At 41.7% G+C, this 255,734-nt stretch overlaps 5 protein-coding genes across 8 annotated transcripts; 2 read left to right on the top strand and 3 right to left on the bottom strand.

Moving 5' to 3' along the window:
- Positions 1–4,889: 4,889 nt before the first annotated feature.
- LOC147888676 (uncharacterized) lies at positions 4,890–6,582 on the bottom strand. Its single transcript, XM_087392892.1, has 2 exons — positions 5,997–6,582; positions 4,890–5,915 (listed from the first exon to the last, which is right to left on the bottom strand). Exons 1-2 carry the CDS (start codon positions 6,461–6,463, stop codon positions 4,916–4,918), a joined length of 1,467 nt encoding a protein of 488 aa, XP_087249018.1. The 5' UTR covers positions 6,464–6,582; the 3' UTR covers positions 4,890–4,915.
- Positions 6,583–37,641: 31,059 nt separating this feature from the next.
- On the bottom strand, positions 37,642–68,312 carry LOC147888675 (uncharacterized). 3 transcript variants are annotated; one of them, XM_087392685.1, is made up of 6 exons: positions 68,189–68,312; positions 56,191–56,273; positions 55,957–56,064; positions 55,743–55,844; positions 38,333–38,427; positions 37,642–38,226 (listed from the first exon to the last, which is right to left on the bottom strand). In XM_087392685.1, exons 1-5 carry the CDS (start codon positions 68,271–68,273, stop codon positions 38,362–38,364), a joined length of 444 nt encoding a protein of 147 aa, XP_087248811.1. In that variant the 5' UTR covers positions 68,274–68,312; the 3' UTR covers positions 37,642–38,226; positions 38,333–38,361. The 3 variants fall into 3 exon arrangements, with proteins under 3 accessions (XP_087248811.1, XP_087248812.1, XP_087248810.1); XM_087392686.1 differs by lacking the exon at positions 68,189–68,312 and adding an exon at positions 66,305–66,369 and having other exon boundaries at positions 37,642–38,427; XM_087392684.1 differs by having other exon boundaries at positions 37,643–38,427.
- Positions 68,313–109,547: 41,235 nt separating this feature from the next.
- On the bottom strand, positions 109,548–244,633 carry LOC147888672 (gamma carbonic anhydrase-like 1, mitochondrial). Of its 2 annotated transcripts, XM_087392591.1 has the most exons (3): positions 244,615–244,633; positions 110,256–110,695; positions 109,548–110,060 (listed from the first exon to the last, which is right to left on the bottom strand). In XM_087392591.1, the coding sequence occupies exons 2-3, from the start codon at positions 110,632–110,634 to the stop codon at positions 109,684–109,686; spliced, it is 756 nt and encodes a 251-aa protein (XP_087248717.1). In that variant the 5' UTR covers positions 110,635–110,695; positions 244,615–244,633; the 3' UTR covers positions 109,548–109,683. The 2 variants fall into 2 exon arrangements, with proteins under 2 accessions (XP_087248717.1, XP_087248716.1); XM_087392590.1 differs by lacking the exon at positions 244,615–244,633 and having other exon boundaries at positions 110,256–110,701.
- Positions 148,919–150,764, top strand: LOC147888674 (uncharacterized). The gene is made up of 3 exons (XM_087392919.1): positions 148,919–149,132; positions 149,767–149,822; positions 150,307–150,764. The coding sequence occupies exons 1-3, from the start codon at positions 148,988–148,990 to the stop codon at positions 150,523–150,525; spliced, it is 420 nt and encodes a 139-aa protein (XP_087249045.1). The 5' UTR covers positions 148,919–148,987; the 3' UTR covers positions 150,526–150,764.
- On the top strand, positions 185,468–191,406 carry LOC147888673 (uncharacterized). The gene is made up of 2 exons (XM_087393040.1): positions 185,468–185,504; positions 191,006–191,406. The coding sequence occupies exons 1-2, from the start codon at positions 185,468–185,470 to the stop codon at positions 191,404–191,406; spliced, it is 438 nt and encodes a 145-aa protein (XP_087249166.1).
- Positions 244,634–255,734: the final 11,101 nt, after the last annotated feature.

The raw sequence follows: 255,734 nt of genomic DNA, 5'->3' as shown, positions 1-255,734 counted from the left end.
AGCCTCCCAAGAAAGGTTGATCAATCTATATAAAAATGAAAAGGTACGAAGTTGCCATCCATTTGTTGAAGACTCATTCAGTGTATTAAAGCCTCACTAGCTTGCACATCTACGTTGCTTGTTATGAATGATAGGAGAAACGTCAAGACCCAAACAAAAGCATTGCCATATAGTAAATGCAATCATTTTTCAATGTTTCGGATCCACAATGATTTTGGTATAGAAAACTTTTAGACATTCATCACGTAGATAATGCTATTTAGCTGTTGTAGAAGCTTAGTCTTCTTAAATAATCAACGAATAATTTTTCTAGTGGGACTATCGACCACAATCTTCAAGGACATCCAATAATGAGGTATCTAAGAATGAAGTGAAGGGCAAAGCAAAGGCCCACACAAAGCGCAAAATGAAGGATGACCTTATCCATAGCTAGAAGTTCAAGTCATGTGGATTGAGCCATAGTACCTTGATGATACAAGCACGCTAAGTGAGAGGACAGCAAGATGAGTGGATAGTAGCTTAGAGCTAAAACTAGTTTCAACAGCAGCATAGTTAGATTGGAAGATAGCAATAATTGTAGTGTAGCTACACAGAAGCAGCACTCATAAGCAGAGCAACATGGTAGCCTATTTGTAGTGTGCTTAAGCATTATTGAGCAGTGCCTAATTCTATAAGGAGCAAGAGAAGCTTCACATGAGATCAATGCACAAATGAAGAGAGCTCCTGCAATAGCTCATGATGCTTTTACAAGGCCTTAGCCAAGGTTTGAACTCATAACTTTGTTGGTGCCTTAAATGGAGCCACATGGTAGCCTCGGGTGCAGGGTCCCAAACCCAGTACATAGCCAAGTTGTAGCCTTCAGAGCCCCCCAAAAAGTCCCGGGAACCCTATAAATCTCACAAGTAGACTAGAGCCACTTGTTAGACCCCTTTAGACCCTACATATTGAGGATCATGAAAGATTTCCCCCTACTTTAACTATGTAGCCACATGTTGCAAAGAGGGAAAATCTCCTTTCTCTTGCTACAAGGACTTTAATCAAGGGTCATGTTGTGATGTTAGTGTGACCAAAGTTGAGGTAAACCAACTTGCCCAACTGCCCCATGCATGTTATGTTTAGCCAAATGCTATTCTCTTTTTTAGAATTCCCATAAGAGAAAAAAATGGAGTTTTATGTCCCTCACCCAAATACACATGATTTTTTCAATGGGGCATATCTTTTTACCTATACCTTCAAATTAGACTCCATCCTAGCCAAATCAAAGGGCACAACATGATCGTTAAGCTACATTGCTAAAATTGTAGTATACTTGCCCAATTGCTCCATGCATGTTATGTTTAGCCAAATGTTATTCTCTTTTTTAGAATTCCCATAAGAGACAAAAATGGGGTTTTATGTCCCTCACCCAAATACACATGATTTTTTCAATGGGGCATATCTTTTTACCTATACCTTCAAATTAGACTCCATCCTAGCGAGATCAAAGGGCACAACATGATCTTTAAGCTACATTGCTAAAATTGTAGTATTAAGCAAAATATCTAGTTGTGAAAACCACATATTGGATAAGCTTGTTTAAATGCATATATTGAATGGAATAAATTTCCCATATGAAAATGCCATATCAAAGGAAAGGAATCTATGGAAGCTTTCCATAAGAGAGACACTTTCATTAGCTAAAAATGCACCTCAAGATTAAACTATTGCTTATGATGAGCTTAATAGCAAAGCTATAGACATCTTTATAACATGCGTTAAAAACATTGTGCTTGCATAAGTGACACATTTGTCAAAGGTAGCAAGATACAACCAATGTCAAGGGTAAATTCCTTGCGACTTGTCGCAAGCTATGAAATAAAGAGGATCAATGGTGATGCAATTGCATGGATCGTCTAAACAAGGTGAAAGTTCTATGAGATAGAATGATGCAAAATGGCTTTGAGATGGAGGATATTGAGTTTGTCTAAATGATTTCTCCAAAGTTTACCCACCTTTCATCGTTGTTGGAGACACAATAATCAAGTTTGATGAGTTAGTTAGCCTATTTATCAAAGAAAATGATAGCAGCAAGGGAATTTTGGGGAAGACTATGTTGGTGAATGAGCTATCGAAATGTGTGGCATATACTTTGAGTAAGAAGCCACAATGAAGTGCAAAAACATGCGCAAAACATAGTGGTTCTATATTTAAAGCTAAAGAGAATGATGCAACATTAAAAAGACAACATCTACCAATCGTGGTAGGCAATTATAGTTGGGACTGCCCCAGGAAGTTCTTCTTCCAGGCAATGAAGAGAAAGTTGGAAAGAGAGACATTGATCGTGTGTTAGATGCCCAAGGGAATCTTGTTACAGAGTACCGGCAACCGAGGACTCCGGTTGGTGGAAGGATCTTGATGCCCTCATTGAAGGCATCCACTGCAATATCCTGAGTAGGCCGTTCACGATAGAGGAGCTAGGGGAAGCCCTCAATGTTATGGTGAGGGACAAGGCACCAAGGATCGATGGCTTCACGATCGAATTCTTCACTAAAATCTGGGATCTAATGGTGATCTCATCTCAATAGATTGGGGATATCTATTAGAGGATTTTAATGCAGGGCTTTTCAAGCTCTTTCCTAAGTGAGTGAACAGATTAAAAGTCAGAGATTGGCGGCCTATAACCATGCTCAACATATCATATAAGATTATGGCGCAAGTGATGGCCATTAGAATGTTATTATAGACGCTTATATTGATGTCGAAACTTTCATCGGAAATGAACATCGGTAATTGAGCATCCTCTAGTAGTGAATGTTTTATAGTTGATGAAAACATTAAGATAGCTTATCTTGTAAGAGACATAAGGATATAATTCAAGCGTTGAATTCAACTATTTGACGTACGAGGAACTCCAATTGGATCGTAAATTGTTTACGATATCCGTTGGAAACATGAAACTCTAATTGTTTTTGCACAATTGTTTTGTGTGCATGAATAATTTATACACATTGCCACCATGGTATTTGAGAAAATACATGGGGTTGACCTTACATATTGTAAGGTAATCATATTTTATAGGGGGGAAAAATAGTCTGCTTTAACATTTGCCCATATTCTTGGTATGGGACAAGAATATGGCCAAATTAGGTGATTCCATGGTGCTCGAAACTGTCTTGGCCTAAGGGCCGAATTTTGGACTTATTTTCTGGATTTTACACGAGTCTTTTGGGCTTTTATAGTCAGACGTCATGTGGAAAAAAGCCCAATACTTGAAATGGGCTTGGGAAAAGCTTTCCCCAAAGCTTCCCGAGGTTACCCACCACAAGGATGATCTGGACACCTTGGTGGATGAGTTGTCCTATCCGCTTGGCAAGGGATATGGTAGCGATTATGCTGACCATGAGGCTACAAAACTTTCATAGGGGAAGGGAACTCTGGCAGGGGTCCAGAGTATGAAGATCCTATCCACCTAGGATTGGAATAGATGGGTGCCTATGGGTTCTCGCAAGAGGCGGAAGACTAGGATTCCTAGGATGGAACGCGAGAACCCTAGTCATCCAACGCATCCTCTCATCCACAACTACTTACTTGGCATCGATCTGACACTTCTCTTAATGCCAGTGGATGAGGTGGAGAGGCTATTTTGAGCCTTCCTTTGGGCCGAGGAAGGGGACAAAAGGAGGATGCACCATGTGCCCTGGGGACCGCTAAAACTCCTGAAGGTGCAAGGAGGCCTAGGCCTTTTGGATATTAAATGCAGAAACGTGGCTCTGATAGGTAAGTGGATGCTGCGACTCTTTTCAAGTCAATCCCTGTGGATTGAATTTTCAAAACTCTTCATTGGAGCAGGGAAGTCGAGGCACCGGAACTTGGAAAGAACTACGGTGGTATGACCGTCTCTGTTCAGGCTTCCCAATCAAGATCATAGGGTCGGATCTAGTCTTTGGTTTGGTCTTTGTGTGGAAGGAGTGCTCTGGTTGCATGGTGTGGAAGGGCCATCCAGGGCTACAGGGAGACGCCAGCCTCTTTGAATCAATTAGAGACGCATGGAAAGTCTGCACTGAAGGCAAGGCCAAGTTTATGCTTTGGAAGATATTGAATCACTGGGTGCCTATTCGGGGTAGGCTAGCTAAGCACATTCATCTCTCTTCGATATGCCCATTGTGCGGGAAGGCAGTGGAATCACTTGAACACATGTTCTTGGTTGAAAGTGGAAGCAGCCAGGCAGGATTGATGGCGAAATTTTATATTAACACTAGATGGAGGATGGTTTGCTAGGTGAGGCTTCTTACCTCCCTTCCACCTTAGGTGTAGCTTGACCCTCAGTCCGCGCCATAGTGTTTCTCTTGGTCTGGGACTTGAGAAATCGGTTAGCCTTCACAACGAATATCGCGCTGGGGTTCCGTGAATTCCACATGTACCTCATGGTGAAGTGTCCTACCTCAGGGACTTTGGTTGTGGGCACCAAGGAATCGGTGGCCTTGCTCTCTATTGGCTGTTCGATGCAACCTTTTGTCCTCTAGCTGGCATAGCGTAGGCTATGGGATGTGCCCCTATAGTTAGCCAAATTTTGTATCGGATCTCTATTTTGGGCTTGACCAACCCCTATAAATACAATACTACTTTTTTGTTTTTGTTTTTTTAATAAAAAACATCTCCTTTGAGATGATTTTAAGAGCAATCCCTACATATTTTCCCTATAGTTAAAATCATCTCCTTTGAGACGCAAGTACATGAATAGCACTATTTATTTTCAAAGATGAAATGAATCGAGTTCTAATTACAGATATTCACAAAACTTTGCATGGGAGATTCATGGACTTTAAGGTTGTTTTAGGCATGACAACGATTAACAAATTGAGAAATGTTACAAGTCAAGAAAAATGGCAATAATTTCAATGAATGTGGCTTCACTCAGGCAAGTTGGTACTTAATATTACAAGCTCAGATCTTCTACTTGTAGGACCATTGGATGTGACTGTGGGGTTTGGTTTCGCAGTTGCGATGGAAGGAAGAAACGACCACCCAAGGTTTGCTGTAAAAAGGCAATCAGGAGGAGCAGATGAAGGCATAAGGCAAGAGCCCAGAAGGAATGACGAGGGGTATGCTGGAAGAGGTCAGCGTAGACAGGGAGGCTGGGGCGAAAGCGAGAATGGGCAAGGGATAAGAAGCGACAGGCGGACACACCAAGGAGGAAGGATGGAGCTAAGGGACGGGAGGCAGGGCGGAGGGGGGGGGAGGAGGCATTGGCAATGACTTGAGGGAGGAGCCAGAGAGGCAAGAGGAGTTCGAGGAAGGCAGGGAGGGGGTGGGAGGGGTGGGAGGAGGAGGCGAAAGTCCAAGCGAGGAGGTAAGGGGGGAGGGAGAGGGAGAGTGCTAATAGCATGTGCTTGAGGAACAACACGACGCCGTGAAAGTGCAACACGCCCGAGGGGGAAGGGCCATTGTGGGCTTTGGCTACTAACTTTGCTCGTAAGAGAGGGAAAAGGAGGAGGAACCATGAAGCAACTAAAGAAGCATGGATGGCCATGGAGGTGACCCAACGTCGAGAGCTCCAAAGAGCTCGATACAATCGTCCTCGCGAATGCATAACTGGCTTCCAATTGTCTTCCACCCAACGCCATCCCAATGCAACTCCTTGTATTACCACCCCCACCGTCGCCACCTCCCTTGCCTCTCCAGTATTTGCCACCCATCGTCTTAGTTGCGCCGCCATCGCCGCCATCTCCAGCACTGCCAGTCCCACCTCTGCCGCCTTCAAACTCCCCCGCACCACCTCTTCGTCGTTGTGGATCTCCCCGCTGAGATGCATCAGCGGTACATATTTCCCGTTTTCCGTCTCCTTGCCCTCCACCGCTCCCGTCACCGCCGTATCGAGAATGGCCACCAGTGGATAGTGCATCGTCAGCGACGCTCGCATCCGGCAGTCTTGGCCCCTGTCGAGGAAACATCAGAGGCTATCTAGCTCTGCCGGTGTGCCGACGGAGATCCCAAAGCAAAAAACAGAGATCACATACCCTGGGCGCGGGCAGCAGGCAAGACAGAGCTCGCCGGAGGGGCCGTGGAGGACTCCCGCAGCATCGAGAATGAACGGCAGCGGAATCGGATCCGCCTCAGGGCTGCCAATGTAGAAACGGCCGGAAATGTTGAATGCTCCACTCCGACTGCCCAGTAGAGGTTGCGACGACGAAAACTCGAAGCTGCCACTCTCGCCCAGCTGCCGGAGCAATCCCTCATCCCGGCCGCTCTCCCCCCGCTTCCATCGCCCTTCGATCAACCCCTCCATTCCGTCCAAATCGGCCGGAGAATTCGATGGACGCTCCGCCCATTGCCGGATTCGCCCTCCGCAAGCTGCTTCCACTGCCGCATATGCTACCTGATCTGCTCCTCCACTCGCTTGTGCGCCCGTCGGCAGCCCTACATGAAACCAGAACGCCATTGCTATGGCCACACAGATCATGAGGCAACATGACGGTGGACGCATGTTTTCGCCTCAAGTCCAACCCGGCTCAACCTCTCTCTCTTTCACTTCGCTCATCCTCGCAGCCCAAGAGGCAACTTCACGGCCTCTTACCGTCCGTAAAACGGAATCGTCGACACGGTCAGCTCTCCCCACCCCGGGGGCAGGCCGGCTCTTCCCCTCCACCCAAGTTCGAACTTCGGATTCAAGGAAACTTCCTCCTCCACCCAAGAGCAACAATAATTTCTTGAGTCAACGATCCCTCCGAGGTACGTGGATCCTACCACGACGTCGAAGGGAATTCAAAAATTGGATCAATTGCAGGCTTATCGGCCCTAGCGTCGGCAAAAGGAAGCGAATCGCGCACTTGGCAGCCTCTCACGATCCCCATCCCTGGCTCTCTGCGGCACAAACAACGTAACCACGTGCTACCACCATAGAAAGACAACTACGCATGGCAAATCTTAAATATGAGAGTGACAGAGTCTTAGCTCTATCCAGTGACATGTAGGGCGCATAATAGAGCACTCCCACTCTCCTCTCATTTCTACCGAGCGTCGTTTTATAGCCATCCGCAGCTGAAGCTCTTCTTTTAATTTGTATTGCGATGCCCCCATGGGGTTTGAACTCACCCACACTCACACACACCCACACCCCCCCTAGCTTCTCTTTTCTCACTTGCAAAGTAGGACAATGCATATATTTAAGGGATTAAAAGCTTATTTCTATGAGTTTGTAGTACATCTTTCTTTTTTGTTATAGGGTTTAGGACACATTCTTTTTCCCCTCCACCTATCTTTCATTGGGTTCACAAGTCTCTTTATGTTTCTTGCTTGTCCAACTATGTCGACTAGCCATAGGTCATCTGAGAGTGGGTCTATCGATCCCTCCATCTATCTCAAATGACTCTAGACTAGGTGATTTCTTTCAAGTGGCCTATAGCTGGGGCTGCCCTTTAGAAGTTGAGAAGCATGTTCCCTTCTGCTAATCATTCCAAACCTCACCAAGGGACATTGATGCCTACAAGGGAGGAATCCTCACCTACTCCACGACATTGTAATACAACAAAGAGAAGGACAAGCCTCTTTATGTTTCTTGTTTGTCTAGCGGGTCTATCCATCTTCCATCTATCTCAAATGATTCTAGGATAGGTGATTGTTTTCATGAATCAGCCCTTTCTTGCTTAGTAGCCTATAGCTAGGGCTTCCCTTTAGAAGTTGAATCACTGTATTCAATTTTTTGGGATTTGTATAAAGTCCAATTCTAGAACTAAACTAAATAAAAGTCCACTTTTTTGAATATGATAGTCCCATGGCCTTTTTTCCCATACACTTCAAAACAAATATTGCAATATTGCTTGAAAATTTACACACCTACTTGCATAGGGTAACCAATGAAAAAATAAGTGTTATTGAGATAGAGATAGAGAGGTGGTGACCAAGACACTCGGTAGTGTACATATACAACTTCTTGCAAGTTGGTATTCACCATTGAAATATTAGAATAAAACAATTAAGCCAATACTTTACATACTCTCTTGCATAGTAAGAGTAATATTAATCTTAGACACATGAGAAGATAAGAGTTCTCTCAGAGAGGTGGTGTATTGTAATAGAATGTGTTGCACATCAATGCGCTCAAACTTGCATCTTTCCAATAATATGTTACATGAGAGCATATACTTTTTCTCTTCGTCATCCTTGTAATGGCCCTCTTAGAGTGCGGCTTCACGAATTGTATCAATCCGTTTGAATTCATCAAATGCTTCGAAGAAGTGGGGACACTTTTGGAAAGTCACAAGTGGCTCCATTAGACCATTTGATTCACTTGGAAGTCTCTTAAAGGTTATCGGGTGCATAAAGTAATACTACTAGGGGTTGGTGTTATTTCAATACTTGTATTCTAATCCTCACGCTAAGAAATTTAAATATATGCTAAATATATGTTAAAGTATTTTAACTAATATATTCTAATAGTAACGAAATATATTTCAATCCTAATTTAAATGCTTAATTTAATTCTATACTTTAAAATCTATATTTTCAATGCTAATTAATATTTTATTTTAAATAATTTAAAAAGTAAATTTAAATCCTAATTCCTATATTTAAGATTGAGTAAAAATATTTTTTAGTTATTTAAAATTGTATTTAATTTAAAACATATTTTAAATCTTAAAATATAATTTAAATCCTAAAATATATTTAATCTTAATTAAATATAATTTAATCCTATAATTTAAACTAATTAAAAATAGATTTAATTTAAAATATATTTAAAATACTAAACCATTTTAAAAGTAATTTGACATCCTAAATTCTATACTTATAAATGAGTTATTTAATTTTAATTTAAAACATATTTTAAATCTTAAAATATAATTTAAATCCTAAAATATATTTAATATTAATTAAATATATTTTAATCCTATAATTTAAACTAATTAAAAATATATTTAATATTAATTAAATATATTTTAATCCTATAATTTAAACTAATTAAAAAAATATTTAATTTAAAATATATTTCAAATCCTAAACCATTTAAAAAGTAAATTTACATCCTAAATTCTATACTTATAAATGAGTTATTTAATTTAAATATATTTAAAATCCTAAACGATTTAAAAAGTAATTTTAAATCCTAAATTCTATACTTATAAATGAGTTATTTAATTTAAACATATTTTAAATATTAATTTATTTAAAAATTAGTTTTAAATCATAACCCCTATATTTTGGATTGTTGAGAATTAAGAATGTCGAGCAGAGTGAAAGAGAGGAGTATCATTGACGCAAAAAAGTTCAACGAGGAGTTTGCTACGGAAAAGCACCTAGAGAAGGAAGAGTAAGACCAAATAAGACAAACTGAAAGAAAGATGGAGACTGAAGACGGAGGTGATGGTTCTCTATCAAGGTCTTTTCAGCTGTCACCTCTGCATCATGAGTATGGAGCCTTAGATCTCCCTCAGGCACCTTTTGACTGGCACATCAATGAACTTCACAAACATGTGAGTGTGAAGAGGCAAAGAATCATGGCATCAATTCGAGAACCAAAGAGACGTGTAATGTTATCCGAGGAGAATATGGAGAGGATGCTTATGCGAGTTTATTGGAAGAGGCTTTGCATTAGAAAAGTTGGGAAAGATGATTGTGCAACCATACGCCTTGGTATTTGGAGTAAGACAGCGCCTAATAGACATACCTATCTTCTTCAAGAGTTTTCATGCCTTCTTCATTAAGGCACTGATCAAGATTTGAGCACAAAACATTGTAAACTTAGATTGAAACCCATGGTTAATGGGAGCCCATTTGCAATCGAGGATATCAAAGAGCATTTGGGCAGAGGTGAAAGGAAAAATGGTTCATACAATTCATGGAAATACCTACAAGCTTAAATGCCATGGAAGCACTTACATCATGTGTAGGATGCTCGAAAGTTGTATGCTTCTTGAAGAGAGGAAGCTATTTCACATGTCGATAAGTCCATGTGCATCACCATTGATGGCATGGACCAGAGTACAACTTTGTCACGATATAGACGTATCCCACTAGCATTGGAGGGCAAACGTGGACTAAAAACACACTTGTGTGGAGTATTAGTACATGGATACCGAATCTTTTGTGATATATGGATTGATAGTTTGCATGACCATGATAGTAACTGTGAAAAGAGTGGGAGAGAAGGAAGGAGTCTCACTTGCAGCTTTCTCACACACACAATGGGGGAATATACACAAAGGTGGAGGCTGAAAACAATTTTCCTCTTCCTAGTTGTGAAAGCCAAAAGAACTCTTAGTACAAAAGAATAGGTGAACCCTATATGTGGGTCTCAAACCAATCACTTGCAGCTTTCTCACACACACAATGGGGGAATATACACAAAGGTGGAGGCTGAAAACAATTTTCCTCTTCTTAGTTGTGAAAGCCAAAAGAACTCTTAGTACAAAAGAATAGGTGAACCCTATATGTGGGTCTCAAACCAAACTCAGCTAACTAAGGTGGCATACTAATTGAGCCACTAACTAGAGTACATAAAGATAGCTGTCATCCAGCTATTATTCATGGGCGATGTACCAACTGCATCTACAGCTAACAAGTCGGTGACATAAATGCACAACGGTCACCCTGGCATATCACGAGTGGAGCTCGATATCTCAATACTCTCCCTTGAGCTCAATCCCAATTCTTGCACACCAAGCAAGTCTCTGAACTTGCGCAGCTTCTCTACACCCAATGCCTTCATGAATATGTCAGCTACCTGATCCTTTGTGCTGACATAAACTAGATCAATAAAACCTATTAGAACCTTCTCCCGCACATAGTGATAATGCACTTCAATGTGCTTTGTTCTAGCATGATAGACTGGGTTATTTGTCAAGTATATATTGCTCATGTTATCATAATAAATGACAAGTGGTCCATCTGTAGACTGATGCATATCATAAAGTAGCTTATGCAACCAAGCTACCTCACATGCAGCCATTGCTGCATCCCTCTACTCAGCCTCTAGGCTCGACAAGGCAACTGTAGGCTCTTTCTTACTGCTCCAAGTGACTGCAGCACTCCCAAAAGAGAATATATATCCACTTGTAGATCGTCTATCAAAAATACTACCAGCCCAATCATCATTAGTGTATCCATGCAATTGTATCTACACCCCAGTCTCATAAAATAGTTCATACTGCAATGTGGACTTACATACCTCAATATGCGTCTAGCCGCATCTAAATGCGGTTTCCTTGGACCCTGCATAAACTGACTTACCAACCCAACAACATAGCTCAAATTTGGCCTGGTAATAGTCATATAAATCAAACTTCCTACTATGCATCTGTACATAGTAGGGTCTTCCAGAAGCTCACCTGCATCTGCGATCAACTTCACATTCTGCTCCAAAGGAACTGAAATAGGCTTACAGCCTGTCATTCCATATTTGGACAACATGTCCAATCTGTACTGCCTCTGCAAGAGCCATATTCCATTTAATCACCTCAATGTCCAAGAAGTAATGCAGCTCTCCCAAATCCTTCATCTCAAACTTCTGCTTCAATAGCATTTTCAGGTGAAGGATATGTTCATCACTATCACCTGTGATGATCAAATCATCAACATAAATGACAAGCAGCATAATATCTTTCTCTGTTTTTCTCACATAAAGTGAGAATTTTTCCTTGGAAATCTGAAAGCCTATAGTCACAAGATACTGTCCTATCTTGTCAGACCATGCTCTGGGTGCTTGCTTCAAGCCATACAAGGCTTTCTTCAACCTACAAACAACCTCAGGATGAACAGCATGAACATAACCTAGTGGCTGCTCCATATAGACGTCTTCTTGCAACTCACCATGAAAGAAAGCATTCTTTACATCCATTTAATGTAAAGACCATCCCTTTGATGCAGCCTTGGCAATGATTGCTCTTATGGTTGCCATCCTTACAACCGGATTGAATGTTTCTTCATAATCAATGCCATATGTCTGTGCATACCCCTTGACAACTAATCTTGCCTTGTATCTATTCACAGATCCATCTGCATTGTGCTTCACCTTATAAACCCACTTGCAGCCAATTGCATTCTTGTCTTTAGGAAAAGGCACCAATTCCCATGTAGCATTTGCTTCCAAGGCATCCATTTCTTCATCCATGCCTTTCTCTCATTTTTCTTTTCCCATGGCTTGCTCAAAAGAAGTGGGTTCTGATTCATGGATCACTTTGACCATATAGGCATAGCGAATGGTTATAAATCCATCATATTTCAGCCTATCCATAGGATACCTAGCTTTGGTAGACCTGCGTAAAATAGGCTCACTACCAAGTGCTCTCAAAACATCCCTTGTCTTCCTTACTCTAGGTGTAACAACAGAAGGAATACCCAACTCATCATCAAGGCTCTATTTTGAGCCACTGGATTCACTATCCACATAAGAGTGACTTGCATTCACATCAATCATGGGCTGATCTACTTTCTCTTTTCCTTTTCATGATACTTTCATACCACTATCTACATTGCTTTGAGGAGATCCTCCTGATCTCAATTTGCTTGTCCATGGCGAAGTAGGTGAACCACTACTAGAGGACGCTACAGGTCCACTAATATTTTGTGATTGCTACTGTGAATTCTGTGCAGCATTACCATTTTGTGCATCTACATCATCAATCACATTTATTGGTTTATACCAACTGCTCATCTAATAAAAAACATCTCTGCTCACTGTAAACTTACGAGTAGAAGGGTTATAGCATCTATACCCTTTCTGCTGCAGAGAATAGCCAATAAAGATGCACTTCTCAGCTTTTGGATCCAACTTGGATCTCAACTCATCTAGCACATGAACATAGGCAATGTAACCAAAAAGTTTCAAATGAGAAATATTTGGTTTTCTACTAGTATACATCTCCTCTAGTGTCATGCCACGTATTGCTGCAGTGGGAGTCCTGTTTATTATGTAGACTGCTGTAGCAACTGCTTCAGCTCAATAATAATCTGGCAGGTCTTTTTTGTTGAGCATGGCACGAGATACCTCTCTAATATGCCTGTTTTTTCTTTCTGCAAGTCCATTTTGCTGTGGGGTATGACTGCATGAATATTGTTGCTTTATATCATGCTCCTGCAGGAAACTTGCAAATTCATTTGAGAGGTACTCTCTCCCTCCATCTGACCTTAGGCATTTTATTTGCAGGCCTGTTTCTTTTTCAACCATAGCTTTAAAAGCTTTGAAATGCCTAAACACTTCACTTTTCTTTTTCATAAAATACACCCAAACTTTTTTGCTGTAGTCATCAATAAAAGTGATAAAATAATGACATCCTCCAATGGATGCAGCTTTAGTAGTTCACACATCAGAGTGGATTAATTCCAATGGCTTCTTACTCTCTAGAATATGTCTAAGAAATGGTTTTCTTACCTATTTTTCAAATTGACAGGCTTCACATACCTTAACCTTGAACTTAGGCAATCCTGTAACAATATTTTGGGCCTGCATTAATTTAAGTCGTCGTACATTAACATGACCAATGCGTTTATATCAGATATCAATATCTACAACATCGGTCCCATGTGCAAATATTGCTGCACTCAATTCAGGCATGTCCGAGTCTAACGTAAACATCGTGCCCTTCTTCTTTCCTTTTGCTATCAAGCGACCTTTATTTTTCATATCCTCGACAAAGCATCCATGAGGATTAAATCTGACATGCAAGCCCTGCTCAACCATTTGACCAACAGAAACTAGGTTCTTGGTGATATTCGGGACATGAAATACATCAGACAGGTATTTCTTTTTTCCATCCTGCATAGACAAGGGAATTTTACCAATCTGCACAATAGGATGTGCAGTATTATCACTAATCTTTACAAATCTTGGTCTTTCCATTTTCCTTGCATCTTGCATCCATTCTGCATGACCTGTCATGTGGTTTGACGCACCTGAGTTAACATACCACACATCATTGCTTTCTTTCGCACTTGTCACAAAATTGGTCATGTTCTGTACCATAAACAGATGCTCATTTCTGTCATCACCCTATCTACTAGAGGATGCATAATTGCCTTGCTGCAATTTTTTAATCATGATGTCATTTTGCTTTTTATAGCAGTCTTTAATCATATCTTTAATCATATGACCCATTTTACCACAGTAGTAGCATTCAACATTGTTGTTTGCATTTTGGCCTCTCTGCCATCCACCATGACCTCTTTGGCTCCCCTTGCCTCTAAAGTTACCACGTCCTCCTCCATAGGACTTGTTTTATTTGAATTTGCTGCATATTCTGATTTTTGCCATGGCCTCCAAATCGGCTTGCTCTACCACTACCTCTGCCTCTATCTCTTCCAGCATTTGAGTAGAAGAAGACAGCTTCTTTTGAAGTTCCTCCTGAAGAAGATGCACCACCATTTCTTTGCTCTTTAGAAATTAGAAGAGCAATCAACTCCTCAAAATCAAGAAAATTCTCACGGATGGCAATGGATGTTCAGAATTGTGCATAATCCTTTCCTAGACCATTCAAGGTAACAGAAACTAAATCATCATCTTTCACTGGCGACCCAATAGAAGCAAGTGCATCTGCAATCTTCTTCACCTTCATGTGGTAGTCATTGATGCTCATATTTTCTCTCTGCACATTATGCAACTTCTGCTTGAGCTGCATTTTTCTAGCTTGCGTATTTGTGCTATACATTTTTGTCAAAGTATCCCACGCCTCCTTCGGCGTGCTTGCATCCTGAATATGCACAATCATAGAATCTAAAATACTGATAGACAGTCAGTACATAACTTTTTTGGCTCTCTCATGCCAGCCTTTAAATGCGTGCAACTCTTGTTGATTGGGAACATTAGGAGACTACTATTATTATTATTATAGTTATTGGATGGGGGCACCATGCACAAGTTTGGGAATTATAGCTTCATTGAGCCATAGTTTTTTTTATTAGAGGTCACCACTTGACTTTTTAGCTTAATAAGGCCATATTTGTATATAAGTGACCCATTTAGTGCTCTAAAAAACCCAATTTTTTAGCTCACTAAGTGAAGTTGAGTGGAGAGGATATGCTCCAAAAAAACGTCCAAACCAGGAGAGAGTCTAAAAATTTTGAATAGTTTGTTGATCCTAAATGCAAGAGAAAAAGATTTGTCAAGCCAAGGGAAAGCTTTCACTCTTGTTGAAAACAAGAGAAGAATGTCTCATGCTAAGGTGAGGACACCTTGGCATGAGACATCCTTCTCTTGTTTTGAACAAGAGTGCAGTCTTACAAACCCTGGTAGTGACTCATTGGCTCAGAGCTAATAATCTATCCCCTTAGCCCTACTTTTATTGCTTTGCAAGAGGTCAAAGTTACTAGGATAACTCTGGAAAGTAGATTGAAAATTGTGGATAAAAGAAGAGTTTGGTTTGTCACATAGCATGAGAAAGGTAAGGGAGGAACTACTATAGGGGTTCTTTCCCATTACAATAATGGTATAAACTTTTTTGTTTTGGATGATAATAATAGGTGGCTCCTTCTCAATTATATAGTTAAAGAATAAGACTTCAATCTAATCTTTGTATAGGCTCCAAACAGGATTCAGGACAGAAAAGCTACGTGTGAGTCTCTAATGAATATAGATGGCAATACTTTTATTCTGGGAGACTTCAACATGGTGGAAAACAGTGCAGACAAATGGCTTGGGAGAGGGAAAGCCATCAGAGGAGGTGAACACTCAGCCTGGGAAGAGCTCAAAGAGTCTCTATGCCTTGTGGACACCAGTGTCAAAGGAGCTTTTACTTGGCGCAACAGTCAAAAAAATGTGAGCAAAAGGGAGGCTAGGCTAGATAGAATTTATGTCTCTCAAGATCTTCTTAGTCAAGCTTGTTCTATCAAAAGATAGACTTTCTCTTCTATCTGCCTTCTTGACCACAAACATGTTCTTCTTACTTGTGATGTTGGATTGGGGCAGAAGTCCTCTTCTTGGTTCAAAGCTGACCCCAAGCTGTTTGAGTTGAAAAGTGTTCAAGAGAGTGTTAAGAGTGTCTGGAAGAATGCCTTTATTAATTCTAGAATTGCTGCTGATGCCTGGCTAATAGCAGTAGAGTAGACTCAACAGATGGTAAAAAAGGCTGGAAAGATAGGGCCAAAATCACAGAGCTAGAAGAATGGATAGGTTGCATGATACAATTAGTAGTTTAGAAGTTCTTGCTAGATAGGGATTTCCTCATGCTTCGGCTGATCTTTTGCTAAAAAGAAAGGAGGTGAGGAGACAAGATGAAATTATCCTCAATTATTCTAAGGTACAGTTAAGGGACTGGTGGGCAGGTAAGGTAGACAGACCCTCCATAGAATACTTTAAACTTAAAAAGATCAAATGAAGAAGTACCTTTACTTAGAAAGGCAGATAACACTCTAGCTACTTCCCTTGAAGAGAATGTGGAGCTTATACAATTACATTTCAAAATTTTACTCTCTTTCTCTATAATCCCTGATGATGAGGTCAATCGAGCTAGGGACATATGCAGAATTATGCACGACTTTGACAATGTTTACCTTGAAAAACCCCTCAACTTGGAGAAGCTCAATGAAGCAGTAAAAAGTAATGGAAGATGGCAAAATCTCAGGTGAAGATCGACTTCCAATAGAATTCTATAAGAAGTTTTGGGAATTTGTTGGACCATACCTTCTGCTTCTTCTGCTTCTACGGTAAGAGAGTGTCAGAAATGAGGCCCTTCCTCCTCATGTTAATGGTGGTGTCATTAAGCTGATTCCTAAGGATGGAGTTAAAGAGGAGCTAAAAAACTGGAGACCTCCAACTATGCTTAACTACAGTTACAAGATTTTTGCCAAAGCACTTGCACTCAGAATTCAAAAAAAGAATGGATACTCGGATCCCACAAGAGCAGAAAGGCTTCATTAAAGGGAGGCAGCTTTTAGAGGCCATAACTAACATTTGGGAGGGTTGTGACTATGCAAAGGAGACTACAAGGTTGACTTTGACAAGGCTTATGATAGATTGGAATGGGACTTTGTTATTCAAGCTCTAACAGACATGGGCCTTGGCCATCAGTTTAGTCCTTTTCATGAAGCTTTTGCTTACTAATGCTTCAGCAAAGATATGGGTAAATGGAGATATGATTCAACCCTTTTCTGTTAAAAGATCCATCAGGCAGGGTTGCCCTATAGCTTCTTTTTTGTTTACTATAGCTGCTGACTCTTTGGGGTCGCTTCTCTAGATTCATAGTAAAACTGGTATAGAGATCCCTTATGGAAAAAAATTGATTTGCCAACAGTTTGTAGATGACACCAACCTTACACCTAAGAACAATGAGCATGATATAAAAAAGCTTATGGACTATTTGGACACTTTTGGCAAGGCCTCAGGATTAAAATCAACCACACTAAGACTGGACATACCACCTTAAGAGGAGAAGAGCAAGAAGCCCTAGAGGATCCGGTGTCATAGAATCAAGCAAGGTATTGTTTTCAGACTACTGGGGATAAATTTATTAGAATATGTTGATCTTTCCTTTGGGGTGGGACTAAAAAGATAACAAAGGTTAGATGGAGCTTCTGTATAAAACCTAAAGAAGAAGAAGGTCTAGGGATTATAGATATAGAGCTACCTACTAGAAAGCTTTCTTTCACCTGGGTCATTAAAGCTATTCTTCACCCACGGGGGGATTGGGGGGCTCAGCTTCTGCTAAAAAATGTTAGCCACCTTAGACCTTTGAGAGCTATCCTACCCTATCTGCTATCCGCAACCCTGAGCCGTGCAAAGCTAAAGGGAACCAACTCTGGCAATCTTTATGGAAGGCTTTTGAGGAAATCAAATGTCAAATTGTGTTCACAGGCAAAGGAGCTTTTATGTCCTTAAACCCTATCTAAGTCTCAACAATTTTCAGAACCTCTGTCTCACTGAGGAGGATTTCTTAATGGCCTATTTTTAATTCAAGAAAGGGTTGCAGCATTGGGGGAAGCTTTGGAACAGAGAAGACTACAAATGGAAGACTTGGGCTGAGATAAGAAGGGAATTTTCCCTCAACAACCACCATTAGGACCTTGTCATGAGTAGAATTCAATTGTCAGAAGGAGACACACTATGGAAGGGTGGAACCTTCCTGGTCTATAGTAGGGAGTTTAGCTGGGTTGGGAGCTCCTCTTTTTCCCCTATCCCTACTCCTACTAGTGAAATTGATAATCTCTTTTATGTCTTAAATGCTAGATGGAATCTGCATGATTCAAAATTCAAATGGAAAGCCAAATTCAGATGCTTTTGGTTAAAATGTGTCCCTGATAAAATGTCTGCTTTATTATGGTTGATTTTTTACAAGGCTTCTTGTACAAATGCTAGAGGTTTGAGGATTGGCAAGGAAGATGGGAAATGCATGAGATGCCCTTCCTTGAATGAAGACATCTTTCATCTTTTTGTTGCTTGTCCCAAGCTAGAAGAGTTTGGAAGTTTATACAGCTAGATACAGGTGAACGTGTCAATTGGAAAGCCATCCCTTTAGGTGACCCTACGAAGACAAAACAAGACCCTTGGACTCAAATCAGAGCCAATGCTCTTTGGTTCTTCTGGGCTTGCAAGAACAATCTCCAATTTAATCAAATGGATTTTTTTGCTGACATCTGTTTCCTTGCTTGGTGGGAAAGGAGAAAAAGGAGAATCGAAGGGTTGATCGCCAACTATAGAGAAGACTTCACCAATATAAAAAATGATTTGGATGTACACATGCATAGATGCCTTATGGCCACACACAATAAAGATCCTCTTGATGCAGTCCACTTTGATGTTGTTGGTACCAATCTATAAGTTTTTGGTAGCCTCACCCAAGAAAGAGGGCTAACACTCCAACCCTGTTATTGATGTTGATGATTCTTTTCTATAACGAAGACTCAAGTTCTGAAGACACCTCTAAAGATGACCTTGATTGGGACTCTGAGGATACCTCTAATGTTTCTTCTCACTAGTTTCTACAAGATGATCAAATATTCAGCATCTATGGCTATCTTCCTTGTTACCCCTTTTGGTGGTTTTTCTATTGCTGGTCATATACTTCAGCAAGTTTATACACCTTTTTTTGGTTTAAGGTAGTCTATGTACAAACATATGACTTTTGATTCTAAGATGAAGTGGAACTTTTTCTCTACTCAAAAAAAAGAAAAGAAAGACAAACTAGACAAGAAATAAGAAAATTGTTAGCAACTAGACAAGATCTAGTATTGTATTTCCGCCATAGACCTCATTATGGACAATAACCATCAGATGAAGCACAAGTCATAAGTAACCGACTTAGAGATTTTTGAGAAAGAATCTACACCTCCGTACTTCTCTAATCCTTGCGTTTATATCTAGACAATAGGAGATGTAGGAAGCATGTCTTCTAGATAAGTCTTGTAACTATTGGAAGTCTTCCAAGTTCTCTTCTTTTCGAAATATAAAGAAGAAGACAATGTTAAAAAGAGAGACAAGTTTCATATATGTAAATCCTATTTTGAAATAAAGACATCATTTTGGAAGCGCTCCAACATAAGGCTTATGTGATCACATAAGGCTTGAGCTTACTAAATCGTATATATAATCGCAATTAAATATATAACAATCTAATATTTCGAATCATTTACAAAGTAATTTTAAATCCACATTTTAAACTATTTAAAAATATGTTTGATTGAAAATATATTTTAGATCTTAAATGAGTAGACGCATGAACATAACAAGAGCTCGCTAGAGCAGCAATGAATCTGAGAATTGCGGAAGAAAATATCTCCGTGTAGAAGGGTGCCAAGGGATTCGAGTTCAAGAGCAAGGACATGTCAGAAGCTGACTTTGGTTGTCTGGAGATTGAGCTCACTGAGGTCGAATGCTTGGTTTTATGTCTGGTTGTTACACTGAATTTGGGCCCTCCCAGACATTCAAGGGAGCTAGCATCATAGGATCTCTTCATATGACTATTCAGACGACTGTCATGATCCATGGATACAACGACTCACATCACAGAAGCTGGAGGCAAAATGGCTGTTGAATCCTAGTAAAAGGCTACAAGCAAATGACAGTACAAATCTAGGACAAGAGCAAGCAGAATTAAGTTTCACATTCTATAATCAGCAGCAAGGCTAGGCCGAACTCCTTGGCATATCGCTTGAGCCTGAAAAACCATTTGGTTCACTTGGCAAGGTCCTTGGAAATGTAAGACAACAGTGATGGAGTCAATCACTACAACCTTGATGGGCATGAGGAAAGCTTGTATTATAGAGATGGCAAAATGAAAAACGTCCCACAACTGAGCTTTGCCTTTGTATATTGAATAGCGTACATTGGTTTGGAAGTATGTCTACGGTGGAATGGGAATGCTTTTGGAAATCCTTTTGTCCCTTTGGACTGTGTGCAGTGCCACACATGGTCTAAGGATAGCTTCATCAATGTCGTGTGCTCCTATGAGCTGGTACTGAGGTTGTGATTATTAACTACAAATGGTTTCATTGACAAGCAAAACAGAGTTTGGAAAAGAAATCTTCAAAGATTCAAATGGAAATAAGAATTTTATCCATGTTTTTCTTCACGAGACCACATGTAAGGAAATTAGAGCAATTGAATTCACAGAAATACCATTGTGATGAAGAGATTTAGCATATCTGCATGCACGTGCTATTCAAAAGCAAGATACTTATACGGAAGAGTTAAAAGGGAAGTATGCAAAGAGTGAAATGAAGAGAACCAGTGCAAAGAGCTGTGCACTCTATGGGAGATTACTTGTATAGGATTAACGTATCAAAATACAAGCAATTAGGTTGCGAAGATCGACCATAAACTGTTTCAACGATGGCCAAAAAAGCGTATATAGAAAGCGGATGATGATACATTACTTATGCAAAAAGCAATGGAATTCATAGAGATCTAGATTGAAGATGTCTCTTTGAACCTGAAAGCATTAGTTATGCGGAAAAGTCGAGAGGAATTCACAGAGAGAGTGGAATGAAGAGAAGCCACGGAAAAAAGCTCAGAGAAGAACATTACTTATTCAAAAAGCAATGGAATTCGCACTAATCTAGAGCAAAAAGTCCCTTTTGATTGTGTGTGGGTCTAAGGGTAGCTCAATCAAAGGATCAGCGGGATTGAAAATATAACTGGCTCTAGCAACTTCATCAAAGGTATTGGATACAATGTTAGAGAGCAACCGCAACACACGACTGAAAACCAAGAGAATCTATATCAGTGGAGTGTTGGAATTTGAAAATCCTTGAGTGAGCGACCCTGTGAGAGCAATCGTATGAAAGAAAAAGCTCCAAAAATATGCGCTTCTTTTCTTCCTAGTTACGGTAGGTAGACTATGGGGAATTTTGGGTTAATTGGCCTCTCCTTGAGCAATAAAAGCCTTGAATTTTGATCTGAAGACCTACAACACTCGATGAAAAACATGCTTTTAGATGAAAATGTCTTGATGGAAGGCATGAGCGCTTTTGAAGGCCTCTAAATCTATATATTTTGCAAACTTCAACTCTTTGGATCATCTAGCTGATGTTGGCTCTGTTGCCCTCTCTCTCCAACATCGCTCACATCGAGAAACCGCTTTGGAGGTAGAGACAGGATTTCCACGGTAAATGACAAAGAAATCATGACAAGAATTTGTCCGATGCTCAAGTTGGAATACAAATACACTCATTGAGATTTAGGTAATATATCATTCTCTTACATTTTTGCGATACTCAATCTTGGCGCTAATATTCTCAACGATTACAACCTCAATGCACAGGTAAGGGCCCGTTCCCTCGGATTATAACTATTTGGGGAAGGAAGCGCACTGCCTCCCCGCCCACACTATGTGTGGTTAATAAAATATATACATATATATATATATATATATATGTTTTCCATTTCAAGTTCTGTGTTTTCTTTTGGTTTTGCATATTCTAAATTCTTCTTTTTCTATTTGTGTGCCGAGGTGTTCACAAGAAGGGAACGCTTAAACACATAAGCCATTTGGTTGGGCCTGCTATTGTCAACTTACTTTATAGTCAAGAACTTTTCAAACACCGACCTGTCATCCTTTCTTCATCGTTAATTTATAATCAACATATTATAGATTACTCTCTTCATTCATTCCCCTTAGGTGACCTACCGCACCCTAGTTAGGCAGGTAGCATAGCTGGATCATTTCAAAATCCATCCTTTACTTGAGAAAATCTCCACTCCAACGGCTCTCATTTCCTTTCTTTCTTCCTTTACTTGAGAAAATCTCCACTCCAACATGCAACTCCTTTCGACGTTGCTTGGCTTGCTTGCATAGTGCCTTCCCTTCCCCATGGTGCTACCTCTCAACATCTCCATCACCTCCCTCCGCCTCACCTCGCTTCACCTGATATCCCTCCATCTCTGCCTCCTTGCTCACCAGTTGCTGCCTCCTTTGCCACACCCATCGCCTCTGTGACCCCCACCTCCAAATTTTGTCGAGTCAGTGAATAATTGAAAGCAGTTTGGAAGTTGAATTTGCGAACACGATCGCTACTCAAGTGGAGAAGGGAATGCGGTTGTTGGAATTACGATTTCATCGAGGATTTCTGAAATCTGTGCAAGCGATTTGATTGCGACTTGGTAAGCGAAAAGGCTGCACTGGCTACATTTGCGTCCATGGAGTAGAATTCCGTTTGGAGATGGAGGAATAAAAAACAAAGTCGTCGCATGGGATGAACGAATTCTTTATGCGGCCGTTGGTGCTTTCGAATTTGTTTAGGACAACGGGGGGATTCTGTGAAGTCCAATAGATTCTGTTGATATTATTTGCTCTACCCTCATGGATTTCCTTCTTTGCTGTGCCTCTAAAGGTGCCTCTAAAGACGAGCCCTTGCAACATAAGACCTCCTTTACTGCACCCATCGCCTCTGTGACCCCCACCTACATTTCAGGTACCGTTCGTGTTTAATCGAGTCTTACTGGCTTGAATTGTAGTCTTTGAAGTCCTACAAAGAGACACACCCTGAAATAAGCTTTTTCCATTGAATTTCTCCTAGGCGTTTGTTTCCCTGGATTGATACATCCTGGGCTTATTGGCACCGCTCCCTCACAGGAGATTCTTGAAATTTGGAATAAATTCAGTTATGCGATGAACTTCGAACGACCCCCATGTTCAAGGTAGATTAGAAACATCGTGGCATCGAGCTATATATCTTTGATCGCTAGCTGCAACACATCTACGCAACACACGTTTTAATTCCTTGTGTTCAAGGTGTGATTCTCTGGTTGCGAACAAAATTTCCAAACTCAATCCGCATCGGACAATCAGCACAACCATATTCATATGCAATTAACTTGAACAAGTCGCCCTCACCGAGGAGAACCACAAGATCCGTCAAGCTCAGGCCTTTCTCGGTAAATACTACGCTGACTTAATCGATGCTGAAGCTCGGTGAAGGCAAGTTATCTGTGTCTGCGATAAAAGAAGTCAAGCTGTCTCTCCGACCGCAAGGTACTTTGTAGCTTGGACCTACATCACTGCTATGTGTTCTTTGAACATACCGCTTATCTACCTGAAAACAATTCAATGTCAATACTGAAGGTGATTTCCCACCCAAATGGATAGTATCAATGCCATATCATATAGCTCTCTATACCTAATCAAATTCAGACCAGAAAAAACTAGTCCTTAATACGAGCCCCTTGTTTATTTGTAATGTATGAGTGCAGAACATGTATTATGCAATTTGCAAAATACACGATACAAGATCCCAAAGAATGCACATACATTATGTGATTTGCAAAATACACGATACAAGATCCCAAGGAATGGCACATTCCTTGGTCTTATAATTTTTGGAGAGAAAGTGTGCCAACTCTCCCCCCACATGAACGTGTTGTTACACGAACACGTGGTTATATATAATGTGAATAAGAAAACATTTCAAGTGTGCTTCATTTCTTGTATACCTTCATGACATATCTTTTTACATTTGCAATGTAAGCTGTGGAGAGGTGACTTATGATCAATCAACACGGCTTGTCATCTACACCAATATCATGTGGATTGCAAACAAGTGATACAGGTAGTTATCTACATGCACATCTAAAGACCAGGTACTTTTATATTCTAATTTGCTGTCATTCATAGAAATGAAGCGAAGATTTATGAAAAAGACGATTATACACTAGTTGTCCATCATGGCCATTCATTGATACATATTTAGAAGAGTGGCAAAAGATGTTCTCCAAATTTATAACAAAAATGCATGCTTCTCAAGTTCCACCCTCGAACATCAACTCATCATTCACTTTCACAATCTAACAGCTGCCTGCCCGGATCTAGTTTGTTCATATAAAACCTTGATGGTGATGGAATCCGAGCCATAGGAGAGTCATAAAGATTTTTGTTCCTTTTGCTAACATTGGAAGCCAAGATGAAACAATAGTTTAGAGTATCAAATACACAGAGTGCATGGGTTTACTTGATTTATTTCTTTATGGTAAACTCTTGAAACGCTAATTTATTTACAGAATGAAGAAAGCTTGAGGAGGGTTTACTTGATTATTATTTTTTTGGGCTCTTTGTAAACCCTTGGAATGCTAATTTATTTACACGATGAAGAAAGCTTGAGGAGGTGAAGCTGGAGAAGCATTGTTCTTGATATCATAGAAGTTAAATGTGGCGAGAGTGCAAACATAGCATGTGGAGATGTGCCATTACAGCTAATAACTTGTTTAGAAGAGGCTTAACATGAAATTGATGGTATTTTGGTTTTTTTTCTGTCCAAAAGGTGTAGAGTCCCTCAACATAAGGCTCACGCCTTATGTGGGTGTAGAGGCCCCCACATAAGGCTTGAGCAAAGGATGTAGACTCCCCTAACATAAGGCATGCACCTTATGTGGGGGCCTGAAGACTCTCCCACATAAGGCGTGCACCACATGGGGGGTTCCTTCACACTTTTAACAAATCTATACAAAAAATGAGAGTTTTGGAAACATTTCTTCATATTTTTAATTTTAATCAAATAAAAACAAAAAAATGAGGGGCTTTTTACAAAAAGATATAGCAAAAAATGAGGGTTTCAATTTTATAGGAAAATTTCCCCAACTTTATACTAAAAAATAAGGGTTTTCAAAACATATCTATCAAATTAATACCAACAATACTTGTAAATTTTACTTTTTTTAAAATTTTATACTATAAAATTAGGGTTTAGGGCCTAGATGGTAACTAATAAATTGTTTTAAAGCCTTGCAAGTTAATATCAAATATATTTTAAACTAAGTAAATATATTTTAATCCTAATTTAAATATGTATTTTTGAATCCTAACCTAATACTAAGTAATACTAATATATTTGACCTAATGTATTCTATAATTTAGCCTAATATATTATTATTCTAATATATTAGAATATGTATATCTTAATATATTCTAATTTAGTACTGAATAAATATATGTACATCTTTATTTAAATGAATACTTTTTCAAAAAATGCTTCTGGATTTTATTTTATTTTTCAATTTGATACCAAAAAACAAATTCTCACATTTGGATTTTTTCCCAATTTTATATTTAAAAATATGAGTTGTTTAAAACATGTCCACATTTTGATTTATTTATCAAATTAATCCAACAAATGAGAGTTAAATGGTATTCATTTTTGAGTTGTTTCTTATTTTACACCATAAAATTAGAGTTTAGGGTTTATATCTTAAATAAGTATGTTATTTTAGCCTTGGGGTTTAGGATTAGGGTACAGATCTTAACCAAGTACATTATTTTAGAAGTAATTAAATTATATTTTCCATTTTCATTACTAATCTTTATTTCCAATATCATAGGATTTCACTCTAGAAGAGGGTTTAGATGTGGTATTGTATGGGAGAAATGAAATGGTTGCCTTTGGCTCTCATGACTCCAGCAGAGATTCGAAAGCATAAGAGGAGAGATCTTATGCATTATTTTCTAAGAATGGTGTATCTTTACACCACCTCTATGTTGATATCAAGAACTCTTGAATTGTCATATTTAGCTCAAGTATTTTATTATTTGATTAATAATTAAATAATTAAGATATTAATTATTAATTAACCAAAAAACTACCTAGTAATAAAAAGCAATCAATTAATAAAAAGTAATAAAATTAATGATTAAGGAATCAATTTTTAATTAATAAAGTAGTTAATAAAAAAAGAGGTAGTAATAGAAATTAAATAATAACTAAGCAATTAATAGAATGTGATAGAAATGAAGGCTGAAGCCTTATATGGCCACATAAGGTGCATGCCTTGTGTGGGCACATAAAGCTCACGCCCTATGTGCCCACATAAGGCTCAAGTCTTACGGGCCCACATAAGGCATGTACACGACATCTTTACATCCCATTAGAGGGCTACCATGACCCTCAGATATGTCTTTGGGACATTCGCACTACTTGCTTGAGTCTCTTGAGAGTTTTTCAGATTTTGAGACTTTGAGATTATTAGCTTGGTTTAGCACTCAGTAAGAGCCTTAGCGAGCCCTTTGCTTCAGCTCATAGTAGCTTGGACGATCTATCTGCTGATTGTACTTTGCCTCATAGGTCTTTGAGGCCTCTTGAAGATGCTATGCAACTCTCTCTCTCTCTCTCTCTCTCTCTCTCACACACACACACACACACAATAATTTCGATTAGTAAATGTATCTCACACACATAAACACTTTTTTCTTTACACATAAACACAAACACACTCACACACACATGTATACTTCCCTAAGTATGAATTATTCTTTTATGAAATCTCCCCTTTGCACTTGTTGTTTAACCACCCCACACACCAAGCACACTAATCCTCCCACACCTCCTCTAATCCCTTCTCAACCCATGCACTCATTTGCTCCTTACTCCACTTGTGACTTAAGTGTTTTTTAAATTATCTAAGAATCCATATGGTTGTCTATATTCCTAGGTCAAGCGCTAACAAGCTGGGGAAAACAAGCATTACCTATCTACCCAAACATAGCTATGATGTTCTAACACCTAGTTTGTTTGGATGGTGGAAGGCAAGTGGACCCTGACCTCAAAACTTGGACTGCTGTCTGAGGATTCAACATCTTTTTTCAATAGGGTTTTTGTCAAACTGAATATTATTAAAAATTCTTAATTTTGGTGAAAATTTTTGCAAACTCTAGTTGTTGCATTATCCAACTTGGATGTTTCAAACATTTTTTCCTTATATGTTCCCCTTTTTTAAACTTTTTATCCAATTGATGGAATTAATTGTAAGGGCTCCATTATTAATGGGACTTTTAAATCTAAATAGACACTTTGGTTGGGCTAGTTGCATACACTTAATTCACATCCATTGGATAATTCTTTAGCATGGATAATCTCTAGTCATTTTGTGATCTGCCTTATTTTTTTCTAGCGTTTATATATATTTTGCAAAAGTGGTTCACACATTTAGTATTGGCATCATTTTTTCATTTTGACACTAATCATACAGATCCACTTTTATTCACTTATTCTCTGTAGGTGGGGAGTAAGTTCCACAACGTGGGCTTACTCCCTACCATGTAGTCTTACTTGTTGCATTGGGACTGGGACACACACACACACACATACACACACACACACATACACACACATAGTTCCCCAACTATGAAGTATTCTTTTATGTACCCCCCGTGTAATCTCCCCTTTACACTCTCTGTTTAACCACCCCAAACACCAAGCACACTAATTCTCCATACCTCCTCTAATCCCTTCTCAACCCATACACTCATTCGCTCTTTACTCCACATGTGACTTAAACTTCATTTATGACTTAAATTTTTTTTTAATTATCTAAGAATCCATATGGTTGTCTATATTCCTAGGTAAAGCGATAACAAACTGGGAAAAGTAGGCATTACCTGTCTACCCAAACATAACTATGATGTTCTAATATCTAGTTTGTTAGGATGGTGGCAGGTAAGTGGACCTTGACCTCAAAACCTAGACTGCTTGAGCATTCGAAATCTTTTTTCAATATTGTGTTTGTCAAACTCAATATTATTAAAAATTCTTAATTTTGGTGGAAATTTTTGCAAACTCTAGTTGTTGTATTTTTCAACTTAGATGTCTCAAACATTTTTTCCTTATATGTTCCCCTTTGTTTACTTCTTATCCAATTGATGGAATTAATTGTATGGCTCAATTATTGATGGCACTTTTTAATCTATAAACACACACACATACACACACACACACACATACACACACACACACACACACACAGAGTTATGGATAAATTTGACCAAAGTAAAAAGGCATAAATATGAGTGTGTGCTTGTATGTGTGGCAATGGTATAATAAAATATGGAGTGCATAGGGCCCAGGGTTGAGGTGGCAAGGCATGACCATGTGCCACCCTTCCATGTAAGAGGACCCATAAGGTGTGTTGTACATAATCCATGGTAGTAATATTATAAAATGTTAAGGTGGCATGGCTCCTCTGTGTGCCACCCCTCCACCTAGGCGGTCCCATGCTTGCATTTAGTGAGATATGGCCCAAAGTCCATGGGAGAAGTAATATAAAATAGGTGGAGATGGATATTATATTGGGTTATTCCCTCCATGTAGGATAGGCCCATGTGGGGGAGGTATAGAAGGTCCAAGAGTGCAAGTTAAATAATGGGGAAAGTAAGATGAGGTGGCAAGATTCCTTGTGCCAACCCTCCACTTAGCCTCCTAGATGTTTGAACGTATTATAAAATTGGGAAGAGACCGAGGAAGTATCATAGACTTGGGACATGGGAGTTGATATATATGGAAAAATGTGGCCAAGCGTTATCGCACACAATTGAGAGTGCGTAATCACCTAGCCCACATGGAAGACTCTTCCACACACACCATGTATGTAGGAGGATGCATTTATTGGGAGAGACCCCCTCTCTTAGCTATAAAAAGAGGGGGCTATTCCTTGATGGGTCATGCTCATTCTTGTAAAGCCACCTAGCTAGTACTTTGATATTTCCCCCTCATCCTTCCTTTTAAATAAAGCATGACCCTCTTCCCTTGATGTCTCCATCTCTACATTCTTCCTCCTCCCATGTACATACTTCTCTTTCCACTCTCCCCTTGTGCCATAGTTTCCCTTTTCTTTCCCTATCACACCGAATGTCCCAATATTCCAAGGGTGAATCTTCTAAGTAAAGCAGGCTTCGAGGATTCTGATGTAGAGATCCTTGACCTCGGGAAGAGAAGTCGTACCACCTCGGATCCCTCTCCAAACCGTGGACCAGGCTGCCCCAGGAAGAAGGTCTCCTTCTCAGAGCCCTCAAATGCTGAGATGGTAGACCCACCAATAGAGAAGACTAAAAGATCTTGCAGGAGTAAGTGGTCGCCTTCGGATTTCCCTATCGGCTCAGAAGACTGTTCAGTCGTTCAGGACCTTGCTCATCGTTCTTTGAGCATCACGCTTCCTCAACTAATAGCATTAAGCCCTAAGCTAAGGTGAGACGTGAGTTGCAGCAAGGGCTGTCAATAAGGAAGAGCAAGAAAAAGGGAAAGGTACGAGAGATTTCTTCTAACTCTGAAGAAGTTGATCGGCACCTGCATACAGTAGATGCCATCATAGATAATTGCCGTGTCAAAAGTGTGTGTGTTGATGGGGGAGCTCCATGTAATGTAATATCATGGTGCCCCGTATCATGAAGCAGTTGAATTTGAAATGCACAAGGCATTCCTCCACTCGAATTAAGGTAGCCGATGGTCGATGACTCGCCACCCTGGGAGTCATCGAGGATTTGCCCATCACTGTCAATGGATTTACCACCACCGTCAATTTCTATGTAGTGGACATTGAAGATATAGGCAGGAGTTACCTAGCCATACTCGGCGGGAGACCGTGGTTGAGAAAGAGTGATGCAGTTAGGTACTAGAAGACAGGACACATGTCTTTTGGTGCTTCAAAGGAGAAGATCCCGGTGCAACCTGGTGCCGCTGAACCAAAAAAGAAGAGGAGCAAGACAGTGATCCTCTTTCATCCTTAGTGTCTGAGTTAATAGAAGATTCAGACGAGGGGGAGGAGTTCTTAGAGGAAGAAGTTTACATGATGGAGGTGTCTCTGACCCCGCCACCCACAGAAAAGGTAACAGCTAATCCTCAACAGCTTGAATCTATGCTTTCCCCAAACCTCAGTCCAAGTGAGAAAGATGAGTTTCTAGAAATGTTCAAAGGTTTCCTTGACCTCTTTGCAACTAGCTACCACCACATTCGCCATGTGATTGCCATAGAACACAAGATAGAGCTAAAACGTGATGCTAAGATTATGTCACTGGAAAGTCCATTATAATCTCTAGCAATGGTCTTGCAAAGCAGGTTCTTCAATCACCAAATCCCATGGGCGGGTTGGCCAAATGGTTGGCAGTTCTACAAGAATATGATTTTTCTTTCAAAATTGTAAAAGGGGGTTGTTCCAACTTGAAGAATGCTTTGATTGATTTAGAGGAGTGCTTCGATGTAACCCTTGTAGCGGCCATAGAAGTTGGGGATCCATGGTATGGTGGTATCTAAAGGTTTCTAACTGCTTTCTCCTTTCCTCCGAAAGGTACTAGCTATGAGAGAAAGAAGATCGGAAGAGATAGTAGGCGCTACACTCTCTTTGATGGGGTCTTGTACCGTCAAGGCATGGATGGGGTACTAAGATGGGCCATTGATGCAGATGAAGTGCCTAAGGTATTGAAGCATTATCATGATGGATTTTGTGGAGGCCACTATGCCAGTGACTACCATATGGTAAGAAGGTGATCAACAAGCGTTATCTCAAGCCCTTCTTTGTGCGTGATAGTCCCAAGCATGGAAATGCTGTGCATTCCCTGCCTGGGGGGGGAGGTGTTATGGATAAATTTGACCAAAGTAAAAAGGCATAAATATGAGTGTGTGCTTGTATGTGTGGCAATAGTATAATAAAATATGGAGTGCATAGGGCCCAGGGTTGAGGTGGCAGGGCATGACCATGTGTCACCCTTCCACGTAAGAGGACCCATAAGGTGTGTTGTACATAATCCATGGTAGTAATATTATAAAATGTTAAGGTGGCATGGCTCCTCCATGTGCCACCCCTCCACCTAGGCGGTCCCATGCTTGCATTTAGTGAGATATGGCCCAAAGTCCATGGGAGAAGTAATATAAAATAGGTGGAGATGGATATCATATTGGGTTATTCCCTCCATGTAGGATAGGCCCATGTGGGGGAGGTAAGTAGGATGAGGTAGCAAGATTCCTTGTGCCAACCCTCCACTTGTCCTCCTAGATATTATAAAATTGGGAAGAGACCAAGGAAGTATCATAGACTTGGGATATGGGAGTTGATATATGTGGAAAAATGTGGCCAAGCGTTATCGCACACAATTGAGAGTGCGTAACCACCTAGCCCACATGGGAGACTCTTCCACACACACCATGCATGTGGGAGGATGCATTTATTGGGAGAGACCCCCTCTCTTGGCTATAAAAGGAGGGGGCTATTCCTCAATGGGACACACTCATTCTTGTAAAGCGACCTAGCTAGTACTTTGATATTTTCCCCTCATCCTTCCTTTCAAATAAAGCATGACCCTCTTCCCTTGATGTCTCCATCTCTACATTCCTCCTCCACCCATGTACCTACTCCTCTTTCCCCTCTCCCTCCCCCCTTGTGCCATAGTCTCCCTCTTCTTTCCCTCCCCTCAATCCCTTTTCCCCACCCATGTTAACGCTCCTCCCCTCACGTTCCCTAATATGGCCCTCGAGCATCGCCATACCTATCCTCTAGTCTCTTGTCTTGATTTCTTTTCCGGCTAATAACACACACACACACACACACAATCTCTTATTTGGGGCAAGCAAAGATGCTTGTTTACCGCCCCCCCCCCCCTCTCTCTCTCTCTCATCTTCTCTACCTTTCTCTCATTCTATCTTTGGTCTTTGAATAGAGGGCAAGAAATTGTATTTGCTTGTTATAAGTAGGTTGTGCTTTTTGGCACAATGTTTGAACCAAGTGAATGGCCCAACACTCAACAAAGGACAATGGAGGACTAAATGCAGGGTATAAGGCAAACAAATCTTTCTGTTAGGGCATGATCAAAGGCAATCCATAAATGTGCATGGGATGTGAGTTAAGGAGGGCAATGGTTCGGGTACGAGTGAAGAAAGACTAAGAGATGTAAAGGGGCCCATAGGGTTATATGGAAAGGGAACTATGGGTTAGATGGAAAGGCCAAAGAAGATGGATAGTCAATTGGGAAATCATGAATGGACATTGTGGAAGCAATCAAAAAGTAAAAGGTCAAAGGGGATGCGGATACAAAAGAATGACACGACAAAAACGTACACAAGTTGGATGTTTGTAATCATGTGGTTTAAAGCAAAGAGGAGGCATGTATTGGTGGGTTATCCCTTCCCATTTGTACTCATGTTATGTTCATCTTTCAAGGCAAAAAATAGCCTAACAGTTACTCCTTTAGCAGCTGATGTTTTCTTCTAATGCTCGAATTCATTGTACATAGAACCAAAATTACAAAGCTGCATTAGCCAAGTCCCATAGTTTTAGCCATAGTTTTCATTACATCACTAGCACCCATCTACTCTCAGGTACATCTGTATGCCCATTCCTTTTGCATTGACAATTTTGGTAATCTTACCGTGATAATGACATGAAGATGCTATAGATGAAGTAGTGAGTGACACATTAAGCATTAAGTCAAAGGCCAATAACTTTTGAAAAAGAATGAAGGTATTCTAAAAATTGATAGTAGTGAAAGATATCTTCTTTGTTATGCTTTTAGCCCTAAAGGTTGATTTCTTTTCATGCAAAGAGGCCTAGGATGGCCACAACATTCACATTGATTTGTGCTTGAAACATATTCATTAAGATTATGTGTTGGTGATGAACTACAATGATAAAAGTAGGCTACCATAATTGGTTAAGATTTGTTGAGAAGGATGCCCAGGGGCTTTTCCACACAATAGTACGGTACTAGACAATCATACCAATGTATAACCATCTTGTGCACTTATTGCAAAGATACTTAATAACCAAGATTTGAACAGTGCATATGGCCATAGTCTCTATTTTGAACATTTGATGAAGAAAAGAAAAGAGAAAATACCCATCCATTGTATACAAAACATGTAATAATTCATCCAATTAGCTCATAAGTTTTCCCAAAATGGAAGGTGCACTATCACTAGTTTATATAACCCTACAAGAAGGATTTGAGTGTTGTACCTATGCAGATGAGCAATGTCAAGAGATGGACTAATTTTTGTTCGAATCACTAAGGAGAACAAGGGCAAGCCCTACTCAGTTTCAATGGTTTGAAGGAAAATAATCAATGGTTACATCTCCAACTACTTTTTGGCATTTATGGACTGACATTCAAGACAAAGAAGGTAGCAAAGTGATCCTACCATTAAGCTCTCAACCATGTAAGGAGTTGAGGGATGCCTTCATATTGTGACATGCAAAACAGAAACACAAAATTTAATTCTATTCAACCTATAAACACATCAAGAAAATTTTCAACAATTTCAAGAGTTTTTCTTCAAGTCACCTAAAATGCTTGACACAACCAATGGCATTAACAACCATGGGCAATCATTATGCACAATTTGTTAATCACTAAGATCATTCATAAACCGAAAGTAGCCTCACCATGCTATAAAACTAACCATGTTCAAGATCAATGCCTCGGTATACGCAAGTTAGCCAATTTATAGAGTATAAGGACTCACAGCTACTACACAACATAGGATTATGCACTAATCATGTGACTCTAGATCACATCCTCACACTCTGAGGTGTCATTGAGGAGGAGTCCACTACCATGTACTTTGATATGATGGCTCGAAGTTGGTAATAGAACGGCTACTTTGTGGATTTTCACAAGGCTGATGACAGTGTCAAGGGCCTCTTTCACCAAGCGCCTACAAGGTTTGGGATACGGTATCTTATCTAGGCAGCCATGGCACTTTATGAGTGGGTTTCAAGCAAGGTTCAAGCATCTACAAGATGGACAAAGGAGATCAAGAGTATGATCAAGGTCAAACAAGGTTATCCATTGTCACCAACTTTGTTTGGCCTCTACATCAATAACTTGAGACTTTCCTTTAAAAATTAGGAGGGACACGCTCATCTCTTATGAGCTCCTTCATTTAGATTCTCCTATGTGTAGAGGACATGGACTTACTCTCCTCTTCTCCATTGATGCTTGGATGCACTTCACACCTTTGGTGAGATACATGCTCTAAAGGTCAACCTTGGTAAAACCAAGGTTATGATCTTCATTACATCCAAGGCAGTCACATACAGAGAGTAGATCACCTTTGATAGGTTACCATTAGAAATCATTGCCAGTAGAGATCATTGCCAGCAAATAAGCTTCGATAGGTTGCCAATAGAGATAATTGCCTCCTACACGTACCTAGAAGCGCTTTTTTAAAGCTCAATCTTCATAATGAGATGATGAATGTTGGCCTAATACAAGGGGTATGCCATACTTCTCAGGCTTGAGTGCTATCACTTTCACTCTCATTTCCAGGATCTCTGAACCAAGTCTTGTCTCTTTGATTCTTTGGTCTGCCTATGCATGGCAGGCCATGTCTAGATCCCTGATGTATAAAAGGTGGATTGGGCTTGGGAGAGGCTCCAAGATGTATAACTGGAACAGATGATACATAGTAAGCCATCAATCCCACACGAAATTGTCTTGGCTGAGTTTGTGATGGTCGACCGCCTTCAGTTCATATACATCCATTGAGTCTGGGATTTTTATTCCACAAAAAAATCGACACATGTTACCATGGCTAGCATTGTCCACGTTCAAAGTATTCTTGGACGTGCAAATGGTTTGCAAATCTTGGACTTCACATGGACAAACTGCCTCTTTTTTAGTATAACCTCGAGGCCCCTTCTATTCCACTCATCATAAGGCAAACCAAGTCATTCAAGAGGAGGATCTTGTACAGCTACACACATACAAGACTTGGTCACCTAATGAGCTTCTTGTGAAGCTCAGCTTCTACAAAGAGCATTGCTTATAGATATCGGATGAGGGCTTCATCGACCCATCAACTACACCCAGATTCACTTCCCCCACTCCTTGAGGATCTCGATTGAGCAGTTTTTGTTTCTTCTCATCGATTATGCATTGAGGCTGGGCGTGTTGAGGGAATACCTAGGGAGGATCTATTTGCACACCTAGGAAGGGTCTATTAACTCATACGAGCAATTTGCTTTTAGATGCCATGTGTAATATAAGATCCGAGGCTACCACCATTGTCTTGTCATAGATGAATTCGAATCCCCCTCCAATCTCTTGGTCCATCCAAATTAGAGATGAGCATCAATCTTCCGTTCACAAGATATGACACAAAAGACTAGTTGCTTAGGACATAGAGACGAGATCGTGAGGCGCAGCCAGAGTCTAGTCAAAGGATGATTACTGATTCTTTTAGTTACATAACATGGACCAACAATTCCTAGGAGACAACACAATGGAGACATGGAGCCAAGAAATGATAGAATCGCCACTACATTGACACATAGATAATGCTTAAGGATATCCCATCCATGTTCACTAGACCAAGGACACCATCTCGACAAGGGTGATAGTGGCACTTGTCCGCCAGCTTTCGAGGAGACAGCACCGATACCCACTAGAGCCTCTATATGCTAAGACTCTCCTATCCATTCTCAATTGCTTAATGGACTTGGTTCCTCAAATAGGATGCAAAAACCCGCAACAATGATACCAATTGCATATCTATCTTTTTCCCCAAGGGTTTATATATTTAGTATTTGGTCCCATCTTGGCTATGAATGCCCACGTAATGGCTCTACCCATTTAGGTTTTTTCTCATTGTATCTGTCTTTTTCAAGATCATAGACCCTTCAATCGTTCGAAGAATTCAAATTACTCTCTCTCTCTCTCTCTCTCTCTCTCTCTCTCTCTCTCTCTTTGAGTTTTCCATTGTACTCTACACGGGTCTTGGTGAAACCCTTGCCTTAGCCCTTAGCATCTTGTATGAGTCACTTGTGATTGTACTTTTCTCATAGGCCTATGAGGGCTCTTGAAGATATTAATGCATCTTTCTTTCTTTCTCTTAAATTATGTGGTCACCAAGATTAGCAAAAGTGAGCTCCTTTTTAAGAATTATTTGTCATTAATCCTCTCCTACTACTTACCTAATTAGAAAATTATTGGATGAGATTCCAACATATGCTTTAAATTACCTTTTTTATTAAGAAACATCTACAAGAGAATATAAAATAAACCCAACTTTCAATTGCACAATCATACAATAAATGACAAGGGACCTTAGATGAAGGATGGAGCCTATTGTTTAAAGTCAGTCCATTAATTGCAATGCCAACCACAAGTCAATCTATCTCTAACATCCGTAATGTAGAAATAAGAAGCAAGGTGACCTTCCTAGAATAGAAGTCTCCAAAGCCCATCTTATGCCAAACACATGCCCTCCCTCTATTCGAAAACTGGCTGTACTATTCAAAAACACATGCCCTCCCTCTACTCTCCAACTTGTGAAAATCACTACATCCAATCTGTTCATGATTTTCTCTCTGAATCACTTCCATCGCATTCCTAAATTTGCAAACAAAATTCCCGTCATGGTTCTGAAGAGTTGTTGCAAGGACGTAGGAAGAATACTTTTCTTTGTTTTCATGATGCTTGATTAAGCTTAGGGATGAAAACGAAAGGTGGCAAATGAAACGTCTGAGAGGCTGACGAGAGAGAGAGAGCGAGAGAGAGAGAGAGAGAGAGAGAGAGAGAGACGAGAGTTGCTGGGAGTGATATAGATGAGCTAGAGGCGGTGAGAGAGCGTTCGGGAGGTTTCAAGAATTCTTGAAACCTCCTTAATTTTTGGCCCTTTCTACTCATTCGTGCCCTGCCTCGCACTAATTAATTAAAGAGACATTTTTCGTGTCATAGGGGACCTATTATGCCAATCAAAAAGATATTATGAAGTAAAGCACATGTTTAAAGTACATGTTTTGATCGTAGAATATGTTTTACGATTCAACAATCCATCTTGGCGCTCACCATTGATGTCGACTTACTTTTGTGCTATCTTCCAACCCATTCAACAATCCATCTTGGCACTCACTTGATGTTGACCTACTATTGTATTAACTTCTTAACCCAAGCAAAACTCCTTGACAAGAATGTATAATCATTATTGTCTAGCATGATAATATTGTTTATGAGACTATATGATCATGAATTTGAGACCACTTTTGAAAAGGTGACATTTTGAGAAAGCTTTTAAAATCTTACTAGGTATATTTTAAATACTTCATGGCATTGATAAGTCAACCTTGTATTTAATGGAAGATTCTTATCGATGATCAAGACATGGTGACCATTGTTAAATATTGGGTTTAAAAAAAGGCTCCACTAAGATAACACGTGTTCCCCACATAGATTCAAGCTTTATGTATTGCAGTTTATCCACCTTAAAATATAACGAAGCAGTGCATGTCCTTTTTTAGCAAAGAGCCTTGATGGGGATATCTTTGAGCACAACCAAATTAATGAAGTATCTTAGATCATGCAAAGTAGAGCACAATCTTGAAAAGTAATGAATTAGGATTAGAGGGATGACAGCATCAATACCTGTGCTTAACATACGCTTGCTTGTTGTACATAGGACACTTGTTCGTATACATGATTGAGAAACCAATATTTGATTATATCTATAATGCAAAGAATAAGATACATTGATCTATGACACCCAAAGTTTACAATACATCAATGTGTGTGTATAAGAAAGTTGGGAGTTAAGCACAAACACAACCCTGGAGAGAGAGAGAGAGAGAGAGAGAGCCTGTGTGATGTCTACCTCTATGATGTTTGTTAGTACGTATGCCTGAATCTACTGTGTCTGTGTGCTAAGCTTAATGTGCATGCCCATGCGTGTGTGCATGCACGTGTGCAGGTGGTTGCGCACATACGCATGCTTATGTGGGTGCACATCAGTCGTAATCACAACCAATTGATCCTAGAGACCATAAGCAGTTTGTGCTGACCAAGATTGCCATCCATTCCTCCCTCGAAAAAATATTTCACACTCCATACTTTTGATGTCCATGTTACATTCTGCTCAAAATAGATATCAGATAGACAGGCTGGCAGCTTCCAGAACATGGAAAACCTCCAATTGTACACAGGCATCTCACATGATCTTCTAGCCCAGTCTTTTCCTCAATGAAGTTATTTTTTTTCATCCTCAACTCTGGTCATGAATTTTTGTACCATGTTGGTGTGATGGCACTTTCCTTGCTTACCATTTTCCAGATTATGAATACCCAGCAGGCGCACATGGTCGCAGCTCCTGTAAACATGCAATATGCATGAAGATGCAGAACACCAAATAATCGAATACAGGAGATATTTTGGTTTCTCTGAGATAGCATTTCCCGGCTACCCATGAGCCTCACCCCAAAGTTGCATAAGTGATCTTTAAGAGTTATGGAAATGATGATGGAAAGTAGTCATCCAAAATATCTGCGAGCATATGTAGATAGCCGGCAACCTGGAGCAAAGGAGGACAAGAATGGAGTAAGCAGCCAAACCACAGCTCAGAACTACCAGAATACACACCTTGTTCCTTCAGATACATAAATTTAAACTTAACCTCTTTCTTGTTGCTTCTTGCTCTCTGGAAGATCAACAACCATATGATCTCAACCTTTGACCCAGGCATAACTGCATGACTGAAGATGAAGAAGGAAAGCCATACATCACGTGATCATAGCAATTCTAACTCAGTCTGGAGTTGTAAAGGGGATGCCCAACCATATTAGTTTCAGACATTACCCTCCTGAATGTATAACGCTAAACAACCATAGACAAAACATATGTTTACACTCCTATGCTCATCAGAGTGTCTATCAGGTTCTCTCCTCTTCATGTAGCCGTAACAACGCTAGTGGGCATGATCAACAGTCCAGATCATCCATACCCTCTACACAATAGTCTCAGCCATAGCCTCCACCATGGACTCTCTCGTAGCTTCAGTATAGCCCTTCAGTGGGACTTAAGACAAGGCCTCTTCAATGAGGAAGACAAACAGTTGCACAAAGGGGTATTATTGGTTTACCAGGCCCCAATAAGAAGAAAAAGATAGAGTAGCATAAATTGTAATGTCCACATCTCTCTCTCTCTCTCTCTCTCTCTCTCTCTCTCTCTCTCATAATGGCCGAGTGAAAGATTGTGTGAATTTATTGCATATGGAATAGATACTTTGGCCCCCATCTTAGCAAAGATTTTTAACAAAGCGGTTTGCTTAGGCTTTCCTCACGCATGGACTAATAACACCATCACTCCCATGCAGGGGATCCCATGAGTCTGGAAACTACACGACCACTTTGATTGGGCATATGGAACTTGCTTGCAGAAGAATATAGAATTTAAGTAAATATTACACACACACAGAGGCCATTTGTGGAAACTTATGTTTATTACAAAAAAAGATGGGGTGTGTTCTCCTTTTGTTTCCTAGAGGATTTTCTCATTTCATTCTCTTTATAGAGGTTTTTCCTTATAGTTAAAGCTTGTATTAGAATTTTTTACCAATGAAATTAATCAAGGGTCTCGGGTCTAAGCACACGGAGCAAAGAAGGGAGCAATCCCTTCAAGTGCATCTGGTATTTTACACACACACACACACACACACACATGGTCAAACGTAGGCTCTCCCAGTGTTTTAACCCACTTGATGAACTGGGTCAATAAAATCCCAGATCTTGGGAATGACTGCAAAATATGCATTCTCATGTCCAAGATTTATGCATCAGTGCTCAATACAGCGGTCAGCCAATTTGCAAAGGTGCAAGGGCCCAGGGTAGAGGACAAGCTGGATTTCGATGCGATCATGGGACTCTAGATCACATACTCACACTCAGCTGTGTCATTGAGACGGCCATGGCACAGAGATAGAGGGTATATTGATTTGCTTTGTGGACTTCCGCAAAGTTTTTGATACGGTACCGAGAGCCTGCCTCATCAGATGCTTGAAGGATTGGGTTAGTGATCAACAGATCATCTGGGCCCTTATGGCACTCTACGAGAGGGTTTCAGGCAGGGTTTGCACCGGCACAGGATGGACAGAGGAGATCATGGACACTATTAGAGTCAAACACAGTTGTCCGTTGTCGCCTACCTTGTTTGGCCTCTACATGGATGAGCTTGAGACTTTCATGGTGACACTAGGAGAGGCCGGTTGCTCTCTCGCTAGCACTTTGATTCAGATCCTCTTAGATGCAGATGATGTGGTCCTACTCTCGTCCTCAACAGAGGGGCATCACAGAGGGGCATCAGAGACATTTGGATGCATTGCACACATTTTGTGAGTCACACAATTTGAAGGTCTCAACCTTGACAAGACCAAGGCTATGATTGTCAACACATCTCGAGCAGCCATCCACAAAGAGCAGTTCATGCTAGATGGGCTACCAAAAGAGGTCAATTCATCAAACACGTATCTAGGCGCGTGTGTGCTCTTCTTTGGCCTGATTTTCATGATGCGACATGCGATCTAGGCCCGACTGAGTAGGGGGATGCCACACTTGCTCAGCTAGAGTGGCTGAGCTTCCATTCCCACTTCCAGGACCCTTGGACCAAGTCTCTTCTTTTTTATTCCTTGGTCTGCCCAGTGGGTATGTATGGCAGCCCTTGTTGGGGCCTGATTTATCAGAGGTAGATTGGGCTTGGGTAGAGCAACCCCAAGTCTTGCTATCATGGATGATCCGCAACAACCCATCAGTCCCACATATGATTGTTCTGGTTGTGTTCGGTGCATCTCCACTACAACTTGATGCGGTATTTCAAGCATAGTTACTAGGGAACGGGAACGTTCCGAAAATTCGGGTGTCGGAGTGGGAACGTTCCGGGAATGGGGAACGGGGGAACAGGAATCGAAACGCCACGTCATACACGACACATCATCATATGACATAAAACTATGTTAGAAAATGAAAGAAACTAACATTTTACAGCTTTAAACTTTCTATATAAGCTATGATTTCAAGTCATCACAAACCTTTACTGAGTCAAGGACTATGTTTCTTGCGCCTCAAGATGGCGTAGATTACAGTGGTTGGCCCTATCTTCCTCCATGACCTTAGCAATTGAGGGTGATCACAGATGTCGGTATGCACATACACGCAGGTGGTTTGAGAGTTTGGGGCTCCACATGGATCGATTACCCCCTTTCCATAGCATTGAGGCCCCCTCATTCCGGCTCAGATATCACGAGGTCAACCAAGTCATTCAAGAGGACCTTCTATAGCCACACACATTCAGGACCTGGTTGGCACCCAGCTAGCTTCTATTGAAGCTCAGCTTCTAGTAAAGCTCAGCTTCTACAAGGACCATGTTTACAAATTCAGAGGAGGGCTTCATAGATCCACCAAAATATACCCAGATCCACCTCCCGCATTGGTTGAGGTTACGATCATACAGTTCCGTGTCTCATTGCACATACTCCATATTTAAAGTGGATGGGCTGAGGACATACCCCGAGAGAGCCACATCTGCACCCTGTGTGATTGACATGAGATCAAGTCGGAAAAGCATTTCTCTTTTTCAAGTGCACTACATTCTATGAGATTTCAGGTCGCTATCAATGTCTATTCAGAGATGGTTTCGAACCCGAACAACTTCCTCTGGGTAAAGATTAGAGATGCTTTGCGACCTCATCCATGAGATCATCAAACATAGAAAGCACTTGCTCACAATACAGAGAAGAGGGGTCAAGACATGCAACCCAAAGCATGATCACCAGCAGACCACATGTAGTCGACGAGGCCAAGATCCCGAGCCAAGGGCACGACTGATTCGACAGCAGGTTGACGCACGGATCATGCTTAGGGATCTTCCCTCCACACTCACTAGACCAGGGACAACCCCCACGCGGATAACAATGGCTCGTCAGGCATAAGACCAATGCTAGGAGACCACAACGGGCCTACACACGGATAACTGTCAGCACTCTATCACAGGTTTCCTATCATCACGTCCTCATCCATCACTGGACCTCCCTTTGAGCTCCACTCTAGCCACGTATTTCTCTCAGCCCTCCCAGCCCCCTCCCCCAGCCCCTTTCAGCAGGCATGTGCCGTTCGTAGCAGTCCCGCGCCTCCTATAACAGTCCTACACCACCTATGCCATCCACAGAGGCCCAAAATAGGCTATTCTAAGGCTGGAGCCTGTCATGGGACCTCCCAGCTCCCCACGCCTATCAAGGAATCTCCAAACAGTGCTCTAGCATGCTCAAGGGCTGTTCCAACCCCTTCGACTATCACGGGACTTGCCAAGACTACTCAAAAGGCATCACTTGGAGCTCCAAGGCCCAGTCGGACCTGTTCCAGCCCTACATTGGGCTTGGACTGCTATGGCCTTCAGCTCCAAAGTCACTCAGACTTGCACAACAAGAAACTCCCTAGGTCCCCCTAGCTCTGTCGCAAATTGGAGCCAAGCTGCAAAGATAAAAGAAACTCCAAAAAGAAAGCCCTTTAGCTGTTCTAGGACCAAGGAAACACCCACAGGTTGCCCACCAAACTCATCAACCTGTGCACCCTACTCTACCCATGTAATTGCGAAGGAAGGAAGGGAGATACCTTGTGGACCACCCCTATATGGAAAACATATACTTTCTGCAAATTTGTGCAAGTAAAAATCTATTCAGCAGGGTATATTGTTATTTGGGTGCATTATGCTGACATGAGGATGTGTGAAGGATACTGGCGGAACTGTAGGTAGGATTTTATATTTCAAGTTTTGCAAGAAGATAAAAGACAAAGCAACAAAGCATTGAATGCCCTGGCTAGAGGACTAGCAGTGAGCAACACCCTTGTGATAGATGTCGAAGCATTGTTCATAAAAAAGGGTGTCAACCTTACGTGTGATGCAGCTTGGAGAGTATGTGACATACACAGATCTAGGATGTTATGCATTTAGATGCAGTCGGAGTTCTCTTGCCTATCAAAGATCACCCTTCCTTTGAGAAAGCAAAGAAGGGAGGATCTAAAAAGAACACAGTACCAAAACGACCAAGAAAGATATCTTCTATGCCACCAAGGAGTCTTAGCCACAGAAGCCAACAGGTGAACCAAAGCTCTATTAAGGAAAGACTCAATTCACTCCAGAACAGATTCAAGACCTTCCAAAAGGAGGGGAAGTGTTTTGGATGCGGGACAGAAGGACACTTGGAAAGCCGTTGACACGAAAGATCCAAAACTCAAAGGACCAGATAAAGACAAAAGAGCCGCCAAAGACTTTGGTGGGAGTCGTCCTTGATGTACTAGGGAGAGTGACCGATCTAAAGGAAAGAGAGCTTTTGCCTCCATGGGGTAAAATAAGAGATCAAAACACTTTGCTTTTGTGCAATATTGGAGAAACATATAACTTTATTTCTCATGACCTGGCTATGCGGCTAGGGATCAAAAGGGAAGAGTTAGGGCAATCTCTTGATGCCAGGCAGATTTTTCAGGGACAATAGATACCTGTGACATCTCTCAGTAGTAAACTTAGCATCCATATTCAAGATTATGTGGATCATGAGGATTTTATGGTTTCACCCTTTGGAACAATCAATGTAGTTTTGGGGATGCCTTGGTTCTATTGGAAAGAAGGGCATGGTGAAAAGACATTTGTTTCCAATCTTAGAGGAAGAGAACACCGCATTGTTGCTAAAGGGAAATGAGAATTTCCTCTTGTATCTAGTGATACCATCGGAAACTAATAAAGTCTTTGATTTCAGCTTAAATGATCTTTGTTAAAGTAAAAGAAAAGCTGAGTTTGATCCTCAAGATCAAGGAAAATTACTTTGTAGATGCTTTTAAAGACTTTTTTTCAGATTCATTGCCAAGAGAGTTACCCCCAAAGTGGCTGAAGGTCCACGTCATCGAGCTCATTCCATGGAGTAAGCCTCGTAATCGGCCACCCTATCTAGTAAGTGCAGGCCAGACCAAGCAGATCATGGCTCAGGTATAGGATTTGGTGTCCAATTGACTTATCCGACCTAGTGCTCCTTTGAGCTCACCTGGTACAGAAGAAGGATGGGTCCTATCGTATGTGTGTTGCCTACATAGCCCTCAATAAGATGCCCATCAGGAATAGGTTTCTGATTCCAACATAGATGACATGTTGGTAGGTTAAAGAGAGACACTACCACCAAATAAGGATTCATCCCTATAATATTCATAAGAGATCTTTTCGAACAACTTTTGGATTATCCTAGTTCTCGGTCATGCCCTTTGGTTTAACATATGCCCCAACTACTTTCAACAGGATGATGGACCGGATCTCCTGTCCCCATCGGCATTTCACAGGTACTTTCTTTGATGGCATTCTTGTGTTTTCAAAATCAGAAGAGGAGCATAAAAGACATCCGGCCACAGTACTCCAAGAACTCACATCACTCCAAGGAAAGAAAAGTGAATTCTTTCTCGATGAAATCCATTACCTTGGTCACATCACTTCCAAAGATAGTATACGAATGGACCCCGCAAAGATCAAAGCCATTTAGGAATGGACCGAGTTACGAACAATACATGAATTACACAAGATTTTTTCCTTTGCTCTTATTACAGGAGGCTTATCACACAGTTTGCTGATATTGCAGCCCAATTACACAATTTGACCAAGAAATTTGTGGTTTTCAAACGGGGAGAGCAACAAGTACAGCCTTTAACACTCTCAAGGAAAAGTTTAACACGGAGCGGATTTTTATTGTTCTCGATTTACACAAGCCCTTTGATGTGGACTGCGATGCTTGCAAAGAGTGTGTTGGAGCTGTTCTTCATTAAATGGACATGTGATCACCTACGAAATGTAGTGATTGTGAGATGCCGAGAGACATATGAGATCGTATGAGAAAGACATGTTCGCAGTAATTCTTGCTCTTTCAATACCTCAAGCTCCATGGGAAAGCATAGAAATAGACTTCGTCTTTGATCTACCAAGAAGAATGGAAATGATGGGATTTGGACACATATCACATGGCCTACATCATATGGTGACCAGAGGTGATTTACAAAGACTATATGGACTAAAGCAAAACCATAACATTCTTTTTGGAGTACTAATCCAGACAAAGAACCTCAAAATTGACTACATGACCAAGTGATGACCAAAGTTCAAAATATTGACTCTAGAAAGCCCAATGTGCATCTACCACAAAATTTGATTCTTCATTTGCTGATGGAGTTCTTCCTTCAGCCATATTTTCTTTGTTGTTGATGTAGCCCTTCTTCACATGATATGGTTCATTCTCTTTGGAGTTGTAGTAGGAGTCATTCCTCTCCTCTTCTTGGGCTTGTCTCTTGGAGAGCAACTGTAGAGAAAACCTTTTTAGGTGGCAATACTCCATAGTATGATTGGGTACTCCACAGAGGCACATATCTTTTTCTTGCTGTTCACCTTGATGAAATATTCACCATTATAGGGCTTTACTCTCATTCTAGGCTTCTTGAAGAATGCTTTTCTTTGAGCTGCATAATCAATGTTAGAGGAACAATATGATGAAGGCATATTGGGAAGGTCTTACCACTAATGTGGCAGTGTCTAGCCCCTTACAAAGAAGTCTCCTTCTCCACAAGTATAATTGGTTGGAGAGATAGTTCGATACACCAAACTCTAAGCATAAAGGAAATACAGTGTCTATTGCTTCAAAAAATAGCATTCAAGCATATTCAATTCAAAATATATCATAAATGCATTATGAGCATTTACCAAAACTGTCAAACTGCAGGACTGTGCTCCAAAGATAAGACTAAAAAATGCCTCAGATCACTTCCAATGGTCAAACATCCAAAAGACCAAAGATAACTGAGATAATAATGAAACTTTCTAGCACTTAACCATATTCAATGGTTCATCTTAGAAGCAGATATCACTGTTACCCCCAAATTGAGCAGTCTGAAATTGGAGGGTGCAATTGAAGCTAAAGATAAAAGCTTTGAGAGGGCTTTCAATGGCAAATGGAAGCCCTTACTGAGGACTACTTCTAGCAGAGAGGATTGCCAAAAAAACGCACATAATTGCTCATGACAGTAGCGCCTTATCCGACTAGTCTTTTGCTTGTTTCTCCTTATTCCAGCAAGCATTTGAGCTCAAATTTCATAAGCAGCAAGCTCATAGTGTCACCCACCCGTGGCTGAGAGGAATTGGCAAAATATCGCGTTTGTAGACGGAATTGCTTGAAAGTTCAGTGGGCAGAGAAGCTGCCGGCACGGGCTGTAGAGGACATCTCTCTCTAATTTCTTGGTGTCAAAGGTGTGCCCTAAGTAGAGGAAACTTCAGCTCAGAGGGCTGTAGGAATGGTTGCTTAATGGAGGAGAACGGAGCTAAGCACAATCTAGAGAGAAAGAGGGCAGAAATGAAGAAGAAGGTGGAGGGTAGAGAAGAAGATGATGAGGTGGCATATTGAAGCTACAATGGGCTAGGGACTCAAGGAGGCTCTGATACCAAAAGTTGGAACTTGGGGTGAGAGGAGAGCTTCATCATGGAGGTGAGTGAGAACACATGAGATATTCAAATGGGTGTTCTATTCATTGTGAGAGGGAAGTCCCTCTTTTATAGAAATGGAGAGAGGGTGGCCTAAATCGATGGCACCTCTCCTACATCAATGGAGGTAGCTCCTAAATCATAGGAACTCCACAATCACACGCACCACCCCATGTGGGGGCCTTTGCATTACATCATCACTTGTGTCATGGCCTATGGCACTAAGTGTGCCTCTTCTACACACACACACACAACCATATGACTGCTAGTGGATGCACACATGCTCCTAGCAAGCCCTTGATCACACATATCCCAACACTTTAAGGATTTTTTGCAGAAGTTCCTCGAGCAGAGGTACCCTATCACTGACCCGATCATCTAGCACACCTATGCACACACACTCTACGACATTCCTCACCAACCCTCGCTAGACCTTCCACACAAACCACATTCCACTTCTTGTCCACTCTTCAGTACCGGTGATATCAAACATGCTACCCTCAAGCTACATAATGGCTGAGCCAAAGATCATGAAGGGCTTCGTACATAGTACATTGCATGTGGTATTAGTACACTAGCCCCGATCTTAGCAAAGCTATTCAATGAAGCAGTTTGCACCGGTTTTCCCCACACCTACCCTCAACACTATTATTGCAATTCACAAGGCCAGGGATCCCATGAGTCGGGAGAACTACAAGACCATCATCATTGGGTAAGTCATGTCCAAGATTTATGCAACAACACTTTGTTGAAAATGGGGAGAGGGTGAGAGACACATGATGCATCTTGGGCATCTTTGGAGTGCAAAGGCGATCCACAAAAAGGAGCCAGAGGGCTTACATCGATGATAGGATTGCTAGAAAAGTTCCATGATAGAAGACATGAAAGATGAAATGTCTTGCTTTAAAAACATCATCAGAGGCATATAGTGTCACCACAATGTAAATATCCTAAGTCAAAGTACAGTTGACCATTTATTTGATCATAATTAAAGAGTTTTATATGTGTTAATTACGGTCAAAGAGTTATTTTAATGGTCAAAGGATTGACTATGGTCAAAGATACTTGACTCCAGTCAAGTAAACCTGACTGCGGTCAGAGAGTGTTGACTTCGGTCAACAAGACTTGGCATGCGCCAAGAGGGTTAACCCCGGTTAACCAAGATGTGCCAACTCCGGTTGGAGAGACTTGGCTATAATTAAAGCGCCTTGACCCTTGGTCAAAGCTCTTTAATTATAATCAAGAGTGTTGACCCCGGTCAATCAGAGAAAATATATATATATTTATTTGTATATATATATTTGTTTAGATGTGCACATGTGTTCAGTGGGGACGCCCACCGTGACTAGAATTAGTCCACAGTGTGTTATTTGCATGCAAAGCGCTAACAATTAATGGGTACCATGGTGGTGCGCTTTAATTAATTGTTGCAGGTACTAGGAAGGATTATTTTTCCTAAGCGAAATGGGAGCCTGACAAGCATCTGGGAGGCGGTTCGTGTGACCGAGAGCTTTGAAGACTCCAGAATGGCCCTTAGTGGCTTGTAATAGGATTTAGTCTAGATTTTAGACAAGTGGCATGTTGCCAATTTGAATGGAGCTTGAAGCTTTTGTAAAAGAAGGGACTTTTCACGTTTGGAGAGAGATTTACGAGATAGCTCTAAGCTGAACTTCTGTAACAGATTTCCTTGAATGAATAAAGACCTTCGGGGGGGTCCAGCCCGACGATTTGTCCTGGGCCCTAGTGTATCTTCAGAGAGAGGGAGTGAGGGAGAGCTTTGGAGAGTAAAATTCCGTCGTTGAAGTGAAGCCATAGCTGTTCTTCACCGGTCAGTCTGGTTTTATAGTAAGGGAGAGCTTTGGAGAGTAAAATTCCGTCGTTGAAGTGAAGCCATAGCTGTTCTTCACCGGTCAGTCTGGTTTTATAGTGAGGGAGAGCTTTGGAGAGTAAAATTCCGTCGTTGAAGTGAAGCCATAGCTGTTCTTCACCGGTCAGTCTGGTTTTATTGGTATCAGAGCCTGGATCATTGTTTTCCTTGACAACGACGATCCTAGTTATGCTAAAGGCCAGTGACGTGGACGAAGTGTTGGTAACAGAGAGGCTGACTCAACTGAGTCGTACGCCAGACGTGGGTTTCCAGGCAGTGTGATAGGGACTAATGTTTTGCCGCCAACATTGCTCTGAGCGTCCGGTAGCGTGGAGGCTATGCGTAGGGAAGTTCTCCGTCGACGACTAACGAGGCTTTCTTATTTACGCGGGCACAGAGGAAAGGAAGAGTCTGGTTTAGCTGGCCCAACCAAACCAGACCAGAGCAGAACCAGTCTGGTCAGTTTGACCAGACAGTAACTATCCAGTCACAGACTAACCAGACCAGAACCAGTTAGTCTGGTTAGAGTAACCAGTAGTTACCCATCTGGTCACTGTTCAAAAAAAAAAAAAGACAGTTGCAGAGACTGTTTCTGCTAGCAATTTTCACCTGCTTGTCAGACTTTTACTGTCAGAAAAGCAGCAGAAAAACAGAGAAAGCAGAGAAAACAGAGAAAGTAGATCTCTACTGTCAGAAAACAGCAGAAAAACAGAGGAATCAGAGATTTGCAGAAAAAGAGTATGCATGCCTTTGAGCAGTAAAAGGAGGGAAAAACAGATGCCTTTTGAAGCCATCTGCAGCAGCCAGAATAGGGCAATATAGTTGTTGATGCTTTGGCAACTGTGTGGGTATATGCCTTGAACTGTCAGCCAGTACTGGCATAGATTGTAAATGCAAAACACCTCTTGTTGAGGTACTTTTTCTGTTGAAAAAGCAAAAGTAGAGTGCATCAGTTACCCGCACTGTGTGAGAAATCTGCAGATCTCAGAATATGGATCAATCACCCATCCAGTGGGATTCACAAGATAGGGATGTACACCCAGGATAGAGAAATGTGCCGCAAACTCAACAAGAATTTGAACAGATGGTACGCACTCGTATACAAGAGCTGGAAAATCTCAAAAGGGATCCCAGGGCTCAGTATTTGTTTCCAGCAGAAGCTATGCCTAATCCAGTATATGACGTGCCAATGCCAGAGGCACACTCTCGTGTACAGTCTGAGAGAGAGAGATCTCATAGATCTCATAGGAGACGGTCCCATAGTAAAAAGAGATCGAGGCATCATCACCGATCTCCTAGTCCATCACCGTCTACCTCGAGTTCGACTTCTGTGTCTTCTTCTTCCTTATCAGATAAACCATCCAGGAAAAGAAGGAAACACGAGAAGTCTGGGAAGAGAAAGTCTTCCAAAGCGACCAGGGAATTTAAAGAGGGAGGAAAATCTGTCAAGTTTATGACCTACAATGGACAGTATGGTCATACAGATAAAGCATTGCAGCTTATCAGACAGTTTGATGCTGCATTCGGTACAGAGAAATTTTCAGAATCCTCCAAGTTAAGAATGGTCAGTCTACACTTAACAGCAACGGCTAGTGCATGGTGGAGTGCACTGACCACAGATGGGTCAGCCCCAAGGAAGTGGAAGGGCTTCAAGAAAGCCTTCTACCAGCAGTTCATGCCTAAACAGTTTAGAGACCATGTTCTTCAAGATTGGGACAGCTTGCGCATGGATGCAGGAGATACAGTGGATGGGTACAACCAAAAGTTTTGGGATGCTTATTTGCAGGTTGCACCGTTCAAAAAGATCTCCAAAGGCACCCAGATGAGGAAGTACAGAGCAGGTCTCACTCCAAGAATTCAGGCAGTAGTGAATGCTTTGGGGGCAAAGAATATTCAAGATCTTATGCATTCAGCTTCAGTAGCGAGTCTTGTGCCGCTACAGGATCCATCTACAGTGCCATCCTTGCATGCAGGACGTGCTGATAAAAAGAAAACTGATTTTACAAAATCAGAAAAGAAAGAGTACCCCAAGGCTGAAAAGAAAGGGTTTCAGCCTCAGAAGCCGAGGGGTACTCAGTTTTCAAAGACTTATAAGGGCAAATCTCTATTCACCCCTGAACAGATAGCGGAATTCCGTAGAGATGGGAAATGCTTCAGGTGCAGTAAAGAGGGGCATGTGGCTGCCCAGTGCCCAGAAAAGCCTTCAACATCGAAGGGAAAAGAGGCAGAGAAGCCACGAGGACCGCAAAAGCCAATGGCAGGGGGAATTCCTGATATACTGGGTCATGCTTTGAACCCAGAAGAACGAGAATTACTGCTATCATGGGGCAAAGTTAGAGACCAGCAAGCGCTAATTTTATTTGATCCAGGGGCTACTGATAATTTCATATCAGAGGATCTAGCCCTGAGGCTGGGAATAAAGACGAAAGAGTTAGGAAGGGCTTTGGATGCCGATCAAATGTTTTGTGGAAATCCTGTGCCAGTTACTCCCTTGATAGGGAAGCTCCGTCTTCATGTTCAGAGTTATGTGGATCAAGAAGACTTCTTCATTTCTCCACTGAAACACTATGATGTAGTTTTGGGGATGCCTTGGTTTCACTGCAAGGCAGTGAAGTTGACTCTTCCTGAAAGAGTGCTGGAGTTTGTGCATAGGGGGAAAAATCAGCGTTTAATTGCCAGGAATAAAGGGGACACTATCCCCATTGTATCTGATGTTTCATGCAGTAAAGCAATAAAGTCTGCAATTTCTGCGTACATGGTTTTTGTAAAAGAAAAAGAGAATGATATGCATGCTGAAATGAATGATGCAGACAAAGATAAGTTCCAGTTTCTTGTAAACTTTAAAGATTGCTTTTCTGATGTTTTGCCAGGGGAGTTACCCCCAGAGAGACCTGAAGATCATCAGATAGAGTTAATGCCTGGTAGTGAGCCACCAAATAGACCCCCTTATAGAGTCAGTGCGACTCAGAGAGAGGAGATTATGGCTCAGGTACAGGACTTGCTGTCCAAAGGGTTGATTCAGCCCAGCTCGTCTCCTTTTTGTTCCCCTGTACTATTAGTACAGAAGAAAGATGGTTCATTCCGTATGTGCGTCGACTATCGTGCACTGAACAAAATGACCATCAAGAATAGATTCCCTATTCCGCGCATTGATGATGTCCTGGATCAGTTAAATGGAGCTTCAGTTTTCAGCAGGATAGACTTAAAGAGTGGCTATCACCAAGTGAGGATACAGCCTCAGGATGTGCACAAGACAGCATTCCGTACTACATTCGGGTTGTATGAATACTTAGTGATGCCTTTTGGGTTGACAAATGCTCCAGCCACATTCAATAGAATGATGGATCGTATCTTCCGGAAGTACAGGCATTTTACGGGTACTTTCTTTGATGATATCTTAGTTTTTTCTAAGACAGAGGAAGAGCACAGAGAACATCTTGCTATAGTGTTTCAAGAGCTGAGAAATCATCAGCTCTATGCAAACAGCAAGAAAAGTGAATTCTTCCTGGAAGAAATCCACTATTTGGGGCATATAATATCCAAGAATGGGATACAAATGGATCCAGCGAAGATCCGTGCCATTCAGGAATGGCCAGAGCTGAAAACTGTGCATGAAGTTCGAAGCTTTTTAGGCTTGTGTTCTTACTACAGAAGGTTTATCAGACATTTTGCTGATATCGCAGCTCCATTACATGACCTCACTAAGAAAAATGCAGCCTTCACATGGGGATTATCACAGAAGAAAGCATTCAATACACTTAAGGAAAAGTTGACTACAGAGCCTATTCTGGTAGTTCCGGATCTTTATCAGTCTTTTGATGTGGCCCCAGGTCAATAATGTAACTATTGCTTATCATCAGGACCTGGAAGGCATGAGGGAACAATATGCTCATGATTCTGATTTTGGTGAAATTTTACAGCAAATGCAAGAAGGGCAATCCACCAGTCACTATTCCCTGAAAGATGGGTATTTAATGAAAGATGATTGCCTATGCATCACCCAGGAGATGAGGAAAAAGATTTTGGGGGAATGCCATGCACCTCCCTATGCTGGACATAGAGGAATTACAGCAACAACTCTAGCCCTAGAGAGGTATTTCTTTTGGCCAGGAATGCGGAAAGATATACATCAGTTTGTTACTGAATGCCTTACGTGTCAGAAAATAAAGTACGATAGACGGAAGGCACCTGGCCTACTTATGCCTCTTCCCGTGCCTCAGGCACCATGGGAAAGCATTACAATGGATTTTATTTTTGATTTGCCGAGATCAAAGTCAGGGAATGATGGGATTTGGACTATCATTGATAGATTCAGCAAGCAAGCTCATTTCCTTCCGGTTCGTAAAACCATAAAGGCAGATCATATGGCTAAGCTGTTCATGGCACAAATCTTTAAACATCATGGTATGCCTAAGTCCATTAATAGTGATCGAGATCCCAGAATGACCAGTCTATTCTGGAGAGCTTTATTTGATAACATGGGGACGAATCTGAATTTTTCTTCTTCTTTCCATCCCCAGACAGATGGTCAAAGTGAAGTAGCAAATTCTACAATTTTGGATATGCTGAAATGCTACGTGGGTGACCAAAGTTCAGACTGGGAAAAGTACCTACCGTTAGTAGAGTTTGCTTACAATAATACAGTACATAGCTCTACAGGGAAAGCCCCTTTTGAAGTCATATATGGGAAGGTGATTTTGCCACCTATATTAAAGACTAAAGATGAAATATTTGCGGCTGATCAATTTGTCAGAGACCTCCAGACAGCTTACAGCCAAGTCCGGACAGCAATTGAAAGGTCTCAAGAGAAACATAAAAGAGCTGCAGATAAGCATAGGAGACAGTTAGATCTCAAGGAAGGGGACTGGGTACTTCTGAGGTTTGAAAAAGCTAGGCTCCGTAAGTTTAAAGGCAAACAGAAAGTGTATGCAAAATTATCTCCGAGATACTATGGCCCTTTCAGGGTTACAGAAAGAATAAATGAGGTTGCATACATATTAGCATTGCCAGAGCATTGGAGGATTCACAATGCATTCCATGTGAGTCTTCTAAAGAAATTTCAAGGACCAGAGCCTACAGAACCAGTATCAAAAGATCCACCAGAAGTGGATGAGCTGGAGGAAGTTCTTCAGCCAGAGCAAATTGTGTACCATACTGTACGTAAAGGCCCTCAGGGTAAGGAATTTTACAGGTATCTTGTAAAATTCAAGAATTATACGGCATTAGATGCCAAGTGGATGGACGAAGACATGTTATCCGATCATCCACAGCTTTTGGGTGTTTACAAGGAAGCTTTTCAGTTGAGGTCAACTGAATAGAAGCCGAGGGTATGTCACCACAATGTAAATATCCTAAGTCAAAGTACAGTTGACCATTTATTTGATCATAATTAAAGAGTTTTATATGTGTTAATTACGGTCAAAGAGTTATTTTAACGGTCAAAGGATTGACATGGTCAAAGATACTTGACTCCAGTCAAGTAAACCTGACTGCGGTCAGAGAGTGTTGACTTCGGTCAACAAGACTTGGCATGCGCCAAGAGGGTTAACCCCGGTTAACCAAGATGTGCCAACTCCGGTTGGAGAGACTTGGCTATAATTAAAGCGCCTTGATCCTTGGTCAAAGCTCTTTAATTATAATCAAGAGTGTTGACCCCAGTCAACCAGAGAAAATATATATATATTTATTTGTATATATATATTTGTTTAGATGTGCACATGTGTTCAGTGGGGACGCCCACCGTGACTAGAATTAGTCCACAGTGTGTTATTTGCATGCAAAGCGCTAACAATTAATGGGTACCATGGTGGTGCGCTTTAATTAATTGTTGCAGGTACTAGGAAGGATTATTTTTCCTAAGCGAAATGGGAGCCTGACAAGCATTTGGGAGGCGGTTCGTGTGACCAAGAGCTTTGAAGACTCCAGAATGGCCCTTAGTGGCTTGTAATAGGATTTAGTCTAGATTTTAGACAAGTGGCATGTTGCCAATTTGAATGGAGCTTGAAGCTCTTGTAAAAGAAGGGACTTTTCACGTTTGGAGAGAGAGATTTACGAGACAGCTCTAAGCTGAACTTCTGTAACAGATTTCCTTGAATGAATAAAGACCTTCGGGGGGGTCCAGCCCGACGATTTGTCCTGGGCCCTAGTGTATCTTCAGAGAGAGGGAGTGAGGGAGAGCTTTGGAGAGTAAAATTCCGTCGTTGAAGTGAAGCCATAGCTGTTCTTCACCGGTCAGTCTGGTTTTATAGTGAGGGAGAGCTTTGGAGAGTAAAATTCCGTCGTTGAAGTGAAGCCATAGCTGTTCTTCACCGGTCAGTCTGGTTTTATATAGAACTATATGTAGGCAACCAGGATCAACTGAACTATGTGCAAGTGAACATGCAAGGGGCTTCCAACCTTCCAATTTTTCCTCAACTTTTCAAGTATCCAACCCAATGTTGGTGCCTAGACATTGTCCAACCCAAAGGATAACCTAGGTAACGCACCAACTCTGTGGGCAAACAATTTCCCCTGGCCATAAAATACGATCCTTCAAATGTAGTGGAAGAAGCTTAGATTGTTTAAAATTGACTTGTAAACCAGCAGCCAACCCATACAAGAAAAGTGCACTCATAAGACAGGAAAGATCCCCCTGTGTATTGTGGGTAGTGAAGAAGGAATCAACATATATACAAGCATAGGGTGAGTAGCGCGTGCACACACTTTTTTTTTTTGTAAAAGCGTGCGCGCACGCACATGCATGCATGTATGTATCTCTACTCCATCCCATAGAAGCCTCCAGCGCCTTCAGTCAAGGCACACAGGAGAATTAGGGGAGAAGCCCTTAGATTCTATGTTAGTTCACACTTCGCTTGTAGTAGTTCGGAGTAGAGAGCAGGATGCTTGTAGCTGATCTTGAGCAGATTTTCCCACACTGGGTGGATGGACATATTGAGTTCTTTTGGCATTCCTCTCCGCTGTAATATTTTGAGCTCCATGGGTCCATCTCGAAGTACTTTCTTGTGAGAGATTAGATAGAGCTTGAAATCCCCTTGCATGGGTTTACTACAGCAGGTAGAACCATTTCTCTAACAATTTCACTTTGATTTATTTCAATTCTGCTCACTGATTCCTTCAAATGTAGTGGCATGATGTCCTCTCTGCCATACTCCTACATGTGATGTTTGGTTATTGTTCTGTTAAAACATATGTGAATGCATGCTTACTATTAGAGCCTCTAAATAATGAGTTTTATAATACTGATGACAGGAAGAATGATGTCAACCAGAAGAAATAAATAATTATAAATTTTATTATTAAATGGTGATCAGTGTATTTACATGTATTGGAAGGCCTGAGAGGATGTCACTTGTAAACAAAGAAGATGCATCAAGAATGCTGCACGCTAGCTCATTCCATGCATGTGTAACTTGAAAAGAAGACACCATTCATTCTATCTCTTTCTATATCTAGCAGAACAGAATGGGACAAACCTGTGAAAGTATGGTGTTTCCAGTGTACCCTTCAATCACTATGCCTGCGGTAAGTCCCAACATTGCCCAACCACCATTGATTGCCTCAATTTCACATCGTCTCTGAGCAAACATTTAAATGAGAACTCTCTTTCTCTCATATGTTCTAAGTTTGCAATGCAACGGAGCAAGATGAAAGGGCTTCAATCCGCATACTATATTGAACCCACATCACCTTAAACTTAGCTTGTGCTTGTAGCTGCTGCATTTGTTCAGCAGCTAGTCGCTTTGCTTCAATGGGATCCACCATCACAACATCCTTTGGTCTTGACTTGAAGGGTCTCTGCAAGGGTGTAATCACATATAAATACCCATCACAGTAAAAGACCCTAAACAAAGCTAATATTGTCATTCTGGCAATTAATCTTCGACATCACTATCCCTAAGCAAGATAGTGTGGTATACTTACCTTTGCTTCAGCAAAAACTTTTAAGCTAGGCTTTCTTGCTTTCCTTGCAATGCTTTGCATCAATTTGATTGTTCTTCCTGTTCCTGCATACAAAACAAACCAAGACTTATGAAACTAATTCTCCACTAGGACCATTGATGGAGAAAGCATACTAAAAAAAAAGCAAAGGAATCCATTAATCTTCTTTTGTAAGTAGACTATGCGCAAAACTAACAAAAGAAAGGCAATGCAAGTTTATTATGTTAAAAAATTAAATAAAAGTAATGATTTCTCATAGAGCTTTACATAGGGGCAAAGAGGGTGAGGATATTATTTACTCATCAACATCTGTCATCATGCTGACTTTAGCTCTGGTTTTAGCCTTGCATTTGCTCCTATGATCCGGGGACCGGTTCTCTCCACAAAGGTAACATAGGTTCTTCCTTTCCCTTTCCTCCATAAGAGCTTGAGAGAGATGTTTAACTAACTTCTGTTTCTTGTCCCCTTCTTCCTTGCTTGGTGGCTTAGGCAGGGCCTTGGCATCATCAGCCTTATAGGCTTTAGGGTGTCCCATGGTACTGCCAAATAGAGTGTGAAACCTGGGTATAGAAGGGAATGATGAGGATATCACTGTTTCTGGTCCATGGGAGTGCTAAGCTTGCTTAGGGGCTTGTTGCCAAAATGCCCAATACCAATACCCTTTTCCTTCCAGTTATACTTAGGCTCATAATGTTCAGCAAGGTGCATAGCCTCCTGGAAAGAGTTGGGTCTCTGACCAGAAACATCAAAGGCTAGGCTAGGGTGAAGACCATCAATAAACTTGAGCATCTTGCCCTTTTTATCAATTACATGAGTGAATAGAGACAGTTTCTAGAACTGCTTCCCGTAGGACACGTCATACATATTGGTCTCTAGCAAGAGGTGAAACAAAAGTCCTGAACATCTCTATTTTGAATCCATCCCATGTATCAATGATTCTGCCCTCCCTCTGAAGATGCCTCCACCATGAGTGGGACAAATCCTCAAGGTGCAGGAGAGCAAATCTGACTTTGCCTTGATCCCCTTTTGGGTATAATAGGAAAAAATCATCCATCTTGTTGAGCCACTCCTCCAATCTATTGGAGGTACATGACTCACCTTTGAACTTGGAGAGATTAATCTTCAATTGACTTTACAGTTTATACCTAGATGAGTCTTGGAACATGCCCAAACTCATCCTCTAAAAACACAATATAGTGCAGTTTCAATCTCATGATAGTCACTCATAAGGTCGAAAACCATAAACTCCATCACGCATAGTAGGGATTAGCTACTATGACATCCCCACTGACGTCATCAGCGCCCAACGGTGGGTGTAGACCATAGTATTAACATATACTCTCACACATACAAATCCACACACCCACACTATCATGTGCACGGATTGGTATCCGACGTGTATTGGGTACACAAGACTAGCTCAGGTAGCCTGGGGAGGTTTAGATCTAGGCAGGCTTGATTCTCGGGTTGAGTGGCAAGGGTACGAACCAATTTGAGGGCTTCGCTATTTTTGGCGCTTAGGGCCTGAGTCTATATAAGGGGCCCAGGGGTTTAGTTCTCAAGGAGAGCTGATGGGAGCAAGTCTCGTTCCCAGGTGCTAGATCTAATCTTGGATTGAGTCGTGGACGTGCACCTGCATCGGGCCCTAAGCACCAAAAATAGCGAAGACCTCAAATTGGTTCGTACCCTTGGTACTCAACCCGAGAATCAAGCCTGCCTAGCTCTAAGACACCCCAGGCCACCTGAGCTAGTCTTGTGTACCCAGTACACGTCGGATACCAATCCGTGCACATGACATACTTCCCCTCCTCTAAGAACTCACTGCTGAGATTGTTAAAAAACCCGGGAATGTCCTCTTGAGGTTTTGTAATGTCTCCCATGTTCCATCCTCCTCAACAAGATCCTTCCACTTAATCTTGTATTCCGTGATAGTTCTATTACGAATTTGTCTTTCACGAAATTCAAGAATACTCTAAGGTTCGTGTGGAATAAAAGTCAATTTGTAACTTCTATTATCTCTTGAGGAGAAACAAGTTGATCATCCGCACCCAGTAACTCTTTCAGTCTACTGACATGAAATACTGGATGTACTTTAACATCAGGAGGCAATTCTAGTCTATATGCAACTGGTCCAATTCTTTTAATAACCTTGAATGGACCACAGTATCTGGGAGATAACTTCGAAACCAAACCAGTACTTAGGCTCTTGGATTCCTTGGGAATACGCAAATATACCATCGTTCCTTCAGAGAACTCTCTAGGTAAACGATGTCTATTAGCATAAAATCTGTCCCGATCTTAGGCACCTCTAATAGACTCCTTGGCAAACTGCAACATTTCTTGCATGTCTTGCAAGAATGTCTTTGCAGCATCATTTTGGATTCCCTTTAACCCAACCATAACTGGTGACTTGGTTGAAACCCGTACATAAGCATAAAAGGGCTGTAACCAGTACTCGAATGCTTTGCACTGTTATAAGCAAATTCTATCATAGGTAAATAATCTTCCCATGAAGACTGTCTCTTAGAAACATATGCCCGAAGCATATCTTCAACCAATTGGTTGACCTTCTCTGTACTGCCATCAGATTGTGCATGATCTGAGGAACTCATACTTCGAGTAGTTTCTAACTTCTCAAAAACAAGTGTCCAAAAGTTACTTGTAAACTTCGAGTCCCTGTCACTAACTATGTCAGAGGGCAAACCATACAGCTTAAACAAGTGGTCCACAAACTCGTGAGCCAGCAGAATAGCTGAAATAGTTGTTCTAGTAGGTAAGAATCTAGTCATTTTTGTCAGACTCACTATGTCAGAGGGCAAACCATACAGCTTAAACAAGTGGTCCACAAACTCGCGAGCCAGCAGAACAGCTGAAATAGTTGTTCTAATAGGTAAGAATCTAGCCATTTTTGTCACACGGTCCACTATGACTCAAATGGAGTCATGACCCTTGCGCGTTCTTGGCAAACCGATAATAAAATCCATGGAAATACTTTCCCATTTAATACCCGAGATTTGTAATGGTTGTAATAAACCCGCGCTTCTAAGGCATTCTGCCTTAGTAACTTGACAAACCCGACAAACTGCCACATAGTTTTCTATAAATGTACGCATCTTAGGCCAATAAAAGGTACGCTTCACAAGAGACAAAGTCCGATGTATACTTGGATGTCCAGTACTAGGAGCATCATGAAACTCCCAGAGAATCTTGGATCAAAGATCCATAACATCTGGCACACATATCTTTCCATTCCGGAACAACAAGCCGTTCCTAATCATCCACTGACCTCCCGCCGCCTGTATCGTAGGTGGCACAATCCCTGAGTCCTGGTCAACCATGGAGCTCCCATCCTGGACTTTCTGCCAATAAGAACTGAAATGACTATTAGTTGCGCAAAGCCCTCTCAAGAATTAAAATAGGTCTGAGGATATTTTTGTAAATGCCATAGCATTTACAAACTTGACTCGACTTAAGGCATCCACCACACTATTCAACGAACCCTTTCGATAACGTATTTCAAAATCCAAATCTTGCATTAATTCTGCCCATCTAGCCTTTCGTCCCCTCAATTTAGACCCATCACACACATACTTGATTGACTGGTGATCGGTCAATACAAGAAACTTCGAACCATACAAGTAGTGTCTCCAAACCTTCAGAGCATACACAACTGCATAGAGTTCTTTTTCTAGTGTGGGCCAACGATATTGGGTGTCGTCTAGCTTCTTACTCTCAAAAGCTACAGGTCTGCCCTCTTGGAATAAAGCTGCCCCAATCGCAAAATCACTTGCATCGGCCTCTAAAACATAAGTCCGGGTAGGATTGGGTAATGCAAGAACGGGTGCTTTCTTGATAGTTAACTTCAAGGTTTCAAAAGCCTTGTTCAATGCATCATTCCAAGAGATCGGCCGGATAGACCTGCGTCCACGACCTTTCAATATGTTTGTCAGGGGTGCCGTGATGTGTGAATAATCACGCACAGACTTCTGTAGAAATACTCTAAATCCTAGGAAAGAACGAAGTTGTTTCACAGTCTGAGGGATAGGCCATTCCAAAACCTTCTGGATACGATCCAGATCAATGCTAATACCTTCTGAAGAAATCTTGTGTCCTAAGTAAATGATCTCCTTCATAAAGAAGTCACATTTACTCATCTTGGCATAGAGCTTATGCTGTCTTAGAATAACTAAGACAATCCGGAGGTGTCCTATGTCACCCTCTAGCGTTCGGCTATATACCAAGATGTCATCTAAGAACATGACGACCTTTTGGTTTAACCAATGCTCCTGCCACCTTTCAGCAAATGATGAACGATTTGTTCCGAGATTTTCTGGGCAATACAAGAAACTCGTACTGGCCATACCTAGTTCGGAATGCAGTTCGATCTATGTGTCTAGCATACATACAAATTTGGTGATAACCCATACGCAAATCAATCTTAGTAAAATACTTCGCTCCGGCCAAATGGTCTATCAAATCATCGGAACGAGGAAGAGGGCATCGATTCTTAATTGTCACTTTATTCAATCGTTTATAATCTATACACATTCTCCACGAATTATCTTTCTTCTTTCTTAAGAGGATAGGTGCTCCTCAAGGTGACTTACTTGGGTGGATATAGCCCATATTCAGATAATCTTGTAGCTGTGAAGCTAACTCATCCTCCTCAAGCTGGCTCATCCTATATGGTGGAACACTAATAGGTTGAGTCCCAGGTACTAAATCTATGCGATGGTCTACTGCTTGTTCTGGAGGTAAACCTTCTGGTAGTTGAGTAGGGAATACATCCATGAAATCATCTAACAACATTCTCAATTCACGGTGTGTTCAAACACACTTAAATCATTCTTGTTATTAACAGAGACAACAAATGAAGAAAGCGGAATCAAAACACACTAATACACATCATAATGAGAAGTGTTTAATATATTCCGAAGCTGCATTGTAGATACAATAGGTCCCTGAGGAGAGGAAATATTATCACACTGAATACAAAATTGGGTGTCCTTATTCAAAAAAGAAAGGGTATGCTCTTTCCATCCAATCCGAATATCGTGGGTTTTAAACCACTCAATTCCGATTAACAAGTCCACATGTTCCAAGTGCATGGCATAGCACGTAAGAGCACCTGTGTAGTCTTGAATCCGGATAGAAAGTGCCTCAATCTTGCGATCCCAAAACTGCTTCCGAGCTAGAAGCTGCACCTTGTAGGTGTGAGCGCTAGGTATCGTGGACAGCCCCATCTTCTGCACAAGTTTGTAATTAACAAAGTTGTGAGAGCTGCCCTGGTCAAAGAAAATATGAACTCTTTGGTCCCTAACTTCTCCACAAACTCGGAAAAGATCATGGGAACCAAATAACGAATTATTAAAAGTGTAATTACAAGAAAGTGGGCAGGTAATGACATTTACAGAAATACATATCATTGAAACTTGATTAGCTCCCTTAGCTTTGGTACCTGGACCCGCATGGAGCTTCGGTCCCAACGCTTGCTTCTGGTTCTTGCGCTTAGGACAATCATTCCTAGTGTGGCCCCACTCCTCGCATATGAAGCAACGTTCCTCTTTCTTTAGCTTCAAGGTACGAAGGAAATGGGCAGGACCATTCTTCGCCTGAGTCGAATGTTTCTTGGAGGCGTTGTCTAAAGACTTCGGCTCCCCGGAACCACTGGTAGACTGGAAGAACTTCCTCTTGTTCTTCCTACCCGTGTCGGCAACTGTGGTTCCCTTTGGCTGGCCATGGTATCATCATAGATGCGCGCGTAATTCATAGCCTCTTGCAAAGTGGTACACTTGTTGTTCTTGATCTGTAACTTGTACAAGTCAGGCAAACCATCCACAAAGAAACCTAACAAGATCACTGGATCCATCTTTGTAGGTTTGGTCTGCAAATCCAGAAACCTCTAAAGATAAACCTCAAAAGTCAGATTCAGCTTGGACATATCGAGGGCTTTGAGCTTGCCTACGATATCGTAATCTTCCTCCTTCTTCAAAAACTCTTTCCTGAAGACTACTTCGAATCTATCCATGTTGCAGGCTTGGGTCGAAGTTCCTTCCACCACAATAAAGCCTTTCCTGACATAAACCCTGCTGCAAGCTGTATTTTCTTGTCATCCGGGTAAGGGTGAAACTGGAAGTGTACTTGCCACTTGTGCAACCAAGTGTCAACAACCTCCTTGGTACGAGACTTCTGATCTCTGAGAAAAGGATCTGGAGTGATGTTCGGACCTAACACTAAAGCCATGGCATCCACATGCATGAGCGGCCTGAACGGTGCTAGTCAAAAGTGTGAGTGTAGTCTGAATCCCTTGGAGTTGCTGTGTCAACCCCGTTTGATTCGTGTTAACCTGCTCAAACTTTTCATCAAGAGCAGTGGTGAATTCACTGAAGGCTGTCTTCGTAATCAGATCATCGTAGAGACCCTGGTCATCCTCTGCATGGTAGTTCATATCCTCGTCTCCCATCGCAAGCTCGGGGTCTACAGAATCAGCCATAACTGAATATGATGAAGAAAATAGGCTAAGAGAAGAGAAGGAACAGGTGGGCTCGAAACTGGGAGGCTGGAACAGAGAGAAAAGCTGACGAAACAGAGGGGGATGAAAGAAAGAGGCTGGCTGGTCGAAAGGAGAAGGGGCTGGCGGAGGCTGTCAATCGCCGAGCTCCTTGCTGGCCCGTACGGAAATCTGCAGCAGGCAGAACCACGGCGTCAATCGGGAAGGGGGATGCGGAGGGGTAGAGGCTTGTGCACAAATCTGCCCATAGGGGAGGAGCTGCTGCTGCGTTAAGGTCTAGAGTGGGAAGCAATGCTTTTAGAGAGCTCAGCCTCTAAGAAAGCGCCCCCCTCCTAACTTGGAAGGGTAGTGCTTTTTTTAGCATCTTGGCCCCCCCCAATAGATGCGGCCTTACCTGCGGCCTGCTCCAAGCTATGGCGTACCCCTCAACTCCCTCCTTGGCTGCGAACAGCCCTTGGCGCCCTCATGGTCCCTACTCAGCCTGCCGTACCTGGGTTCAACTGAAGCTCTGCCTCAGCCCTTCGCTTACCAACGATCAGCCCATTGCTTCACTCCTACGAGCGCTTCTCTCCTGCAATCTCTCTCTCCCCTGCAATCATTTTCTGTCCCTCCAAGCTACACCTCACTCTCTCTCTCACCTAACGCCTCAGTTCAACTTTGAATTCACTCACTCTCTACCTTCTCCTACCTTCTTTCCCTAATCTTAACCACTTCCCTTAGCCGATGAACCAAACAAGCACTGGTAGAGTAATGAACATGAATTTCGAATTTAGGGCATACCTGGAGAAAAAATCGTCCAAAATTCTCGCAACAGAAGTTCCTACCTCAGGAGTTGGCTCTGATACCAATTGACACGACCCCAGCACTCCTAAAATCTCTGACCTGCAAGCAAACACAAAAACACACCAACGTGAAGAAACTAAGCAGGTTGCTCACCACCCAACCATGACATCTACGGGATGCAATCCCGAATTAGGAGATGTCCCCTCCGAGCCACGAGCTGAGCTACTGACACGAACTCCCAACCAGATCCTAACAGCCTAGTGTCCCATACCACCAGGTGGCGCTGTGAAGCTTGGGATCTGCAGCTGGGCCTTGGGCTACGCTATGATGCAGGCACGCGTCCGCGACTCAATCCAGGATTAGACCTAGCACCTGGGAATGAGACTTGCTTCCATCGGCTCTCCCTGAGAACTGAACCCCTAGGCCCCTTATATAGACTCGGGCCCTACGTGCCAAAAATAGCGAAGACCTCAAACTGGTTCGTACCCTTGCCACTCAACCCGAGAATCAAGCCTGCCTAGCTCTAAGCCTCCCCAGGCTACCTCAGCTAGTCTTGTGTACCCAGTACACGTCGGATACCAATCCGTGCACATGACACACACATACTTGAGCATCCATTTATACACAGTCTTCGTAGTGAGTTTCTGTCGGCACTCCGGAGGTGAAGGGCATCAGCCATGACGAAGGCTAGCACTAAAGGAGAAGGCTAATCAAAAGGTAGTCCAAAATCTTTTCATTCAAGCTACAGCTGCTTGTGAAGACTAAATGATTTCATTTTAGTCTCTCCTAGACGAGCATCTAAATCTAGCTGATAGGGAAACGCACCACTTAAGATAGAAATAATTATTGCAAAACCAGCAGGCCGCAACATGGACAAAAGCACGAGGTATTTTCATTAGTTGGAAAGAAACAGAGGTCAGGGCTGGACCTAGTACTTGTGAAGGACAGGAAGAGTGTTCAGGTTGAGCAAGTATTCAGCTGTGAGAGTCACATTATTGAATGATGAATGATCAATGGTGATCCTGCAGCCTCGAAAGGGAATCCCATTGGAGCACTTGGGACCTCCTCTCCTCTGTTTTCGGGTTTCGACTTTGCTTCCAATGGACCCTGTGCGCTTTGATCTTATGATGAGGGACCAGATGTTTCACATGATGGAGGAGTGGCTGGGACCCAAGGGAGGGAGTAGTGGATCTCCCACGGCGATATGGCTACCTCCCAGTTGACATCTCTTTGAATCTGGTTTTCATTACATGCCTTGCCGCTTTCTTGCATTGAGCTCACTTCCATAGAAGCACGCCCGCTGGGAGAGTCGTCAATATGCTTTCCGCGGCTTTCCCACCAGAGAGACAGGGCCTAGGCCTTGCAGTAGCTATGATCCACTGGGTCATCCCCCCTCACGGCTCTGGTGTGTCATCTGACTATACACTACGAGATCTTTTTTTGGTCTGAAAGTCGTGGCATAGTTGCTAGACGAGGACCTTAGGGCCTTGTTCCCATTCCAAAAAGCAAGAGACAAAGCACTGATGATCCCACATGCTGCACACCCCTATTTGGAAGGAGGGGAAGGTTTCCGGTCCTACATGGTGACCTTGCCGACTGTGCTGACAGCCCATTTTCCCTCTTCTTGGGCCTCCATCGCCCCCTTGATATCTACTTTTCTATGCTTTATCTTCATTTGGGTGAGATTCCCATCAATAAAGATAGGTGTCCCCTCCAAGACAGCCCTCTTGATCAAGAGGCCCTGTCTTGTATGTGCATCTTTAAACTTGATGATAAGAGGTCTTTCCCTTGTGGCATCTTTCCACATCATGCATTCTTTATTTGCATTTTTTAAACCCAAACTTTCATGCATGAATTTTCTTGCTGCGTCTAAAGGGCTTGGTTGCTCCTTCCTAATCCAAACCAGCTTGAGATTGAGAGCTTTAATCCATCTCCTTTTTTCCTCCTCAAAAGTCTCTTGGATGAGCCTCTAGGGTTTTATGCTCACTTACTTCCTCTAGCCATGTTTTGGCCTCTTTTGTATGTACTTCCAGTTTAGCTTCCATTTGATTGGAGCTCTCTACCATTTTACCGTGCGCACTCTTCACGTCTTCTAGGCTCTTTTTGAGATCTAAGTTCTTCTTTAGCAAGGCATCCAAGGCAGTTGTGACCTGGGTCTTGCCCCCTCCCTCCTTGAGCTCTTGCCTAGTTTCCCGCAATTCCAACTCTCAAGTGCCTTGATGTTAGAAGCTTGCACATCTCAGTGAGTCAATCTCCGCTTTCAGAGCATCCATTTTGTCCAACCCCGAGCCCCTTTGGCATTCTGGACTTGGTAGACATCCTTTATGCACCCAAAAAGTGAAGATAAGTAGCTTATTACTTATTTGAAACAAGACTAGCATCGAAACTTGATAGCCATACAGTGTTCCACCAAGTTAGTCCATCTTTCTAATGTCCTCTTTTTGCTTTGTTTCCACTTGGTTTACAATGTGGGTTCTCTTTCAGTGTGGTGGTGGAAAATGCCATATCTGTCTTGAAGTGGAGTACCATCTTGGAGGATTCAAATGAATGGAGGCATAGGTCAGTTCACACTCTTTTTTCTTTTTCCCTTTCCAGAAAAGAGAAAGAAACAAACATACAAATCAGCAATCCGGGAGGGGCTGATTGTGGGCAATAAGGGGAAAAACTGGCTGTCAAAACGACCAGCCTTTTCCCAAAGAACCCAGCTCACTGCCTAGGGAATCTTCAGAACAGTGGCTAACAACAAGTGAGCAGGACTATACATCCAACGAATACCTTACTCTGTGAATACATAAAAGATACCTGCCGGCGGGGGTCGCTCTGGATCCTGACATCCCATGCTCCGAAATGGCGCGAAGGGTGTAGATGACATCCTAAGGCAAATGAGAGGGGCTGTTGGAGGGACCCGGTGACCTCCCATCACCAACCTACAATGAGCAACCTAGACATTACATGCAATGATGCTTGACAACGTCTCCCACACACTATCCTCTGGGGAGGAAAGATGACATTAACGAGAAGGAGGGTCACATCCTGTACTTAAATATGGAAGTGAAACAATCCAAGATGGGATTGTGGGATCTCCTCTATCTCCATGCTAAACCTGCGAGCATAACCCAACGTCAGTATACAAACACAGAGACACATATGGTGTCGGCTAGTGCGTCACCAACCCAACCGTAGATCCCTCAGGATCGCCCTCAAGCTAGAGGTCAGGAAACCTCCAACCATAGTCCATATAGACTCACCTTTCTTATGCAATACGGATCACCATAGGCCAGCTCACGACCTTATTTCATAGATTCTAGATTGAGACAGGGCGTGAGATTGCAACCACCCTACACTGCAAAGACCTGAGGCTCTGTACACTTTGTGACAAACATAAGGTGGTGTTATAATAATCGATGGAGGTTGCTTGCGGTAGCCAACACTCCTGCAGCAGAAGAATAGCCAAGGAATCACAAAATGAGAATAAATCTCACGCTTAAGTGCACACAAGTATTGCTGAAGTATAGGCACACTACCAAAGATATATACAGCCAAAAGAAGATATAATAGACGTTCAGAAAAAATGACAGAACCATATACAAAATGTGCCCTCACTCAAGTACAACATGGACAGCACAAAGCTGCTCCACTTGTGACCTTCGAGTAGGCAATCTTCTGGATCCTTCTGCTGCATAGGCTTTGATAGGCTTCACTGGCTCTTGTAGTATTGATAATGATTGCAGATCCAATGGACCTCCCTGCTGCTCTTCTTCCTGGTTGAAGATCTACAGCACATGTGAGGCATTGCTTGCATGCCAAGACCCTCCCAGCCGTTCAGACAACCCATAGCAGGCCAACTGACCCCCCTAATCTAGACAGGGCAGTCCTGGTTTGCTTGCTAGTGATTTGCAAGTCTATATAAGGCCCATGTACGAGGTGGGCATAGCCCTCCATTAGGCCCTTCTCCAGCCTTGTATGTAGCCCTAAACAAAAACATCATACCAATGGGTCAAAGTTATAGGCCCATTGATTTGATGTACCCATGCGTGCCCCAATGTTTCCCAAACTTGGCGTGGATGTATGCTCCTTGTCATGACCAACTGCCAAGTCTTTCCTACAATCAAGATACCCTGCTCATTATCGGTCAGGTTCAGGGAAATCTCTGAGCAGCCAAGGGGAACTCCAATTTAGAGACAGATTAACGCTACTAATGGCCACCCCTATTCGCCTACTTGTTAAGAAACGACTTACCTCTGCAGGCAATTGAGTAAGAAGCCTATAAATCATGGCAGCAGATACTGTTTCAGTGGCCCCAGAGATTCCTCCATCATAAAGTCCGTAAAAATACTTGTCAATATGAGCTTAATTTATGAAAATCAGGCGCACGTCCCTCCATGATGCGCTTCTGACAGCTCTCTTACGTGCAATGTATAATTTAAAAGTAATTCCTGAAGGAGACAACGAATCGGAGAGCGCACGCGGAGCGAAGATGCTGAATGAAGGAATAAGGTCTCCGAAGCATTTACCAATGGCGATACCAATGTAGAGGGGAATGCGACTGTAGACTTCCTTGGCAGAAAGTACCCTGATAAGCGGCGTGACTATACCGTTTACAAAAGACATTGCTTGCAATTTTGATCCTGAAAACAGATAGGAGAGGAAGGATGAAAGCAGAGCTAAACTGTGACAAGTGCTTACGTTGTATAGAGGTCCTGTTGACAGTAAAAGCTCCATAGTTGCAATCAAAACGAAGAGAAGGCAGATGAGAGAGGGAGGCCGCCATGAAAGCTCAGCCTGAAGCTCCACAAACCTGAAAACTCACTTCTTTATCAATCATCAATATCTTTATCTTTATCTTCATTTTTATAGGAGAAAGTCCCTCTGCTCCCTCTGCTGACTTGGCCTCACACCATTCCCTCGTGTCCCTCCATGCTGACTTGGCCTCACACCATTCCCTCATGCCACGTGTCCCTCCATCCACTTCCTTTTCCCACAGCCACATCTCCACAGTCACAGTTTTCGAGGTCGCTCTCACCTTCACAAAAGTAAGGCACGATTCACACACGGGTGCAGATGCCGCAACAAATATGGCCTTCGCGAATGGGATTCTTGCACTCACATTGCCCAACCTAAAAGCATTTCACCAACAGGTGCGGACAAAGTTGAGCCAATGCTCGGTATGGGTATGGCAGCTCTAGTCCGAGCACCCGTCGGTTTATGGAATTTTAGCGTGGTGAGCCCGAGGCCTGGGGGTCGGAGGCAAGTCCTGCATGCCTGGGTTTGTTAGGGCCTTGGTATCTTCTCCGCTCTCTGGGGTTATGTTCTGCAGAGGGTCCACACTTGAGGTGGCGCCGAAAAAATAAGGTGGGGGGAAAGAGTTCTCCATGAGATGTCTGGTGGGTGTAAGCCTCACACAGCAAAGCTGGCTCTCAAAACAAAACAAAACTTATGTGGCATCACGGGTGGAGGCAAAATCATGGGCGGCAACCTAAAAGAAATACAAGGCGGATAGGATTCGAACTTGGGCAAAAAAGCTGGCATATATACCACTTGAGCTAGTGGAGAAAATTAAAAATATATATTTATCCGTGCTTGTCTATGAATGCGCCTATAGGCGCCAAACATGTAGGGCCCATGATGCGATATCTGGCGCCTGTTTGTGAAATTGCCCTAAGGTGGCAAGTCGACAAAACTAAGGTCCCAACACTTTGACGAGAGTAGAGTCGAGTATCCCTGCATAATAGAGCCTGGAGCCGCTAGCCATATATTTCAAGATGACCTCCAAGCACTACTCAGTGCCGCCAATCGACAGAGTCGAGATCTTTCATCAAGTCAAGAGTCTTCTTTTGCCAAATCGTGATCTAGTAAGGCAATTTGATGGGAAAGGGTTCAACCACGACCCCAAGGTTTGTCGCCCCCTTTCCCTACCCCATGGAAAAAGAGTTAACAGGGCTATGAAGAGCCTTGACACTATGGGAAAAAGCTAAAGTCAGTTTTTTCCATAGAGTCTAGCTCCTTCCTATCACAATTCGGAGCTTTACTAAAAGATCCTCCCCAATAAGAGAGTGGAAATTTTCAACGAGCTGCCAGCACATTACAAGAGGCATGGCCACAATGGGGAGCCAATATTATATGCAATATCATGGCCATAGAGAAGGTACATACTTCTTAGAAGCCTCCCAAATTGATAGTGGCAAAGAGGTAGGGTTGCAAATGGGAGAGGGACACTGCATTGTGCCACATCTCAAGATAACAACTAAAGAATATGTGGACAGTGGCATATCATTTTAGGAGAGATTGTACAACCTAAACACATACCCAATCGCTTGTTAGGATTTCTAGCCTTCAGAAGACTGCCAATATAAGGCAATCAACTAAAATGGCATGCTCAAAGGAGACGCACACTAATGACATGTGCAAACACTATGGCAAATGCATAGCAAGCCAATTAAATAATGCTAAAGAGACCTTTGAAACTAGAAATAAAAGGTCCTAAGCATTAAAGACAAGTAACTATGAAGTAAAATGGGCTATCAACGTTTAATATTTAGCTACCCTAGCCTTAAAATCTTAATTGCAAAGGCCTAAATAAAATAACTTATGTTAAGAAATCCTAAACAAAACTTGTTATGGTAAAAACATCAAAAAAGAAAGATCTATAACCACTTGATCAATAAGAGAACCAAGGGTGATAAAGAATAAAATTAAAGCTATCAACCTTGGATATCTATTGACAAGGATAAGTGTTTTATTCTAGGTTTTTATTTTGTATATTAAGACCCTAAAAGAGGCACCACAAATTTTAAACTACAAAGGAAAAATAATAATAGCATAACTCAATTGGTGGAAAGCATTCAAGAATTTAAATGGTGAAAAATACTCATATGCATCATAATGGATTTAAGAAACAAAAGCTATAAATTGTGACTAACCTTGCAATAGGTTTATCAAAAACAAATGTAGGGTTCCTTAATCTAGTAGCCAATGCTACCACCCATAGTTCCAAAAAAGGAAGAAATGTTCATCCATCAAGTGTCCAACAAGAAGAATATTTACCAACAATTAATCACAGCAGGTAGAGAAACAAATGTGTAGATGTCCCTAAATTTTTAAAGAAAAAATTTAATTAATAATAATAATTTTCGAAAAGTAAATTTATTAAAATGAGAGAGTACTATCCAAAAAAGCTTTGCCTTTCTCTTCTTCAAATGTCCACTTTAGGGAGGGGGGTGAAAAATCGAGGTAAAACTATAAGTGTGTGTGTTTAAAAAATAAAATCTTTTAACAACACGGCACACGATGCTCAAATAAGGGTAGATAACAAATTTCTCATTATACGGGTATACATAAAATATGTATACAATTGGTACAAAAATGTCAAATCCGTCAGGTAGTCCATGCTCCGAGGTCTGGGTCCACTTACCTGCCACCATCCAAACCAACCAGTTGTTTTAATAATGAAGTTGAATTTGGGTAGACAGGTAATGTATGTATCCCCTGGCTTGTTATCACTTTACCAAAGAACATGAACACACCTTTCAGAATTCTACGATGAAAAAGATCTTTACAGGAATGTAAGAAAGTAATAGGGGTTCACAATCGAAAGAATTACGAGAAAGTGAAAAAAATCCTAAAGAGGGTAAACCTTGTCCTTGAGTGGTGGTGGTTGAGGGCCAAATAAATTAATTGGATTAAAGCTGGGGGTAATCCACTCCCATGAAAGTTTAATTAAGGAAAAAGTAGAAATTAAAGTAGAGCGGTTAAAAATTGGAAGTATCAATTACAAAGAAAATCCACATGGAGGGTACTCTACATGGGGAACCCATCATTAAAATTGGGGGGTAATCCTCACCCATGGCAATTAACTAGCATTTTTGAACAGGGAGTGAAGGGGAAATAAATAACAAAAAAAAGGAAAATATTGAGAAAGAGTTATCTAATTGTTACAGATATGTATGCCATATTACACATATGCCATATATATGAAAAAATTCTTAATAAATTTTAAAAGAAATAAAAGGATTTACTTTAAGAGGATGAAAGGATGAACTCTTATTTTAATGAATTAGCAAGGCAAGGAGAATGATCCTCGAAAGATCTTAAAGAGCTACAAAAGGAAAGAAGAACAAAAAAAGGGAAAAAAACAATGAAAGAGTGAATTTAAGTTAGCTAGAGGTAAAATTATTCTATAAAGTTAGGGAGAGCAAATCAAAAAAAGGAACCAATTAGAATATAAGTAACTAAAGGAGTACCTATAAAAATGTAGAAGGATATATATATATATATATATAGATAGATAGATAGATATATGAATTTTTTTGATGCATTTCATAATTTGCATGTGGAAATATATAAGTTAGAGGGGAGTTCAACAATTTTGGTCTTCCACTACATCACCTTATAAAAATCTTATATCTATACATACATACATACATACATACATATGTGTGTGTGTGTGTGTGTGTGTGTATGTATATATATATAACCAATTAATAACAAAAAAGAAATAAGGAAATTAGGAAAAAAATAAGGATATAAGGATATAAAGATATATATGATAAAATGGAAAATGAAAAGAAAAATTTACAATAAATTATAAAAAATGTAAAGCTAAGCAACTAAAAAGCAGTCATAAATTAAATGCAACGTAAACATCTATATCATATATATATATATATATGTAGCATCACCTGCCATAGTGTCGTAGAAAGTTGTAAACTGTCAAAAGTTAGTGCAATAGTTGTAGCACTCCATAATGACAAAGGAAAAGACAAGGGTGGCAAGAAGACCATCGCAAGTAGACAGCAGTTGAGTATTTTGGAGGAAGAAAATAGACATCGTTGTGTAGTTTGCAGAGAAGGTAACGAGTTTGAAGAGAAGTTAGAGGACTTGCAAACAGAGCTATGAACAGTGAGTTGGAGGAAGCACACGAGAGGAGTAAGTGAGAGGGACTCGTAATGCATCTCGAGAGGGAAAGGATGAGCACCTGAGACAAGAGGGTGGCCAAGCAAGAGGAAGGAGTCATAAAATAAGGTAAGGGAAGCTGGGTGCATAAATAAGAATCATTGAAAACCTAAAATCAAGAAAAGAGTCGACGATTCATGTAACAATGAGCATGGGAGGGGAAGTTACATACAAGAAAAAACTAGGGCAGGAGAAAGGCTAGTTAGGTTGTAAGGGTTGTTAGGTGAAAAGGTGGCGGTGGAGAAATGTAAGAGGTGGCAAGTAGCGGAGCAAACCCCACAATTTTTTAATAAAAGGAAAGTGGGAGTTAAGAAATTAAAATAGAGGGGGAGTTAATAAAATATTTAATAAAAGAAAAGGGAGAGTTAATAAAATAGAGGCGGGTTAAAAGTGATAGAGAGAAAAAAAGGGGGGGATGGTTAATTGTAAATTAGATACTTTTATAATAATAAAATTAAATTTTTTTTTTGTAAAGAATGCTACAAATCGAGATAGAGTCTGTTACGAAAATTAAAATTAAACATGATCGCAAATTCATGATTTCCCAAAACCATAGAAAGAACAAGGAAACAAGTGGGGGAGAGAAGAGAAAGAGAGAGCGACACTGCAAGGGGTCCAATTTGCCCCCCCTAGATGGTGGCTCTTACTTCCCATCTAGAGTATTTATAATTGTAATTCCAAAAAGCAAAGAGCCAATAATAGTACATCTAAAAGCATCCCTTGTCCACAATTAGAGGCATTTCTCAACATAGCTCCATGATCTCAAAATGTCACAAGGCTTCATATGCCCTCATCCATAGTTGATAAAATAAATTAGCCCATAGCTTAATATTCATTACTTTACAATGTGGCCCATGGCCTTTGGTAGACATTCAATACTTCGATCAATCCCAATCACCTTCGCCATCTTCATTCCTCATTATCCAATTCATCATCTGTACTCAAACCGCCAATTGTGTTAGTTGTTACAATCAATTGATGAATCATCACACCAACTAATCCCAACACAATTGTACGCTTGATATACAAACATCAAAATACACACCTTGCGACCAATTGCAATAACACCAGTAACACTAGTGACATTAGTATTAACATGGAATCACCCACAATACTAACCATCTAGCCTGGCAAAGCACACGTAGTTAGGTGTCCCCAACTAAACCCCACAAAGCATCCACTAGGACCTCGACCGCGTTTGGTGCACTCCTACGGAATACTTTGCCATAGTCACACTTGACTAAAATAAAATAATTTCCATAGCAAGAAATATCGAAAATACAATTCTGTAACATCCCTCTTGCTTGGATTGCGACTGACCTCAGTTTGTGTATTTGACTTTCCGAGTCAATGAGTAGAGATGTGTAGAGTACTCACTTGGATATTCATCAAGTATCATCATGGTCAAAATAAAAACATATTCAAGAGTGAGCTCTCATTAACCAAGAGATAATAAATTTACCCAATTCAAAACTTATGAAAGATTATTTGTATTCTTACCCCATACCAATACCACATCCTTTCATTGCTTATGTTATTTTGGTACATGTCCAAGAACTATATTTGTCATAGTCCTCAATATCTATACTGTCCCATACCAATATGATATTGAAAAATAGTAACAAATACAAAGCATAATTCTTTTTCCTTATGATGCGAGTAGCAACAATTGACATGTTATACTATTATGTGATTAGTAGAAGGGTATATGTATGTCATTGTCTAATTACACATCAAAGTTTTTGATTTAGATTGGTAGCTAGTAATGATCCAATATGTATTTTCTTCAACTGCTAGAAAATACATAGGTTGCCACAACAATGAGCAATCATGCCTTCCCTCTTGCTTAGCAAAAATGTCATATGATTTTTCTTCTCCTTATTTTTCTCCAATTCACTTCACTTTAGTAGAATGCTTTATCAAAGCATACCGTATGTATCACACAATAATAATTTTGTTATCTACAAGTAAGCTAGGATTGCCATCTACTCAAGCAAGCTATGAGGATACAACTTACAAGCCATCTAAGTAATTGTATTTCTTATTTCATACATACCACATGATGCACGTCTTCTCATTGTTATCAATGCACATAATCATGCTTATTTAATCATAAAACTCTTAGCTCACCTAGATTATCCTAGATCCTATATAGGCTATCATATTTTGTTCTCCTTTTCATGATACTTTAATGTGATCTATCACTCTTCTTCAGATTCAATTATTCCCTTCCGTCACCATTTCTTATCTCTATATGAGTACTTCTATGAAAGTAATAAAAATGAAAATATGGAAATAGGTACGTACCTCCTTTGTCCTTCCAAATCTTTGCTTGCTTGGTTGAGCCCCAATCAAGTTTCTTTTGTTTTCCATTCAATTGTCAGTTTGATAACTTTGTGGTTCAAAAGAGGTTTCTTGCAGAGCCTCTCTTTCATAAGTGACAAAAGAACTGGCGCATACCCTCTAAACAAGACATAGTGGGCTATTTTCGTCAATCGCAATTATAGAGTTGATTTCCAAAGCATCTTTGATAACTTTTGCGTACAAACTCAAAACCTAGCGATCAAGTAGTTGAAATAATCCGAAAGAACATTTTAAGAATGACTGCGTTATCAGATTGGAGAAAATCATGTCGCTTGCCTCTCACAATCAGGCTAGAGCGTAGCCAAGCTCTGATACCACTGTTATAAAAATTAAAATTAAACATGATCACAAATTCATGATTTCCCAAAACCATAGAAAGAACAAGGAAACAAGTGGGGGAGAGAAGAGAAAGAGAGAGTGACACTGCAAGGGGTCCAATTTGCCCCCCTAGATGGTGGCTCTTACTTCCCATCTAGAGTATTTATAATTATAATTCCAAAAAGCAAAGAGCCAATAATAGTACATCTAAAAGCATCCCTTGTCCACAATTAGAGGCATTTCTCAACATAGCTCCATGATCTCAAAATATCACAAGGCTTAATATGCCCTCATCCATAATTAATAAAATAAATTAGTGCATAGCTTAATATTCATTACTTTACAATGTGGCCAATGGCCTTTGGCAGCCATACAAGACTTCGATCAATCCCAATCACCTTCGCCATCTTCATTCCTCATTATCCAATTCATCATCTGTACTCAAGCCGCCAATTGTGTTAGTTGTTACAATCAATTAATGAATCATCACACCAACTAATCGCAACACAATTGTACGCTTGATATACAAACATCAAAATACACACCTTGCGACCAATTGCAATAACACCAATAACACTAGTGACATTAGTATTAACATGGAATCACCCACAATACTAACCATCTAACATGGCAAAGCACAGGTAGTTAGGTGTCCCCAACTAAATCCCACAAAGTATCCACTAGGACCTCGACCGCGTTTGATGCGCTCCTACAGAATACTTTGCCATAGTCACACGACTAAAATAAAATAATTTCCATAGCAAGAAATATCAAAAATACAATTCCGTAACATCCCTCTTGCTTGGATTGCAATTGACCTTAGAGTGAGCATTATAGGAATTTAGATAAGAAAGTGAGCGCTGACCACTATAGGAGACAATTAGAGTTAGAGAAGAGTCGCAAATAGTGTTAGGATGAAGAAAGGAGCTTCAAAATTACTTATGTGAACAATGTTCAAGAATTGTCAAGCAGAAGCAACATCTTCAAAATGCCTTGGTGAAATCCTTAAAGGGGAAAATAATAGAAAGTTTAAAAGAAGAAGGCAACAAAGTGGTGACCCACAAGAGAGCATGACATATGAAAAAAGAACTAGTAGATGTCTAAACACCATCCATACATGTAGAACAATGAATGTATCCAAAGGCTACAAATGGTGGCGAACTATTCAGAGACTCGGTCCCTAGCAAAAAAGTACTAGTAGAGAGTGAAAAAAGCTATTTGAGAGGAGCAACATAATCTTTTACTTCATGACACCCACGGGGGTTGAGAATGCATATAGAAGGGAGCTTCAGGTAAAGTAGCTATACAAAGGGTGAGTAAGGGATTAGGGGGGGTCTAAGGAAAGACAAGTCAGTAGAGAAGAAGAATATAACACAGAATCACCAAGCTTGCAAACTCTTAATAAATATTAAGGGCAATTAATCAACAAGTAGTCAATTGACAAGAGGGGGAAACCCATTAAAAGAAAAGAAGAGAGGCTTACACAGCCCATAAAACCATCTATAATGTATTATAAGTCTACAAAAAATGTTTAAGCATAAAAAGCCAATTAAATAAAGCTAAAGAGACCTTTGAAACTAGAAATAAAAGGTCCTAGGCATTAAAGACAAATAACTATGAAGTAAAATGGGCTATCAATGTTTAAAATTTAAAAAAAGGCTACCCTAGCCTTAAAATCTTAATTGCAAAGTCCTAGATAAATAACTTATGTTAAGAAATCCTAAATAAAACTTGTTATGGGGTAAAAACATCAAAAAATAAAGATCTATAACCACTTGATCGATAAGAGAACCAAGGGTGATAAAGCATAAAATTAAAGTCATCGACCTTGGATATCTATTGAACAAGGATAAGTGTTTTATCATGAGTTTTTATATTGTACATTAAGACCCTAAAAGAGGCACCACAAATTATAAGCTACAAAGGAAAAATAATAATAGCATAACGCAATTGGTTGAAAGCATTCAATAATTTAAATGGTGAAAAATACTCATATGCATCATAATGGATTTAAGAAACCAAAGATATAAATTGTGACTAACCTTGGCACTAGGTTTATAAAAAACAATTGTAGGATTCCTTAATCAAGTAGCCAATGCTACCAACCATAGTTCCAAACAAGAAAGAAATGTTCATACATCAAGTGTCCAACAAGAAGAATATTTAACAATTAATCACACCAGGTAGAGAAACAAATGTGTAGATGTCCCTAAATTTTTAAAGAAAAAATTTAATTAACAATAATAAATTTCAAAAAGTAAATTTATCAAAATGAAAGAGTACTATCCAAAAAATCCTATGCCTCTCTCTTCTTCAAAAATCCACTTTAGGGAGGGGGGTGAAAAATTGTGGGGTAAAAGTAAGTGGTGTGTGAGTGTGTGTGTGTGCGTGTGTCTGTGTTTGCTCTATGTCTGTGTGTCTGTGTGCATGCACGCATGTGTGTGTGTGTATGTGTATGTGTGCATGCGTGCACATGTAGAAATCACTTGACCATCAATGATCACCAGCCCATGATTCAGTATCAACCTAGAAAGGAAAATGTAGTTGCTGATGCTCTTAGCAGAAAGCCAAGTATTAATCATATCACTGCTGTAGAGACCCAACCTTTTAAAGGTATGAAGAATTCTTATCAAGGAAATCCAAACTTCTCTTATATATGGAACAAATTAGAAAATAACAATTGGAATCCTATGTTGGACTATTCATGCAATGATGGATACCTCTTTTATCAAAAGAAATTATGCATCACTCGACCCTTTAGACAAATTGTAATGGAGGAAATGCACGCTCAAGGCGGACATTGCCTCTTTTCAAACACCCACAGGGTACATGCATTGCTGGAAAGGAGCTGGTTTTGATAAGAAACTCAGTTCCCATCAAATAATGTTTCCACATTCGTAAAGCATGCACAACAGTGGTTAATTCTTTATCATATGTACTGTAATTGCATTCCGCTGGTTTTAATTTTCGGCTCTCATATGCTATTGGATGTCCATCTTGCATAAGTATGGCTCCAATTCCATATCCACTAGCATCGGTTACAACTACAAAAAATGGTCTAGAGAAATCGGGTAATTGCAACACAGGAGCTTGTGTGAAAGCTTCTTTCAAAACTGTAAAAGATTTATCTTGATGCTCAGTCCATAAGAAATGCTTAGCTTTTCTAAGGTCTGTCAATGGATGTGCAATGTATGCAAAATTCTTGACAAACTTTCTGTAAAAGCTACACAATCCCAAGAATGATCTTAATTCATGTATATCTTGGGGTTTAGGCCACGTGACAATGCACTCAATCTTCTTTGGATCTACTCGAATCCCATCGATGGATACAATGTGACCCAAATACTCTATCTTATCTTGAAAGAAACTGCTTTTTTCAGGATTTATGTACAATTGGTTGTCTTTCAAGAGTGAAAAGACTAGCTTCAAATGTTCTTTATGCTCCTCAACATCTTTGCTAAACACGAGAATATCATCGAAAAATACTACCACACAATCTTGGTGTTTAAGAAAGATTCGGTTCATCATTCTACTAAAAGTAGCTGGAGCATTAGTTAGCCCAAAGGCATAACTAAAAACTCATAATGTCCCGTTTGAGTTCTAAAGGCAGTCTTGTATATATCCTCTTCTACCATATGAATTTGATGGTAGCCGGATTTGGGATCTATCTTACTGAAGACCTTGGCCCCTTTCAATTTGTCTAAAGGATCATCAATCCTAGGGATTGGATATTTGTTCTTCACTATGATTTTGTTTAGTGTACGATAGTCTATGCACATTTGATAGGTTCCATTTTTCTTTTTGACTAATAAGACAGGTGCTCCATAAGGAGAACTGCTGAGTCTTATCAATCCTCTCTCTATCAGTTCCTCCACTTGCTTTTGAATTTCCTTTTGTTCTAGTTGATTGACTCTATAAGGAGCTTTGCAAGGTGGAGTATTGCCCGGTAGGATTTCTATCCTATGATGTTCAGGTCGAGAACATGGTAGTCTAGGTAGTAAATCCTTTAAGAAACAATCAAGGCGATACTCATTGGTGCGTCTGGGAATCACCTGTTGAGATATTAAGCTCCACTCGTGATATGCCAGGGTGACTAATGTGCATTTATGTCACCGACTTGTTAGCTGCAGATGCGGTTGGTACACCACCCATGAATAATAGCTGAATGACACGCATTTTATGTACTGTATTAAGAGAGAGTTTTTTTTGCTTTCACAACTAAGAAGAGGAAAACTATTTTCAGCATCCACCTTTGTGTGTATTCCCCCATTGTGTATGCGAGAAAGCTACAAGTGAGACTCCTTACTTCTCTCCAACTCTCTTCACATGGTATTAGAGCTCAGTTCATGGTAAGGAGCTCAAGGAAGCAAACCAAGTTCGCGGTGTCTTGGTAAGAGGATCAGTGTTGCTTTCCTTTTTCGAGTTTGGGAGTAGATCTCTCCAGGTAGCACAGCTGGAAAGTGCAAGAGTGCACTGTTTCAAATTGGGACGCCCTTCGTGGTGTGGTGAGAGGGCAGTATATGCTGCGGGCAAGGGCAAAGCCCTTGGTGACATTATTTTTTTGATTCGAGGCCGTTTCGGGGCCCGTTTTGGTGGCGGAAGTTTTTCGCAAGCACTCAAAAAAGTACCCTGTTTTTACTGTGCGACCACTGTTCCGCAGGTCGGTGAAACGTTGATGCAGAAATTACATCGTATGCATATGCGCAAAGATATTGGGAGTGACAGAATCATTCTTATTTCCTGTTGATGCAAAATCGTCACTAGGAAGTGACTATGTGGTCAAATACCACTTTTGTCAGTTTTGCAGATTTACCCTTGTGAGGCAGAAGTTGTGTTTTTTGCAGTGACATAATATTTTACAGTGTTTTGTAATGGCGTCTGATGCTCTTTCACAGATTGTCACGGAGTTCATTACTAGAGCTGAACAAGAACAAGTTATTCCTAATATTCCCAATCAACAGGAGTTGCAGGCATTTAAAGGATGGCATGAGAGAGCCAGAAAAGTTATGTATTGGCTGTCTATCAGTATTTCAGATTCTATGATTGTGCATATTCAAGATGCAAGCATGTCGAAGGAGGCGTGGGATACTTTGACAAAAATGTATAGCACAAATACGCAAGCTAGGAAAATGCAGCTCAAGCAGGAGTTGCATAATGTGCAGAGAGAAAATATGAGCATCAATGACTACCACATGAAGGTGAAGAAGATTGCAGATGCACTTGCTTCTATTGGGTTGCCAGTGGAAGATGATGATTTAGTTTCTGTGACCTTGAATGGTCTAGGAAAGGATTATGCACAATTTCGTACATCCATTGCTGTCCGTGAGAATTTTCTTGATTTTGAGGAGTTGATTGCTCTTCTAGTTTCTGAAGAGCAGAGAACTGGTGGTGCATCTTCTTCAGAGGAACTTCAAAAGAAACTATTTTTTACTCAAATGCTAGAAGAGGTAGAGGCAGAGGTAGAGCAGACCGATCTGGAGGCCGTGGCAGAAATCAGAATATGTAGCAAACTCAAGAAAACCAGTCCTATGGAGGAGGACGTGGTAACTTCAAGGGGAGCCAAAGAGGTCGTGGTGGATGGCAGAGAGGCCAAAATGCAAACAGCAATGTTGAATGCTACTACTGTGGTAAAATGGGTCATATGGCTAAAGACTGCTATAAAAAGCAGAATGACATCATGAATGGAAAATTGCAACAAGGCAATTGTGCATCCTCTAGTAGACAGGGTGATGACAGAAATGAGCATTTGTTTATAGTACAGCACATGACCAATTTTGTGACAAATGCAGAAGAAAGAAATGATGTGTGGTATGTTGACTCAGGTGTGTCAAACCACATGACAGGTCATGCAGAATGGATGCAGGATGCAAGGAAAATGGAAAGACCAGGATTTGTGGAGACTGGTGATGATACTGCACATCCTATTGTGCAGATTGGTAAAATTCCTTTGTGTATGTAGGATGGGAAAAAGAAATACCTATCTAATGTATTTCATGTCCCAAATATCGCCTGGGAAATGAATCCAATCTCTCAAACTTCATGCTCTTACTCCTCTTAAATCGCTCCTGACTCAATGAATCATATGCTCCTGAATCAACGAATCATCTCACGGCCTGCTCCTAAATCCACTAATCATCTCATGGCCTACTCTTGAATCAATGAATCATCTGAGACTAATCAATAGGTAAGGAATTTTGTCATTTCTTCTTGCAGCAAATAGTTCTTTCTTAGCCCAATCCTCTTCCTGAATCAACGAATTGTCCAAGACGTATGGAATGAAATGAGTTGGGGAATGGGCGTCTTATAGAGAACACGGCCAATGTCATAGAGCTTGAGTTCTGTAAGAGGAAAGAGTTCTCTAGCTAAAGTGAGTGTTGTAGCTTTGCCATGTCGTGATAACAGATCCCCCCCGAGGGTGATTCAGAAAATCAATGATATAGCTTATAGGCTTGAATTACCTGATAATTGGAAAATACATAATGCTTTCCATATCAGCCTCTTAAAGCCCTTCAAAGGACCTTTACCTATTCATCCTATCTATGAAGAGGCCCCATTGATTGTTGATGAAGAAGAAATTTTAGAACCTGAATGCATTGTTGATCATCAACAGACCTCGACCAGAAAAGGAAATGTCTATACTAAATACTTGCTCAAATTTAAAAACCATCCAAGAGAAGATGCTCAGTGGATGTCTGAGCGGCGGTTCTTTCGAACTTTTCCAGACCTCCTTAGTTCCTATAATCAAACATGCAACTGAGGTCAGTTGCAATCCAAGCAAGAGGGATGTTACGAAAATTATATTTCGGATATATCTTGCTTTGGACATTATTATTTTTAGTCGATTATGACTATGGCAAAGTACTCCATAGGAGCGCACCGGACGCGGCAGGGTCCTAGTGGATACTTCTGGTGCCATTCTCATTGGTGTCAGTCACATGAATATTGGCACAGTGCCATTCTCTAGCATCTAAATTAAAATGGCACTGGTGCCATTCTCCATGTGACTGGCACCAGTGAGATAGGCACCATGCCACTATTTACAAACTAGCATAGATATTGGCACCATTTCCATTCACTAGGTCATAAAATGAGATGGGTACAAGTGTCAGTCTAATTCATATTGTGGAGAATGGCATTGGTTCCATTTAGATGAGATTGGCACTAGTGCCATTCTCCACAAACTCACATGGAGACTACCAACCACCAGTACCATTCTCCATGTGAGTTTGTGGAGAATGGCACTCCTATCGATCTCCATGTGATTGACACCAACGAGATTGGCATTAGTGCCATTCTCTACAAGCTCACATGGACAATGGAACTAGTGCCAATATCCATGTGAGTTTGTGGAGAATGGCATTGGTGCAAATCTCAATGTGTCAGTCAAATAAATCTCACATTTTCCTTATCTTTCACATAAATGTTTCACGTAAATCTTAAACATAAATCATTCATTTTCCTACTAATAATCTATATAGTGAGATTGGCACCATTGCCATTCTCCATAAGCTCACATGGCCATTGGAACTGATGCCATTCTAATCCATGTGAGTTTGTAGATAATGGCACTGGTGCCAATCTCACTAGTCTCAGTCACATAAAGATTAGCACCAATGCCATTCTCTTCGATCAAAATTAGAACGGAGGTGGTGTTAATCTCCACATGACTTACACCAATGAGATTGGAATGAGTGCCATCCTCCATAAACTCACATGGAAATTGGCATTGTTGCCATTCTAATCGAAATGATTTTGTAGATAATGGCACCAGTGCCAATCTCACTGCTCTCAGTCACGTGGAGATTGGCACCAATGCCATTCTCTAGAATCTAAATTAGAATGGCACTGGTGCCATTCTCCATGCGACTGACACCAGTGAGATTGGGACCAATGCCAAACATTCTCCACAAACTCAAATGGATATTTGGCACAAGTGCCATTCTCTAGGTCCTAAAAGGAGATTGGTACAAGTGCCAATCTAATTCACGTCATAGAGAATGGCATTGGTGCCATTTAGATGAGATTGGCACCAGTGCCATTCTCCATAAAATCACTTGGATACTGGCACCATTTTTATTCCAATCCATACAAGTTTGTGGAGAATGGCACTGGTGCCAATCTCACTGTGATCGTCAAATAAATCTCACATTTTTCCTATTTTTCACATAAATGTTATATATAAATCTGTCACATTTGTTTTGGTGTTTCACTTTAGCATGGCATTGATGCCAGTCTACTATTGATTGCCATAAGTCTTTCACATAAATTATTTATTTTTTCCCTTGTGATAATCTCCATGTCACTGACCCCAATGAGATTGGCACCAGTGCCATTCTCCACAAACTCACATGGAGATTGGCACTATTGCCAATCTCCATGTGAGTTTGTGGAGAATGGCACTAGTGCCAATCTCATCTGAATGGCACAAATGCCATTCTCCACAAACTCATTGGTGTCATTCACATGGGGATTGGTACAAGTGCATATCTAATTTGGTTTGTGGAGACTAGCATTGGTGCCATTCAGATGAAATTGGCACCAGTGCCATTCTCCACATGCTCACATGGAGATTGCCAGTAGTGCCATTCTAATCCATGTGAGTTTGTGGAGAATGGCACTGGTGCCAATCTCCATGTGACTGACACCAGTGAGATTGGCAATAGTTCCATTCTCTACAAACTCACATGGAGAATGGCATTGGTGGGAAATTTGAATGTGAAAGTCAAATGAATCTCTCAGATTTTTTCTATCTTTCACATAAATCTTAACATTTTCCCTATCTCTCACATTTTCCGAAAGGAACAATATCTAAAAATGTTATCTTAAACAAATATTGGTATCATGTCATGTTTTATGAATTCCAAAGGTCCCCAACCCTTGATGAAATTTAGGGTTCCTACATAGATACTCATGCATTCATAAAAATTATAAAATACTTAACACACTCCAGGGAAAAATCAAGCATCACCAAGAGATCATCACATCATCATTATGGTATTTATTTGTCATTCTCATTAGTCCACGTTTTTCCATTCTCTATAGGAGATTAATGGAGCATTAAATGATTTATACATCCAAATTAGAAAACCACATATGTGAAGTCAAGCATTTTTTAATGAGCTGCTTTTCTCATCCATTCAAAATGACATGAATGAAAGGTGAATTCAAAGGTACCCAATTGATGAAAGTTCCTACAAAGATACTCATGCATTCCTATGTACACACACACACACATATATGTGGAGCATTTCATGATTTATTCATTCAAATTTAAAAACCATGTACATGAAGTCAAACATTTTTTAACGAGCTACCTTTCTAATCCATTCAAAATGAAATGAATGAAAGGTGAATTCATAGGCACCCAACCGTTGATCGAAATCAAGGTTCCTACATACATACATAAATGTACACACACACACACACACACACACACACACACACACACACACACACACACACACATATATATTCATGTGATCTTATATATACTTATAATATTATTATATATATATATATATATATATATAAAAGAATTCATGTGTGTGTGTGTATTCATTTTAGATTGACATATGAAATTTGAACCGAAAGTTCATAATTAAAAATCTGAAATTAAGAGAGAGAGAGAGAGAAGGAGAGAGAGAGAGAGAGATTCATTTAGGCACCTAGAGGGATGGTGCGAAGGATTGACTCCCAATACCCAAAGGCACTTGGTCGTTGTCGATTCATTGAGTGACTCGCTTCTGAGTTCTCCCAAATTTGCAAGTCAAAGTGTGGCCAATTCCCAAGGCTGGACAAACTGTGGAACAATGGACGACAACCATGATGAGCATGATGAGTTTGCACTTTTGCAATCTTATAGCACTGAGCATGTGAGCGTGGAGTGTACTATGGAAGATGATCATGGAGCCGATGACCCCTAATATTGACAGCAGATCACAAAGTCGTAGACCCCTATCTTCAATAGAGCCATGTATGATAGACTCACAGAGGCCTAGACCCTATCTTCATAGAGCCATATATGAAGACCTCACAAAGGCCGCTGAGAGGCACAGACCCCTATCTTCAATAGAGGCAGACGACCTGGAGTCCTGGAAGACCGTGTAGATGAGAGTGGAGCAACAGACGATCTATTGATCCCTCATGCAGTAGTAGAGTCATGTAGACGATTCATGGATTTGCAGCCTCACAGAGCAAGATGAATAGAGGCACAGTCGCTCAAGACAAATAGAAACGTAGGTCACGGAGCAAGTCACTATCTGAGAGTTGGTCGTGAGAAGGGAAAAGAAGACAAGGTACTAGTAGGTAAGGCTTCTTTTCCATTACCTTTTAGTTAATCAATTCTAATACATAGGTAGTTAAATACTAGTTAGTTATATATGTATTAGTTAAATACTAGTTAGTTAACATACTATATATATAACTAATACATATATATGTATTTGTATATAAACTTGAGATTGAGCCTCAACATTTAAAATGCCAACAAATTGTCTATCATATAAGTGAGCATCTACATTTAAAACAATAAAAAAATATCTTTTATATCAATTAGCATCTATATACAAAACCATCCATATTTAAAATATCAAAAAATAAAATAAAGCATTTTGGAATTGACATGCCAACATCATATCAAAATTTGCACACCAAAATTCTCTCTCATTGCCATCCATCGACCAGCATCTTGCGAAACCTCTCCTCCTATCTTCGATAGCATCTCCTCTAGCTAAGATTTCCCCTATTACTTGGAGATTTCAAGGAACAAAACACCAAAATATCCCCTAATAATTGCGAATTCAAAAATTTTAGGAAAATAATTTCATGGAAATTTTGTCTACACACATTCCTCGCAAGGTTTTTGGAGATTGGCACTAGATGTAGAATGGCATCAGTGCCATTCTCTAATTTTAAAATTCAAATTACCAAAATATTTAGGAAAATAATTCATGCTTTCATGGAATACTGGATTCTGGAGATTGGCACTAGTCCCATTCTCCAAAAACCAAGATGGGGATTGGCACTAGTGCCATCCTCGATAGGAAAGCTGGACTCACATGGAGATTGGCACCAGTGCCATTCTCCACAATCCCACATGGACAGACTGGCATAATTCTTTGGTTGTAATTTATTCATAATTCATTTCCCGTAATCATAATGGTAGGGGATGGCTATCAAATGTGGGGACAAGGTCATGATGATGGTGGGGAATGAAGTGGATGTAATTGGTGGAGTGTGTGTAATAGATCCAAAGGGCATGTAGTGGTGTGAAGATTGGGGCCGAAAATGTATCAGTGATAGTGGAGAAGTCTACCAATAGTGACAAGCTCTTGCTATTTCCCACTATGGATGCATTGCTTATCAATGATGAACTTTGGAGCATTGTCAAGTGGCCTAAGATCTCTCTAAAACATGTTGGTGATTCTTTAGATGACCTGGTAACTCAAGAGGCCGCACCAATTGAGCCTGAGCAACCTTATGTTGAGCCAAGGCTAGTTTTTTAATTGGAAACCGACAATTGCAAGCAAAGAGAGCCTCCAACACCAATGTACAAAATGTCACTAGAATTGGTGCAGCAGGTTTCTTTCATTGATTGTTGTGGGAGTAGGTGCTGCCAACATGCTGAGCGAGACCTCTTAATGTCTGTAAGGAATGCTGGGAGGATACACTAGAACTTCAAGGTATAAATGGTTGGGATGTGTGTTGCAAAGCATGGCATAAGATGCATGGAATACCAAAAGCATCATTTTATCAATACAGGGAGTAATTCGAGAGTGGTGTGCAACAATATGTACATGGGAATTCATGGATTGTGAGGAGTAGGGAGAGCATAGGTATGGGTAGGGATCTCATTTAACACTTTGCAGGTAATAGCACAGAGCATATGCCTCACAAGAGTAGAACCATGCTAGATGGTTCTAGAGAGATACAACAGGGGATACCTGAAGTGTATAAAAAGATAGACATCTTGTGTGAGGTCAACACTTTGCTTAATCAACATGGTTACGAGAGCTTATCCACATCCACATTTGGCAGGCTGGAAACCAAACTTTAAAAATATAGCCCTTGCTAAGAAGAGTGAATTCTCTAAATGTGGCTTGTGCAGTCATATCAAAGCTCAATTGGTAGCCACAAAAAGTCAAGATGAGTGCAATTCGCAAATGGAGGAGAGAGAGATGCATATGATACAACAACAGAGTTGTAGGAACCTATACTATCATGGCGTAGGTACTCCGAGATGGATCCAAAGAAATATGTATGCATAATCCATGATACGATGGACCAAAAAAAGACAACGATTCCAATACTTCGGGTGAGGTCCAAGGACACTGACTCCGTATGGCAATTACAAGTTTCACTCATTGGAATGATTACCCATGGGCAGGGACACTTCACCTTCAATGGTTTGTGGCTATCTAACTCCAACCTAACACTTGGATCGCTCTCAATTTGTTTGCATAACCTGAAGAGAACACATATACATGACCTCTGAGACCTTGCTGCTGATGGGATTCCAAGTAGTAGTATTCATCTTCTGAATGCTCTATGCTCAAGAAACGCTTTGGACTCCCATTGCAATTTTGAAGGTGCACATCTTTCCATAAGGGTGGCTTGTGAGAAATTGTGATGCCACAATCACAAATGCAGATCTAGAGACTGTATCAAATGGTGACCCGAAGTCTATCAAGGATGCCATGACGACTTCCATTATGAGGGCTACGACCACATGCAGGAATTTGTTGCCATCACATACATGCAAAAACCCACCCTTCTCAGACAGATGTGTCCCTGTTGAGCCACCATACCAAAAGTTGCCAGAGAACTTGCTACTCCAACTAGATAATTGGGATCAGAGAACAAAAACAGATATTTGTTTGCATGCCTTTCGCTTCTTGTAGCAAGGGGCATTTTCAAGACAATTCAATTGGGTTTCTTTATGGTAGGGCACACACATGAGGACATTGATGCAATGTTCAGTAGGTTCTGTGAGAGTTTACTAAAAAATTCTTCAAAACTTCCCAAGTCTTAGTAATCTTGCCACTATACTTTAAGGTTCATCCACCAATTATAGGCTTTGCTGCAGTTTCAACTAGTTGCAATTCAAGTGGCGCAATCCCCTAAATGATCATGGTGCTTCCACTTATGGAGACAAGGGTTTAAGGCAGCCCTATGTCTATCCTCCTCTACACCATTGATCATAGGAAGTTTTAAATATTTAAAAACATTGGCCCTTCAGGTGGGTTTCATGAAACTCCCTGAGCATTAGGAATTTAAGAGCTAAAGATTGGACCATAGAATGAACTTTATATTGTAGCGTCATTCACAAAGTCAGTTATAAATTCATGGATTCCAAAATCTTGTCCAACTTTTCCTTCACAATTTCAACTTTTGCACCCACAGTATCGGCTTCCACATCAATAACCAACCATCATTTTTTCACCTCGAGCTAGTTTGGTTGGTCATGGTGAGGTTCTTGAGAAATTTCAATAATTAGGTTCTCAGGACCCAATCGCCTTTGAAGTGAAGCCTCCAACTGTTTGTTAGACTAAGCTGGATGCAAAACATCCCAATCTAGACCCATCTGATCAAAAGCTCTTTGAGCGAACGTTTGAAGATTAACAGAGGTAGCCATTACTAATTACACTCTTTTTTTGGTGAAATCCATTTGTCATTATATTGCAAAGAACAGTCCCAAAGGGACAACCAGCTACAAACATCAGAAGATGTCATTATATGACAAGAAGGCAGAATAATCTATATCCGAGCATGCAGACAATCATAAAACGATTGTCGTAGGGAGGCTCGAAATAAGTGATATTTAGCCAGAGGGGGATCACCAAAGAAGTGATATTTAGCCATTACTAATTACACTCACACAAGCGCTCTTGGAATAAATTGGTCCAATTCCTCACTTGTGGAGCACCTACATGAGGAGGACATGGGGAAGGGACGAAAGGGGATGCATGAGGGCTGGCCATGTGGGGAGCAATTGGCTTCCATATGAGCAGCATCTTCAGATCCTTATTGTATTCATTTTAGGGAAGCCACATGGGCCGCCCTTGTCCATACAGGGCAGGCTGTGGGGCTGGAAACAGGCCAGCCATTAGCCCATATATAGGGCCAAAAGGGCTGGGTCAAGCCAAGCACAAAACAGCAGCAAACGATCAGGACTGCGCCATTTATAGGCTTGATCCTAGTTCAACCAGACCTGACTGGTCAGCCACCAGCAGCAGCGGGATAGGTCGGTTTGCCTCATGGCGAGTCGGCACAGGTAGGTCAGTAGCAGACCCAGTTGGGTCTGAACTGGGTCTGCATATAGGGGCCACAGCAGCCTATTCTGAGTCAGCTTGTCTATAAGGCTGATCAACCAGGTCAAGGGGATTATGCCCTATAAAAGGAGCACCGCTTGGGGGTTCCACCTATCCAGCGGTTCAGCCTGCAGATCACCGTTCAAGGTAGAGTAGACAGTTTCAGTGATCAGTAAGTCTTTTCTGTCAGAGTTTCTGGCCTACGCTTTGGGGAAAATCTACACACAGGTCAAGAGCCCACATGTGGTGCAAGGAGGGTGAGCAGGAGACTCATCATCTGTAGCTACTGAAACCTAAGGGGAAGGTGCGTGGTGAAGGAAAGGAGTCTATGACAGTAGGTACAGCATACAGAGCCGGTTTCAGTACCTCAACTCAGCAACAGCATGCTATAGATGTTGATACATGTATTGGAAGGTTTTGTACTTGGTTCTCTACATCAATACATAGTCCTTTGGCTGTACATTTGAGGAGTCCTAGATCAAGGGTCCTTTCCATACATGCACATGGAGTGAGTGGGTATTTGAAGTGCCACTCTCCTATGCCCTCTTTGATGCTCTTCTTCCTCGTAAATACCTGTTCCCAGGGAGATAGTTACACAACTAAAAAGTGTTGGAATATGAAGCCAAAGTGAGTCTAAAATGAGTGTTCTACGTGGTCTAGGAGTGGTTTTATAGTCTAGTGAGTCCTAGACATGCCACATGTCATATTGGAAGATATCCCATAGACATTGTGACTTTCTAGTGTTAGCTTGCTTCTCTCCCTACTACTATGATCTTTCATGTGGTATTAGAGCCATGTTTCTAGCCCTGCTCTCTCTTTCCCTTTCCCTTCCAAGAGGTTGAGGTGAGGGAGGCCAATGAAGCTACTCTACCTCCTCCTCCTTGGAAGGCTGCCCTCTTCTCTCCTTCCTTGAGCTCTCTTCTCCACGCCATGATCTGCCACCTCTCTTCTCCTTCCTCCTGCTATATCTTTCTGTGACCTCCGGAAGATGTGACGCTTCTATCCGGATCTAGAAGCAAAATCACGGCTTTGTGTCTTCAGCAAAGTTGTAGAGGACCTTGAGTACTACAAATTTCGTTTTTACATCACTGCAATCCGAGTTTTTTGTGAAAAGCTACAGCCCTTGCACGAAGTGACGAAATTTATTTCTGTGCACGAATTTTGTTATAGAGCTCAATGATTTGACAGCCCAAGCATGATGCAGCCAGCTCAACATGGAGCTGTCCATCCTCTTCATTGTTTACCTCTGCTCCAGCCCACCATTTGCTCATTCTGCCTGACATTCTCTTGGATCTGCTGCCCGCAAGTTGGTGCTCGTATTCTCCCGTATTCTCCACGTAATTCTCTTGGAGCTGCTGTCCTACTTCTGTCTGCCATGAAGAAGTTCCAGACTTGCTCCAGCTCATGAAGAACTTATCAAGGTGATCTTCCATAGTTACACTTGCTGTCCACGCTGCCTCTATCTTCTCTGCCCGTCACTTGATGTGAGCTCTTGACATTACATTGCGGTGACTCCTTCACGTGACTACTCCAAACTTTGGTGAAGACTTTCCGAGCTAGATGTCAGTTCTCCGATACTACTCCGACACACTCCACTACAGTGATCTCTCTGATTAGTGCATTACATTGAGCTTGATGTAGACCACTCTACATAAACAAGTGACTTCTTCAACATTGCTTATTCGATCGGTGCCTGAGGTACTTTGCATTGATTGACTTCCCGATTGGTCGTGGTACATGAGGCTTCTACTTCGACATTGGTGACTCTCCTTCCGGCATTTTGAGAGTCATCATGTGAGTGCTCCATGTTCGGTGCCTGAGGTACTTCGCATTGATTGACTTTCCGATTGGTCGTGATACATGAGGCTTCTACTTCGACATTGGTCACTCTCCTTCCGGCATTTTGAGAGTCATCATGTGAGTGCTCCATGTAGCTACTCCATGGACTTCACCGACACATATTTTGGGGCATTTCTACCTAGCGCTTCATCGACATCGTCATCGACTCGCAAGCATGTGCACACATGTGCAGTGGCTACTTGGAGAACATCTCTTATCATAAGAGATCTATTTTTTATTACTACATACTTGATGTTATTTTGTGGTCCTCTGCCCTGGGTAATCCCCCTAAAATGATATGTATTGAGTGGTTTATTTTCATTGAGTCTAAAGGTCCTCTGTCTTGGATAGTCCTCCTAAAAAGATGTATTGGTTTTGCTATTTTGGTGTGTGGCTTCCTAACATGTCCTGTTATGAAGCTAAGGGGGGATGTACTATGGGAGCCATGTATTGGCTTTGATAGGTTTAGAGGGGGATGTATTGTGGGAGCCATGTATTGGCTTTGATAGGTCTCGTTATCAGGCCTGGCCAAGTTCCAGGATGGTGGTGTATTCCTAGACCTATGAGTTGGTCATGTAGCCATGCTATAACGTGAGCCTCTAAGCATGTTGAGTCTCAAGCCATGAGAGTGCTTGGATCAACCTAAGAACACGCTCAGACTTTAGCCTCTGAGTTACATAGGGTGCACAGTTTAATGGCCGTCATTGTCATGTTCTGTTCTTGGTTCCATTCCAATAGTCCCTCACCTTAGACCGTCATTGTCATGTTCAGTTCTTGGTTCCATTCCAGTAGTCTCTCACCTTGCCTTCATAAAGGGATGTTGGAATATGAAGCCAAAGTGAGTCTAAAATTAGTATTCTAAGTGGTCTAGGAGTGGTTTTATAGTCTAGTGAGTCCTAGACATGCCACATGTCATATTGGGAGATATCCCATAGACATTGTGACTTTCTGGAGTCTAGTGACACACTATATAGTGTTGTACTTGTCTATTGTCTAATATATCAATCAACATCAAGCTCTTTGGTATCATGTGAGTACTTGTCTATTGCTTTCATTTTGTAACATCAGAAACATACACAAAGTATAAACAGCCCTTACATACCCAGGGGTCACAGGAGCGTGCTTGCTCTTGAAGGGTCAGTGAGACTGAAAGGAGCACGTACAAGGTACAAAGTACAAAGGTCGATGAGAAACGCCGTCACGTCAAAACTAGGATAATGAAAGAATCTAAGTACAAGGTACTTGTACCTGCTCTCCTGACTGTAACCAATAAATATGCATTTGATTGCCTTGTCATCAAGCTTATGTCTCAGCTGAGATGGTACATGAACATATGCAAGAGACCCAAAAACTCTCATGTGTGAAAGTGAAGGCTTCCTGCCTTTCCATGCTTCATAAGGTGTAATAGTCTTCAATGCCCATGTAGGTGATCTATTCAGCACATAGTTGGCACACATTACTGCATCAAGCCAAAATTTATTGGGCAAAGACTTGGCCTTAAGCATGCATCTAGCCATCTCCATTGTGGACCTGTTTTTCCTTTCAGAAACAGGATTCTGCTGAGGAGTGTAAGGAGTAGTGCATGAGTGAATAATGCCCCGTGAAGACAGAAATGCATCAAACTCCTTTGACATATACTCTCCCCTCCTATCTGTGTTGAGGGTGACAAGCTTACATCCTGATTCGTTCTCAACCATATTCAGCCATCTCTGAAAGCATAAGAAAACTTCAGATTTGGCTTTTAAAGGATATATCCAGCAATATCTTGTGAAATCATCAACGAGGGCCACAGACATCACTGTGTACTAGCTGCAATTTCCTTTGTGAGAGTTTTGGACAATTCTTTTGAAAAGGAAACCGATGCATCTTACCCAAAAGACAACCCTCACACACATGTTTGGAAACTGTGTGAGTCTGAGGTACATCATTTGCCATCTGCTGTGAATGTAGCTTTGCAAGAGCTCTATAATTGAGATGGCCCATTCTCTCATGCCAAAGATGACTTTCAGCAAGCTGTGAATCTAAAATAGCCAATGCTTCAATAGAAAGTGCAGCTGAATGATGATCAAGGTGATAATGCCCTTTTTGCAAAGTGCCAGTGAGAACTATGGCATTGTCATCACGAAGATCATAAACTAGACATCTGTAGCCATCAAAAATTACTCTGAAACCTGAAGTAGCAATTGCTAAAATTGAAATCAAGTTGACTTCAATGCCAGGCACAAAAAGAACATTTGTCAGAGTGACAGGATGGCTTGAAATGGATGTGAGCTGCACATCTCCAACTCCTTTTACAGCATATGAAGCATTATTAGCACATGTAACAGTCCCCCCTCGAGGTGCATCAGCTAAAGAATGGAACAATTGTCTGCAAGATGTGACATGCTTGGAAGCACCACTATCAAAGTACCAGGACTGAGCATCATTTGCAGTAAAGAGTGCATCAGCTTTGGAGGGATCAAATGAGCAATGGACAGCCCATGCCCAATCATCCTGAAGAGCATGTGCATGTGAAGCATCTGTTGGCTCATGGGATTCAATAGCATGTGAGGCATTAACTGTCAATCCTGCTTTCTTTTTCTTCGAAGCAATGCGATTCCTGCATTCTGAAATGTCATGTCCAGGCTTGCGACAATAGTTGCATCTTTTCTTCTTTGCCTTATTTGCTGTATTTTTAGATGCATGGGAGGAATTGCAGCTGCTATGCGCAGATTTTGGCTTGCCCATAGGCTTGGAAGCCTTGCCTCTTCCTATCTGCTGTGAAGCAAATGCATGATCAGGAATGATGGCTTGCCTATTAGCTCTACTTTGCTATTCCTGCAAAAGCAAAGTAACTAGCTGATCAAAAGAATAGTGGTCTGGATTACCCATGGCCACTAATCGAAGGGTTGTAGCAAACCCTTGATATGTATCTGGCAGTCCATTCAATGTGGTACTAACAAGCTGTGAATTTGGCACCACCTCATCAATGTTGGCAAGCTGTTCCATGAGGTCCTTGACCTTTGCCAAGTATGCATCCATTGACTCACCTTCATTCATACTGACTTCCTGTAATTGCCTTCTCAAATATGCAACACGAGCTTCATTGCGAATCTGATAGAGAGAAGCCAATTTATCCCAAGCATTCTTTGCTGTCCTGCAAGACCGGATGTGTGGAATAATGATTCTCTTGCATGATAAAGCAATGCATGAATGTGCATTTGCATCTCTTGCATCCCATCTTGACTGTTCTTGAGTTGGAAGAGCAGCGGCAGGAGTGCTAGAGGAAGAGGCATCAGGAGGAGTACCCCCTGCAGAAGGACCAGCAGTAGAGGCAACCACTGTAGCATTGGCTGGCCTCAGATCAGCCCCAGAAACAATATTCCACAAATGCTTTGCAACAAAGAATATGTTTCATGAGATAAGACCACATCGGATAGTTGGTGCCATCCAACTTATCATCTTCACAAAGAACTCCAAATAAATCTTGATTGTTCCCAGCCATAGCAAATGTAATACCCTAAAAAAAGACCTGAAAACCCAAAAGCCTCAAGGCTATCACTGCAAAAAGCTGGCTGTCCAAAAATGACAGCAAATATCTGCAAATTTCTGACCCAAATCAAAGGGAATACATCCACCGCCGGAAGATTTACCTCCAGAATGGGCAGTAGATCATCGCAACCGCCGGAAGATTTACCTCCAGAATGGGCAGTAGATCATCGCATAGATTTAGTACCTGGGGCTCAACCTATTAGTATTCCACCTTATAGGATGAGCCAACTCAAGGAGGATGAGTTAGCTTCACTGCTACAAGATTATCTGAATATGGGCTATATAGCCGATCGCTAGAGGATCACATCGGACACCTCAGGATTGTCTTAGTTATTTTAAGACAACACAAGCTTTATGCCAAGATGAGTAAATGTGACTTCTTTATGAAGGAGATCATCTACTTAGGACAAAAGATTTCTTCCAAAGGTATCAGCATTGATCTAGATCGTATCCAGAAGGTTTTGGAATGGCCCATCCCTCAGATGGTGAAACAACAATCCTACCTGACCTTATGTTCTAGAGGCTGATGCGAGTGATTTTGCGATTGGGGCAGCTTTATTCCAAGAGGGAAGACTTGTAGCTTTTGAGAGTAAAAAAGCTAGACGACACCCAATATCGCTAGCCCACACTAGAAAAAGAACTATATGCAATTGTGTATGTTCTAAAGGTTTGGAGACACTATTTGTATGGTTCCAAGTTTCTTGTATTCACAGATCATCAGTCAATCAAGTATGTGTGTGACGGGTCGGAATTGAGAGGAAGAAAGGCTAGATGGGTAGAGTTAATGCAAGATTTTGATTTTGAAATACGTTATCGAAAGAGTTCCATGAAGAGTGTGGCAGATGCCTTAAGTCGAGTCAAGTTTGTAAATGCTATGTCATTTACGAAAATATCCTCAGACCTATTTCAATCCTTGAGAGGGCTTTGCGCAACTGATAGTCATTTCAGTTCATATTGGCAGAAGGTCCAGGATGGGAGCTCCATGGTTGACCAAGACTCAGGGATTGTGCCACCTATGCCCACAAAAGCCTTACAAACAATAACTCCATATCATGATATGGCATGAAGTCCTCAATGGCACACTTTCAAGTGTTTGGATGCTTGATATATGCACTTGTGCCATAGCAGGATAGACACAAGCTTGATGGCAAAGTTGTAAAATGCATTTTTGTGGGTTACAATTCAGAAAGCAAAGGGTATAAACTTTACCATCCAGCCATCAGGCGGATTATAGTTAGTAGAGATGTTGTATTTGTAGAGAACTACGTTCAGCCTTTCCTTTCATACACAAAACAGCAAGAAGAAGTACAAGCTGGGCAGCAAGATAGACGTGGGAAACCTCCGAACAGAGTGTTTTTGCTCAGAAAAAGTCCTCAAACCAGGGTGGCCTGCTGTAGGTAGCTTGTGGACAGTGACAGGAAGCTCAAAAACACATGGATGACCCGTGAAAAACTGGCCACATATCTGATTTCGACCAGCTTTAAGGAGTTTCCTTGATGTTGAAAAAGAGGGCGACCACCTGGGCACAACAAGAGAGAGCTCCCAAGTACAAAACCGACCTCAGAAAGAGGTCCAGCCAAGCTTTCAATAGGGATGATCCTAACTGGTTAAGTTAGGCTGGCTAACTGTCTGAGCAGTCTCCTGCCAACTCAGTGATGGCAAGCACGAAATCCAAGCATGGGAGTGTAGACTTGAAGCAGGAAGCTCGAAATAGCCTGCTTTGATACCAATTGTTGGAGCAGGGAGAACAAGGAACACAGAATCGTGGGAGCATGAAACGTGAAATGGATCATGTGTTCGTGACTAGAGTAACATCAGAATGATACACAAAGTACAAACACCCATTACACGCCCATGGTCACATGGAGTGTGCTTCCTAAACTGGCTCGGGGGGAAACTAGCTGGTGTAAAAGTGCCCCAGCCTAGGTCCTACGAGATACCGGTCACTCCCAATGCTTACAAAATGCCCCTCAGATCTTGTCACATGCACCCCTGCACTTGGGTGGAATGTGACACACTGGCTACATCGACAAGTGCATTAGAGTTCCCTAATAGGAGATTTTGTGACCTCTTTGTGAGCCCTTGTCCAGGGACAGTCGGGCACAAGCTACGTAGGTCAGTCTCTCAGCCTTAGGTCAAGTCAGACAGTTAGTCCTTGTTCACTAGAACCCACTCGAGAACAGTAGGTTAGTGTTTCCGTCTTAGGATTCTAGGTAGATCTAGGTCTCAGCCTAGGATAGGAGCCCAAAAGGCCCCCCTCAGGGCTGAGACCATGACGAAGAATGGGCTGGGGAAGGGCTGCCTTTATAGGCTTCCCTGTACCCCTCCTTTTATGGGGCAAAGGGCCCAACCAGCCAGCCCAAACCAGCCGACTAAAAGTCGGCCAGTTTGGGGCTGGTTGGCTCAGCCCACAGCCCCCTATATAAAGGGGGGCTGCAGCCCTCATTTCTCATCCAGTTTACCTCCAGCCTTCAGCACTCCTCCAGCTTTCCTTCAGCCCTCGGAGCAGCCTCTATGCCTTCCCTATTCTGGCCCTGATCAGCCTCAGATCCTTGGCCATCAGTTCAGCCATTTGTGGGAGAAGTACATGCAGCCCTTCAGCAGGGTGTTGGAGCAGCAAACGGAGTAAGGTTTGGGTATTGCTTGATCAGCTCTTTGAAGTTCTCTTTTGTAGTTTGCACAGCTCACTTCTCAGCTCTATCTCTCAGTCATATGTCAGCTCTCTCTCAGCTTCTATTACTCTCAGCTTTCACTCTCTCACTCACGCAATAACTCTGCATTCCGGTGGACAGCACAAGCCTCTTCCTTGCCCTGCAGAAGTGCCCTACATTGTCAGTGTGGACAGCATCAAGGTCTCGGTATTGGTCGGAGTTGCCTCTCAAGTTGTTGGGTCTGCAATACGTGTGCACAGTGTACTCTTTAGAAGCACATTTCCGTGCTCTCTCGAAGAGTGTTATTTGTATCTTTCAATTCTCCAAGTATTAAAGCAGATTCTCCCCTGATTGGGGGAGGGGGCCCTCAGTGGGTACACGGACCCAATCGGTTATCGTCTCTATATCCTCTCTAACCCTCTTCTCCTTTCTCTCTATATGGTGCATAACGCTAATTCCTCGCTAAAGGTTTAAAGAAGGTCTTCATGTGATTACACGATCATTGGTATCAAAGCTTCGGTCTATATCCAGCTTGACTACCACAAGTGTATGGCTGTATTGAGATCCGGAAAAGATACACAATCAAGCGCCATGGAAGGTTTGGAGAAAGATGTCAGATTTGAAGACTATGAAGAGGAGAAAGACAACCAAAAAGAAACGTTTCCACCTAGTACCCAAGAGATGATGGAGAATCTTCTGGAGCAGAATCGGATCCTCCTACAACAAGTTGAAGAACATGTAGAACAGCTGGAAGAAAGCAAAAGACAGCTGGACCAGACAAAAAACGTCTTGAAGAAAGAGAGGTAGAAAAGCCTCTTGAAGAAAGAGAAACCACAGATTTTGAAAAACTGCTCTTGTTGATGCGTGAGGAACACAAAAATGAGGAGACACTGCGACGCACAGAGCTGATGCTTTGAAAGGAACCCACAAGACCTAGATCTTGATGGTTTGAAATCTACCCAAACACAAGATTTAGTCACACCGAGGCAGAGAGGCAACAAAAGCTAGACCGAGAGGCGATGCTTCTCCAGCACAAACAGATGTTAGTCCCTATGCCTAGCTCACAATGGAGTAATTGGCAGCAATCGTGGAGCCAAATATTCCAGCAGTTTGGGGAATGATTGAGTACATTCTCGACAAAAACAACCCCAGAGCCGATGCTCTAAGTTGGAAAGGTTCAATCCAGACCATTGAGAAGGACACTGTGCTCGAAATTCAAGGAAAAGATCTTGATAGTATGAAGGCACAGTATGCAGATTCAGCAGAGTTTGGCACAACTCTGGCACCAGACCATTACTCATTAGAGGACGGTTGGCTTTTCTATAAGAAAAGATTATGTGTGCTCAAAGACAAACAGCAGTTACTTCTTCATGATGCCCACGACGCCCTTACAGGTGGTCATAGAGGTATCAATAGCACTTTGGAAAAGTCAGAGCGCTATTTCTATTGGCCAAAGATGTGGAAGCACGTGTATGGCTATGTTCAGAATTGTCAGATATGCCAAAAGGTCAAGGCTTCCCAAAAGAAGGTGGCTGGCTTACTTATGCCATTGCCAATACCAGATGGTTCTTTCTATGACATAAGCATGGACTTCGTGGGACCACTTCAAGCATCCGCAAGTACGCGTAACACTAAATGTCTTACTATTGTTTGTCGCTTTAGTAAATTTTGTATGCTTATTCCTTGTAAGCAGACTGCCAATGCTGAAGCACGTTTGTTCATAAAGTATTGGTATCCCATTGGAAGGTTGCCAAGGACCATCACATCCGCCAGGGATTCCAAATTCACGTCTCATTTTTTGCGAGCCCTATTTGAAAATTTTGGTACTAAGCTGCAGATGTCCAGCGCGCATTCCATCCTGCAATCAAATGGAGGGACGGAAAAGTATAATGGTATGGCGTTTGATATTTTAAAATCATATTGTCATGATGCTCAAGGAAATTGGGAGCAATTTCTTCCACTTGTGAGGGCCATTTTGAACGATACCTATTCTTCGAGCATTGGTCGCACAACTTATGAAGCGAAATTTGGCCCCCTATATAAAGGGGAAACTCAGCAGCCTTGCAAAGATCTTTATTAAATTATGTAGCACAATCACTTCGAAAATGAGATACTGAAAGCTGGGAACTTGCACAATTGATGGAAAGCAATTGTTCAACAAGGCGAACACTCAAAACAAGAGGGAAGAGAGAGCTCCCCCCCTAACCGCCCAATATTTTTATTTCAATAGAAAACTTGTTACAAACTCAGTTCACAGGGAAGCAGGAAGACTAAAAAAAACTCACAAGAGAGTATGAGAACTCTGAATTTTGTAGACTTGGCAGACAGCCAAAAAGATGTGCTTTCCAAAAGCTGGTGCTTGCTTTTTAGCCGCTTTCTAGAAAGCTGAGTTTTCTTCAAACTTGGCTAATCCAATTGCTTTTACTCTAGTGGGGCCTCCTTTAAAGCTGATTGCCACTTGCACATGTACTTTTCCCCTTGAAACAATGGGATTTTAGCACTCTCCAAGGCTCTTTCACAAATAAAACAATATCCTAGATATTCACCCATCAATGGTTAGGCTTTCGCCAATGCATGCATTCTAGTTTCTCTGGACAAATCCTAGTTCTCTCTGGGCGTCTCCACTATGCATTCTCGTTCTTTGGACTAATCCTAGTCCTCTGTGAGCGTCTCCACTATGCATACAAACAAATTTAGACAATGAAATAGAAACCTTCTCTGGTTGACTAAAGTCAACTCTCTGTGACCGAAGTCAAAACAAAATAGTTCTCTTTATTTCTTGGGATGACATCCCCTCAGCTTCTAATCAATTATTCTCAACTAAAAAGCTTCTTTATACAACTGTAAAATATGTGGATACACTGAGAAAAATTCTTCATCCACACACTTGGCATCCAATGCCGAGTAGTTCTTGAAGTTTACAAGGTACTTGAAGATGACCTTGCCTCCAGGCCCGTTCTTTTCTATGTGGTACACAATCTGCTCAGGTTGGAGAATCTCTACCATTGCTTCCACATCTGGAGGCTCTTCCAAGACTGGGTCTAAAGGCTCAGGTCCTTGCTATTTCTTTAGAAGACTGACATGAAAAGCATTGTGAATTATATCTTCCAATGCTCGAGCAACTGTAGCCGGTAAGCAACTCCATTAATTGGCTTGGTGATGCGGAAAGGTCCATAGGAGCTTATAGATTGGATACACCTTTCAGCTTCCAAAGCCTTGCTTTCTTGAACTTGAGTAAGCCCCAATCTCCTTGGATATTCATTTCTCTTTCTATGCTTATCTACAGCCTTCTTATGCTTCTCTCTAGATCTTCTATTGCCGTCCCAACCTGAGCAAAACCGTATCCAAGTCTCGGACATACTGATCAGCTGCATCCTTGATGCATACGATAGGTGGCAAAATCACCTTCGCACACCACATCAAACAAGCTTTTCCCGTAGAATTTGTGAGTGTTGTTGTTGTGAGCAAAGTCCACTAGAGGAAGATATTTTTCCCATTCTGATGTTTGATCAGCCAATAGCATTCAAGAGATCTAGTACTGTGGAGCTCACAAATCTCACTTTGACTGTCCGTTTGGGAATGAAAAGAAGATGAATAATCTAGCTTTGTCCTCATATTGTCAAACAACGTGTTGGAAAGGTCACCTCCCCATTTGTAAGCCCCCATACTACATTCTGGAGATCCAAGCAGGCTGTGTACTGTAGACAAAGAGCTTGAAGAAGGGCTGCACACTTAGGCTGACACTCAGGGCAGCAAGGTGCGGGGGATCAGACACGGAGACTAAAGTCTACATAAGCTCATCAGGGAGCATGCGGACTCAGGGATCTAGGAGTGTCTCAAAGGTAGTAAGACAGCATCTTTTGGTGAGGACAAAGGACCACGATTTGGTGGGTCTTTGGCTTTCTGTTGTATTGTGTCCCTTGGACAGAAATATTTTGTTGGTCCTCTATCTCTCTTAGCATTGTCTATTTGCTAATCTGCACATATATGTGAAACACATTAAGGAAGTTTGTGATTCCACCCACACCACCACTGTGTGAGCTCCTGGGCTATTCCGCTGTGCATACCCTATGTTTGGTTGATTTCTAACACAACGCCCTCCAAAATAAGCTGGACATCCTGGGGTCTCTGCTTTCTATGGATTTGGGCATTACATGGAGCTTGAAAATCTGCGCCACAAACACTCTTGCCATGTGGTCTACTTTGATAGGCTTCCTAACAGGTATGAAGTGAGCCTATTTGCTGAATCTATCAATCATAGTCCATATCCCATCATTTCCATACTTTTCTGTGCGTAGATCAAAGATAGAGCCCATAGCTATGCTTTCCAAAGGTGCTTGGAAGAGGCATCAAGAGTCCCGGTGTCATTTGTCTGTCATACTTTACTTTCTGGCAAACAAGGTGTTCCATTACAAACTTATGGATATCCTTTTTAATAGCAAGCACTCTCTACAAGGCTTGGGAGGTAGAAGTGATCCCGTGGTGAACTGTATAAGGAGCTGCATGAGACTCTTCCATCACTTTCGTTCTCCTGTCCCTGGTGACACATAAATGATCGTCTTTCAAAAGGTTGAGAGAGTAATGGCTGGTTCATTGTCGTCCTTCTTGCAAGTTCTTCATAATCTGTCCAAAATCTGGATCATGCAAGCATTGATCTCTCATATCCTTGAGATATTTATTATATGCAATAGCGAAATTATTAACTTGAGGCCTCTAGATATGCATCAGCCACTCTATTCTGTGCTCCTACTGTATGCAAAACCTGAAAATGGAACATGGACAGAAAATTTGCCCATTTCATATGCTTTTCTAAAAGCTTAGTGTGTGGGGTTAAAGGTCACTGTGCCTTAACCCCAGTTATGTACAATACTCAAACACATATATAAATGAATGAAAAAGAAGATTAGGGTTGTTCTGCACCCACCAAACTTGTGTGGCTCTCTGTCTCTCTCTCTCCTTCTCCCGTTCTTGCTTCCGTTGAGAGCACTCTCAACTGGTATCAGAGCCCGGGTGATCTAGCTGAGCGTGCGTGAATGCTTGAAGCTCAGCAGCTCTGTGGGAGGAAGGAGAAGCTTTGTGGGAAGCTTTGTGGGTGACTTTACTTGCATCCGAGTGTGCAGAGACCTTGGAGGAACCTTTGGAAAAGTCACTTTGGCTTTGCGAAGTGGTTTTGAGAGCCTGTTAAGTGGTTTGAAAGAAAAAGTCGTTTTTTGAGCTTTTCCCTGTTCCGTTCGATGACAGAGACTCCATATTGACTTGTAGAGGCAACTATTGAATTCTTTTGGTGTCCACATTACTTCAGGAGCTTGGAAACACCTTCATTCTTGAATCTGGGATCATTTCATTGGATTTCTGACTCACTGTGTCAGTTCCTGCGTTTTTTTCCCGGGTGTTGGAACTCAAGTTTGGAGCAACCATTTGCAGATCTGTCAGTTCCGGTGGACTCAGGAGGTCCTAAAACTTCTATGTTGCTCATCATTCGCACTCCGGTGGAGTTTACAGATAGCTCTGTTTCCAAAAACGTTTTTCAGTCCGTGTGTTGGACCCAGTGATTGAGACCACGGTTTCCAAAACCGTCTGTCCCATTGCGTTCCGGACGCCCAAAAACCCCTACCTATCAGTTCTTGCGTGAATTGGTGGAGGATTTTCAGAGTTATAAATCTCTGTGTATTCGATTTCGTCTCTCTGTTATGCATTTTTCATGCTAAGGTTTTGAAACCTTAGATTTATGCCACATGGCAGTGGATAAGTGTTGACTCCCATTTCTCATTCATCGGTTGGGATTTTGGAGTTCTGGCAGAAGAGAGATATTTGCAGATTTTCTTGCTGAGTCCGATTATGCAATGGCGCCCATGTTTTGAAGCATCTCAGGTTCTATTTTCAGTAGCGCTCATTACTGTGGGACTATGATTTCTTGAGCATACCTTATGCAGATCACTCTGGTTGCAGTTTGAGCAGTGTGCGCTCATTCGTGGTATGCATTGGGTTGCAGTGGATGATTTATAGGCCATTTGGATGCATTGCGGTCCTTGTCGGATGCGCTGATAGGCCCAAATTGCCTTGTGGGATGCTATTTTTTATGGACGCTTTGCACATGGATGCTATTTTATGCTGAGGGACAGCTTTGAAACATTGCAGGTGATGCACTGATAGTGCTATGCTCTCTTGGATGAGACATTATTGATGCATATGCCAGTGGACAGTGTTTATGCTTGAGTCATTTGGCACTTATTGGCATTTTCTTTTGGGCCAGATTTGCTCATATGGATGCATAGTATATGCACATGAGTCAGATGCTTTGAGTTTTGAGTTTTGGTGATATTTCACTCTATTGTGGCATACACATTTGGGTGCACCTAGTATTTGGTGTGATTCTCTCTTGCAGGCACTAGCATTTGGGATTTTGTTTCATTTGCATCATGGCATCCTCTTCCATGCCTGAAAAGGAGTTTTTCAGCATTAAAAAGTTTGATGGGACAAACTTTTCTTTGTGGAAAGAACAGATAAGGGATGTGCTTATTCAAAAGAAGCAGATTAAACCCTTGGCAGGGATTGAAGCTAAGCCTGCAAATATGTCTGAGGATGATTGGAATGAGTTGGATGCATTAGCAAAGTCTACTATTAGACTTCATCTTGCAGAGTCAGTTTATTTCACAGTAGTAAATGAGCAGACTACGGAAGATTTGTGGAAGAAATTGTGTGCCACTTATGAAAAGGAAACTGCCTCTAATAAAGTTTACCTCATGAAGAGGTTGTTTGAGCTGCAGATGAAGGAAGGGGTCTCCATTGCTTCTCACTTGAATGAATTCAATGTTATTTTCAGCCAGCTTCAGGCTCAGAAGATGAATTTTGATGCGGAGACTAAGGCAATATTTCTCTTATGTTCATTGCCATCCTCATGGGATACCTTCCGTACAGCTGTCAGTAACTCTGCACCTGGTGGAGTACTGAAATTTGATGATGTTGTGGGTAGCTTGTTGGCCGAGGAGATTAGACGGAAGTCTATGGATGGCAACAAGCAAGATGCAGCCTTAAATGTGCAAAGGGGTAGATCACAGTTCAGGGGGAAGTCCCAAGAAAGAGGAAAGTCTCGTAGCAAATCCAGGGCACGGAACATTGAGTGTTACCATTGTGGCAAGAAGGGCCATATGAAAAAGGATTGCTACAAGCTGAAAAGAGAGCAAAAGAATAAGAAAAAGAATGCAAATTGGGGTGCAAATCAAAAGGAAGAGAGTCCAAGGGAGGACAAAGGAAAAGTGAAGATCGAGGAGATCAATGCAGTCACACGTGATAGTGACAATGATGTTCTCTTCATGTCTAGTTTATCTGCAGAGTTGCTTACCACTTCAGATGATGCATATTCCCAAGATTGGATTTTGGATTCTGGTGCTTCATTCCATGTTACTCCCCATAGGGAATGGTTCTCCACTTATGACAGTGGAAAGACAGGTTGTGTGCATCTTGGAAATGACTATGCATGTGACATAGTGGGAGCAGGTGACATAAAGTTTTCTTTTGCAAATGGGTCTGCATTTGTTTTGAAACATGTGAGACATGTGCCTAAGCTGACCAAGAGTCTTATTTCAGTGGGTCAGCTAGATGATGCTGGTTTTCACACCACTTTTGGCTTTCAGAGTTGGAAAATTCAGAAGGGCTCTATGCTTTTGGCCAGGGGTGCCAAGTGTGGGACTTTGTATCCCTTACATGTATCAGGGGTATTTGATCATGTTGTTGCAATAACCGAGCAGCCAAGCACTTCTTTGTGGCATTGCAGGTTGGGGCACATGAGCCAGAATGGAATGAAACTCTTATGCCGTTTGGGTTATGTACCGCATTTGAGTTTCTCTGATTTTGAATTTTGTGAGCACTGTCTCTATGGGAAGCAGACTAAATCAGCCCATAAAAGAAGGGGAAAGAAAGAGTTTGAAATGCTTGATTTGGTGCATTCAGACGTATGTGGTCCCATGCCTACACGGTCATTAGGCGACGGTCATTAGGCGGGGCTGACTACTATGTGACATTCATATATGCTATAGCTCGGAAGAGTGATGTGTTCCAGGTATTTCAGAAATGGCTGGCCTTGGTTGAGAATCAGTCAGCTAGAACGCTTAAATGCCTACGGACTGAAAATGGTGGAGAGTATCTCTCTCATGACTTTCAGCATTTCTGTGATACACGTGGGATTAAGAGGGAGCTCACATCCCCTCGTACTCCAGAGCAAAATCCAGTTGCAGAAAAGATGAATCGTACCATTCAAGAAAGGTTGCAATGCATGCTTTCCAATGCAAGTCTTTCTGGTGGTTTTTGGGCTGAGGCAATGAAGACTGCAGTGCATGTGATCAATAGATCACCTAGTAAGAGTTTGGATGGTGGTATTCCTGAAGAGGCATGGAGTGGAAAGAAGCCCTCTTACTCTCATTTGCGTATATTTGGGTGTGAGGCATATGCACATGTGCCAAAAGAGCTTCGAAAGAAGCTGGATCCTAAGTCTAGGAAATGCATCTTTCTGGGTTATGGTGAAAGTGGAGAGATGGGCTATCGTCTCTGGGATCCAGAAGCAAAGAAGATCATACGCAGCCATGATGTGGTCTTCAATGAGAAGAAGATGCATAAGGCACCCATGAGGGATGTGGAAATGAGGAGAATCACTTTCCAGGATGTGAATCCACCTGCATATGTTGATAGACAGCAAGCTGTCCATGCACCAAATGTGCAAGAAATGGTGCCACCAAGTACTCCCACAGGTATACAATCAAGGGTAGATGATGGATCATCTATTGGTGGAAATGATGAGCCAAATGTGGCTGATATGCAGGTGGGACAGCAAGCTGAAATGCCCTTGAGAAGATCATCTAGAGTGTCTAGACCACCTGATAGGTTTGTTCCAGGGGTAGACTATGTGATGCTTACTGATTGCGGGGAGCCTTCTTGCTACAAAGAGGCTATGATGCGTGAGGATCAACGCAAGTGGGAGTATGCTATGCAATCAGAGATGAGTTCACTTATGAAGAATAAGACTTGGGACTTGGTTTCTTTGCCACATGGAAAGAAAGCATTGCCATGTAAATGGGTCTACAAAATGAAGGTCACAGGTGATGATGTGCCTAGGTACAAGGCCCGTTTGGTTGCTAAAGGGTTCAAGCAAGAGAAGGGTGTGGACTTTGATGAGATATTCTCTCCGGTTGTGAAGATGACCACACTTAGATGCATGCTTGGACTAGTGGCAGTAGAGGATATGGAGCTTATGCAAATGGATGTCAAGACAGCTTTCTTGCATGGGGATTTGCATGAGGACATTTACATGGTGCAGCCGGAAGGCTTTGAAGAAAAGGGCAAAGAGCATTTAGTTTGCAAGCTGAAAAAGAGTCTCTATGGTCTTAAGCAAGCACCTAGAGAATGGTATCAGAAGTTTGATGCTTTCATTCGGTCCCAGGGTTTTAGAAGGAGTGAAATTGATCACTGCCTCTACACTAAAAGGGCTAAGGATAGTAGCCTGATAATCCTGACACTATATGTGGATGATATGCTATTGGCTAGCAAGAATACTTATGAGCTAGATGCATTAAAGGCCAAGTTGCATGAGGCCTTTGATATGAAGGATTTGGGATTTGCAGGTCATATTCTTGGTATGCGCATCACGCGTGATCGGAGTAGGAAACTCCTTTGGCTTTCACAAAAAGAGTATGTTACAAAAGTATTACAGCGTTTCAATATGGAGGGGGGGAAGGCAGTGAGTACTCCATTGCCTCCATATGTGAAACTGAGTCATACAGATAGTCCCAAATCAGATGAGGAGAGGGCCATGATGGCCAAGGTTCCTTATGCATCAGCAGTTGGGAGTCTTATGTATGCTATGATAGCTACTAGACCAGACATTGCATTTGCAGTGGGAGTTGTTAGCCGGTATATGGCTAATCCAGGAAAGAGGCATTGGGAGGCAGTTAAGTGCATCATGAGGTACATGAAGGGTTTTGCTTTGGTAAAGGAGACATGCGTGTACTTGGGTACACAGATTCAGACTATGCAGGGCATGTGGATAGTAGGAGATCCACTTCTGGTTATGTGTTCACCTTTGCAGGTGGTGCAGTGTCGTGGATGTCTCGCGCACAGAAGTGCGTTGCTTTGTCTACCACAGAGGCTGAGTATGTTGCAGCCACAGAGGGTTGCAAGGAGGCTATATGGCTTGATCGGCTAGTGGGAGATTTGGGGATTCATACAGGTGTACCGACATTGCATAGTGATTCCATGAGTGCTATTCAGCTAGCACGGAATCCAGTCTTTCATGCAAAGACCAAACACATTGAGGTCAGGTATCATTTCATCAGGGAGGTACTTGAGGACAAGCGCATAGAGCTTGTCAAGGTTCATACAGATGATAACCCTGCAGATATGCTGACGAAGAGTCTACCTAGTCAGCGGTTTGAGTATTGTCGTGTATTGATGGGCATTGGATAGTATGCTCACTAGTTGTTCTCCCTTAAAGGCACATTGTCCTTTAAGTGGGAGGTTGTGGGGTTAAAGGTCACTGTGCCTTAACCCCAGTTATGTACAATACTCAAACACATATATAAATGAATGAAAAAGAAGATTAGGGTTGTTCTGCACCCACCAAACTTGTGTGGCTCTCTGTCTCTCTCTCTCCTTCTCCCGTTCTTGCTTCCGTTGAGAGCACTCTCATAGTGTGGGTCAAGATATACCTAAGGCTTTGATGATCCATCTAAACTGTGAAATCAGTGCCCAAAGATACTGTTTCCACACGGTCAAAGCTATTAATAATAGCCACTAATTCTTTCTCATATACCTACAAATGCCTCTCAGCATCACGTAGCTGCCCGCTCTCATAAGCTACCACATGATCATCTTGCTGTAAAACAGCTCCAACGCATTCCCCACATGCATCACAATCACATCAAAACATTTATGCAGGTCTCGAAGAATGAGAATTGGTTCCGTGGTCAACTTTGAGTGTTGAGAGCTATGTTTTGCCGCTTTCCCCATCAATAGAGAAGAAAGAAGAAGAACTCACATTTCATTCATCCACAAGCATGGAAACCTTCTCAGAAAACATCCAGCAAAAGGGTGCTGGGCAAAACGGCAATCGGGGAAGATTGTTACTGCTGAAAACTTTCGTCCTAACACCCTTCAGTCTGCGGTTTGAGGGGCTTCGGTGGCTGGAGGAAGTATGCAAACTAGATGCCTTTATATAGGGCAGGAGGAGGAGGTTAGAGCCCCTACAAAATAACCAACCCTGTCTGCAAACTGACAGACCAGAAAAATGCCCAGCTGTTTGAGGCTTTTGCTGGTAGATCCCGCTACTCCACTGCCAGGCCCTGGCAGTCCATTCCAGAGCCTTGGCGTCCATTCCAGAACCCTTTCCATGCTACCATGCAGCCTTATTCTGTGTCTGCGCATCTACTGTCACACGGCCGTTGCTGCCTTCACCTCAGACCCAGATGCTTCTACAGTCAGCTTCAGACATTGTGCAATCAGCTCTGGTAATTCCACCTATCCTGGTGTACCGATCCCTTGTCCTCCTTACATGGGGCTCACAGGTGGGTCAGTGACCTTTGTAACAACAGGTACAGTAAGATCTCTCCAAGAGAGAGCCTATTGCTGCCAGAAGCTATTACTACAAAGGCATGCCTTACCTTGTACGCTCTTCAAGTTAAACAGAAGGATAAAGAAGATCCTATGAGTGAAACTTTGATTGATTTTAATTTCAGAACCCGCTTAACTGAAGGCACATCTTAAGTAGTTTAGGGCACAATAGCACAAGTACTAAGTAGATTGTTAGGACATTTCAATACATTTGATTTACACTCAATTCAGCATATTAGCAATTCAATTTCAGGTTAGAAAACACATCTTTGGGCCATATTTCAAACACGCTCTCTCTCTCTCTCTCTCTCTCTCCCCCATTCACAGCATCTTTAAGGTTAGGAAGAACCAAAATTATAACATAGTCGAAAAATCCAAGGTTGTACCTGTGACCAAATATAATGTAGATCTCGGAGCAAATTTCGGCAGATTCATTCAAATCAGGTTTCCACTCCAACTTACTTTTATTGGTGAAAGTACAGCACCCAGAAACAAGAAACCTCCTAATAATAACTGTGGGTTGTGTTTTGTCAAGTTTAAAACGTGAACACAAGAAACACAGACGGCTCGGATTCTACGCACAAAAACGTTGTTTCGACAAGCGTCCTCAGCACCTTCTCTAGGCTGGAAGGGAGAGCGATCGTTTTAACTTTTCTGCCTCCAAGTAGGCTGTCGAGTAGGGTAGAAACTCGCAAGAATGTTCTTTGGCAACATTTCGCAATTTCTCAGCTAACAGTTTTATAGAGTGGACTTCATCGTACGTCGCTTTTCTTACAAATCTTGCAGGGGTGCCAGCCCACACCTCTCCAGTAGGTATCCGGCGACCCGGTGGTACAAGAGAACCTGACTCAAGAATGGTGTGCGTCTCGACAAGTGAGCCTTCCATCAGAATGCAACGCTGTCCGATAAGCACCTCATCCTCGATAACACATGATCGTATAGTGCTGTATGCCCCTACTGTAACATATTTGCCGATTTCCGTTTCGGCAGGGAGACCTGAAGAACGATGAGGCACAAAATTGTACTCAGCCTCGCATGCACCAAACCGATCGCAGTTTCTGAGCTTAACATTATTTTCACAGAGAGAGATTCACAATTAAACTGTGGGAGAAAGTGGATGCTCTTGAATTTAGAGGATGCAGTCCAATTATCTGGGGCATTGAGGGAATGCGTTGAGGAGGGAAACCAAACCTGTGGGGGAAGTCCGGGCAGCATGGAGGACACATTTGTCCTGCACGTTGGAGAAAGGGCCAATGGTGATCTTGTTGAGATCGCCACGGAGGACGGAGCCATACCAGACGGAGGAGTAATCGAAAACGTCAACAGCACCGGCAACGACGACATTGGGAGCAACGTAGGCGTCGACAGCTATGTAAGGAACGATATGGTTGATGGGAAGGACTTGACGCTGGCCACGGTAGTCCCATTCGACGTGACCGGAGCTGTTGAGGGGGGAGGCGGAGTTGAAGGCCCAGAAGGAGCGAGAGGAGGAATGGCGAGGAGCAGGGGAAGGGCAGAGGAGGAGCTTGGCTGAGCGAGCTATGGAGCTTGCTGCTGCACGGGACGCCATAGCCAAAAGCTTCAAGTCCTCTTCTTCTTCTTCTTCTTTTGTGCTTTAAGCTCTTCTTCTTCTCCTTCTTCTTTCATGTCCCATTGTTTTCTGAGACATGAACTCTTTCTTATAACCAAGGTTCAGTTCCCCACCTCGATTAGTTCCCCACCTACGGTTTGCGTGTTCGCCCAAGGATTAGTTCCTACGTGAGCTCCCTGCCAAGGATTAGTTCCCCACCTGAGCTCCCTGCCCAGGCGGTTTGGGTGTTTGCCCAAGGATTAGTTCCCCACCTAGCTGAGCTCCTTGCCACGAATTAGTTCCCAGTTGAATTCCCTGCCCCGCCTCAGTTGCCTACCTGCATCCGATGCCCTTGGGTTAACTCCTCTGTTGTTGCCTGTCAGGGTAGGGCGGTTCACCCCTTGTAGCTGGCCATGCATGTGTGAGACGGATAAAGTCCTCTGCCCTTGGGAAACTCCTTGGGTTAAGTCCTTTGATACCCTTGGGTTAACTCCTCTGTTGTTGCCTATCAGCATAGGGCAGTTCACCCCTCGTAGCTGGCCATGCATGTATGAGATGGATAAAGTCCTCTGCCCTTGGGAAACTCCCTTGTTGCGTGTCCACGTAGGAGTGCAGGAGGTTAGCCCTTCCTTTGTACCCGCGACACATAGCCAAAGCTTGCTCTTGCTCTTCTTCTTCTTCTTCGTCTTCTTCTTTTCTTCTTTCATTCCCCCCGTTCTCCTTAATTAAACCTCTCCTTACAAACAGTCGAATATTAGTTTCCCACCTTAAGCTCCCTCCGCAAATAGTTTGCGATGCCTGTCTGAATGAGCTGATTGCCCACATTCGATTCCCTCCACTATTACCTGTTAGTGTAGGGCAATTGGCCCCTCTAGCATCCATGGATGTGTGAGGGAGAAAAAAGAAAGATAAGGGTGGGTTCAGACCACCCAATCTATCATGGTGGAGGAAATAAAATTGAATGATGGCCATTGGGTGTGGTGGTTCACACCAGCTGGGGTAATTTATATCAACAACATGTGATTGGTGTAGCGGTTGGAGGCAATGGAATGGGCCAATCATGTAGCAGTTGGAGGAGTTGGCCATGGAGTGGGCGGCCTTCATGAGACATACCCTTTTGTGTCTATGTCCTTCACACCCCCTTGTAGAGGATGGCCGGCGAGTGGTGTGAACCCAGCCTAAGTGAGGAAAAAAAAGGATTAGTTCCTTTTCATTCTTCTTATTTTCTTCTACTTTTCTTTTTTTCTTCTTCTTCTTTTTCTTCTTCTTCTTTCATTTTCCCCTTGTTTTCTGAGGCATCTTAAATCGTCCTTCATTAAAACTTTCCTTACAGGGATTAGTTCCGCAAGAGCTGAGCTAGATGCCGAGGTGGTTCAGGGGGCTGCCCACGTCGACTTCCTCAAGAAACTCCTCTACAGCCTGTGAGCATAGGCCATGACAGGCTGTTGGCCCCTTGTAATTGGCCATGGGTTTGTGAGTGGGTGTGTATATGAGAAAAAAAGAGAGGGATTCCTTCTCATTCTTTATTAGTACTTCTTTGAGGACGCGCTTATAGAGTTGGTTATTAGCACTCCTTAGAGAAAGAGCTTTTGAGTTGGATTCTCTTTTTGTGATTTCCAACTGTAATTATTATTTATTAACATAAGGTTGCTTAGATGAAAGGTTAAATACGACCAGGAGGTTCCCTATACATGTAACGTATGTGCACTTCCCAATATACTAGGACTCAATGCCCACACACACTTGTACACTCTCATTAATGTGTGTTTAGCTACATGCTTAGAGATGTGCATATTGTTAGAAAAGTAGAGGTAGCTTGATTGCTTAAGGCTAGCACTACTTCACAGCACAGTGAAAGATTCACACCGAGATGGAAGATACTTATGGGGAACACAACTGACGTGCTTTACTTAAATGCAAGAGGGCAATTCAGATCTGAAAGAGTACTAAGATGTACAACAAAAATAAAAGATATATAGATGAACCTCAAGTACCAAAAGAAAAAGCGTGCCCACATATATACCAACACCTCTGGAAACAATCCCTGAGGTAAGGTACCAAAACAAGGCTATGTAGGAAACTCTCTCTCTGCCACCATGGGTCTCTATGGTAGGCTTTAGTAGTTGCTCGGTTCTTTATTGACAGATGCTTCCTCTATAGATTCATATGCTCTCCTCCTGGATGTAGGTCTGCACATCAAGGTCTGATCTCAATCTACAGGGTGTCTACTCCAACCCGAACTCTTCCTGGCCTCTTTCAGCAACATGGGTCGGGATCCGAAGGTCATGGAGGACGACTCAGACGGGACATCCCATCTTCTCCCACCCCTCCCTCCACCCAATCCACAGGGAGAAGGAGTTGGGAGACCTTGTTTTCCCTCCCCTCCCTAACAATTCTCTTGTCATCACTTATGGACTTTCCTGATACCCCTCTGAAAAGCTCACTGCAGAAGCCAAGCAACAAGCACCGAAGAAAGTGTTGAAAAGTTGGCAAAAAAGGATGGTTCGTTGGACAATTCACTTACCTCTAGTCCAGGTACTTACATTTTGGCCACTATAGACGAGGAACTTCACTATAAGTCTATTTAATGGCTTCATTTTCCACACATTGGTCGATTTTCTCCCTAGTTCATGTCCTCTAGATGCTATCCTTGAAGCTTGGGTGAGGAATGTTGGGTGAGAAACGGTTTCCTTTGTGACATATGTAGGAAGGGATTTTTGGTTTTCCTTTTTGAGAGAGATGCTGCTAGAGCGTTGCATTGGGCTTATAGACAATTAGGAATCAAGCCCTGTGTTTAGGAAGATGAACTCCAAAACTCAACCCCACCAAGCAAAGATCTACAAAAATGTCTATCTGGGTGGAGCTCCCAAACATTCCCCTTTCTCTATGTAATCAAGTGGCAACTCTCTATAATGGGCTAAGGAATAACAATTGATTTATAAGAACCTCCATGTTTCATGTTTTTTGCGTGGGTTGTCTAGCCACATAGTCAAAAATTGTCCACCAAAAAAGACAAAAGCCAAACCAACTTTGGCAGCCCCCACTCCTCCCTTAGGACCAAGGGACAAGTAGGTCTCAAAAGCTAACCAACCTCATGTTTCCCCTAACCTTGATCAAACAAGAAAGGAGAGAAAGCAGAGGCTGTTGTGGTGGACATCAATAGCAAAGGGAAAATGGATATTTCCTTCACCTCCAAAAATGCTTATGAAGCTTTGGCAGACCAAAAGACAGATGTATGGATTCAAGAACATTAAAATGAATTTGATAATATAGAGATCAAACTTGCATGGCAAATGACTTTGAAGAGAAAATAAATAATATGGATACAATGATCAATGAGGAAATGAGGAGGATGAATTTGAGAAAAAGCTCCCAAATCCTTTGGCAAGAGAGAAAGATTTTGTTGTACAAAGTAATGCTATGACTATTCTGCAAAACAAGAGGAGGCTTTCCCAAGTAAAAAAGAGGGAGTCTCACAAGGGTGAAGCTCAAACCCCAAGGCAAAGAAGAGGCAAAAGAAGAATGGTAAGTAAAAACTAGCTTGGAGCTAACCCACTCTCACCAACCTTTCTAGCACTCCAAGAAGTCAAGTCATAAACCAGACTTTAGAAGCTAGATTGAAGGCCAGACACAGAAGGAGGGAGGGGTGGTATTACCATAGGAGTGCTTTCATGCTTCAAGGACGGCATAATCAGTGAATTGAGAGATGGAGAGCAATGGTGGATTACGTGTCATGAAAGTGGTATGATTCATTGTTATTACATTTTATGCCCCTACTAATATGCGATGTAGGACAAACACTTGGGATGCTTTGATAATGGTTAATGGAAATGCCTTTGTGATAGGAGATTTAAGCATGGTTGAGGATAAAAAGGACAGATGGCAAGGTAAAGGAATAATGATGAATTACATGCCTAGGAAAATCTGAAGGACACCCTTCAACTAGTTGACTCTTGCAGACTTGGTACTTTAACTTGGACCAGTAGGTAGGAGATCACAAAAGGGAGGCAAGACTTGGATAGGGCTTACCTCTCTCAAGATCTACTAAGTAGATCTAGTAGAATCACCTCTTAGGTTTTTATTCCCTCACATTGTCTGACCATAAACCCCTCTATCTAGTCTGTGACTTTGATTTGGTGTATGTCAAGTTGAAATAGATGAAAGATATTTGGTACTTTTGCAAGTTCTTGTCAATCCTTATCTTCTAAGGGGATGAATAGATGGTTTAATTGGTGCCTTGCGATACTAAAGACAATGGAGTATTCAAGACTTGGCCCAAAGATTGTACCACTGTACCAGACTAAAGAGCGTACCAATGTACAATGAAGTGTTCAAGAGTTGGACCAAAGAGCATAGCAGTGTACCAGATTAAACCCTATGTACCAGTGTTCCAAACTAGACCTAGTGTACCAATGTACCAATGTTTCATATTGGACCTAGTTAGAGACATTGAGCCAGCTCTATGGGAGGCAGGATGCAAGTACATTGACTTTTGGAGTAATGGTGTACTCTATCCACTAGATCCTCTTGCTTTGTGCACCTCCCACATTTCATAATTTGCCAAGTTTGATTCAATATGTTGGACATGGTCATCAAGGTTTTCTTGGTTATTGTGAAACACATTAGTGGAAAGGATGTCCAAGCCCAACAAGATTGGAACTACCTCTGTGCAAGAGAAATATGGAAAGCTTCAAGGTACTCTTCACAATTTGCAACAAAAGGTAATAGCGTAGGAATTGTTTTGTACACCTCTTTGCATTTAGCTTTGTGACAACCGTGACTTGTTGAAGGAATTAGAGTTGCAAAGGCAACAAAATGTGCAACTTTAAGAGCATGCCTCTTGGTTACAAGCAAAGGCGTAGGGCTATACAACCAATGGAGTGCTTAGCGGCTACCAGTGGTGCAAGGAAGCATAGAGTGCAAGTGACACGGTTTGTATTTGTGTAGAATATACCTTCAGTTTTTTGCATTGTTTCTCTCCATTATGTTGAATTCGTGTTATTAAAGTATTTTGAAGGAACTTTATTAGTGATGTTGTTGGAAAGAACACTTGCGACAAGCTTTACACGGTGAAGAGTACCATCAAAAAGAAGGAATTCATTTCTACTCTCTAAGATCCAAGATGACATGCATTGCACCTTGCAGTATTGCAAGAGGTGGTCCTTGATCTGGACAACATGGTCGATGCATCTGAAGTGATGCATGCTTGTGATGTTGTTGGAATTAGAAGGCAAGGATACCTAGCCATTTATAATATTTTTTGTAATGCACTTCGTCGCCATGGTCTAAAGAATCCAATGTTGTCAAGACCTTAATATATTATGAAAGAAAGAAAAAGGTCTAATCCTATTGTGCAAGATATGTTGGGTGTTTTTTTGCACATTTCTAACACACCGGTGTTGCACAATGATCAAGCTGCCAAGAAAACAAAACAGTCAAAAAAGATCTCAAAAAATTTACATGCATTTCAATACACTGAGTACAACAATGTGTTCTTAGATGTGCATAAGTTGCAAGCTGCAATGGTCCCAGCTCTAGAGCATGAAGGCAAGAAGTGAATGCAATAATTTGGATCTTCATTTCATGTTTTATTCAAGGCATCATGTTAGTGATAACCCGTGCATAGGCTTGACAACTTTACTATTATGCTTTTGCAACTTGCAACTAGTGTCTATTATCAAGTTGGATGAGTGTGAAGTAGTGAAAGGACACAAGTTAGAGTGAGTCAGCATTACACTTATGAATAATGATTTACAACATGCACAAGATAGAGAAGTTATTGAAGATTTAGAGTGCAAACAGAAAATCATATTTGGTGGCTTGCAACGTTTGAAGTCCCTAAAGAGACCCTCTCTTACTTGAAGTGGGTCTTTGAATGGGTCTCCAATTCCAAGCATTATAAATGCTCTAACCAAGGGAGAGTTGCTTCATGTTGAAGGGTTTGGATCTTTCAAGATTGAGTGGCATATGTTTGGAGACTTGAGAACATTGAAGTGCATTCAAACAGATGCAAATGCAACATACCCATGTCTCTTTTGCATGCATTCACAAGTTGGAAAGAACACAAAAATAGTAAAAACATTGTAGATAATGGCAAGTACCAATGGAGCAATGGTGTTATGAGTTGTGATCAAGAGAGTGCACCGGATTGACATGGGTTGCCTCCATGCATAAAATTGTGTGCCTTTGAAAAAGCCCCATATAATGGGCAAGGGAGGCATCTTTTCGAAAACATTGCCTTGTGCCTCCCTTGCACAATCCAAAATCGTCGACCTCAATTGTATCCTTAGAAATCCACCAAAACATATTGATTAGATTATCTTTAAATATGAAATGAAATTGAAAACTAAAAACATACATTAAATTATATGTACTAGCACTTGTACATTTGCCTTCTCAAGACATTTCCTATGAAGGTCAACAGAGCTCTTTGTCTGATCAATCGTCGAAGTTCTAATAGATGAAGAAGCCTCCCTAGATGATTCTCTCGATGTTGTTTTGCAGCTCGGCTTCTCTCCACCACCACAGCTTGGGCCTGCTAATATTCTTCTTTTGTGACGTAGGTTTGTTCAGCATGCATCATCTCTTCCTAAGTTGCATGGAGTGCACCCTCCAAAGATTCCACCTTTGCTAGATTTGTGTTGCTAGGCAATCCTTCATCTACAATGCCTAGGGCATTGCTTGATTCCTAGAGTATCATCTTCACAGAATCATGTGAAGAATTGTATGCCTTGCAAAAAAATGTATAGGGGGTAGAGATTGTAACATTACTACATCCAATACAAGCTCCCCTCTTTCTCGATCTTCGACATCTATCGCTAATGCCTCTTAAATTTCTAAAGGAGTGTTTGGTTCTGGCTGTTGTTGATATACAACCATGTGCAGTCTGGTCACCCTCTATTACTCCATTTCAGGGCCTTGGACACTTGGTTCTGGCTCTGAACTCTCTACTCCTATCAATGGTCCTACCCTCTCCTCCTCCCTTTCGTGGCCTTCCACCCCTAGCTCCAATTGTGGGTGCTATAGAGTAGCTTCTTCATACAATTGGATGGCCAAATTTTCCTCCACGTTGGCATCCATAATCCCTTCGACATCAGTAGCTTCTTTAATTGGCAAGAGCATTGGCATGACTTGCACAAACTACGAAACATCAAGGTCCTCCATCTCTAGTAGAATGAGACTGTAAGCCATCTGCCAAGACAAGTAACATTTGCCATGGCCTTGCAAACCGAGCTCTTGTAAACCTAAGTCCGAGAATTGAAAAAAGTGTCTTTGAGATAGATCCTTGTAGAAACTCTTCATCCTGTATTTGAATAATACATCTTTTTGGTGACACTCAAACAGCAGGTCACAAGGAACCCAATCACCTCCCTCAATGCCAAAACGAACACTGTATGATCGGATGATTTCGTTCATGAATTGTATCACATCAGTAATAATGTGGAGGTGCTTTCAGATGGTATGCTCTACATCGAGCTGGTGATCAAAGATCTCGTAGAGCTCATCCTCCCTACTCGCATAGGGAGTAGCAACTACATAGTCATGAAAGGCAAGGCATGGGGTGGCCATGAGCAGGGAAGACAACAAAGAGTGAGGAAACAATGAAAAACTTTGTAGGGACCACATTTTATAAAGTCTAAATTATCAAAAAATACAAAAAAGGTACTATTAAAACATATAAGAAGACACATGGTTACAATTAAACAAGAGACATTTTTCATGAGAAAAAATATTTAAAAATCCATATATTTAGTTGATCAAATGTAAACAACAATTTCACATGGAGGTTTCCAATGATTGTACAATGACATAGCTTCAAGTCATCTTCTTACTTTATTCCCATCCAAACTAAAGAAAAATTCATAGTCATCAAATGTTATAGCCAGGTACTCTCAAATGTGCTTCAAGGTCCAACTACCGGTTACTTCAAGACACGATCACACAATGTGGCATAGAAATCTGTATCTTTGTTTTCTCTTTTGCAACATAATCCAATGCAATACAAGTATTGTGATTGATTTTCCATTGCCTATACAGTGTATGCAAACCTCATGTAACAACTCCCTCGCAAAACTTGGTACCTTGTGACTAGTGTTTCTGTGGAAACTACACATCTAATGTGATCCTCCTTTTGAATACCTTCCTTACTATCCTAACCAGAATAGAGGAGACTACCCAACCAAGAAGAGGAGACTACACAAGAACTATTGTTCCATTTGTTTACAAGCCTACATCATCTTTGTTCTATGAATGAAGATAGATTTGAAGCAACGGACAAACACCAAGGAGGGCATGAACTAACTCACACCAACGGACTTAGAACCAAAAGTGAATTACATGGATGCTTGAATATCTTTTTTGCATCTTCATCCTAAATTCCTTTATAGTGAATGGATTGGGAATGGGCCATTCTATACTATCAAAAGCGGGAAGAGATACCAAATAAATGCTTCCAAATTCTCGATCTCTTTGAGGCACTTGATAACATGCTTTAGTTCAAAAAACCCCTAAATTGATTAAGGAGACTAAACTATGCCCTAGGAGCATCAACTCCCCAATCTCTGAGTGGAAAGATTGAAATGTTCCTATTAGACTCTCCAAAGGTTGGCCTTCAATCTTTGTGGAAGCCAAGCAAGAGAGTTTGTTCATGCTCTCTCTGTCTCTCTGTCTCTCTGTCTCGCTCTGTCTCTCTCTCTCTCTCTCTCACACACACACACACACACACACACACACACACACACACACACACATTTTCTACACTCTTACACACATTCATGTAGTTATTGACATTCCGCCCCCCCCCTCTTACCTCTCTTGTCAACACATCCCTAGCCAAAGCTTTCCCCCTCATTATTTTCAATCTAAGTAGTATTGAATCCCTAAATTAATAAGGCCAGTTATTATTTACCTAAGTAGAAAAATTCGAATTTGTGATTCAAAAAATACGGGAAAATCACTCGAATGATTCAAATGAAAGAAAAAATCAGGTAAAAAAGCAGTGACATGTCACGTTTTTTACATAAATCGACACATCATCCCTCTATATTCATATGAATAGATTTTATTCGTATGAATACCTATTCGTACGAATAACTTATTTGGACGAATAAACCTGTATTAGGACGAATGTGTGGCTATGTTTCTGTATATAAGGTCACTGTTTGCCAATTTCTCTTATCTTGCGCTTGGTTCCCTAGCCAGGCATAAGAGATCAAACAAGGAAAAGAAAGAAGAAAGGTCCTTCAAGGTTGTGAAAGCAATCTAGAAGGTCTGAAATAAGACGGATTTTGTTTGTGGGAGCTTTAGGGTCTCTATTTGAGTTCCTGATATCTCTTGTGAGATTTTTGGTTTTGGTCTTTGTGTCTTTGTTTGTGGGAGTTCTAGGTTCACTTTGTTGAGTTCCTTTAATCTCTTGTGAGAAAAGTGCTTTGGGTGTTTTTGTGTCTATGAAATTTGTTTGTGGGAGTTCTAGGATCTCCTTGTTGAGTTCCTTATATCTCTTGTGAGAATGTGCTTTTGGTGCTTTTGTGTCTATGAAATTTGTTTGTGGGAGTTCTAGGATCTCCTTGTTGAGTTCCTTAGATCTCTTGGGATAAATTTTGTTTGTAGGAGTTCTAGGATCTTCTTGTTAGGTTCCTTAGATCTCTTGTGAGAAATGTGCTTGTTTTTGTGTTTATGAAATTTGTCTGTGGGAGTTCTAGGATCTCCTTGTTGAGTTCCTTTGATCTCTTGTGAGAAATGTTCTTGTTTTTGTGTCTATGAAATTTGTTTGTGGGAGTTCTAGGATCTCCTTGTTGAGTTCCTTAGATCTCTTGTGAGAAATATGATTTTATTTTGTGTTTGTATTCTCACACTTTCTTTGAATGAATATTCAATATTCTTTCAATAGAATGTGAAAGAATACAAAGAGTTTTAAAGGTGTATGAATTTAAAGTTTTAAAGGTTATTAGAACACTTGTCTCATTCTTACACTTTCTTTTGAATGAATATTTAATATTCTTTCAATAGAATGTGAATGAATGATTTATAGTTTGAGTGTTCTTATGAAAAATTTGAGTATATTCTTTCAATAGAAATGAATCCATGTCTCTCAATTTTTATTACTCATTCTTACACTTTCTTTTGAATGAATATTTAATATTCTTTCAATAGAATGTGAATGAATGATTTACAGTTTGAGTGTTCTTTCATTAGAAATGAATCCATGTCTCCCAATTTTCATTACTCATTCTTACACTTTCTTTTGAATGAATATTTAATATTCTTTCAATAGAATGTGAATGAATGATTTACAGTTTGAGTGTATTCTTTTAATAGAAATGAATCCATGTCTCTTAATTTTCATTACTCGTTCTTACACTTTCTTCTGAATGAATAATTAATATTATTTCAATAGAATGTGAATGAATGACAATTAATATATTGCATTCTTGAAAGTGTTTTTTAAAGTATGTTATTTTTTACAAAATGTGTATTACAAAATGTTTCTAGTGCATACACAAATTAATATTTTTGGATTTTTTTTTTGGTGTTATGTAGCAGGTAGAGATTAGATCCCAAAATCTACCTGTTAATTCATGAATACATTCATAGCTTCTGAAAGAGAATATGCCAACTCAAGATTGAGTGCTATAGAGATGATCATATTTCTTATATTGCAAAGGTTTTTGTAACAACATCATATAAAATAAGCATAGAACTAGGCAAAACAGAGTCCGATCAACAACACCATATCCGCATTCAGAATACTGTGTGATAGATCCATGAGTCGAACAACTAACTAACTACATATGGTAGTTGCTTGCTAACTTGCAAACGTGCCCCATCAGCGGTTGCACACCTAACTCCCATTAAGGTAAATAGTTCTTAAATATGTTTAGGCTACACTCGTCCACACTGGCACACCCGGTGGAACAATCAATTTTGTGCCACAAAATTATTGAGACTCGAACCCACTCATATATCCGCTGTAGTGGACCCAGTACAATGGTCTACTGATACTGAACTAGTTGGAATTAATTCACAATCCACATCATAATCTTCATGCTGAACTCCCATAAGCTGCTCTTCATATTGTTCTTCTACTTGATCTTCAAACTGTTCCTCGTCATCCTGTACCTGTTTCTTTGGATCAATAGTGGTCCTATCCTCCTCTTTCTTTTGTACTTCATTGAATAGATCCTCCGAATGGTGGTTGAACATCCGTATATCCGGGTTTCCACCAGTCAAATCATTGACCACTTTAAAAGCTTGAAGTAGTTCTTCTGGTCATACGAACTCCTCTTGAAAGTCTTTCTTACCCAACCACTACTTTGATTGCTTGGCCCTGGTGCTATATCTTTAGGTACCTGCACAGACAAAAGCTTAGAATTTTTTTTTGCAGAATTAGTACCCTACAATGTTGTTGAGGTCACTTGGGACTGTTGCTGAAACTGCAACAGTTGTTGCTTTAATTCTTGAATCTGCTTCTCCTATTCCTAAACCTTATCCTTCAAGATATTTGTTGTATATTCCTCAGAAGCAAAAGCTTCATAAGGTCTCTGAGCCAAAATAATCAGCCTCTCCTTTAAATTATCCCACACGCCTTGAGATATAACTACCAACTCATTTTTAAGATTATCCACAACATTCGCTATCACAAATACCCCATCCAACTCTGTCTCTTTTGAAATGGCTTTTAGCTGCTACTCCAAATTTTGCAATGCCTCCAGTCTTGCTTGCAACCATAAGTTATTGGTTTGCAACTCTTTATTGCATTTAGACACCTCCTCCAACACAATAAAAAACTGATCTTGCATCTCCTCTAGCCATTTAGTCATAATAGGAAGACATGCATGGTGTTTTTCTATTTGTTGTATGAGCTTCTATTGATCATTTTCCTTCTGCTCTTTATACACCTGAAAATTTTTCTATAACTATGCCAAGTCTTGTTTAATCTTCCGCATCTCAGTGCTTTCCTGGACCTGTTGCAACAATTTACGATTTTCTTCCTATAGATCAGAAATATCACTAGCAGTCTGACACTGCCTGCATCTGATTTCCAAAACTTTGTACAATTTCAACTGCATGGTTGAATTGCTCAAATGAAATAGTAGACACTGAATTCTTACTGACGAGCGGTGTATCGATTGCATCTACACCCTCCATGCTCGGGTCCTGAGACATGGCTAGTCTTTTCTTCAAATCCATCATAGCTCCCTTTCTTACCATAATTTTTGGCTTCATAACAGGTTGATCTTTTTGTAGCAGCTTCTCCTTGCTCACAATAGGTGTATTCCATAAAGCTGAAGATAATGATTTACCACCAGTTACCATTTCTACTAACTGCTCATAAGTGTATCTGGCTTGCACCAAATCATCAATTGTATTATTAACAAGCTCATTTGCATCACCAAACAACTACTTGCCCTTCTCCTTACGACATAGAGTTTTCCCCTTTTTAGGAGTAACATGGCTGAATAAGGCTGTGACATAAGGAGTGATTCTCAAAAATTGATTCGGAGTGGGAACCTGCTTCCTAGAAATTTCTTGCAATAGCTTTGTGCACAATAGTGTAGCCCACGACACCTTCTCTCCTTGTTTTACTGTCACCAAATAAGCATAATTTTCCTTTGCCATATAGTCATTGCGAACCAACAGAACCACTTGCTCCACAAACCAAGCTAATTGTTGTTTCCTAACAGGATGTCTTACCTTGCTGATCATATAGGAATTCTTAGATGTGTAAGGATTCCCAAACTCTGCCATCATCACCTCATCTAAACACTTGTCTAGTTAAATCTCTTCCTCATAGTAAGGCAGACCAAAAATTGTAGCTATCAACTCTGGTGTTATTCTAACTCCCAAAGCAATCTCTCCTGCTGTGCGCTGTAGTGTCTGAAACAGACTCAAAATTTTGGGATTATCCCACCACAGCTCCCACGGTAGCATCCACAAAAATATGAAATGGCAACTTCCAGTTAGGTGGTTTGAGGATGGGGGCTACCCCTAACATTTTCTTTAATTAGAGGTGGTGGTGAGTGATTAGAGGTGATTAGGCTTCATGATTTACTTTTGTGGTAATTACTTCTTGATGGTGGTGGCTCTCATTAGCCACGTCTGTGGCCACTGGGCTAGCAGTTAATTATCAGCCACCACAGTGGCCCATAGTTACTCACCTGCATGTATGATTACTATGAGTGTAGTAAATTACCATTCACTGGGCTAGTATGCTCAATAGAGTACTAGAGTGCATGGTAATGAGTGACTAGAGGTGATTAGGCTTCATGATTTACTTTTGTGGTAAATACTACCTGGTAGTGGTGGCTCTCATCAGCCACGTTTGTCGTGGCTAAGATTCCACTGGGCTGGTAGTTAATGACCACCCACCGCAGTGGCCTGCTCACCCACCACTGGGTGTCTACTTCATGGTACCAGCCTGCCTGGGGTGTCTACTTCATGGTTACCAACCCGTCTAGTGTGACGCCTAAGATTCCACTATGGCGGGCTGTAATTAATATGGATGGAACCCCTAGCTCTAGCCACCACGGTGGATATATAAGATCGTGGCATTTGGCATTTTACTACATTTCTCTCATCCGCTGCTACATGCTCTACTACTTTGCTCCACACACCCTCCTCTAGCTCTTTTCCACCCCTGTTCTACTTTTCTCCACGTGACCCCCTCCAACTCTCATCACTCATTTTCTTCTCTCCCAATCATCTTCACCATGCCTACTACCACCACCCCTCGATGCACTATGATCCCAATGTTATCTGACTTCTCATATAAGGTGATTGTGTTGCACTCACCTGAAGTAGAAATGCTAGCACTAGTAGACACCCTTTGTTCCCACAGTCGATTCCCCCCATATCTCCATGTTAGAAATTTAGAAGACATGTTCGTCTCTGGCGTCTTTATGGTTGTGTTGTATGGGTTTCCCCTATACGTTGACGAAGGCCTCATGATTTTCAAAGTAGAGTACTCTTGACTTGTTGGGGGTCCATAATATGAGTCCTGGCAATGTGCATGGTCTTTGGCCTCTGCATCATCTCCTCCATTGGTTCCCTAAAAACTTTTAATGCAACACATTGGGCTAGCGGCAATATTGAGCTGTACAAATTTCCTCTTGCTCAGATGAGGCTCATGACCACTCAGCAATGACTGGATGTAATTTTTTGGCCTCTAAGCCTCTCAACAATCTTTTGGCTCGCTGGATGTAATGTTTTGGTCTCTAAGGCTCTTGGTAATTGTTGAGTTTTTATTACATTTATGTAATCTCTTTTTGTTCAATTTGAGGCTCTCAATATGCACTTTTGTTAAATTTTATATGCGACTGCTAGTTATGGTCACTAGATGTAATCTTTTGGCCTTTAAGGCTCTCAGCAATTGTTGAGTATTTATAAATGTAAGATCCTCTGTTCAGTTTTTGTTCAGTATAAGTTGTTACTTTTTATATAACCTATTATTGGATGTAGATGCTCATTGTAATCTCTTTTGCTCGATTTTGACTCTATGAATTGTAGTTGATTATTTGGATGGCACCACCAGGCCTCCAGTCACCACGGTGACTCGGAATATTTTTTACCTCATTTATATTTACTATAACAAGGACTAAAATACCAGTAAAGTAGGACTACAATTTCCTTGGTTTAGGAGCAAAATAGCACTAAAATAGCTCCAATGCCCCACTATTGTGGTTGCATGGAGATACATCTAGAAAAATACAATTAAACTTTCAAAAAATTCAATTGGCGATGTGGCCCTTGAGGGTTCCCCTCTAGGGGCAAGGGCCATATGAGCATGCCATATCTCATGCCGATATGGCCCTTGCCCCTATAGGGGACCCCTCAAGGGCAATTTCATCAATTACATTTTTGCTTGGTTGCACAAGGAAATACATTTTCCTTGGTACACAAATATATAACTCCAAGAACCAGTGCAGTGGCTGTCATAGATATCCTTCTGTTGCCAGTGTAGTGGTTGTCATAGACCTCCTCCTATAATATGTAAAAATAGGTAATGGAGCTATAACTCCAAGAACCAGCATTGTGGTTGCTCTAAGACAACCTTGTATTTTGGGCGATGATAGGTCGTTAGGCCAAAGACTCCATTGAGGTGATGTTCAGCATCTCATTATTATGCCAAAATCCAGCATGATGGTCTCTGCATGGGCGGACTGCCCAGTGGTAGGTGGCAAAGTTGCGTGGGTAAAAGGCTATGCGATGACAACTATCAGTCACTTCATATATTCTCACACCCATCCCCTCGTATGCAACAAAATTTGATACAACATTATACTCTTCGGTTATGTCATATTTGTATGCAATGTAGCACAAGATATGTACAAAGTCAAGATGGATACAAGCATATGCATACACTAAGTCAAGATGGATACAAGCATATGCATTATTTAATTAACATATTGTTGTATCCATCCCCTCGCATGAATTAAAAATAAGTGTGAGCATATTCTCATACCCACCTCATGTCACTATTGTCACTAAGTGGATCAAACTCATCCTCTTCCTCACTGAAGGCACCCTTAGTAGTCTTTTGTAGTTAATCATTCATCACCAATTCTAAGGCATTAAATCCACTCGCTACCTTGGTTGTAATATTAACCCTTTCAACAGCTGCAAGTTTCCAAGATGATAAGCCAAGTCATTAGATCTTGATGGTTTTAATAGGTTGTATATCTTTGAATGGATGAAATCTTATGCACTCTAGTTTCACTCACATGTACCAGATGGTGCAACAATAGAGAGTACACTCATGACAGCATGTTGTAACTCTAATGTCTCTCCACCATATTCCTTCTACCAAGTAGGTTTAGTGGTGGTCTTCATAGCATCAAGATGCCAAGGATCTCCAAATGAATCTTCATAATTTGCATGTTTTGCTCTTTGATGGTAAGCTAATCGACCTTATTCTCCTAGGAGCAAATTTCAACAAACATCTCAAAAGTTATTTATGACTTTTGGAATTTGAGAGTGGGCATGCATCTGATATTGTGAATGCAGTGCAAATGCAGCTCCATGCAAAGGGGTGTGCATCTTCTTCCATCTCTTGTCGGCCAATTGTATGACCTGTTGCTTTTCCTTGGCTGAGAAGTGCACAAAAGCTTTAACCAACTGAGTTGCTTCAAACATTTTCCAGTACACTTTACCCATAACAACGGCATCTTCATCAACCATCCTTAAAATGAGCACAAATGACTTGACAACTTTTATTCTTTCAACTTTCCTTCAAAGTGCACCTGACTGTACAAGGTGTGCACATTTGTTGCTAGGGTAGTATGTACTGTCTCTTTTTCTCTAGCCAGTTCACTCATCATCTGTCTGCAATAGTCTTGAGTAAATCCTATCATACTCCCAGAAATCTCACGAGCATCAGAAAAGATGTGGCAAATCTAGTTTGATAGAATATTGTAGTTGCTTCATTGAGTGATGTCTAATACAACATGCAAGTACCGATGGTTTTTTATGAAATTAACCAGCATGTTAGCATCTTGTAGCACCGGCTATAAAAATAAGAATTGCCCAATATCCTCCCAATATATGTCAGCAAAAAGTTGATGATCTGAGCACCACATGGAACCCATGTTAGAGTGGGATATTTTTCCATGATCATCTCACCTATAGTCTTATAATTGGCCACATTATCTAGTACTAATGTAGTAACATTATCACTTTAACTGCCAGTCTTAGCAATTGCTCTTTCATACACTTTATAAATGTAAGGTGAATTTTGTTCTTTTATAGAAGTTTCAATACTCTCTAAAATGAAAATTTCCTTTGGAGTAGTGCACATTACATTTATTAAGGGGCTGGCTTGCTTGCTCATCCACCCATCAAAAGCATGAGTACATCCATATGTTGGAGCAATATCTAGAAGCTTTTTTTTAGCACCTTTCGCCACTGTTCTTTTTACTTTGTCAAGAAGGACCGTTCTCATTTTATTATAATCTAGCAAGAAAAATCATGGTCTTTTGCATGACTTTAATGCATTACAAAACATCTTGACTCTCATGACATTGAATGGAATGCCATTCTTTACAAACACTTCTATCCATCTCAAATGATGTTCAAGCACTTGTTGTTTTTGCAAACCATCCTCCATTGATGTTTGTCCTACCTTTTTTCTCTTTTTAACGAAACTCATTTAGCACCTGTGATCCACTTGTTAATAGATGTGCATCCTCCACTGCATCTTCTGCATTAGAAGCCTTTCCCATTTCCTCATTTTCATCAACCTCAGTGCTCGCCACAGGAACACTTCCAAAACTTCTTGTTAAAGTAGGATTAGCCTCCCTCTTTAAATTTTCTAAATATGACTTGCATAAGGGAAATACATTGGATAGAGAACAGGAACAAGTTTCAACATTAATGCCAATCCCTAATAAATGTTGCTTGATGATGCGACTAGAGCCACTAGTAAAAATTTTCCCATAAGATTACAGTGTAAGTATGAGACCGAGGCATTCACTTTTTGATTTTCGTACAGTATGACTAAATTTTACCATGCACGGGTAACAAACAAAAATATAAACAAAAATCATAAGTTTCAAAGATAATATTAGAAATGATTAAAATTTAATTCATTAACTATTCATAAAGCATACATATTTAAATGTAGATGTAAGAATGCTATTTGATTAAAGATTGTACAACCCATAGAATCTCTCTCCTTCAACAAAATCATCAGAATTGCAAGTAGAATCCATACCTCAATCTATGAGATTGGTCCCTCCTTGCAAAAGTTCAAGAGAGTATAAGAATGTAAAAAGTCACAGATACATTCAAATTGAAAGAATATAAAAAATACACTCAAAGTATATTAAAAAGTTTTAACATATATCCATTCAATCACATACTTTTGAAAGAATAGAGCATATTCATTCAAAAATAAGTGTAAGAATATTATTACTTGAAAGTTATTCCACATACAATTGAAAGAAAGCATATTTCTTCTTTCAATTGCAAGTGTAAGAACTCTAATTAGGAGTGCAAGTAGTTATGCATTCATTCACATCCAACTCAGAGGATAAATATATTCTCTAAGGAGTAAGTGTAAGAATCTAACCTTAACAAATACAAAAATGCAAATTTTGAAACATTCATTCACATATTATTGAAAGAATAAAAAATGTTCATGCAAAAGTAAGTGTAAGAATGTTTACTAAATGTTCATTACAAGAAACACATATGTATTCTTTCAAAGGTAGAACGCATTAATTCACATAATATTTGAGAGAATAAAATAATCTCAATAGTACGTGTAAGAATGAACGGTATGATTATCTACATTTTAAATGTTTACCATATATCACAAAGTTGCAAAACAATATTGAAAGAATAATGTTTTCTCTCAATACAAAGTGTAAGAATGTCAAATTCAGAGATAGAAACTAATATAGATTTTAAGAACTAAAAAAAGAAGTCCATAAAACTACAAAAAACATAAATTAGATAGTGATTGGTAATTTTTAATGCAGTCATAGTGATCATGCATGCTTAAGCCCGGTGGTGGGTGAGCGGTGGTTGGTAATTTTAACTACTAACTCGGTGGAATCGTAGCCATGATAGACGTGGCTGATGACAGCCACCACCATCGGGCAATAATTCCCACAAAAGCAAATCATGAAACCTAATCACCTCTAATCCCTCATTACCATGCACTCTAGTACTCTCCTGAGCATGCAAGCTCGATGACTGGTAATTTTTACTGTAGTCATAGTGATCATGCATGCTTAAGCTTGGTGGTGGAGCAGTGGATGGTAATTTTAACTACCAGCCCGATGCAATCGTAGCCATGACAGATGTGGCTGATGATAGCCACCACCACCGGGCAGTAATTCCCACAAAAGTAAATCATGAAACCTAATCCCTCAGTACCATGCACTCTACTACTCTCCTGAGCATGCAAGCCCAGTGAGTGATTGGTAATTTACTGCACTCGTAGTAATCATGCATGCAAGCTCGGTGGTGGAAACTGGAAGCTGAGTGAACTCAAAAATGAGATCCTAAGAACTTTATTAAATTACAAAAAACACTATTCACAAATCAACCTATCTTAGGGATCTTAAGAACTCAAAATGAGATCCTACAAACTCTATCAAGGACTATTAAGTAATTAGGCTATCTTAGAGATCTTAAGTACTCTATCAAATTAAAAAAAAAAAAATTCACACAAGAGATTTTTAAATCTCTAGTGAGATTCATAGAACCCACACAAACAAGAACAAAAATCACATTTCACACAAGAGATCTAAGAGTCTACAGAGACCCTAGAACTCACATAAACAATAAACAAATTCCATCACATTCCACATGAGTGATCTAAGAGTCTATAGAGACCCTTAGAACTCGCACAAACAATAAAAAAATTCCATTTCAGTTCAGACCTTCAAGATTTCTGGTAGAGAAACTAAATAGGCCTTCTTATTTTATTTCACTTTTTTGAGCTCTTGTGCTTGGTTAGAGAACCAATCGGTGAGATAAACATATGAGGGTCATTTGCCAAATTATTTACTTAAACTAAGTTGTGTCAAAAAGTTATTCATACAAATAAATTGTATTTATACAAATAATTATTCGTACAAAAAAACTTTATTCATACAAATATAAGTTGATGACGTGGGGAGTCACCAAAAAAACATGATGTGCCTGCAAATTTTTAGCTCGATTTTTTCCCCCTTATGTATTATTCATCTTGAACTCCTGAATTTTTAGAATCACGAATTCAAATTTTCCTACTTAGATCTTGGTTGCTCATCAATTTACAAAGTCTAAGTGAGGTTGGCAGATCATACTTGAGGTTGGTGACCAGCATCAATCCTCATCCTTGTAGTATCCTTGGTCACAGTCTTGACTACACACAATTCATGAATCTAACAAAGGTTGGAAGATTATAATCGAGGTTTGGTGACTAGCTTCTATTAGATATCAATGCTCCACTCTCGTGTAACTAGGCAGGAACCAACTAACTCTACTTGTAAGCCCCCCATATGAGGAGAAGGCATTTGAGTAGCTCGGTTATCTGGTAGGTCCTGGTTTGGACACCAGATGGGGGCCATGTGTGGCTTGATGGCTGGACGGCTTCAGATAGAGTTGGCACACCGCCAACTAGGCTACATGCAAGTGCGGGAAGGCATCCCTTGATTGACTGCACTGAGGGTAGATGGAGCATTTCCCGGGGCAGCCCACTCTCGAGTTGCGGGGCCCGTTTGGAGCCTCAGATGATCCCGGATGGCTCTCGGCCAAACGGCAACCGTAGGTTAGTTGCTCTGTTTTGCGCACCAGTTCTATCGTATGGTCGATGGCCTATTTCAGGACCGACCCCCAGTCGACCATTTTGGGCAGACTAGGTCGGTCACCCAATTGAGCCTAACCGACTAAAACTGGTGGCTATATAAGAGCAAGCCCGTGAAGCCCATTTCATCACTGGCTATAGTAACCCTGATTCCTTAGCATCCAGCCTCCGTCTTCTACTATTTCCAGCACGCCATCGAAGCTTCTTTCACAGGAGCACACGGTTGGGAGGCAGCGCCATCTATTGTATCAGTTCTACAGTAATCAAATTTTTGATTCTCCATACTATCTTGTTTTCTCTCTTGCATACGAGATCCTGTTATCTGTTGAGCATAGACGTTGTATTATTTTCTTACAGCTTCTATCCTTAGCCTTATAGTATCTCTGGTTAGCAACCTTTGCCACCTCCCATAGTGTTATTTATTTATTCCCCTCCCTTGTAGAATCCTTCTTCCCTTAAGAGTTTACAACTTCTCATATCAAGCATGCTCAATTAGTCCAAACCTATGCTGAAGACAAGCTCTAGCAGAAGATTGCAGCAGCCAGTTCTCTCATTGACTCATTATCTCCTTTGAAGCTTGCAACTCAAAGCACTCAATTCAATTTCCTCATCATCATGCCTATACAATCCAAACTAAGAATTTCATGAGTGTTGAAGAAAGAGAAATTGCTAGCTACTCTAGAGACTATATGCCCATGTCATCACCACCACAAGATTTCAAGGCAAAGTTATATCTGCCCGTCTCATCCCCAAACAATGCTTTCTTACTACTACATTATAATTGTTCACTTCTTGTAACTTGTTCGTCTATACACAATTTTGTGAATTCTATTGTATGCATTTCCTATAGACCCCCTATCATAGTAAATGGTACATTAATGTGCATTGAGAAACAATGGATAATTAGATTTTGAAGGAGCAATTGATGCATTTATTGTTTTCTTATAGTATGAGGAGAAAATACAATTTTGAAAGAGAGATCATGAGCTAGGGAAACTTGTACATATACTATCTAATAGACTAGCATAAATTTCAATCCACATGTGCAAATAGGTAGCTAGAGTAAACTGGTAAAACAAAACCTCATCTCAAATATTCAAATGAAATAGATCACTAAAAAGGATTCATAATGAAAAGTGCATGGTAGGAATCATTCTTCTCACAAATGGAAAATATTATGCTAATGAATGGATATCCATCTGGCAAGTGCCCCAAACTCATCTTTGTTGGAAAGGATTTCCAAGCTGGAAAGCCAAGATACTCCTAGTTCTTGAAGGGGACAATCTTCAAGCCATTGTCACTAGAAGTTCTCCACCTCTGACTCATCAACTCATGTGAGAAGATGGAAAATTGATAACCAAAGGGCCTTGATTTGATGAATGGCAAGCTTGTTCTACAACTTGGATTTAAAAATACAAAGCTACTTGCTGGTAGATTCTATCCACACTCCTTGATTCTCTTATCTTAATGTTTTCAGTTGCTCACATTTTAAGATGTATGGATGTATTTATTGAAAATATATGAAAAGAAATCCACTACCAGGATCCTTCACTTGAGGATCAAATTATGTGCACTTGAATACAAGACCTCTTGTATTGACTCTTTTAAGGATATAGCCAATCAAATGCTACCATTGGAACTTGTGCTCCAACCTCTTCATAACATTTGAGAGAATAGGTATGATGGAATCATCACCATCCTCTCCAATAAAGATGGAATTGATTTTTACAACACATGCTCATCACTCATCCAGTACTCTCAGTGACATGAATGATACAGTGAGACAACTATAGCTACACTAGCATCATAAGAAATGGAGACTGCCTATGCCATATCTAAAAGCAAAGTTTTTCATAAGATCCTTTCAACAATCATTCAAATTGTTTAAAGAGTCACCCTAGACCTTTTTTTTAATTTAGGAAATACTTCAATTACTGTCATAAAAATGCACATTATGAGTTTGATTGCTACACCAAAATGTATGGTTGAGAGCATGGAACCCCCTTGCATGCATATTCCTAGTTACCAACATATGACATCCCATGCAAAGATGTCAATAATGTGGTTGCATAGGATATCCCACACATTGATGTCACAAAAAAGAAATATGATTATCAAAGAAGGTATGACAATCGATGCACTCATGCTCATATGCCTAATGAACATAGCTACCATGATAATGTTAACTATGTTACCATCAAACCATTTTTGAAAGCATAATGCTAGCTAAAGATGGTGCCACACAATTGATTTAAGGGCTGCCAAAAACCTGATGTACCAAAGTCAGTGATGGCTACACAATTATCAAGCCTTCCCCATGCCAAAATTGGTATATCTAGTAGATGATACAACATGTAAAGTCAAGGGGATTGTTGACCTTCATTTTGGAACTCAATCCACAACACAAATTTTGCAAGGAGTTGTACATGTTCCTCAACTTCAGGGAAACTTCGTATCAATTTCTTGACTCATGGTAGATCTTGGTTCGCTTGTTGGATTTGATCAAAATCAGTATAACAAATAAAGAAAAATGACTAGGTCATTGCCTTTACACCACGAAGAGATAACCTTTTTGAGATCACAATCACAAATGATATCATCAATAGTGTCAAAACATGTGGCAGACATGACTGTGAGATATGACACTCTAGATTTTCTCATGCTGATTTCTCAAAGATACTTCAGCTTTGTCAACTTAAAACTATAAAAGACCCCATCGGCCTTTGGTTTCTGTGAGAACTGTGCCATTGGTAAGCATTATCATAAGACTTCCTACATCCACATCACCATCCTCTCATGATCTATTGAATCTTGTTCACTCTGATATATGTGATCCTTTTCCCATGTTCTACTGTGAATACCACTATTTCATGACCTTCATTGTGATTTCTCAAGGTTCACTCATGTCTATTTTTTGTGTCACAAGTCTAAAGCAATTGAAATATTTCAATAGTACCACAAATTTGCTGAAAGAAAAACTTGGTGATGGCTCAAAAGATTTGGGACCAATAATGGACAAGAATACACATCAATAGCTCAAATAGCTACAATAATTAAGAAAATATGAACACCTTTTGAGGGAAATGAGGATACCTACCTCTCATGGGATGAGTGAGTGTGAGTTGCAGCAGCTTGTCTATGATCAAGCTACACATTTCCTCAATGATGTAATGCAAATTCTTAAAAAGGAGTTCAAGATCATGCATACAATATCCACTACTTACTATGCTCATGGTAATGGTGAAGCCGAGTCTAGCCGAGTCTACTAACAAAACATTGAAACTCATTCTCACTAAAACAGTGCAGTCTGCTAAAGGTGAATGGGATACCAAGCTACACTCTGCTTTGTGGGCTTATCGTACTACTTACAAGGTAACTACAAATGTTACACCCTTTTGAATGGCATTTGACCTAGAGGTGGTTTTTCCCTTGGAATTTGTAGCTCCAAGTCTTGAGTTGCTGCTGAGCATCCTTTAGGTGAGCCAGAGGCAATCTAAGGGTGATTGCATCAGCTAAGCCACTAGATGAATAACGCCTTCGAGCTGCCTGGTCACATATGGTGATACAGTGCAGAAGGAAAGCATGGCACGATTGACATATTGTGCCTAAGAATCTAAAGAAGTGAATTCTTGTGTTGCCCTACATTGCTCAGTTGGGGCATATAAAAACCAATTTTAAGGTGGGATGGAATGGACCTACTGGTTGGTGGAAGTTTTTGACAATGGGACAAGTTTTTGACAATGGGATAGTGGGACAAGTTTTTGACAATGGGACAGTGCAACTCACAGACTTGGAAGGAAATGTGTTTTTTGACTTGTACAATGGAAGCAATGTAAAACCATACCGATCAGGAAGTTCTTCAGACATATGGAACTCGGAAATAAATCAGTTGGTTGACAATGCCATGGTGAAGTTTTCACAAGACAGTGTGCCAGCTAGCTGTTTAATTGTAGTGGACCAAATGCTTCATGTTCCACCACGTGGCATGATTAACGTTAAGGAATTATTAATGCAGAATCACCATGCTAAAGCAAGGGAGGTTTATGAAACCATTGATTTCACAACAACTACAAATGTAGATTCTGATTGACTACATTTGGTCAGGAACTTTACTATTCAACTTCATTTGCATACTCAATGTTCGTCGGCCTCATCGCCTCCAACAACTATCTTTGCACTCTTCTGTGCTCTTGTTTTTCCTCCGTCTTCTTTTCCTTTGAGCTTTCTATCCCCTTCAAGCCAACCTGTTCTTCACCTACAGTTTCCCCTACAGCCTTCAGTCTCTATATCTAGCCTCATCGTTTTTGCCATGATGGCGGATCATCAAGTTTGAAAGAGGAGGAAATGTAGCTCTTGTGTCTCACATCCACACCCTATTGAAGATTTCTCCAACGACGTTCCCACTGGCATCTTGGCGTTGAGCTGGGGCAACGCATGTCCAGATCACCGTTTTGATTGAAGTAGCATTCCAATCCCAAGAAGCTAGTGGATCCCAAATGTTGGATTGAAGTAGCATTCCAATCCCAAGAAGCTGGTGGATCCCAAATGTTGCGATGCATTCTTCGAAGGAGGAAGCTATTCATCATTGTAGGGATATCTCATTAACAAGGCGGGAGATGAAGGGTTGAAGGCAACTTGCAGGTTTTTGTACGAGTTCATAGGACTTAAGAAGAGTGTGGGATATATCTCCAGACAATATGTGGCCCGAGCAGTCACCACAGTGGAGGACCGGCTCCCTATTGACTGGTTTACATTTTTTGAGAAGGCATTCGAAAACCAGCTCCAAGTAGTCAGCAGGGGTCAGACACATTGTAAGATCAGTACACACCTCTACATGCTATATCGCCGCTTAATGTTCGGGCAGGTACCTTGGCCAGGAGTACTACCATCAGGAGTAGACGGGCCAGAAGAAGGGTAGGGTTACCAAGAAGAGCAGGACAAAGAGAAAAAGGTGAAGAGCAGGACCAAGAGCAGAAAAGTGAAGATGAGCAAGACAAGGAAAAAGATGAATACGGAGAAGAAGCACAAAAAGAAGAGTGAGAGCACTAGGATGACTAGGACAAGGATCGGGAGAAGGAGCAATAGGATGGCCAGGAAAATGAGAAATAAGATAAAGAGAATATGGAGGGGAACAACAGGGAGGGAACCTCCGAGAAGGACAATCAAGGGGAGAACAACAAGGAGGGAACCCCCAAGGAATAGGAGAAATCAGAGGGGAATAGCCAACAGAGCACCTCTGATGTAAAGGGAATGGATGAAGGCGGGGAAACAGTGGATCAAGAACCACCAAAAGAACATGACAATGGTGAGCGAGCAGGCAGGTATCTCACCCCAACATTCATCGACCGGGGGAGGTACTTCATAGACTAAGAGGCCAAAAGGGGTCATGACACAGACTCTTTTGATGCTGCACTTGAGTCAGATAACAAGTATCAAGAAGGCGACAAAAATGGATTGCAGATGCCCAACTGGTTTTTCTAGCTGAGGGTCTCCTGATTACTGTGGCTACCATGAATGTTTTGCAGCGTATTCCAAGTAGGGAGGAGATGCCCATCCGTTGCAAGGTCTATCGGCATCCAAAAGTAGATAAAGTGTTTACTGCACGCTCCCTGCACCAAGAAATTTGGGAGCCTATACAGCCTATTGTCTCAGTTTATGACAAGTCAATTTGAATTTCAACCATTTTGTGGAGTGTGCTCAAAGGCAACACAACATTTTCAAGACTGAGCGCACGTTGATTCTCACCCGAGCACGGCAATTTCCCAAGCCTATTGTGGTGGAGCTACCCATCTACTACGACAAGCTTCATGGGAATGCAAGCAATTAATCACTCATAGATCGAGCCTCTGTTACATGACTCATAATAACATACATGGATTATGTAAGGATCATGTGATCAAGTGGCAGGAGTGAGTCAGCGAGGTGAAGTAGTATCATACCAATTTTGAAATGCTGGTTATTGACATTCCATCTGACGACCCAATTGTTGCTGAATGTCAAGCTCTGCACTATGTTTAGCTCTACACCATGTTTAGAATTGTTGTATTCTTATGGGGTAAAGGCCTGGAGTGCCACATGTCAAGCTCTGTACGGTGTTCAAAATGATTACGGTAGTAAGGTCTGGTAGGTTGTTTCATTGTTATGCAAGTGTGGTAATCAATACACCAATAAAAAACCTAATGAGAGTGCTATTCTACTCTGAATTGAAATCTTGGCCACCAGTGCATCGCAGTGTGGCCAAAAAATGACCCAAAAATAGTTTTGTGATTGGCTACACTTGATCGTGCATCAACCTGATTGACTTGCTCAAATTTGTTAGTTTGTTCTATCTTGATTTGCTCTTGGTCTTCTTTCTTGTGATGGGGTTGAGGATCCCTCTCGTGTTCTTGCCAAAACTCTCCCAAAATTCGTGGAGGTGTGGTTTGTTACCTCTCTTTTTCTCACTCCCTTCTGCCTCTCTTCATTTGGCATTGATGCTCATAGATGCATCACACTTGGTCAATGTCCTCTATTTGTCTTCTTCTTCGATCATCTCAAGCCTTTTATATCTCAACCTCAAGTCGTGCAAGCCACTCCTAACTCTATTTGTATCTAAGTTGACATATTGTTCTTACATCTATCGGTTGTGGCATTCATTAAATTTCAATTTTCTCACTACCCATTGGCTTCTACTACACACAAGCTTTGCATTCCCTAGTAGGATTTTGTGATGATGTGATTGGTTAGGAACTAATGGGGGAAACTCATGTGGATTATGAGGGCAAGGGAAAACACACAACTCACAGTGAAGAGAATGTGGAAACCGAGATAGAAGGAGATCTTGCAATCATTGTACTTCAAGAATCTTTTCTGTTACTTAGCCAAACTTGCTTGCATACAACCAACTCTGGGTTGCACTCCGCACACATTGGTATATCTATGTTGTAGGAATGACCCTATCTTCTAGGACCCTAGAAATTTATATACAAGAATCCTATCTAGCATTTTTGGTGGGTGCTACCAACCCAGTACCCACTGCATTTATAATGGTTCGCACTTCTTGGTCAATGGTATTACTTCATATCAGTCTGAGTTGATACACTTCACTCAAAGGAATCCTTTATGCATGTCCTTTAAGGAAGTCCTTGGTTTAATGATGTGATGTTCTTTACTTAATATAATGGCACTTCTCTTAGCACTTGTGCCCAACACGTGATGTCCCTTGTCAAGTTGCTTTGTTATCTAGCACCACTAACCTTGTCATCTAGCAAAGTAGGTCTTAGCTCCATTTGCCACTTGATTTGCACAGACTTGGTGACTTTTTGTGACATCCATCCCCATCGCCTTTGGATTGGGCATGATCATGACAAGCGTGTTTGAGCTACTCCCTATTCTTCCAATAGCTTTAGTAAGCTACCCCATTAGCTCTAATGTGGAAGCTACAATTGACCATTTTTTCATTTGGTTTGCAAGCTTCCCTTCATTTGAAGTTGAATCCCCAAAATGCTAGCTCTAGGTTCAACATGCTTGGTATTGATGCCAGTAGCAATAGCCCAAATAAATTTGTGGGAGAATTAGCCATATAAGGCCAAAATATTTTTTGCGATCTCCTTCAACCATGTGTGTGTAAATGTGTTACAATATAAACTTATTGTCACATCTCTTCCACTTTGTATTGAGATTTGCTATCAAATATAGGGGATCATAGTGAAGAGTTAGCATGGGTAGCAACTTGGTAATCCCAATGAAACCAAACTCTTCATGATAATAAAGATGTATATTCTTAAAAACAAGAAAGACCACACCTCAGTAGTAGCCAACATACTCGCTGCATCCTGTACATTCAATGTCCCAAGACCTCTATCCTTTTTAATGATATAAATTTACCATTTGAATAAAGAAAGATGCATCTTCTTAGAAATGCCATCTCATAAACACAACCTGCGCGCATAGCTATCATTTGAATAAAATTGTCTTAACACTTTATGGGAGGCGGTTCAACAAGATAGGTACAAGGTAGGATATGATTAAATGCAATGAAGAAGAACCAATTTCCTCTTACTAGATTAAATTAGATACAACTCTATTGTTTCAATAAGGAAGCACGAATTTCCTTCTTACTAGATTAGATTAGATATATCTCTATCTTTTCAATAACCAATCCCACCCATCTTTCATTTGGACCTTACAGACCATGGGGATTCTAAGCAACTTAAAGATTATACCCGTTTTAGTCCAAGAGAATATCTTACTATAGCTAACATTGGCTAGTCATTTTGAAGATGAGGGCATCATGATGCTTTCGCATGAGTGGTGATCGAAGAAAAACTAAGGCAGAAAGCATCTAAATACTCCCATTAATATACATACATCCTATAGAGAGTTCCTTGGTATTAGGTTGGTATCATTAGCAGTTCGCTGATTAGTTGCCTACATTTTGCCGAGTCTCATAGAGTGTGCCATGTGGCAGGAGGACATTAGGTATGGGGGGATCTCACTCCCCTACTACATAGCCCCCATAGCCGTGTCAAGCCCTCTCTCCCCCCCGAAAAGGCCGGTGGGATGACAGAGAGGGGGCTACATCCTCCAATATATGCAAGGGATCCAATCCTTCCACATTGCTTATGGGATTGGACTCCCACAATTCCACGTGTTAGCGAGTGCCACAAGGCTCCAATACCTTCATATTAATCAAGCCACACAAGGGGGTAGTAAGGGTCATTGGCCCATATCCAACACCCCGCGTGGGCCAAGCACCATGAAAGACGGGCTTTCACTAAACCAAAGGCCAACCACTAAACCAAGCGTAGCTTGACCCAACCAAAGGATAGCCAACAAGCCAAGTTGATGCGACAAACTGCACGGGGGTATGTGCAAATCAAGGCTGCCCCAAAGTTCCTTCAAAGTTGTGTCAACACTAAAGATGCCTGCCACCACTAATGCAAGCAACAGTCGTCAGTCGTCAAAACTATGCCAGAGATAGCCAGTTTACCACAAAGCTTCTATCACTCACGAGTAGCCATATCCCAAGATAGATGAAAGATAATGCCATGTGTCAGTCGTGCAATAGCCACGCCAAAGTGCATAGTCTGCGACTAGGCTTTGATACCATGCTGAGTCATCTTGTAGAGCACGCCACATGGTAGGAGGAGACTGAGTACAAGGGGATCCCACTCCCTTGCCCCATAGCCATGCCAAGCCCTCTCTCCCTCCCAAAAAGGCCCGCCAGATGAGAGAGAGGGGTACATCCTTGAATATATACAAGGGATCCAATCCTTCCACATTGCTTGTGGGATTGGACTCCCATAATTCCACATGTCAGCCAGTGCCACAAGGCCCCAACCAATGCCTTCATATTAATCAAGACACACAAACCAAGGGTGATTGGCCCATATCCAACACATCTTAGTTCGAATCTCCTTGAGAGACGAGTGAAAGACCTTGATGTCCTCTCATTGTGAATATTATGCCAATAGCTTGTTGCTATTGCAAAAGAAGTAGGGAAATAAGATACCAAAGTTTGAGAAAAGCCTACAGCCAATGACAAGTACTATCAATAACTCATCAGCTCTCTTATATATATTTGACTATCATAAGGACATATATTTATTATGTAGTAAGTTCACTTGCACAATTTATGGAAAATCCAAAAGAATCTCACTAGAATGTAGCCTAGAGAGTATTGAGATATAGTAGAGGTACACGACGGTCTGGAATAGAATACAGAGGGAGTCATTCAAAGCTACATGGATACTTGATAGTGATTATGTAGGAGATCATGAGACAAGGAGGTTGTAAAATAAACAACTAGCTATTTCTGTCTTCAACTAAAGCAAAATATACGGCTCTCACAATAGGTGCATGTGAGGCTATATGGATCAAAAGACTATTGGAAAAAATAGATTACTTTGATCGGACAAAGACAACAACAATACATCTGTGATAATCAATCGGCTCAAGCATTAGCTAAGAATCCCATATATCACTCCAAACTAGATCTGGGCAGGTAGCTGGAACGTGTTTCGCCATTGATAGTAAGTTTGTTGAGTTACTAAAAAATCTTTGTTGGCGATTCTAAAATATTAGTGGATTATCCAACATCGATCTTCTTTGTAGTATACCAGTTGTTGCTAAGATGTAATAACTTTAGAAACGTTTAGGGATATATCGATTATAGAAAGCATTTGCATTTGAAATATGTCTTCACATAATACATTCTATAAATAGTCTAGATCATAGGGAACTGAGTACAACTTTTTGAATGGACTATCTATGCATGCTTTACAAGCCATTTTTGATCTATGTCTTAGGCCATTTTCTACATGCAAACTTATGAACGTATTGGATAAGTCATATGGTGTTATACTTGATTTTAGTAGTGATATTATTGATTTTAACTTTGTAAAGGAAATTGTGTTAAATCCTATTCTACCACAAAACACACAATATTGCATCTTCAAAATATATTGAGAAGTAATTTGGTTTCATTCTCTTAGAAATTGATCGATGAATAGCCATGAAGAGAAACTCGGTTGTAATCATCTTTTCTTGTTCTCTATGCTAATGTAGGAAGCACGTTCTCTCCTTTCAATAAGTGACCTTTTCATATTTGTAAAGTAAATTATATGTTAAAGTAGAAGCACCTACTTTATTTTCCTGTTGTAGATCGAGTGTAGATCAGAGTGTTAAAAATGACTTGAAATTCACCAATTCGAATAATCTGCAAACAAAATATCAAGGTTGCTAACACTTCATATAACATCTTTAGTTTATGTTGATACCAATTTGAATATAGCATATATAGCAATTTGAATGTAGCATATAGCATTTCGAATATAGAACATGGTAAATAGCTCTTTCTTGTTGCACATAGGAGTTTGTGTTTAGCATATATTATTTTGCATATATTTTGTAGCTATTTGAATTTGGGATATAGCACATTTCATTTATCACTTTGTATATATTTAGTAGCAATTTGAATTTGAGATATAGCACTCTGAATTTCATACATAGCATTTTGCATTTAGAATTAGCACTTAGCATTGAGCAACTAGCATTTTTGCATTTAGCATATAGCACTTTGTATCCAACACATAAACAAATAAAATTAACCACACATTCATGTGAAGGGAGAGTCGGCACATTTCCTCTCCAAAAATTATAAGACCAAGGAACGTGCCCTTCCTTGGGTTCATATCATTTTGCATTTTGCACATAGTATTTTGCATATAGTATGTAGCAATTTGAGTTTGGGATATAGAACATAGCACTTTACATTTTGCACATGGTACTTTGTTTTTAGAAATGTATGATTTTGTGTTTTGTACATAGTATTTGGCATATAGCACATAGCACATAGCACTGAGCAACAAGCATTTTTGCATTTAGCACATAGCACTTTGTATCCAACACATAAACAAATAAACTTAACCGCACATTCGCGTGGGAGGAGAGTCGGCACATTTCCTCTCCAAAAATTATAATACCAAGGAATTCCTTGGGTTCATATCATTTGCATTTTGCACTTAGTATTTTGCATATAGCATGAACAATTTGAGTTTGGGATATAGAACATAGCACTTTGCATTTTGCACATGGTACTTTGCATTTAGGAATGTATGATTTTGTATTTTGCACATAGGATTTTGCATATAGCATGTAGCAATTTGAGTTTGGGATATAGTTACCACACTTCCTCACCAAAATTATAAGACCAAGGAATGTGCCCTTCTTTGGGTTCATTTCAATTTGCATTTGCCACAAAGAATTTTTAATTTTGCACATAGCATTTGAATCTAGCATATAGCACTTTGCATTAGGCTTATACTACTTTGCATTTAGCACATAACCACACATTGTGTGGGAGGAGAGTTGGCACACTTCCTCTCCAAAAATTATAAGACCAAGGAATGTGCCCTTCCTTGGGTTCATATCAATTTGTATCTAGCACATAGCGATTTGAGTTTAACAAATGGTACTTTGCATTTGGGACATAGCACTTTGCACTTGTAGTATACTTTAGCAAAATTTGTCTTCTTATTCATTTTAATTTGCATTTCCCACAAAGCACTTTTAATTTTCCATATAACATTTTGAATCTAGCATATAGCACTTTGCATTTGGCTTATAGTACTTTGCATTTAGTACATAACCACACATTGTGTGGGGGGAGAGTTGGCATGCTTCCTCTCCAAAAATTATAAGAACAAGGAATATGCCCTTCCTTGGGTTCAGATCAATTTGTATCTAGCACATAGCAATTTGAGTTTAACACATAACACGTTGCATTTGTTACATTGCACTTTGCACTTGTCATATACTTCAACAGAATTCATCTTCTTGTTCATTTTAATTTGCATTTGCCATAGAGTACTTTTGCACATTATTAGCATTTTAAATCTGGCATATAGGACTTTGCATTTGGCTTATAGTAGTTTGCATTTAGCACATAACCACACATTTCTGTGGGGAGGGAGTTGGCACACTTCCTCTCCAAAAATTATAAGACTATGGAACATGCCCTTCCTTGGGTTCATATCAATTTGGATCTAGCACATAGCATTGCATATAGCACATAGCAATTTGAGTTTAGCACATAGATTGGAGCTGCGTTGGCACATTGACATCCACATGCCATACATTAACATTTGCAAGATGCTATGTGAACAAATAATACTTTAAATGGCCTCATCTCATTTGTAATAGGTATTCCTAGCTTTAAGATTTTGTGTTTGGCAACAACTAACCCACCTTGTCAAAGATTAGATATTTCACTTTGAACCTTGTACAATCAAATTGTTGGATTTCTTTGTTTGATCCTGGCTCTTGGCCAATGAGCTGATTAGAAGGAAAGGCTAGGGTTTGAAGCCCTTTGCAAAAGACGAATATTTTAGGTAAGAGCCCAAAAATCCAAGTTGAGACAAGACAAGACGTGCTCAATCCTTGTGCTCTCATTTCTTACTTTGCAACATTGCTAAGACGACTCGAGTAAAATGGACAAACAATTTATTAATGCACATTCTTCAAATAAGTATGAGAGTTGAACCTTGATCCTAGTACTTGCTGTATAATTTAGTCAACTATGTATAGTTTGTTGTGGTCAATCCACTGCAAGAGAGAAAGAGGTTATTTGTCAATATAGGATCGTTAAGCAGAAGAACACACTTTCCCAACAAAAGAAACACAGCTTTTGGGCGTACCATTGACATCCCATGTTCACGATCCAAAGAATTTTGCCTTTGTAACGTGCTCAGCTTGACATCCTAACCTTGAAAGCCGTGTAATTCACAACTGCACAACGTTATGACATTTCTCCAGGATCAAATCTTCCTAAGCTAAACCAAAAAAATCACTGACTATCATCCTTTGTTTGATTGCGTGTAGAAGCGCAAATTGTATCCTTAGACTTGAGAGGGGGACAAGGCACCTAGAGATATAATCATTGTATTGGGTGAGGATCTAGCTTGTTGGTTTCATTGGTAGTAGAGAATTTGAGAGGTATTTGTAGAGGGAGGCAAGGAAGGTATGTACCTTGACGGTGTGGTCGTTCTACTAAAGAAAGGCTGAGGGCACAAATTACTGACAAGATCTTTTTAATTCCACAGCAAAAGCATCCTGCTCAATCTTGTGCGTTATTATTCTGGTTAGAAGCTATCTGTGCTGAGTTAGTAGAAGCTACAAAGCAAAAGATTGGGGGTTGCGCATTGGCATCTACTCCCTTTCCTACACGTGATACAGTCATTGATATAGTGGCCATTGAAGTTGCGCTTCCAATAGCCCATACACATGCAATCCACAACAACACTTGGGATCGTGTCTAGGATTAGATTGCAATATCTGTATGGATGGTTTCTGAAAAGGCCAGCCCATACGAGTGCTTCCCATTTGTAATCATGGCTTCCATACTGCCAACATTCATCATTGGCTATTACAAATAACGCAAATCCTGCCCCACTTGCTGGCAATAGGTTGTCCTCTCCCCTATTGTAGAAGATGGAGAACCTAAAGTGTAAGTTTGTACCATATGCCTTGTAAAGATACTCGGTGGGATTCCAAGCAATCTTTTTCCGGTTAATGATGACAATGGAAAGGCAATCAAGAAAGTAACAAGGAGAAGGAGAGGGGACCTTCTAGTAATGAGGACAATTAGCCAAGAAAAGGGAAGAGATATGGATTGGGCGGTAAAGTGCAAATGCGATTCAGAGAGAGGCAGCAATGGCAAAGAACTTGTAAGAAGGAAGAGTGTCTCCCCCTACAAATCGGTCCTTTCCATCCCTGCAGAGCGGAAGCTTACTTGTTGGAAAGCATGGGTTGCTAGATAATCGCAATCGTTGCAATTGCTTAGCCTCATCACGCTGTATTTTACCCCGATGCTTCAAGTTAGGATGCACCTTACATTCTCCATTGATGCAGAAATTTTCCTGTCATAGTTACTATTGTGGCAATGATCCCTTGACAGTTTGATCTTCTGAATATTCTGTATAGAGTGGTCATGCTCTCTCTTGCATTGAGTGAGAAAGGTAAGGAATACGTACCTCGTGGTACTTTGCCCATATGTATATTTACAGCCATGGACAATAATGGAATGAATTAGCTCTCATGTATACTTGGATCCCATGTTAAACATCTAGTACGAGCAATTGTAAGCTCTTCACTGTAAGATAGAAGAGAAGCTAAGAGGGAGAAGAAGATGGTGTTCAAGCTAAGTTTCGAGGAAGAAGCAACAGTAGAGCATGAGAAGCAGAGTCACGATGAAGACTACTATGACTAAGAGGAAGAAGAAGAGGAGGAGGAGGAGGGAAAGAAGAGCTAATGCAAGAGAAGTTCAAAATTCATAGATAAGGGATTTCCAATATACCCCTTGAATGTTCGATCGTCTAGTTTTCTATAGCTCACAAACACTTAGATTCATCAAATACATGGATTTACTTGTGGCATTTTTGGGTAGTTTATTTGTATGAGAGGATCAAGTTTCATGAGGTGTGTGGTGGGACATAAGGTTGAGGTGAGCAAGTATTCAGTCATCACAAAATAAAGTGCAGAGGACAAGAACTTACCCACCTCAACTCTTGTCCCCTACTACACACCCCTCACTATCTTATCCCCTTGCTTACTTTTTGGTGCATCCACACCCTCGCACTTTTTGATAGTCCCCATTTCACCCATCCCCTTCTCATCTTTTTAACTGCACCCGTTATCAAATTACCCTTTTCCTTTTTTAAAAAGAATTTACAAAGAAGATATCCCTCTATTTCCACCTTCAATTTCTCTTACTGTACGAGGCTACCAATGTCACCCATTGCCATGCCAAAAGTTGCAATCTTTCCCTCCTCCCCAATCCCCCCCTCTCTCTCTCCCTCTCCCTCCTTCCCTCCCTCCCTCCCTCCCTCCCTCCCTCTCTCTCTCTCTCTCTCTCTCTCTCTCTCTCTCTCTCTCTCTCATGCCTTTCCCTTCCTTCCTTTTGGCATAAGATTTCATGTTTTATCAATAGCCATAAACACGATCCTCACATCAAAACCTTTCCCTTCCTTTTGGCATAATATTTCTTGTTTTATCAATAGCTGTAAACACCCTCACATAAGTAAATTTATGAGAAAACATCAATCCAAATACTATTGTCAGACTAGTGCCATTGAAGTCTATTTTTTGGTAAAAATATTTTTATTTGCAAAAAGGAAAGAGAAGGATCACAATCCACCAAATGGTGTGTTTATGATGAAGAGCTCCTACAATGTTCACAGTGTTTTTGCCTAGGCAAGAACACCTATATGGGAAGTGGATTTTTGAAAGTTCAAGCCCATTAACTTAGCATGCCTTCTCACCCACAACAATGCTACCTTCCATAGCATCACTTGTTTACTTATAGATTATCAATTTGAGGAGAGCTTTACCATTTGTACAAAGTCTTTCTTATGCTTAGCAAGATGTGAATCATGCAAGGACTTGATATGGGAGAAAAGTGTATTATAGGGGATCTACACTTAAGGGAAAGGGTGGGATTAAGATGCTATGTTGGGGTGGGTGTGAGTCTACACTATAATAAGGAGGTAAATGTGGGTCTGAGTCTACACTATAATAAGGAATCATGCAAGATGTGAATTATCATGCAAGGACTTGATATGGGAGAAAAGTGTATTATAGGGGATCTACACTTAAGGGGAAGGGTGGGATTAAGATGGTGTGTTGGGGTTGGTGTGAGTCTATACACTTATTACATTATAATAAGGGGGTAAACGTGGGTTAGGCAACAAGGAACCAATTAACATGAGAGAACATATGGCTTATTAGTCCCTTACTAGTCTTTTAAGAAGACATAGTTGCTCCTTGATTAGCACATTATTAGCACTTTTGAGGCCCACTTTCCCATAATTGAGCCTTGTACAAAAGTCAAGTGGGGAACATGTGTACATCTGCAACATTAATTGTATATAAGTTTCTAATATAATTGGGATGCTCAACCCTATTAATTATGTGTATCTAATGAAACGTGCTCATGAGAATGGAAAAAATAGATGGACGAGCTTTGGATCATGATAAAGTAGATGCGTATCTAATGAAATGTGTTTATGAGAATGGAAAAAGTAGATGCAATAGTTTCAAATCATGATAAACGTTCTCATGTAAATTAGACAAAATAATTTACAATTTAAAACTACATACTCAATTCATTTGATGTTTATCCATTGATAAGACGCTAAACAAAAAGCACCTAAGGGGGTCCACTATAGAATAGGAATTTAGAAAAACATATAAGCTTATGAAGGATTAGGATAAAATATCTCTGTAAAATAATATTGGTGCCTTGAACACATGCTAGCAGTTTACATTTTACATAGTAAATTCCCAAGGAAAAGCATGTACGATGCTGGTTGATCTTTTTGTTCTAAGCATCAACACAAGTGTGCATGTGCGTGTGCGTGCGTGCGTGCGTGTGTGTGTGTGTGTGTGAGAGAGAGAGAGAGAGAGAGAGAGAGAGAGAGAGAGAGAGAGAGCTTGTTAGTCCTCATGTTTTCACTCAAAATAGTTGGAGGGGTTGACCACCTCAACTTTTTTTGCAATGATTGCTCACTTCTTCATACCCCCAATTATTCTCCTAAGAGCACCCTTTGTGTCATGAGTCTTGACTTGTGCACTACCCCACTTATTCCCCTACCCACCCTTTGTGACATGAATCTTGCCTTCTTCAATACCCCACTTGTTCTCCTACCCCATGGCATCAATCCTCTTTCTTCATAGTCTTCACCCGCGCAATTATAATTTCCATTGCCTATTCCCTTTGTAGACTCTTGACCCTTTTCTCTTAGAGCACATGCTCTCTCTCTCTCTCTCTCTCTCTCACACACACACACACACACACACACACACACACGTGTGTGTGCGTGCACGTGCACACACACGTGTGCACGCACACACACACATGTACACATGCTCATATGCACATTTAATTTCAAAAGTGAAATAACATATGCTTCCTTCTTTAGTTTCTTTCTTTGCATCCTCTCTCTCTCCCCACACACTCTCAAGCATACACGCAAGCACGCATGCATGCATGCACCCCACTTGCTCTAAATGCACCCAACCCACAGGTGCATTGAGCACAACAGACGATAGAGAAGTCAATGCGCACAAAGTTAGAAACCATTTACTAGCGCACACAGATAGTAAGACGGTTGGGCGATGCAATCATCTTACACGTCAATGGACAACCATCTATGATCTCCCCCCCCGGGCACACCCTGAGAGACTAGAGTGCATGGAGACAAAAAACTCTTCATTCAATATGTTCTGGGAATCTCCTCCACGTGAGACGAGAGACTTGCAGTATTTTTATAGAACTTTTCATTGTGATTGATGAAGAGGTCCAACAGTCCACGGATGAGGATGTAAAAAGGGACGAATCTGATATTTTGACTTTAGGATTGATTGCTACTTGAATGCTCAGCGCAATGCCCTACGGCGATATCCAACCTCGCACCTTGCTCTTTGTACAGACTTCGTACTTGCTACCAGCTCTATTTGCTTGTTATTGTTGTCCAAAGTCCACAGACAACGACGTTCAGGTCCATTATGTAGTTTCGAAACATGTCTCTTGGCCGCCTTGCAGCGCGCTGCACGCTCTCACCTCTTGTTTCCTCGAGCTTTCCGGCTATGGCGATTCGGCTCTCCTCCTCCTGCAGCGGCCGCTTCCCTCTCCTCTCGCTCTTGCTCATTGTCTTTGTCATGTTGGGTCCGTTTCTTTTCCCCCCCTTCTAAGTTTTTCACGGTGCATTCCCGTTTCGCCGCTTCCTTATTGGGCACTCTCTAGTTTGTTTGGGCATTCTTACGATCGCCCGTTGGGTCTTGAGTGTCGCTTCCTGCCTGCGCATGCAGAGAGAGAGAGAGAGAGAGAGAGAGAGAGAGAGAGAGAGAGAGAGAGAGTATTTCTGCTAATTTAAATGTCTCGTTTTGTGTGTGTGTGTGTGAGAGAGAGAGAGAACGAGCGAGCGAGTGTGTGTGTGTGTGTGTGAGAGAGAGAGAGAGAGAGAGAGAGAGAGAGAGAGTGAGAGTTTGAAACGATTCGTGTGCGGGTGGATGGGGGTGTGTGTGTGTGTGTTTGTGTACGTGTGTGAGAGAGAGAGAGAGAGAGAGAGAGAGAGAGAGAGAGGCTTCAGTCTGCTGGCAGTAGCGCATTATTTGGTCGCAATAAAGTAAAGCTCAGATTATGCTAGAAGAGCTTGAGCCTCACATCGCTTACAGGGGCTCTGTCAACTTCTGCTCCAGCTGTCACCGTGAACTTTCCGCAATCTGCCAATTATTTGGTTCTTTTGGTTTGAACTTTGTTTTCCCTGATCGTTGATTGGTTAGTGCGATCCTTACTGCAGCGGATTGGACTGCGGGAGAAGAAAGAGCTGCTGTGCAACAGTCGGGTATGAAAAAGGTAAGATGGATCCACGTCATGGGTTCTCTCAATTGGCACTTTCCACCTTTTTAAACATGAACGGATAACACGAAGGCCTAAATTCCTAGTCGAATTCTAAAGATATATAATCTTCTTAGAGGCTTCACGTTCTTGTATAGATTCTTCTCTAGATAGTTCCTTTGTGCATGTGTAAAGCCATGTGAAATAAACGTGTTCCGGTGCTCATTGTATCATTGTACTAGAACAGTTCTTTAATTGGACACTGAACTATTATTGGAGTATTTTGTGGGTTTATGTGAAGGCCTCTTTGGTTCTGGTTTTTTTTATATATGCCTGTATAGATGGCGTTCTTCTTTTGCAACAGAAATGGGCTTTGTTGTGCTTGATCCAAAACTTTGGACCAACGAATGCAATCTGCTTCGAAAGATTTTTATTTAAGGGTAATAGATCGTGTAAAGCTTAGCAGGGCTAACCTATATAGTTGGTTTTGTGGTTTGTTCAGGTCGATGTCGAGCATTCGTTTCACTCAAAAGGTTATGAAGCTGCCAAGTTATCCAAAGGCCTTGCCAGAGATTTAATGCCAGGAGATGCTTGCAAGATTGGTTCGGGCAGCAGAACTAGCAATGACATGCTGCCATCTAGGTCTTTGGCTGTTGTGGATGATTACACACCAGCAGCTAATCCTGATCCCTATCCTTCTCTACCACCTGGCAGTGCTTGACCGTAGGTCTTTCTCCAATCTTCACAAGTTATCTAGACAAGCGATTTTATGCAAACTTGCTGTATATGTTGTAGACTATGGTTTCTCTCCCATAGCAGCAATCAGATCCTGATCCGCATATAGCTCAACTTACTCATTCGTTGAATGTTTTACTATTGTTCTGGTGAAGCAATTCTTTCTGGTTATCTGTGTAAATATTCTTTCTCCATTTCAAATTTGAGCCGTGTTTATTTTTACCAGTGATGAGAATCAATAAATACATTTCTTTGCATGAGAACCTTAAATATCTTGACGGATTTAGTTTTGTTGAAGGAGCATTTTCAACTTGTCTCTCGTCTGGTTGGGTGCCCGATCTTCTGCCAAAATTGAGCTTATTGTTCTTGTACGTTAGCTTTTACTTCCGTCACATTCTTTAACTTTTGTTTGACAGATAGTAGAACATGGATTCATCAGGCCTTTGGTCTTACAGGGGTGTTACAACCTTTGTCCATTCATAGTGAGGCTATACATTCTCATTGAAGGGACTTCTTATTACTTTACAATTTTGATTGGAGCTCATAGTCGAGCTAGAAAATCTGATCTTTTAATATCAACAGATGGCTTTCTTCTTGTGAGCTTGCCACATCATATGCTCTTTAATCATTTTGTATGTTTGCTTTACATTCACTTGAAACTGATATATCCAGTACGTGCCTTGATTTGATATTATTATTGTTAAAATGTCCCTTGTACATAAGTTATTCAATCAACATATCCCACCTAATGAACTGTTATTGCAGATAGCCTGCGGGCCCAAAACTGTGATTGAACCAGTCTTTTCTTGGACAAATAACTATCAGTGACTTTACATGGGCATCAGAGTCTTTGGATAGGAAATGTGTGAATGCGTTCATGCCCAGTTGGATATTTAGGATACATTTGCACATAGCCATGTGGGTTACTGGCAGGATGTCTGATGAAAGACGATATCCCAACTCATGCAGCTGTGGCAATCTTTTTTGCTTATGTGAGAGTTCTCCAAGATAGGACTGCAAACCACGGGACTGAATCTCCTGATACACAGCCTCAAATACATGCACAACAATCTTGTACCAATGTGAAGCCCAGGGCTGCATGCATTAACTGTTTGCCACCAAAACTGCAAATACAAGCCTTTCCAAATCCACTCCACAGGCTTTCTCGTTGTAAGGTTAAGTACATGGACTGTGGGGGACATATACTGGCTGATATGAAATCCAAAACTGGGCAGTCAGCAAACCAGCCTAGCTAGCTATAGATGGCTACATGTAAGGATTCGTACTGAATTGTTTAATATCGACTGTAAAGGAAAGCTGAGTAAGAAGCAAGTTGGGAACCAAAAATTCATTTCATGAATATTTTTCTTCATGAATGAAAGAAGGGTCTGCATAAAGAGGGGTGTTTCCCTCGTGTAGGCGTGCACCGCCGTGCAGCCGTTTAGAAAGCTGTACATCATGTAGCTATAAATAGAAGGTGACTAGACAATATTGTCTTTGTTTTCTAGACAATATTGTCTCATGGGAGGGTCTTGTCCAAAGGGCTTAACCTTTCACAAGTGTCTATCCAAAAATATATTCTTAACGCAAAAGTACTAAGAACTTACAATTATGTTTTTTGGTAAATTATGAACTCTAAGGACATGCTGAATAAAAAGTCCAGCAATCTTAGAAGCTTGAGCTTGTCCTTGTTTTGTTGAATCCAATATGTGCAACATTCCTTGAGTAGATTGCGTTAGAGAGAGAATGTTGTTTTTGTTAAAGAACTTGGAAGGTTCACATGTCTATGACATTGTGCATGTTGGCATTTGAAAGAATTTGGTATGTCTAAGGAGAATATATTTATAACCATGGTAGAAATGAGCTGAAGTCTATATAGGGGATCATGCAGTAACATTGTGTAACCGAAGAATGTATACAATCAATCGATCAGGCTTGATGAGCATTTTATCATGGGTTGTGTGAAAATGGACTTTCCCCCCCCCCCCAAAGATGTGAAGATGAACTTAAAAGAGTGATGCTTGATTTGGCCTGTCAGAGATTGGGTACTTGGTCTAAACGTTTGAATGCTTATGAATATAAAAGGCAATCACTGTTGTGCATGAGCTTCGTACTAAAAGGAATGTTTAAGGCATTAGTATTACTTCAAAATACAAGTTCAGAATTTCCATTTGCCATTATCGATTTGGAATAAGAGCTTGCTTATGTTGTTGAAACTACATTGTATTTTAGGGGTCTTTTGGGGCATGAGAGTATGCTATCAGGTCAGCCAGAGTGATTAAATTTTTTGCAAGCTAGCCAAGGTGGTTGCCATCTTCAACTAGTGATAAACTTTGATGTTGTATGAATTAGCTATGACAAGGAAGGATGTATGGTGTTAGGAAATAGCCATTCTCTATTTTCTTTGGATCTATAGAGATTCCATTTGATATAATATGACTCAAGTATTCCCAAACTTTGTCAAAGAACTCTCTTTTCAAGATTGATGTAGAGTGAACCAATCAAAGAAGTAGGAATACTTAATGCAAATGTTTCTTATATTAATCAAAGTCCAATTGATGATCGAGATGTTATTAAAAATAAACAATGGCAAACTCATCAAAGCGGATCGACCTCTTCCACTAATCAAAAGGTTATCTAAGCAGACGTGTACTGATCCTATACTAATGTTAACACTCATGTAAGGTGGATCCAACCTCAATGAACACTTGATGAAGAGCTAAACTAAGCTATAGGTTTATAGACTCAAGTTCAATAAGGTCACAAGATTGAGACTGGTACTAATATGTTATTGCATGAAAATGACCTCCCTTTTATAGGAGCGGACACATTGTTGCATTTGCTTGCTCACATGTGGGATAGCCTCCTTGCCATGTGGCAGCATGCTCTTACTTCATAACCTTTATTCATACCTTGACCCTATTCTTGTGCTCAACACAACTCTCAATGGTGCCATGATTTGTTGGCTACTACAAGGTGATAAGATGTGTGAGTTACAAAAGAAAAGCCCATCACCTCCCCTTAGTGCATACTTGCTACTTAAGGTGGTCAACATGATCAATACCTCCTTGGGTGCTTTCTCATGTGGTTATGATTAAAAACTTGGTCTACTATGGTGGGGATATGGTGACCTTTAATATGGGCTAAGGTGGTAAGGTTTGTTATTGTGGCTCTTAGTACATTCTATCATTGTCGTTCTCTTCTTTGCTTGGTCTCTTTCATCATCTTGTCGGATGCTTCTTGGCTCTTGGTCTTTGCTCTTTGGCTTGAATCTAGTTTTTGTATAGCTCCTTTGATGTGGGCTTGATGTTGCTTTATGCATGCATGCTTTGTTTTTCATTTCCTTAATATGTGCCATTGATGTGTCAGATGCCACGTTGCCATTGTCTTCTTTCGGGTAAGTTGTCTTCTATTCTTTGTTTGCCTCACCAGCTAGGTTCTTTGGGTCTATTCTGGGCTAATCGTGTCCATGGAGTCAATGGCAACATGCAGCTCGCCATGGATTGCAAGAGAAGCAGACAGAGGCTACGAGACAAGAAAGATGAAAATACTTTTGCAACATCTGCCAAGGGAGAAACAAATGCACATATTCGATCATTGCAAAGAACATGAGCTGTGGTGTCACGATTGGTGGGAGCATTCGAGGCAGCAACATTAGGCCATTCCGGTGATTACCAGTCTCGGGAGTCTTCACAAGATCTAGCCTGCACCCTAAAGTTCGTAGAGTAACAACCCTACCAACACCTCAGGAGATGCATGCCCAAGAGGCGATGCTCTCTAACCTAAGAAATGGCCTACAGAAAGTGAAAGGGCTACATATCTTAGATCAACTAGCTGCAACAAAGAGGGTGGCATTAGCTATGTTGATGTCCCATGAAACAAAGGAGAAACGACTTAGGCGCATACTGTCAAAGATGTCGTCAATCAAAAGGACCAGCGGTTGAACATAGAGCAGAAGCAATGCATGGTCATCTCGATCCGAGAAGTCTGTGGGCTTCAAAATAACACAAGAAAAGGCGAGATAGCCTAAGTGCAGAAGTCATTGCTACAGTGATGACATTTTGGCACAAAAATACAAGAGTTTCTCCAAGTAGAAAGGACATCTATAAAAAGCAGACGGGACACAAGGTGTTTGAGGAGCACATCATACACATGCTAGATACAACACAGGTCAGTGGTGCCTAAACCAGCCTGGTGGTTGTTTGTGATTGAGCTTTGGGATAGTTTACTTGTTTCATTTCTTAAACTAGGCTTGAACTAAATGTGATTGTCCTAAACTAGCCCGGTGGTTGGACCATCATGCAACCATAGGCTAGTTCAGCTCAATCGCTAGTTATGTGATTGCCCTAAACTAGCGTGGTTGAATAGACATTAGTTGTTCAACCTGGTGGCGTGGTTGAGCAGAAACTAACAGCAATATATTTTGCAATAGAATAGCAATATATTGTTATTTTATTAAACCAACCTAGTGGTTGGAACATCATGCAACTGTGGCTACTTTAACTCAATCACCAGTTTTGTGATTGTCTTGAACAAGCGTGGTTGAATAGACATTAGTTATTGACCAGCCCAATGCTTGAAATTATTGTGTTTCTTAGTATTTAAATTCGTTAAATTTAATTTCCTGCTATTCGGGTCATATACCACTATTTCTAGACCGAGATGGCGTGAAATTAATGTGATTTTCCTAAACTAGCCGAGTGCTAGTTCAAGACAAATGGTTCACGACAAATAGCAAGCATTTACTGAAGGACAAATGGATGTATGTGTGTGTGTGCCTATGGGCTAGGAGTCCTATGCTAGGAGTGTGTGAGTGTAGGTGTGCTAGAAGGTTCTAGTGACTTGGCAGTTAGGTATGTCAAGTTGGTGTGATGTGTGGATTTGGAGTGATCGTAGGCGGTAACTAATTGAGCTAATCATGGAGATGATTGTGGATATGGGATCTACCAACATGGAGGTAGTTGCCTATATATGTAACCACTCATGAATAAAGATGTGTTCATTTTGATTCACCTTTGCCTCATTTTTCAATCCATGAACCAACATGTGGTATTAGAGCTTGATGATAATCCTAGTGCCTAGGAAGAGTATCCACGAGATTCCAAGAAGATTCCTTCATCTTCTCCAAATGGAGGTTTCTCTTCTACCTTCCTTCCTAAAATGCCTTAAGCTTGTTCTCCACCTACAAGCCACCATTGCTTATGCCCTCTCTGCTGTAGCTTCCCCTCGTTAGGGCGCACTTCCACCTGGGAGGAATTTTGAAAATAGAGCTTCTATAGCCCGTGCTGCCTTCTTCTTCAGCCCGCGCCATTTTTGCAAATTGAGCCTGCTAGAGCCACCATTCCTCAAATTCTCTAAGGAGAAGCTAAGCGACTCTATGAGCCACTTTCTGGTGAGTTTTGAATGCAAATGGTCAATTGAATGAGGCGTATCGATGAAAAAACCAGTCAGATTTGAAGCTTTTGGCTATGGTGACCTGACACATTTTTTGGCTCAAGCTTGGTACTAGCTATTCTCCATTAGAGACCCTTCATTGTGCATTAAATGCCCTCTAAGAAATGCTAAGTTGATTCTTGAGGTATGAAGTGAGGTGAAAGTACAGAATCAGACAATGCTTTTTCAGTCTGAAGTTCAGTTGGCATTGATTTCTTGTCAAAATGCCAAGTTCTCAATGCTCTTCCAATGCTAAGCACTTGAAGAAGACTACAAGAAGGACAAAGTACAAGGTAAAGAAGACCCCAGTTAAGAGGATGTGGGAGAAAACTGGTTATGCATATGCCAAATAAGTAGGTTGTTCTGAATTTTTATCTAGCAATTTGCATCTATATGGTGAAGGTGATTTCTTTGTTTAGAAAGACTGATCTTTCATAAAGGGATTAGACACTGCCATTAAATTGGTAAGACCTTCCCAAATGGCTTCCAAAATCAAGATAGATAAGTTTGAGGGAGAAGGTTTTCATACTTGGCAGACCAAACTGAAATTTATTCTCATGAAAAAAGGGATCTGGAAGGTGGCTAAAGGAAAAGAAAAGACACCAACAACTAGGGAAGGAGAAGCTTTATGGATCCCTAAGGATGAAAAAGCACTAGCCATAATTGCTCTTGGATTGAGTGATTCTTTTATTCACCACATTGATGGCTATGAGACTGCTCATGCTGCATGGACTCATCTTGAGAATGTTTTTGGAGCACAGGGGAGATGTTCCAAGTTTAGCTTGCTCATCAAATTCTTTGATCTAAAATTGGATAGACGAGAATCCATCTCTTCACATTTAAATTCCATGAAGAGCATACTGACTCAGTTATCTGGCATCAAGTTTAATCTTGATGAAGACATTATAATTGCTATCTTACGTAGAAGCCTAATTGAGGAATATGGCACTATTGTCACCACACTCACCAATATACCCAAGATTACTTTGGTGGAAATTGAGGCATCCCTCTTAGAAGAGGAAAGGAAAATCAAATAGAGAAATGACTACAAAGAACATGGGGCATATTTGGCCAAAAGCAACTTCAAGGGCAAGAGCAAAATGAAGTGCAAATTTTGTGGAAAACCTGGACATTTTGAAAAAGGATGCTATGCAAAGAAGAGATGTTCAGCAAACCTTATGGAAGAAGCAGAGACAAAAGAAGAAGAAGAACCAGAGGATGTTAAAGCTCTCACTGCTTACACCACCCAAGTCAATTTTGACAAGGGTGAGGACCCATATGTTTTCTAAGTTATTTGTGTGTGAGGTCAATAATGGTTCTCTACCATGGATAGTCCATCCTTAAATGATTGTTATTCTTTTGTTTGAGATTTTTTCTTGTTGGACTCATGGGGATTTCCATACATAGTCATTGTCTATCTCCTAGTTGTAAACCAAGAGTCCTAGGAGTGAGTCACAGGTTGGGGCCATGTGTATTGCCACATGATGGTGGGCAAGCCATGGAGCATACCATGTACTACTGCTGAGGGATGAGGTCATCAATTTGTGGGGGGGAATGAAGGACAAATTGATGTATGTGTGTGTGTGTCTATGGGCTAGGAGTCCTATGCTAGGAGTGTGTGAGTGTAGGTGTGCTAGAAGGTTCTAGTGACTTGGCAATTCTACCAACATGGAGGTAGTTACCTATATATGTAACCACTCATGAATAAAGATGTGTTTATTGTGATTCACCTTTGCCTCATTGTTCAATCCATGAACCAACAGTTACTGACATAAATTGTGATTGAAATTGTGAAATTTAGAAATGAAAAGCAATATATTGTTATTTTCTAATTTGAAAATTCAAAAACAAAAAGCAATATACTTGTTATTGTCTAATATGTGAAGTTGAGACCGTCAGGCTAAACCAGCTTGGTGGTTGAAATTGTGATAGTGTCCTAAACCATCCCGGTCGTTGACTGTCCTAAACGTGTCCTAAACTAGTGCGGTGGATGATTTTCCTAAACCAGTCCTAAACCAGCCCGGTGATTGAAATTGTGACTGTCCCAAACTAGCCCGGTAGTTGAAATTGTGACTGTCCTAAACCGGCAGGTTTGTTTTAGTAGTGCAAAAAGGGGGCTCATTGTTCTATTGTTCCTGCATGTTGGGTCAACAGACGGAGTTGTATCTCAAGTTTATGGATTAGAATCCGGATATTTCAATGGCTAGAGGAGTTTTGAGCAATGTAAGTCCTGGTACGTCAAGAAACTCAAACATAGGAATGTTTGTTGTTGCAAAACACACATAGACTTTGACCTGGCCCGACAAGCTATGGATGACTTGAGATGTGGTCGTATTGGAGCATTGCTCCATAGGGTTCGATGCCCATGCCTCCCCGATGAATGTGCAGTCTATAGGCTACCTGGATCCTCATCATGTGTTGCAATGGAGAGCAGGTTTTGTAGCCTAATGTCTCAACGGGATCCAGTGGTTTGTCCAAAGGGAGACCGTGAGTGGCACTGCATTGAATGCATTCGTGGCGGCACAATTGAAGAAGACATTTCATGTCTGTCCAAATGAAATGAGGGAAGATAACCATGTTGCTCTAAAATGGAGGATATTTGAAAATGTCAATGTTGAAGGATCCGATAAAAAGAGATGGCAACTGCCATAGAAGAGCACTTAGACAAGGGAGCTTATAGGTCATGTGGTTCAATCTATCCCAAAATAAGTGCTTCACAATTTCACGACTAGCTGGTAGGATAAGCAATTCAGGACGTGCCTTGCCAATTTTCCCCATGACACTATTGTCTCTATCATAGATTTTGCTTAAAATTATTCATTTCAAGAACAAGATGAGATACAAAGTGCTCACTGGTACAACAAGCAGATAACAATTCTTGTGCATATCACGTACAATCATTTGCTTGATTCTTCCATGCATGATGCCAATCTGCTTGCTGACTCATAGGAGTCTAGGTCAATGCAACACACATACCATTTCTACATTTTAGATGATAGGGAACAGGACACCTTATTTGTACAGCATGCTTTTCTATTGCATATTGGGAATGGCTGAAAAAGGAAAATCCTGGAATGTCAAGAAACTCAAAGATAGAAATGTTTGTTGTTGCAAAACACACATAGACTTTGACCTGGCCCGACAAGCTATGGATGACTTGAGATGTGGTCGTGTTGGAGCATTGCTCCATAGGGTTCGATGCGCATGCCTCCCCGATGAATGCGCAGTCTATAGGCTACCCAGATCCTCATCATGTGTTGCAAGGTAGAGCAGGTTTTGTAGCCTAATGTCTCAACAGGAGCCAGTGGTTTGTCCAAAGGGAGACCGTGAGTGGCACTACATTGAATGCATTTGTGGTGGCACAATTGAAGAAGACATTTCATGTCTGTCCAAATGAAATGAGGAAAGACAACCATGTTGCTCTAAAATGGAGGATATTTGAAAATGTCAATGTTGAAGGATCCGATAAAAAGAGATGGCAACTGCCATATAAGAGCACTCAGACAAGGGAGCTTATAGGTCATGTGGTTCAATCTATCCCAAAATAAGTGCTTCACAATTTCACGGCTAGCTGGCAGGATAAGCAGTTCAGGACATGCCTTGCCAATTTTCCCCATGACACTTTTGTCTCTATCATAGATTTTGCTTAAAATTATTCATTTCAAGAACAAGATGAGATACAAAGTGCTCACTGGTACAACAAGCAAATAACAATTCTTGTGCATATCACGTATAGTCATTTGCTTGATTCTTCCATGCATGATGCCAATCTGCTTGCTGACTCATAGGAGTCTAGGTCAATGCAACACATATACCATTTCTACATTTCAGATGATAGGGAACATGACACCTTATTTGTACAGCATGCTTTTCTACTGCATATTGGGAATGGCTGAAAAAGGAAAATCCCCATGCAGAAAATATAAAATAACATTGGGTGTGGTCAGATGGGGCTGCCTCTCAATTTAAATCAGCTTGTGGATTCTACTTCGATCTTTCATCTCACATGAGTTGTGTAATCGAAATCTTTCATCTCACATTAGTTGACTAATCGAAATCTTTGAGCCTCACATTAGTTGTCTAATTCACATGTTTTTTCTCACATTAGTTGTCTAATCAAAACCTTTCGTCTCACATTAGTTGTCTAATCAAAACCTTTTGTCTCACGTTATGGTCCTTGGCATGTCAAAGAACACTATCTAGTCACATAGTTGAGAAAACATTGCCCAAGTAAACTTTGGAGAAGATTAATAAGTCAATAGATTACATCTCAAAGACTCCTTTCCTTTAGATTACATCTCAAGGAATCCTTTCCTTCAGGGGGCTAGTTCCACATTTCTTTCACCAGGTCGCCTTTTTGAGTTCCTTGATTGTAGGCTCGAACCTCCTTGATCCTTTCCAGAATGGTACTGGTTCCTTCCTTCAGGGGCCTGCACCCTCCCTTCATATCGCTTCTTCTTTCCTTGATTTGAGCTTCCTGGTTGCAGGATTGCTTCCTTTTCTGAAGGGGGTTGGTTCCTCACTTTAGGCTCCTTTTCCTCACAGTCAGGCTCCTTTTCCTCATAGTCAGGCCTTCTTCAATTTGAGCTCCTTGTCTTTTTATTTTTTTGCCCAAAGGGCAAATTGAGCTGCAACATCTACTTCCTTATCGTAGATAGCTATAGCAGGTAGGCACATTTGATCTTGTAAGAAAATAATACAACGTCTGTGCTCAACAGATAACAGGATCTCGTACGCAAGAGAGAAAACAAGATAGTATGGAGAATAAAAAATTTGATTACTGTAGAACTGATACAATAGATGGCGCTGCTACCCAACCGTGCGCTCTTGTGAAAGAAGCTTCGATGGCATGCTGGAAACAGTAGAAGACGGAGGCTAGATGCTAAGGAATCAGGGTTGCTGTAGCCAGTGAAATGGGCTTCACGGGCTTGCTCTCATATAGCCACCAGTCGTAATCAGTTAGGCTCAATTGGGTGACCGACCTAGTCCGCCCAAAACAGTCGACTGGGGGTCAGTCCTGAAATAGGCCACCAACCATACGATAGAACCGGTGCGCAAAACAGAGCAACTAACCTACGGACTCCCTTCAGCCCAGAGCCATTCGGGATCATCTGAGGCTCCAAACGAGACCCACGACCCGAGAGTGGGCTACCCCGGGAAATGCTCTGTCTACCCTCAGTGCGGTCAGTCAAGGGATGCCTTCCCTCACTTGCATGTAGCCTAGTTGGCGGTGTGCCAACTCTATCTGAAGCCGTCCAGTCATCAGGCCACACATGGCCCCCATCTGGTGTCCAAACCAGGACCTACCGGATAACCGAGCTACTCAAATGCCTTCTCCTCATATGGGGGGCTTACAAGTAGAGTTAGCTGGTTCCCACGTAGTTACACAAGAGTGGAGCATTGATATCTAACACCCCCCCTCAATGTCCACCCGCAAGTGAACTTACTTTTTCGGCCCAATGCCAAGTCGATGAAGATGCCTCTCCAGCAAGTCTCTTCCAAGAGCCTTCATGAAGATGTCCACAGCATTCTCTGTAGTCGGACAGTACACCAAGTCGACCTCTCCATCCATGATGAGCTCGCGTACAAACTGATATTGAATCTCAATGTGTTTTGTGTGAGCGTGGAACACCGGGTTCTTTGCAATCGCCATGCAACTCTGATTGTCACATGATAACTGCATAGGCTTGTTCTGCACTGCACCCATGTCCCCCAAAATCCTCCTCAACCACACTGCCTCGCAAGAAGCAAAGCATGCAGATTTGTACTCGGCCTCGGTAGAAGAAAGAGCAACTGTGGGTTGCTTCTTGTTGACCCATGACACAACTCCAGATCTAAGTGAGAAACAATAACCTGTCACTGATCTCCTACTGTCCACGTCTCTTGCCCAATCTGAGTCATAGAATCTGGTCAAGATGTTGCCCTTGGCATAGGTGATGCCATAATGTATTTTAGCACCTGCATCCCTGCCCTCCAATGGTTCTCCCGGGGCTTATTGGAAAACCTGCTTAGTATACCAGTCACAAAGCTGATGTCCGGCCGTGTGTTGCACAGGTAAATCAAGCTTCCCACAAGCCTTTTGTACTTCGCTTCGTCCACTAGTGGTGATGAATCCTCATTTGAGAGCTTCACGTCAACCTCCATAGGGGTACCAACTGCTGCACTCAGCCATGCCAAATGCCTTCGGTATCTCTCCAGCATACTTCAGTTGTGAAATGAAGATCTGTTTTGGCTCCTACCAAACTTCAATCCCCAAACAGAAATACATCAGTCCGAGGTCTGTCATTTCAAACTCTCTTCCTAGCAAATGCTTCGTGTGCGAGATCTTCTCTTCATGGTTCCCTGTTATGACAAGGTCGTCCACATAAAGGACCACGATCATACACCTGCCTCCTTCTTTGAAGATATACAAAGATGGGCTCCTCCTGAACCTATTTTTTAGAAAGTAGGCATCAATTCGTTGGTACCATGCTCGTGGGGCTTGTTTTAGCCCGTAAAGTGCCTTCTTCAGTTTGCAAACTTTACCTTCTGAACTGGGGATCTCAAAACCTGGTAGTTGTTCCACGTATACCTCCTCCTTGAGATCTCCATTCAAAAAGGCAGATTTCACATCCATCTGAAACACGAGCCAACTTCCCTGAGTAGCTAAAGCCAAAACACTGTGAATTATGGTTAGTCGAGCTGTGGGAGCAAAAGTATCTTGATAATCAAAACCATGTACCTGTGCAAATCCTTTTGCCATGAGCCGAGCCTTGTACTTATCCAACGTGCCGTCAGACTTGTACTTGGTCTTGTACACCCACTTGGTTCCGATTACCTTGCATTTTGGTGGTCGATCCACAAGGTCCCAAGTGTTGTTCTTCATTATGGAGCCATACTCCGACTACATAGCCTCCATCCACCTATCATTGCCCTGTGCCTCTTCAAGACACTTGGGTTTATCAGCACGGATCACTTCTGTCATCAAAGCATAGTTGACCAAGTGTTCCTGCGCCCTTCTTTGCTCCTCTAATCTCTTGGACCGGCGGTGTTCGGATGGTTCCTCCTCAATGGCTGGAGGTTCTCTGCTGTCCAAAAGCTGCTTTACTCACTTCGGGAATGGCCGTTGCCGTTGTGGTTTTGCAGGCTCTTCTTCATCTTCTTTGTCTTGAATCCTCCCAAGCACCGTTGGGGGAGTTCGGTCTGCTGTTGGTGGTGGTACTGGATGGATATCCTGGTCCTGGTTGTCTGGGAAGGAAGCATCCTCCTCCAAGTGATGTGGCTGTTCTGAGAAGACCACATCACGACTTGCAATTACCTTCTTGGTAACAGGGTTATAGAGATGGTAACCCTTCGCCTCTTCACTGTAGCCCAAGAAAATACACTTCTGGCTCTTCGGTTCCCATTTGGTCCTGGTAGCATCAGAGACATGCACAAAACAGTCACATCCAAAAACTCTGAAATGTGCAGCTGAAGGTTTCTTACCAGAAAAGGCTTGCAGTGGAGTCATATCATTCACAGCCTTCGTGTAGCTATGATTCAGGATGTAAACTGTAGTGTTACATGCTTTAGCCTAGAAAGTCTTTGGCAAATCTTTCCCTTTCATCATACTCCGGCCCATTTTGCAGATGACGTGCATCTTGCGTTCTGCTACTCCATTTTGCTGTGATGTATGTGGTGAGGGTTTCTGCCTCTTGATTCCGTGACTTTTGCAGTAACTTTCGAATTCAGTTGATGTGAACTCTCCGCCTCTGTCTGATCTCAACTTCTTCACCTTCCTCCCCATTTCTTTCTCGACCATTACATGCTATTCCTTGAACCTACTAAAAGCCTTGTCTTTAGTCATCAGGAAGTATATCCATATCCTTCTACTATAGTCGTCGATTAGCGTCATGAAGTAGTAGGAACCACCCAAAGCTTCCATCTCCATCTTTCTATAGAGGTCCATGTGAATGAGCTCTAGAGGAGCCTTTGCCCTGTTGGCCTCTTTAGGAAAGGGATGCCGATGCTGCTTGCCCATCATGCAAGCTTCACATACATCGGGCAGATCTGAAATTTCTGGTAGGTCTGCAATCATTCCACTTTTATGCATCTCCTTCAAAGAACTAAGGTTTAGATGAGGGTGGTAGCAAGCTAAGGGTGTCCACTTTAGGACCACTTTCAGGTGAGTGTGACACCCGCTCGAGTGAAAATACAAAGGTTTTGCTTCAGTTTGCAATACCTCGATCGAGGTATTAGTTCCAATGAAAATCACACACGAGGACAACCGAGCCAAACCAATACCTCGATCGAGGTGCTGGGATTTTTTCACCGGACTGAGCCTATACCTCGATCGAGGTTTGCTGGCAAGCCACCTATACATGCCACATCTACCTCGTTCGAGGTATCCTGGCAATCCAGCTAAACCTCAATCGAGGTAATGTGGCATGTCCAGCATTCCTCGATCGAGGTATGTGCCATCCGACAAGGTGGTTTCTATGTGTGAGTGCTAGAGGCACAATTAGGTGCCCACAAGCACAATTAGGTGGTGGAAAGCCACATAGGATGATTGAGAGAATCTAGGAGCAGATTGAGGAGATGATTGTGGAGCTCTGAAGTCATCAGTGATGTCAGTGAGCATGTATGAGGTGCCTACTTAAGGACCTCACTCTTCTTCATTCCATAATGCAAGTATTTTGAGTTTGTGTCCACTCTACTCTTTCTTTTCAATTTACCAACATGGTATCAGAGCCCTTTAATCCCCCTTGAGCCCATTTTTGCCACATCATCATCTTCTTCTTCACCATCTCTTCCTCTTCTTCCCAAAGTTTGCTTAAGCTTGTTCTCCTCTAGTTCTCAACCATTTCTCATGTCCTTCCTGCTAGAGATCCATCTTGAAGGGGCAAACCCCTGGCTGAAAGGAATCAGAGAAAGGTGCCCTCGTTTCATCGCCATTACACAAAGATTGTCGACTTTTGCTTCTGCGTTTTCTCTCAGCATACTTCATCTTCCTCTAATTCCTTTCAGGGGTAGATTCTCCATGCCTTGGGCTATCCTGTGCTGAATAATGGCTGCATATTCAAGGTAAAAATAGAGAAAAACCAGTCATTTTTGAAGACGCTCTAGCCAGCAAAGTCGCGCGAAATCTCCTCAGACCTCTGCACCAGAAGTTCACCTTTATGTGAGCTTTCTTTTGCTTTAAAAAGCCCCTCTTCCTTTGCTCTGAAGAGTAATCTACAAGCCCTCCAATTTCAATCTTTTGGTTTTGACAGTTTTGACAAGCTTTTTGAAGATGATGCTACATAAGATGCTATTCTAGCATTTTTGGTTTTTTGAAACTTTCAATAATATCATACAAGTGTGGCTTCATTTTTGCTTTGAATTGCTAGACCTGGTTTTGATTGGAAAGTATTCATTTTAGCCACCTCTATGAAGCATGTAAGAAGAAGCATCATTGATTGAATATTGGTCACTAGTCTTTGCTACATCAAGTGCTTATATTTTGGAAGCCTTTCAGTTGTTTTTTGCCTTGTAAGAGAGAAAGACACTGCCCAACATCTGGGTTAGACCCTCTCATGGCTACCCTATTAAATCTAGAGAAGTTCAATGGAAAGGGCTTCCACACATGGCAGATGAAGGTGAAATTTGCATCGATGAGGGAGAACCTCTGGGGACTTGTCAAACTGACTTCAACTGCTTCTTCTACAGCCTCCAATGCTGGAGAATCCTCAACTCTGACACGCTCGGCAAGGGATCCCGCTAGAGAGGAGAAAGCATATGGTATCATTGCTCTTGCTTTAGGAGATGATTATATTCATCACATCGCTGACTTAGAATCTCCTTCCAAAGCTTGGCAGAAGCTTGACATGATTTTTGGTGCTAGCTCTCACATCTCTAAATTATCACTTAAAATCTCTTTCTTTGAATTGAAGATGGTTAGTGGTACTACTTTGGTAGCTCATGTCAACTATATGCGGAGTCTTATGACTGAACTAGCTTCTATCAACTCTCCTATTACTCCAGATGATGCTATGGCAGTGTTACTTAAGAGTATGCCTGAAGATTATGATCACATAGTTACCACTTTGAAAAATCTTCCTAATCCTAATCTTGAAGGTATTATCTCTGCTCTCCAAGAAGAAGAAAGGCATATGGAGCTCAGGAAAGGCAATGACACTGTTTATGCTGTAAAAATCCAGAAGGGCAAGTTTACCCCTTGCAATCACTATGGAAAGACAAATCACCTTTCAAAGGAATAGTAGGATCTTCTAGAAGCTCACCTGCATCTGCACTCAGCTTCACATTCTGCTCCAAAGGAACTGAAATAGGCTTACATCTTGTCATCCCATATTTGGACAGCATGTCCAATCCATACTGCCTCTGCAAGAGCCATATCCCACTTGTGGATCTAATCACCTCAATGCCCAAGAAGTAACACAGCTCTCCCAAATCCTTCATCTCAAACTTCTACTTCAATAGCATTTTCACATGAAGGATATCTTCATCACTATCACCTGTGATGATCAAATCATCAACATAAATGACAAGCAGCATAATACCTTTCTCTATTTTTCCCACATAAAGTGAGAAATATGCCATGGAAATCTGAAAGCCAATAGTGCCTGCTTCAAGCCATACAAGGCTTTCTTCAACCTGCAAACAAACTTAGGATGAACAGCATGTACATAACCTAGTGGCTGCTTCATATAGACCTCTTCTTGCAAATCACCATGCAAGAAGGCATTCTTTACATCCATCTGATGTAAAGACCATCCCTTCGATGCAGCCATAGCAATGACTGCTCTTACAGTTGCCATCCTTGCAACCAGACTGAATGTTTCTTCATAATCAATGCCATATGTCTGTGCATACACCTTGACAACTAATCTTGCCTTGTATCTGCTCACAGAACCATCTGCATTGTGCTTCACCTTATAGACCCACTTGCAGCCAATTGCATTCTTGTCTTTAGGAAAAGGCACCAATTCCCATGTAGCATTTGCTTCCAAGGCATCCATGGCTTTCTCCCATTTTTCCTTTCCCATGGCTCTCTCAAAAGAAATGGGTTCTGGTTCTTGTATCACTTTGACCATATAGGCATAGTGAATGGCTGTAAATCCATCATATTTCAGCCTATCCATAGGATACTTGACTCTGGTAGACTTGCACAAAATAGGCTCACTACCAGGTGCTCTCAAAACATCCCTGGTCTTCCTTGCTCTAGGTGTAACAATAGAACAAATACCCAACTCATCATCAATGCTATGTTCTGAGCCAGTGGATTCACCATCCACATAAGAGTGACCTGCATTCACATCAACCATGGGCTGATCTACTTTCTCTTTTTCTTTTCGTGATACTTGCATACCACTATCTACATTGCTTTGAGGAGATTCTCCTGATCTCAATCTGCCTATCCATGGCAAAGTATGTGAACCACTACTAGAGGACAATACAGGTCCACTAATATTTTGTGATTGTTGCTGTGAATTCTGTGCAGCATTACCATTTTGTGCATCTACATCATCAACCACATTTACTGGTTTATACCAGCTACTCATCTCATAAAAAACATCTTTGCTCACTGTAAACTTATGAGTAGAAGGATTATAGCATCTATACCCTTTTTGTTGCAGAGAACAACCAATAAAGATGCACTTCTCAGCTTTTGGATCCAACTTGGATCTCAACTCATCTGGCACATGAACATAGGCAATGCAACCAAAAACTTTCAAATAAGAAATATCTGGTTTCCTACCAGTATACCTCTCCTCTAGCATCATGCCATGTATTGCTGAAGTGGGAGTCCTATTCATTATGCAGACTGCTATAGTAACTGCTTCAACCCAATAAAAATCTGGCAGGTCTTTTTCATTGAGCATGGCACGAGATACCTCTCCAATATGCCTGTTTTTCCTTTCTGCAAGTCCATTTTGCTGTGGGGTATGACTGCATGAATATTGCTGCTTTATGCCATGCTCCAAGAGGAACCTTGCAAACTCATTTGAGAGGTACTCTCCCCCTCCATCTGACCTTAGGCATTTTATTTGCAAGCGTGTTTCTTTTTCAACCATAGCTTTAAAAGCTTTGAAATGCCCAAGCACTTCACTTTTCTTTTTCATAAAATACACCCAAACTTTTCTGCTGTAGTCATCAATAAAAGTGACAAAATAATGACAGCCTCCAATAGATGTAGCTTTAGTATTCCACACATCAGAGTGGATTAATTCCAATGGCCTCTTACTCTCTTGAACATGTCTAGGAAATGGTTTCCTTGCCTGTTTTCTGAATTGACAAGCTTCAGATATCTTATGCATTTCTGCAACCTTGAACTTGGGCAATCCTGTAAGAATATTTTGGGCCTGCATTAATTTAAGTCGCTATAAATTAACATGACCAATGCGTTTATGCTAGATATCAATATCTGCAACTACACCGGTCCCATGTGCAAACATTACTGCACTCAATTCAGGCATGTCCGCATCCAACGTAAACATCCTACCCTTCTTCTTCCCTTTTGCTATCAAGCGACCTTTATTTTTCATATCCTCAACAAAGCATCCATGAGGATTAAATCTGACTTGCGAGCCCTGCTCAACCATTTGACGAACAGAAACCAGGTTCTTGGTGATGTTCGGAACATGAAATACATCAGATAGGTATTTCTTTTTCCCATCCTACATAGACAAAGGAATTTTACCAATCTACACAATAGGATGTGCAGTATCATCACCAGTCTCCACAAATCCTAGTTTTTCCATTTTCCTTGCATCCTGCATCCATTCTGCATGACCTGTCATGTGGTTTGATGCACCTGAGTCGCACCTGAGTCAACATACCACACATCGTTGCTTTCTTCTATGCTTGTCACAGAATTGGTCATGTGCTGCACCATAAACAAATGCTCATTTCTATCATCACCCTGTCTACTAGAGGATGCCAATTTTCCATTCATAATGTCATTCTGCTTTTTGAAGCAGTCTTTAGTCATATGACCCATTTTACCACAATAGTAGCATTCAACATTGCTGTTTGCCTTTTGGCCTCTCTGCCATCCACCATGACCTCTTTGGCTCCCCTACCTCTAAGGTTACAACGTCCTCCTCCATAGGATTGATTTTCTTGAATTTGCTGCATATTCTGATTTCTGCCATGGCCTCCAGATCAGCCTGCTCTACCTCTGCCTCTACCTCTTCCAGCATTTGAGTAGAAGACAGTTTCTTTTGAAGTTCCTCCTAAAGAAGATGCACCACCATTTCTCTGCTCTTCAGAAATTAGAAGAGCAATCAACTCCTCAAAATCAGGAAATTTTTCATGGACGGCAATGGATGTCCGGAACTATGCATAATCCTTTCCTAGACCATTCAAGGTCACAGAAACTAAATCATCATCTTCCACTGGTGACCCAATGGAAGCAAGTGCATCTGCAATCTTCTTCACCTTCATGTGGTAGTCATTGATGCTCATATTTTCTCTCTGCACATTGTGCAACTCCTGCTTGAGCTACATTTTCCTGGCTTGCGTATTTGTGGTGTACATTTTTGCCAAAGTATCAATGCCAGCCTTTAAATGCTTGCATTTCCTGTTGATTGGGAACATTAGGAAGAACTGGTTCTTCTTCATTTCATGTAATGAACTCCCAATAGTCTTTTCCCATAAGGAAATTCGTCATTCTAAACTTCCATGCTTCGAAGTTGTTCTTGTCAAGCTTTTCAGTGACAATTTGTGAAAGAGAGTCAGATGCCATTACAGAACACTGCAAAATATTCTGTAAGTGCAAAAAAACACAACTTCTACCTCACAAGGCAAACCTGCAAAACTGACGAAAGTGGTATTTGACCACATAGTCACTTCCTAGTGATGATTTTGCATCAACAGGCAATAAGAATGATACTGTCACTCCCAATATCTCTGCGCATAGGCATATGATGCAATTTCTATGGCAACTTTTCACCGACCTGCAGAACAATGGTCGCACAGCCAAAACAGGCCACTTTTTTGAGTGCCTGTGGAAAACTTCCGCCACCAAAATGGGCCTTGAAATAGCCTCAAATTAGAAAAATAATGTCACCTCTCGCCGCACTGCAAAAGGCGTCTCAATCTGAGACAGTGCACTCTTGCACTTTTCGGCTGTGCTACCAAGACACTACGAACTTGGTTTGCTTCCTTGAGCTCCTTACCATGAACCGAGCTCTATGAACCAAGCTTTGATACCATGTGAAGAGAGTGGGAGAGAGGTAAGGAGTCTCACTTGCAGCTTTCTCACATACACAATGGGGGAATACACACAAAGGTGGAGGTTGAAAACAGTTTTTCTCTTCTTAGTTGTGCTCTCTCATAAATTGGGCCCACAACAAGCTACGATGGATCACCTTCCCATAGACACAGAGATGAGATGCGGGTTCCACATAGGAACAAAGCCATGGTTTATTGAGATGGAGGTCATGGGAGCAACGGTCAATTGGGTTGAGGTGGCTGCTCGTATGGTATAATTCTACTCCTACTTGTAATCTCACTTTTTAAATTGTTTTATTCTTTAAGTTCCAATCTAATTTCCAATTAATACGGTTTCACTCTTAGAGTGGAAGCTTGAACGTCCCATCAGTGGAGGTGAGTAGTGTGACAAGGGATTAGGCTTAAACGGCTTCAATGAGGGCTAGGGATCCAAGCACAACTCACGAGGGCCAGGGATTAGGCGAAGCTCATGAGGGCCAGGGATCACAGGCCAGCGTGATGAGGATGAGGATGATGATTCAGATGAGAAGTAGTAGTAGTAGTATTAGTAGTAGTTTGTATATACTTTGGCATGTATATGCTTCTGTATGTTGGCTCGTTTGAGCGATTTTGTATAACCCTTTTCGAAAGGGTAATTTTGTAACAAACAATGTTGTATATCTTCGGCATGTATATGCTTCTGTCGCTCGGCTGAGTGATTTTGTATCACGCCTTTCACAAGGAAAATTTTGTAACAAACAACATTCTTTTGTAATTACTAAAAAAAAACATTAGTGGGGAAAAATAGGGCTTGCTGTGGCCCTATTTAGCCCCACTAATGTTTTTTTCAGCTTCTGTTAATCGTTCGCTATATAGTGATGTTTACCAGTGTTGCTATACAGCGACACTTATATAGCGACCATTCTTTTCTGACACTAACAGAGCAACGTAAATATTGACCTTTGCGCCTGTAAGAAAAAAAATTTAGTATAAAAAAGGTCGGTATTCCCATCGGAAAATGGCCTATGCCTTGTAGTGAAAGACTAAATCTAGAGAGAGAAAGTAAAAGCCGACACTTTTTGAGGTCCCCCCCACTTTGTGTAGAGACCCAAAATGTCCCCCCACTTTGTGTAGAGACCCAAAAAGTCCCCCCACTTTGTGTAGAGACTCAAAGATCCCCCCACTTTGTATAGAGACCCAAAAGGTGCCCCCAAAAAGTGGAGGGACTCTTGTCCAAAAGTTCTCCTACAAAAGAAGTCCAACCATGTGGGTACCTATGGATAAGTCACCAAGTTTGTGCACATCAAGCAGCAAATGAAGGAGCTAATAGCTTTGTTGCTAAATAACAAGGTCAACGGTGCTAGAAAACAAAGCAAGTTGACAAAGGACATCGACTATCAATCGCACACGTTGGGCATAAGTGCCAAGAGGAGCACCATTATTTTAGCTAAAGAACCATCACACCACCAAACCAAGCACTTCATTAAAGGCCATGCATAGGGATTCCTTTGAGTGAAGTCTGTCAACCCAAACTGATATGAAATATTGGCACTGACCAAGAAGTGCAAACCATTATAAATGCAGTGGGTACTGTGATGCCAAAAATTGATATTTTTAATTTGGCATTGGTATTGTTTTTCTCTATGTTTGATAAGAGTTTGAGTATCAAGTGATAGCCTAGCGGCTCTCACTTATTTCTATTTTCTATGATATTGTATGGGATTGAGAGGATGAGTGGAATGGCTCATTGTAAATACTATAGGTATGAATTATAAATACCTTGGTATGGGGTGAGAGTTATTCGTGTATGGGATATTATGGGGTTTTTAGAAAATAGGAAGAGTGAGTCATATAAAGAGGTGGGCTCATGTCCATGTGTTCCAATAATATAAGAGAGGCCACATGCCAAGTGTGTGGAAGGCATGTGGAGGAGTGTGAAGTCAAGAGGAATCCTTCTAGAACTCCTATGTGGAATAAGGAGGATGTGGACATGTGGAAAAGAGAGGGTCCCTATGGGCTCCATGTGAGGAGACTCTTTACTTTCTCAATATTTTAAGAGTCTTGAGCATCTTGTGATGGGACACATGGCAAGAGTAGCCAAAAAGGACATGGATGGTGACATACATGCTTATGTGATTGATGGGAAAAGGAATCTACAGGCAGCAATTGTAAATGGGTGAAGGAGGGTAACAAAATCTCTAAAAAAGGAGCCCTCCTCTCCCTTGTTCATCAATCTCTTCCACCATTAGGCCTCATGTTGCTGTAGCTCTAGTATCCCCAAGCCTCTTCCATGAGCCTTCTCTCCCTCTTGTAGATATTCTCTTATGTAGACTCTTGAGTCCATCTCTCTCTAGTTTATTCTCTCTCTATGAGTAGTCTTGGAGCTTCTGCTCCCTCTTGTATGTATAAAACCTCTTATTCTCCCTTGTGTTTATAGTGTTGGAGTGGATTCTCACTCTATTGGTAATGAAGGTCACTTCAAGTTCTCTCTCTCTTGAGTGTCTCTTCCCTTTTCTTTCTTTCAAAGCCTTAAAAGTTCTTTCTATTCGGTTGCTCACTATGCACACATGGTCCATCTATTTCCTGAGCCACCATGCAAACTTCTTCCCCTCTTCTAGGCAAAATCTATGAGGGGTGGATCGTTGATGAAGGTGGAGTCTTGAGGGAGCATCCTGCTCAGGCGAAATTAGCATGGGTGGAGGGTAGTTTTCATGACAGTTTGAGCCCCTGTTAGTATTTTGCTCATAACTTTCTGCTCAATAGTCCGATTTTAATGAAAATTATATCAGCGCAAAGCTCTCTTTAAGACGCATGTTTGAATGTGATTAGATCTTGAATTACATACTGCTGCAAAAAGTTATGAGTTTCTGTGTCTGACAGTCTGTTTTCATGACAGTTTTTACCCCCGTCTAGTAAACTGTCCATCACTTTTTGGCCGCTTCTCTGTTTCTTATGAAACATATATCAATGCGAAGCTCTCTTTAAGGCGCATGTGTCTAAGTGCTTAGATCTTGAATCTCAGATACCATTGCAAAATGTTATGAGTCTCTATGTCTGACAGTCTGTTTTCATGACAATTTTTACCCCCTTTCAGTAAACTGTCCATATCTCTTCAACCGTCTGTCTGTTTTTAATGAAACTTATATCAGCGCGAAGATCATATTAAGGCACATCTCTTTGTGTGCTTGAATCTCTGATATCATGTCTCTATTGAAAGTTATAGGCCTCTGTGTCTAATGATAGTTTGTAGAGTGTTTTGAGCTGTGTAAAGGTTTCTATGAAGGAGGTGCAATGTTTCCTTGGAATCTACCCATCCGACCTAATCAGCCCCTTCAAACTCCTCGATATATATCAGTTCATGTCATTTTGAGCCACAAGATCTTCTTTCAATAACCTATCGCTCTTCTCTTTGGTGCAGACCGGCTCACTGAGATTATGGCCATTGCTGATCCTTTCCTTCTCTCTATGCTTGATTACAACATCACTTGGGATGTTACCATCTTCATTCTCATCTGAGGGAGGAAAGTATGGTGTGGTATCTTGGCATAAAAGCTTCTTTCTAATGTCCCATTCTCAATGATAAATATCTTTGTCAGTCAGTTCGAAAGCTGCAGGAAGTGAAGAGGTGCGTGAAGTTTATTACCCCCAACTTCATGTCACATCTTTTGGTGGAGATGCTAGGTATGTTTGGTATTGGATTCATCCCACCTTACTAAATGGTCTCGGGTGTACTTGATTGCATGTTATGCCTAGAAGAGGCATGTGTTTTGATGAGATAAAGAAGATGCCTAGAAGAACTCTGTTAGAAGAGATTGCAACCCGTTTAAGAGAACTTGAAGATTGTGAAGGTGATGCTCAAGCTGTTCGCACAGTCACCATGATCATATCCTTTATGTTTGCACTGTTGAATATGTTGGTGAATCGACAATGCCGGCAGCAGGCACAATGATAGATTGAAGATTGTTCCATGAACTGGTAGCTTGATGTAAAGAAGAGTTGAGTCTTTGGGTAGTTTTTGACTATAACATTGGAGTGGTGATTCTAAATGCTTTCAACTTCTTTTGCTATGCAAATGATGAAGAGTACAATATCTTGAAGCTTTTATGTGCACTTCCTATTGTGAGAAGGGTGATTCTAGAATGCATGTATATACAATGTTTTCATGGTGCTGGTTGGTTACTTATTTTTGAAGATTTTGTTGAGGATCACATTGTGGAGGGTTTTCAACAAGTGGTTATGCATAATAAGTTGGTCTTGGTATACTAAGGCTCCGTGGGATCTTGTTCGGATCTTGTTTGAGATATTATTTAGATCTTGGTGTTTCCTTTTTGTGTTTCATCATGGTGAAGATTCCAGTGTTTCGAGGGACCCAAGGGGAAGACCTGGAGTCTTATCTTTGGGATTTTGTTCGAGGATGCCGGATTTTTGGATGGTCCATGAAGGATTGGGTGGAGATTTTGCCTGATTTTCTTGAAGGTGTAGCCTTGAGTTGGCATGAGACCTTGCCGAACTCTACCAAGGAGGACTGGGACCAAGTGGTGGCAGCAATGAAGCAGAGATTTGGGGCAGTGGAGTCGCCAAATGCTTTGATGTTGCAGTTGGACCGGTTCTATCAAGGAGAGGGTGAGTTGGTCTCTGCGTTGGCAATCCGATATGAAACTTTATGGACAAAGTATAAAAGGGCAGCTTTGCGAGCTATGGCATCTGCATCATCGGCACCTCAAAGTCTCTCAGGGATGGAGCACTTAAAGATGAGCAAATTTTTTATGGCTTTGGAGCCTCGTCTTTGCTCAAAAGTAATGAGTAAAGATCCAACAACATACGTGGAGGCACTTCGCATTGTGACCAAGAAAGAAGCTTCTCTAAAGATCGAATCCTCTTTTATGTCTTCAACAGCTTCAACTTCTAAGGTGGAGGTAATGGGCACTCCTCAGGTACCAAAGTCCTTTGAGTTAGATCATAATATCTCCCAATTGATGGCAGAGTTTGCTGATTTGAAATTGCATTTGGTTAATGCACGACAACCTAGAGCACCAAAGAGTGAAGATAGGCCTCGAGATAAGACTGGGGTCACTTGCTATGAATGTAATGAAAAAGGTCACTATCGCCCCGAGTGTCCTAAATTGAGAAAGAAAGAAGAAAAACAAGTATCCTTGTTAGAAGCTTCTTCAGGGGATGAGGAAAGAGAGGTAATGATGGCTAAACGGGGGCGTGGTAAAGCAAAAGAAGAAGAAGAAAGCAAGGAAGAAGTAGATGAGGAACATCAAGGAGAGGAACACCGTAGTAAGAAAAAGAAGGCATCTATAAGGAGAATTAGCCAGTCAGACTTTCCTTTAGGACAAGGAATTGGAAGCTATGACTTGTTGTCCGACCTTAAAGAAAAGGAAGCTCATATCACCTTTGGTCAATTACTTGCTTTGTCTCCAAAACTACGAAAGGAATGGGGAAAACTAGCAAGCACAAGAGTGTCAAAGAAGAAAAAGAAGAAAAGTGCCATTCCTGTTGTTCAAAAGGTAGATATAGATGTTGGTGATGATGTACCTATGGTTGATGTGATCATTGATGGTCAAGTGATTTCTAATGTGTACATTGATGGAGGTGCATCGATTAATGTCATGAGTGAGAAGACCATGATAGATGCTAATTTAAAATACTTTAGTAATACCTCTCCTTATCGCATCAAATTGGCTGACAACACTAGGGTTAAGACCTTGGGAGTTGTGAAGAATCTAGAAGTGGATGTATGTGGAATTTCTGTGCTGACTACTTTTCAGGTGATCCCTACCAAGCCAGATGCACGTGCCTATCCATTGATTTTGGGAAGGCCTTGGCTACACAAGGTGAAGGCTATTCAAAAGTGGGATACTGGAGAATTGATTTTGTAGGGAAATGATAAGAAGGTGCGCTACAACATCAGAAGCCACAAAAAGGAAGTTGTCAAGGAGGAGTCTTCAACATCAGAGAGTTCAAGCTCTGACTTAACCGATGAAGAAGAAGAGACAGGGTGTAGCTCCGAGGAGTCCAACTCAAAGGGTGAGGTGGAAGGAGTGGCCTTTGGTCTTTGTCTTGGTGTTGATCGGGATGAGTCAGGAAGGAACAAGGTGGTGGTGCAAGAAGATCCTGTAGAGACACTTCATGTGGAAGATGTGGAGCACACTAAACGACGCCAACGCAATGAAGAGCTTCTTGGTGATTCTCTATCAGGTAGTGAGAAGCTCCAATACTTGGATATGCTAGATGATTTTCCATGTCTCTTTACAACAAGCTATTCACAGGTTCGACCAGTCTCTCTTGTGGAGCACAAGATTGAGTTGAAGCCAGAAAGCAAGCCAGTTGTGCAACACTTAAGGCGATTGTGGGTGATCCAAGCTGAGGCACTAAAGAAAGAGGTAGCACAACTACTTGAGGCGGGACTCATCTTTCTTGTTGATGATTCAGAATGGATATCTCCTGTAGTTGTCACACCAAAGAAAGGAAATAAGTGGCGGGTTTGTGTGGACCTTCGTACTTTGAATGCATGTACTAAAAGGGATCATTTTCCTTTGCCATTCCAAGATGAAATACTAGACCAAGTAGCAGGGCATGAGATGTATTCTGTATGTGATGGGTATTCTGGGTACTTTCAAATTCATATTTGGGAGGAAGATCAAAAGAAAACATCATTTGTCACACCTTGGGGAGTTTTTGCTTACAGAGTGATGCCTTTTGGGTTGACCAATGCACTAGCTACATTTCAAAGGTTCATGAGTCAAGTCTTGGAGCCTTACTTGGGAAAGTTCATAAGGGTGTTTTTGGATGATTTTTGCATTTATTCTCGATGCATAGATCACATGGAGAAGTTAAAGATGGCCTTAGCTAGGATTGATGAAGCAAAAGGGTGTCTAAATCCTAGCAAGTGTCATTTGGCTCAAACAAAAGTAGTCTTGTTGGGGCATATTGTGTCTGAAGAAGGCCTGCAAATGATTCTTGACAAGGTTCAAGCAATCATGGCATTGCCAAGTCCTAAAAATGTCACTGGTGTTCGTAGAATTCTAGGAAAGAGCAAGTACTATCAACGCTTTTGTGATGATTTCACAGAGATAGTGCATCCCATGAACTTGTTGACAAGAAAAGGAGTTTCTTTCCAATGGGGTGTGGAGCAACAAGAGTCTTTCCAGCAACTTAAGGAGGCCATGAGTAAGGGCCTAATATTGAAGGCCCTGATTGGTCTCAAGACTTTTATGAAAATCCAAGTGTATCTTTGCATTCAGTTGGTGCTGTATTGCTACAAAAAGGAGAGGCAGGTAGAATGCAACCCATCTATTATGCCAACCAATAGCTTATAGATGTGGAAACAAGGTATGAAGAAATGGAGCAGCAAGCTCTCTCTTTGGTGTTTTCAGTCAAAAAGTTTCGCTCCTATTTATTACCTCGACCATTTTCTTCCTTACCTGTCAGTCTGTATTAGCATATCTAGTTCGCAAGCCTAATCCTGGGGGGAGATTTGCAAAATGGTTGTCAGAGCTTCAAGACTTCTCTTTCTCTTTTGTCACTGAAAATACCACTAGGTCCACTATGGTAGATTTGCTCACAGGACGGGAGGATCTAGGAGAAGAAAAGAAATGTAAGGAGAACATTAAAGATGAAAGAGATATACCACCAACAGCTTTTGTTTTGTATTTCGATGGGGCTTTTAGTCCTTCACGCCAACAAGGAGCCGGGGGGATGGTCTTGATGAATTCTAAAGGTCAAGAAGTATGGGCAAGAGGACAAGAGCTTCCAGGTATCACAACTAACAATGTAGCTGAGTATAATGCTTTGATTCTCGGTCTGGAGGGTTGTCTTCAAAGTCAAGTTAAAGAATTGGAAGTAAGAGGAGATTCTCAGCTTATTATAAAGCAAATGCAAGGGCATTACAACACAAGAAGTCGTCATTTGAAGGAGCTTAATCAAAAGGCTTGGCACTATGTAGTCGATTTGATTTTTGCAAGTTTGTTCATATAAACAGAAAAGAAAATCAAAGGGCAGATGAGTTAGCTACTCAAGCCATTGTAGTCCAAGACCGGGGGGTGGTTTCTTTGGTAGACATTGGATGGTAAGAACTGCAAGATGTTAAGCAATATGTGGAAGAAGGCATGTTTCCTCAAGGGTTAACTCCACAACAGAAGCAGAGATTGGTAAGGAAGGCTTGTCCCTATACTATTGTTGATGCCATTCTTTATAAATTGGGAAAAGACAAGGTGCTCCGTCGGGTGGTTCATCACATGGGAGGATTACCAAAAAGCGAGCGAAGAAAAGCGAGCGAGGCCAAATAAGCGAGCGTGGACAAACAACAATGCAAGGTGTTATCTGTTTAATAACAGCCACATCATATTCATCCAGGACAGCCAATTACCACAATTTATGCTCTAAGAAAGCTTAACCACTCGCCTGCATCTTGGCTAGCATGTTTCCAGAAGTACATGTTCAAATCATGTTTCCTTTGTTGTGAAAAAGTAATGATAAAATAAAACATTGAATGCTTTCAATAATGAGAATAGTAACATATTACATTAATTGCTCTTCATGTTGTCAGAAGTCACCTTTTTTCTAAAAGTTATTAACTCCATAGCACAAAAAGCATATGTCATACAAAAAAAAGTTGATAGAAAAATTTGATGCTTTAAAATATCTTCCAACCAACCCTTGGAATGATTGTACAAAATGTTTTTTTGTGCATTGCCAAAACATGGAAGCACACCTATATATATCATCCGCTTCCAAAGGAAATATAAAAAAGGCATCTAGGCTGCCTACTAAATGCTTCATGGGTTTCTTCCACCTTCAAAAAATACAACTTAGTGTAGCATCATGCAAGGAAGCACACCTACATATATTATCCGATTCTGAAGGAATTGAAAAAAAAGGGCATCCAAGCCATACACTACATACTTGATGGGTTTCTTCTACCACCCAGAGCTTGAAACAATTCAACTTTTGTCAATGCAGCCTGATGCATAAACTGATGCACCATTTCAGTTAAGCCCAAGACAACAATAAACACGAAGTATATGTGCTTGCAAGGCATGTAGGGACTTTTTCTTGCTTCCCTTTCTGTGAAATCAAGGCATGTGCAACGTGGGAACTCTGAAATCAAGACACTATATGTTAGCCCCTTAGACATTGATCCTGTTGTACGAACATGGAATACATGCACCTCATGTGGAATAATGATGTTCTCTCTCACCACCTCCCCATTTTCTGTAACTGCCTTGTGTATCCTTTCATTGAAATCTTTATTCAACTTACTTCTCCATGAAACAAGCTTTCCATCACGATGAGAAGGGCGCACATGGCTAGGTGTATGGATCTGCTGTGCATAAGGAGGTCCCATCACACCAATAGAATCATCACTATTAAATACGAAACCTGCCCTTACAAGGGCACCCCTCTCGTCTACAGTCATTGATGTCCCACTTGCAACCTTCCATACACCTGGAGAGACCCTAGGAACACCTTGAATGGATTTATCCACATTCCATGTATGGGTGACAGAAGTATTACAAAACCATACAAACTGCTCTGTCACTCCATGAGAATGTTGCCTTCTTCCCTTAAAACAAGGGGCTGGCACACCATAACTTGCACTTCTACCAAGTGCATTGATTAGTGCCCCACATCGTCTCCGACTCTCTGCCAAGTAGCCAAAGCATGTGACAACGCTATGTGGTTCTGTTCTCCTGATCGCCCAATTGGCTTCATGAATATCTATCTCTCTACAAACCACGTCCTATGATGGACTTTTAAAATCAATTTGTCTTCTTTTTCCTATCACTCTCCTTGTTGTCACTGTCATGTATTCTGGTCGATGACTATCATTTGCATGGACCGATGTTGAACATTTTGAACCCCTCTTTCTTCTTATGCTCACCGATTCTGTTATTGGCCTATTCATCTCAGGAGATTGTATCCCACCCTCTTCAATCACTATGTGTGATAAATCCACAAGCCTATTTCTGTCCCCTTTACCAGACCCACTACCATCAAGTATTCTTCGCCGGAGAGCATCCAAATTTGGTCCTGTACCCAAGTGTCTTCCATTCATAAAGGCATTGTAGTGGGCACTCTGAAGGACACTCATTGCAAGATCTGCTGCACAAGCATCATACAATGTTATGTGTTTTGCATATCCATGTGCTGCTCTCATGCTAGAATGTTTTGTCTCTGAAAGGTTCACTGTAGGAACAAATCCAGAGTGCTCTTCTTGCTGCAAGAACATTCCCCCCCACTGGTTGACTCTAACATCCCACCAAGCAAGCCACGTATGCAATGTTGGTAGCTCACCCTCCTTCACATGAATTGGGGACCAATACAAATTCAATGTTTGTTTGCATTGGTCTGCAGAAGTTGAAGTTGTTGCCTCTCTCCACTTCCGACATAGAAGTTTATGCTCCTCCTGAAATTGCGGCTTAATGCATCGTCTGGTGTGCTCAACCATGCTCATCTCCCAATGGAAAACACAAGTTCTTTCTCTACCATCCATCACATTTTCCGGTCCCCCATTGTAAACAGTGCGGACAGCCAGCCAATTTGCTCCTGCTCCATCTGCCATGAATCCACGGAATTCAGGTTTTTCAAAACCATTCTTCTCCATTGTATTGTTCAGTAGCTCCCAGAATCGAACTTGAGCATGGTTATCCTCCACCTTGAATTCACATATTGCTATAGTTAATAGTTCCCTTATGAATGGGTCATACACATGAGCACCCATTGTTGACCATCCCGTCACTCGATGCACATGGTCAAAATGAACCCATTGTGATCCCAAGCTCCCACCAGGCCGCATGCGATTCACTAGATCAACTCCTGATCCTGGACCAATGGTCGACATTTTGAAGATATGTGGTTGTTGTTCATCTTGCAATTGTTCAGGAAATAGGATACTTTGTAGGTATGGATATTTGCATCTCCTCTTTAAATCAAGTATTGAATCCATTCCACCATCCCCTCCTCTAGCCTCACTTCTTGCGCTCTGCACCACTCTCTGAAGCCTCCTTCTCTGGGTCATTGGTGTAATGGTTTCAAGCACTTCTTCGAACTTTTGATCATCTAGCGGCTCCACAACAACCCCATCCTTTGCTAGCATCATCTCCATCACAAGGTCTTGTGTCACAGACACCTCGATTTTTTTGCAAGAGGAATTTCCATTCAACCTTGCACGCATTGAAATGAGATCATCTACTTGCATTTCCTTTGCTCGACTTCTACCTTTTTCAACTGGATGGTCATGGAAACCCACATGCACTGCACATCTCGTTGTCTTCACTCGTTCATGGGGAAAGCAATAATATATAATAGCACTGCATAGGTAAACACACTCTGGTATTGCATCACAATGCTTGCACACAAGTGACCCCAAGGCTGGATCAATGGGACCAGGTAGAGGAGGTCTCCTAAGCTTTCCTTTCCATTGTGTATCATTTAAAACTCCCATTCGTTCAAGGAAAGGACAATCCAAATTACAACATCTCAAATAACCTGAACATCTACTCATTCTCACAACACCATTGAAGCAGTCTTGCGAACATGTGGAATATTTTGTCCAAACATGACCATCAGTATTCTGTTCCATTCCAAACATTGGTGAACCCTTAGGCATAGGTGGAAGTTCGAAGACAATATATCCATCATAAGTTAGAGGAAGCTCAGTAACTTTCTCCACTCGAACTGCAGATTTGAGCGCAACATGAAGAGAACTATTCAAAGGCATCCTCTCTATCAGTGAAACCACACTATTTAGTTCATGATTCATAAAGTCACCATGAGAACCTCTTTTATAGGGCATGTGAACTCTTAAGGTTGATTGTTGGCTACCACTAATCTTGAACCCTTTCTGACCATCCTCTAAGTTTACCACTGGAAGTACAATGGCAAGCTCATCTATTCCGATTTCTTGATGCAGCTCAATGTCCTCGTTCTCAATGTGAAAGTGTTCCTTAAGCTCCACCAATGAAACCTCCAAGAAAGGAGTGTCAAAACGAATGGTCAATGATTTGTGTTTTCCAAAGCGAATGAAAACTGAGAAAGGCATGATTCAAATGCTAGAGCCAAGATGTAGCACCAGACGACACCAACCAAAGAACAAGAGAAAAGCTAGCTACAGAAAGGGTCCAGAAGCAGGGAGGCAAAAGAAGAAATGGCATAGATGTGTTGGAGACCGAAGAGAATGGAGCAAAGAGAAGTGTTGAAAGAGCCACTGAGAGGGATTATGGGAGAGAAGAGAAGAAGCAAGTTCGTCTCTGTAAGTGTCAAATGCAAATGGATGTCACTATTAGCATCCAAGGTGGTCGTTTAACTGCAAGTCTTTATTTGAACAAGATGCCTTCATGCATTTCATTCAGTAAGGGTGTACATTTAATATAAATGAATAAAAAGAGAAGTAACTTTCAAATTTATATAATTGAACGACTAAAATATCAAGAAAAAAATTAAAGATTTATAATTACTATATTTTACTAGAGTAATAGTTAGAATGAGTAGTATCTTCAAATCCATATCTAAAATGAAAACTATCAAAACGTGTTAGTTTACTTCACATTTGCATGAACGAGCAATATTACTATTTCCATCATGAGTCATTACAAGGTGTTCTCCTCACTATTACAAGGGTTATGTGGTTTCTGGCGTTACCCATACCCACGTCTTCTCCTACCGTCTAATAATGACCAGGCCTGCAAAATCTGATAAAATCGTTTCTCTAAAGGCTAGGCCTGCCATTGACTGAGCGTTGGGCGGGATGACAGGTCCATTGGAATTTGAGTGGAGTAAATGCTGAGTAAATGCTCATAAAAGAAGAAGATCTCAAGAAGAAGGAAGCAGACGCGAGGCTTCCTTCTTCACTTCCGCCAACCACTTCGCCTTCTTCAATAGCCGCTCAGCCACTCCACTTCTGCCAACCAATGGCTCGTCCACTTCCGCCAACCAATGGCGCCTGAATCTTCTTCGTCTTCATCTGTGTGTGTGATAACTTCTACTTCCTCAACTCCCCCTCAACCCCTCGTCTCTGCTCCCCCTCATCCGTTCCCTCCTCCAAGCTTACCTCCCCCAGCTCGCCTTCCTTGCCCTCCTCCCTCCTTCGCCTCGTTCTGATTGTTCGTGCTCTTTCTTGGAACTCCAGTAAAGCCAGTTCCACTGTAAAACTCCCTTTGCTGGAAGACTCAGGAAGCTGCGTAGGAATCGCACAATGGCGCACTGCTCAAAGGAAGGTTCACTACATCATGGTGAAATATTGGAGTTCGTTGACACACTGGTAGCTACCACTGGGCATCGGATTCTTAGAGCAACTCTTTTGAGGAGCCTGGACACGACTGTAAGAGGGTTGCGGCAAAACGTATGGTCTATCTCGCTTCCTTTTCCCAAAACGAACCTTCTCTACCACTTGGGATACTATTCACGACTCGGCTGTTTTTCAACTTGATTGTGATTTTTTGATTCAAGGAATAGGGGGAAAGAGTTTCCTCTTTTTCTGCACGAAGCCTTCTACTTAGATCCTGTTGCCATACCTTTTACAAGCTCTATCTATCTCCCTCCGTTCTTTTGATTGTTTGCTTGAATTTACTACGTGTTGTATGATTGTCTATACATACTTTTTTGCAGGGAGCTACGCTTGGAGGCTCTGATGTGAGATTTCGGTTCTCGACTTTGTTGAGAAGTCATCTACTACCAACTACTTTATAGCTTGCAAGTAGAGATGCAACGCTTCTCAAAAACTCGAAGATCAACGAGTGCCCCAAGTACCTTCCCTTTCATGTGCTCATGTTTTGGCGAATTTTATTACATGTGTGTTTTGTTGTTGGGCAGCTCGGAAAGAAATACAGAAGAAGGGTTGTGTGTTGATGATGCATTGCTGGGATAGAACTGGACATGAGTCCTCCCCTTGTAGACGACGATAGTCGCTCAGAGTTCACGAATGATCATAGTACCTTCCTGCCCTCTCTTGGCTGTGGTGGCAGTTGGACTGCCTGGGGCAGCAAAAGAGGCAGCGCGTTAACGCGCTGCCTCTTTTGCTGCCCCAGGCAGTCCAACTGCCACCACAGCATTTGGAGCGGATTAGATTCTTGATTTGCTAGATTGGCTAGAAGGTGCTTCTAAGGCCGAAGAGAATAGGGAATAGTTGGGTTTTCGGGTTCTCTATCTGTTTCATAAACAATGGCTAATGAGCCGAGCACCTCGAACCCGCTTGACGAGAGAGATCCTGGAAGATCGAAGATCGACCGACCCCTGATAGATTACGCGCGACATCGAAGGCTGTGGTGGCAGTTGGACTGCTCTCACAATGTGAATCACGAATCAGAAATTAGTCTGCATGTAATAGCAACTAATTTCCATCGTTCCCAGAGTTATACGATACTCACGGATCTGGGAGCAGGGCAACAAGAGGAGCAGCAAACGAGCACAGAGGGGTGGGGGTTTTCGTTCAGGCGGTTCAAAAGGCAAGCCTTAGACGTGGGAGAGACTTCTTCTTCGGAACCCTCGAGCAGCAAGGGTATGAACAGTGCACGGTCATCATCTCCATCTTCGATGCGGAGGACATTCAAGAGACTGGCAGGCATGGAGAGAAGTGCACAGTTTTCGGTTGAGCACCACAGCGAGTTCGCGCGGCTTGCGGGGATCGTGAATTTTCAGGAGAAGCGACATAGCCAGTCTCTTGCATTTTTCGTTGATGCGGAGATTCCTTCCTTGCATTTTCCATCGATCGTTTCCACTGTCCTCTCTCTCAAGCTTCCGGTTCGTGATTCAGCAGTTTCCTGCCCCGAGTTTTTTCATACTGTGGAGAAGCGCCATAATAACTGTCTTGCATTTTCCGTTGCGGAGAGTCGCCTCCGCTCCTTCCTTACGTTTTGCATTGACCGTTTCCACTATCTTCACACAGGATCTCTGAAACTCTCAAGCTTCTGATTCGTGATTCACATTGTGAGAGCAGTTTCCTGTTCCGATAGCTTCTTTTGTGCTGTGGTGGCAGTTGGACTGCCTGGGGCAGCAAAAGAGGCAGCGCGTTAACGCGCTGCTCTTTTGCTGCCCCAGGCAGTCCAACTGCCACCACAGCATTTGTTCTTTCCTTTCGGCGCCTCGCTTTCATCTCCCTTTCTCTGGTGGCTTATATTGTAATGCCCATCGTTATGATGGATATTAGCTTGTGTGCCGAGTTTTCACTTCCAGCACGAACAATTCGTAAAACTCGCTTTATATTCAATGCTCTACACACTCTTCCCATCTCTTAAAACCCCCCCAAAGCCCTTCTTTGTTATGCTCCTCTCTTCATCTTCAATATCTCCATCTCCATCTCCATCTCTATCTCTTTAGCTATGGCCGTCGAAACTGCTGTCTACTTCCCTGATGTCCGTGTTGAGATATCAAGCTCTACCCCCGATACATCTCCTGGATGACTATCATTTATGTCACCGCCTATGTTAGTTGTACTCGTGGTGTAGTTAGACTACCACGTATGTTTTTGGTTTGGGTTCACATATGAACCACGTATTCTAGGTTTTGACATATAGGGTATTTCCCTCTTCTATTGTATTGTTGTTGTGTGCAAAAGTGAAGAAAGGCTTCACCCTCCAACCTTGTGTCCTCTCTCTTTTGTGTGTTGTGAAGAAAGCTGAACTTGAGTCTCCTATCTCTCTCCCTTATTCTTTACATGGTATCACAGCCTTGTTCGTGGTAAGGAGCTCAAGAAAGCTAGCCAAGTTTCTGGTGTCCTGGTAAGAGGACCAGTGTAGCTTTCCTATTTCGAGTTTCGGAGCAAATCTCTGCAGGTAGCACAGCCAGAAGTGCAGGAGTGCACTGCTTCAGATTGAGAGGCCCTTCGCGGTGCGGCGAGAGCGCAGTATATGCTGCGGGTAAGGGCGAAGCCCTGGGTGACTTTATTTGTCTGATCTGAGGCCGTTTCGGGGCCCGTTTTGAAGGCGGAAGTTCTTCGCAGGCACTCAGAAAAAGGCCCTGCTTTTGCTGTGCGACCACCGCGCGGCTAGTCGGTGGAAAGGTGCCACAGAAATTGCATCGTATGCCTATGTGCAGAGATATTGGGAGTTGCAGATTCATGCCTGTTGCCTATTGATGCAAAATCGTCACGAGGAAGTGACTGTGTGGTAAAATACCACTTTCGTCAGTGTTGCAGATCTGCCCCTGTGAGGCTCTTTGCAGAAGTTTTGCTATTTGCCCTTCTGAGGCATTTGCTGTGTTTACAGGTTGCTGTTGCAATTCGTGATTTGTAAAATGTCTGAGAATCTGTCTACCATTGTCAGTGAGAAGCTTGACAAGAACAACTTCCAAGCATGGAAGTTCAGGATGATAAACTTCTTTATGGGAAAGGGAGTTTGGGATTACATCAGTGGTGAAACTGCAGAACCAGTTTTGGGTGCTGCTCCCACTCCTGCTGAATTGAAGACCTTTAAAGAATGGCATGAAAAAGCCAGAAAATGCCTATATTGGCTGTCCGTTAGCATTTCAGATTCTATGATTGTGCATATACAGGATCTAGAGACGCCTAAGGAGGCATGGGATACATTGGTGAAGCTGTATAGCACAAATACCAAAGCACGGAAGATGCAGCTAAAGCAGGAGTTGCACAATGTGCAAAGGAAAAATATGAATATAAATGAGTATTCCTTGAAGGTGAAAGGCCTTGCAGATTCTCTTGCCTCCATTGGAGCACCTGTTGATGATGAGGACTTAGTGTCCGTGACCTTGAATGGTCTTGGGAAAGATTATGCACAATTTCGGACATCCATTGGAGTCCGTGAAACATTTCCTGATTTTCAGGAACTTATTGCTCTCTTGCTGAGTGAAGAGCAAAGGAATGGTGGTTCAGCCACCTCAACTTCTCAAGAGACTGCTTTCTACTCGAATACAGGTAGAGGCAGGGGTAGAGGAAGAGGCCGTTCTGGTGGCCGTGCAGGAAATCAGAACCAACAGCAACAACAGGAAAACCAGTCCTATGGAGGAGGACGTGGTAGTTCTAGAGGCAGGGGGAGCCAAAGAGGCCGTGGTTCATGGCAAAGGAACCAGCAAGTAAATAGCAGCACAGAATGCTATTATTGTGGAAAGCCTGGACACAAGGAGAATACATGCTATAAAAAGCAGAATGACATCAAAAGTGGAAAGTTGCAGCAAAGCAACTATGCATCATCAAGTGGGCATGGTGACGACAGAAATGAGCACCTTTTTGTGATGCAGCATATGGTTAACTCCATGTCAGGAGATGCTGCAGCTTGCAATGATGTTTGGTATGTTGATTCAGGTGCCTCTAACCACATGACCAGTCATGGTGAGTGGTTTCATGATGTCAGAAATTTGGATAAGCCAGGTTATGTTGAAACAGGTGATGATACTGCGCACCCAATTACGCAGGTTGGTAAAGTGCCATTGGCTATGCAGGATGGCAAAACAAAGTACTTGGCAGATGTACTTCATGTTCCAAAAATCACTAAGAACCTGGTTTCAGTTGGCCAGATGGTTGAGCAAGGTCTACAGGTTAGATTTAACCCTGATGGATGCTTCGTTGAGGACTTGAAAAATAAGTGCCGCTTGGTTGCGAAAGGCAACAAAAATGGCAGAATGTTCACCTTGGATGTTGATATGCCTGAGGTGAAAGCTGCTATGTTTGCGCATGGGAGAGGTGTCATTGCAGATATTGAGATATGGCACAAGCGCATTGGGCACGTGAATATACAAAGGCTGAAATCTATGCAAACGAAAAACATTGTTGCAGGTTTGCCTAAATTCAGAGTTGAGGGAATGCAAAAGGTATGTGAAGCATGCCAAATGGGTAAGCAGGCCAGACATGCATTTCCCAAAAATGCTAAGGTGAGCAGAAGACCTTTGGAAGTGATCCATTCAGATGTTTGGACAACCAAAGCTGCTTCTATTGGTGGATGCCATTATTATGTGACGTTTATTGATGACTACACTAGGAAGGTGTGGATTTATGTTATGAAGCACAAAAGTGAAGTGTTCAGCCATTTCAAGGCTTTTAAGGCCATGGTTGAAAAAGAGAAAGGTGTGCATATTAAAGTGCTAAGATCTGATGAAGGGGGAGAGTACTTTTCAGAAGAATTTTGTGAATATCTGAAAGAACAGGGAATTCAAAGGAAGTACTCATGCAGGTCTACCCCTCAGCAGAATGGGGTTGCAGAAAGGAAGAACAGGCATATTGCAGAAGTAGGACGGGCGATCCTAAATGAGAAAAACATGCCTGATTATTTTTGGGCTGAAGCAGTAGCAACTGCTGTTTATATTATGAACAGAACCCCCACTGCAGCTGTCCATGGCATGACGCCTGAAGAAATGTATACAGGCCAAAAACCAGATATTTCTCACTTGAAGGTATTTGGTTGCATAGCTTATGTTCATGTTCCTGATGAGAAGAGAACAAAGCTGGATCCAAAGGCAGAAAAATGCATCTTTATTGGATATGCTCAGCACCAGAAAGGGTATCGCTGTTATAACCCTTCCACCCGCAAAATGCAAGTGAGCAGAGATGTTGTTTTTGATGAAATGAGCAGCTGGTATGCACCAACTGTTATGGTAGGAGATGCAGATGCAGGAAATGGGAATGCTGCAATAAATGCAGAGCAGCAATCTCAAGCCTTGAGTGGACCCAAAGAGTCCTCTACTAGTGGATCTAATGCATGGACAGGGAGATTGAGATCTAGTGAATCGTCACATGGCAGTCTTGATAGTGTTGTGCAGGTATCACATAAGGGAAAAGAAAAAGTGGACCATACTCCAGTGTTTGATGTGTCTGCTGGTAGCTCTCATGTTGATGGAGAGTCAAGCTGCTCTGAAATGAGCCTTGATGAGGAACTTGGGATTCCTTCTGTTGTTACACCTGGTGCAAGAAAAAGCAGGCATGATTTAAAGACGCCTGCAACTGATCCAGTTGTACGGAGGTCCACTCGTATTAAGTATCCAGTTGACAGGCTGAGATATGATGGGTATACAGCACATCACTATGCTTATATGGTCAAGGTTCTAGAGGAGCCAGAGCCCACATGTTTTGAGGATGCAGCAGGGCATAAAAATTGGGAAGCAGCTATGGATGAAGAGATGGCTGCCTTGGATGCAAACCACACTTGGGATTTGATGCCTTTGCCTCATGAAAAGAAGGCTATTGGCTGCAAGTGGGTTTACAAAGTAAAGCACAATGCTGATGGGTCTGTTAGCAGGTACAAGGCAAGATTGGTTGCCAAAGGTTTTGCACAGACATATGGAATTGACTATGAGGAAACTTTCAGCCCAGTTGCAAGGATGGCAACCGTGAGAGCAGTAATTGCTATGGCTGCTGCAAAGGGATGGTCTTTGCATCAGATGGATGTGAAAAATGCCTTCTTGCATGGTGACTTGCAGGAAGAGGTTTATATGATGCAGCCAGAAGGTTATGAGGATAAAGCACACCCCGATTTTGTATGCAGGTTGCGCAAAGCCTTGTATGGCTTAAAATAGGCGCCGAGGGCATGGTCAGACAAGATAGGGCAATATCTTGTCACTATTGGATTTCAGATTTCCAATTCAGATTTTCCACTTTATGTGAAAAGGACAAACAGAGGGATTGTGCTTATAGTCATATATGTTGATGACTTGATTATTACAGGTGATAGTGATGCAGACATTAATGAAGTGAAGCTGCTGTTGAAGCAGAAATTTGAGATGAAGGATTTGGGAGAGCTGCGTTACTTCTTGGGCATTGAGGTTATTAGATCCCCAAGTGGGATATGGCTGTTGCAAAGGCAATACGGTTTGGACATGCTGTCCAAATATGGGATGACAGGCTGTAAGCCTATCTCTGTTCCATTGGAGCAGAATGTGAAGCTCAATGCAGAGTCAGGTGAGCTTCTTGAAGATATTACTATGTACAGGCGCATAGTAGGTAGCTTGATTTACATGACTATAACCAGACCAGATTTGAGCTATGCTGTGGGGCTGGTGAGTCAGTTTATGCAGGCACCGAGGAAGCCACATTTGGATGCGGCTAGGCGCATACTGCGGTATGTGAAGTCCACATTGCATTATGGACTGTTCTATGAAGCTGGGTGTGCATTACAGGTACATGGATACACAGATGCTGACTGGGCTGGTAGTGTCTCAGACAGGAGATCTACTAGTGGTTTTATGTTTTCCCTTGGGAGTGGTGCCATCAGTTGGAGCAGCAAGAAGCAGCCAACAGTTGCCTTGTCGAGCACAGAGGCTGAGTACAGGGGTGCAGCAATGGCTGCATGTGAGGTAGCTTGGTTACGGAAGCTACTTGCAGATATGGGACAGTCAGTTCATGCAGCAGTTGTCATTCATTGTGACAACATTAGCAGCATCATGCTTGCTAATAACCCAGTTTATCATGCTAGAACGAAGCACATTGAGGTGCATTATCACTTTGTGAGAGAGAAGGTTCTAGCTGGTGAGATTGATCTTGTCTATGTCAGCTGTCTATGTCAGCACTGAGGAGCAGGTGGCTGATATCTTTACGAAGGCATTGGGTACCGAGAAGCTTCGCAGATTTAGGAGCTTGCTTGGTGTACGTGAGATGGATTTGAGCTTGAGGGGGAGTGTTGAGATATCAAGCTCTACCCCCGATACATCTCCTGGATGACTATCATTTATGTCACCGCCTATGTTAGTTGTACTCGTGGTGTAGTTAGACTACCACGTATGTTTTTGGTTTGGGTTCACATATGAACCACGTATTCTAGGTTTTGACATATAGGGTATTTCCCTCTTCTATTGTATTGTTGTTGTGTGCAAAAGTGAAGAAAGGCTTCACCCTCCAACCTTGTGTCCTCTCTCTTTTGTGTGTTGTGAAGAAAGCTGAACTTGAGTCTCCTATCTCTCTCCCTTATTCTTTACAGTCCGTGATAAGGCCGTCATCTTCCTCGGTGAAGAATGTGCTGATAAATCTGCTGAGCTTTTCGAGACTTTCCACCTCCCCGGTGGCCTCCTCCCCCTCCAGGATATCGTCGAAGGTGGCTGGGTCGAAGACACCGGCTTCGTCTGGATGGTCACCCGCCGTAGCCAGGAGCACCACTTCAAGAAGGCCGACCGCCATTGCGTGTACAATGAGCTCGTCACTTGCACCATCACGGAGAAGCGGATGAAGGATATCAGAGGCGCCAAAGCCAAGGATCTGCTGGTCTGGGTGCCTGTGAACGAGATTTACATCGACGAGAAGAACTCGGATAAGATCACCTTCAAGAGCATTATGGGTCTCTCGCGCTCGTTCCCGACCGACTCCTTCGCCAGAGGGGCGTAAATGAGTGAGGCAGAGTATATCAGAAACGGGAGAACAGGAATAGGATTTTCTTCGTCCCCGACAGGCACGGCTTCATTATCTTGGGGCGATTCCTTCGCTGACAAATGCACCTATCGTATGTTGCACCTATAATTCCTGAAGGATTGGAACTAATGGAATCTACATCTCGGAGGTGGTGGCAGTTGGACTGCCTGGGGTGGTAGTTGGACTGCCTGGGGCAGCAAAAGAGGCAGCGCGTTAACGCGCTGCCTCTTTTGCTGCCCCAGGCAGTCCAACTGCCACCACAGCATTTGAACTGTGGGAAGTGTGGGAAGGCATACACACCATAGCCTAGGGCAGCAAAAGAGGCAGCGTGTTAACGTGCTGCCTCTTTTGCTGCCCCAGGCTATGGGATGTACGCCTTTCTGTATAGTCTAATTAGTCTGCATTTTGGCGTCGGATTTTATCTCCTCGGGCTCTTCACGACTTTTTCTTGCTCCATTTTGTTTCGTTACTCCATTTTGCTTGCATTGCTCGGTGGTTGTTGCTTAGGACTCGATGGTGTTCACAGGTTTTTTGTTGACTTGGTTGTGTAGCAGCCCGAGGTATCATTTCATTTTATAAGACTTGCCGTCAAAAATTTGTGCCCATATTCTACAAACCATATATACGAGGCATGTATGTGGTTGCTAGAGTTACCCAGAGTCATGCAAGGGAGGGGAACTTGGACTGTGAAGGGCAGTAAAAGAGGCAGCGCGTTAACGCGCTGCCTCTTTTGTTGCCCCAGGCAGTCCAAGACCCGCTCCCATGTGAGGCATTCAAGTGATATTCAACTCTTGAACGGATGAAAGAAGTTCACAAAACAAATGAGCGAGTGCAAGTCCAATGTTCAAGTGTAGAGAGATAAGAGGAAAACTTTTAGAAAACCTTGTAGACCATCGGCATCTAGGTAGCATTTCGAAGACAGTCCTATTTATGCTCTAGAATTGCATGAGAGACCAAAAGAGACAGCGCGTTAACGCGTTGCCTATTTTGGTCCCTCGGGCAGTCCAATAGTCCCCTCCTTGCATAGCGATCAAAAGACCATGTGACCTATCCCTCCAAGAGTCCAATAGCATTCCAAAGACCATAAGACCTGTATACCAAAGCATACTTGGAGACAAAAGATGAAATAGTCGAAGCAACCTCTTGTGAGTATTGATACATGGAGGATTGAGTAGAAAAGCCTTGCTGAAAAGCGTTCATCAGAGACAGCTTGAGATGCCAAAAAGGACAGCACGTTAACGCGCTGTCCTTTTTCGCTTCTCAAGGTGTCTTTTCATGAGGGTAAGGGGTAGGCATAGAAGTGCATATTTGCCACTGCAATTCCATATATCTAAGTGTATAGATACCACTGCAAGTTGATATACTATGTGCATTGGAGATGAAACTTTTTCTTTTAGGACACAAGTGGGTGAATGTTCCCTAAACTGGAAATCAATTGCATTGGTAGATACATGTATTTTTGTCTAGATATGTAAAATGATATTTATTCATAAGTGCGAGTTTACACACCTTTGCATTCATATATGTCAGCAGTTTGAGATATTTGTCTGAAGCTTTTTCCTTATGAGGTGTACACACTTCATTATCTGTTTGGGGCTTTGCCCTCGTGATATGTATTGCATATGTTTTCATAAACAAACCCTTTATCATATATATATGTGAAAAAGCTCTCATGTTTTTTTGAGCATATGGAAAGATTTGAGAAGACCTTTGAACCTGCCATAGGTTATACTCTATCTGTTGTTACATGTTGTTTCTTGTTTTTAGTTTTGGTTTTTATTGAAAAGGTTTTGAGAACTATGATTGGAAAAATGCCTTGTTTTTTGTCTTTTCAGGATGACAGGAAAAAAAGGCAGAAAAGTTCAAGTGGCACATTCTACAAAGGTGACAAGAGGAACAAAAGTAGATCACAATGTTGAATCATCAGTAGGTGGAACCGAAGAGCAAGAAAGTGTGGTGGGTCTAGAGGTTGAAGTATCATCAACTCAAAGAGATGAAGGTCCAAGAGTGGAGGAGGATGAGTTGGATGATAGTGAAGTTCAGGTGGAAGGAGGAGGTGATGTGATTGGCAAATGTAGGATGCTTGATTCAAACCAGTGTCCTCGCATTCCCTTGTGTAGGTTGATACCTTATGCAAGAGTGAGAGGACTTTGTGATGATGTATCTTCACTCAAAAGTACATTTCAAGTGGAGGGCTATCTCCCGGAGAAAGGCTCTTTCATTGTATCTATCTGCAAGAGTGATGGAGGGGAGATAGTTGTGACAGATGATATGAGGAAGAGTTGGTCTCCCACCTGGAGAGAGGTGGATGAGGAGTTTGAGAAAGATGTGATGTCTAACACTGACTTTCATTTTATGTCGCAAAAGATGTTATTTGTTTGGGAGGGCAATCATAGGACCACTGCATGGATGAGTGTTATTAAGGAAATCTTTCCTACAAACAAGAAAAGACATGTACGAGTGGTATGCACAATAATTGACCCAAGGAAAATTAGTGAGATTGCTCTCTTGGCAGGGCTACAACGAATGAATTCGTAAGTACATGGACTCTTTGAATCTTCTCCACATTTGTATTTTATGCTACTTTGCATTTATTGATTGGGTTGTGTACTTTATTGTTTGTTTTCTAGCATGAATGAACATGCCATTATCAAACCCAGTCTAAGGGACATACTCATAAATGCACACAACATTTGTGAGTGTGACTCTATGGTGTTTATGAAAACATTGTCTTTGAGTGAGATCAAATCAATAGAGAATTGGAGGGCTCGATAGATATCTCTCCCACTTGGCAATAGAGAAAAGGATCTCTGACATTCCAAATTTGTGCAAGAGTTGGGTGGAGATTGGTCATGCTGCATGCATGTATCCACCTGGCATGCACCGTCTCTCTCAATGGGAATTAGCACATTGTCCCTGGTGGATAGATTTTCGTAAAGGACAAGTACTGGTGCGAGAAAGAGACTTGTACAATACTTATGCTTCACAAAAAGCCAATGAAGCAAGTAAGGACAAAGTGGAGGGAAGCTCAAGGAGAGATAAGAAAGAGAAAGAGAAACAAGAACATCCTCCAGAAAAAGGTAAGGAAGATACAATATGATTGTTTGTTGATGCTGTCTTCAATTTGTTTTGACATTGCATTAATAAGTTTATGATTGTTCTCTTTCTAGATGAGGGACCATCTAGTCCTATGCGGCATGAAATGGATCACATAGAGAGTGCAGGTAAGGGTGTTGTTGTGTTCTGCATATGTAGTTGTTCCTTTAACACTAGTTTTACTTGTAATTAATTTGCTTTTGCATATAGGTGGAGAATCAATCTCGGGACTTGTGAAGCAATACGTGTTCCATCGATCACAGTCACCTGACATTTCCTTGGCCCGTGGCATCACACCTTTGTTTGCTTGTACAGTTGGAGATTACATTGCAATGGGCAAAGACTTTGCTGACTCTAAAAGAAATGATAAGTATGCTATTTTGCATGAGTTTTTTATTACAGTGGCTAGTCGAGATCAGGACTACAAGAGGATGGGTAAGAAGGTGAAGTGGGCTTCAGATTTTATATTGCTCGATTTTCCATCTGGCTATCCACTTGATGAGAGAGGATCCACTCCTACTTGGAATGTCTTGCTCGAGGACCATGTGCGGCATGGGCTTGCAGTTGCATCAGCTTCTTTGTCTGATAGTGGTTGGTTGGCATGCATATGTCCTTTGGTAGGTAAGGCACAATACCACAATTGACATTTCACATTTTTGTTTCCATTCTACTAGTTTTAAATAAAATTAATTGCTTGTAGGACAATGTATTGGTTGGATGGAACGGTTTGCATATGTCCAGGGCTTGGAGGTTGTCAGACGTGTGATCATTCATGACAAGTTTCCATATGGATTTTGTAGAGAACATGATAAAAGTGTTAAGGTAAGCTACCATTCCATGCATTCTATGTTTGCATTCCATGATAAAAGTGTCTTTGACAAATGTCTCCTCGTTGGTCCTATGCATGCTATGTTTGGAAGGATAAGTCCTATGCATGCTATCTTTGCCATCTTTCATGCTATAATGCTTGCTAGTTGAAGTCAATATACTATACATGTTTTTCTCCATGTGGTTTCCAGATGCAATCTTCAGTATTAGCTCTAATACATAGAGCAAAGAAGAATCCAATAGTTTTTTGGGAGGAGAGCTTTCCACTTTTCCAACAGCTTTTGATTGATCCACGTGAAGATGTCTGGACTCATTACATACCTCCCTCTGCAAGGACAATCATGCCTATGTCTTCTCAGCTAGCACGAGGTGGACTAGAGAGGAGTAGTTTTTTTGTAGGTTGCATTATGTCTCTTCTCTGTGTTCCTGGAGGGCTGGTTCTAGAGATGGGTTGTGGTACAGCCCCTCTTATGCGTGCTTGTCAGGACATTGGCAGGCCTTGTTTTTCATTTGATTCAGACAACAGTATTATGGCTAGCATTGTTGAGCCACTTGTGGCAGATCGTTCTGGAAAACGGATCAGGTCAGAGCATGATGGAGAGGGGGAAGAAGAGAGAGTGGAACCTGTCACAAACCCCTTTGATGACTAGTATGCTACTGGCCCTGAGTTTTTTTGTTATATATTTTGAATGCTAAAATTGAGGACTTTGAAAGTGTTATTTAGCATCTTTATAATATGGTAGATAGTGAACATTTACGGGTGCCTTTGAATCAAGAAAGTACAAATTTTGATGCTTTGGATAGTGTTTGTAAGGCCTTGATCTAGCAATTGATTTTTTTTGCTTTTTGTTGGTAGCGAATTGTCTTTTGTATAACACATAAGGATGGCAAGACTTTCTTCTTGTTGGAAATTATTTTCATGGTTCCACTTTGACTTACTTTCCTTTGAAATGTATGTTTTGTTGTAGTTTGTTGCCATGCTATGCAGAAAAAATGGCAAGATTCATGACAGCCGACAAGAGATATGATGAGTGGCAATTAGATAAACCACATGCGCGCAACTACTTTCTTGATGATGAATGTCAGGGGGATTAGAACATGGTTTAAAACACCATTTTGTTCATAGACTGATAGTTGTTGTGGTGAACCATGGATACATTTGGAAAGTTTTGGTCTAGTGCATTTTGCGTGTGAAGTGGTATCTCAATAGTCATCTATGTTATGAGTTTGGTAATTAGTTTATGTTCTTCAAGTGAAAGATAGGGTGGATTGTAAGTCTGATTATTGGTATGCTTATTATGACAACATCTTGCTATAGTAAGTTCGGTTTCAAATTTGTTCTCATCGGAGGAATTGTAAAAAAACTCGCTCGCTTCATTGGGCCCGCTCGCTTTTTCTCGCTCGCTCTATTGACTACCCCATCACATGGAGACTAGGAGAATCCTAGAAATGTGTCATGAATGCTCTGGTCATTTTGCTTCAGTAAGCACAGCTAGGAGAATTCTTAATGCAGGTTACTTTTGGCCATGCCTCTATAAGGATGTATATGAATAATGTCGAAGTTGTAAAGTATGCCAAAAGTTTGGAAGGCGACAGTTAAAGCCTATTCCAGCATATGGACCGTTTGAGAGGTGGGGGTTGGACTTTGTGGGACCACTCCCTCGCTCATCTCAAGGCAAGCATTATTTATTGGTGGCCACAGATTATGCGACTCGGTGGGCAGAGGCCAAGGCCATAGTCAATAGCAAGGCAAGCACAATTGCAAAATTTCTCTTTGATCAAATTTGTTCATGCTTTGGTTGTCCTTTGGAAATTCTCACTGATGGAGGAACCTCTTTTAGAAATGAAATAATTGAAGATGTGGTGCATAAGCTAAAGATAAATCATAGCATGTCCACGCCATACTATCCCCAATGTAATGGCTTGGTTGAGAAAACAAATGGATTGTTGTGCAATTCAATGGGAAAGCTTGTTGACACCAAGAAAAGGCATTGGGATAGGCACTTGGCAGAAGTTTTATGGGCTTATAGAACCACACACAAGCTAGCTATTGGGTTTACACCATCCCAACTAGTGTATGGAATAGAAGCCATTTTACCCATTGAATTAGAGATACATAGTCTTCGCACAGCTGTTGCAAGAATAGAAGGACATGAGGATGCCTATGCTCAATGCTTGGTACAGCTAGAAGCCTTGGATGAATGCATATTATAGGCCTTACAAAACTTGGAATCTTCTCAAAAAAGGCGTAAGGCCCGTTTTGACACCAAATTACACAAGAAGAAAGATATTGCAGAAGGAGATTTGGTAATGAGATTTGATAGCCATCTGGACAAGCGGCTAGACAAAAAGTTTATCAATCGATGGGAGGGACCATATCGAGTCAAAAAGAAGTTCACGAATGGAACCTATCAGCTTGAGGTTGTTGATGGCATGGTGATACTCGGACGCACCAATGAGTATCGCCTTAAATTCTTCTATGCTCGACCACCTTGAGGGCCAGTAGACCCTCTCTGTACACTAGAGAGGATCTGCTGGGGGGGGAAAGATGTGAAGCCAAAAATTGATATTTTTAATTTGGCATTGGTATTGTTTTTCTCTATGTTTAATAAGAGTTTGAGTATCAAGTGATAGCCTAGCAACTCTCACTTATTTCTATTTTCTATGATATTGTATGGGATTGAGAGGATGAGTGGAATGGCTCATTGTAAATACCATAGGTATGAATTATAAATACCTTGGTATGGGGTGAGAGTTATTTGTGTATAAGATATTATGGGGTTTTTAGAAAATAGGAAGAGTGAGTCATATAAAGAGGTGGGCTCATGTCCATGTGTTCCAATAATATAAGAGAGGCCACATGCCAAGCATCAGGAAGGCATGTGGAGGAGTGTGAAGTCAAGAGGAATCCTTCTAGAACTCCTATGTGGAATAAGGAGGATGTGGACATGTGGAAAAGAGAGGGTCCCTATGGGCTCCATGTGAGGAGACTCTTGACTTTCTCAATATTTTAAGATTCTTGAGCATTTTATGATGGGACACATGGTAAGACTAGCCAGAAAGGACATGGATGGTGCACCACATACGTGCTTATGTGATTGATGGGGAAAGGAATCTATAAGCAGCAATTGTAAATGGGTGAAGGAGGGTAACAAAATCTCTAAAAAAGGAGCCCTCCTCTCCCTGGTTCATCAATCTCTTCCACCATTAGGCCTCATGTTGCTATAGCTCTAGTCTCCCCAAGCCTCTTCCATGAGCCTTCTCTCCCTCTTGTAGATATTCTCTTATGTAGACTCTTGAGTCCATCTCTCTCTAGTTTATTATCTCTCTATGAGTAGTCTTGGTGGAGCTTCCACTCCCTCTTGTATGTATGAAATCTCTTCTTCTTCCTTGTGTTTGTAGTGTTGGAGTGGATTCCCACTCTACTGGTAATGAAGGTCACTTCAGGTTCTCTCTCTCTTAAGTGTCTCTTTCCTTTTCTTTCTTTCAAAGCCTTAAAAGTTCTTTCTATTTGGCTGCTCACCAGGCACACATGGTCCATCTATTTCTCGAGCCATCATGCAAACTTCTTCCCCTCTTCTAGGCGAAATCTATGAGGGGTGGATCGTTGATGAAGGTGGAGTCTTGAGGGAGCATCCTGCTCAGGCGAAATTAGCATATGGGTGGAGGGCAGTTTTCATGATAGTTTGACCCCCTGTTAGTATTTTGCTCATAACTTTCTGCTGGGTAGTCTGATTTTAATGAAATTTATATCAGCGCAAAGCTCTCTTTAAGACACATATTTCCATGTGATTAGATCTTGAATCAGATACTGCTGCAAAAAATTATGAGTCTCTGTGTTTGACCGTCTATTTTTATGATAGTTTTTAACCCCATCTAGTAAACTGTCCATAACTTTTTGGCCACTTCTCTGTTTCTTATGAAACATATATCAGCACGAAGCTCTCTTTAAGGCACATGTCTCTAATGCTTAGATCTTGAATGAGATACTGCTGCAAAATGTTATGAGTCCATGTGTCTGACAGTCTATTTTCATGATAGTTTTTACCCCCTTCTAGTAAACTATCCATATCTCTTCAACCGTCTATCTGTTTTCAATGAGACTTATATCTTTGTGTGCTTGAATCTTTGATATCATGTCTCTATTAAAAGTTATAGGCCTCTGTGTCTAATGACAGTTTGTAGAGTGTTTTGAGTTAAGTGTAAAGGTGTCTATGAAGGAGGTGCAATTTTCCTCGGAATCTATCCATCCGACCTAATCAGCCCCTTCAAACTCCTTGATATATATTAGTTCATGTCATGTTGAGCCGTAAGATATTCTTTCAACAACGTATCGCTCTTCTCTTTGGTGCAGACTGGCTCACTGAGATTATGGCCTCTGCTGATCCTTTCCTTCTCCCTATGCTTGATTACAACATCACTTGGGATGTTACCATCTTCATTCTCATCTGAGGGAGGAAAGTATGGTGTGGTATCTTGGCATAAAAGCTTCTTTGTAATGTCCCATTCTCAATGATAAATATCTTTGTCAGTCAGTAAGCAGTAGGAAGTGAAGAGGCACGTGAAGTTTATTACCCCCAACTTCATGTCACAGTACTAAGTGGGTGGTACCCATCACCACAAATATCGAATAGGATTCTTGTACATAAGTTTCGAGAGTCCTAGAAACTATGATCATTACTACAACATAGACACACTAATGTGTGTTGAGTGTAGTTTTATGCAAGCCAATTTGGCTAAGTAATAGAAAGGCTTCTTGAAGTACAATGATAGCAAGATGTCCTTCTATCTCTCTTTCCACATTCTCTTCACCGTGAGGTTTTTTTTGCCCTTGCCCTCATACTCCACATATGTTTCCCCCCATTACATTCTAGCCAATTGCACCATCACCACATTTTGGCAGTTCTATTGGGGATTGCAAAGCTTTTGTGTTGCAGAAGCCAATGGATAGTGAGAAAATTGTTAATTGATTGATGATACAACTGATAGATGCAAGAACAAGATGTTAGATACCAATAGAGTAAGGAGTGGCTTGCAAGACTTGAGGATGAGATAAGAAGGCTTGAGATGATCAAAGAAGAATTCAAATCCTTGATCAAGGACATTGAGTAGGCATAATACATTTAGAACCCGGGGGTTTGGCACTATGTAACCCCATATAGCATGTGTGATCAAGTGATATTAAAAAAAACCCCTACTTATGGATTCTTATAACCTATATATAGCCCTTTTGTAAAATTTTGGATAATTAATGTATCCCTTATGTATGAAAATGCTCAATTTTTAAAGTAAAAAACCCCTTATGTATGTATATTTTTTGTAACTCCATAAAATTATAATACCCCATCCATTAACAGCAGGTGCTATCTTACATATTTGTTAGTGACCCCCCTGGTGTTTACAATCATCAAATCCAAATGAAGAGCAGTGGAAGGGACTCACAACTTTAGAGAGCTAACAAACCCCACCTCCACCAATTTTGGGAGAGTTTTCGCAAGCAAAAGAGAGGGATCCTCATCCCCATCACAAGAAACAAGACCAAATGAGGAAGAGTGAATCAAGATAGACCAAACTAACAAATTTGAGCAAGTCATGGGGGGTTGATGCATGATCAACTATAGCCAATTGTGGAACTATTTTTGGGGAATTTTTAGGGCCATGCTATGATGCACTAAAGGGAAAGATCTCAATTTGGGGTAGGCTAGCACTCTCATTGGGTTTTGTTGGCATATTAATTGCCACACTGGCGTAATGATCAAACACAACTTATCAGAACTTACTGGCATAATTGTTTTGAACACCATGTAGATCTCAAACGTGTAACCTTCAAGCCTTTACTCCTTAGGCATACGACCATTTTGAACATGGTGCAGAGCTCGACACGTACCACTTCATGCCTTTACTCAATAGGGGCCTTTACTCCATGGGCAAACAACTATTTTGAACACGGGCATACATCCATTTAGAACATCATGGTGCAAAGCTTGACACATGCCACTGCATGCCTTCACTAGATAGGAACACATGAATACATGCCTTTACTAGATAGCAATATAGTGTACGACACATTGTTGTCTACAAAAAAGTGGGACCGCTGCATTGGTTCTTGTGCACCACCACAATATTGGTTTAGAGTTCTATGACCACCATGCTTATTCAACAAGAGAGCTACTACAACATTTTTTAGGCTAGTTAAAACCAATGTATTGGTCTTAAGAGCTTTTATTATAGCAATTTTGATGCAAAGAAGTAAATCAACCACTATTTTATCTTATGATGTAGCAAAATTTCCCTGAAAATCATTGCCCAAGACAAGCATAAAACCAAAATTCATGAATGTTTCCTTGAGGGAAACTTACCAACTGATGTAGCAGATAACCATGGGAATAGGTCTCATTGATCATTAGGAGGGGTGGCATATATGCCACCTAGTAGCCTGTGATGAGAACATTCTTACAACCAACTTTTTTTAGAATTAGAGCTCTTTTAGTGCATGCTCATGATCATAGAGACACCAATATTTTAGGATTTAAGAGATTTTTAGACTATATAAAAACTATAGTGTTTGGGCACTTTTTAGCTCTTTTAGAGCATGCTCATGACCACACAAAGACTAACACAAAGAAAAAAAAATATCGCATAGAGACACTAATATTTTATGTCAAAAACTAGAATATCACATGTGTTCAACAATATATTATAAATCCCTTACAATAGTGGCATATTGCAAAATTGTAATTTACTTTAAAATCTTTATTACAACAATCTAAACCATCATTTGGCACTTGTTGGGAGAATATGAGAAAAGAGAAGCAACCTTGGGCCCTATATACAAAAAATTTCCCGTTTACATCCCAAAAGAGGTCAGACATAAAACATAGCATCTCCAACTAAAAAAGAATACTACCCTACCTTACAAGCTTTTGATGGAGGTTAGACATAAAGAGGTCCAATCAGTGGAGCTCCATGTAGCTATCATGTAGTCCCATGGCTATTTAATTGGTTGGAAGCCCAATGGCTAAAATATAGTGATTTAGTAATCCTAATCAAACTCCAAGGGTCGCCACTTAATCCTCACCACACCATCATTTGACTTAGATGGTGCTCTCCATTCCATCATTATTCCAACTAACATTTTGTTACATTACATAACCAAACCTATGAAAGTTGAAAATAACATAAGTTACAAGGGTTATAAGGGTCTTACCTAAAACTAGTGCTCACTAGGTGGTTTTGGTCAGGGGAATAGTTAGAAGTCACATATGTGATCACTAATTAGTAGTAATTGGTAGTTCCAGCATGGTGGCTGATTTTCACCATCATTAGTATAAGTGTTCACCTCCCAATTAACCTATTGAATGCCATGGCACATGGTAGCCAATTTCTCTATGTGACAATCGATAAAATTATCGATCGACTACATAAACATTGTATAATTTTTAGGGATTTTTATAACCCAATCTTTGCATTAGACCACGTGGTGGTTGTAATCCAACATGCACGGTAACTAGAATACATGCAATGATAACAGAATTGGTTAAGTTATAGATAGCCAACTATTCTATGTAACAAGTGTCTTCACTAAAACTAGTGCTCACACATGCAATTGACTAAAACTAGTGCCCACCAACTAATTTTGGTAGTGGGAATAATTAGAAGTCACACATGTACTTACTAACTAGTAGTAACTAGTAGTGCTAGCATGGTGGCTGATTGCCACCATGATTATTATAAGTGTCATGTCCTCTAATTAAGCTGAATTCCTCTCACCATGAGATCAATTAGCATAGCATGGCTACAACCAGCATGGCGATTGAATATCGACCACACCCCTTCCCCAAAGTTTCATAGAATGCAAATGAAAATTACCCAACATAATAGCAATAGACAACCATCATAGTGGCTGCCATTGTCCTCTTTTGCTTCTCTAACTATTTCTCGCCTACTTGATAAGCAACTCTCTCTCTTGCTTGTAAGTCTCCCCAATAAGCTGTAGCCCCATGGATTCATCAATATTCCTTTGTAAACCAACACACCCAGCACGGTGATTGAAAGAAGGAAACAAATATTGGCTATCCATCATCACCCTAAACCTCACAAAAACTAGCTACACCCAATTATGCATTGGCCTCGAGCTAGGAAAGCATACAATCTCAAGTGATTGACCATTGTTATGCATAGTCAAGATTCCTAACTAGCAACACAAGTGATTTGCTATTGTGGCTTGGTTGGGGGTTTCTTTTCATGTGCTAGAATTGGGACTTTAGACCACACTACACACATAGCACTTTCAGTGTATCACACTTACATAGATCCCTAACTAGAACCAACACGATGGTTGTTATTTCAACCATGGGGTTGGAAAAGAAGATTGTGTTTATTGGTCTGACCACCCCAACTAGGTAGGGGTTCTAGTAACACTGACAAAGTTCAATTTTCAAAGTCACTCGACCCAAACCCGGATCTAACAAAGGCTTTATGGCACAGTCAGGAGGGCGGCCACTATTCAATGTGACAATGCCCCTAGTTATTACAGTGTCACTTGCGTGTCCATAGAGACGTCAGTTAAGTCTAACCCCATGGCACCTTATGATGGCCATTGGTGGGGTGGATGCATGATAAGGTGGTACAAAAAGTTGTGTCCGGGACATTGCTATGTTGGTGCTTTTAATAGTGCTCTGTAGTGTATAATGTATGAAAATTTAAAAACGTAGCCCATAACTGAATTGAGCTGCATGTCTTCTTGTAACGACCTCCACATTGTGTCTCTACCCCCCACGACCTCCTCTCTGTCTTTGTCATTGTCACTCTCTCTCTCTCTGTCTCTCTCATTCTCCAGCCTTGCATTTGAGCTCTGATTGTTTGTCTTTCGCCTGCACAAGAGGAAGGTGCTTTGAGCTCTCTCTCTCTCTCTCTCTCTCTCTCTCAATTTTGGTGAGTTTGTTGTTGGTCTTGTGTCCAACCTGCCCACCAAATCTCTGATATTTATTCAAACAGTTCTAAGAAATTCCTTCCACAATGTTGGTCTATTCACGTTCATGGAAAACACACTATTGTTTGTGCTGATTCTATAATTTTGGTAATGCTCTCTGCTTGGCCAGCTGTCTGAAGACAAGAAGGGACTCCCAATCTAAAGTTTGATGGGACAGAAGGGGCTCCCAATCTAAACATCTCAGCAACTTTAAAAGTTTTAAACATTCATAGGAGGAATTTTTATGCAGCCAAATCTAGACTGCTTTTAAAAAAAGATGAAAATCTCCCCTTGTCCACTTGCCGACGGCAAGCACGTAGTAGCATCATCACCTAGGAAGTGAAGGACTTGGTGTTCTCATTTTGGTTAATGCAAACTCGCGTGTCACCCAATAAGAAGGATATATGTCACAAACGGATATCTTATATAAAACACCCTATTCGTCTTCTTGATATTCCCCAGGTGAGTGTTGTATCAAGATCCTTATCATCCAGATCCACCCGGCTGATAATGCTTGGCGGTGCCATATATTGCTTGTTAAACTTACATATTGCTTGTTCATTCTCTTCATATGACATACTACTTGTTAGTGCCACATTTGCTTTTGTTAGTGGTACTTATTGTGATAGAGTACTTGCTAAGTATGCTAGTTATGGCATATTCATACTTGTTACTACTACTTAGTAGGAGACATTGCTTGTTAGTGCTACTAGTTGCTTGTTGTGGTTAGTCTAGTTACTATGACATAGTGCTTGATAGTGTTGATTAGTGCTTCAAGTATTGCTTGTTTATTGCAACATTGTAGTTCCTATTATTGCTTAATAGTGGTTATTAGTGCTTGTTAGTACTTGCTAATGCCACATATAAGTTGTTGGTCCTTGGTAGTGCTTGTTTGTGCTACATGTTTCATGTTACTTCGACTTACTATCACATAGTGCTTGTTAGTGCTTGCTAGTTCAATAACCTACTAATTAGTACTTATTAATACTTGGTGGTGCTAATTAGTACTTGTTAGTGCCTATTAGTTCAATAACCTACTAATTAGTACCTATTAGTTTAGTAACCTACTAATTAGTACTTGTTAATACTTGTTGGTGCTAATTAGTACTTGTTAATACTTGTTAGTGCCTTGTTAGTTCAGTAAATTGCTCCTTAGTACCTATTATGGTTGTTAGTGCATGTTTGTTCAGTAACTTGCTAATTAGTACTACTTAATGACATGCTATTTCGTGCTTGTTAGTTTAATGCTATCTGGTGTTGCTTGTTTTTGCTTGTTAGTGCCTGATAATGCCTGTTAGTGCCTGTTAGTGCCTATTAGTGCCTGTTAGTGTTGCCTGCTAGTGTTGCTTGTTATTGCCCCACTTAGTGCTTGTTAGTGCCTATTAGTGCTTGTTAGTTCCTATTAGTTCAAAAACCTGCTAATTAGCACTTGTTAGTGCCTGTTAATACTTGTTGTTGCTTGTTATTGCCCCACTTAGTGCTTGTTAGTGCCTGTTAGTTCAGTAACCTACTAATTAGTACTACTTAATGACATGCTATTTCGTGCTTGTTAGTTTAATGCTATCTAGTGTTGCTTGTTATTGCATGTTAGTGTGTTTTAGTTCCTAATAATGCCTGTTAGTGCCTCTTAGTGATGCATGCTAGTGTTGCTTATTATTGCCCCACTTACTACTTGTTAGTGCCTGTTCATGCTTGTTAGTTCCTATTAGTTCAAAAACCTACTAATTAGTACCTATTAGTGCATGTTAATACTTGTTGATGCTTGATCCTAATCTGATCACTTTTGTTGATAAAATTTCTAATCACATTGGATGTTTTCATGTGCAAGTTGAGTTATTTATAGAGTTCAAGAAAAATTCCCCCATCACAATGCAACAACATTCGTTTGAATGATTAATACCATTTTTTGTCTGTAAATTGAAGGATAAATATACATGTTGTTGCATTCAACATGTGCAAATGGCCTTCTTGAAAGACTCCATCAATATCATGCATCATCCCAACACCGGTCTGCATGGAGCACATTGTTATTGCAATTGTGAAATATGTGCAAGGGAAAATATTGGTATTGTTTCTAAAGCTTCTAATCATACATGCATATTTTCCATTCATAATGTCATTCTGCTTTTTGTAGCAGTCTTTAGCCATATGCCCCATTTTACCATAGTAGTAGCATTCAACATTGCTGTTTGCATTTTGGCCTCTCTGCCATCCACCACGACCTCTTTGGCTCCCCCTGCCTCTAGAGTTACCACGTCCTCCTGCATAGGACTGGTTTTCTTGAGTTTGCTGCATATTCTGATTTCTACCACGGCCTCTAGATCGGCCTCCTCTACCTCTGCCTCTACCCCTTCCAGCATTTGAGTAGAAGACAGTTTCTTTTGAGGTTCCTCCTGAAGAAGATGCACGAATTTCCATATGGGAAAAGGCTACTGGGAGTTCATGACAGGAAATGAAGAAGAACCAGTTCTTCCTAATGTTCCTAATCAACAAGAAATGCAGGCATTTAAAGGATGGCATGAGAGAGCCAGAAAAGTTATGTACTAGCTGTCTATCAGTATTTTAGATTCAATGATTGTGCATATTCAGGATGCAAGTACGCCAAAGGTGGTATGGGATACTTTGGCTAAAATGTATAGCACAAATACACAGGCCAGGAAAATGTATCTCAAGCAAGAGCTGCACAATGTGCAGAGAGAAAATATGAGCATCAATGACTACCACATGAAGGTGAAGAAAATTGCGGATGCACTTGCTTCCATTGGGTCGCCAGTGGATGATGACGATTTAGTTTCTGTGACCTTGAATGGTCTAGGAAAGGATTATGCACAGTTCCAGACATCCATTGCCATCCGTGAAAAATTTCCTGATTTTGAGGAGTTGATTGCTCTTCTAATTTCTGAAGAGCAGAGAAATGGTGGTAACAACTACATGGAATCCATGGGGTGGTGTCGTTAATTTGTGAGCTTCAATTTTTGCATATGCAGGGTTGCGGTTGGTGGTGTTGTGCATCTAGAAGGGGAGTGTTACTCATCATCACCTACTGATGATGGAGAGCTTGGATACTCTGATAAGCTACCAAATTTCTTGAGCGATTGCCACTTCCAACCACAAAATCTACCCAAGGGGGGTGCATTAAGGCAGAGAAGGAGCCGGATTTATGCGAGACAAGTGACACCACATGCCCGTTTGTTGCCAAAATTCCACAGACGAGATGATTGCATCTACCAAAATGAGATTTCAAGGCCTTCTCAATTCCTACTTAGTAGTGGGAGGCAAGCAAGGTGGAGGTGATGGAGGGGAGGGCTTGAGGTGATGGAGGGGGGGGCTTGAGCCAGCGAGCTCTGAGCTTTGTTGTGTGTCAAGAAGAAGATGGTGATGAAGATGAACATGAAGAAGATGGTCATTGTGGAGTTTTCATATAATTGTGTGTATAAATGATAACATTGAACCGTATACTTAGATATCTAATACAAAAAAAGAACTCAAACTACTCTGTTCCACTCACATAAAATATGATCGCTTGCCTAGGTCCACTCGCCTAAACTATGGCCACTCACCTAAATTTCTTATTCGTTTGATAGAAATGAACTTTGGATACCCAGAATTGGTGAAAATCATACTAAAGTTGCTAGAAATACATTAAATTAACACAATGAAAAGGATGGAGAAAATATATCATCAATGACAAAAAAAAACAATGGAATAAATATTATGAATTCATGACGAGCAACGATGACTTAAAACAAATAATAAAGACATGTATCCATTGAAATATATGTTTATATTTACAAGAGGCCTCACAGGCTATCTTTCTTCTTGGCTAGTTCGAGTACATTGAAAATAGGGGTCTTTGAATCCCCTAGTGGACTCCTAGATATAAACCTAGCCGTAATAGCATCAACATCCTCCTCTCCTGCTACTAAAGAGATAGCTATTGCCATCAATGTCCTATTGTGAATGTTTGATCCAAAAGCATTGATAGCAAGTAGGCGGTGTACCAAAATCATTTTATCAGCATTTCGAGTAATGTTGGAGTATCCGATAGTGCACGACAATGCCTTGCACTTCAGCAGCTTTGAAGGCCCTTGAGGAGAAAAGTTGCTATGGAAAACCTGTTGAGATATGGAGCTCCACTCGCGATATGCCAGGGTGACTGTTGTGCATTTATGTCACCGACTTGTTAGCTGGAGATGCGGCTGGAGATGCGGTTGGTACACCGCCCATGAATAATAGCTGGATGACAGCTATCCTTATCTACACTAGTTCGTGGCTCAGTTAGTATGCCACCTTAGTTAGTTGAGTTTGGTTTGAGACCCACATATAGGGTTCTTCTATTTCTTTGTACTTGAGTTCTTTTGGCTTACATAACTAAGAAGAGGAAAACTGTTTTCAGCCTCTACCTTTGTGTGTATTCCCCCATTGTGCATGTGAGAAAGCCGCAAGTGAGACTCCTTCCCTCTCTCCCACAATCTTCACATGGTATCAGAGCCTTGTTCATGGTAAGGATCTCAAGAAAGCAAGCCAAGTTCGTGGTGTCCTGGTAAGAGGACCAGTGTTGCTTTCCTATTTCGAGTTTGGGAGCAAATCTCTGCAGGTAGCACAGCCAGAAGTGCAGGAGTGCACTGTTTCAGATTGAGACACCCTTCGCGGTGTGGCGAGAGCGCAGTATATGCTGCGGGACAGGGCAAAGCGAAGGGTGTCTCAATCTGAAACAGTGCCCTGACTGACTTTATTTTTCTGATTTGAGGCCGTTTCTGGGCCCGTTTTAAAGGCGGAAGTTCTTCGCAAGCACTCAGAGAAAGGCCCTGTTTTTTGCTGTGCGACCACTACGTGGCTAGTCGGTGGAAAGGTGCCGCAGAAATTGCATCGTATGCCTGTGTGCGGAGATATTGGGAGTTGCAGATTCATGCCTATTGCCTGTTGATGCAAAATCGTCACTAGGAAGTGACTGTGTGGTGAAATACCACTCTCGTCGGTTTTGCAGATCTGCCCGTGTGAGGCAAAACCTGTGTTTTTTTGCAGTGACAGAATATTTTGCAGTGTTCTGTAATGGCATCTGATTCTCTTTCACAGATTGTCACTGAAAAGCTTGACAAGAACAACTTCCAGGCATGGAAGTTTAGAATGACTAATTTCTTGATGGGAAAAGGCTATTGGGAATTCATTACAGGAAATGAAGAAGAACCTGTTCTTCCTAATGTTCCCAGTCAACAGGAAATGTAGGCATTCAAAGGATGGCATGAGAGAGCCAGGAAAGTTATGTACTGGCTATCTATCAGTATTTCGGACTCCATGATTGTGCATATTCAGGATGCAAATACGCCAAAGGAGGCATGGGATACTTTGGCAAAAATGTATAGCACAAATACGCAAGCCAGGAAAATGCAACTCAAACAGGAGTTGCACAATGTGCAGAGAGAAAATTTGAGCATAAATGACTACCACATGAAAGTGAAGAAAATTGCAGATGCACTTGCTTCCATTGGGTCGCCAGTGGATGATGATGATTTGGTTTCTGTGACCTTGAATGGTCTAGGAAAGGATTATGCACAGTTCCGGACATCCATTACCGTCCGTGAAAACTTTCTTGATTTTGAGGAGTTGATTGCTCTTCTAATTTCTGAAGAGCAGAGAAATGGGGGTGCATCTTCTTCAGCAGGAACTTCAAAAGAAACTGTCTTCTACTCAAATGCTGGCAGAGGTAGAGGCAGAGGTAGAGGAGGCCGATGTGCAGGCCGTGGTAGAAATCAGAATATGCAGCAAACGCAAGAAAACCAGTCCTATGCAGGAGGACGTGGTAACTCTAGAGGCAGGGGGAGCCAAAGAGGCCGTGGTGGATGGCAGAGAAGCCAAAATGCAAACAGCAATGTTGAATGCTATTATTGTGGCAAAATGGGTCATATGGCTAAAGACTTCTACAAAAAGCAGAATGACATTATGAGTGGAAAATTGCAGCAAGGCAATTATGCATCCTCTAGTAGACAAGGTGATGACAGAAATGAGCATTTGTTTATGGTGCAGCATATGACAAATTCTGTAACAAGTGCAGAAGAAAGCAATGATGTGTGGTATGTTGACTCGGGTGCGTCAAACCACATGACAGGTCACGCTGAATGGATGCAAGATGCAAGAAAAATGGAAAAACCAGGATTTGTGGAGACTAGTGATGATACTGCACATCCTATTGTGCAGATTGGCAAAATTCCTTTGTCTATGCAGGATGGGAAAAAGAAATACTTGTCTGATGTATTTCATGTCCCGAACATCACCAAGAACCTGGTTTCTGTTGGTCAAATGGTTGAGCAGGGCTTGCAGGTTAGATTTAATCCTCATGGATGCTTTGTTGAGGATATGAAAAATAATGGTCGCTTGATAGCAAAAGGAAAGAAGAAGGGCAGGATGTTTACGTTGGATGCAGACATGCCTGAATTGAGTGCAGCAATGTTTGCACATGGGACCGGTGTAGTTGCAGATATTGATATCTGGCACAAACGCATTCGTCATGTTAATATACAGCGACTAAAATCAATGCAAGCCCAAAATATTATTGCAGGATTGCCTAAATTCAAGGTTGTAGAAATGCACAAGGTTTGTGAAGCCTGTCAATTTGGGAAACAGGCAAGGAAACCTTTTCCTAGGCATGTTCAAGAGAGTAAAAAGTCATTGGAATTAATCCACTCTGATGTGTGGACTACAAAAGCTGCATCTATTGGAGGCTGTCACTATTTTGTCACATTTATTGATGACTTCAGCAGAAAACTGTGGGTGTATCTTATGAAAAAGAAAAGTGAAGTGTTTGGGCACTTCAAAGCTTTCAAAGCTATGGTTGAAAAAGAAACAGGCCTGCAAATAAAATGCCTAAGGTCAGATGGAGGGGGAGAGTACCTCTCAAATGAGTTTGCAAGGTTCTTGCAGGAGCATGGTATAAAGCAGCAATATTCATGCAGTCATACCCCACAGCAAAATGGAATTGCCGAAAGAAAAAACAGGCATATTGGAGAGGTATCTCGGGCTATGCTAAATGAAAAAGATCTACCAGATTATTATTGGGCTGAAGCAGTTGCTACAGCAGTTTATATAATGAATAGGACTCCCACTGCAGCAATGCATGGCATGACGCCAGAGGAGATGTATACTGGTAGGAAACCAGATATTTCTCATTTGAAAATTTTTGGTTGCATTGCCTATGTCCATGTGCGAGATGAGTTGAGGTCCAAGTTGGATCCAAAAGCTGAGAAGTGCGTCTTCATTGGTTATTCTCTGCAGCAGAAAGGGTATAGATGCTATAACCCTTCTACACGTAAGTTCACAGTGAGCAGAGATGTTGTTTTTGATGAGATGAGCAGCTAGTATAAACCAGTAAATGTGATGATTGATGTAGATGCACAAAATGGTAATGCTGCACAGAATGCACAGCAGCAATCACAAAATATCAGTGGACCTGGAGTGTCCTCTACCAGTGGTTCACATACTTCGCCATGGACAGGCAGATTGAGATTAGGAGAATCCCCTCAAAGCAATGCAGAGAGTGGTACGCAGGTATCACGAAAAGGAAAAGAGAAGGTAGATCAGCCCATGTTTGATGTGAATGCAGGTCACTCTTATGTGGATGGTGAATCCAGTGGCTCAGAGCAGAGCATTGATGATGAGTTGGGTATTCCTTCTGTTGTTACACCTGGAGTAAGGAAGACCAGGGATGTTTTGAGAGCACCTGGAAGTGAGCCTATTTTGCGCAGGTCTACCAGGGTTAGGTATCCTGTGGATAGGCTGAAATATGATGGATTTACAGCCATTCACTATGCCTATATGGTCAAAGTGATACAAGAACCAGAACCCACTTCTTTTGAGCAAGCCATGGGAAATGAAAAATGGGAGAAAGCCATGGATGAAGAAATGGATGCCTTGGATGCTATTGCTACATGGGAATTGGTGCCTTTGCCTAAAGGCAAGAATGCAATTGGTTGTAAGTGGGTTTATAAGATCAAGCACAATGCAGATGGTTCTGTGAATAGATACAAGGCAAGATTAGTTGTCAAGGGGTATGCACAGACATATGGCATTGATTATGAAGGAACTTTCAGCCCGGTTGCAAGGATGGCAACCGTAAGAGCAGTCATTGCTATGGCTGCATCAAAGGGATGGTCTTTACATCAGATGGATGTAAAGAATGCCTTCTTGCATGGTGATTTGCAAGAAGAGGTCTTTATGGAGCAGCCAGCAGGTTATGTTCATGCTATTCACATCCTGAGTTTGTTTGCAGGTTGAAGAAAGCCTTGTATGGCTTGAAGCAAGCACCTAGAGCATGGTCTGACAAGATAGGACAGTATCTTGTCACTATTGGCTTTCAGATTTCCAAGGCAGATTTCTCACTCTATGTGAGAAAAACAGAGAAAGAGATTATGCTGCTTGTCATTTATGTTGATGATTTGATCATCACAGGTGATAGTGATGAAGATATCCTTCATGTGAAAATGCTATTGAAGCAGAAGTTTGAGATGAAGGATTTGGGAGAGCTGCGTTATTTCTTGGGCATTGAGGTGATTAGATCACCAAGTGGGATACAACTCTTGCAGAGGCAATATGGATTGGACATGCTGTCCAAATATGGGATGACAGGCTGTAAGCCTATTTCAGTTCCTTTGGAGCAGAATGCGAAGCTGAGCGCAGATGCAGGTGAGCTTCTAGAAGACCCTACTATGTACAGACGCATAGTAGGAAGTTTGATTTACATGACTATTACCAGATTGAGCTATGATGTTGGGTTGGTAAGTCAGTTTATGCAGGCTCTAAGGAAACCGCATTTGGATGCGGCTAGACGCATACTCAGGTATGTGAAGTCCACATTGCAGTATGGACTATTTTATGAGGCTGGGGTTCAGATACAGTTGCATGGATACACTGATGCTGATTGGGCTGGTAGTATTTCTGATAGACGATCTACCAGTGGATATGTGTTCTCTTTTGGGAGTGCTGCAGTCACTTGGAGCAGCAAGAAACAACCTACAGTTGCCTTGTCGAGCACAGAGGCTGAGTACAGGGGTGCAGCAATGGCTGCATGTGAGGTAGCTTGGTTGCATAAGCTACTCTATGATATGCATCAGTCTACAGATGGGCCGGTTGTCATTTATTATGACAACATGAGCAGTATACACTTGGCAAAGAACCCAGTCTTTCATGCTAGAACAAAGCACATTGAGGTGCATTATCACTATGTGCGGGAGAAGGTTTTACTAGGTCTTATTGATCTAGTTTATGTCAGCACAGAGGATCAGGTAGCTGACATATTCACGAAAGCATTGGGTGCAGAGAAGCTGCGCAAGTTCAGAGACCTACTTGGTGTGCAGGATTTGGGATTGAGCTCGAGGGGGAGTGTTGAGATATCGAGCTCCACTCGCGATATGCCAGGGTGACTGTTGTGCATTTATGTCACCGACTTGTTAGCTGGAGATGCGCCTGGAGATGCGGTTGTTACACCGCCCACGAATAATAGCTGGATGATAGTTATCCTTATCTACACTAGTTCGTGGCTCAGTTAGTATGCCACCTTAGTTAGTTGAGTTTGGTTTGAGACCCACATATAGGGTTCTTCTATTTCTTTGTACTTGAGTTCTTTTGGCTTACACAACTAAGAAGAGGAAAACTGTTTTCAGCCTCCACCTTTGTGTGTATTCCCCCATTGTGCATGTGAGAAAGCCGCAAGTGAGACTCCTTCCCTCTCTCCCACAATCTTCACAAAACCATGAGGTGCTATGCGAGTTTTCCAAGGTAATGGGCCAAAGAATGATCTCGCCCAAATGCACTGCAAACATTACCCCATTGAGATGAGAATTTATCAAGCTCAAACGCCTCCTGCAACAATTCAACAAACATTAGAAGACCAACAAAACAAATTATACCAAAAGAACATCAAAATAAAAAATATTGTTTGAACTTACCAACTACAGCATTGTTGGCTTCTGTCCCTTCCTCATTTGCAATGTTGATGAAACCAGGTGGTATGTGATGTGCCATTTGGGAGATGGAAGCTTTCCCCTGACCTGTCTTGGAGGTGGAAGCTTCTGCATGAGAGGGTTGTGCATCATATATGGACATGTTTGCATCCCTCATTGAAACTAGCATCGTCAAGAGAAACTCTTCCATTGTCTGGTCTTTAGAACCTAAAATACTGGGATCTTTGACACTTGTGTCAACATTGATCCCAAAAAGGACTCCAAGTGCCTCATATTCTCGTAGTCCAAAAAGAACCTCTATGTCATGGAGGAATACGTACTCTTATCCATCAATTATGAGGGGGGACAAGGATCATCATAAGTCTGCTTTTGGGTTAGTGGTCTCTAATGTAGATTCTTGCTCTACTGGGGGCTCTTGAAGTAGGCTCAATGCTTGAGCTGCTTCCATCTCCTCTCTTGCATGGTCAAGACTCTCTTCCATGTACATGTCAGAGTCTACTCTAGGGACGAGGATATCAGCAGTTCTACTAGAGGGGGTGATGGACGATGAGGCTTCTTCCTCTAAATTTCCTTCTTGGAGAAGAAAGATGAATGCCATCTCCCATGAAAGGAATTTAGTGCCTATATTTCCCATGATCCCCACTTCTAGGATGTCTTTTACTTCTTAAACCCTTCCTCTGTAAGATTATCACAAAATCGAGCCAAGCGCTTTACAAACTTGGGTTCCTCTAGGAACAGGTACTTGATGTAATCTATGGGAACCCATCTCTTTGAAGAGTGGTCAAGTGTATAAGAAAAATTTGTGAAATTCCCTTGCATGTAGAGGATGAGATCTGAGAAGTCATCCTTGGCTCGCATATATGTGCCTAGGACATCCAAAGTCCTAAAAATAGCTCTTCCTCATGACTTGCAAATGCAGTTCGCGAGATGAAATCATGGAATGTAGCTCTAGATGAATCCATGGCAAATAGCGACTGATGGAGTGAGTAACTTTTGAGGGTGGGAGTTTCTATGGCTCTCTAAACGTGAAAGTGAGAATGTGATGTAAAAATGGCTCTTACCCCTTTTTATATATCAAAACCCTAAAATTAAACTAATCATAAAATCCCCAAATTTTTCAAAAACATCAACCATGAACTGAAAGGAGAAAACATCAAAAGAAATAACATTTCAATTTAATTGTCCATCATCTTTTGAAACAATAACTAGGATTTGACAAAAAATTAAATGCTGCACTAGTCAAACACATTGTTAACAATCTTCAAAGTTGCAGGAGGAAATTCTCCACATGGCACCTGATCTTACCACCATTTAAGGTAAAGTAGAAGGACTCTGGCATGCCGTCCTCCATGACCAATAGGTGTTCTCGCACATCCCTTAGAGTCCATTGTGATATGACATTCACATTCTTGACATCTCCCTCTTCAACATCAATAGAAAAACTTACCCCCGTATTGTCTTCATCATTAGAGTCTAGGGGAAGCCACTAGACATTTGTTTTTTTCCAGTGCCTGTATTGAAAAGCTAAATACAACATCTGGTGTGACAAATGATATCTAATAACCACATTGTCTTTACATGCATTACATTGAAACACATCACACTTTTGGTCACCTAACCTGGTTCCCCAATTCATCCCAAGTAAATCTTCAAGAGCATTTTCATATACACGCTTGCAGGACCACATAGTTTTTGTTCTATGCATATTTTCATTCTAAAACAAAGAAGAAAAAATGTGCAGAAGCATAAACCAAAACCTTGCCCATTTAGATCTAAATGTAAACTTCATGGCCATGCTCACATCCTTTGCAATCTTGTCCTTATACGATTGCAATCTCCTCGAGTCCACATTGCTGCAATCCATGTCTTGAAGTTATGATGGTGCAATGGTTTGCAGACGGCCATAGCATGATGATGTCATTGGAGTGATGTATGCTGCATTATACCAATACACATTCTTCATTTGCAAGGAGGCCGACTTCTCCCCTACATGAATTTGCTTACCTAAATCCTCATGGATCGCAGTAATGAACTTGCCTATGAATGATTCCTCGAAGCCAGAAGGGAAAACATTTGCCACCATGAATAAGAGCTCTTAGAAACCAAACACAAAATTTCCAAATGGACTCAATACACTTACAAGTGAAAAAGGTACATAGATAGAAAGGCTCATAGTGTGATGGTATCCTCGAATGATGGAGGAAGCCACATATCTTTTCCCATGTAGACATGTTGCACTTTTGCAAACCATCCTTTCTCCCCAAACTTGAACTTCAAGATGCACCCCTTCCGATCATGCAAGATATCACCTCTCTTGCTCTTAGGAAGCTTATGTGGACCTTTGACCGATCCTTTCACCACTATCCAATCATTTAAGCTGTAAGTGCAAGGGATCCACTCATCTAATGCATTTTTGGTGTTGTGAAAGACACAAGAGGTCACAACATTGCATGGTCTTATAGCCTTGCTCCTCACCATGCTTGCAGAGGTTGGAACAGTAATAATGGGACTCCTACATAGGGCAATGCAGCTCCAACAGAGGCACAAAGAGAGGGACAGAGTAGTAGCAACAACAGAGGCACAAGAGAGGGAGAAGGAGAGGGATAGAGTAGCTCCAATAGAGGCACAAAAGAGGGAGATGGAGAAGGATAGAGTAGCACCAATAGAGGCACAAGAGAGAGAGAGGGGAGAGGGAGAGAGAGAGGGGGGGATGGGGGGGGGATCTACACAACAAATGGAAGAGAGAGAGAGAGAGAGAGAGAGAGAGAGAGAGAGAGAGAGGAGCTGTAGCAAGCAGGCCAGAGCAAGAGGGAGCAGAGAAAGAGGGGGAAGAGGGAAAATGCAAGGGAGGCAATTCAAAAATGGAGGGAACTGGCAGGCTGGACCAGAAGAGTGGGGGGAAGAGGCCCTAAAAAGAGGGAGGGGAGAAGAAAGATCCACCACAAGGGGCCTACCATCTCATTGAAGGTAGATTTGGGCTCATGTGGGGGAGGTGCGCCTGGTAGGAGGGTCAAACATGGGTTAAGAGGGAAGGAGGATGGTTTGGGTGGTCCCTAGTGTAAGGGGAGCAACCAATAGGGTTGCTCTGCAGGCCTGCCCACCCTCCACCTCAACATACCATTGCCCCACACCTTCTAGCACTCTCTTTGGTACACCTCAAATCCCTCTCTAATTCCTTGAAATTAGGAGACACTAATTGGAGGCACTTTTGAGACCCTATTTCTCCCCTAATGATCACAAGAGATGGAATGCCTCAAGCATGCGCAACAATAGGCCATGGAGCAACATGTTCCAATGCTAGAGAGCCTCCACCACAAACATACAAATACGATAGCCTAATCCCTTCTCCAAGATACACAACTCTACACCACTAAGAGCCAGCTGGAAAACATAGTCCCCATGGACCACACCATACTCACGGAGGTGCAAGTGCTCGTCACAATGAGGTCACAATAGTGTAGGCCAAGTGACATAGATAGCACATTGAGCACCTAGAGATCATCCTGGCACCCAGTTGCAAATAAATGGCCATTTTTAGAAAGGATAGTCGAAGCCAGATGCGGACACAATTAGAACTTTTGGTCTCCAACCACAGATGCAATTGGGCATCATCTGACTAGCTGACCAATCTTCAATATAGGGCCAAGAGATAACACCTATGCCAAATGCCAATGGCAAGAAGTAGTTTGCCTTGTCCCTTGCAAAGGGCAAAGACCCCCTCAGGATAGAACCTCCACAAATGGATGCCCTCCTCCTTGCTTTTGGACTAGCTAAAGAAGTAGAGTCCCCTTGACTCTAGCTCCTGCAAGAACAAATTCTTGCCCTACAACATAACTGGGATGATGCCAAGGACCAAACTCAAAGCAACCAAGCTGCATTTCAGTGGGCTTGAGGTCCACAACAACTCAGTGCAATAGGAGTACAAACTCAAGTGGCAAATCAAGACACTTGAGTAAAGCATGGGCATACTCCAGAAGAGAAGAGCATAGACATGGAGCCAATGGGATCCGTATCCTCTAGAAGATGTCTTGGCTCATGAGTCACCCCTAGACTAGCCAACAAAGAAATCTCCTCCCCTTCCACCCCCACAAAAGCATGAGAAGAAGCATCCTCCTTCCAAGAAGATTTTGCGATAGCTACTATAGGAGGAGCACATGAGAATGGCAACGATGGCCGGCACCTTGTTGAAAAACAACAATGACCTCCTTCTTAAGAAAGTAGCTATTAGAACCTTAGCATTGCCCAGTAGCAATTGCTATTTAACTAGAAGATTGTTGATGATGCCTGCATAGGTATCCAGTTCCTTGCTTAGTTGGTGGAACAATCAAAGAATTTGAAAACCCCATGGTATCCGATGCTCTCCAGATTCAACCAAATACATGCACACAATTGTAACACTCTTCCCTAGCTAGTGCTACCACCTCCATTTCCACCAGTAGCATCAAATCCACTAGCCATTGTGACTTGCCAGAAAGTGCCTCCATAGCCCAGCCAATAGCTCGCTCCACCAAGAGACCTGTAAGTTGGTAGTGTATCCATGTTCATATGGTGTACCATTGATCATTAGATTAGTTGGCATGCAAGTATGACATTTGTGTGTGAATTGTGAGGGATCTTATTTTTACACATTCTTTGAGAGTGTGGAATGAAAACGTGTGGCACAATTATTCATGCAATTGACTATGTGTCTAAGTGAAAGAGTGTTAGGGCACGCGACCTAGTAACTAGGTAGGGACTAACTATATGATTTTTTGTTGTTGCTGGGATTTCATAGGGTAGCTAGGACTCAAGCAACACTTTTGAGCCCTAGGTTGAAATTAGTTGATGCTACCTATATGTGCGGTCTGTACATATGCAGGTGAGTGCTCATGATACAATCTAATCCTAACTAAGGAAGATTTGGGTTTCCCAAATCTTCATTTTTTTTGCGGATGGCTTACGTGTTGAAGTAGTAGCGCTTCAGCCATGGGCTCCTGTTTATGGTTGTGTTGAATTGGACTCCATCCAATGTTTCTAGTAGCATAGCTCTGATGGGATTCATTTTTGTTACTCGGTAGGGTCCTTGGGCTAGATACTTGAGTTTTCCCTTGTGTACTTTGGCATTGTATAACAAGACTAGGTCACCTTCCTTGATGTCTTTGGCTTTAAGATTTCTATTAAACCATGCCTTTCTTCTATGTATTTCTATTGTCATGGCATGGTAGGTGACTAATCTGGTCTCTGTATGCTTCTCTAATTGATAGAGTATTTCTTTTAGGGATGCATGATTTCCCATGCATTCCTGTACTACTATGCGTAGGCTTGGTATTACAAATTCTAGTGGGACTATAGATTCAAGGCTGTACACCAATTGAAAAGGTGTATTTTGTATACTGACCTTGAGTCTAGTTCGGTATGCCCATAAGGCTACATTTAGTTTCACTGCCCAATCAGAATGCTATGGTTCTACTACCTTGGTGAGGATAATGCATAATATTTTGTTGGTGGATTGGGCCTATCCATTCCCTTGGGGGTAGTAGGGTGTGCTTTTTCTATGTATTACTGCAAAGCCAGACAAGAGATCTTGGATTACCTCATTGAAAAAATGCATGCCTCAATCTGACATAATTTCAATGGGGCATCCGAATTGGGTGATCACATTCTCGTATAAGAATCTTGTTGTGCTTATGGCATCTACCTTTCTGACTTCTTTCGATTCAACCCATTTGGTAAAGTAATTAGTGGCCATAGTGATGTAGCATGCCTTGTTGAGATATCGAGCTCCACTCATGATATGCTAGGGTGACCGTTGTGCATTTATGTCACTAACTTGTTAGCTGCAGATGCGGTTGGTACACCGCCCATGAATAATAGCTGGATGAAAGCTATCTTTATGTACTCTAGTTAGTGGCTCAGTTAGTATGCCACCTCAATTAGCTGAGTTTGGTTTGAGACTCACATATAGGGTTCATCTATTCTATTGTACTTAGAGTTCTTTTGGCTTTCACAACTAAGAAGAGGAAAACTATTTTCTGCCTCCACCTTTGTGTATATTCCCCCATTGTGTATGTGAGAAAGATGCAAGTGAGACTCCTTCCTTCTCTCCCACTCTCTTCACATGGTATCAGAGCTCAGTTCATGGTAAGGAGCTCAAGAAAGCAAACCAAGTTCACGGTGTCTTGGTAAGAGGATCAGTGTTGCTTTCCTCTTTCGAGTTTGGGAGCAAATCCATGCAGGTAGCATAGTCGAAAAGTGCAAGAGTGCACTGTCTTAGATTGGGACGCCCTTTGCGGTGTGGCAAGAGGGCAGTATATGCTGCGGGAGAGGGTGAAGCCTTTGGTGACATTATTTTTTGATTCGAGGCCATTTCGGGGCCCGTTTTGGTGGCGGAAGTTTTGCGCAAGCACTCAAAAAAGCGCCTTGTTTTTGCTGTGTGACCACTGTTCTGTAGGTCGGTGAAAAGTTATTGCAAAAATTACATCATATGCCTATGCGTAGAGATATTGGGAGTGACAGAATCATAATCATTCTCATTGCTTGTTGATGCATAATTGTCACTAGGAAGTGATTGTGTGGTCAAATACCACTCTCGTCAGTTTTGCATATTTGCCCTTGTGAGGCAGTAGAAGTTTTTTTTGCAGTGACAGAATATTTTTGCAGTGTTTTGTAATAGCGTCTGATGCTCTTTCATAGATTGTCACTGAAAAGCTTGACAAGAACAACTTCCAAGCATGGAAGTTTAGAATGACGAATTTCCTTAAGGGAAAAGGCTATTGGGAGTTCATTACTAGACCTGAACAAGAACTAGTTATTCCTAATGTTCCCAATCAACAAGAGTTGCAGGTATTTAAAGGCTGGCATGAGAGAGCCAGAAAAGTTATGTACTGGCTGTCTATCAGTATTATAGATTCTATGATTGTGCATATTCAGGATGCAAGCACGCCGAAGGAGGCATGGGATACTTTGACAAAAACGTATAGCACAAATATGCAAGCCAGGAAAATGCAGCTCAAGCAGGACTTGCATAATGTGTGGAGAGAAAATATGAGCATCAATGACTACCACATGAAGGTGAAGAAGATTGCAGATGCACTTGCTTCTATTGGGTCGCTAGTGGAAGATGATGATTTAGTTTCTATGACCTTGAATGGTCTAGGAAAGGATTATGCACAATTCCGGACATCCATTGCTGTCTGTGAGAATTTTCTTGATTTTGAGGAGTTGATTGCTCTTTGAATTTCTGAAGAGCAGAGAAATGGTGGTGCATCTTCTTCAGGAGGAACTTCAAAAGAAGTGTTCTTCTACTCAAATGCTGGAAGAGGTAGAGGCAAAGGTAGAGCAGGCTGATTTGGAGGCCATGGAAGAAATCATAATATGCAGCAAATTCAAGAAAACCAGTCCTATGGAGGAGGACGTGGTAACTTTAGAGGCAGGGGGAGCCAAAGAGGTCGTGGTGGATGGCAGAGAGGCCAAAATGCAAACAACAATGTTGAATGCTACTACTATGGTAAAATGGGTCATATGGTTAAAGACTGCTATAAAAAGTAGAATGACATCATGACTGGAAAATTGCAGCAAGGCAATTATGCATCCTCTAGTGGACAGGGTGATGACAAAAATGAGCATCTGTTTATGGTGCAGCACATGACCAATTCTATGACAAGTGCAGAAGAAAGCAATGATGTGTGGTATGTTTACTCAAGTGCATCAAACCACATGACAGGTCATGCAGAATGGATGTAGGATGCAAGGAAAATGGAAAGACCAGGATTTGTGGAGACTGGTGATGATACATCACATCCTATTGTGCAGATTGGTAAAATTCCTTTGTCTATGCAGGATGGAAAAAAGAAATACATGTTTGATGTATTTCATATCCCGAATATCATCGAGAACCTGGTTTCTATCGGTCAAATGGTTGAGCACAGCTTGCAAGTCATATTTAATCCTCATGGATGCTTTGTTGAGGATATGAAAAATAAAGGTCGCATGTCTGGGCTCGTACATGACTGGCATACTGATAACATCTATTTGTAGCATGAGGAACAAATCATGTGAGTGGACTTCACACCTACAGAGCCCACCCATTCTTAGGACAACTCTTTGCCATGGAATCTAACACAACCATCTGGATAGCATCCTTGAAGTTGTTCCAACTATGTGAGAGGGAAGAGGAAGAAAAAGAGTTTGATGAATTTCAGTATGCACCTCTCCCTAAGCCAGAATTTTCTCAAAACTAGATGCACATCTTGGCCAACATTGATGTTCCAGAGAGAATAGGGTTCCAAGTTACAACACCCAAACTCAAGAAAATGACCACGGTGGTTCCCCATAGGATGTTTAACATGTTCAAACTCTGCGAGGTGAGCAAGGGGACTATAAGGGTCAAACCGGACCTCCACTGGCTAGCATATGTTGGTGCCACTACCGCCCAACATGAGTTCTCTTCCAATTGAGGAGCCAGGGTGAGCAAGGTAACCCCCCAGTTGGCTCTATAAGTGCCATGAAAGAGCCCTCTTTAGGTTCGAAACTCTCGTTATCCAAAAGCTCAGCTAAGGCCAAGAGGACCACTTCCCCTAAAGAAATAGAAGAGGAAAGTGGAGAGAAGGAGGATCTATGATAGGTACCAGCCCATAACAAGGCCTACATGATCTAGGATCACAAGATCTTATACCAACAGGCCAAGAGATCTTGGGAAGATAGGTGCTCCCAAGAATATGACCGCCCAGCCCCAGACTAGGAGGTAAACCTGACTCGGGAAGGTCAAGATGCCCAACTGTACTCATCACCGATGATCTCTCCCCCAATGAGGAGAGCACTCTAATATCTCTCCTATGATAATACAAGGAATGCATGGCCTAAAAATACATAGAGATGAAAGGGGTGCCTATTGAAGTTGTGCAGCATATGACACCCATGCTTGATGATGCTAGGCCGGTACATCAACATCCCTACACTTTTATGAACCCCAAATACATGCTCATAGTGAGGGAGTGAATCTTAAAACTCATAGACGTGGGATTCATCTATGAGGTCAACCATACCAATTGGGTATCACCCATTGTGATAGTCCTAAAGAAGAACCGAAAGATTCGAGTATGCATAGACTTGAAAAACATTAATGCCACCACCAAGTGCAACCACTACTCAACCACTACCCCTTGCCATTCACAGAACATGTGCTAGAAAGAGTAGCCAAATAGGAAGCCTATAGCTTCCCAGACAGATTCTCTAGATACAACCAAGTGTCCATTGCTCTGCAAGATCAAAACAAAATAGCCTTCGCAACTGAGTGGGGTGTGTATGTGACTAGAGTTATGATATTTGGGTTGACCAATGCACCTAGCCCCTTCCAACAGTTGATGATCATTGTCTTCAAGAAGTACTTGAGGGACTTTGTGGAAGTCTTCTTGGATGACATATGCATGAGATCCACATGGGATGATCACCTGAAATACCTGAGACTTGTCTTGGAAAAGTGTCGGTTGTATCATATATCCTTGAACCCCCTTAAGTTCCAATTTTGGGCTAAACATGGAGTAATTCTCAGCCACATAGTGTCCCCAAATGGTATCTCCATGGACCACAATAAATCAAACTCATCTTGGAATTACCACCCCCAACCAACTTCAAGGGAGTACAACGATTTACTAGCCACATGGGCTACTATCGAAGGATCATCTTGTTTTATGCAAGCATATCCAGCCCATTATACAAACTGTTAGTATTCTTTGAGTGGATGGAGGAATGCTAGAAATCCTTTAAAACCCTCAAACTAGCCTTGGCCACCACACCGATATTGAGAGCCCCAGATTGGAATCGAACATTCCACCTCTATTCCACGTTCACACACATGCCTCCAATTTTGCTATCAGGAGTGTGTTAGCCCAACCAGGGGAGCATAACCTAGACTACCCATGTACTTTGCGAGTCAGCAATAACTGAATGAGTCTAAGGTCAACTACACAACAATAGAGAGGGAGGGTCTGGCCATGGTCTATGTAGTCAAGAAGTTCAGGCATTACTTTTTTGCAACAAGTTTGTCTTCTTTGTGGACCACCAAGCACTGCTATACTTGGTCAACAAGTGCTACATGATGGGATGCATCACCAGGTGGATGCTAATCCTCTTGGAGTTTGACTTCACAGTCGCTTTGCATAAATGGCGAAGCTCCAATGGGAGTTGATGATGACCTCCCTGATTCTTCCCTCTTCCTCATCGACATCATCCATGAATGGGCTATTGCGATCGGTCACTACCTAGCCAATGGCTTACCCCTGGGACAAAGCTCCCAAGAAAGACAGATCCTGTAAACTCATCAAGGATGTAGTGCCATATTAGCTAATTGTAGGCCAACTATACCGCATGGGCAAGGATGGGATCATGTGCGGATGCATATGCAAGATGAATACATCGTGGCAGGGCTTTTTTCCACTTATTTTATGGCATGTGAGGTGCTTTAGGCTGGCCTTTGGTGGCCGACTCTCTTCAGAGATGCATCCAAATTTATCAAGTGGTGTGACCCCTACTTCCACATAAGATGGACAAGGTGCCCTTAACTGGAATATTAACTAACCAACACTTTGAGAAATGGGTCGTAGATTTTATTAGACCTATAAGCCTAACGACTAAAGGAACCAGAGCCAGATACATTATATTTGCCATAGATTACTTCACTATGTGGGTGGAAGGGAGAGCCACTACGAAGGCAGATGCGAGATCCACTGCTAAATTCTTATACAAGCAAGTTATCACACGGTTTGGATGTCCATTAGAGCTAGTCAGCAACCCAAGGAACTCATTTCCTCAATGAAACTATAGCAATCCTAACCAGTGAATTCATGATTATACATAGGAAATCAATGCCATACCTATCCCAGGGCAAATGGCCTAGCTGAGAGATTGAATAAAACTTGATGTAAGAGCATAACTTGCATAGTGGAGGCTAGTTGTACCGATTGGGAGCATGAGCTTATCATAGCCTTAGGGGCCCATCGAACATCCTACAAAGTGGCCATGAGTTGCACCCCCTTCAGCCTAGCCTTTGGAGTGGAGGCAGTTATGCCAATGGAGTATGTAGTACCTAGCCTCCACCTTATGGTCAAAGAGAGGCTCACTGAGAATGCCTTGGTAGAATTCTTGATTTACCTTGAAAAGCTGGATGAGATGAGGTTGCATGCAGCCTACTACCTCAGGTGGAAAAGGTGCGACACAAAAAATGGTTTGATCGCAACCTCACGAATGAACACCTTGTAGAGGGTGATCTTGCACTCTATATAGAATCCGCAATACCAAGCACAAGCTCAAGTACCGAGGCAATGGTCCCTACCATGTGGTGGAGATCACTTCACAAGGGGCGTGCCATACAGCCACCCTTGATGGAGTAGAAATGGAAGGCTACCTTAACGGGAAAAAATTGAAGAGATATTATGGACCACTCACCTTGCCTACCCTTCAAGCCACCCATAGAGAAAAGAACTCAAGGCCGAGGTAATATGGATGAAATGCCAGGCCATCGAAGAAGCCAGGGTACATAATGCCAAACTCACACAATGTAAGCAAATGGCATTGCTTAAGGCAATGCTTGAGCACCCAGGACTAACTGATGAACTAAGGGTAGAACCAACCAGGTTGCATGTGCAATTGCAAGGTCTGGGCTTGTGCATCCGAGCACTCATGGATCCCAGAGCGAGCCACAACTTAATCTCCCACGATGTATGGGGGAAGTTATAGGTACCCCTAAACCTCACCGTCACTTCAGTATGTGCTATCAATGGCCAACTCTTAAGTACCTTAGGATTTGTGAACTTGAGTCTAACGGTTGTTTGCCAGGCAGTAGAAATCCGCTTTTATGTTCTCCCCACCACAGAAGCGACTGATGAACAAAGAATATTGGGAAGGACCTGGTGTTACACCGTGAACTACCAAATTGACTGGAGGGCCAGAACAACTTCCCTCATGAATGGTGGGAGAACTACAGTAATTCTGCTTTGTAAACCATGTCCCACTCCTTCTACTGCACCATTGGTGGGGCAGACTTGAAGCTCCATCCACCTCCAACCTATCAAATCCCAACCCTCCAAAGGAAGTCCCCGACCCCAAAAGGAATAGAGTACCAACCATGATGGCAACTTGGTACGATTACCCATTACTCTACCAACTATTGTTGCCCACTCAGGAAGGCCCTGAATAGTAGGTACAAGAGGATATTAGCTATGCTCAACGTTACTTTAATAGCAACTGACAACCTGAAAAGTTCCAACTAGGGTATGGCTCCCTAATCGCTTCGAGGATGACTCTACTGGGGGAAACCCCACCTAGGAGAAGGACACAATGCCATCCATCATCTCAACTCCCAGGACCTAATCCACTCCCCCAACCGTAGCATCCCCCCAAGTGCCCGAGTCACCACCAAAGTCTTGGAAGAATAAGAAAGTTACAAAGGCAAGCAGGTTGTCTGGGTACTGAAGTTCAAATCCCAAACCGTAGGGGTTCTGGAGGTAGTAACTCAAGAACCTGTGTTGACCCTAGATGCAGCACAGAAGAACCTACCATCAAACCGACTGCAACAACCAAGCCCCAGAGTCTTGAACGTGCCCTAGTACCATGAATCGTACAACTCAACACAATGATCGCCCAAGACAGCGAGGAAGCAACGTAAATACCAACCCCTATAATGCGGGAAGTTACACAAGAACCTTCCTCCAAGTTTGAAGGCAAACTGTCAAAGGTTGTTTCGACCATAACATCACCAACAGCGATGCCCGACTCACGAGAGCAAGTGTCTACACCAAGGGCAGTCACACAATGTGACAAAGGATATTACTATAAGGTATCATCACCACGCCAATGCACCTCTGGCAACCCAAATGAGACACACGCAGAATACATGCTCTACGTGGTTGTTAACACACTATGCGACATCACAACATTTGTCACTCAACAGTTCATTCCACATGATCATCAAGTCCAAGTCTAAGTGAGTCGGTGCAGTAGGCATATCATCCCAATGCACCTGCAACCCACAAGTCACTTCCCTACACCTACACCCACATATATGCGTAGTCATCACTAGGTGATTAGGGTTAGTACATCCATTCTGCATTTTTTGTATTCTTGCACGTTGACCTCACAGCTTGCCACATGCCTCACCTATACACCTCACGTACACAACCACCCCTTCATAACCCTTTCCCCCCTTCCCCCCTCTCCTCTCTCTCTTTCCTATCCTTTCCACTTTCCCCCTTCTTAGCCTTTCTTTACTTTTCTCAGATAGTTATCCCGCCAGTCGTTGCCATATAGGTATCTTGCCGACCATCACCATCCCACTATCCTGCCGATCGTTGCCATTTTAGTATCCTACCAACCGTCACCATCCCACTATCCTGTCAGTCATTACCATTTCAATATCCCATAGGTTGTTGCCATTTTCAGTATCCCATCAACCGTCACCATCCCACTATCCCACTGGTCGTTGCCATTTCAATATCCCACCGGTCATTTCCATTTCGATAACCTATTAACGGTTGCCTTTCGGCTCTCCTGCCAGTTGTCGCCCTCCACTCATTCCCACGGTTTGTCACCCTCATCGATATCCCACCGACCGTTTCCATCCCAATATCCTGCCAACCATTGCCATCCCAATATCCCCATGACCGTTGCCTTACACTATCCTAATGGCATGGGGATAGAAAAATCGATATAAAGGTACCATGTCCCCTCGAGTCATCACCATAGTAGTTACAACCAGACTGTCAACATTCTATCAAAAATCTCCTAGCCCCCTTCCCTCCTCCAAATAGCAATTCAACACTTAGTGCATGTCCTCATGCTCCTCCTATTCTACTGATTCCCTCCTCACTCAGTTGCCATCCTTTTTTCCTATGGACCCGGAAAACGAGTTTTTTGAGTTTGAGACAGGAGCTTGACCTCCACCCCCAACCCCCTATCTCGCAAGCCACCGGTCTCTCCAACTCACAGAGAATGCTCTCAGCCATGATCTGTATGCCTCCAACTTGTTGAGATATCGAGCTCCACTCGCAATATGCCAGGGTGACTGTTGTGCATTTATGTCACCGACTTGTTAGCTGGAGATGCGGTTGGTACACCGCCCACGAATAATAGCTGGATGACAGCTATCCTTATCTACACTAGTTCGTGGCTCAGTTAGTATGCCACCTTAGTTAGTTGAGTTTGGTTTGAGACCCACATATAGGGTTCTTCTATTTCTTTGTATTAGAGTTCTTTTGGCTTTCACAACTAAGAAGAGGAAAACTATTTTCAGCCTCCACCTTTGTGTGTATTCCCCCATTGTGATTGTGAGAAAGCCTCAAGTGAGACTCCTTCCCTCTCTCCCACTATCTTCACATGGTATCAGAGCCTTGTTCGTGGTAAGGAGCTCAAGAAAGCAAGCCAAGTTCGTGGTGTCCTGGTAAGAGGACCAGTGTTGCTTCCTATCTCGAGTTTGGGAGCAAATCTCTGCAGGTAGCACAACCAGAAGTGCAGGAGTGCACTGTTTCAGATTGAGACGCCCTTCACGGTGTGGCGAGAGCACAGTATATGCTGCGGGTGGAGGCGAAGCCCTCAGTGAGTTTACTTTTTTGATTTGAGGCCGTTTCGGGGCCCGTTTTGGAGGCAGAAGTTCTCCGCAGGCACTCAAAAAAAGGCCCTGTTTTTGCTGTGCGACCACTACTCGGCTAGTCGGTGAAAAGTTGCCGCAGAAATTGCATCATATGCCTGTGTGCAGAGATTTTGGGAGTTGCAGATTCATGCTTGTTGCCTGTTCATGCAAAATCACTAGGAAGTGACTGTGTGGTAAAATACCACTTTCGTCAGTTTTGCAGATCTGCCCGTGTGAGGCAAAAGCTATGTTTTTGCAGTGACAGAATATTTTGCAGTGTTCTGTAATGGCATCTGATTCCCTTTCACAGATTGTCACTGAAAAGCTTGACAAGAACAACTTCCAGGCATGGAAGTTTAGAATGACGAATTTCTTGATGGGAAAAGGCTACTGGGAGTTCATTACAGGAAATGAAGAAGAACCAGTTCTTCCTAATGTTCCCAATCAACAGGAAATGCAGGCATTTAAAGGATGGCATGAGAGAGCCAGAAAAGTTATGTACTGGCTGTCTATCAGTATTTCAGATTCAATGATTGTGCATATTCAGGATGCAAGTACGCCAAAGGTGGCATGGGATACTTTGGCTAAAATGTACAGCACAAATACGCAGGCCAGGAAAATGCAGCTCAAGCAGGAGCTACACAATGTGCAGAGAGAAAATATGAGCATCAATGACTACCACATGAAGGTGAAGAAAATTGCGGATGCACTTGCTTCCATTGGGTCGCCAGTGGATGATGACGATTTAGTTTCTGTGACCTTGAATGGTCTAGGAAAAGATTATGCACAGTTCTGGACATCCATTGCCGTCCGTGAAAAATTTCCTGATTTTGAGGAGCTGATTGCTCTTCTAATTTCTGAAGAGCAGAGAAATGGTGGTGCATCTTCTTCAGCAGGAACTTCAAAAGAAACTGTCTTCTACTCAAATGCTGGCAGAGGTAGGGGCAGAGGTAGAGGAGGCCGATCTGCAGCCGTGGTAGAATATGCAGCAAACGCAAGAAAACCAGTCCTATGCAGGAGGACGTGGTAACTATAGAGGCAGGGGGAGCCAAAGAGGCCGTGGTGGATGGCAGAGAAGCCAAAATGCAAACAGCAATGTTGAATGCTACTATTGTGGGCAAATGGGTCATATGGCTAAGGACTGCTATAAAAAGCAGAATGACATTATGAGTGGAAAATTGCAGCAAGGCAATTATGCATCTTCTAGCAGGCAGGGTGATGACAGAAATGAGCATCTATTTATGGTGCAGCATATGACCAATTCTGTGACAAGTGTAGAAGAACAAAATGATGTGTGGTATGTTGACTCAGGTGCATCAAACCACATGACAGGTCATGCAGAATGGATGCAAGATGCAAGGAAGATGGAAAAGCCAGGATTTGTGGAGACTGGTGATGATACTGCACATCCTATTGTGCAGATTGGCAAAATTCCTTTGTCTATGCAGGATGGGAAAAAGAAATACTTGTCTGATGTATTTCATGTCCCGAACATCACCAAGAACCTGGTTTCTGTTGGTCAGATGGTTGAGCAGGGCTTGCAGGTCAGATTTAATCCTCATGGATGCTTTGTTGAGGATATGAAAAATAACGGTCGCTTGATAGCAAAAGGAAAGAAGAAGGGCAGGATGTTTACGTTGGATGCAGACATGCCTGAATTGAGTGCAGCAATGTTTGCACATGGGACCGGTGTAGTTGCAGATATTGATATCTGGCACAAACGCATTGGTCATGTTAATATACAGCAACTTAAATCAATGCAAGCCCAAAATATTATTGCAGGATTGCCTAAATTCAAGGTTGTAGAAATGCACAAGGTGTGTGAAGCCTGTCAATTTGGGAAACAGGCAAGGAAACCTTTTCCTAGGCATGTTCAAGAGAGTAAAAATCCATTGGAATTAATCCACTCTGATGTGTGGACTACTAAAGCTGCATCTATTGGTGGCTGTCACCATTTTGTCACATTTATTGATGACTTCAGCAGAAAACTTTGGGTGTATTTTATGAAAAAGAAAAGTGAAGTGTTTGGGCACTTCAAAGCTTTCAAAGCTATGGTTGAAAAAGAAACAGGCCTGCAAATAAAATGCCTAAGGTCAGATGGAGGGGGAGAGTACCTCTCAAATGAGTTTGCAAGGTTCTTGCAGGAGCATGGTATAAAGCAGCAATATTCATGCAGTCATACCCCACAGCAAAATGGAATTGCAAAAAGGAAAAACAAGCATATTGGAGAGGTATCTCGGGCTATGCTAAATGAAAAAGATCTACCAGATTATTATTGGGCTGAAGCATTTGCTACAGCAGTTTATATAATGAACAGGACTCCCACTGCAGCAATACATGGCATGACGCCAGAGGAGATGTATACTGGTAGGAAATCAGATATTTCTCATTTGAAAATTTTTGGTTGCATTGCCTATGTCCATGTGCCAGATGAGTTGAGGTCCAAGTTGGATCCAAAAGCTGAGAAGTGCGTCTTCATTGGTTATTCTCTGCAGCAGAAAGGGTATAGATGCTATAACCCTTCTACACGTAAGTTCACAGTAAGCAGAGATGTTGTTTTTTATGAGATGAGTAGCTGGTATAAACCAGTAAATGTGATGATTGATGTAGATGCACAGAATGGTAATGCTGCACAGAATTCACAGCAGTAATCACAAAACATCAGTGGACCTGGAGTGTCCTCTAGCAGTGGTTCACATACTTTGCCATGGACAGGCAGATTGAGATCAGGAGAATCTCCTCAAAGCAATGCAGAGAGTGTACGCAGGTATCACGAAAAGGAAAAGAGAAGGTAGATCAGCCCATGTTTGATGTGAATGTAGGTCACTCTTATGTGGATGGTGAATCCAGTGGCTCAGAGCAGAGCATTGATGATAAGTTGGGTATTCCTTCTGTTGTTACACCTGGAGTAAGGAAGACTAGGGATGTTTTGAGAGCACCTGGAAGTGAGCCTATTTTGTGCAGGTCTACCAGGGTTAGGTATCCTGTGGATAGGCTGAAATATGATGGATTTACAGCCATTCACTATGCCTATATGGTCAAAGTGATACAGGAACTAGAACCCACTTCTTTTGAGCAAGCCATGGGAAATGAAAAATGGGAGAAAGCCATGGATGAAGAAATGGATGCCTTGGATGCTAATGCTACATGGGAATTGGTGCCTTTGCCTAAAGGCAAGAATGCAATTGGCTGTAAGTGGGTTTATAAGATCAAGCACAATGCAGATGGTTCTGTGAATAGATACAAGGCAAGATTAGTTGTCAAGGGGTATGCACAGACATATGGCATTGATTATGAAGAAACTTTCAGCCCGGTTGCAAGGATGGCAACCGTAAGAGCAGTCATTGCTATGGCTGCATCAAAGGGATGGTCTTTACATCAGATGGAGAATGCCTTCTTGCATGGTGATTTGCAAGAAGAGGTCTTTATGGAGCAGCCAGCAGGTTATGTTCATGCTATTCATCCTGAGTTTGTTTGCAGGTTGAAGAAAGCCTTGTATGGCTTGAAGCAAGCACCTAGAGCATGGTCTGACAAGATAGGACAGTATCTTGTCACTATTGGCTTTCAGATTTCCAAGGTAGATTTCTCACTCTATGTGAGAAAAACAGAGAAAGGGATTATGCTGCTTGTCATTTATGTTGATGATTTGATCATCACAGGTGATAGTGATGAAGATATCCTTCATGTGAAAATGCTATTGAAGCAGAAGTTTGAGATGAAGGATTTGGGAGAGCTGCGTTATTTCTTGGGCATTGAGGTGATTAGATCACCAAGTGGGATACAGCTCTTGCAGAGGTAGTATGGATTGGACATGTTGTCCAAATATGGGATGACAGGCTGTAAGCCTATTTCAGTTCCTTTGGAGCAGAATGTGAAGCTGAGTGCAGATGCAGGTGAGCTTCTAGAAGACCCTACTATGTACAGACGCATAGTAGGAAGTTTGATTTACATGACTATTACCAGGCCAGATTTGAGCTATGCTGTTGGGTTGGTAAGTCAGTTTATGCAGGCTCCAAGCAAACCGCATTTGGATGCGGCTAGACGCATACTCAGGTATGTGAAGTCCACATTGCAGTATGGACTATTTTATGAGGCTGGGGTTCAGATACAGTTGCATGGATACACTGATGCTGATTGGGTTGGTAGTGTTTTTGATAGACGATCTACCAGTGGATATATGTTCTCTTTTGGGAGTGCTGCAGTCACTTGGAGCAGCAAGAAACAGCCTACAGTTGCCTTGTCGAGCACAAAGGCTGAGTACAGGGGTGCAGCAATGGCTGCATGTGAGGTAGCTTGGTTGCATAAGCTACTCTATGATATGCATCAGTCTACAGATGGGCCAGTTGTCATTTATTATGACAACATGAGCAGTATACACTTGGCAAAGAACCCAGTCTTTCATGCCAGAACAAAGCACATTGAGGTGCATTATCACTATGTGCGGGAGAAGGTTTTACTAGGTCTTATTGATCTAGTTTATGTCAGCACAGAGGATCAGGTAGCTGACATATTCACGAAAGCATTGGGCGCAGAGAAGCTGTGCAAGTTCAGAGACCTGCTTGGTGTGCAGGAATTGGGATTGAGCTCGAGGGGGAGTGTTGAGATATCGAGCTCCACTGCCAGGGTGACTGTTGTGCATTTATGTCACCGACTTGTTAGCTGGAGATGCGGTTGGTACACCGCCCACGAATAATAGCTGGATGACAGCTATCCTTATCTACACTAGTTCGTGGCTCAGTTAGTATGCCACCTTAGTTAGTTGAGTTTGGTTTGAGACCCACATATAGGGTTCTTCTATTTCTTTGTATTAGAGTTCTTTTGGCTTTCACAACTAAGAAGAGGAAAACTGTTTTCAGCCTCCACCTTTGTGTGTATTCCCCCATTGTGATTGTGAGAAAGCCTCAAGTGAGACTCCTTCTCTCTCTCCTACTATCTTCACACAACTTTCCAGCTGAATATTTGCAAGCAGAGGAAGATGTCTCCATGCAACAAGAGGTGCCTACAAAAATAGGCACACCCCCTCAAGGATGTCAAGGAAGCACACCCGGCCCCCACACAAGGGGAATACAAAATTATGCGATCACAAATGAACTCATCGCTTGGAGAAACATGGCTCCAATAGCTCGACGGATGTGCCATCCACTCCCGCTATGCTACGCATATGAGGGTCATGACTACACCCTTCATTACCACACCACAATGGCATATCAAGCACATAAGGAGCCGACAGTTCAAGATGTGCTTGTTGTTGATAGGTCTGGGATCCATGGAGTAGACTGCCTTTCTTATCACTTGAGTATGAGGCTCTTGGGAGAGTTTCTCCAAGCCTATAACTCCAACACAAATGTGGTCATCCTTCGAGACGTGATGGGCACTCCCCACTTCTACCACCTCAACGTGGATGTGGTGTGATCTGCCTTCGGTCATCAGGGTCTGGGATCCATGGAGTAGACTTCCTTTCTTATCACTTGGGTATGAGGCTCTTGGGAGAGTTTCTCCAAGCCTATAACTCCAACACAAATGTGGTCATCCTTCGAGACGTGATGGGCACTCCCCACTTCTACCACCTCAACGTGGATGTGGTGTGATCTGCCTTCGGTCATCGGCGATGACAAATACTCAGTAAAGAAGAAGATGCCCGAGGCTCACACTCAAATCTATCGGTATGATCACAAAAAGAGCAAGGGGTGCATCCATTTCTCAGACATCATCAAGCCAGAAATGGAAAATCCCTAGCATGGGCCCTACAATGGTTGATCCAAGTCAGACACACTGACCACCACCAATTGATCATGCCAGACATCTTGTTGAGGCTGGAAGAACCTAGGTCACTAACTGGGCTAATTACTTTGTAATCAGATGCGGGAAGACCTCAAAACACATGATAAGGTCATCGGCAACCCAATGTTGTGCATGCCCATCCTCTATCATATGATGCAACAACAATTGCCTATCGGCTACTACGGGTTGGCCACCGACAAGACAGCCACATGACCAGTACCAGTAGATCAAGAGGAAGTAGATGTCGCACCAAAGTGAGCACGAATAGAGTTGTGCACCACTCTGGCTAATTGCCCAATGCAACCTAGCCAAAGTCAATTTCTTGCCCAATATGAGGGTCGCCAATTGCAAGCATTCCTACGCCGACAGTAACACCTCGAGCACTCAAATCCCCAAGCCAAGGGAAAAAGTGTATAGTAGGAGCCCATCATGGTGGATGCCCTCTGGAGAGACGAGATGGTCACCATTGGCCTCCAGCCAAGAGCTCAAGCTATCCTAGCAACCCCCACTATGCCCCAAGTCTTGTCCTCATGGCCCATCCACAAGAGACCACTTCCTTCATCACTAGCTCCTCCTCCTCTCCATGGGCAAGGCTCATAGAAGCCCTACAGTTTTGCAGTGCATCCCATTATTGGTGGGCTCCAAGTGGTTATAGCCACATGACGGTAGAGCAGCTCTCCCATGCCAACCAAATGAAGCAACATTTATTCGAGGCAATGGTCTAACTCCCACAATTGGCATGAACAATTTACAGAGATGGCAAGGATAGGCCTCTCAACTCTCTGCCATGATTGTCCTCCAAGCGCAGCTCTACGCATGCGTGATAGCCACACCTTAGTGGTCATTGCCCAAGACACAGGGCAAATGGCCCTCGATCGAGCAAAGGAGTACCGTAACAAAGCAAAGGAGCTCGAGCTATCACATGAAGCTCAAGGATGAGCTCGCCGCACAAGCAAATCCCTAGTCCAAACACTCGTGGACCATGTTAAAACAATGCAGTGTCCCACCTCTGAACTACAAATGAACAATAGGCATAAGCAGAGGCATAGCAAGCACAGACTCAGGAGGGCTACAATCACTAGATCTAGAACTTGTAGGATCTCTTGACACAAATGGGCACTGACTATGTCAATACAGGAACAAAATGAGTGGCTGCGTACCCTCGACCACACAAAGGACTCTAGGTTGGAAGACCAACTCGGACTGTGAGCAGCAAGAATTTTGGATGTACAGGGAGGTCCCCGCACAGTTAGCCACCTACACACTCACCCCACGCACTATCCCCCAAACACTCCAAATGCACTTCGACGCACTCTAAGCATAGATTCTCATCTTCTACCTTGACCTCACTGCTCCACTCCCTCCTAACGCCCTCCAAACCGTCCTCTGCCATAATCCCGATCATTGCCACCCCATTCTTCCCATGTCTTATTTCTTGTTAGACCTTCATCCATCTAGCCTCTCTCTCCTTCGCCCCTTTGACTTTCAAACCCTCGCCGCCCATCCAATTTTTCTTAACTTCTAGGCATCGTGCCGCATCATCACGGAGTCCACAAGTTATCCTACACATGATGATGTGATGCAATTAGCCAAGCCTAAGGAGCTTAGCCCATGGGTCTGCTAGTCTTCAAGCTAACATCAATTGGATGCAAACCTATGGCCGAGCCTCCGCAATACAAACACAAGGGCATCTCATGGCTTACCAATCCACCACCTACCATCCCCTCAGCATAATAATACTCTATAACCGGGTGCTACAAGCTCTCCAAGACTCACTTGAGTCCTTGGTTAGCAATTTTGAAACAATCCACGTAGCATCCCCCAAGGAAGTTGCGGAGGAGGAGGGCCAAGAAGCCATCATAGTTTTCAATTCCTCTGCCCCACCTACTGAGCTTCCACAACCACCTCCCATTCATCCCGCCCATCCAACCCAGCAAGCCACCCAACCCCTACCATCCCCCCTTCCTTGCACAAATCTTCCTGAGTACTCTTATAATTCCTCTAATGCTAGCACCGCACAGCATGGAACCTCCCCATCCATCTCATCTACTACTGCCCCTATCGACCCCCCAAAAGAGGCCCTCAATATCTTGCTTAAGTTAGTGAATTTTGTACATACGCCCACTAACATGGTGCCCACAGAGACAACAAAGGAGGAACCAATGCTGATGGAAGACGATGAGGTTCCTCAAACTCCTCCCTCATCCCCGCTAGAATATGTACAGTGGAGACCCAATCTGCAATCATTCTAGGAACTGCCGAATAGTACCCTCATGCACCACTAGAAGAAGCAGCTCAAAGGCTCCCACCTCCACCTATACAAAATCCTAGAGGTGCACCCGCTTATGTAGTTCATAACCCAATCCTTCAACGACTAGTAGCGCACACATCCAAAGCGCACACAAGGAGGTTACTACCTCACCCCCCGATGCTCCTCTTCCCCAAATTGATGCCGACGTCGGTATCTAGCCTCGCTGGTGTATCCCCTTCCTAAAAAAGGAGAAGTTTTGGTGTTACTACCATAGTGCCAACTACCGAATCCACCCCTTGTACATGCCGATGGAACGTTGATGGACGTACAACTTCCCAAAAGAAATGACACGGCATTTTCTCAGGCCTCTAGGGTCCAAAGTCACAATCCCAATGAATATCAAGATATCTGTTGAAGCTGCTACTCCTCCCTGCATGACTACCCCTCGGTCCTCTCAGCCTAGCCTCTCCTCTCTCTCAGACCCCTCCTCTCTCTTAGCCTCTCCTCTCTCTGAGGTCCCCCTCCTCCTCCCTTGCTACCCCTCCCTCTCAGCCCCTCCCTCTCTGCCCTCTCAGCCGTGGTCTGCCTCCCCTACCTCCCCTCCCTCTCCCCCGACTGCCTCCCTCCCAACCACTCCCTACCCTACCTCCTCTACCCCCTGCCTCAGCCCTTCCCTCCCTTCCCTACCTCCTCCCTCTCAATTGCTCCCCTACCTCTCCTCCCTCTCAACCCCGCTCCCTACCCCCCTCCTTAGTCCTCTCCCCCACCTCCTCTACCCCTACCTCGTCCCTCCCTCCCCCCTCCTCACCCCTTCCCCTGCCTCCTCTACCCTCCCCCCTCAGCCTCCTCTACCCACTTCTCAGCCCTCCCTACCCCTCGCCTCCTCTACCCTCCTCCCTGCCTCTGCTACCTCCCCCCCTGCCTTCTACCCTTGCCTCAGCCCCTCCACCCTTCCTCGTCTATTCCTCCTCCCTCCTCTCTGCCTACCCCTTCTCCGCCTCCTCCCCCTCCTCCCCCTCCTCCCTTTCCTCCTCAGCCCCTCCTCCTCCTCCTCAGCTCACCTTCCTCCTCCTCTCTTGGGCAGCTTAGTATGGAAGGAACCTTTTCGTGTTTGAGTCAGCCTCACTTACCTTGATTGGTGATGACTTTGTCTTCAGCCAATCTTCGTCCACTCCCACCGGCCGCGAAAATAGTTGTTTTCTCAAAAGATGAGTTGTGGTAGCTAAAAAAAGATACTGAGAAGCAGGAGAGCTTGACATCGCTCTTTGCTCGCATCCATGGGTCCCACCCTTCCAGGTTATAGGGGATGCTCGCTACTTTACCTAAAGATCTTGTAGGGCACTTCACAAATGTTTGTCTACTTGGGCGAGGTTTCTTCCATATTGTTTTTGACTCCTCGGAGGTAGCACGTATAGTGCTTCAAGCTAGTTCACTAGCATTGGGCTCTAGGAGGATTTTTCTGACCCCTTTTTCACTGGGGTTTGATCCTGTCGAGGAAGACAGCCGGACGATATCACTCTTCATCAAATTTCCAGGCCTTGCTCAAGTGTACTGTGATGCCAAAAATTGATATTTTTAATTTGGCATTGGTATTGTTTTTCTCTATGTTTGATAAGAGTTTCAGTATCAAGTGAGAGCCTAGCGGCTCTCACTTATTTCTATTTTCTATGATATTATATGGGATGGAGAGGATGAGTGGAATGGCTCATTGTAAATACCATAGGTATGAATTATAAATACCTTGGTATGGGGTGAGAGTTATCTGTGTATGGGATATTATGGAGTTTTTTAGAAAATAGGAAGAGTGAGTCATATAAAGAGGTGGGCTCATGTCTATGTGTTCCAATAATATAAGAGAGGCCACATGCCAAGCGTGTGGAAGGCATGTGGAGGAGTGTGAAGTCAAGAGAAATCCTTCTAGAATTCCTATGTGGAATAAGGAGGATGTGGACATGTGGAAAAGATAGGGTCCTATGGGCTCCATGTGGGGAGACTCCTGACTTTCTCAATATTTTAAGAGTCTTGAGCATCTTTTGATGGGACACATGGCAAGAGTAGCCAAAAAGGACATGGATGGTGACATACGTGCTTATGTGATTGATGGGGAAAAGAATCTACAGGCAGCAATTGTAAATGGGTAAAGGAGGGTGACAAAATCTCTATAAAAGGAGCCCTCCTCTCCCTTGTTCATCAATCTCTTCCACCATTAGGCCTCATGTTGCTGTAGCTCTAGTATCCCCAAGCCTCTTCCATGATCCTTCTCTCCCTCTTGTAGATATTCTCTTATGTAGACTCTTGAGTCCATCTCTCTCTAGTTTATTCTCTCTCTATGAGTAGTCTTGGAGCTTCCGCTCCCTCTTGTATGTATGAAACCTCCTCTTCTCCCTTGTGTTTGTAGTGTTGGAGTGGATTCTCACTCTATTGGTAATGAAGGTCACTTCAGGTTCTCTCTCTTTTGAGTGTCTCTTCCCTTTTCTTTCTTTCAAAGCCTTAAAAGTTCTTTCTATTCGGGTGCTCATTGTGCACACATGGTCCATCTATTTCCCGAGCCACCATGCAAAATTCTTCCCCTCTTCTACGCAAATTATATGAGGGTTGGATCGTTGATGAAGGTGGAGTTTTGAGGGAGCATCCTGCTCAGGCAAAATAAGCATAGGTGGAGGGCAGTTTTCATGATAGTTTGACCCCCTGTTAGTATTTTGCTCATAACTTTCTGCTCGATAGTCCGAATTTAATGAAATTTTTATTAAGCGAAGCTCTCTTTAAAATGCATGTTTGTATGTGATCAAATCTTGAATCAGATACTGCTACAAGAAGTTATGAGTCTCTGTGTGTGACAATCTGTTTTCATGATAGTTTTTACCCCCATCTAGTAAACTCTCCATAACTTTTTGGCCGCTTGTCTGTTTCTTATGAAATATATATAAGCGTGAAGCTCTCTTTAAGGCGCATGTCTCTAACTATTTAGATCTTGAATCAAATACTACTACAAAGTGTTATAAGTCTCTATGTCTGATAGTCTGTTTTCATGATAGTTTTTACCCCCTTCTAGTAAACTGTCCATATCTCTTTAACCGTCTGTCTTTTTTTCAATGAAACTTATATCAGCATGAAGCTCATATTAAGGTGCATCTCTTTCTGTACTTGAATCTTTGATATCATGTCTCTACTGAAAGTTATAGGCCTCTGTGTCTAATGTCAGTTTGTAGAGTGTTTTGAGCTAAGTGTAAAGGTGTCTATGAAGGAGGTGCAATGTTTCCTCGGAATCTACCCATCCGACCTAATCAGCCCCTTCAAACTCCTTGATATATATCAGTTCATGTCATGTTGAGCCGCAAGATCTTCTTTCAATAACGTATCACTCTTCTCTTTGGCGCAGATGGCTCGCTGAGATTATGGCCTCTGCTGATCCTTTCCTTCTCCCTATGCTTGATTACAACGTCACTTGGGATGTTACCATCTTCATTCTCATCTGAGGGAGGAAAGTATGGTGTGGTATCTTGGCATAAAAGCTTCTTTCTAATGTCCCATTCTCAATGATAAATATCTTTGTCAGTCAGTTCGAAAGCAGCAAGAAGTAAAGAGGTGCGTGAAGTTTATTACCCCCAACTTCTTGTCACATCTTTTGGTGGAGATGCCGGGTACGTTTGGTATTGGATTCATCCCACCTTACTAAATGGTTTCAGGTGTACTTGATTACATGTTATGCCTAGAAGAGGCATGTGTTTTGATGAGATAAAGAAGATGCCTAGAAGAACTCCGTTAGAAGAGATTGCAACCCGTTTAAGAGAACTTGAAGATTGTGAAGGTGATGCTCAAGCTATTTGCATAGTCACCATGATCATATCATTTATGTTTGCACTGTTGAATATGTTGGTGAATCGACAACGCTGACAGTAGGCACAATGATAGATTGGGGATTGTTCCATGCACTGGCAGCTTGGTGTGAAGAAGAGTTGAGTCTTTGGGTAGTTTTTGACTATAACAATGGAGTGGTGATTCTTAATGCTTTCAACTTCTTTTGCTATGCAAATGATGAAGAGTACAATATCTTGAAGCTTTTATGTGCACTTCCTATTGTGAGAAGGGTGATTCTAGAATGCATGTATACACAATGTTTTCATGGTGCTGGTTGGTCACTTATTTTTGAAGATTTTGTTGAGGATCACATTGTGGAGGGTTTTCAACAAGTGGTTATGCATAATAAGTTGGTCTTGGTATACTAAGGCTCTGTGAGATCTTGTTCAGATCTTGTTTGGGGTATTATTTGGATCTTGGTGTTTCCTTTTTGTGTTTCATCATGGTGAAGATTCAAGTGTTTCGAGGGACCCGCTATTCCTTGTGGATTTAATATTGAAATGGGCTCAAGAGGTTGGTGTGACATGAAGTTGGGGGTAATAAACTTCACGCACCTCTTCACTTCCCGCTGCTTTCGAATTGACTGACAAAGATATTTGTCATTGAGAATGGGACATTAGAAAGAAGCTTTTGTGCCAAGATACCACACCATACTTTCCTCCCTCAGATGAGAATGAAGATGGTAACATCCCAAGTGATGTTGTAATCAAGCATAGGGAGAAGGAAAGTATCAGCAGAGGCCATAATCTCAGCGAGCCGTCTGTGCCAAAGAGAAGAGTGATACGTTGTTGAAAGAAGATCTTGTGACTCAACATGACATGAATTGATATATATCGAGGAGTTTGAAGGGGCTGATTAGGTCGGATGGGTAGATTCCAAGGAAACATTGCACCTCCTTCATAGACACCTTTACACTTAGCTCAAAACACTCTACAAACTATCATTAGACACAGAGGTCTATAACTTTCAGTAAAGACATGATATCAAAAATTCAAGCACAGAAAAAGATGCACTTAATATGGGATTCTGTGGGAGAGGAGAGCACACACAAAGTAAAAGGAGACACCAAAAGTGGTGGAGCAAAAGCTACTCCAGCTTATTCCTCTATCATATATATATGAGTATACATGGGCACTGTACAAGTGGGTGGGCACACTGCCCTTTACCCCAACAACCTCCCACTTAAAGGCAGTGTGCCTTTAAGGGAGTATAGTACACATATAATACAATCAGCCATAGGCTGAAAAACAAGATGACCACACCATCATCCTATGCCCATCGGCACTTTACAATGTGCAAAGTGCATAGAGGATAAGCTGCTAGCAGACATTAGGTTTGCAGGATAGAAAATGACAAGCTGTAGATGCCTGTCAACCAAGATCTCATGCCAGATCTCACTGGGAGAGTGAACTCTCACCACCACGTGCTCCTGTGCTAAGTCCATAGCACCTGAACTATCACTGTGTAAAGAAAATGTCTCTGTACCACCTGTGACCATAAGCACATGCCCTACAATAGACCTCTGCTGGTCTACCCAACCTGCATCACCTGCATGCTGCTCCTGGAAGCATAAGGACCTGATGTCCACAACTGCTTCCCTACTGCCAAAATCTACCATAATCATGCTACCAACTCCCATTGTAGCAGAAGCAAGAACCGGAAGTGTAGCCCCAATGGCAAACATGTGAGAACCAAGTCTCAACACAGTCATGGATGCATGAAGTACTATGGCTGCCATATCAACCATAACTTGCTGCTCAACTGATCTGTGATCATCAAACCTGTAGTGTTTCAAGTATGGAGCCAATATAGGCAATGGAGTACTCAGTAACTTCCCCCTCTCCATACTGAAACAACCAAGTATCTGACAAACATCATCAAGACCATGCAGCGCCCACTGCAAAGCATCCCTCTCCATAAGGAACCATATGGCAAGTAACCTCAGAAGGATAGCAACCTCCTCAATACTGAGACCATAACCTGTCTCACTACGCATCACATCCTGAGCTCTCATAACGGTATCAAACCTATGAAGCCAAGCTCGAGGGGATTGCTTCTGGCCATGGAGGCACTTACGAAGCAAACATATCAATGATTCCTGCCCATGCGCAATATGACTCGAGTCAATAACTGCAGAAACCACATCTGTCCTGGCATAACCAGCCAATGGATCATACCGGGCATCATTAGCCAAGGTATCCTCCTCACCATGCATAGCCTCATCCTCATCTGCAAGAGGCACTCCGCATCCTGGGAGTAAACTGTAACTGTCCATAGAAGATGCATCAACAATCTCCATAGGAGTATAAACCTGTGGAATACTCGAGACATCTGATCGTCTCTGACCAAAATCAGGAAGTAATCGTGGCTGTCCCAACTTTATAACCTGCTCACTGTGGGAAAAACCTCCCACTCCAAGGGATATGGGCTGCCCCTGTAAAGAATTCGAAGGTATCAGTGCACTTACACCCTCCTGGAACACCACTCTCCTGCTATCCACAGTCCTGGGCTGTCTAAACATAGCATCCTCTCTGAAATAGACATTATGGCTGCGTATCAACTCTCTAGTTGAAGAATCCCATAACCTGTAGTCCTCACTGGACTCACTGTATCCTAGGAAGATACATCTCCTCAATCGGGAACCATGAGCATAAGCCTCGCAGCCAAACACACGTAAATGCTCATAACATGGTGCCCTGCCTGTCAAGAAGTCAAATGGCACTCTACCATTCAGAGATCTCCTGGGTGACCTGTTAAGCAAGTATGCAGCTGTCTTACATGCCTCAGCCCAATAGCATTCGGTAAGACCTGCATACCGTAGCATGCTACCAATCTTGTCCAATAGAATCCGATTTATGCCTTCTGCTAAGGCATCGTGAGCAGAAAGATGAGGAGTGGTCAACACCCTCCTGATACCAAGTGTATCACATAGATGCTGAAATCTAGAAGAGGTAAACTCTGCATCACCATCAGTCATCAAGCTCAATAGCTTCTTTCCTGACTGATTTTCAGCATTACCCAAGAAGCGCTGAAATGTATCATATACATCATGCTTCTGCCGAATCGGATATACCCATATGTACTTTGTAGCAGCATCAATAAATGTCACAAAGTAAGAGGTGCCACCCAGTGAAACGGTAGGCATAGGCCCACAAACTGCACTATGAACCAACTGCAATGGCTCAAGATACCTCTCACTGATTGTCTTCCTCACAAAGGAGGATCCTGACTGCTGACCATCATCACAATCATGACATAAAATTTGAGAGACATCCATAACAGGAATGTATCTCAATGTTGTAAGGGCTTCCATACCTGCAGTAGACATATGTCCAAGTCTGGCATACCATAAACTAGCTGATGGCTGCTTACTAATCATAAGCATCTTATCCTGGACACCTGATACATGCAATGCATAAGAGAATCCAACCCGTGATCCCCTAGCCATAACCAGATTGCCTCTAGCAATCTTCCATGCATGATCACCCAAAGAGACATGATAACCTGCCTCAACCAACTGTCCAGTACTGATCTTGCTCGTAGCAAGTCCTGGTATATGTCTAACCCTCTGTAGAACAAGAATAGAGCCACTAGGCATAACAAGGTGGATATCCCCATAACCATAGACATCCATAGAATGATCAATGCCCATCAAACCACTCTCCACAATGCATTCCTGATATGCACTGAACCATGACCTATGAGGGGTCATATGACATGAAGCACATGGATCTAACATCCAATCACCAAGAATGGGTACATCAGTGGCCAAGAAGGAGGTGTCAGACATAGACAAAACACTGCTACTGTCAGTGGAAACCCTGGCATCCACGCCTTGAAGCTCAACATGCTTCTTCTCCTTCTTCCTGTCATTCTGAACCTTGCTCTTCTTCTCGTATTTTCTCAGCCATTTCCAGCAATACTTTTTCATGTGGCCATACTTTCCACAATAGAAACATCTAACACAAGTCCGAGAGCTAGACTTGCTCCTGGAATTCCCCCTTGAGCATGACCTGTTTCTACCAATTGATCGACCTTTGGAGTGCATATCAAGGCTGTATTTCAGCCCATCAGGACATTTCAGCCCATCATGCTGTAACATAACACTATCATGGTCATACATCCGGCATATACGAGTATAAAACTCATATGCATGGTAGTCTACACCCTGTACACCATCCTGTACCTGCAAGTAGACTGACTTCGAGAGTGATGACTGAATGATAGAGCATGCTTGCTCATCCATGTCATCCCAATCACTCTGTTTAATGCTATTAGGCTTGACACCTTTGCATTGAATGGGCTTATGCTGCCTCTTCTGCACTAACACATCATAAATCTGCTCTTTCCAATACTGAAAGTTTGATCCATCCAACCTCTCAATATCAAAGAGGGCTCTACCAGCTGTAGATGCCATATCTATGGCACAATAGGTCACAACCAAAGAGCAGTATAGTGCAATAGGCAACCCAAATGACCAAAAAATATAGTGTTGTCCAGACCAATCAGGTCTCCAAATAAATTGGCTGATCCAATGCTCAAAAGCACTCAGCCATAAAGAGGCATAAACAAGAATATATGCAGCCCAGTAACCTTCCAATGCCTGGCAATTGAAGTAAGAAATGCACTGAACCAAATGAGCAATACCTGCTCAACCAATGGCAATAGGAGCCCAGCTCAACTATCCATAAACATCAGTACGGCATCCACCAATGCAAATCCATAATGCATCGAAATGGCATTTACTGCATCACCAATGCATCACCTCAAGCGCGCAATTGTTTGGCAACAAAATCAAGCATTCACCACTTGCCAAATGTGCCAAAGTGACTTGCCAAAATGCCAATAATGCCCTTGGACTGAAGTGAGATCCCAATCACTTTCTGTAATTTACTGTGAGTTCCCAATTCACTGTTGTGCAAGAGAAATCCCTACAACAATACCTCACAGCCACTTTGGGCAAAATAACACGCTGTCCCTGTTTTTGAACAGCGATATCTTTTCACTGAAAGACCTGATGCCAAAGCTGTAAACAGCAAAGTTGTAGCTGGTAGAAAGATCTACAACTTGTCAGTTGACCTCAAGAGCCAAATTCTTCTGGATTCTCAGATATTCTCACCTGAAAAACAGCTTCCTGCACATTGGTCACAAATAGACAGTAGACTGCAACTTTTTGTGGTTTTGCAGAGGCTGTAACTCCTGCAGCTTATACCGGATCAACTTGCTTCCAAAAGCAAAGTTGTAGTATTTTATGTGAACTACAACTTTCCAGTTCGGCACAAAGTGCAATTCCGCACCAGGAAAGAGATATTCAGTCCTGAAAATGACTGTTCTGTCATTAAAAAAAAAAAAACAGCAGCAACTATTCAATGACCTGTCAGTCAAGAATATCAATCATTTTCTCGTGGGCTTCAAAGCATAAACAGATATTGAACATCCAATTTCTGAGCAAAATACTTGCATATACTGTGGCATCCAATGCATAAACCGCTTTCTGGAAATTGCATACCAGAGAATAAAAAATGCCTTTCAAGAGTCCCCAAAATGCATTTACTGCATGTATATGGCCTCATTATATTGGCATTCAAGTGAACATCAAATTGTATGCATTTGCCACTCACTTATGCATCCAAAATGCATCACCAATGGCATATACCAAGTGACATTTACTCCATCATTTTGCCAAAATACATCAACTTGCCAAAGTGTATCAACATGTATGCATTTGCCAATATACAGTCTGCAAAATGGCTGTCTGCACACTGATCACGAACTGTCCCTATTTTGGACAGTAAATAACTCTGTACTGTAAACTTGGATGACAGAGCTGTCAACAGAGAAAATGTAGCCCTTCCAAAGTTCTCCGACTCCTCTGTTGGGCACCGAGCCTAAATCCTTATGGATTTGCAAATACTTGCTGTCGAAAATGGCATTCTGCTCACTTTTACTGTCTGAAATACTGTCAGATTTCCAGACTAAAAACAAAGAACTCACTCTTTTTCTCCAAAGTGGATGTTGTTGCTATCACTTGGCTGCTCTTCCTTTGCTCACGGGAAGGAGAAGGGTATGGAGAGAAAGAGACTCCTATCTACTCCATCTAAGAGCTCACAGTGGCTCACGAGCCATCTGCAGCAGCTGCAGCTACAAAGAGCTTCCCTATAGCCCTCTCCAAACAATGCTCTCCAATGAAGACTCAACCTCAACTCCAGCCTGCAGCACACCCCAACGTAGAAACCTCTGCATTGAGCAACTCCTACAACGCCAGCCGCGCGGCATCGCTCAAAGCTCTAGCCGTAGCAGTAGTAGCAAGCCTAAATGATGCTCCTACGATCGGGTCTCCGAGTCTCCAAACACTTCACAAGCAAGCCCAAGCCTACGGTCGTCAACGATCTCCAGCAAGTATCTACGAAGCAATGCCTCCATCAACGAGGCAATGAAGCTCCCAAATGATGTCTTCTCCAACCACTCCTACTCACGGCTCTACAACAGTGTCCTGCAACACACGCTCATGGGTGCCTCAATAGCCTGGGATCCCTCGATGGCTCAATTGAACTCTCTCCTTAGGCTCTTCTCCTCGAGCTCCCCGTAGATCGAACGCCATGAGCTCTGATACCAGTTGTGGGAGAGGAGAGCACACACAAAGGGATAGGAGACACCAAAAGTGGTGGAGCAAAAGCTACTCCAGCTTATTCCTCTATCATATATATATGAGTATACATGGGCACTGTACAAGTGGGTGGGCACACTGCCCTTTACCCCAACAGATTCGTGCTTATATAAGTTTCATTGAAAACAGACAGACGGTTGAAGAGACATGGATAGTTTACTGGAAGGGGGTAAAAACTATCATGAAAACATACTATTTTGCAACGATGTCTAATTCGTGATCTAAGCACTAGAGACATGCGCCTTAAAGAGAGCTTCGCACTGACATATGTTTAATAAGAAACAGAGAAGCGGCCAAAAAGTGATGGATAGTTTACTAGACAAGGGTAAAAACAATCATGAAAACAGACTGTCAGACACAGAGACTCATAACTTTTTGCAGCAATATTTGATTCAAGATCTGATCATATATAAACATGCACCTTAAAGAGAGCTTCGCGCTGATATAAATTACATTAAAATTGGACTATCAAGTAGAAAGTTATGAGCAAAATACTAACAGGGGGTCAAACTATCATGAAAACTGTCCTCCACCCATGCTAATTTCGCCTGAGTAGGATGCTTCCTCAAGACTCCACCTTCATCAACGATCCACCCCTCATAGATTTTGCCTAGAAGAGGGGAAGAAGTTTGCATGGTGGCTCAGGAAATAGAAGGACCATGTGTGCATAGTGAGCAGCCGAATAGAAAGAACTTTTAAGTCTTTGAAAGAAAGAAAAGGGAAGAGACACTCAAGAGAGAGAGAACCTGACGTGACCTTCATTACCAATAGAGTGAGAATCCACTCCAACACTACAAACACAAGGGAGAAAAAGAGGTTTCATACATACAAGAGGGAGCGGAAGCTCCAAAACTACTCATAGAGAGAGAATAAATTAGAGAGAGGTGGACTCAAGAGTCTACATAAGAGAATATCTACAAGAGGGAGAGAAGGCTCATGGAAGAGGCTTGGGGAGACTAGAGCTACAGCAACATGAGGCCTAATGGTGGAAGAGATTGATGAACAAGGGAGAGGAGGGCTCCATTTATAGAGATTTTATTACCCTCCTTCACCCATTTACAATTGCTGCCTGTAGATTCCTTTCCCCATCAATCACATAAGCTCGTATGTCACCATCCATGTCTTTTTTGGCTACTCTTGCCATGTGTCCCATCAAAAGATGCTCAAGACTCTTTAAATATTGAGAAAGTCAAGAGTCTCCCCACATGGAGCCCAGAGGGACCCTCTCTTTTCCACATGTCCACATACTCCTTATTCCACATAGGAATTCTAGAAGGATTCCTCTTGACTTCACACTCCTCCACATGCCTTCCACACGCTTGGCATGTGGCCTCTCCTATATTATTGGAACACATGGACATGAGCCCACCTCTTTATATGACTTACTCTTCCTATTTTCTTAAAACCCCATAATATCCCATACACAAATAACTCTCACCCCATACCAAGGTATTTATAATTCATACCTATGGTATTTACAATGAGCCATTCCACTCATCCTCTCAATCCCATACAATATCATAGAAAATAGAAATAAGTGAGAGCTGCTAGGCTATCACTTGATACTCAAACTCTTATCAAACATAGAGGAAAAACAATACCAATGCCAAATTAAAAATATCAAACATAGAGGAAAAACAATACCAATACCAATTCCTCTTGAAGCAAGTCCCATGTGGCTCTCTCTTCCACTAGGAGGTCTAGGTACCATTCTGATGCTTCATCGATTAAGGCCATGGGAAACAGAGAGAGAGAGAGAGAGAGTGAGTGAGTGAGAGAGATGCATGTTTGTGTATCAGTCAGGCCAAGAGATGGCCCACTTCAGTCGATTGGAATCGCCTCGCCTCTACCAACATTTGTAATAGCATAGTAAAGATCAAAGCCAGGTGATGTTTGCATCTGCCAATTGGTTCTCCCTCCTACGATCTTCTTATATATCATATCTATCTATATATTATTTATATATGTAGGTGTTAGTAGAGCCGGGTTTTATCTGGATGATTGCCCACTTATGCCATTCAGTTCATCCTGATAACAACCATTCCCAACTAGATGTATGATTGGAAAAGATAACGTAGATCATCTTGGTTATGTGATGCTGTTATATCCTGTTATGTGATGTTGTTATATGCTTCCTATTCTAGCCTCCAGTGGCTTATAGGTTGACACTAGATAGTGACTTTACAAAATTTGCTCTATCATAGTGGATTATGTAGTGACCTGCTATAGTAGAGGATTATAGTAGTGAGCTACGTATTACTTGACATAATATTCCACTTCCTTAGAAAGAAAGAAAAAAATAGTACTTTATTATTATCAGGATTGAAACTTCTGTGAAATTTATCTTGGAACATGACAATTAGTTGTGTTGCATGTCTCTTGTGAGTGGTTTAATTTACATTAGCATTGCAAACTTGCATGTGTAATTTGTATATTCTTTATTTTGAAGTAGTTTGAGTGCTTACAAAATGATTGTTGTATGCACTAGATCACTACACACCCATCCTTGATGGTAGCATAAGAGCATGAGGCAGCCTAATTGAAGACTGGAGTTCTGAGGCTTGTCCGTAAGTTAACGATAGGACACTTGATAGTATTGAGTGATGAAGAAATTGGGGCCAACTTGAAGAAAACACATAAAGGAGAAAGGGGTTTTTGGAAAGGCAATAGCCAGTGCCGTTGTCCATATGACCAAGATGGATAATGGGCCAGATGCAAATACTGATCCATGAAGGGAGAGAAAAGATAAAACTACATATAGCTTTTTTCGAGGTGTGCTTTGACACAGTGCACTTTCCATTTCAAGTGCTAAGCTTACATGAACTAGCGAGAAAGGGAGGAAAAAGAAAGGTATTCGAGATACAGGTTATGGGTGTCCCACGTCTTAGGCCAGCATTGTGGTATGCTAGCAAGAGGAGTAATAGAGATGATGCCCATGCTCATCTAGAACTAAAGAATGAGCTATCAATGACGGTAGTCCATAGAGCTGTCTATCGTGTATTGGGGTACTCACACACCCAAGAGCTTTGGGTTGTCACTCCACTTTTCAATGGTGGAAGTGTGCATGATATGCTAATGTGTCTCCCATAACGTTGTGGAACATATATGAAATGGGTTAACACACATCCAAGAGAAGAACCTCTCTTTGGCTGGAACTCTCCACTCACCAGGTTGCGAGCAAGGCTATTCAGTCATCATGCTTTGTCCATTGTTGTTGCTATTGCCAATGGTTTGAGACAGTCCACAAACAGAGATAGGCATGCACCAATCTACAAGCAACCAACTACATGTTGGACATGGATGATTTTTTCTTGTTAGTTTCGTCAAGAAGTGAAACTGTTATATTGGCATCGAAAGTTTATATGCCCCAATAAAAATAAAATCTTGAAAGATTCGCCAAAATGTGAAACTTTTATGAAAAAATTTTACAATTTTTGCCAGGATTTACATATTTTACTTAGAGATTCAAAAGAAAATATATAAAATTTTACTATATTTTGTCAATATTGTGAAACTAACAAAATTAGGTTGATAAACTTTCACCAAGATTTTATATTGATATAAAACTATAGCTTCGATAAAAACATCCATGATGTTGGACTTCATGGGGGATGATGAGTCTATCCAAGTAGGGATTATTGATTGGGAAGAAACCTCCACTGGACTGAAAGAAGGTATCCGCAAGACCAGGCTTATGCTCCTCCAAAGGCATTTTCATGGTGGTTAGCAGCACAATTGTACTCCAATACAAATACACGTACAAATCCGAGGGGCGCATGGGCACCAGAGTGAAATTTTTTTGCTATTAGTTGGCTTTTTAGATAAATATCCAACTTTCTCATAAATGCTGCAGGAGCTATTGGGTGACAACTTGGTGAAGGGAGACATTCCCAGTCAAAGTCTTGGTTGATTATGGGAACTCACTATGCAAGATTGATATGAGGGAGCAAGCTACCATGGAAGTTGTTTTGAAAAAAATGCATAACTTTAATGTAAACAAGGATGTGGCAATGCGATCCATTGAGGAAATGAAGACATGTTGTTGAACATAGGTTGTATCTTTTTTTAGCTCAACCCATATGGCCACAATTTTGATTGCATAATTTGTAGTGTCATTGGATTGTGCATATGTATTAAAAAATGTTTCTATAACATGTATCTTCAACTGAATTGTGACAATTTGCAAGAGTTTGCTTGTTTTATTTGTTCAATTTCATTGATCATGGTCAATCCAACATTAGAATAGTTAGACAAATTCTCACAGCTTGTAATTTGAATAAATATGTTAGAATTAAATGTTTCAATATCATGTCTCTCATTTGTTATTGGAATGATTATTAGATTTTCATTAGCTCTCTCACTCGCCATGGCATCCTCATCGCAACACTCAATGCAAGCTGCATATGAGTCACAGGACAAAAACATGAGGGCAAACATAGCAATGAAACATATAATGGATGTGGCTGATGCTACCCTCCTACCAATAATGAAAGACAAGGCCTGTGCAATCACTAGTGCAAGCCTCCTTCATGATCCAAACAGTTGGAAGTATGACTGCATCAACATTGTGGCCACGAATGACGATGTAGAAGTAGTTTGGGATTGTAGTAGCAATGCCTCACATGGACACTGGCCCACCAAAATTTGTCGCAACCAAGCGATGAGGGAGAATGCAAATTATATTCATTGCATGATCAAATTAGAGAAGCCTCATAGTGGAGCCATGCCACTATACTTTGCAAAGATATTATATGCAAAGTTCGTCCTTGACAACATATTGTCAACAAGCATAAGATGCAGGGGCCGCACTCCAACATATTGAAGAAGGAGGCCATGTTTGTAACTTGGATCATAATATTGTGGGCCTAGGTCTCATAAAACCCTCTACCATTTTGGCACATATTACTTTTGTGGATGATGGACCTTTATGTCCTATATCCCAAGTCCGTTTTGATGTGATGAACAGTTATAATACGCTCTCATGTCACCATCAGTTTCACCTGGCCTACCTAGTAAATACTTTAAAGGTTAGGAGTTCATGTCCAACCTGCAATGCTCCTCAAGCCCATCAATTGTATGAAGTTCTTGGCATCGAACACTGTATTAGATAAAGTGGGACCAAAATTGCATCTTGGGAATTTTGAAATTGGGTGGATTTCATTAAAATTGGGAAAGGTTTCATTGATTGTGGGAATTTTGCCAATATTGAATATGTTGATATTTGGAAATTCCAATGATTATGAAAAACTTCATTAGTTGTGAAACATTTCATTGGGTATAACAATCAGAACAAAGCATTTGTGGCAGAGGTTGAAAATCATGTATTTGGTGGTGTTAATAAACATTGTTTGGGGACAACATGTATATTTTACTTGAGGTGTTAATAAACACCAATTGGTCATGTTAACAAATACCGTGCATAGTGAACCCTTAGAAACAAAGTAGTTGGTGGTGGTGAAGGAGAGCTTCTCAAAATTGTCATATCCATTGACAAGATAACAAAAATTGAGTACATCACATGCGAACACACATTACAATGGAAGTTTGGGAGATCAAGAGGGAGAAAATCGACACCATTTTCTATGCTCTAATACCAAGCAATCTCTCCTGTGCTTTGATACATACACTCTGTGTAATCTTAATCTTATTGGGTCTATTTATGGCTTTTGATGCCCATAACCAGACGACCGCATCAATACACTCCCATACCTGTGGATCCAACCTATTCTCTACCCAATACTCATTCCAAAAATCAGCATAGGCATCTGCATCATTGAGGCCCTTTCTCTTTACTGATGGTGCCCAATAATGAATTCTTGAAGCCAGGAGATGCAATATCCATCTCGACACTTGATACGGAAACCCCAAGCCATATGGGGTATATAGGTGTCCGATGGCCTCATGAAGACGAAGTCACCTTGCTTAACATCCACCATTGGTTTAAACTCTTCCCTTGGCTTCCATTTTGGAGGCCTACAATAGTGATCATTCCATTCCTCATAGCCTTGGAACTCATTAATGCAAGCATCTATATCATCCTCCTCATGAGGCAATTGTGTTCTTGCCCAAAACTCTCTGTACACTCCTATCTCTGAGATGTTTTCCTGTTCGAGCTCATCGATCATGGTTTTCCAATAGTCTATCACCGGCCTAATGTAGCACTCATATGATGCATTCTTTCCACTTGCATATCTCTCCAAAAACTTAATGTAATCCTCTATCCTTGATATTACTTGCAAGTGATCTCTCACAAATGCAGTCATTGGCAGTATATCCGGACAACCTGTTGGCAAAAATGGTCGATCCTCATTTCTTCCACAACTCAATTCCCCCTTGAATGGGCATCCAATTTGATGATTTTTTATGCACCTTGTGTTGCATAATAGGTCTCTCACCTTGCATGTAAAATTGAAATTCTAATGGCTTTACACGACCAACTAGCATTTCTTGCCCATCACATAGGTAGCCATCCACATAATCCTTGAAGTTAGGAACCCGTATAAGAAGAAATGGTGCAGGTGAAGATGATGTACATTTTTTGAATGTATCCATCATATGTGGGAAAGTGAATGTTTGTCCCACTCGCAAGCTCTTGAAGAACCTGCTGAACATTGCATCAATGCCCTCATGTGTGTGACCTACCATCAAGAAGCCCAATTGAATTGTCTTGAAAATGCACCTTGCTACAAGAAGAAAGGTATGCAAACAAGTATCTTTTTTTGTTCTCAGACCCATAATTATCTAGTTGGAGTAGCAAGTTCTCTGGCAACTTCTGGTATGGTGGCTCAACAACAACACTTCCCTCTGAAGAGGGTGGGTTTTCTCTTGTATTTGATGGCAACAAATTCTTACATGTGTCTACAGCCCTTGCAATGGAAGTTGTCATGGCATCCATGACAAACTTCGGGTCACTCTCCGATACAGCGTTGTAATAGAAGAATGGAGAATGGCACTAGTGCCATTCTCCCATTGCAATGCCAAAAATTAAAACCATACACTATGTGTGTGTGTGTGTGTGTGTGTGTGTGTGTGTGTGTGTGTGTGTGTGTGTGCATGCGCACATGTGCACGTGCGTGCGTGTGTGTGTGTGTGTGTGTGTGTGTGTGTGTTCATAAACATGGTATTCATTTGAAACCACACACTATTTTTATCTTTAGGACATTCCAATGGGAGAATGGCACTGGTTCCATTCTCCCTTTGTGAAGCCAAAATTTTGAATCAAGACATTGTTGTGAGTTTATTCAAGTAAGCTTAGTTATGCTGAGTTACATATTTTTAGTTAGAGTATGCTTACCTTGATCAAGGTCCCATTAATGTAAAATTTTAAGCTGCATATTGAATTAGTTGACAAGCATGTGATTTCCACATTGAAAAAAAAAATGGCTTTGAAATCATACTCATCAGAGCATTAGATCGCAAGCATAGGAACTTAGATAAAAGGAGTGCATAGGTGGAAGAAAAGGAAGGGCATAGATTAAATAGGCAGTTAAATAGGTGGAAGAAAAGGAGCGGCATAGATTAAATAGGTGGAAGAAAAGGAGCAACATACAAAAGGAGCACATCAAATAGGTTAGATAGGTTAAACCTAGGTTGAATAGGTTAGATAGGCCAAGTTAAATTTTTTAAAAAAGAAATGCAAAAGGTTAAAATAATGAAAGGCATAGGTAAAAAATTAAAGAACCCTAGTTACCCTACCTTCTTCTCCTTTGAGATTTGCCATACTATCGTAGTTGTCACAATCGTATGCCCGCCCTGTCCTCACCTCAATCTGCTTGCCTCAGTCTCTGATGACCTGTCCTTACCTCAAGGCTCAATCTTCTTGCATGCCCATCTTCGTGCCCTCAAACTGCATGCCCTCAATCACCCATGCAGTGTGCAGCGTGCCCTGACCCCTCAATCTACTACTCATAGTTGTAGACTTGCAGCTCGCTCAGCAACAAGTTATCCTTGCTCTGTGAGTCCATCAGTGTTTATGCCCTTTAGTGGACTCTCTAGAACTTTGACAGTTGTCGTGCTGCTTCAAAGTTGTAGACTTGCAGCTCGCTCAACAACAAGTCATCCTTGCTCCGTGAGTCCATCAGTGTTTATGCCCTTTAGTGGACTCTCTAGAACTTTGACAGTTGTCGTGCCGCTTCAAAGTTCATGGCACTGTAATCGACTGTGATGTGCGGTGGACTATCCATCAACAGTAGTGTCCCATAATTTGAGTAGCTCCCTTGAGTCCCTTCCTCAAGCTCTAGGGTCTCTAGATCCCATAAACTGTGCCATGTGTATACCTCCAAATCTCTATTCGTGGCACT

This window comes from Dipteris shenzhenensis, chromosome 21 (assembly GCF_047967505.1).
Source record: "Dipteris shenzhenensis isolate YYH24624 ecotype China chromosome 21, Dip_SZ_1.0, whole genome shotgun sequence".
Lineage (NCBI taxonomy): Eukaryota > Viridiplantae > Streptophyta > Polypodiopsida > Gleicheniales > Dipteridaceae > Dipteris > Dipteris shenzhenensis.
Note: the sequence above shows the minus strand (reverse complement) of the source record. Positions and strands in the feature narration are given on the sequence as shown.

What these genes read in the sequence shown, in the direction of transcription:
- LOC147888674 (XM_087392919.1), top strand. Translation starts at nt 148,988, where the DNA reads ATGTCTCTTGGCCGCCTTGCAGCGCGCTGCACGCTCTCACCTCTTGTT. An exon ending in CATTGTCTTTGTCATGTTGG is followed by an intron (nt 149,133 to 149,766) that starts GTCCGTTTCTTT and finishes TCCTTACTGCAG; the next exon opens with CGGATTGGACTGCGGGAGAA. An exon ending in AACAGTCGGGTATGAAAAAG is followed by an intron (nt 149,823 to 150,306) that starts GTAAGATGGATC and finishes TGGTTTGTTCAG; the next exon opens with GTCGATGTCGAGCATTCGTT.
- LOC147888672 (XM_087392591.1), bottom strand. Translation starts at nt 110,634, where the DNA reads ATGGCGTCCCGTGCAGCAGCAAGCTCCATAGCTCGCTCAGCCAAGCTC. An exon ending in TGCCCGGACTTCCCCCACAG is followed by an intron (nt 110,061 to 110,255) that starts GTTTGGTTTCCC and finishes ATCGTTCTTCAG; the next exon opens with GTCTCCCTGCCGAAACGGAA.
- LOC147888673 (XM_087393040.1), top strand. Translation starts at nt 185,468, where the DNA reads ATGGCCGTCGAAACTGCTGTCTACTTCCCTGATGTCC. An exon ending in TGTCTACTTCCCTGATGTCC is followed by an intron (nt 185,505 to 191,005) that starts GTGTTGAGATAT and finishes TATTCTTTACAG; the next exon opens with TCCGTGATAAGGCCGTCATC.
- LOC147888676 (XM_087392892.1), bottom strand. Translation starts at nt 6,463, where the DNA reads ATGCGTCCACCGTCATGTTGCCTCATGATCTGTGTGGCCATAGCAATG. An exon ending in GCCTGCTGCCCGCGCCCAGG is followed by an intron (nt 5,916 to 5,996) that starts GTATGTGATCTC and finishes TTTCCTCGACAG; the next exon opens with GGGCCAAGACTGCCGGATGC.
- LOC147888675 (XM_087392685.1), bottom strand. Translation starts at nt 68,273, where the DNA reads ATGGCGGCCTCCCTCTCTCATCTGCCTTCTCTTCGTTTTGATTGCAAC. An exon ending in CAACAGGACCTCTATACAAC is followed by an intron (nt 56,274 to 68,188) that starts GTAAGCACTTGT and finishes TTTTGTATGCAG; the next exon opens with GAACAGGAAGAACAATCAAA. An exon ending in AAGTTTTTGCTGAAGCAAAG is followed by an intron (nt 56,065 to 56,190) that starts GTAAGTATACCA and finishes ACACCCTTGCAG; the next exon opens with AGACCCTTCAAGTCAAGACC.